Raw genomic sequence first — 202,059 nt, 5'->3', positions numbered from 1 at the left:
GGCACATCAATGTTCAGGTAGTTGGCAGATGTTTATAATTCTTCAACAGAGAAATTACGGTCGGTTGACCGTATGACAGACAGGGAAACGATACAAACTTAAAACAAAAATTCGTTGCGGACTGTTTACCGCAAAGAGCTAAGCAAAGTGACGAATCTATGCATAACAAGAGTGATTTGGAGGTGATCTGTAGAATTCACAGTCACAGTACTAACAGTAAAACTCTCCAGATATGTTATGAATCCCTGTCTATAGTACAAAATGGAACTTTATGTTCTGGTGCAAAAGTTGCTGTTAGACTCCAGACAGAAAATTGATAACTTAGAAACAACCTGAACTATAGCCCATTGCCCATCTATATAACGTCTAAGAATATATTGCGTCTCAAACTGTAAAAGTTTGATCTGTAGCGCGTCAAAAGTGATGTAAGTACTTGAATTACCTTCATGAAATCATACTTCAGGTCAGCGTAAATAGCTCATCTTTGTTGGGTATGACTTCACTTCATGCTTGATTCGAAATTGCAGTGGCAAATTCTAGATTCTTGTCGTTCCTACTGCCAGGAATCTTAACATCACTGTCAGTCACTTATGTGGAGAAATTGCTCTCCTCATACAAGTTTCTTCCGTATTACGCTATGAGTTATGAGAGCCAGGATATAATTTCTAAATCCAACCACAAATAATGACCCCAGTCGTCGAAGTCGCCCTGCATTTCGTTAAGTAAATATATGTGCGAACACCGCCTTTGCTTAATCAGACACTATGTAGGGTGTTGCGATATGTATATTTGTTTCTGGCCTTTTGTTTTTCGCAACACAAGCTGCGAACATAGACTAGTATAGAATTTTCTTCATTTCTGAATAAATGGAATAAAACTTGAGGTTACCGTACGAGAGTGTAGTCGCTTGCCACTGAAATTCCTCTTCTACACCGACAGATGGCAGGCGAGCAATGGATTGGAATTTGTGTCGTGTGAATATGCACAGACATTTGCGCAACTATTTGCGCAGGCAGATCGTTACGTGAGTACAGGCATTAAGCCAGAATCTGTCCGAGGCGGGACTTAATGCAAGAAAAATTGAAGGCCTATTGCTCAGTTACGTTGTAACCCGCTATTTTGAAATGACTAAATTGTAGAATAAAAATCCAATAAATAATAACAAATTATTGAATTTTATATAAGATGTAACAAAGATCATTCCATAATTTCCTAGCCGCAGTGACCTGTAACTATCCCGAGATCACAGGTATCCCGCCCCTCCCGCGGGAATCACAATAAAGTGAAAATCGTTTCGCTCTTTATAGTAGGAACTTTGGTATTTCAGGAAGGTAACCATCTAACCTGCGTCTAAGCCACTGTTGCGTGGAAATGGAGTTCTAGTGTAGAAAGTAATGTTGGTTGCCCTGTAAATTGTGCCCGCCATTATATGTGTATAGTGCGCTGTCTTAGTATACAATTATACCCGGTGTGCGAAGTGTACGTTTAGTGTTTATAGAAAACTTGTAAATATGTCGAAACCAGAAGACGCTATGGAGGGAGTGGACACTGGTGAAAACTCGGTGCGTTATGGTGTATCCTATAATTTAAGAAAAACTCGAGACGTTCTTTGTCTGGAATACGTTTTGGTGTTCATTACCTTACTATTTATGTTTTTATTTTTGTTTTGGAGTATGAAATAACATGTTTATAGACTGACAGCTTATGACTTTGGTTATGTTTCTGTAGAATGCATCGTCAGCCGACACGATGTCATCGAGGGAGAAACCAGAAGATTATGAAGTGAAAGTTGTGAGTGATCTAAAGCACTGTGATGTTTTTGATATCATCCATGTAGACGTATAATTACTATTAAGTGTATTTGTGTGTTTCGAAGGTTACAGATCGGAGCAAGCGCTTTGATTACTTACTGAAACAAACCGAAATCTTCACTCATTTTATGTCCAACAACCAAGGTGGGAAGACACCATCCAGTCCATTAAAAGTTCGACCCGGGCGACCGAGAAAAGAACAACCTAAAATTGATCCTGGAGAGTGAGTATTGAATTTCGACTGCATGTGAAAGCCAGAGTTCCCAGCACAGTACAAAATGTGACAGATTTATGCTAGGTGTGTTGTGCCGTTTCCGTTGTTAGGTCTAATACGAATATGTTGTGAGTGTGTTATGTTTTGACTGTATCATTAAACTTTGTAATCATGTAATATCAGGTATTAAAAATCCAGTCATGTTGTAGTCATTGCATAGCTGTCCATATCAGTTGAAACCGGCAGCAGAAAGAATACTTCTCACATTAACTGCTTCAGTCACATATAAGTAAGAGGGTTCTTAAAAATAACTGCCGTCACATCTGCAACCGTCTTTGTTTATATTCCTGGGCTTGGGGGGAGAGGGGTACAGATACAACCAACTTCTAGCCTATTTGGTTAAGGGAAGGTTTTGGGACAACCTGTGGGCAATCACTATTTAAATCATGTCCACTTTAAATTTCTTTTGTGCTTTAATTCACATGTAGTGGACAGTAAAAGGAAACCAGTGTTGTGTTTGCTCTACTTCAGTGCTTACTAATAACTGGAAATTGAGTTACTTCACTCTAGGAAGAAATGTGGAAAACAATAAAGAATTAGCTGTTGACAGTAAAAAATTTTGCCTGTAGAATTTAGCAAATCAAAACTTATATTGTGATCATTTTCTTTTTAACAGAAATAAAGAACATGCTTAGGCCTATTGTTAATATGCCTTCATTTATACAACTCAGTAATGATTGTCGTTTCCCAGTTATCTGCATAGGCCATGGATGGGACAACTTTCAAACTGTCAAGCAAACATATCAACAAGTATAAATAAGAAATAAATTAAAGGATGATATATGATCATATGAATAATTGTCCTACTTTCCCTTTAATGCTGAATATCAGAGGTTTACAAACTGAGCTCTTAATAACCCGTGAAACTTTGATAATGATGATACAGCAAAAGGACATAGCTCTGTATGCCCACCAACATTTAAAAGAACTCTGTGAATTATGGAATTATGCACTCATTTAAAAAGAAGAGAGGGGAGGGGGGATGTATAGGATAAGCTTACAAAAGTTTCAAATGGAAAATATTCATTGTATCGTAACTTAAAAGAAATGGATTCTACCCGCCCCCCACCTTGCTTGTGATAGATGTTCACATCTTGGGCTACACTCATACTTACTTTGGGCCATAGGATGGACACCCCTGCTCTGTACAATGAAATATCAATAAATGTCACAATATTAATCATTAAAAATCCAAGATGGGATAATGACACTATTACGAAAAAGATAGATTGCTGCTAACCATATAGAGGAGATGTTGAGTCACAGGCAGGCATAACAAAAATACTGCTACAAGTGTAAACTTTTGGCCAAAAGGTCTTCCTCTAAAGTAGAAAACATACACATGTGACCGTTGTCCATGGCTGCTGAGGTCAGGGATATTGTCACATTCTCATATTAATATAGCACAACCGAAATCGTGACACACTCGGAAGAAAGGGTCAAATATATTGACAACCAGAATGATTAATTTAATTTAACCTATGCTATCAGATACTGGTTTAACCACAATGACGTAATTCATCAAATATTCAGAAAGAGCAAAGATATGACAACGAAGCTTGTTAATTGAATTTTTGGGAGTAAAACTGTCATAGTACAACCTAATTTATACCTCAGGCTAAGTTACAGATCAGCCACAACTAGGATTTTTACCTTTCACTTCTGTTGGCTTCACCAGCTCATAACCAAACACATTCCAACCAAACCGAAACCTCGGGCTAAACTACAGATAACTTTCTCACTACAACCAGGGTTTCGAGCTTCCACGTTCAATGGCTTCGCCGTCTCACATCCAGACCGTCACAGGTCAGCCTAACCTCATAATTTGTGACATCACTGTCTGAACAGACCTCACAAGTCCCGACAGAAAAAAAAATCAAATATTTTTGTCAATAGGACCGGAGAAAGGTTTCTCTTTCAGTACTAGAAATGCATTGGCTGCATGTTTCCAACTGACCATTATAGAACACTTCTGTGACTTCTGCAGGCCCTAATCTTGACTTAAGCCAACATGACATCCTTTATACTAGGTGTTTGACTGCTGCTTTCACCATTTGTGAAAAAATTATACATTATGAGCAGATTATCATTTTTAACTTTACAACTTGAAATATTTTTTATATTTTCTGCTTTTCTACCTTTTTAAGAAGGTTTTCCCAAACACATCTTCAATCGGTACATATTTTAATTTAAGTCTGCTCTTTCTTTTTCATTCAGCTTCGTCCTTGTGATGTTCAGTTAAATATTTTTCAGAGGAAGATACTTTTTCTTCATGTTTTCCCATCTTCTTCTCTCCCATCCTTTTGCTTAATGGGTGTTGTTTGTGCGGATATCTTTCTGCAACTTTTCTCAAAGTTTTCTCATACACTCTGCTGATGTTATCCCAATCTTTTAATAAATGATAAATAAGTATAAGTGTAAACCAGCAAGGTACTTGTTATACTAACCAATGTAACTTGAAAATGACCAGAACTGTTAAATGGTTTAGGCTTAGTAACAGTCCAAAAATTGTCACTGTTGGGACAGACTTACTTTTTAACATTATCTTCCTTTCTAGTGTTCTGTATCCAACCAGTGTTGGGTTGGTACTGGTATGCTGTCTCTCCAGTTTCACAGAGAACTAATTGTATACATATATAGACTATTATTACAGTGCTATTGCCATTCCCAAAATCATTTTAAAACTACTGCCAGCCTCCTCCTCCTACTCTGTCCATATTCTGTCAAATGTGACATCATTTCTCAAGGTATTTGAGAATCATGTATCTGAGGCAAGACATGGGAATCAGACTAGTATTCACCTTAGTTTACCATCAACGGAAGTGTCCGATTCCACCCCTCTACTTTGACAAATGACGTCACGAATATGGCGGAAACAGCCATTCACGACGACTCCCATATCGCTCCTATGACATCATCACGTAAACATGACAACAAACACGAAAATAGATCGAAAAACCACCAAATAGATATTCCTCCAAAAATATAATGAAACTAACGGGACAAGCGGGGGAACTGGGGAATTTTGGGTGGGGCCAAACTAAATATAAACTTACACCACTACACCAAACAACAAAAAACAGTAAAATAACAAGACATCACAACCTTCTCAAATTTCACTACACACAAAATCCACTGGAATCGATCACTTCCCTTGACCTGTATAGGCCAACAGAAACAACTGATACCGCACTATAAATCTCAAAACTTTCACCACCACACTTAATCCCACAAAAAAAAAAAAAAAAAAAAAAAAAAAAAAAAAAAAAAAAAAAAAAAAAAAAAAAAAAACACCTAGAAAATCAAAATTCTAATCGAACACTTCCCTTGACCTCAAAAATGATACGTCATTAACACAATTTCTTGTATGCCCAATCTAGACTTCTCGAACCAGGAACCTCGCCTAATGGAGCGACATAAGTTATCCGTACGACATCTTCACATACAGCCGTCCCTTGTCTGAGACACCGGAACTTTAGTAAACCTCATTTCTTCATGACACACTGAACACTTCACGACTTCAGCCAACAGGCCGAATAGCTGAAGGAATTTTGTTAGACAACGCACTGTCCCCCATCATTGGTGACAACCAAAAACTGTTGACCTTATCAGTCATATCTATACCTACCAAAGACATAAATAAAGCAATTCATCAAAATTCACACACAACGAACAGAAAAAAAACTACAATAACGTCGACATAACAAAACCAAAATCGTTAACTCACTGAAAAATATTCTGCTAAAAGCACAGTTAACCACCGATACCACACACGTGCAATGCTACGGTGCAAATGAACCCCATAGGCCACATAACACGCTACCCATAAACACACCACCAGAAAGAACCACTGACCGCAACAATACGCCACCTATAAACACTCAAACTAAACCAAGAATGTCACACAACACAAACACACCACCAGAAAGCACCACCGATCACATCAAAACGACATCTACAAACACGCCACTCTCACAAAGTAAACTCCGCGTCATCGTGACGTCACGTACCGCAACAGCCTTACATCACGGGTCAAAGCTGACGGGTGGAACCGGACGCTTCCATTGATCCTGGAAAAATGCCTAAAGACCATGTCCGTTGTGGCTGGCCCACTAGCCTCCATCGTTAATCCACGAAGTGGATTTGATCTACTGCCAACACACATTCCTGTGTCCTGGAAGCAAGCCCTTTAATGCCCTCGGCTGTCCAGGTGGGCGTACTTTTAACATTTCTACATAGGGTCATTCCATGTCAAGTCACCCAGGCCTTGACACCAACCATGTCAGATTTTGATGAAACTTGGTACAATTACTTCTTTTATTGTCCTGAAAGCACTTGTAAAATTTTTTTGCTCTTTCTCTGATAGTTTTTTTTTTTTATATAAATTTTTAAAGTGTTTAGATTTGGCGTTGTTTCAGCAGTCGGAAATCTTAACTTAAACGTGTCCTCACAACTAAAAAAATTTGTATATTAAAGAATACTCAAGATATCAGTATGAAATTTTGGAATAAGTTTGTGTATTATATCTAAATGTTAAAAAAAATTACCATAAAGATATATTAAAACCTTTCAAATGAATAAAAATTTACAAGTTTTTTTTTTTTTTAGCTAACGGATGTTCAGTTTTACAAAAACTGCAATATCTAGAGGTTCAGACCTGATAGAAAGCTCAAATTTGTTTTAAAATACTCTTAATTGTATAGGCTATTAGATAAAAGAAAAATTATGTTGGCTTTTTAACCTGTTTAATAGTTATCTAATTTTTAAAATAATATTAATTATATTTTAAAAATAAAAAGCACCAAGTGACTTAGACACCGAAAATAAGTTTTTGTCTTCTTCAAGTAACAATGTACGCTTGGATTTTGTTTTGTCACTCCTGTGTTTTGAAGTAAAAAATTATTACAGTGTTAAATAGTGCTTGGATAGTATTTTATTAAGTTTATTCGAACTTTCAGTAAGTACTGTTACTTAGTTTACAGAGATTCTTTTCCAATATCCTATAAAAGTAACCAGAACAGTAATCAGACCAAAAGTGAAATCAGTATGTCAGATATTCAAACCTGTAGCATAGGGTTATTTAAAAAATCTGACTGTTTCCAAACAACCTACACACCTTCAAAAAAGTTACAGCCGGTATCTGAATTGAGCGAGGAAGAAAAAGATTTGATCCACACAGCTACTACTTTTTAAATGTTTTTGAAAAGTATCAAACAACATGTGTAGACCCACTAAAAAAACACAAAAAGCCCATCAAAAAATCATTGAGAAGTGTAGGCTTGGATCTTTCTAAACAGTTATTGACAAAAAATATTAGCATAAAACCTGGACAAAAGTTTTGCTCAACATGCCGTAACTTTTGTGAGGAAAAATTAAGAGTTGAAGTCAATGAAAGTGAAACAGATGAAGTCATGGTTGAATTAGAATCACAGGAATCCAGAAATGAATCCCTCGTACAAACAAACATTGCTCTTGATAATTTAGGTTTAACACCGATAGAGCTTCATGGCTTGTCAGAACAAAGTAAAGGGTCTTATTTTAAAAGGAAGGTCAGCAGTATTAAAAAGACTGCAAAAAAGGCAGTTTCAAAAGCATTAAAATATGATGCACCAAGTTCTGATGATGTCGAAGAAGATACAAGTGTGGTTGAGAAAGCAAAGGATTTTGATGTAATGATTTCTCTTGTGAAAGAAGATTTCATCTGTTGGGAGGTCTAGAAAAATCCAGATTCTGACCTTGGCTCCAGATTCTCGGAGTCAAAATAAAGTGATGAAAGAATTTAATGTAAGTGAGTACATGGTGCGACAAGCTAGAAAGCTAAAATCTGAAAAGGGTATTTTGGAAACTCCTGGTCCAAAAAAAGGTAAAACTCTTTCTGAAAATACAGTAAGACTTGCAACAGATTTTTATGAAAAGGATGAAAGTTCCAGAGTGCTACCTGGAACAAAAGACAAAGTAAGTGTTCAAAAAAATGTGTACATGCAAAAAAGACTCATTTTGTGTAACTTGAGAGAACTCTGTTATTCTTTCTAATGGGAGAATCCCGAGGTAGAAGTAGGATTTTCAAAATTTTGTTTCTTGAGACCTAAATGGTGTATCCTTGCTGGTGCTGCAGGCACACACACTGCATGTGTATGCAGTATCCACCAGAATGTTAAACTATTACTGGATGCTGTGAAAATTGAAGAATCTTATAAAGACCTAATTAAGATGCTTGTGTGCAACACGGAAAACCAAAACTGCATGCTACATCATTGCGACAGCTGTACTGCAAATACTGCACAAACTGAGTACTTACCTGAAAAACTAAGTGAAGATTATGATTTAGAAGAAGAAATTGTAATCAGTCAGTGGGTTAACACAGACAGGGCAGAATTGATCAAACAGTCTATCAGTGTTGAAGACTACATTTCTTTATTGGTTAGGTCACTGGAAAAGCTCACCCCGCACTCGTTTATAGCAAAATCCCAATCAGCAGCCTTTAAAAGATTGAAAGAAGACCCACCACCCAAAACAGCAATTATTGTGATGGGTTTCAGTGAAAATTATTCCTTTGTTATACAAAATGAGATCCAAAGTTACCACTGGAATAGAGGTGGCTGTACTCTACACCCAGTTGGAGTTTTTCTAAGAAATGAGGAAAACAATGTTTTTGTTTCCAACCAATGTTTTATTAGTGATGACCAAGAACGTGATACTGGTTTTGTTAACTTTGTACAAAAAGAAATTACAAAGTGGCTGTCATCACATCATACTGACATTGACTCAGTTCACTACTTTACAGGTGGTTGTGCTGGGCAGTACAAAAATAGAAACAGTTTTAAAAATTTGACTGAACACTTGAGAGACTTTAATTTGAAGGCCCAACACACTTTTTTTGCAACAAGTCATGGGAAGTCAATTTGTGATGCCCTAGGAGGAACTATTAAAAGAATTTTAAGGAAAGCTAGTCTACAGCTTTCAGACAAAGAACAAATAATGACAGTAATCGATGTGTGTTAATTTTCACTTTATTGACAAAAAAGAAGCTGATTTGCTACGGTTAAAACTAGAAAACCGTTTTTCAGCAACCCGAACCATTCCTGGAACAACAAGTTTTCATAACTTCAAACCACTTCCAATAAAAAAACCTTGAAATTAGAAGGACTGCAGATAGTGTAAAACCCTCCTTACTCTTTTCTTTCCATTCATCTTCTGATTGGGTTTGTGTTGAACCATCCATAAATAGCTATGTGGCTGTAAATTATGATGGTAACTGGTACTTTGGACTGGTAAAAACGATATTCAATGATGAAGAAGATGCAGAAATTCTATTTCTACATCCTTCAGGACCAGCTGCATCATTTTATTGGCCTGAAAGAGAAGATTCTTGCATAGTGCCTTTGGAGCACATAGTCTGTGTAGTAGACGCACCTCAATCAAGCGGCACTGGAAGAATGTATTACTTCAATAAAGACTGTATCAAAAGAACTGAAAGCTCTTGGATGAAGTGGAAAAACAAGTTGAATCAGCATTAATGTTCATTGAAAAGACAAAATTACTCAAAAAATTCAATGTTTCAAGCAATCAGTTGGGTTACACATAAGTGTCATAAGTACACTATCTATGTACCTGATGTAATCTACTATAATTAATAAACATGTTAAAAAGCCATCATTATTTTTGTTTTATCAAGTAGCCTATATGTTTAAGAGTAAATTAAAACAAATTTGAGCATTCTATCAGGTCTGAGACTCTAGATATTGCAATTATTATAAAACAAAACATCCGTTAAAAAAAGAAAAGAAAAAAATACATATATATTTTTTTTCATGGAAAATATTAATATATTTTAATAGTATCATTTTTATCTTCAAATATGAATAATAAATAAACTTGCTGCAAAAATTCATGATGTTATCTAGAAGAGTTTTTAAGATAAGCAATTTTAAAGTTTTGAATACAAATTAAATTTACCATTTCGGAAGGTTCGGAAAACGCAAAACATAAAAACTTAAAAATTTATAAAAGAAAAACTATAAGAGATACAGCAAAAAAATTTTGCAGGTGTTGTCAGGATAGTATTAGAACCATTTGAGCCAAATTTCATGAAAATCTAAGGAGGTGGGTGTAAAATTTATTTTTTATTGGGTGATTTGATGTGGAATGACCCCATAGCCAATGGTTATTTACAAATTAAGCACTGCTCTGTGGGTCATTGAGTATTTTTATTGGTTTTTCTCATGCATAACCTAATGTAAACAGAATTGCTGTTACTGCTGAGTTGGAGAGTATACTTTTTAATGCTTTTTGTTCTACGTATTACCATAAACACCTGCTTATTTTTGTAAAATAGCTATATATCTAAAACATGTGGAATATGTCCAGAAGATAATATTCTGCTCTTGAAATGTAACAACTGAAAGAAAAGTGGCTGCAGCCTAACTTGAAATAGCTGCCAACATAAAAAGCAAACTGATTGTCCTCAAACCTCATTTACAAATGAGCAGACTTCGTTCATCTATATTTCTTCAAGTAATTTTGTAAGTGTAATAAATTTTTCAGCTCAGTAAAATTTAACTTTTGTAGATTCAGAAAATTGTAGCATAAATTAAAAGTAAAATAAAATATCTCTGATTCAGTCTCTCATGTAATCACCCACCTATGTAACTGGAATAGTGGCTATACAAATAATGATCTTTTTATTAATTATGTGGCAAATTCATTTGCAAGCAGAGATAAGAGTATAACAGATTATCAGTAATTTGTGTTCATCTATTTGTGTAAAGCATAACAAGGGACTTAAAAAGGATGAGTAGTAGCTATAGCTGGAAGCTAGTCTATAAGATGTGTCAGTATTAGCTAAAGTGGTCTGTTTGAAGACACTGAACTGGTGAAATCTGGATGGCACAAAGAGGAATGTTATAAAAATGATGGAGATTACAGGAAGAATGAGGATATCACCAAATTTTTCAGACGAGGGAAGAAGCTGACAGAGTGCATGTCATTCACATCTCACTCACTCGTTTACTTAAGGGAAAAACTTTTTCTGTGACCATTAGTGAATTAGAAAATGTACCAGGAAAGGGAGTAAATGATTTCAATACTGTTCGCAATACACCTACCACAGAAAAGATAATAGTTTTGTTGGTGTGTCCCGAGAGACAGAAAACTACTGTAATAAATCTCTGTAAACAACGTTCCGAGTCTTATTGTTCTCTGTGTATATGTGGAGATTTCTGGCTCTCGATACGTGCAAGCAGTCATCGTAGAGCTGCCCATGCGAACAGCATGGTGTGCCTATATGAATACCGACCAGTTTTAACGTTTGTCTTTGACTCTTATTTTTAGTGATCTAAAGACCACATTCAAAGGCGACTGGAGATGTTGTTTGAACTGGAAAAGCAAGTTTGTTGGGATGATAGGAATTCATGGTATCAATACCACCTCTCCTTTGACTTCGCCGGTGATGGTGGACTGCACAGTATGCCTTCTCAGCTCCAGAATGTGTATAATGGGGCCATTACACAATCTTGGTGCATCTAGGTTATGCATCAGTATGACAGCCAATCCACCGTCAGCTCCAACTTGTAGGATGGCACCACAACAGCTCTGATGAGTTTATAAACTCTTCAGGATATGTACTAGCATTTTTCCTTGTCATCACTGTATCAATTGTCATGTAGGTGGTCACCTCACCAGGTACTTTGCACTAATAATATTTTTATTCATATTTCTCATCGATTCATTCTTTGGCGCCGGTATTGCTCTTTCACGTAACCACTACTCGTTGCACAAGTTTTGCTTAAAGCTCGGAAAAACCTCGTTAATTAGATTATCTCCCAAGCTTTCAACACTGTAGAATTGGCTTTCAAAATTTATTAAGCCTTCTGCATCCATTGACAAGTGGACCTCACTGATCTCCAAGAGGTATTAAGCAAAGTGTCGAGACTCTCGGTATAGACGGGCTCTCATATTAGTTGTGAGGTGCATTCTTCCTACATTTTCCCATACTGGCAAAGAATTGAAGCATATGATGATCTCGTCTGCCGCAGTTCTTCGCTCAACGACTGGCAGCATCTGTTGGAAGCAGTCCGTGAGCAAGACAACCATCCTACCCATCGACATTCGGTTACCGCGGATGTCTTGCAAGCTTCAATCTGGTGTCTTGATCACACGCTTGTGTAGCATCAACCATTCACCCCAGACAATCAATTTGCAGTGCTGCAGCAGCTTATGTCGCAAATTGGCATTTCCTCACTTGTGAGGTTCAGTAGAAGCTTGAACATCAAGCGATCATTCTTCCTCTACTGAACGAGGTTGCAGCCATCTCAGGGGGTACAACACTCCTGCTCTTCTGCAGATGTATCAGTAGCAAATTCAACGTGAATGTCTTGCCATTATCCCCAGGTGCATCCAAGAAATAAAGACCCATACTCCATTCTCCAACTCACTCAGAATTTTATTTTATTAAAAATGTGCAGCTCCCAAGGCTGTAGTGTCATAACTGATCTCCCTGATCAAATCTGTGCACAGATCCCCCATTCATGAGGCATGCATGCTGAAATCAGACATCCGTTTTCCCACCATGGAGAAAACTTTGTCCTCAATAAGTGTCAGCCCTAAGTTGAAATATATTTAGTCGCTGGCCTGTGCGGTCTATTGGCACTTGTGTATGATCTCTTCTGATATGCGGTTTTGTGTTTGTTCCAAAGTGTTATGGGGTTCAAGAGTCTGCAGTTGCTCTACATGACAGGGAAGCGTTCTCCCAACTTGGTCAGTGACTGTCAGAATACAGTGTTCTACATCGTAGGCCAGCAGGCAGTTACCTTTCAAAAGCCGCATTGCGTTACATGCTTGGAACATGGCGTTTTCATGGCCACAGACTGTTTTGAGAACCTGAAAACTGATGGTGCCCCAGGCACAGGTCAGTTGCAGCTGTACTCATTGATACTCAGTGTGTTATATCTCGCGAAGAGACCATGAGGATAAAATCAGAGAGATTAGAGCCCACACAGAAGCATACCGACAATCCTTCTTTCCACGAACAATACGAGACTGGAATAGAAGGAAGAACCGATAGAGGTACTCAAGGTACCCTCCGCCACACACCGTCAGGTGGCTTGCGGAGTATGGATGTAGATGTAGATGTTACATGCACGGTGTAAATTCTGCCTTGGGCATCTAACCCCTTCACACATTGCCAACCTTCACCAGGGTGCCTTGCACACGACACTTCCATTCTTTCAGTGATGTATGCCATGTACAATATTTCGGCAGTTCTGCATACAGAAAACTTGTCTGTTTGGCACAGATGGAAAAATGTGGTGTGGGTGGTAGCAGGCCATATCGTTGCTCGATTGCACAAGTTGGCATCCGTGAACTACAGGCACTTGCTGTTGGCACCTGCACTGAAAGATGTGACAGTATTCTGTGCTGCTCACAAATCAGCAGGCCCAATATCCGTAGTGTTGCTTCATTGCTGCTCGCATATCAACCTACTCTAAACATCTGCACTTTGTCTTTTGGGACAGTATTAGTGTAGCTCTGCCATTGCACAGTAAATATCACCTGCTTATGTACTTGCAAATGTATTTAGTTGCTGGGACTGAGATAGAAAACTCCACATTAATTTGGGCATTAAAATTTTTGGAAAAGAGCAGTGAGTATGGAACCACCCAGATGTTGTGCACTATGACGTCTTGACGTGGTACCTCTCGCTTTGTGGCTGTACGTCCCCTGCCCTCTACTGCTCTGCGTCTCTACAGTAGATATCTGCTCTTGTTTGTTTTGACCTCTTTTTGCCCAAGGATACTTTTTGATGCATTTCCAGTCTTTCATCCTTGGGGATGTAGGGTTTTACATTCTGCAAGGACTGAGGAGTAGGATCTTAGTGACCATGTCATATAGCTATTTGTCCATATTGGGATCAGGCAACTTGCTGATATCACCTATCGGTTTGGTTCAGCTGCAATTTCTGTTTCAACCACAGCAATAAGTGCACGTGTGGCAAGCCACATTTCTGCCACTCAGTGGAATACTTGAAGCATTGTGCCGTACCAAAAACATGCCCTTTTATGAGGAGAGCCACCAGCTCTTGCACTTTAACATTAAAAAGTTGCGTTGTGAAGATATTACAGCAGTCTGTCAGTTTATGCCCATTCATCATTTGTTCTCTGATCTCGGACCAGGTTGTGTTGTACATGAAGGTGATGTATAAGTCCAGCCAACCATAGTTCCCAGCATAGCAGAAAGTGTCCTGGATATATTTGTGAAGGTACCTCGACCTTTTCATAAATGACAACTGGAGGATGACCATCTGACCTAAGTCATTAGGATTCGCGGTCTTGGCCTTCACAATGGCATCTTGCAGGTGGGCATAATTCTCTGCACCTGCTATTTCCCTTCGACATTCCCTCTCCTCCTCTGCATTTGTCTACCAAAATTTGGTACAGATAAACCCAACACCACAGCAACAAATTGTATTCATGTTTGCAGACCATCAGGTGAAATGTGTAGAAATCCATGCATGTCAGTTTTGTTCAGGTTTGGTCACCCAGTTGTCAGATTCATTTGAGGGATGCTGAAGTGATATCCTTCTTACCCACTTCAAAACATAAATGCAACATGGTAGAGCATCGTAGTAGTGGTATTTGTCAGCGAGCCTGGCGAGGTCAGCGGTGTGTCACCAAGACCACAGCCGTGACCTCTGCCACAGCCGGCGCTTTGTAGTGGGGTGGCGCATGTGCTGTCCGCTCAGCACACAATCTGTGTCGATAGCCGTCTTGCAGCTCTTGTCCTTGTTTTGAACTCTTGCACCAACACATTTTGATTGTGAATTTTCAGTAGAGTCTGTGAGTCTCCACTGCGTCGTCTCCAATAAAGTAGACTTGCAAAAAATTGAGCTTCACCTGTGGATGAAGATAAAAGGAACCCTATTTTATTGTGTACTTTCCCGTGCACCTTAAAGATCGGTGAGGTGAAAACCCAGTCATGGAGAGAATTCTGTGTGCACCAAAGGGGGAGTGTGAAAACATGAATTATATAGTTTAGGAACTGCTGTGCCTCATCAGTCTCTCTAGAAAATAATTCCTTTAATGGATAGTGTTTCTCTTCTAATGTGGGCTGTCTTGCCCTCAGAGCAACACATTCCCACCATTTGCTCCTTCCATTTCAGTGCCCTGCAAAATTTGCATGCTTTGTTCAAATGGCAAATTTTGATGAGTCTGTGGTTATAGTGTAATTTAAAGTTGGATCAAAGTCGAAAGCACATTAAAAAAAAAAAAAGGTCCCCAGTGTTCATTGCAAATATTTGCTGATATTCAGCTTAGTGTTGAGCAACAGCGAGTCAGGCACGCATGAGCCTCTTACTTTTTTGGAGGCACACACAGAGGCCATGCAGTCTGCGTTCTCCTGATGCCAAGAAGTTGCATCTTTGGCTGTCTCAGAAGAGGATGTGCAAGTGACGACAGAAAAAGATTACATCCTGTGTAAAATCGCTAAGCAGGTCTAAGGCGTCCATCCAGTCACTTGTTAACCAGTCTGGTTTGGCAATAGAATATAGCAAAAAGAAGGCTGAAGTTTTAAAATCCACATTTAAGAAATCGTTCACACAGGAGAATTGTACAAATGTACCATCGTTTGGCCATTGTACAGTGTCCCATATGGATGACATAGTAATAAGCATCCTTGGTGTAGAGGAACAACTGAAAGAGTTGAAAACAAATAAGTCAACAGGTCCGGATGGAGTCCCAATTCAGTTTTACAAAGATTACTCTGTGTCTTTGGACCCTTACTTATTTTACATGTATCGTGAATCTCTTGACCAGCCCAAAGTGACAAGTGACTGGAAAAGAGCACATGTTACTCTTGTATATAAGAAGGGTAAAAGAACTGACCCAGAAAATTACAGACTAATATTCTTAGCATCAATTTGCTGCAGAATTCTAGACCAAATTCTGAGTTCGAATATAAAAAATTTACTAGAGACCAAGAAGCTCATGTCCACGCATCTGCATGGCTTTAGAAAGCATCGCTCATTGGAAGCCCAGCTTGTTCTTTTCTCACATGATATACTGTGAACGGAGGGCAACAGCCAGATTACACATTTCTAGATTTCCAAAAAGTGTTCCCCTGCAGACTGTTAACGAAGGCATGTGCATACAGAATAGGCACCCAGATATGTGACTGGCTCGAAGACTGCATAAATAATAGAAACCAGTATGTTGTCCTCAACAGTGAGTGTTCATCCAAGATGGGGGTAACATCAGGAGTGCCCCAGGGAAGTGGGATAGGACTGTTGATATTTTCTGTATACAGTAATGATCTGGCAGACAGGGTGGACAGCAATTTTGAGGTTGTTCGCTGATCATGCTGTGTTGTACAGGAAGGTGTCAAAGATAAGTGACTATAGATTGATACAAGATTACCTAGACAAAATTTCTAGTTGGTGTGTGAATGAGGCAGCTAGCTCTTAATGTAGAAAATGTAAGTTGATGTGGATTAGTAGGAAAAACAAACCCATAATGTTCAGATACAGCATTAGTAGTGTCCTGCTTTACACAGTCACGTCATTTAAATATTTGGATATAGCGTTGGAAAGTGATATGAAATGGAATGACCGTGTTAAGAAAGGGGAATGGTCAACTTTGGTTTATTGGAAGAATTTTTGGAAAGCTTAGTTCATCTGTAAAGAAAACCACATATACTGCACTAATGCAGCCTATTCTTGAGTACTGCTCCAATGTTTGTGATTCGCACCAGGTCAGACTGAAAGGAGACATCGAAGCAGTTCAGAGGCAAGCTGCTAGATTTGTTACTGGTAGTTTCAGTCAGCATGAAAGTGTTACAGATATGCTCGGGAGCTCAAGTGGAAATTGCTATAGGGAAGAAGACATTCATTTCAAAGAAAACTACTGAGAAAATTTAGAGAACCGGAATTGGAAGCTGATTGCAGAACAATTCTACTGCTGCCAACATACATTTCGCAAAGGGACCATTAAGATAAAATACAACGAATTACAGCTCTTACAGAGACATATAGACCATCGGTTTTCTCTCACTGTACCTGCAAGTGGAACAGGAAAGGAAACGAGTAGTTGTGGTACAGGGTACCCTCTGCCATGCACTGTAGGTGGCTTGCAGGGTAGGTATGTAGGTGTAGACGTAGATGTAGAAGCACACTGAGTGGCCACGCATTCTGTTGTACATTGTTGTCGTGCACATGACTGCACTGCCGTCTCAGCTGCAAGCTGAGATGCAGTGCGATCAGCATTTTGATGATGTCAAGTGTCGGTCTGTGTCAAGCATTAAGCTGCTCATGCATTTGGCTGACGCTCCTCCTGCTCAATTCTCCACTGTTCAGCATGAACTGACACTTGTTGCTGTCTGGCTATTTTCATAGTTCAAGCTTGTTGTGAGCTTTGTGAAAGATTCGTTATGCGTTTGCCGGTCATTAGAAATTTAAACAGTAATACCTAAAATGAGGAACTGATGTTGTAAGATATCCAACCTAAACAACCTACACTAACAACAATACATCCAAATGAATGACACTATTTGCAATTCAAAACCAATGCCAATTAAACGAAGAAAAGAAACAATGAACCTAATAGAGAAACAAATTGTTGGCATCTTCAAAGCCAACAAAATCACCAGAGAAAATATGAATCACTCAAATCTAATAAGAAGAACCACGTCTGTGTCTGAAAAGCAAAGTTTCAATATATTGGAAACAAGGCAAACCACCAAAGAAATTGTGAATCATTAAAGAGAAAAACTAAGTCAATGTCCAATGATCACAATAATATCTCAATCCAATATACTTCCACAATCCAGGTACTCGACATTAATTCTTCTGAACCATTGAGATGCTAGAAGCAAACGAAATCTACAAGGAAATTACAAATCATTCAAACCCAAACAGAAAAGCCAAGTCAATGTTTAAGAATCCCATTAAAATTGCAGTGCAATACACTTCCCAAACATTTTATGTGCTGTGAAATATTTTCATGTGCATACATTACATTGTTACAGAATTTAGTGATGCCTTTATCCTACAGGAGTATTTCTAGTGTCCAAGATTTATGTATGTACTTATTTCATTTGTCAAAACAGTTAAAAGCTAATCTCTTTGCTAAACTTATTAAATTCATTAACTTTCATGGATGGGCATTACACCCCCCCCCCCCCTCCTCCCCGAATAAAAGGTATTCTGTGGGTTAATTCAGGATATAGGCTATCTCCATTCCAAAGCTCATACAAATCTGTCCAGCTGCCTCAGCTTGAAGGAGCATCAAACATACTAACTTGATGAAGAAAGAAAATGAGCAATTTCTAGTTCGGTGCAGCACAAATTTTATAATATTTATATGTGCAATGTCATCATCTGCCATCACATGTGTCTATTACCAGTGGACACTCTCACATATTGTAATCAAATCCAGCGTCACTAGCACCCTATCACATTCTACATATGTTTGTTGTACAGCATTTAAATGGCACCATCATTTTGAGTCTTCAAATGTTTCAGAACCTATATGATATGTCTTATGCTCAGCAGCTAAAATGGCACAGGCTTGTATGGAAGTATGGATTAAGGGGAGCCGGAACAATCCATCTCCTCCATGTTAATTTTAGCAAATAGAAGGAACATTCTTTTCTAAAACCATTAAACATAATCCTCTGAAATTTGGACTACATGTTCAGTGAATATTTCTCTATGAAGTTATAATGCCATGTTAAGGAATATTTATTGGTTTTTGTTTTACAATTTTTTTAAACAGATATTTATTTTTTTCTCTAAAATTTTGCACTTTTTCTTCTATAACTCTTGAATTATACAATATTTTTTTACAATTTGTTATAAAAATGAAGCGAAAAACTAAACAAAATTGTTATAAATTTCATTGATATACTGTTAGCAGTTTTTGAGAAAATGTTCCTCAAAGATGAAAGTTTTAAAGTTACTGGAAGTGGCTTCCAAAGTTTTTTAATACATTCCTGACCCATATGATGGATTATCAGTATCCTCTTCTTTTTCCAGTGTTAGTTTCCTTTTCACTAGTCTTTTCTTCCCTTTTGCTGCATGTTGTAGGCTTTTGTCTCTTCTTCCTGCACCTCTTAGTCTTTCTTCATCAATTAGGCGCCTTGTGGAAATGGTGTTGTGTCCTGGTTGGAAACCTAAACGTTTCAGCACATCACATTTGATAATGTTTCCTTCATTGTATGTAGTCACTGCATCATACACTACAAAATGCAATGTTTTTATCTGTACAAACACTCTTTTGGGAATCCAAATCTAAATTAAATTATTTACACTTTCATTTGGATTTTGTGTTTTCCCGTGTAAACATTTTTCCAATAAACTTGGCTGTGATAAATCTCTGAATATGGGCTTAGTTACATCAATTACAGCATTTGGCAAAATGTTTTATGGGCATATTCCTTTCCTGATTGGTACTTACACCATGAGTCATCGCCTGTGGGGCCCAGTGTATGTTGTGGGTGCTCACTTGTTGATCCCATATGAAAAAATAATGCCCATACTGCTCTCCTCATATGCTCAATGCTTCTTGTATTTTGCCTAATCGCACACCCACAATACATCTGCTATCTATCAGTTGCTTCATCTGTCAATCTTCCTCTTCCTCCAAGGGTCTTACCATCACTAAGCTTCCAGGATCCTAGTGTTTGCTTTAGTTTGCGCATGCGAGCCCCCATGTGCTTCCGCACATGTCTAATGCACTCCTGTTTTTTAATGTGAATTTCATTGCCATAAGGTTTGAGTTCCTTTACAGCTTTATATCCCGTAGAATCACCATCTCCTAGATAGTTAGTGTATCGTACATTATACCACTCCTGTGATCTGGAAAAAATTGCTTTCACTCCCTCTACTTCCATCGCTCCACTTGTGCCGTGAAAATTTGGCTTCACAACTTTCACTATGTTCGTCCTTGCTATTGGCCTTACATCTACAGTGTTCTGAGAGAATAGCAACATCAATTACTTTGCAACTGTCTCCACTGGTAGCTGTCACAGCTCCATTTAGAGATTTATGACCTCTACGTTGCCATGATCCATCTAAAGCAACAATTAAATCTCCACAGTTCCCATTACCTGTCACAGCTTCTTAATTGTTGCTCGAGCAATATCTTCACAGAAGATCCCACCAAATCATTGTTGTGTCCTACCAACCGATCCCTTCTTCTAGTCAAGTTGTGCCACAAACTTCTCTTCTCCCCAATCCTATTCAATACCTCCTCATTAGTTATGTGACCTACCCGTCTAATCTTCAGAATTCTTCTGTAGCACCACATTCCGAAAGCTTCTATTCTCTTCTTGTCCAAACTATTTATCGTCCATGTTTCACTTTCATACATGGCTACACTCCATACAAATACTTTCAGAAATGACTTCCTGACACTTAAATCTATATTTGATGTTAACAAATTTCTCTTCTTCAGAAACGCTTTCCTTGCCATTGCCAGTCTACATTTTATATCCTCTCTACTTCGACCATCATCAGTTATTTTGCTCCCCAAATAGCAAAACTCCTTTACTACTTTAAGTGTCTCATTTCCTAATCTAATTCTCTCAGCATCACCTGACTGAATTCGACTACATTCCATTATCCTCGTTTTGCTTTTGTTGATGTTCATCGTATATCCTCCTTTCAAGACACTATCCATTCCGTTCAACTGCTCTTCCAAGACCTTTGCTGTCTCTGACAGAATTACAATGTCATCGGCAAACCTCAATTTTTTATTGCTTCTCCATGGATTTTAATACCTACTCCGAACTTTTCTTTTGTTTCCTTCACTGCTTGCTCAATATACAGATTAAATAACACCGGGGAAAGTCTACAACCCTGTCTCACTCCCTTCCCAACCACTGCTTCCCTTTCATGTCCCTCGACTCTTATAACTGCCATCTGGTTTCTGTACAAATTGTAAATAGCCTTTCGCTCCCTGTATTTTACCCCTGCCATCTTTAGAATTTGAAAGAGAGTATTCCAGTCAACATTGTCAAACGCTTTCTCCAAGTCTACAAATGCTAGAAATGTAGGTTTGCCTTATTCATTATAAAATCCAAACTTGGATGGTGGTTTTGGCAAGTTCATAATTCCACATGACATTGTCCCTGCAGCACTGCCCTTGCCAATGCAACGCACGCCATACACTAGCCTAACATTTGTTTCATACACCTTCTTTCCACTATTACCACTACGAGGAATACTGTTAGAATTAGAAAACGAAACTTCTGCAACACATTTGCTACACTTCAATAACATTTTACATGCCAAACCAATGTGTGAAGTTATTTTTAATTCCAGTCCTCTTTCTTTGCAAACTTGGCATAATACGTTATGTTTCAAAATATTAGAGAGCAAGGAAATGTTAATTATTTCGTACACATCATTACTGTCACTTTCATAGTTTTCAAATTTTTCTTTGCTGTCACAAAGTTTCTTGCTGGAAGAAGCTCTGTCACATTCATTTGGAGTAGTTGGTGAAGCAGTCTGAGCAGCATCTCCCTTCAAAACAACAAAATATTTCTTCTTCCACTCATTGTGCCTTTTCTTAAACACTCAATTGCTGAAACAGGGCATATTGATATCCACAAACCAAATACATAAAACAGATACGAGCAAAATTCGTCAAATGCGCAAAATTGAACAGGTAGACAACACAAAGCAAATGCCACAAGTCAACACACACGGTATAGCGTTTATGTTTACCGATATGAACAGTCACTTGTCACAGAGATAAAGCCGTACAACATTGGAAAACAAAATACTGTCTGATTCCGCAAAGATACCCTGCTTGCGGCCAGCGAGCGGTGCGTCAGAGGTGACACACCAAGTCGCTACAACTGTTTACGCGCCGTGTCAACTTTGCAGCGATAAAAAGCACACTTAGAAGGGTGAAAATTGATTTGTTTTATTCAGAAAACTCCAAATAATTTTATAATGAATAAAATCAAAAAACGTTAATTTTGTCATTTTCATCGTTCCGGCTCCCCTTAAACACTTTAATGATATTATAAGCATTGTATTTGTTGTGTTGAATCATATTAAGAATGTATTAAACAGTAACAGCATTTTACAAAAATGATACAGTTCAAAAGTCAAAGAGTAAACAGATTTTTCTAAGATAAATTATTGTTCCACATTTTGTGTTATATTCAATTCAGTAAATATCTTGTACTACACGCTTTTAAAAGTTGCCTATGTGTGAATTCAGTGTATAAGCTAATGCCATTTCAAATTTCTTCCAAATCTGTCCAGCCGTTATAGTGTGAAACAGTTACAAACATACTCACACCCAAATTTAAGCAATTATAGTATACAGGGTGTCTCATTTATCTTGACCACCCTAAGTAACTGTTTGTCCAGATGCAAATTACGAAATGTTTCAAGCAAATGTTCTTTAGCCGTCAGGGGGACATCAATCAGCCATGATTGGCTTCGTTGTAGCTTTGTTTTTTGCAAAGATATGAATAGCGATATGACTTTTTTAAATGGCACCCTATATTCTTTATTCGGTAATTCATTTCCTCTCCTAAAGACCTATTCAAATATGTATCACAGTGTACCGTTCACTGAAACACGTTATTAATTACATAACACAAAATTGACTTTGACTCTCCTGTACCATTGCCCACGAGTAGAACATTCAAAGGTGCTCAAAGTGGTGACCCTGGACACCAACACAGTGGTGCACTCGTTGAATGAAAGAATTATTTATTGCTTCCAGTGTTGCCTGCTGAAGAGAATTACAAGCAAGCACGAGACATTCCTGCATGTCCTCTGGAGTTGTGGAATATTGTGATGGACAACGTCTTTAATGCATCCCCAAAGGAAAAATTTCAGAGGAATCAGGAGACCTAGCAGGCCAAGTAACTGTTCCTCCTCGACCAATCCATCTGGCTGGATACCTTCGGTCCAGAACACAGTGTGCATGCAAGGCATTCTGTGCTGGACATCCATCATGTTGATACCACATAAGAATTCTGGTTCTTAGCGGCACTCATCCAGAAGAGGATAAGAATTCATCTGAAGAAATTGGCATAAACTGTTCCGTTTAGACTAGCATTGATGAAATAAGGGCCAATAATTGTAGTACCAAGCATCCCACACTAGACGTTACCTCTCCATTAACGCTGATGTTCCACCTGTCTGAGCCGTCGTGGGTTGTCGCTGGACCAATAATGCATATTCCTTGTATTTACCTGTCCTTTGAGAAGGAACATTTATCAGTAAAAAGAACTTTGGAGAAGTAGTTCTTACAATGTACTTTGGTTTTAGGAATGCCAATCTCGTGTTCAAGACATCATGTGCTCACATGTGGATTCATAGCAACAGAAGCGAGAACTCACACAGACGAAGCTGCCGCAGCTTCGTCTGTGTGAGTACTACGACGTTTGTGTTGTGGGTTGAAACTTTCCGTTTCCTGAAGCATCGCAACAAGATGAGAAAACATCTGTTGGGAAGGTGGGTTCTTGTCAGGATATCGCTCTCTGTACAGTTCTGCTGCCTGCGTAGCATTTCGCCTACCTTCAACAACAACAATAAAAGAAACGTTATGTTGATGCAATTTGTAGGAAGGACAGCCTTTACTGTATACCTACTCTACACAACAGTATTTAAAAGGACTAAACAACTGTACTAAATGTACCCGTACATAAGAAAACAGTATTGCAATTACTGTTCTGCTAACTTACATTCCCCATAGATGAGTAGCATTTCTACCTTCCCTTCATTGGTGTATATTCTACTCACACAACTCTTCAACTGATGATGGGTGATGGAATGACGGGTGTGCATTCTACTTACTTTCACTTTTGTCCTCTGTCAACGTCTGCACGTGGATGTGTTCCATTACCCCAAGTACCTGCCCTAAGCACTGGGAGCATCAATGTCAGTGTTGTGTTATGTAATTAATAACTTTTTATTTCAGTGAATGGTACACTGTGATACATTTTTATATATGTCTTTAGGAGAGGAAATGAATTAATGAATAAAAAATGCAGGGTGCCATTTAAAAAAGTCATATCGCTGTTCATATCTTAGTAAAAAACAAAGCTACAACGAAGGCAGTCATGCTTATTGATGTCCCCATGACGGCTAAAGAACATTTTCTTGAAACATTTTGTAATTTGCATCTGGACAGTCAGTTATTTAGGGTGGTCAAGATAAATGCGACACACTGTATATGGGATGTCTTAGAAAAAACTGTGATGGGCATAGCCAATTGGCACTAGCCATTAGGCAGTATTAGGGTAAAGTTCATCATGTTGCAAAGCCAAAAGGATAATTGTGGGAGATATGGACAGTGAGATGGTGAGGTTGTAGCATCTGACTGCCTCTGTGGTGGAATAAAGCTGATTGATAGTGAGTTGTAAATTTAGTGCCGAGCACTAGTTTTTGATAACTATCTGTTAATGTATTCTGAGACTTGTTTGACATCCCAGAAAATTTACCATGTGCTGGCCCCCACTGCGGGTCCGGGGGTTAGAATAGGCCCGAGGTATTCCTGCCTGACATAAGAGGCGACTAAAAGGAGTCTCACATCTTTCGGCCTTTATGTGACGGTCCCCTATCGGTTTGACCTCTATCTTTCTAAATTTTCCCGAAGAGCAAGCCATTTGGGGAAGGGTGCATCGTGTCCATCATGCATTGAGATCTTTAGCCCACTTTCTCGTTGTCCCACTTATTGTCCATCTCTTGGGCAAGGACACCTTCCTGGGTGCATTTTCCACCATGCACTATGTAGAGCCACTTGCACAGACAATAACCATGGACTTCTTAGCACCTCATATCCAGCACGGTAGCCAGTCGGTTGTGGTGGGGCCACCATGTACCCTGTTGGTTGTGGCCCTCTGACAAAACTGGGATCACTCTGCTGATGCCTGCGCTGTTAACTTCCCACATATGCCATGGGGTAGATGCCCATCTCCCTAGGGCATCGGGACTCCTGGCAATGGCCATCCTGCCAGGTGGCCCTTGCTGAGGCTAGGTGGCGCCTGTGGGGAGCACCCCTGGTTGGAATGAGTGGCTTCAGGATGGATGACACGCCATGAAGTGTAGTACGTCATCTCTTACTGGTGGTCCACTGCCAGCAGTCTCTTAAGTGGGCAAAGTCTAGCTTCATTGCTAAAAAATATGACGCCAAATCATTCCCCTCCGTTTCCACCCCATGGGAGGAACACCAGGCTAAGGATGGCAATGAAGTTTACTCGCCCCGGTGCCTCGTATGTACAAGAGTTGATCTTCCATGTCCATGAAGCCTCAGTTTTTTGTAGAGCATTTAGAGGACAAGTTTGAGGAGGTTGAGGGCTTGACTGGGTCGGTCTTAATAAAAACAGCATCCTTTGCGCGGTCACAGGCATTACTCGCTTGTGACAAGTTGGGGGATGTTTCAGTTACCATCACACCCCATAAGAGCTTAAATATTGGTCCAGGGTATTATATTCCACCGTGACCTTCTTTTGCAGTCTGACGACAAATTGCGCACCAATTTAGAGCAGCGAGGTGTTCAATTCATCTGGCGCATCCTTTGGGATCCGGGGGTAATCAGGCTGCCACCAGTGTCTTCATCTTGGGCTTCGAAGGTGACACATTGACCGAGAAGGTCAAGGTGATGGTGTACCGCTGTGACGTCAAGCCAATATATCCCTCCCCTGATACAGTGCTTTAAGTGCTGGAAATTCGGTCATTTGTCTTCCCACTGTACTTCCAGTGTCACATTTCGAGATTGTGGATGTCCATCGTATTCCAATACTCCATGTGCCCCACCTCCCATCTGTGTCAACTGCAGAGAGCATCATTCAACTTGCTTGCCACACTGCAGGATTTTGCAGAAAGAGAGGAAAATCATGGAATATAAGACCCTGGACCGACTGACCTACACTGAGGCTATGAGAAAATTTGAGCACCTACATCCTGTGGCTATGACCACCTCTTATGCCGCCGTCATGAGAACAGATGTTGCCCCATCAGTTCCTCGCCTTCCTGTCAACTCTCAGAACCAGAAGACTACACCTGCCCCCTTGATGGTGAGGGGCACTTCCCTCCCTGTTGCTCTCGCACCACCTCCTTCTGGCCTTCTGGAGCAACACCGCCCTCCCCCCCCCCCCCCTCCTCCTCCCGTCCCCCCCCCCCAAAAACCATCCTGAATATCAGTCCTCACTTCTGAGTCGGAGACGCATAAGTCTTCTTCAGCTCCTCTCACTACAAAGGGTTCCCTTGGGTCACTCCCTTCCTTCCCAGGTTTCTGCTAGTGGGAAAGTTGACACCCGCCAGTGGCTGAAGAGCCCAAAAGCAGCTGGTCATAGGGCTTCACATCCTCAGTCCCGGAGACTGAATCAAAGACCTCCCAGCCAGGGAAACCCAAAGAGCAGCGAGAGATATCCAGAAAGAAGATCCACAAGACCAAGGGAATTGCGGTGGCACCCACACCACCGCTACCTACAAGCTCTGCGCCTGCAGATGAGGTGGAGATTCTGGCATCCACTGAGGAACTAGATCTCTCCAGACCCTCAGAAATAATGGATGTAGACTGCTGACGCAAAAAGTCGGTGGCAACAGGTGACCCTGAGGGGTAAACTGCCTTATTGAATGTTCCATGCCTTATCAGTCTTACGATGATGTCATCCTCCTGTGGAATTGTGGCAGTTTTTTCCACCGCCTGGCTGAGCTACAGCAACTGTTATGCTTTACACCTGCTTTCTGCATTCCCTCCAGGAATACTGGTTCCCAGCAATGCGGACCCCTGCCCTCCACGGGTATAAGGAATACTACAGCAACCGTAGCAACTATAATAGAGTATCAGGTGTAGTTTGTGTTTGTGTCCTAAATTCAGTCTGTAGTGAAACTGTGCCCCTTCAAACCCCTCTGGCAGAATAAGGATGACACAGGAAATAACTGTCTGCAACATATATTTTCCTCCAGATAGTGCAGTATCCCTGACTGTATTAACTGCACTGATTGATCAACTCCCTAAACCTTTCCTACTTTTGGGAGATTTTAACCCTCATAACCCCTTGTTGGGTCGCACTGTGCTTACTGGCCGAGGCAGAGACGTCGAAACTTCACTGTCTCAGTTCGATCTCTGCCTCTTACATACTGGGACCGATACACATTTCAGTGTGGCTCATGGTAGTTACTCGGCCATTGATTTATCAATTTGCAGCCCATGACTTCTCCCATCTATCCACTGGAGAGCACATGACGACCTGTGTGGTAGTGACCACTTCCTCATCTTCCTGTCACTGGCCCAGCGTCAGGCCAGATGGGCTTTAAACAAGGTAGCCTGGGAAACTTTCACCTCTGTGGTCACCATTAAATTTGCTCCACACAGTGACATTGGTGTGATGATTGAGCATGTGACTACAACAATCATTTCTGTGGCAGAAAACACGATCCCTCACTCTTTAGGGTGCCCTCGGCGAACAGCAGTCCCTTGGTGGTCGCCGGAAGTCACTGAAGCAATTAAGGAGCTTTGGCAAGCTCTACAGCAGCATAAGTGGCACCCTTCCCTGGAACATCTCATAGCATTTAAACGTCTCCTCCGTGCCATCGTTTGCCAGCTTATAAAATGATGGAAGCAGGAGTGTTGGGAGAGAGATGTCTTGACCATTGGGTGCCATACGCCACCTTCCCAAGCCTAGGCAAAGATCAAATGTGTTTTCGGGTACCATACCCCAACAGGTATTCCTGGTGTTAACATAAATTGCATGTTATCTACCAACACAAATGCAATTGCCGAGACCTTTGCTGAGCACTATGCTCGACCCTCTGCGTGGGAGAACCACCCCCATCCTTTAGCAACCCTGAGCAACACCAACTGGGGTGCAGATCGCTCTACACTGCTGCAGCTCTACAGAGCCCTTGTTCAGTCCTGCCTTGACTATGGGAGTCTGGTTTATGGTTCGACGGCACCCTCAGTGTTGCATTTACTGGACTCAGTGCACCACTGTGGCGTTCGCCTAGCAACAGGAGCTTTTGGTCGAGTCCGGTGACAAGTGTCCTTGTGGAGGCCAGAGTCCCTCCATTGCAGGTTAGGTGTGCACACAGTCGTAGTTCTCCTGCGCATCTGAATCACCATCTCCTTTTCCCAGCCATGGCGGTTCATCTCCCGCATCAGCTTCCAATTGCAGTTCGTGTCCGATCCCTTCCTTCCGAATTGGAGTCCTTGCCTTTACCACCTGTACTTGAGGTCCATTCACATACACCTCCATGGTGTACGCCTAGGCTGCGGCTTTGCCTGGACCTTTCACATGGCCCTAAGGACTCAGTTAACTCCGTGGCTCTCTGCTACCACTTCCTCTCGATTCTTGACATAAACTGAGGACATGAAGTGGTGTACACCGACAGGACGATGGCTGATGCTCATGTTGGCTTTGTGTATGTCCATGGAGGACATATTGAACAGCATTCCTTGCCTGCTGGCTGCAGTTTTTTTCACTTCCGAGCTGGTGGCTATGTCTCGTGCTCTTGAGCGCATTCGTTCATGCCCTGGGGCGTCATTTCTTGTGTGTACTGACACCTTGAGCAGCCTACAAGCTATCAACCAGTGCTAGCCTCGTCATCCTTTCATCTTTTGGTAGCATCCATCCAGGAGTCCATCTATGCCCTGGAACAGTCCAGTCGTCCAGTGGTGTTTGTCTGGATTCCAGGTCACGTCGGAATCCCAGGCAATGAACTTGCCGACAGGTTGGCCAAACAGGCTACCCGGAAACCGCTTATGGAGATCGGCTTCTCTGCAACTGACCTGCGTTGAGTACTACGCCACAAGGTTTTGCGGCTTTGGGAGGCGATATGGCATAACCTCGGTACGCACAACAAACTGCGTGATCTTAAGAAGACTACGAATGTGTGGCAGTCCTCCATGCGAGCCTCTCGCAGGGACTCTGTGGTTCTCTGCTGGCTCCGCATTGGCCACACTTGGATGACACATGGCTACCTTCTGCGCCGTGATGACCCACCTCAATGTTGGTGCGGCACTCGGCTGGTAGTTGCCTGTATCTTGTGAGCTGTCCTCCTTTGGCTGCCCTGTGACGGAATCTTCAATTACCGGACTCGTTGCCATTAATTTTAATTGACAACACCTCATTGGCTAATTTAGTTTTATACGTGACTGTGGGTTTTATCATCCTGTATAAATTTTTAACGCATGTCCTTTGTCCCTTTGTGTTCTCCACTCTAATGCTTGTAGGGTGGATGTTTTAATGTGTCACTGAGTGGTTGGCTTTTCCTTTTTATTCTTGTGGTCGGTGAGCCACAGTCATCCGCTCTCTTGTTTTTACCTCTTCTACCTGTTTCTTGCTTCTTTCTGTGGTTTTCTTTTCCTGTTTTCCATAGAAGTGTTGGTTCTTCCTTTCTCCTGTTATTGTGCTGTATGTCACCTTTCTTTTCTTCTTTCCCTTGTGTAATTTTACCAGGAACAAGGGTCCGATGACCTCGCAGTTTTGTCTCCCCTACCCCCCACCCCCCTTTTCTTTTAAACCAACCATGTGGTGGTATCTACACAATAGAATGAGTCAGTGGCCAAAGTTTTCCTTTGATTTGGATAATTGCATTGAGGGGGTATGTTTATGAAAGATGGCGACCAGCACACAGTTTAAATCCAACAAAGAAGTTGAAGTTTCTTTTGTGTTTGTGACACTCAACTCTTGTTTGAGTGTGAAAGTTTAACAGATTGTGGGTCAGAAATCAAACCCACATATACTTAGAGACATTTATTTTACTTGGGTTAACTTCGGAAAAACAAGACAAAAACAAAGAATAAACATCAGACCAGAGAAATCAGCTACTCGTCCAAAGAACAAACAATGCACTTCACTGGTTGGTCTCTTGTTCCCACACAGCCCCCTCCTTAAAGTGCAGAGCACCTGGGATGTAGGGGTACTTGAATTTGACTTGTCATCCAGCACTTGTATGTACAACCAGTTGATGTGTCGGTGTGAGCGCAGATGTGACTGGTTGTTGTATAGTCCTTTGGCATCTTGATAACATCTCTTCAGTTAAACTGGGTGTAGGCGTGCCTGACCCTTGATCATCATGAACCGGAGGATGCTTTCGTGCTTCAGCAATGGTAAGGTCCATGCTGGTTTCACTCTTTCAATGGACATCCTGACAATTTTTTCCATTTTGCAAGATGTCTATAGTATGGGCACTACGTCGCAGTACTTGGTACGGCTTAGTATAAGGAGGTTGTAGGGGAGCCCGCACGGCGTCTATGCATAACATGACGTGCGAGCAGTCCACCAAGGCTTAGTGCACGAAGACAGGATATTCACCATGGAGGGCTACCGGTTACCAGCAGTGGCAGCTCCATTTGTGGTTGTAGTGGTGCCGCTATGAGATAGTCTGCAGAAATTCACAATGGTTCCCCACAAACAATCTCCGCCACTGATGCGCCCATATCCACTTTATATGCAGTCCTTAAACCTAGAAGTACTAGTGGTAGCGCCTCTGTTCAGCTCTCGTGGTGACACATGAGGGCCGCCTTCAGTGTTCTGTGTCACATTTTCACCATCCTGTTGCTTGCCGGGTGATAACTGGTTGTGTGATGACGCTGGAATCCACACAGTCTAACCAGTTCATTGAACAGATTAGGCTCGAATTGTTGACCCTGATCCATTGTAATATGTAGGGGGCATTCAAAACGTGCTAACCAATGTGCAACAAATGCCTTTGCTATTGTCTTGGCTGCTATATCTGTCACTGGTATAGCTTCTGCCCATCTTGTGCATCTGTCTACTGTTGTGAGCAAGTATTTATAACCTGCTGAGCCCAGGTGAACATGACCAAACCTTGCTGGCAAACCTGCAAAATTTCCGACCTCTGCACGAACATGTTGTCCTACTTTACACAAAGGCATTGAAGGCACAAACGACTCCCAATTCTGACATCCTTTTGCAACTGGGTGTGCTAACTTGTAGACACTTTAAAAGCCATTTTGTGGAATCGCTATTGAATGTATGGCAGTGGTCTCTGTTGTGATATGTCATACCATATTTTGGTGTCACTTCCTTGCACTTCTATTTGTTGAAGCCGCAATCCTTTGTGTCGATCTGTTAGTAAGTCTTGCAACTGTTGATCTCTCTCTTGTGCTGTGGCAAGGTCGTCGTAATGTAAGATGCTGACTAAGCTGCATACTCAAGAAAAATAATCAGCGACTGTGTTTTCTGCGCCACTAATATGCTGTATGTCCGTTGTGATTTGGCTGACGAACGCTATGTGTTGATACTGCTGTGGCAAACATTTGTTGCTGGTGTTGTGGAATGCTGACACTGTGGTTTATGATGTGTGCAAATTTTCACTGTTCGGGCTTCAATGTAAGGCCAAAAATGTCTCACACTCTCATATATCACCAGTAACTCCCTATCATAAGCACTCCATTTTGTCTGTCTGTGCAGTAGCTTCTTTGAAAAAAAAACTCAAAGGCTGCCAATGTCCATTCACTTCTTGAGGTAGTGCTGCTCCAATTGCAACCTGGCTGGCATCGACCACAACATTCAGTGGTGCGCCTGGGACAGGGTGGGCCAGCAACATTGTGTCTTCAAGGCTGGTTTGTAATTGACTGAAAGCATTATTCATTTCCGGTGCCCATTGTGTTGCTGAAAGCATTACTCATTTCTGGTGTCCATTGTAATACTCTCATGCCCTTGGCATTCTTACCCGCAAGTGTGGCTGTTAGTGGTACCTGGGTGGCAGCTGGTACCGGCAAATGATGGCGGTAAAAATTTACTGTGCCTAAAAACCATCTAAGTTGCTTATAGTCCGTTGGCTTTGGTACATTACACAGTGTATCAATCTTTTCAGGCAAAGGTCGGATCCCATTGGCCGAGACTCTGTGGCCTAGGAAAGTTACCTCGCTTTTGCGTATGATGGACTTGTCTTCATTTAGCACCACTCCGTAGTTACACAACCTCTGTTGTACTTCACATATATGCTTGTTGTGAACTTGTGCATCAGCTGAAATGTTAATATGCCATCTAAATAGGCAAAGCAGAATGGCAAGCCTTGTAACACTTCGTCAATGAATCTCTGCCAGGGTTGAACTGCATTTTTAAGACCAAATGGCATAAACAAAAACTCAAATGGGCTGAAAGTTGTAATAACTGCTGTCTTCGCAACATCGGTATGCACCACTGGGATTTGATTGTAAGCTTTCTGGCAATCCAGCACTGAGAAAACTTTTGCACCGGACAGAGAATAGGTATATTCTTGGATATTAGGTATTGGGTACTTATCTGGGACTGTTCTTGCATTCAGTCTACAGTAATCGCAACAGGGGCACCATGTGCCATCCTTTTTGTGCACTAAGTGTAACGGTGTCGCCCATGGGCTGTCTAACCTTTGTATGACACCAGCACAGAGCATATCCTCAAACATCACTTTAGTTTCAGCTAACCATTCTGGAGCTGTTCTACGGACATGTTGTGAAACCAGTGGACCTGGTGTCAGGCGTATATAATGCACTGTATTATGCTGAACACTGCTTGGCTGCACCAATGTATGCCGGATTGACTGTTTATTACTCCTCTTATATTGTCCACAGAACCTCTCTGAATTACCTTTACCCTGTCACATTGTGCCCCACTTGTAAGGCAGCCATTTGCCTAGTTTACAGCCAGTGCAAACTGCGACAGAAAATCAGCACCTAATATGGGTTGCGTAATGTCTGCCACCATGAAACTCCAGTTGTATGGGTCTATCGACATATCTTTGCACCCATACATTTTCATGCTGGAGTTGTTTACGCCTAACAACTGTAAGGGCTCCTGCATTGTTGTCTTATCTGTGCCCGTGACTGGAATGGTGCTGACCTCTGAACCAGTGTCTATTAAAACTCTTAAGCATGAAATCTTATCAATCATGTGCAACTGGTGCAAAGTCATGCCACAACTCATCAAAAAAGTAGTAAGCATACCATCATGGGCCTCACTTTTGCCATGTGTCCATCTGTGTGTTGCTGCAAGTTGACACTTCTTACTTTTGCAGCACCATTTGTGAGTGTTGCAGCCCGTGGTGCCTAATTCGAACTGCCTTGCCATTTGGGTATTTACATGGTTTCGTGCACTTTGTCGCACAGGTGCCGAACCGCCTGTGGTACCAGCAAATATCATCGGCAGATCTTGTGTGGTGTCTGACAGCTGTAAATTGGATGAACGAGGCAACCTCATTCTATTATCAGCATCCGTCCGTAACTCCAAGTTCTTTAACTGCTTGACAGTTCATCCCATTATGGTCTGTAACTCTCGAAGTTCCCCAGCAATGTCTCATGATTATCAACAAAATGTGGCGGCACAATTCAGCATCGGCTCTACCAAAAACTGCGATGTGTGTTACTCACCTTCTGTTGTGACACTCTTATTTGTCACTGCTACGCATGTCACAGTGGTTGATTCCAATGTGGCATATGCTCTATCAGTTATTTGCAGGAATTTATCCTATGGTTGTCCTTCATACACTATTGATGTCAACTGTACTTGAGTCGGAAGCTGTTGACACCTGATATGGTGCAGCAACTCATTAGTTATTACGCTACAGTCCACTATTGCTCACAAATTTCTCCAAAATTCTGATGGGTTTCTGTCCACACGTTTCTCCTGGTAAAGCTCTTGTGAAAGCCTCTGCTCGGGTAACTCTGTGCAGCGAGTGATTAGTGAAGTCTTCAGGGCGAGGTATGCTTGTTGATGGGGTGGGTGTAGAATGACATCGGAAACTATCGTTGTTGCTCTCTGGTCCAAGTTGCTAATTGCTAGCGTAAATTGCTCACTGTCCGCCCTTGGTGTAAGAAAATGCTTTCCAAAATTGCAAACCGTATGTCTGGTTGTGAGGACGTAAATGGAGGTGCCCGCAATTGTGAGCGTGGCACAGTTGGCACAAACGAAACTGCAGGCGGAAAATTTTCGGTGTGTGTGCGCTCTCACGAAGCTGTAGTTATCACTGGAGTTTGTGATTTCGTCGTGTCCGTCATGCTGTTGTCTCTCAGCATCGACTGTTGTAAGACTTCAATCTCTTTTTGCAGCTGCAGGATCATGTCAGCAAGGGTTTGTGAAAAATTACATGTGCCTTTCATGTTTAACTGAAGTTATCTGAAGAAAAATTGTTGCAACTTAAACCGGTCTTGTTTTCGGGGTCACCAATTTTGTAGGTGAGAAATCAAACCCACATATGCTTAGAGACATTTATTTTATTTGGATTAATGTCAGAAGTAAAACTGAACAAAACAAAGCATAAACATCAAACCAGAGAAATCAGCTACTCATCCAAAGTCGGTCTCTTGTTCCCACAAGATCATTTGCACGAGAAATGAGTGGGTCAACAGTGACAAACATTTAATATGAAGGAGAAACGTAATTGTGTGTGATTGCCAGTTACAGCACTCCCCAGAGCAAGATGAAGCACCATTAAATGTAGTCAGCACCAAAGGAATGTAAGTTTGCGACTATGAATTGAAGAGTAAACATTGGCAATATAAGTTAAAAATGTTCAACTTTCAGCAATCTTTAAGGAAAGAGAAATTTACTTTCAAGCAACATCACAGAGAAGTTTAATAAATGTACAAGTACCATAATGAGACATTGAAGTAAGAGGTTCAAATCAAACTGTGTTTTCTATTCTCCAGGAATAATGTATGTCTCTTTACTTTTGTTGGTCTAATTTTGATACAATTTTCAATACTCTGACTGAGAGCAAATGTTATTGACATATCTGCTATGTGTTATCTTCTACTTGGCTCAGTTCAGGATTCCTCTGTTTTACAGAATAACATGCAAAGGAAGTAGTGTGTGTATGTATGAGAAAAACCAAATACAATTCTTTTCTTAGATTTGGAGAATGTTATAGATAAACTAGTTTCAGTGAACAAAATAAGAAACTAGAAGGATTGTGGTAAACAGTGCTGTCACTTGCCCTTCATGTGGCTTGTACAAAGTAAAAAAAGTATTTATATTAATTTATTTATTTCTCTCATGGAAGAGCTGTTCAAAAATTGTTAAGAGGTTCAGTTATTTCTCAATATTGATTTAATTGTAAGCAAATTTCTCAATTGAGTGAATGTAAATTCATCAATGAGTGTTGTTTCTTGTGTCTGACAGTCATCGGCATCGGAAAACTGAGCAGGAAGAAGATGAAGAGCTTCTTGCAGAGACAAATTCAAATCGAAAGACCATAATATCGTTTGACCAATCACCACATTACATCAAGAATGGGGAGATGAGAGATTACCAAGTGCGTGGTCTAAATTGGATGATATCTCTTTATGAAAATGGTATTAATGGGATTCTCGCCGATGAAATGGGCTTAGGAAAAACTTTACAGACAATATCGTTGCTTGGGTGAGTAAAACTGTGATTCTTTATTTACGTGTGAGATTTTACTTATCAAATTTTTGAAAACATTTTATCTGATTTGGTAGTAATTGTGATATACTTCACAAATGAACAATGCAGGAAAAGATAGTTTGCTGTTTGCCATGAAAAAGACACGTTAAGTTGCATACAGGCACAATTAAGAATCACTTACATAAAGCTTTCTGCCACAGCCTTCATAATCAAAAGAGATATACACACCATTTATACACAAGAAAGCACACCTCGTGCACACAACTGCCATCTCCAGAATCTCGGGCTGGAATGCAGCTATCACGTGGGATACAAGCAGCAATTTTGAGGGTACAGGGAAGGGGAAGGGATAATAGTGTTCTGGTGAGGAGAGAGATGAACACTTTCCGGTGGGATGTGCTGGGACTAGAATGGCAACAGACACAGCATCTGTGGCAGGGAGGTGAGGAGGAAAAAAAAGAATGAAAAAGGAGAGGAGAAAGATTGGCGGGTGCATTGGCAGAGGTGGGAGACAAGAATGGGAATTAGGTGACAGGGTAGAAGGGGGGAAACTGTTGGGTGGAGGGACAGTATGTTGTTATAGATTGAATATAATGCGTGTTGCAAAAAGACTGTGTGGACAATGGGCCTATTTTACACCATATTTTAGTTCTACTTGACGAAGCTTTGTTGAGTGTATTTATATGTTTTGACAATGCCATTACAGCTTTATCACATTAGGATATGGTGTATAACAGATCTGAAGATGGTCATTACTGACTGAAACCAGTCATCGTCGAAGGACTTTATATTGTGATAAAAGTCTGCAATTAAAAAAAATGACAGTACCTGGATCACTGTTTGTATTCATGACTATGTTGAGGCCGGGATAATTACAGGATGGGGGAAGGTGTTGTAAGGATAACTCCCATCTGTGCAGTTCAGAAAAGCTAGTGATTGAGAGGAGGATCCAGATGGCTCAAGTAGTGAAGCAGCCACAGAATTCAAGCATGTTATGTTCAACTGTGTGTTGTGCCACAGGGTGGTCTACTTTGCTCTTGGCCACAGTTTGGCGGTGACTGTTCATCCTGGTGCACAGGTGATTGGTAGTCATACCAATATAAAAAGGTGTGCAATGATTGCAGCAGAGCTGGTAAATGACAGGGCTGCTTCCACTGGTGGCATGTTCCCTGATGGGTTAGGATTAACTGTGCGGACCATGCACCTGGGTCTTCTATAGGGATATGATCCTTGTTACAAGGGACTGGGATTGGGAGTGGCATAGGGATGGTCTAGGATGTTGTATTGGTTGGGTGGGTGATGGAACACCCCTACAGGAGGAGTGGTAAGTATCTCTGGTAGGATGTCCCTCATTTCAGGACTTGATAGGTAATCAAAGTCCTGGCGAAGGGTATGGTTCAGTTGTTCCAGTCCAGGGTATAAGAGAATGGCATGGGAGTTCCAGTCCAGGGTATAAGAGAATGGCATGGGAGATCCGTTTGCATACTAGATATAGTGGATAGTGGCTGTCTGTGAAGGCCTTGGTCAGACATTCAGCATACTGTGCAAGGGAGTTCTTGTCACTGCGGATACAATGTCCATGGGTGACCAGGCTGTATGGAAGAGATTTTTTGGTATGAAAGGGGCAACACCTGTCGAAATGCAGGTACTGTTGGTGGTTGTGTGTAATGTGAACAGAGGTAAGGACGGAACCATTAGAGAGGAGGTGGTCAACATTAGAAAGATAGCCTGCTGGGTTGAGGAAGACCACATGAAACTGATGGGAGGTGTTAAAGTCGTGAAGGAATGAAGATAGGGTGTCTTGGCCCTGAGTCCAAATCTTGAGGATATAATCAGTGAACCTAAACCAGGCTAGCAGTTCGGCATTTTGGGAGGCCTTTAGGTGGTCAATAAACACGTTGGCATAGGAGGGTGCCATACAGGTGCACATGGCTGTGCCACAGATCTGTTTGTGTACTTTCCCCTCAAAGGAGAAGTAATTGTGGGTTAGGAAAAGTTAGTAAGATGTATGAGGTATTAGGCAGTGGGTGTGAAGGATGTTGGGAAAGATAGTGTTCAATAGCGGTAAGACCATGGGTGTGAGGGATATAGACATACAGGCAAGTGGCATCAACAATGAGAATAGGGATACAGGAGGTAAGGGGGTGGGGGTGGTGGAGATGCAGTGATGGAAGTGGTTGGTGTCTGATGTGGGAGGCTAGATTACAGGCAATTGGTTGGAGGTGTTGGTCCATGAGGGCACAATAATCAGCCGCAATGGGCCTCCAGGATTGTTGGGTTTGTGGATTTTGAGGGTGTGCAGGGTATCGTTAGAGTGAGGAGGGAAATGTATTCAAGGGAGAGGTTCTGAGAGGAAGGCTTTAAGCGGGGATTGGAGGTTATGATGGACTTCTGGTATGGGGTCACTCTATCAGAGTTTATAGGTGGAGGGGTCAGGTAATTGGTGGAGGTCTTCTGCCAGGTAGTCACTGCGATTCATAGCAACAGTAGTGGAACCTATGAACCTTTGTCCGCAGGCAGGACGATTAAATCAGGATTTGTTTTGGGGCTGTGTATGACTATTCTTTCTTGTACTGAAAGGTTGGTTTTGTGAGGAAAGTACCTTGGGAGGTATGGTGAGTTGGAGGTAACAAATTCCTGGAAGGTGACCACTGGGTGGTAATGTGAGAGGATCACAGTTGGATGGTTGTATGAACTGGTAGAGTCAGGATTCAGTGTTGCAATTCAGATGGTTTTGGTTGGAGTGCTTCCATTACAGGGATCAGGAGGAGGAGGAGGAGGGTAGATCTATTATGGTTAAATCTGGGTGTAGGCCTGAAGGTGGAGCCTTTGGATGGGAGTGAATCTTCTATGGAGCTGAGAGTTTTCATGGAAAGGTTAACAACAGAGTTAAGGGAATGCTTGGGCCCTGGATTTGGTGGAGAGTTGGTAGGGAGTTTTGGGGGATGTGGGAAGTTGAAAAGGTTAGCTAGGCAGGGTTTAGGTGCAGTGAGAGGTGGACGAGGAAAAACACTGTGGGTAGGGTAAGGGTTTGGATAGTGGTGCCCCAAAGTTGCAGTAGGATATCAACACATTGGATAACTTATGGGGATGATGTCTGGAATGCTCCTCCAAGTGCTGGAGAGCAAGCACTTCAATTTCAGAGATGTGCTGTATGGAGTAGGGATTGCAGAGTAGTAGTATGTTGTGGAGGAAGCAGAGGTGGTTCTACAATGCATGTACCATGGAGGTGTGTTTTTGCAGTACCAGGTTTGTGAAGGCCAGGGACTGGCAGAATCTGAAAAGGTGTAGGTCAATGTGAAAGGAAGGGTGGGATACAGAGAAAGAAGTCTTTATGGTTAAGCTGTTAGGGAAATTCCATGGTTTAGGCAGCATTTGAGAAATAGAATATGAGACTGGGTTTTAGCCAGGGAAAGAAATACTTTTCTGAATTGGTTCAAAAAGATGGAACAGGGGCTGGAATAGTGTAAATAAACCGGGAATGGGCAAAATAGGTGTTGATGGTTGTGAGAGGATCTGAATGGGGGGGGGGGGGGGGGCAAAAGACATGCACACACATACAGCTACACATAAATATGCAAAGACATGTAAAAATATGCAAAAATGCATAAAAGCACTTAAAAATACGCACAAATACATTAAAAGCGTACAGAAACATAGGAGAAAAAAATTATGAGATATGAAAGTGTGCCTCTCACATCAAAGACACCAACCACTTCCTTCACCAACTTTTCACCATCTCCACTGTACTTGTCACTGTTGACACCACGTCCCTACTTAAAAACTGATTGCCAGTGTTGTGTACGTAGTTCCGCATAGTCAGCGCATACACAACTTTCCCAGTTGAGCGCGCCCCGCTAAGCACAACAGCGCAGCGCTTGTCCGTCTCCGCACTACGAGATTGTGCTGTCTTAGAGACGGACCAAATTCTGATTCCGCCGATCCACGTATTAGTATGTAACGCAGCCAATTGCTGCTAATGTAGAACCTTTTCTCCTCGCGGATCACACTTGGGCTGTGATACCTGAACAGGCGAGGTATTATAACGAGTGTACAGACCTCCGATTAGTTAGTCTGCATTAGTCTATAGTCAAGTTTCAGTCTGCACCTAATAAGATTACCATATTACTGTACATAGCCATGAAGATAAATGTTTAGACACTTGTCAAGTATCAGAGATATGTGAGAATAAGATTAACGTACCAAGACCAAAGGAACTTCAGAATGTCAATTGTAAATAGCATCCAGAACCAAGTTAAGTTATTTTTATGCTTGTTAGTATTTTAATAAATGTGTGTGAAAATTAATCAAGTTCTGTTTAAAGTCGGTCACCATCAATCTGCTAATCTAAGCGTGCAAGTGGCATTTCTATCGACTAACCTAATGGCGGAAGATAAACACGCCACGATAAGACCACGAGACATATTGCTGACACTCACCTACTTCATTAGAGTGACAAGTCAAATAATCTGATGATGTGTGTACCGAAGGTCTTACAGTACGCACACCACAACCAACCTGTTTATGGGCCATCTAGAGGAGACCATACTAGCCTCCTAAAACACCAAACCCCTTGTCTGGTTTAGGTTCACTGATGGTATTTCGTGATTTGGACTCAGAACCAAGACACACTATCTTTGTTCCTTCACAACCTCAACACCTTTTCTTCCATCCGCTTCATGTCATCCTTCCTAAATGTTGACCTCCTCCTCTGTGATGGCTCCATCCTCACCTCTGTCCACATTAAACACCAACCACCAACAGTACATGCATTTCAACAGCTGTCATCCCTTTCACACCAAAAAATCTCTCCCGTACAACCTGGTCACCTGGGGACAGTGTACCTGCAGTGACAAGAACTCTTTTGCTCAGTATGTCGAGGGTCTGACCAAGGCCTTCACAGGCAGGCACTGTCCTCCAGACCTAGTTCACAAATAGATCTCCCATGCCATTTCCCCTCAAACCCCCACTCCTCCCAACACCCCAAGAACCAGCCACAAAGAAGTGTCCCCTTCATCACCCAGGCCCTCCCTGAACTGGAACAACTGAATCATACCCTTCAACAGGGCTTTGATTATCTATCATCATGACCTGAAATTAGGGACATCCTACCCGAGACCCTCCCACTCCCCCTAAAGTGGTATTCTGTCACCAACCTCCACAACGTCCTGGTCAATCCATGTGTCCCTCCCAATCCTAACCCCCTTGTAACAAGGATCATATCCCAGTGGAAGACCCAGATGCGTAGCCTGCGCAATTTGTCATACCCCATCAGGGTACGGGCCACCTGTGAAAGCAGCCATGTCATTCACCAGCTCTGCTGCAATAATTGCACACTGTTTTATATTGGTGTGACTACCAACCAGCTGCCCACCAGGACGTATGGCCACTGCTAAACTGTGGCCAAGAGCAAAGTGGACCACCCTGAGGCACAACATGCAGCTGAACATAGCATGCTTGATTTCAATGGCTGCTTCACTACCTGAGCCATCTGGATCCTCCCCTCCATCACTATCTTTTCTCAACTGCATAGATGGGAGTTATCCTTACAACACATTCTCCACTCCCATAATTATCCTGGCGTCATCCTACAGTTACAAATTGTCCCTTCACCCTCCATCCAAGTTTCCACCCCCTTTGTCCTATCACCTCCTCCCCATTCTTGTCTACCGCCCTCTGCTAACACGCCCGCCCATCTTTCACTGTTCCTTTCCTTTTTCGCTCCTTTTTTCCCCACCTCCCTGCCCCATAATCTCCTGATGCTGTGGCTGTTGGCATTCTAGACCTTCACACTCTGCCAGACTGTGTTCACTTCTCTCTCCTCACCAGTACACTACTATCCCTTCCCCTTCTCTGCCCCCTCCAGATTGCTGCTCGTATCCCACGTGATAGCTGCATTCTGGCCCAAGATGCTGGAGTTGTATGCATGAGGTGTGCTTGCTTTTGTGTGCGAATGGTGTGTGTTTGCTTATGAAGGCTGTGGCCGGAAGCATTATGTAAGTGACACTTAATGTGTCTTCTTTAGGGTAATTAGCAGTCTTATCTTTTCTACATTGTTGATATCCCTGTTTGAAGTTTCCATTGTTTTACTTCACAAATGAGTTTTTATTAACTGAAGTGGCATTCTAAAGTGTTAAGTTACATGAAACATTCAGTAGGGTTATTAAACCTTGGGCATTTGGATGTTACAATTAAGACACTCGGGTTGGTGGAAGAAAATATTTTTGTTATATTTATTGTGATTTCTAAGCAAAGCATTGATATGAAACTTAGTGAGCATGGAATTATCTTAAAAAAAAAAAAAAAAAAAACCTGTAATGTTCAGTAGCTACAGCCATTTTTGTCACTTTTAGTGCAAGTCTTCTGCAACGCAGCTGTTGGGGCGCACCAAGTGAAATGACAGTGTATTTGATGCAATGAACTAACATTCAGGCAGAATATGGCTCAGGTTTCAGTGTGGAAAGATTGTAAGTTTTTGTGGTTTCCCTAAATGAAGGCAGATGCCATTCTTGTCCAACAAGAGCCTGTGGTCTGTCGTGGATGACCTTGTTATCAATAAGGCTTCTATCTTTAATCTTCCTTATGTTTTCCATGAAGAGGAATTGCAACAAAGCATTAAAATTTCCCAGCTCATTAATATAAAAAGACACATACTCTGATTACCTGTGTGACAAGATGTGACATTGATCTTTCAGACTGTATCATGCTTTATAAGGAAAAGTAACTAAGGCCACATTAGGAAAACATACAGGAATTAAGGTATCATTGTGTATTTAGTAACCCTTCCATCCTATTACATCTGTCACATTATTACATAAGAGTGACACAACTGCACTGTATGTTCCCAGTAGTATGAAAACACCTATTAATTTGAATTTGTGAATACTATAACATTTCTTTGAAATTTTTACTCAAAATTGACATTTAGTACATGTGGGTAAGTGCCATTCTACAAATCTAAAGGTTTGGAGTTTGATCCGTGACTGTTTCTAGAGACCTTCTTCTTCTCCTTGGATTAAAGGAGACCATGTATTGAAAAGCAGAAGTGTTATGTTATCAATAGTCACACACAAAAAAAGAAAATTTTCCAGCTTTGGGAATCGTCCTTTTTTGAGCTAGAGTAAAATACATACAGAAAACAAATGCACACACTTTCTCCCTCTTAAAGAATTTCTACTGATTTTGACCAACAATTCTAATCAATTCTCCGAAACCTAGCTTCCCACATCAAACCTGCCAACAACTTCCTTTGCCGACTCCCCGTCATCCCCAACCCCTTTACCTCCTGGATCCCTACTCATCACTGTTGATGCCACCTCCCTAAACACCGATCTCTCTCATGCCTAAGGCATTGTTGCTATTGAACACTACCTCTCCCAGTGCCCTTCAGATTCCAAATCCACCGTCTCATTCCTTATATACCTGACCATCTATATCTTGACTCACATCAACTTTTTCTTTGAAGGGAAGGTATAAAAACAAATTAGTGGCATAGCTGTGTGCACCCACGTTGCACCGTACTATGCCATTCTGTTTATGGGCCGTCTAGAGGAAACATTCATATTCTTCCAAAATTCCCAATGCCTCGTGTGGTTCAGGTTTATTGATGATAGCTTCATGATCTGGACTCACGGCCAAGACACCCTATCCGCATTCCTTAAACTCCTCAACATTTTCTCTCTCACCTATTTCACCTGGTAGAACGCAGTGTGCCACCTTCCTGGGTGTTGAGCTCCTCTTCTCTGATGGTTACATCCACAACTCTGTCCACATTAAACCCACTAACCGCCACCAGTACTTGCATTTCAACAGCTGCAATCCCTTCCACACCAAAACAAATTCCTCCCATGCAGCCCGATAAACCGTGAGTGATGCATCTTCAGTGATGAGAACGCCTTTGCCCAATATGCTAAATGTATGACAGAGGCCTTCATGGACAGACACTACCTTCCAAACCCACAAACAGATTTCCCATGTCATATACTCACACACCACCAGTCCTCCAACCAAACCCAAGAATCTGCTATGAAGGAGCACCTCCCTCGTCACCTAATATTACTCGGACTGGAACAACTGAACCATGTCCTTCGTCAGGATCTCTCATCATGATCTGAAATGAGGGATGTCTTACCAAAGACACTTCCAACCCCTCCTAAAGTGGTGTTCCATCGCCCACCTGTTCTCCACAGCATCTTAGTCCTACCCTGTGCCACCCCAATTCGCAGCCCCTTCCCGTGAGGATCATATGTCCTTGGTAGACCATGCCGCAAGAGGTGCCCGATCCACCCACCTTGCACCTTCTATTCCAGCTCTGTCACACATTTATCCTGCTGCATGGGAAGCCAGGCCAGCTGAGAAAGCAGCCATGCCATATACCAACTCTGCTGCAAACACTGCACAGTTATCTTCCAACCTGCACCAAGTAGGGACCTCTGTGTGAGTGTGTGAGTGTGTGTGTGTGTGTGTTGTGTGTGAAGCCTCTATTACACGATGCGCGTAAACCGTACACCTATGCACCAGTGCCCCAAGCGTGCATATCTGTAACTTCAGGCTGGTCCACATAGACCTATTACACCATCCATGCGGCATATATCTGGCGTGCATGCACAGTAGATGGTGATAACGTGCGAAACGCAAATGGAATTGCCTGATCTCTTGTCAAATCATTCGTTCTACCACGTGAAACACAAGGGGGACCGTGTGATGTATTGGAAGATCATTTTTTCAAATTGTTTATGTGATCTCAAGGTTCCTATTTAATAAGAAATTGTTTTTTATCATTATTTGTTATTGTTATTCTTTTATGTAGGTTACTACTGTTCTGCACATATATGCTCCTGAGTGTTTTGCAGTCCTTGTCTGTCCCACTGGGCCGAACTGCACAGACTTTCTCCCTTATAACTTGCCAGTTTCCCTTTTCTGGCTTGCTGAAATAAAGCAAGAGACGCAGTCAAATCAAACATGAACTTTTGCAAACTAATGCATTATGATACAAACCGAAAATCACCGTATGACGAGATATACGCTTATTACTCAGAAAGAAGAGGTTGCTGACGTACCTTATTATGATACAGCAGGTCATACATACACTTTTCCTCGCTGTATGCTTTCACAATCAGCTTGCATAAAAGAGAGTCTACTGGCAAAAAAAAAAAAAAATGCCGCATTTGTGAAACCTACTTACTGAAACAAAATTCGGAAAATCCACAACAGAAAATCTGAAATTAGCTACTAGCAACCTAACAAAAAGCAAATAACAAGCAGCATGCACTGTGGCACCCCTTTCTGCACATGCATGAGTTATCCCTGCTATTGCGCATGTGCGGATTGACGGCTATCTAGAACTGCTCTCTATTCTGGTGCGTGGATAATGTGTCTGCTAATTTTCATAGTTTCACTCGTTATACTGCTGGATAGCTGGTGCGCTAGACCAGTACCATTCACAGCGGGTTGTTGTGTAATGCCCACTTTACTCTAGCTTGAAAAAGGATTACTCTTATGAAAACTAGCAACTTTTCTTTCTTTTTGTGTGCGCGTGTTGATGAATCAGCACTTCTGCTTTTTGGTGAGTGGTCTCCATTAATCCAAAAATATTTACATTCTACCAAAACTTTCCTGCAAATTTTGGATCAATTTATGTACTTCAATTTTTGTGGTTGAGTTGAACTGCTGCAAGCAAGCCTAAAGATGAAATTTTATAATTTCAAACTCAATCATGTGAATTAAATACTGTCAGTAAAATACCTGAAGTGATATACAAAAACAACATGTTAATGAAAAACGGCTCAATGACTCTGAGGTTCCATCCAACATGTACTTGGAGATCTTCCTAGAAGGACTGATACAACAAGTGGGGGCCCCACCCAGATAGAATAACAACCAGGAGGAGGCACTGTAGATGGGTTCTTGGCAGGATGGGAATGACTCTACATTAATCAGCTTGTGTTTGAATACTATGACAGTGTTGAAAGAGCATTGGGTATGTTCCAAATTTAATCAATCGTTTCACAACAGATGCCATCAGACGCCTGCTCATCATGATCTGTGGCAGTCAGAGCTGAGTGAAAGGCTGAACATTTTTAATTGCTCTCAAAGCCATCATGTAGACCAGAGTCAGCCACAATATTTAAAAATTTTGTGTGCAAAATGTGCGGCCCAAGGTTCGATCTATCTTGACACTACTCGATATGTGTTGGCCTTTGCTCAGTCCTTCTCGGAACTACTTGATACAGCACAACATCCCATTTAGTAGTGCAATGCTATACTGTTTCTTTTGGCATTGGGTGCAGCATTTTTTCGGTCAGCGCAACGTCCTTCAGTTCGACAGAATTGTGGGGTCAGCACTTTTTATTCTTCATTACTTGTTAGTGGTATGAAGTAAGTTCACGGGTCCAGTGGCTGTTTGCACAAAAGAGGCAATCTAGCAATCTGTTGTCAGAAGCCTCTAAAAATTAGTGGGAATCACAGAAGAGGAAGATGAAAATTCTCAGTATCTATTATTCGTTCACATAATCGACAGGATCAACTTTACAGAAGGCCATTGACTTGGTCACTAAAGCAACAGAAGAAGACAAGAATAAAAACTATGAAGAAGCGTTGAAGTTATATGAACATGGTGTAGAATATTTTCTCCATGCTATCAAATCTAAGTGGTGGTAATCATGTTATGAAGAATTTATTGTTAGTGCAGAATGCTTGCCGAGTAATTACATAGAATGGGAAGAGTAACATCAAGTATCAAGCAAGTGTTGTTAAATATCCTAGCAATTAACTTTCTCTGTAATGCATGTATGTGATAGCTGAATTAATATTTATGGACTGCTAGGTATGGTATGAATCCCCACAAGTGTTTTACATGCATCATGATTTATTGACACTTGCTCCAAAATTTTATTTTCTGTACCCCTGTCACCTTGTGTGTGTGTGTATGTGTGTGTGTGTGTGTGTGTGTGTGTGTGTGTGTGTGTGTGTGTTTTAGTGTTCAGTAGTGTCACTTGATAATATGAGAGGCAACTGCTGCTTTACACCTACTTCTTTTCTATTCCGTTGGAAACTTTTTTAAAAACAGTTCTTTTTTGTTGGTGCCATACTTCATAGTAAATTTGAAAGTAACTGGTGTGGAACAGAGATCAGAAAGAAACACAAGTTCCTGTATTCATATAAAAAAAAAGTCCTAGCAGGCAAAAGAGTGATTACCGTGAAATAGATTCCATTGTGAATGCAAGATCCAGCAGATGACCTGACAAAATTCCACCAAGTTTTTGTCCCACCTACTTCTGAGGATATGTCTGCGTGTGATTTTGATTGCATTGCTGCATCAGATGCTGCACTGCCACACTTTTTTCCGTAAAGGAAAGTAATAAATTCACTACTTCATGAATCTGTCTTCACATTTAGCATTAGCCCTCCTGCCGTGTGTGTGTGTGTGTGTGTGTGTGTGTGTGTGTGTGTGTGTGCGCGCGCGCACGCGCTTAACTACTTACTGAGACCTAAGAATCAAATATTTTAAGCCACATTGTTCCAAGTACTGTTAAAACTCGCTTCATAGTGCAGAGAAATGGAATGTAACACCAACCAGTGATATATTTCAGTAAAATAGCAAAACTGTCAAAGTTGGGCAGAAGTTTGTCTTTATTTAAATGGTGACCGGTTTCATACTTTCGTCCATTATCCAGCTGTCTACCCAAGTCCCACCATAGCACCATCATGTGCTGGCCAGTGCTGTGTGCAGCAAAACAACATGCAGGACTGGACTATCGTACAGCAATAGTATCTTGCACTCAACCACTCACACGAGCAGTGTGGCTAGCATGCATACGTTATAGTGTTATGATGGGACTTAACTTGGATAATTTGATAATGCATAGAAGCCTGAGGCTGGTTGCCGTTTGAATGAAGACGGACTTCTGTGCAACTTTGACTGTTTTGTAATTTCATTTAATTATAGTAAGTTGCTGCTTTTGGCCATCTAGCATGCTGGAAATAAGTAAATACTGATTTGTTTGTTTTAATCAAGAATCCAGAAAGCTGATTTCTCTTTTACAGTGGGTCCAGCATTGTAGTAGGGTCAACAGAAGCGTCCGATCTTACCCGTCGGCTTTGACCCGTGACGTAAGCGTGTTGTGGTGTGTGACGTCATTACGGCGCGGAGTTTGATTTGCGATTGTGGCGTGTTTGTAGATGTCTTGTTTTTGTTTGTCGTGCTCTCTGGTGGTGTGTTCATGGTTTTCGTTTGTTTCGTTTGTTTCGTGTGGTGGGGTCAGTTTTCTGTTGCTCAGGTGTTGGATTTGAAGCGGAATTTAAGATCGGACGCTTCTGTATTTCCTGTTTTTGTATGTGTGTGTGTGTGTGTGTGTGTGTGTGTGTGTGTGTGTGTGTGTGCGTGCGTGCGTGCGTGCGTGTGTGCATTTGTGTGTGATTGTGGTGGCCAATCTAGTTTGTGGAGCTGGAACTTTTTTGAGGTAAGTTCCGTTTTTTTTTTTTTTTTTTTTTTTTTGTTATTTATGTATGTTTTGTGTATTGGGTATAGGTTGGAAACATCCGATCTCACGCGTCGGCTTTGACCCGTGACGTAAGGGACCTACACATTGATCTGTAGCGTAGCCCTGAATACGAGGTTAGGTTGGGAGTTTTTTTTTTTGGAATGCGGCCGCGGCAGCGGCCGCCTATGATTCGAAAATATTGATTTGACACTAATGAACATGTATACGTAATATGAAGCAATTTGATGAACATATTGATCTGTAGCGTAGCCCACTTGAGGTTAGGTTGGGAGTTTTTTTTTTGGAATGCGGCCGCGGCAGCGGCCGCCTATGATTCGAAAATATTGATTTGACACTAATGAACATGTATACGTAATATGAAGCAATTTGATGAACATATTGATCTGTAGCGTAGCCCACTTGAGGTTCGGTTGGGAGTTTTTTTTTGGAATGCGGCCGCGGCAGCGGCCGCCTATGATTCGAAAATATTGATTTGACACTAATGAAGCCTGTGGGGGGATGGGGGGGCACTGCAGACTCCCCCCACCGCATAACGACACATGATGATCAAATTTTGAAAAAAAATGAAAAATTTTTTCCGTACCTGCTAAACTGCATAAGTGCCGATGTATGTAGGTGTAAGGGAAGCTTTCGTTTCTTAGTTTTCTATTGGGGGATGTGATCGGTAGGTTCTGTTGAGCTATATAGGTTAAGGGAAGTGTCCGATTATGGATAGGAATGTGTTTTTTTGGTATTTGGTCAGTTTTGTGATGTTGATTTATTTCGTTGTTTTGCGTGGTTTTGAATGGCGGTCGGTGGCTACATTTCTGTATATTTAGTTTCTCCGCACCCAAAAACCCCTAATTTCCCACGCTTGTCCCGTTACAGTCATTAGGCTTTTTGTGAAACTTGTGTATTTCAGTGTTTACAATACGTATGCGATGTTTTTATATCCGCCATATTGGAATTGTTTATAGTCGTTTCCGCGGTATTTGTGACGTCATGGGTCAAAGCCGACGGGTAAGATCGGACGCTTCTGTATTTCCTTGTAGTAACTCTTGTTAGATTGTTGCTGTGTAAATGAATAGTCTGTTGGATACTACATCAAGTACGAAATGTAGCATTCTGAAGATAACACTTTCTCCTACTCACTGTGAAATGTTATCATTTTCATTTTACTGTATGACTTCCAAATACTTTTCCTTTCGTGTGATCTCTGAACATGTTTACATTACTACGGTATATTGATAATTTTCACTTATGGACCGTCTGACAGCAACTGAATAAAACACAATTTTAGTGCCATACGCGTTTCGCCTTTATTTTCTGCAAGGCATCATCAGTGGCCTGGAATATGTACATATGTTAGCTATTTTATTTACATTTTTGTCACTGTGCCTATAGGTTATAAACAGTTCTGGTGGTTGGTATTTTCTATTAAGTAGTAATGCTTTGAACTGTACTTACAGGTTGCGTAGACAGTTTCTTACATATTACGCTCCTGTTGCATTTTTGGTGTTGTTCTTCTTTCTATGAGCACCAATTTGCTGTTTTTTCCACATTCCACAGCACTATGCACTGAACGCTTGTTTTAATGCAATGTTTTGGTTTCTGTTGCCGACTGTCAAATGTTTTTGCCAAAGATCGAATATTACTGCCAAACTTATGAGTGTAACTATTGAAGTATCTGTGGTGTGTTCGTGTATGCATTTGTGTGTGCGTTTGTGTGTGTGTGTGTGTGTGTGTGTGTGTGTGTGTGTGTGTGTGTCTGTATTTTGGTATTGTGTAAACACATTTTGGTATTGTGTAAACACATACGTAGCAATGAAACATTTACAAAACAAACATAAACACAAGATAATGAAACTAACAAAGCAGAAGCGCTGGCAGCACCTCAATGCCCTCTACTGCCTGAGCAACACCAACTGGGCTGCAGATCGCTCTACTCTGTTGCACCTCTACAAAGCCCTTGTTCAATCCCGCCTTGACTATGGGAGTCTGGTTTACGATTTGGCAGTGCTCTCAGCATTGCGTTTACTTGACCCAGTGCACCTCTGTGGCGTTCGCCTAGTGAGAGGAAGTTTTAGAAAGAGTCTGGAGACCAGTGTCCATCCATTGAAGGTTAGTCGTGCACAAATGCTTGCCAGTTACCTCGCACGCATTCGTAGTTCTCCTGCGCATCTGAATTACTGTCTCATTTTCCCAACCACGGCGGTTCATCTTGCGCATTGGCGGCCCAGGTTAGGGCTTACGATTGCGGATCATGTCCAGTCCACTCTGTCTGAACCGGAGTCCTTCCTTCATTCACATACACCTCCATGGTGTACACCTACGCCGCAGATTCTTTGGACCTTTTGCATGGCCCTAAGGACTCCCTTGCCGCTATCACTTCCTCTCGATTCTCAACATGTACCAGGGCCATGAAATGGCAGCTCGATGGCTTTGCGTGTGTTCATGGAGGACATATCGAACAGCATTGCTTGCCAGATGGCCGCAGTGTTCTCACTCCAGAGCTGGTGGCCATATCTCTTGCTCTTGAGCACATCTTCTCATGCCCTGGCAAGTCATTTCTCCTGTATACTGACTCCGTGAGCAGCCTACAAGCTATCTACCTGTGCTACCCTCACTATCCTTAGGTAGCATCCATTCAGGAGTCCATCTATGCCCTGAAACGGTCCCATTGTTCAGTGGTGTTTGTGTGGACCCCAGGACACATCAGAATCCCAAGCAACGAACTTGCCGACAGGCTGGCCAAACAAGCTACGCAGAAAATGCTCCTGGAGATGGGCATCTTCGAAACTGACCTGCGTTCTGTCTTATGTCACAGGGTTTTTCAGCTTTGGGAGACGGAATGGCATAACAGTACGCACAACAGACTGTGTGTCATTAAGGAATGTGTGAAAGTCTTCCATGCAGTCCTCTCACATGGAATCAGTTGTCCTCTGCCAGCTCCGTATTGGCCATACTTGGCTAACGCATGGTTACCTCCTGCAGTAGGAGGACACACATCGGTGTCGCTGTGGCTCGTAAATGACAGTTGTCCACCTCTTGCTGGACTGCTCACTTTTAGCTGCTCTGCGGTGAACTTTTAACTTTCCCAGCACACTACCTTCGCTGTTGGGCAACAATGCCTCAACAGCAGCTTTAGTTTTACGTTTCATTCGTGAGGGTGGATCTTATCATTTGATCTAAATTTTTGCACATGTCCTTTGTCCCTCTGTGTCCTCCACCCTAATGCTTTTAGGGTGGAGGTTTTAATGTGTTGCAGAGTTGCTGGTTCTTTTTATTCTCATGGTCAGCCAGCTGTGGTAATCTGCTCTCTTGTTTTGATCTCTTTTTACATGTTTCTTACGTCTCTCTGGTTTTCTTGTCCGTTTTAATGTTCGTTGCCCTTCTGTCATTTTTGTGGTTTTGTCCTTTCTTCCAGCTGTGTTTTGTGCGCCTTGATTATTTTACTCCCTCCCTTGAGGAATTATTTTAATCGGAATGAGGGACTGATGGCCTAGCAGTTTGGTCTCCCACCCCCCACCTCCCATTCAAACCAAACAACCCAACTAACCGTATGTGAAGTCTTGCCTTACATATACAAATTGTAACAGAAGGTGTAATGTAATTGTGTCCAGAAGAAATGCTTTCTATTATGTAGCAGAAAGTCAAAAATTTATCAAAACTTTCAGACTCCAGCTCGCAGCTGCAATGGAGAAGAAATCTATATTAATGCAATCTGCAGTTTTATGTGAATGCATTTTTAACATGCAGCAATTCAGAATTTGAGGATACTAATGCTTGCAATCTGAAGAACAGACACATTTCTATCCACGGGTGTGCTGCCGGTCTATAGTGTCCAACGGGCACAATATTTCGGCGATCATACATGTCGCCATCATCAGGTGAACTGACGGACTGAGCTCCTGTGAACGTGCCGGCACGGAGATCCGTACGCTATGGCTGCTCAGAGGGAACTGGGTTCGGTCGCGGCGGCGGCCGATTTAAATACCCTCCGCCCGCGGCGCGCTCCCTCCGCCGTCCGCGCCACGGTCGCTCGGTGGAACAGATTGCGACGGCGTCTGAGATGACGTCGGAGTGATGGCTCTGTCCGCCGTGGTCGTCACAACTATACGTTTGCTCGATTTACTCTTTATTAACCCGATCGCTGGTTCCCAAGCCTTGCTAAGATTATAGCCACAGTCACGGTTTATGAGGTCGTCATTGGTGCGAATTTCGATGGCCTCTCTAACAACGCTGTCCCAGTATCTCGACGTCTGTACCAGAATCCTCGTGCGGTCATATTCCATGGCGTGATTTTCCGACAAACAATGTTCAGCGACCGCCGACTTGCTCGGATACATCAGGCGAGTGTGCCTCTGGTGTTCACGGCATCATTTCTGTCTGTCTGTCTGTGTGTGTGTGTGTGTGTGTGTGTGTGTGTGTGTGTGTGTTTCTCCCCCTGCTTAAAGAAATGGATGTCCAGACACTGAACTTCAAACCCTGTGTGAAGAAATTCAAAGAGGGTCTGTCGGTAAGATCCTTCAGCTACACAGGGCATTAAATCCTAATGTTCCTCCCTTCTCCTGTGCAAATAATATCTTATAAAGAGTACAAGGCAAGTTTGACAATAATTGAAGTGCATGTTATCCTAAGCCAACTGTAGTGTTTTTGGCTTAGTACCAGTGTCCTGCACATGCCTTAAATGTCCTTTGTCTCTTTTACTGTAAGTAACTCAAAATTCAAATATTCTTTTCATCTTGTTTCAGGTACATGAAGCATTATCGGAGTATTCCTGGTCCTCATATTGTAATAGTTCCAAAATCAACTTTAGCTAACTGGATGAATGAATTTAAAAAATGGTGTCCTTCTCTTAGAGCAGTATGTTTAATTGGTGATCAGGAAACAAGGGTAATTATCGCAGCAGAAGTTCTAGTACTTTTACCATAGACGGAAACATTCTAAATAAATTTCTTTTACCTTATTGATTATTTTCAAGCTATTTTTGGATATAAGCAAAAGAAAGTAGCTTCAAATCATATGTATATTAACATAACTTTCCATTGTTCTTCCAGAATGCTTTTATACGTGAAACGCTGATGCCAGGCGAGTGGGATGTCTGCGTAACATCATATGAGATGGTTATTAAGGAAAAAGGTGTCTTCAAAAAGTTTAACTGGCGCTACATGGTTATAGATGAGGCTCATAGGATAAAAAATGAAAAGTCAAAGCTTTCTGAAATTGTACGAGAATTCAAGACGACAAATAGGCTTCTGTTGACAGGAACACCTCTCCAAAATAATCTCCATGAGCTGTGGTCTTTGCTAAATTTTCTACTTCCTGAAGTATTCTCATCAGCAGATGTAAGTATATTATCGTCCTGTGATATAATGATGTGTGTAATGTCATACATGTGCAAACAGGAAGATAAAAGAACACTGACAATATTGCATTTGTTGCTGTTATTTTTTGGAATGTATGTTGCGGTGACAGTGTAGATCGAGGCTTAGGTTATGCTGAAAGGCAAAAATCATTGTGAGTTGGCAAATCGGTATCAAATGCTTCAGATAATCAATTTTTTTTTGCTGCTGTATTATCATAATAATTTCTTTTTACTGTGAGTGTCAAATATTTTTACTGTTTTATGAAAATTAAAGTTGCTACTCACCATATAGTGGAGATGCTGAGCCACAGATAGGCACAACAAAAAGACTGTCACAAATAAAGCTTTTGGCCAGTAAGGCCTTCATCAAATGGATGCATGCACCCCCCCCCCCCCCCTCCCACACACACACACACACACACACACACACACACACACACCCCTCTCTCTCTCTCTCCAGTCCTGTGTGTATATGTTATGAGTTGCATTTGTGTGTGTGTGTGTGTGTGTGTGTGTGTGTGTGTGTGTGAGAGAGAGAGAGAGAGAGAGATCTGTTTTTTTTTTTTTTATTGTTAATGACCATTTCGATTCAAGTCAAGTGTTTACCTGTCAAATAAGTTTTTTGAGTGTTTGTGTTGAAAATTGCAGATACCTGCAGGTCAATTCTTTTCCTACAAATCAGTTTAATGTTGTTGGTGTAAAGAAGTGCTTTTAATACTGGCAAATCATTCATCTGTACACCATGCTTACCTTAACTCTGTCTGCGAAAAGTGTCATTGATGTAGGTATTAAATTAATAGTGTTACGAGGATGAATTAACTCATTGCCTCACTCCTTTTTTTGCTGGTACTGTCTCTGTGGCTGCAACAATAATGATGTGTTTTCATACAGGCCCTGAATTGCTGGTATCAAATGTAAAGGATGTACTATATGCTTTATTATATTCCATTGTTTTTCTCTTATAACACTATCTAAATCTGACAGAACACACACACACACACACACACACACACACACACACACACACACACACAGATATATGCTGGGCAGGTAAAATATGGGTCCTTCACTACAAATGCACATCAGGTTTCATTTCCTTTCATGGGAGTACAGGTCGCACTGCAATTGAGGGGTTACTTGGACAGCAACACTGCATTGGCTTGTGAAGAGTTGGAAATTTGTGTTATTTAGGAGCTGTGCCTGGATGGCTGAGGCAGTTAAGGCAACCATTCTACAGAAGTGGGGCATCCAGGTTTGAATCCCAGCCCGAAACAAATTTTCAGCTCGGATCGCTGATATATTTCAGTGCCCCAATATTGCTAGTGTTGACAAAGTTGAATATTGATATTCACGGCCACTCAGTCACAGTGTGTGTAGTGTCTGTTCTGTTAGATGTGTCTCCCACCCCCTCCCCCCCCCCTCCCCCCCCCCCCCTTCTCTCTCTCTCTATCTCTCTCTCTCTCTCTCTCTCTCACGCGCACACACACACACACACACACACACACGCACACACACACAGACATACACAGGGTGAGTCAAAAAGAACTTTACGGCTTTGGAATGATATAGAAATTTATGGAGATAACTTACAAAACAGAATCAATAGGTGTGTCATTTTGTGGCAAACAACCGCAAGTTTTACGTGAAAGTGTCAAGTGCCGTTTTGGTTCGATGTGAGTACCATTTGTGATGTGGCAAACATCCCGTCAGTAATCGATTTCTTATCACATTCAATGCACCAAATCAGCCATAACTTGTGCAGTGGCAGTGTAGATTTGATTTTTCATGTTAGCTACATTGTTTGGTTGGGGAGGAACATGTACACGAACTCTAATGAAACCTCAGAGAAAGATATCCAGTGAGTGGTGTCCAGTCTGGGAAGCAAGGTGGCATGCAATTGGTGCTTCATTGCCAGTCCACCAACCTGGGAAGCGAGTATCGAGTAAACCTTGAACTTTCATGAGGAAATGAGGTGGTGCACCGTCTTGCTGCTAGTAAACCATTCCATCTCGGTCATCTTCATCGATCTGTGGAATTAAACAATGTAGAATCCAGGATGGGACGTAACAATATTAGATAAGCAAAAGTTGCCACTCATCATATATCGGAGATGCTGGGTCGCAGATAGGCACAACAAAAAGATACACACTATTATAGCTTTGGCCATTAAATGCCTTTGTCAACAATAGACACACACACACACACACACACACACACACACACACAAACGAAACTCACACACTTACACAAAACTGCAGTCTCAGACAACTGAAACCACACTGCGAGCAGCAGCACCAGTGCACGATGGGAGCGGCGACTGACCGGGGTAAGGAGGAGGCTGGGGTGGGGAGGGGGATGGACGGTATGGTGGGGGTGGCGGACAGTGAAGTGCTGCAGTTTAGATGGAGGGCAGGAGAGAGGTGCCCTCTGTCTAAACTGCAGCACCTAACTTTCCGCCACCCCAGCCATACTACCCCTCCCCCTCCCCACCCCAGCATCCTCCTTACCCCACTCAGTCGCCGCTCCCATCGTGCACTGGTGCTGCTGCTCGCAGTGTGGTTTCAGTTGCCTGAGACTGCAGTCCTGTGTGTGTGTGTGTGTGTGTGTGTGTGTGTGTGTGTGTGTGTGTGTGTGTGTGTGTGTGTCGTTGACAAAGGCCTTAACGGCCGAAATCTTTGAATTGTGTGAATCTTTTTGTTGTGCCTATCTGCGACTCAGCACCTCCGATATATGATCTGTAGAATTAAAAAGTTTTCAAGTATATCCAGATACACAATACCAGTGACAGTTTTCTCCATGAAGAAGAGAGGTGCATACACTTTCAGTTTGTTAAGAGCAAAAAACACCGTAACTTTGGGGCTGTCATGAACACTTTCCAGGTTGCATGCGGATTTTTGCTGTCCTCTGTCCGATGCAACATTTCCCCACAGCTCTCCCCACAAGTGTCCTTATCTGCATCACTAATGTGCTGTGCCATTGTAAATCTATGTTTAAAGTGTAAATGTCTACTCAATTCTCATCAAAGTCTTTTGTGGAATGCCAGTCTCGCAAGACGCACATTGCATTGATTTTTGTGGACTATGGGCAAAGATCTTCATAAGCTGTTTGACATCATCATCAATGTGCAGGCAGCCTGATGATTTATCGTGTCGCAGTGAACAAACAAACAAATTTGAGGTTGTTTGCTATAAAATGACACATCTACTGATTCTGTAAGTTATCTAAATAAATTTCTGTATCATTCCAGAGTTACGAAGTTTTGACACCCTGTTTATCATATTTTATTTCAAATTTCAAATCATATTTTTAAAGGACCTGTCACTTTCATCTCCATGCACTGGTAATTTAATGGTAGTCCTCATGCAGCAGAGAAATGATTTAAAAAAGTTGAGTAATTGTGTTTACCGTATTTACTCGAATCTAAGCCGCACCTGAAAAATGAGACTCGAAATCAAGGGAAAAAATTTTCCCAAATCTAAGCCACACCTGAAATTTGAGACTCGAAATTCAAGGGGAGAGAAAAGTTTTCGGCCACGCCTCCAAATCGAAACAAAGTTGGTCCATTGTAATATGAGACAGAATATAGGTCGAATGAATGACGATACAGCTGCAGTAGTTCGGTTCGAGTCGTGAGCTTAGCAGTTAAGCTTTACCAGGTAGCCATTGCTATGCGTCAGGCGGGTCCGTATTTATACGGGTACCCTTCCTTTTTCACATGCTTCATCAGGTTTGAATTGATTGCTTATTTTTCTTTGATACAAGTGCCGTTCTCTTTGTTATAGGTGTTTACGTCCTCTAAGCTGAAAATGCATTACTGTACTGTGTCATGCATTGTTTGTCGCATTCTGATAGTGAGTGTTTACGACCTGTCGCCGATCACGGCATGTCTTGCTTTTGTGCGCGCTTTCACAAAAGTTCCTATTAGCAATCATCTCTTCTCACAGGTAGGAAAAAATTCAGAACGTAGAGTTGACCACCTTGACAAACATCCCAAACAGTCTTTGCCAGTCGGATTTTCGTAGTACATTGAAATGTAGTTACATTCGAAGATGAACAATACGGAATTTGTATTTACTTTGTTGGATAATGTACGAAAATGCAGTGGTTGAAACTTGGGGCAGAGAAAAAAGCTCATCTTCCACCTTTTTTTTATTTACTGGCACAGAGGTTTTCACGCCAGTACTTCTCTTTGTGCCTGCAAATCATGCCTGTGTAGCACTACATATATTCAACGGCAGAAGTTAGTTGTGGCGTCACCTACCAACATTTTTCAGAACTGCCGCATACTTTGCACTCGATTCTAAGCCGCAGGCTGGATTACAAAAACTGGAAGAAAAAAAGTGCGGCTTAGATTCGAGTAAATACGGTATGCCTGTATGCTATGAATAAAATATTTAATAATTATTTCTGGGCATACCTTTCTTTTTGCTTTTCAGGATTTTGACTCTTGGTTTGACACCAATAGTTTTCTAGGTGACAATGCACTTGTGGAACGATTGCATGCTGTAAGTAAAATAACACCTTTGTTCTATTGGTCCACATACATTGTAACAATACCCCAAATCAGTGAAGTTCATTTTGGACATAAATGCAACAGGTACTGCGGCCATTCTTACTGCGACGCTTGAAGAGCGAAGTGGAAAAGAGGCTGAAACCCAAGAAAGAAGTGAAAGTTTATGTAGGACTGAGTAAAATGCAACGAGAGTGGTAAGGAAATGCAGGCTAAAATGTAGTATTGTGCCTAACAAATACTGACACAGTATAAATAATTTGTGATAGCTTTGCCATTGCTTTAGTTTTATTGTTTTTTAAATGTAAATTACTTTGTCTGTACATAACCTAATGTTTTTTTGTAATTTAGGTATACTAAGGTCCTCATGAAAGATATAGATGTTGTGAATGGTGCGGGAAAAATAGAAAAGATGCGACTGCAGAACATTCTGATGCAGCTGCGCAAATGTTCCAATCACCCATATTTGTTCGATGGTGCAGAACCTGGACCACCTTTCACCACAGACGAACATTTGGTACAGTTTGCTCATCTTGCCTAATTTCAAACTTTTTGTTTTGAGTTAAACTCATGTTATATTTGTACTAGCTGATGAACCTTGTTTTGCCCCAGTATTCATTTTGCCAATTTTCTATTACAAACAAAAGTGAAAAATGAACTGTATTTGTAGTGTAATATTGAGAAAATTTCAGTTCTGTGTATTCGTGAAAACACTTTTGATATTATGAATCAGTCATACAAAGAAGTATGTATGACATGCAGATATGTAAGTACAGTATCCAAATTGAGAAACAGTATGCAAAATATAAATTCTCTCTAGTGTTTATTTAACTCTGAACTTGATTATAAATAATATTTCTAGTTACATTTCCAGGCAGTTGGAAGCGTGCGGTGTGATTCTGCGAACATCTCTATAGCAGCTCCTCTTCATAGGTTATAGAAGGCTATTGTTTTTGCCTGCATCTGTTTGCACTGCACAGTTAAAAGTTGTCAGGTGTCATCTATTTCCTTAAGTTATTAACTGTAGGGAGTGTATTAGCATTAAAGAATAAAGTACTAAAACTTTATGCACAATGCGGCACATTTTCATGAAGCTCAGGTTTACAATGTCATATCTCCAGAACTATGTATGGTATCACAACATACTTTTGTAGGTGCATTTAGCGGCTTATATGGGTACTGCCAGCGAAATTTATTGCGATTACAGTTAGTAGCGCAGAAGTAATAAATTTAAACCTTGTGCACGATGCAGTAGTTTTTCATGCATCTCATTGTTTACGATGTCATATCTCCTGAACTATGATAGGGAGATGGTTCCCACCCACACAGCAGTTGTTGCCCGACAGTAAGGGATGTGTATATCAAGTTTAGTGGAAATCAGTCCAGTGTATTATGAGGGGATGTGGAAAACACACACATATTTTATTTTTCATTTGATAAAAGCTTGTGATGCAGTATGAATTGTCAGTTACCCATTTAGTATTACAGTTTTCTCAAGATGTTAGGTGGAGTTTAGGCTAAGAGCAGTAGGCAATCAGATGGGTAGCAAGTGTGAATTTCCCTTTGTTCCTAGTACTCTACATATACTGGAAATTATTTAATGAAAATGATCAGATTTGTTTCTTGTAAAAAGTTAGTTTGCATATCAGTAGGGATAGAAGACATTATGTATTCATACCCTTTAATAAGGCACTTTTCACCATTCTTTACACACATTTATGAATATTTTTTTGCATAAGATTATCATTCTTCTCATGTTTCATCTTGGAATCCATGACCCAGTTTTGGTACCAAAAAAAGGCAAAAAAAAAAAAAACTTTGTGGGGCATTTTCTAAAGAACCACCCATGAACTAACGGTGCCTCCATAAGCCTCACTGTAGACTACGTCAGATGGAAGGGGGGGATGGGGAGGATTGCCATTTGCCTAAGCAGGAGGAAGTGTGTAATATTTATACTTTGACCCTATGCTCTACGATAGTGACACTGAGACAATCCTTCTGTTTGGTATACAAATGGTCCATAGCCTAAGGGCTATCCAAAACACTTGACCCTACCTTGCCGTCACCAATAGAACCCAACTTATGATCCCCAGAAGAACGTATGAGCTCCAGAAGAATCCTGTTCTTATGCACAGCATTTTGGAACATACTAGGCATACAAATGTAGTAGATGCTGCTTATAAGGAACTGTGTCGAAAGTTTTCTGGAAATCTAGGAATATGGAATAAACTTGGGATCCCCTGTCGATGGCATTCATTACTTCATGTGAATAAAAAGCCAGTTGTATTTCACAAGAACAATATTTTCTGAATTCTGCTGGCTATATGTCAATGGATGGTTTTTCTTGGGGTATTTAATAATGTTCAAACACAGTACATGTTCCAAGATCTTATTGCAAATTTATGTCAGTGATATGGGTCTGTAATTCAGCAATTTACTCCTATTTCCTTTCTTGAGTATTGGCATGACCTGTGAAACTCTCCTGTCTTGAGGTAAGAATCTTTCATCGAGCGAGCGGTTGTATACAATTGCAAAAAAAATCTGTTATTTCTTTAGCAGACTCTGAAAGGAATGTAATTGGTATACTATCTGGAGCAGAAGACGCATTTATTAAGTGAAAAGCTGCTTTGTGACACCGAGGGTCTCTTACTTCCAAGTTACTCGTGTATGAAGTCATTCTCAATTTGAATTTTAGAATATTTACTGCACCTTCTTTGGTTAAACGATTTCAGAAAACCGTATGTTGTATCTCCACTTTAGTGTCATAGGTGTCAGTAACATTATAATTGCTAATCACATAGTGAAAGTATTGATTTTCTTGCTGCTGATATACTTTCATACAGTCAGAATCTCAGTTGTGTTTTTCAAATTTTAATTTTAATCAATTTAGATTGAACCAGGTATTTGTTTTCTGGGGCGTCTACTGAATCTTTATTTTGTTGTAGCAAGAGGGCGATAGTCAATTATCAATTGGTCTCCCATCTTATTTTATCTGCCAAGGGGATGAAAGTTTTACATTAAGTTTTAACTTTCTGCATGTTTTTAGTTAGGGGGTTCTGTATTTACAAGGAAGAAGTGATAACCCAACCACATTTTCATGACCTGTTGTGTTAGTCTTTTTTTGTATTAATGCATCAGTATTGTAAAAGTGTATTTTAAGTCAAATGCAGTGTTAATAGTTTTAACTCTCTTGCTTGTGAGTGAGGTTGGTAAACAGCATATGAAGTTTTGATTAATTTTTCATGTATCAGTGTTGCAGTCAAATATTTTAAACATAGCTATTCTCATCTTGAAAGTTGTTTTGAATGCCACACTATTTTACAAGGGCTGGTCCTGTTGTCATTACCTTCTGACCTTTGAACTTATTACCTCAGCAACCCTGAAGTGGCATGTTACGCTAGGCAAACAATGTGCTGCTGACATGAAGGCATTTTACAAAAACAATGACAGCTACATTGCCGTGCAGCACATATTTCATGTTCATTACAGTATTGCCTGTCGTGCCCCAGTCCTATCGGCAGTTGCTGTCAAAGTGTGAGTACAGAACTTCTAGTAAATGGGAGATACAGTGTAAAAGAGGGGTGCAATTGCAAAATCCATGTGCGCACAGAAGAATATTACAAGATTGGAAGAAGCCTTCAGCCAAAGTCCTTTGTGTTCTGCTCGCAAGCATGTGCTGGAAATCGACACATTAGATTGCAATGTTGAACAAGGAATTGCAACACCATCCATACGAAATTCAGATAGTAAAAACTGAAAACAGTTTCTGGTATTGGTCGCTATCCAGTCGGCCACACTTTCAAATACGCATGCCGCCAGTCACGCCGCTGCGTTTCCTATAGCTGCCACCGTGGCATGAGGGTCATGCCATGAATGATTACACCACTGCCACTGAGATGCCGGAGCTGCAGTGGCAGGCGTACTTAGTTCGAACATTTTGTGTGTTTGTCAGTTGAATAACATTTACAGACTTTGAGTGGTCAGGACTCGACATCTTCTGAATAGACATTGTATTGAACAAACATCATGCAAGGAAGACATAAGAGGTCGTCCTCCCATAGAGAATATGGTTTTGCTGGGAACTGCTGGAACTCATGAGTCCAGTCCTGTGTAACAACCTGATAATGTGCAACGGGGCCAACTTTTATGTGTCAGGCTTTGTTAACAAGCAAAGCTTTAGACACTGGTCACGTGAAAATCCTGAAATGCTTTATGAAACACCACTTCACAGCCAGTAAGTGATAGTGTGGTGCAGCATATCATCATTTGGAATAATAGGCCATCCTTAAACTTATTTTTTTATTTAATTATTTTTTTTAAGACTGTTGCAACAATGCTGGTACTGTGAATAGAGAATGTTATGTTCACATGTTGAACCATTTACCAGTGTGACAGGTTGCTGATCTTCCTGTAACTGCAAACACATTCTTCCAACAAGACGGGGCCACATGCCATACCTCGCGGCATGCCACCAAATTGCATCAGAATATCTTTCCTTGTCGTTCCATCTCCAAGATCAGGGACATTTCCTGGCCTCCAGGATTCCCTGACCTTTCAGTGTGTGATTTCTTGCTTTGGGCTCATTTTAAATCTCAGATCTTCTAGTGTGACCAACCACACACTACCTAGGAACTGAAAGATCAAATTTGTGAGAAAAATAATCAAATTCCAGTATCAATTCTGCATGCTGTGACGTCTAACTTCCATATAAAACCTGACTTGTGTGTGTGAAGGAAAATGGTGGCTACCCACTTAATGTCATTTTAAATTGGTGGCATTATAAATTTGTGTTGTATACCTTTTATATCACTGAATAAATTTGTATCATTGTTGGAGGTTTCAGAATCACCCATTTCACAGCCACACCAATTATTAATTAGCCATTGCCAGAGGTGAAAGAACCTGTAGGAAAAACTGGTGTTCCCAGTCACACAAGAGAAGACAGTGCTAGGCCTTTGTGCACGTTATGTCCGCTACAAATAAATAACTGTCATGTAGCTCCCAGCCTTTCAATTTGATGCCACTTTGGTTACTTCTGCTTGATTTTGTTGTGCCTATTTTTGGATCACCTTCTCATCTGGTCTTACAAAACTGACTCAATGCTGTAGTAGATTTTTTCATCATAGAAAAATCTGAAGTGGAAGTGAGGTCTCGTTCCTCCTCATCTATAGATTGCAGAGTCAGACTTTTCTTTCCGTAATGTCTCGCTGCAGTAATAATTGTATTTGAATCATCCTGAACCAATAATAAATTATGCAATGTATGCAACACAGTGACTATTTTAATATTAGTGGAAATATAGAAGAAGTTCACAGTGAGTCATGTAAAACATACTGATGCAGGTGTATAACTGCGGCAAGATGGTGATTCTTGACAAGCTGTTGCCGAAGCTGCAGCAGCAGGAGTCAAGAGTTCTAATCTTCAGCCAGATGACTCGAATGCTGGACATCCTTGAAGATTATTGCCTTTGGAGAGGATACATGGTGAGTGAAGTTTCTTCAGGTAATAATTATGATTAAGATTTTGTGGCACTTGAAACATATTCATATTGCTACTGTAAATTCACAATAATAAAAGAAATCTAAAGAGCAAAATAAAAAAAAATAAGCTTTAGAGATAGTTAAGAGCGTGGTAAAAGGCAGCAATCACAATATACTTTCTTTGGTTTCTGTTGAAGCCATAATTGCATGTTGCTTTTTAAGGAATAAAAGTATTGAACAACTGGGCAAAGTAGATACAACCAGAGGGTGTACACAGTACACATAAGCTCTCTCAGTTTGTTATAACTTATCTTCTTTTTGTTCTAAGTTTGTTTGAGAGATAGAATGCATGGGGATTTTCCTGCAGTGTGGTCAAATTGTCTCACATGATGCATGGAATTCACTTCTGTTGGAATTTTTTTCACTTTTGTGCGTTTTGAGTTGTAATGTAACTGACTTGTTGCCCTTGTAAATCGTACGAATTTGAATTGAACCAGTGTACTGTTTACTTATGTGCAGCACTTCTTCCTTACACTATTTTGTTTTATATCAGCACATCCACTGCAAGCCATTTTACACCACATCACAGAGTGTACTTCATATCAACAAGTTTTCTGTCATTCCATTCACATATTTATCAATAGAACACTGACTGACTTCATGCCTCTGTCCATACCCTAATCTTTGTTGTCTTATGCCCTTGCTATCTGTATAAGATAAATGTGCTGGCAGAAAACTGTCCAACAATTTTCCTCAGATACCGAATTCCAGTATTTTTTTATTTTTTATTTTATTATTTTTTTTTTTTTTTTTACAAGAATAGTGTCTCATTTCTTCCATAGTTTCTCACTTAAATTCTCCAGTCGTCCTTCTTACACTTTCATATTGGTTATATCCATCTAGCAATGTGTGCCTTATTAGATTTCTGCTGGCATGTCTGCTTAATAAATACTGAAGGAGTACTGTAGAATACTCCTGAATATTTAAATAATGCGACAAGCTCCAGAAAGTTTAACGATAACCTTATAACTTGATACTGTTTGGTTCTTGATGTGTGAGGTAACTAGCAATAAACTCGTCAAACATTCTCTTCACTTTCCTACCATTCTATGGAAAAAAGGCAGAAAATCACCATACTTTCCATGCGTGCATTAGCATTGATCTGATATTGTTTCTTTTATAGGGATATACAGAGGGCATTCAGTAAGTAATGCAACAAATTTCTTTTTCTTTTCTTCTCGGCCAATTTTGGTTGAAAATTTCTCAATTTCTCATGGGCCATCGTGAATATTCCCCCATCAGCCATTATGGTTTCATGAAGTTCTGATAGACGATGGTGTCTGTAATGCAGGTGGGTTTCAAGCAGAAAACCAGAGCATCGCAAATATTCTAGGCACTAGTAGAATGTCTATGGAGACCTGGCAGTGAACAAAAGTATGGTGAGTCATTCAGCAAGGCATCCATCATCATCACAAAAAGGTCACACATACGTGTCCGATCTCCTACATGCCAACTGACTGCACACAGCTGTGACCTTTGCAATATTGGAACATGCAGACACTCACATCCAGGATGATTGATAGATCACAATCAAACAACTCGCTGCTTGACTGGACGTCTGTTGACAATGTAAAAACACTCGTCCACCATTTGGGGTACTCGAAGGTGTGTGCTCATTGGGTTCCTCGGCATCTAACAGAAGACCATAACAAGCAACGAAGGACCACCTGTGCAGAATTGCTTACGTATTACGGGGCTGATCATGACAAATTTTTATTGTCACAGTGATGAAACATAGGTTCATCACTTCAAACCGGAAACAAAATGGCAGTCCATGGAGTGGCATAACACCACCTCTTCTCTTAAGAAAAAGTTCAAAGCCTCAACCTCAGCCAGTAACTTCATTTGGTGGACTTCTGGAACTCTGAAAGAATTGTTCTGTTTGATGTCTTCCCTCATGGAGCAACATTCATCTCCGAAGTGTATTGTGCTACCCACAGGAAATTGAAGAAATGGCTTCAGCATGCTCGTCGTCAGAAAAATGCAAATAAGCTTCTCCTTCTCCATGACAACGCAAGGCCTTTTGCAAGTCTGCGGACCCGAAAGGAGCTCACAAAATTCATTGGACTGTTATTCCTCATCCACCTTACAACGTGGATCTCACACCTTCCGACTCCAGCTATTTGGCCGAATGAAGAATGCCCTCTGCAGGCAGTGGTATGTGGAATGGGTGGATTATTGATGCACCAAGGCACTGGCTCCCACGGTACCATGTGGACATACACTCCATTCCAGTAGGGTGGCGTAAGGCCGCTGCATTGATCAGAGCTTATCTTGAAAAATAAGAGTTTTGTAGACAAAAGAATGAGGAATAATATGGTGTATCGGAATCCTGAATAAAACTAACCTGCTGTCAGAGAAAAAAATGTGTTGCATGATGTATTGAACACCCCTCGTAGGTACCATCTGTTCTGTAAGTTTCATTGAGAAAAAAGACTGAATATCTGATTTTTAGAATTTTTACACAGTTGTTTGAACTTTGTGCACCCTTTAACTTGAACCGTTTCAAAGGTGGTGGTGGTGGTGGTGGTGGTGGTGGTGCAAGTAGAGCACAAGTCCTGTGCCTTGTGTTCATATGGAATGTCTTCAAAATCAAATTTAACTCACAGAGTTAACGAATGTTTAAGGGAAACTGAACAGAAATTTCCCTATGTTGTGGCACATTCAATAATGATGACTATTGCTACAAATTATGTATCAATGCGTTGAAACAGCATACAGCTATGGCTACTTCATTCGTACTGCAAATTATTTGACAGTTAAGGTTGGTGGGAATACAAAATACACACACAAACCAAGTGATGTGGCACAATGGTTAGTGCTCTGTCCTTGCATTCGAGAGGACGACAGTTCAGTTTCCAATCCAGATTTAGGTTTCCTGTGATTTCCCTAAGTCATTCCAGGCAAATGCGGAGATGGTTCCTTTGAAAGGACATGGCTGATTTCCTTCCCCACCTGTTCGTAATCAGAGCTTGTACTCCATGTTGTCTAATGACTTCATTGTTGACAGTATGTTAAACCCTTTCTTCTTTCCTCTTCTTACCCTTCCCCACCTGAATGTGTGTGCCCCAGTTCATCTTAAACTCATTTTTATTTTTTCTGGATTTGTTGAATAAAACAGCAGTCCCAGCTTGGGAAAGAGAAGACTGATCACATTCAACGGCTCAAGGCGTTGATATTTTGAAAAACTGTATTACTCATGTACAGAAATTCTTCTGATTTTGGTGTCAGAAATTTTAATGTCTTGATGGAATTTCACTTGTGGTATGTGTGTGAATCCTGACAAGAAACGTGGTCGTGCATTAGCGTTCTCGCTTCCCACGCCCAGGTTCCTGGGTTCGATTCCCGGCGGGGTCAGGGATTTTCTCTGCCTCGTGATGACTGGGTGTTGTGTGATGTCCTTAGGTTAGTTAGGTTTAAGTAGTTCTAAGTTCTAGGGGACTGATGACCATAGCTGTTAAGTCCCATAGTGCTCAGAGCCATTTGAACCAACCTGACAAGAAAACATATGTTGTAAGGAGAGTAGAAGGAATCCACCTGTCCTTTTACATCTTTAGTAATCAAGTTACGAATGGTTATTTAATAAGAAGTTCAAATAGCCCTGGGAAAGAAGGCTGTTGCCTAAAATTGATCACTTTGACACTAAATCACATCCAGTTTTTCCTTCTGTTATAAGAAATAAAAATTAATGCCGTGACACTCATTCTATGTTAGACAGATCTTGCGAAGTCAGTTTGTCACTTGTATACTGACTCAATATAAAATTGAGTACCATTCCCTAGTAGCAATTATTATTATTAGTGACCTTTTGCATTTTGTTATGTGGTAAGACTGATATTACCATCTTAATTATTTGTTACCAATAATTCTTGAAACTATTTGTAGTATTGCAGACTTGATGGACAGACCCCACACGAAGATCGTCAGAGACAGATAAATGAGTACAATGCCCCTGGCAGTGAGAAATTCATCTTTATGTTGTCCACCCGAGCTGGTGGTCTGGGTATTAACTTAGCAACAGCAGATGTGGTAATCATTTATGACTCAGACTGGAACCCTCAGATGGATCTCCAGGCCATGGTAAGTGAAATCATAGAAAGTTCTTTTATTGAATATTTGATGGCCCCATCTCTTCAAATGTTAGTATAGAATAATTATGTCATTTCTTGAACAGTCATTTGTTTATTTTGTGAACCAGCTGGAGCTTTTTGTAAAAGATTTTGACTCTTTTGATCGAGTGTAATTGTAATTTGAATTCTGTCACGTCATTGCAATTACTTGCTTTGACAATCTCAGTATTTATCTTTAAAGGATTAAAAAGCGAACAAAAGATAAAGCAAAAGTAGGTACAAATTTCTTGCCTGATTGCTAGAGGGACATCTCCCAACATTTCCGGTACTACTTCATGGATTAAAGTATCTTGTTTGGGTGAAAGGGATGTTTACGATTTGGTGTAGATTCCATTGGTAAGATTCCATGCACTGAGGGAAGTCATCGGCTGATAGGTCTTGTACCTGCTGAGACTTAAGTGGATGCATACTAGTTTCATACAGAATGTTCCATGCATTGGCATTGGAGGAATTTAGTTCCTTGACTATGGATCATGTGCTGGTGCTGGTGATGTCGTCCATAGTTCTCTGTGACACAAGTCTGCCAGTATCCCGTTGGTCTGTTCTAAGGGATCCTGTTTCATTACGACAGCCATCAAGTCTTTGAAATGTGACACAATTTGTTAACCTCCTCCTGGAAATTTTTCTGCATACAGGCTTCTTGCTGCTGGCCGTTGCATATTGGTTCTCCTCGAACGTAATTGTTTATCCAGGGATGTGGCCACCGTTAGCAGTGATTAAAACATAGTCTTCCAAACAGTAAGATGTAATTGTGTTGCACATCAGATTGGAATGTCAACGCTTTGCATATGAGGCAATCAAAACAGCTATCAACGTTGACATAAGGGAAGTTGAGCATCAAACCCTTAAAGGACCCCTAGCGGAGAAGTGGTGTACCCCTACGTCACATAGCGAAAGTTTTCCTTATTTTTCTCTCTCGTAATAACTCTATGAACTTAAATATTCAGTAGTTTTACACCTTATATATTCTTCAGAATACTAACACAGCTCCTCCCACCATGAATCATGGACCTTGCCGTTGGTGGGGAGGCTTACGTGCCTCAGCGATACAAATGGCCGTACCATAGGTGCAACCACAACGGAGGGGTATCTGTTGAGAGGCCAAACAAATGTGTGGTTCCTGAAGAGGGGCAGCAGCCTTTTCGGTAGTTGCAGGGGCAACAGTCTGGATGATTGACTGATCTGGCCTTGTAACACTAACCAAAACGCCCTTGCTGTGCTGGTACTGCAAACAGCTGAAAGCAAGGGGAAACTACAGCCGTAATTTTTCCCGAGGGCATGCAGCTTTACTGTATGGTTAAATGATGATTGCGTCCTCTTGGGTAAAATATTCCAGAGGTAAAATAGTTCCCCATTCAGATCTCCGGGCAGGGACTACTCAAGAGGACATCATTATCAGGAGAAAGAAAACTGGCGTTCTATGGATCGGAGTGTGGAGTGTCAGATCTCTTAATCAGACCGGTAGGTTAGAAAATTTAAAAAGGGAAATGGATAGGTTAAAGTTAGATATAGTGGGCATTAGTGAAGTTCGGTGGCAGGAGGAACAAGACTTTTGGTCAGGTGAATACAGGGTTATAAACACAAAATCAAATAGGCGTAATGCAGGTGTAGGTTTAATAATGAATAAAAAAGATTGGTGTGCGGGTAAGCTATTACAAACAGCATAGTGAATACATTATTGTGGCCAAGATAGACACGAAGCCCACGCCTACTACAATAGTACAAGTTTATATGCCAACTAACTCTGCAGATGACGAAGAGATTGATGAAATGTATGATGAGATAAAAGAAATTATTCAGGTAGTGAAGGGAGACGAAAATTTAATAGTCGTAGGTGACTGGAATTCGAGAGTAGGAAAAGGGAGAGACGAAAACATAGTAGGTGAATATGGATTGGGGGTAATAAATGAAAGAGGAAGCCATCTGGTAGAATTTTGCATAGGACATAACTTAATCATAGTTAACACTTGGTTCAAGAATCATAAAAGGTTGTATACATGGAAGAATCCTGGAGATACTAGAAGGTATTAGATAGGTTATATAATGGTAAGACAGAGATTCAGGAACCAGGTTTTAAATTGTAAGACATTTCCAGGGGCAGATGAGGACTCTGACCACAATCTATTGGTTATGAACTGTAGATTAAAACTGAAGAAACTGCAAAAAGGTGGTAATTTAATGCGATGGGACCTGGATAAACTGACAGAACCAGAGGTTGTAAAGAGTTTCAGGGAGAGCCTAAGGGAACAATTCACAGGAATGGGGGAAAGAAATACAGTAGAAGAAGAATGGGTAGCTCTGAGGGTTGAAGTAGTGAAGGCAGCAGAGGATCAAGTAGGTAAAAAGACGAGGGCTAGTAGAAATCCTTGGGTAACAGAAGAAATATTGAATTTAATTGATGAAAGGAGAAAATATAAAAATGCAGTAAATGAAGCATGCAAAAAGGAATACAAACGTCTGAAAAATGAGATCGACAGGAAGTGCAAAATGGCTAAGTAGGGATGGCTAGAGGACAAATGTAAGGATGTAGAGGCTTATCTCACGAAAGGTAAGATAGATACTGCGTACAGGAAAATTAAAGAGACCTTTGGAGAAAAGAGACCCACTTGCATGAATATCAAGAGCTCAGATGGAAACCCAGTTCTAAGCAAAGAAGGGAAAGCAGAAAGGTGGAAGGAGTATATAGAGGCTGTATACAAGGACGATGTACCTGAGGACAATATTATGGAAATGGAAGAGGATGTAGATGAAGATCAAATGGGAGATACGATACTGCGTGAAGAGTTTGACAGAGCACTGAAAGACCTGAGTCGAAACAAGGCCCGGGAGTAGACAACATTCCATTAGAACTACTGACGGCCTTGGGAGAGCCAGTCATGACAAAACTCTACCGTCTGGTGAGCAAGATGTATGAGACAGGCGAAATACCCTCAGACTTCAAGAAGAATATAATAATTCCAATCCCAAAGAAAGCAGATGTTGACATATGTGAAAATTACCGAACTATCAGTTTAATAAGTCACAGCTGCAAAATATTAAAGTGAATTCTTTACAGACGAATGGAAAAACTGGTAGAAGCCGAACTCGGGGAAGATCAGTTTGGATTCCGTAGAAATGTTGGAACACGTGAGGCAAAACTGACCTTACGACGTATCTTAGAAGAAAGATTAGGGAAAGGCAAACCTACATTTCTAGCATTTGTAGACTTAGAGAAAGGTTTTGACAATGTTAACTGGAATACTCTCTTTCAAATTCTAAAGGTGGCAGGGGTAAAATACAGGGAGCGAAAGGCTATTTACAATTTGTGCAGAAACCAGATGGCAGTTATAAGCGTCGAGGGGCATGAAAGGGAAGCAGCGGTTGGTAAAGGAGTGAGACAGGGTTGTAGCCTCTCCCCGATGTTATTCAATCTGTATGTTGAGCAAGCAGTAAAGGAAACAAAAGAAAAATTCGGAGTAGGTATTAAAATCCATGGAGAAGAAATAAAAACTTTGAGGTCGCAAATGATATTGTAATTCTCTCAGAGACAGCAAAGGATTTGTAAGAGCAGTTGAACGGAATGGACAGTGTCTTGAAAGGAGGATATAAGATGAACATCAACAAAAGCAAAACGAGGATAATGGAATGTAGTCGAATTAAGTCTATGATGGTCAAAGTAGAGAGGATATAAAATGTAGACTGGCAAGGAAAGCGTTTCTGAAGAAGAGAAATTTGTTAACATCGGGTATAGATTTAAGTGTCAGGAAGCCGTTTCTGAAAGTATTTGTATGGAGTGTAGCCATGTATGGAAGTGAAACATGGATGATAATTAGTTTGGACAAGAAGAGAATAGAAGCTTTCGAAATGTGGTGCTACAGAAGAATGCTGAAGATTAGATGGAGAGATCACATATTCTGGAGTGAAAAGACTTTGTTTCACAAAGCGAATAGCACCCAGCGCACGTTAGTCTATCGATTATTCATATGACTTTGAAACCCATTCCTGTTGATTTTCGAACACATTCTAAGTTGATTTCTGAATGAATCGTAAGTTGATTTGGGAATGCTTGCATAGTGTACATGATGTCTCTGTCAGGGGAATCCTCGTCGCATATAGAAACAAACTTTCTTACAGACAAAAGGGGCTATACGAGCTGAGCGGAGTAAGGCCGAACGGATGAATGCCAACTGTTGTCTGATTGTGTGTTTGATTGTATTTGCGAATGATGAGCAATGTTGTAATTACTAGCGAAATCCAGAGATTCAGACCACAGGAGTGGAAATAAACAAATAACAGGTAAGAAAGATTACGTATTACCTTCTCGGTGTATCCAAGAAAATGAGAGTTTGACAGAAAATTTTTGGCCGGATCACTATACTAGTAAGGGCGAGTTGTACAGTCCCCGGCTAGCAGTCACTTGTAAGTTCTATTCTGGAAGAAGTGCAGAAAAAAGCATTGTACGAACATGTAACAACGCCTAACCAGAGAATAATCATGGGATAACTAAACCGGTGATTCTGGCAGAGTTAGTGGAGTTAACCTGCAGATAAGCTTCGACATTGGCAGGAATAGTTACAGAATTAGTGATAACAAGACTCAAATAATGGAAAATCCAGGATGGAATGTAACAATACCAGAGAAGGAAAGTTACTACTCGCCATATAGCGGAGGTGATGTGTCGCAATAGGCACAACAAAAAGATTCACACAATTGAAGCTTTTGGCCATTAAGGCCTTTGTCAGCAGTAGACACACATACACACACACGTAAACGCAACTTGCATACACATCTGCAGTCTCACAGAGCTGAAACCACACAGCTCTCTGAGACTGCAGATGTGTGTGCAAGCTGCGTTTACGTGAGTGAGTGAGTGAGTGAGTGTGTGTGTGTGTGTGTGTGTGTGTGTGTGTGTGTGTGTGTGTGTCTACTACTGACAAAGGCCTTAACGTGAATCTTTTTGTTGTGCCTATCACGACTCTGCATCTCCGCTATAGGGTGAGTAGCAACTTTCCTTCTCTGGTATTGATAACAAGAGTGCTTGTTAGAACGAGGAAGGAGAAGAAACGAGGACATCACACAAATTATGGAACAGTATGACAATTCCAAGTTTGTATAAAAATTTCGTACTACTACTTTTCGGTCTCATGCTTGAGCAACTGGAGCATATGAATGAAGTGTGAAACTGTTTCCTAACATAAAGCTTTTTGCTTGTAGTAGGCCTATTTATAGGCATTTGGTATTGGTACTTTGTGAATTATATTCTGTCGTTACAAAAAAGACCGTTTGTGCCTAAACAGTTTCATTTATTTGGTGTGTCTTACAATTGTCGCAGAATTAGAAAGACCTATTTTGTTTTATGTAGCAGACAGTGACAAAATAGACATAATCAGATCGTGCAACCACACGTCATGGGGTCCTATTTGTATTAACAGCTTTTTCAATATTGGACAATGACATTTCAACTTTCCATGTAGCAAAATGTTTGACAAACTTTGGTGAGGTAATAGATCCTTTCGCAGAAAGGAAAGCACGCCATGTAAAGCTGTAGCAAGATTAGAGAGAAAAAAATCTGGGAGCTAAGGATTGAAGAAATGTATATTGCCTTGCTTGTCTCCATTTCTTTACTGGATTTATGTATCCTATATTTAATTTTATGTCACACAAAGTAGCAATTTGTTAACTGATAGGGAATAAAGAGTGCAAATTATCTGAAGAGTTCTTAAGAAAAAAAACAAGGACAGGATGTCAGATCGGCCGACTGTAAGCAGGAGAGGCAGCGCAGGACATTTTAATTTCCACTGTCCTGACATGGTTTGATGGCATCCATTACAAAATATACACGTTTCAATTCCACAGAACGAAGTACAGTGACATACGATAGAAGAATGCTGTGTGAGGAGGCAAGGCATTACATTTTGGCACACTTACGACCAAATAATATGTGTTACATATCCTCGAACACATATGTTTTGTGCATCAGACTCTTCAGAAAGATGTGCGCTACAATATGAACATTTCCCCCCCCCCCCCCCCCTCCCCCATCTCAAACGCTCAAGGGAGTAGCGGGGTATTGCCCCGGTTCAGAAATATCATAGATCCGGGGCTGATGCACAGGGCAGTCTGAGTTATAGTGGAATAGTGGGTAGTCTACACGTGACCCGTGTTTACATTCAGTGATTCTGCTGCTTCCTCTTCATTTACTGCTCTCATGTCAAATGAAAACAAAACATATTTCTTTGGTTGGGAGCTATCAAGTGAATTAAAATACGTTCACATATTTACGGAAAGCTAAAATGTGTTGTTAGTTGCAGACTTTATTTTATTTCCACCTTTCTGACAGTGAAGCATTAGTTGCCTTGCAGAACAATGAAGTTATTTTTGTCGGTTTGCTAAAGAAATTTTCTTTTATTAATCTTTTCCACTGAGGCAGACAATATATTTGAAACAAAGTGTTTAATTCCACAGACTGTTCGTTTCATTTCAAGTACGCGTTTTCAACTTATAGCACGTATGGCATTACGCCATAATAAAGACCCAAACATGAAATAACACAGTACTGGTAGTCCAAGAAAATTTACATCCCGAAAACCACATTGAAAACTTAATATGAGGTCGTGGCCTACTTCACTGGAAATCTGTACATACGAATGTGCACTTTAAATGTGCACATTTTAGTATGGGTCACGAAATTCCGATGCTCTTGGAGTATCCTCTGACGTCTTGTTTCTTTTATGACTTAATGTAAGATCTTTTAAAGTTTTACACGTACGAACATATGGGCTCCCTACGACATTGTAGCTGCGCAAGCGCGGTGAAGCCTGTCATTTGGCGCTCTCCGGCAACTGCAGAAACGAACCTATTTCTAACAGGTTGTGGGAAAATATTCCAAATGGTGATTTGAAAAGTGTTGCCATCAAAGTACCATTCTGGCAGTTACACCGGAACTATGTGCGAGAATGTACGATGAATTTCTTAAATCACAGAGCGTTTCACTCTCATTTAAAAATCGACTCTCTGAAGATGAGCCATTTAGATGATTTTCGAGCCCAGAAGGACATAAATTTATATCGTTATTGAAAATTTTACTGGCGCATTTGTGTGATATATCTTAGATTGTAATACGTGCATAAAAGATCAACATTATATGTGAAAGCTTTGCATTTCGTGTAGCAACACTGTGTATATTAATTTAAACCATTAACTTTTTCTGTTTGTGTGTTCACGCTACTTAACAGTGATGTTGCTATTGGCTGACTACATCACGTGTCCTAAACTCTGAATACCCACTGTCATCGGCTGGCGAGACCATGTGACATGAGCTATGACTGGCGTACAAAAGCACATCGCAATCTCGATTTGAATGCTTCAGAAAGTAACATGCGATGTTTGGTGGAATTCGAATTTATACTTTCGTAATATGAAAATATGCAGCGTATATGTTGCTGCACATCAAAGATCTTTCCATAACGCATTTTTTTCCTTGTGTTTAGTTTTCATTAGCGCCGGGAAATTCTACGCCCGTGTATAAAACCATAATCATTCAAACGACTGATAAGTTATACAGTTCCGAGAGAAAATATACTGTCAGTTAACAGGGAAGAAGTATGCTTTAACCCGGGAGAAAGTGTATTTTCAATCGGGAAATCCGGGAATTTTTTTTCCCTGTCCGTGTATACACCCTGTACTAAAACTATACAGTGCTTCATAACAACAGATTGCCTCCGATGAGCGTGACGTCACAACTGTTTACATAACATTCGTTTGAGCAGTTGTGAGCGGGCTCATGCGCATGCGCAGTGACTCGTGTATGAGTAGTACCTTCACCCGCTTCTGGCTGCTGAAGTGTGACTGTTAGCTGTATAAGCAGTAGCAGCAAGCAGCCAGATCCTACCTGTGAAATTATTACTGGCGCACCCAAGCTGCCAGATTGATGCACGCGTACCAAGCCCGGATCTAGGGGCCTTGGTGGGGGGGGGGGGGGGGGCAAATTCATATTCTTGAGGGGAAAAAACCTTGTTTCACAAAGCGTGTAGCATCCAGCGCACATTGGTCTATGGAATATTCATATGATTTTGAAATGCATCACTGTTGATTTCTTAACATTTTTGAACGTATTCCAAGTTGATTTCTGAATGCATGCATAGTGTATGTGATGTCTCTGCCAGAGGAATATCGGTCGCATCTAGAAATAAACTTCCCTGCAGACAAAAGGGGACAGGGCTATACGAGCTGAGCAGAATAAAGCCAAATGGGTGAATGGCAATTGATGTTTCTTGTGTGGTTGACGGGGTTTGCGAATGATCAGCTTTGTTATCATTACTAACAAAATCCATAGATTTAGATTACCAGTGTGGAAATAAACGACAAACAGGAATAACAGTTAAGAAAGATTACATATTATCTACTCGATGTATCCAAGAAAATGAAATTTTCACAGGAAAGTTTTGGCCAGATCGCTACACGTACTAGTTTACAGTCCCCAGCTAGCAGCCGCTTAAGTTCAATTCTGCGAGTAGTGCGGAAAACACGTTGTACGGCCAAGTAATAATGCCTAACCAGAGAATAAACGTGGGATAACTAAACCGGTGATTGTGGCAGGGTTAGTGAAGCTAACCAGATTAATCTTAACACTGGCAGGAATAGTTACGGAATTAGTGATGACAAGATTGTTCGAGAACGAGTAAGGAGAAGAAATGGGGACATCACACAAATTATGGAAGAATATGACGATTCCAAATTGACACACAAATTTCGTACTACTATTTTTCGATCTCATGCTTGAGAAGCTGGAGTGTATGAATGAAATGTGAAACTATTTCCTAACATAAACCTTTTTGCTATTAGTAGGCCTAATAGGCATCTGATATTGGTACTTAGTGAATTACATTCTGTTGTGCTATAAAAATGGCCCTTTGTGCCTAAACAGTCTCATTTATTTAGTGTGTATTACAACTACTGCAATATTAGACAGGCCTATTTTGTTTCATCTAGCAGACAGTAACAAAATAGATGTAATCAGATTGAGAAATCACACCAGTCTTCCGTACTTTTTTTTTTTTTTTTAAAGGAGGGGCAGCCCCACTGGGAGCACAAAAGGCACCACAGTACATTTTAATTCCCACTGTCGTGAATATAGTTTGATGACATCCATTACCAAATAATACACGTTTGAATTCCACAGAGCAAAATACAGTGACGTGCGATAGAAGAATGCTGTGTGAAGAGGCATGGCACTGCACTTTGGTACGCTGGCCAAATATCATGTCTTACGTTTCCTCAAACGTGTGTTTTGTGTATTAGACTGTTCAGAAAGATGTGCGCTACAATATGAACATTTTTTGTAAAGTCAAGTTTTTAATTTTTTGGCATTCTATCTGAAAATGCTTCAGGCAGGGGGTTCGGAAATACCGTAGATCCAGGGCAGATGCGCGGAGCAGTCCGAGTTGTAGTGGGGAGGTGGGTAGTCTCCACATGACCCATATTTACGTTTAGTGTTTTTGCCTTTTCCTCTTCGTTTACTGCTCTCACATCAAATGAGAACAAAACAGATTTCTATCAAGTGAATTAAAATACATTCACATAATTACAGAGGGCTGAAATGTTATTAGTTTCAGATCTTATTTTATTTCCACATTTCTGACAGTCAAGCATTAACCGTCTTGCAGAACAATTAATTTATTTTTGTCTGTTTGCTAAAGAGATTTGGCTTTCATTAATCTTTTCCACTGAGACAGTCAATTTATTTGAAGCGAAGTGTTTTATTCCTCGCTACTGACTAGTTTCAACTGTTTGTTGCATTTCAAGTACACGTTTTCATGTTCTAACACGTATGGCATTATGCCATAAGAACCAAACATGAGATAATACAATACTGGTAGTCCAAGAAAACTTACACTGAAAAGCTTAATGTCAGGTCAAGGCTTATTGTAATATGGTTAATGAAATTCCGATGCTCTTGGAGTATCCTCTGATGTCTTGTTTCTTTTATGACACAATGTAAGATCTTTAAATGTCTTACATATACGAAAATACGGGCTTCCTACGTCATCGTAGCTGCGCAAGGATGGTGACACCTGGTATCTGGTGGTCTCTGGCAACTGCTGAAACTGATTTCTTAAATCACAGTGCGTTTGACTCTCATTTAAAAATCAACTCTTTGAGAACGAGCTATTTAGAAGAATTTCGAGCCCAGAAGATTACATTTGTGTTATGTATCTTCAACTGTAACATGAGCAAAAAGAGACCAACATCATATGTGAAAGCTTAGCTTCTCTTGGAGCTTCTTAATCCATAGGCAGTGAAGAGCAGGCGTGGTAATTATGATGATAAATAATCACTCGCACTCCCGTCACTTACTATGAATACTTTTATTCTCGCAGCGCATACACAATGCTTGTAACATAGAGCACGTACTACGGAGAACTGATCTGTTAAAGATACAGTTGTTCTTGCTGCCGTAGGGTAGCGATATTATTGCGGGGTGAGCCAGTGGTTCTACGTCCCGACAAATCTTAGAGACCAATATTATACGTAAAAGCTTTGCTTTTCTTGTATCAACACTGTGTATATTAATTTAAATCATTAACTTTTCCTATTTGTGTGTTTGCACCACTTAACAGTGATGTTCCTGTTGGCTGACTACATCACGTGTCGTATGCTATGAATATCCGCAGTCATTGGGTGGTGAGATCATGTCACATGAGCTGTGACTGGCTTACAACAGCGCATCGCAATCTCGATTTCAATGCTTCGGAATGTAATGTGTGGTGTTTGGTGGAATTCGGATTTATACTTTCGTAATACGAAAATATGCAATGTAAATGTTGGTGCACATCAAAGGTCTTTTCAAAACGTGTTTTTCCCCCCTCCCGAGTTTCGTTTTCTATAGTGCCGAGAAATTCTACACTGGTGTATAAGACCATAGCTATCAAAGGATTTATAACTTTTACGGTTCCGAGGGAATGTATACTGCTACTTAACACGGAAAAAGAGTATTTTCACCCAGGAGAAAATTTATGTTTAACCACGATATCCGGGAAATTTTTTTCCTCGTCCACGTATACACCCTGCTTTTACACATTGGTCCAGACTGTTAGCTGCAACCTTCGTAAATTCATCTTTAAAAACTGCATTAATTTTGATGAACTCTTGACTTTATTTCTATATTTAAGTTTGTTTCTCGTGAACACATATTGCTTTTAATGTGGATAAAAAATAATGAGTGGTTATAAGGGCTGTGCACGCTGCACATTTGATGTGGTCGAGCTTCAGTGATCGCATGAGGAGGGATGTTTGGAGAGGAATGCTGAACTAGAGTTCGTCATTTCTGTGCATTTAGTAGCTTAGTGAAAGGCGAACACTGCTTCTGCACTGCTCATCATAATTAAATAATGTAAGCAAGTAGATAAAAAATCTACTCATAAATCCCAAATCAGTTATAAGATTGTCCATTCACTCATTCAGAATGGAGATTCAGAAAGTGTCTGCTCATTGTATTTCGAAGGTGCAGAATGAGGAACAGAAAACTGTGCAAGTTGTAGTTTCTCATGCACTTCTCGTGAGGTACAAGGAAGAAGTCAGTGCTTTTCAATGCTTTTTTGTCAGAAATCATCATGTGTAATGAGAGTTGAGTCCATCTATTACTCTCCCAAATTGCCTATACGGAGGAATGGTGGTGAGGTGGCACAGGTGAAAACTGAGATGTAGTTTTCACCTGGTGGACACAGTGCTCTAGGACTGCGGAGGCTATCTACTGCTTGATTTGCTGCAAGAAAGTTGAATCATAAGTATACGCTCTTCTTCTCTCTAAAGTTTGGGCTGTCTGTCACTCAAAGAGGTAACGCACCCAGACCACAAATGTGTCCTGCGAACATTTTTTGGGTGATACATGTTGGATTGTCCTTCAACATCCAATCTAAAGTGCAGACTTGTCTCAGTGTGGTTTCCACATGTTAGGGACAACCAGGGAAGCAATTGATAACATATACTTCAAGACTAGGGCACATATTTATACTTCCTTTGGGAGAAAATAAAGAAAAATAGTTAACCAATGGCAAAATTGTATCAGTAATATGCCTTGTTGTGCAGAAAACTGCCAAAACAATAAATTTGGAAAAATTTTGAAAAGTAAAAATCTTATTACAAGAGGCTCATTTATATTTGATCCTTCCTCTTACTAACATTTCCACTTTTATTAAAGAAAAAAGTCTCAGTGGTGTTTGGTAGTTCCTGAGTTCCAAGGAATGACAGGATCCATTTCACCTTGTGTATGTCTCCCTTGTCTACATTTGTAGAAAATCCCAAAAATGTAAAGAAATTGAAGGGTTTTGGCAGAATGTAAAAGATTATAAGGTATGTTTTTGTTTTTAATGCAGCTGACAGTAGCAAATGACAGGGATATTATTTGTTTTTAGTCAAAAGTCATTTTTGCTGTATTTACATATGTGATCAGTGAAAAACCATTTCCATTAGGACCGAGCACATCGTATCGGCCAGCAGAAACAGGTGCGAGTCTTCAGGTTCATCACTGAGAACACAGTTGAGGAGAAAATTGTGGAGAGAGCTGAAATCAAACTGAGGCTCGACAAGCTGGTCATCCAGCAGGGTAAGCCATTTTCAGTTTTTATGCAGTTAGTCTTTCATATTTTGTGTGCAGGTTTTACTTAATTCTGATTTCATGTGGTTTGATTGTTAGTATTGCAAAACGTGAATAAATTCATGTAAGTATTTTAAAAGAATGACAGTTTCATTCCTTTCTCAGGTCTGCACAACATCTAAGAATTAATGTTCTCCATACACAAATGGTTCACATTTGTGACACGGATCCGCAACAAAAATCAGTTGCTATAGATTTCCTTCAACTTTCCAGAGTGAAATTAATTTACAGTTTGTTTTAACAATTTCTTTGCTTCCCTCTCTTATGTTATGGACAGCCAGATTTAATAAGGCAACACAGTATAGATCTGTATCTTGGTGTCAGCTGTTGACTTGCAGAAGCAAGTCAGTCAGTTGTTTAAATACTCTAGCTAAGATCAAGAAAGTGAGAAGATACATGAAAATGATGGCGACAACGACAACAGTAGTTATATCGGTCAGCATTTTCTTTACGGCTTCAAAGAATATTTGTCACACCTTATGCGCCGAAACTTCTTATTTTGCCTCTCATTCTCCTGTAAGTGTCTTATTGCTATAATAATTTCATTACCACCATATGTATTTCTGTGGTCTACCTCCTTTTTCTCCTCTTTGTAAAGTCTCTTTTGTCTGACAAAATACAATAATTGCCTCCCTGCATAACACCAAAAAGATTTAAACAGTGAAAACTCGACATATGAGTACCAAATGTGTTAGGAAAGGATAGGTTGCTAATTACTGTAAAGAAGACATGTTAAGTTCCAGACTCTGGCCTGAGCTGCCAGAGTTGGCAGTCATGTGTGTTGATGTGTGCTTGCTTGTGTGTATGAATAGTGCTTGTTTCTCTGTTTCTCTTTTGTTGTTTAAGGCTGTGGCCAAGAGCTTTGAGTGTGTTTTAATTGTGCCTGTCTGCAACTTAACCTGCTTCTTTAAGATAAGTAGCACTCGATCTTTTCCTCCATTGTTGACACCACAAAGATTTTAGTTTTTTCAGTTCACATTTGTTTCTTAATTTCTTTTATTCTAATTTTATCTGGTAAAGGCACTCCAAAGCAGCATCTGCAGAAGTCATTATCTGCATTGCTTTTCCCCCCTCACACAACTCATGTTTATGATCCTTAGGTGACTATGCTCACCACAAATGGCTTCAGCATTTGGAGCTTTGTTTTTCTCTTGATTTTAGCATCCCCTAAGGTAGAGTTTATCTGTCTTCTTAAAGCTGTCCCCAGTCTCATGGAGTAAATCTTTCTCATGTGCTCACCCTGCAGAGAGTGATTCCCAGGTATCTGAATTCCTGAAGAGAGTTTATTTTTCCTGTGTGTGTTACCAAGTTGTTGCCAAGTTTTTACCCAGGTCCTCAACTATGAAATATTTTGTTTCTTTCCTTGTTTGATTATAAATCTTCTTTTGCGTGTTTTTATACAAGTTCCTTCACCATATTAACTGTATCGTCTTGATATTTGGTGAGCACAACTTGGTAGTCAGCAAGCAATAAATTATGTATACCTCTTTCTCCAGGTTGGACACTAATTTCGCTTCACTTTTTAGACCAGTGTTTCTATGATTCAGAGATATATCTTTCAAATAATTTTTGTGGAAAACTACATTCTTTTCTGACATCCTTATTTACAGGAAAGTTACATGGAAACTCTTTGAATTTCTTACTTTTGTTCATCAAACAGTGGAAAATCCAGGATGGAATGTAACAATATTATGAAAAGGATAGTTGCTACTCACCATGTACCAGAGATGCTAAGTCGTAGACAGGCACAACAGAAAGACTTGTCACAAAATAAGCTTTTGGCCAACAAGGCCTTTGTCAAAAATAGACCGCACCCGCGCACGCACGCACGCACGCGCGTGCCCACACACACACACACACACACACACACACACACACACACACACACACACACACACACACGAGACCACAGTCTGTGGCAGCTGAAGCCACACTGTGAGCAGCAGCAGCAGTGCATAATGGGAGAGGCAACTGGGTGGGGGTAAAGAGGAGACTATGGTGGGGAGGGGGAGGGAGAGCAGGGTAGGGGTGGGGGACAGGGAGAGTGCAGGGACGAGGTGGAGAGAGGGTAGGGCAGCTAGGTCTTGGACAGAGAGAGGGGAGGGAGGGGGTCACAGGGAAGGAGAGTAGTGGAAAGTGCATGGATGCTATAGAGAGCTGTGTAGCACTGGAATGGGAACAGGGAAGAGGCTGACGGGTGAGGACAATGACTAACAAAAGTTGAGGCCAGGAGGGTTACAGGAACATAGGATATATTACATGGATAGTTCCCACCTGTGCTGTTCAGAAAAGCTGGGTTTGGTGGGAGGGATCCATATGGTACATGCTGTGAAGCAGTCATTGAAATGAAGAATTTCATGTTGGGTGGTGTGCTCAGCAACAGGATGGTCCAGTTGTTTCTTGGCCACAGTTTGTCGGTCATCATTCATGCGGACAGACAGTGGTTGCAGTTTAACTTGTAAGTCACTGTTTTCACAGGTAGACCATCTGTGAGAGAGCACCTAGAGTTCCTGCTGCTAACAAGGCGAGTACAACCATTCGTTTGTTACATATTTTTACGAGCTTCGAACAGGAGCGACTCCAGTAATGGATAGGAACTGTGATTGCTGTGTGTAGATGCGAGCTGAGTTGGTGACCCTTCGCTGACAGCTCCAAGCGGTTTTGGCTTCTGTCACACAGCTTAAGGCTGCTGCCAACGGGTGTCACAGTGGGCGGTCAGATGGGGGGTGCGAGGGGTGTCGAGCATGTCTCTCGTGTCCCCTCATTGGTCCACTGCTGTGGCTGCCCCGGGGACTGCCTGCACTGAGGTTGACCCCTCACCTGTGGGCGAGTAGGAGATCATTCCAAAGTCTGGCAGGCAGCGAAAGACTTTCCAAGGGGGTTGATCTTGGAGCCTCCCCCGGTTCGTTTGACAAACAGGTTTCGGGCTGATGAAGTCTCTGTGGCTGGCGAAGTCTCTGAGCCAGATGCAGTCGTCCACCCTGTTCCAGAGGAAGCTTCTCAGCATGCAAGATCTGGGCATTCACAGAGTGTGGGTTTGCTGGTAGTTGGGAACTCCAACGTTTGGCTCGTAATGGGGTCCGTTAGAAACATGGCTGCCAAGGAGAGGAAAGAAGCCAGTGTGCACTTCGTGTGCATACCAGGGTGAGTCATTCCATATGTGTAAAGGGTGCTTCCGGATGCCACGAAGAGTGCAGGGTGTAACCAACTGCAGGTGGTGGCTCATGTCGGTACCAATGATGCATGTCTCTGTGGATCGGAGGAGATTCTCTCTGGTTTCGGGCGGCTAGCGGAAATGTTAAAGACTGCCAGTGTTGCTTGCGATATTAAGGCAGAGTTCACCATCTGCAGCATCGTTGATAGAAATGACTGTGGTCCTTTGGTGCAGAGACGAGTGGAGGGTCTGAATCAGAGGATAGGCAGTTCTGTGACCATGTAGGCTCCAAGATTCCTTGACTTGTGCCATCGAGTGGTGGGTTTCTGGGTTCCGCTTAATAGGTCAGGAGTCCACTACACACAGGGAGCAGCTACGCGGGTAGCGGGGGCTGTGTGGAAGGGACTGGGTTGTTTTTTAAGGCTGGAGGGTTGCAGGAAACCACAGAAAGGGCATCCGTCTAAAAGCGGGCAGGTAAAACACAGTAAGATAGTTGTAGAAATGATCGGTGATGTAGTTGTAAATTGTCTTAGCTGTGTTGGGAAAGAACCAGAGCTCCAAGTCGTAATAGAAAGCACTGAAGCTCAAATAGTTACAGGTACGGAAAGCTGGCTAAAGCCGGAAATGAGTTCAGCCGAAATTTTCTCAAATGACATAACAGTGTTCAGAAAGAATAGATTAAATACAGGTGGTGGATGATTATTTATTGCTATCTGAAGTAGTTTACCTTGTAGCAAAATTGAAGTAGATAGTTCCTACGAAATAGTATCGGTAGAGGTGGGACTTGACAATTGGACTAAACTATTAATTGGATCATTTTACCGACCCCCCGACTCGGAAGATATAGTTGCTGAACAGTTCAAAGAAGACTTGAGTCTCATTTCAAATAGATACCCCAATCATATAATTATAGTCGGTGGTGGCTTCGATCTACCCTCGATATGCTGGAAAAGTTATACATTTAAAGCCGGCGGCAGGCATAAAACGTCATCCGAAGTTGTACTAAATGCTTCCTCAGAAAATTATTTTGAACAGTTAGTACATGAGCCCACTCGAAGTGTAAATGGTTGCAAAGCATACTTGATCTCTTAGCAACAAGTAATCCTGGACAAATAGGGAGTATCATGACGGTTAGAGGGATTTGCCACCACAAGGCAGTTACTGCTAGGCTGATTACCGTAACACCCTCAACTGTCAAAAAGAAACACAAAGTACATCTATTTAAAAAAGCTGATAAAAATTCTCTTAACACCTTTTTAAGAGACAGACTCCACTCCTTCCGTTCTGATCTTGAAAGCGTAGAAAAGATGTGGAATGATTTCAGAGAGATAGTATTGACGACAATTGAGAGATATATACCACATAAATTAATAAGTGATGGTACTGATCCCCCATGGTACACAAAACGGGTCAGATCACTGTTGTTCAGAAGCAACGAAGAAAGCATGCCAAATTTAAAAGAATTCAAAATCCCTAAGATTGGCAAAGTTTTGCAGAAGTTTGAAAGATAGCTCATACTTCTATTCGAGATGCTTATAATAATTTCCACAATGAAACTCTGTCTCAGAATCTAGCAGAAAACCCAAAGAGATTCGGATCATGCATAAAGCACACCAGTGGCAAGATGCAATCAATAGCTTCACTTCGCGATAACAATGGTGCCACAAAAGCAGAGTTATCAAACACGGTTTTCTGAAACCCCTTCACCAAAGATGATGAAGTAAATATTCCTGAATTCCAATCGAGAACAACTGGCAAGATGAGAAACATTGAAGTAGATATCCTTGATGTAGCAAAGCAGCTTAAATCACTTACTAAAGGTAAGACCTCCGGTCCGGATTGTATACCAATCAGGTTCTTTTCAGAGTATACTGATACAATAGCTCCATATTTAGCAATTATATTCAACTGCTCGCTCAAAGAAAAATCCACACCCAAAGACTGGAAAATTGCTCAAGTCAAGCCAATACCTAAAAAGGGAATTAGTAGTAATCCACTGAATTACAGGCCCGTATCACTAACGTCGATTTGCAGTATTGTTTTGGAACATGTACTGTGTTAAAACATTATGTGAATTACCTCGAATTGACACACAGTCAGCACGGAGTCAGAAAATATCATCCTTGTGAAACACAACTAGCTCTATACTCGTGGAGTAATAAGTGCTATCGACAGGCGATGTCAAATTGAGCCCGTATTTTTAGATTTCCAGAAGGCTTTCATCTTTGTTCCTCACAAGCGTCTTATATCCTAACTGCCTGCCAATGGAATATCACCTCAGTTGTGCAAATGGATTCGTGATTTCCTGTCAGAAAGGTCTCAGTTCGCAGTAATAGACAGAAAGTCATCAAGTAAAACAGAAGTAATATCCGGTGTTCCCCAAGGCAGTGTTAATAGGCCCTCTATTGTTCCTGGTCTATATTAACGACATAGGAGACAATCTGAGTAGCCTTCATAGATTGTTTGCAGATGATGCTGTCATTTACCTTCTTGTAAAGTCATCAGATGACCAAAACAAATTGCAAACTGATTTAGGTATGACATCTGTATTGTGCGAAAAGTGGCAGTTGACCCTGAATAAAGAAAAGTGTGAAGTTATTCACATGAGTACTAAAAGAAATCCGCTAAATTTCGATCACGCAATAAGTCACACAAACCTGAAGGCTATAAATTCCACTAAATACTTAGTGATTACAATTACAAATAACCTAAATTGGAACAACCACGTAGATAGTGTTGTGGGTAGAGCCAACCAGAGACTGTGATTCATTGGCAGTACACTTGAAAAGTGCAACAGGTCTACTAAAGAAGCTGCTTACACCACTCTTGTCCACCCTATTCTGGAGTACTGCTGTGCGATGTGGGATCCTCGTCAGGTGGGGCTGACAAATGACATCAAAAAAGTTCAAAGAACGGCAGCTCGTTTTGTATTATCGTGAAATAGAGGAGATGTAAATTGAAGTGGCAATCATTAAAACATAGGCATTTTTCGTTGCAATGGGATCTTCTCATGAAATGTCAATCATCTGTTTTCTCCTCCAATTGCGAAAACATTCTGTTGGCACCCACCTACATAAGAAGAAATGATCGTCACAATAAAATAATAGAAATCAGGCCTCGCACAGAAAAATTTAAGTGCTTGTTTTTCCCGTGCACTGTTAGAAAGTAGAATGGTAAAGAGACAGTTTGAAGTTGGTTCAATGAACCCCCTGCCAGGCACTTTATTGTGAATTGCAGAGTAATCAGATAGACATAGACGTAGCCCTGCCTTTGGTGGAATGGGTGACGTTTGTGACCGGACTGAGTAGGTGGTGGTGGAAGAATGTATGGGACAGATCTTGCAACTATTTCTATTACAGAGGTATGAGCTGTGAGGTAAGGGGTGGGAGAGGGGTGAGAAGGATAGTGGGCAGGACATTTCTCAATTCAGGGCATGGCGAGAGGTAGTCGAAACCTTGGCGGAGAATGTAATTCAGTTGCTCCAGTCCTGGGTGGTAGTAAGTTAGGAGGGGAATGCTACTCTGTGGCCGGGCAGTGAGACTTTGGCAGATAGTGGGTCACTAGAAAGATAAGGCGTGGTAGATTTGTTTTTGTACAAGGTTGGGAGAATAATTACAATCTGTAAGGGCCTCAGTGATACCCTCGGTATATTTAGAGAGGGACTGCTCATCATTGCAAATGTGACAGCTACAGGTGGGTAGAGGGTATGGAACGGACTTCTTGGTATGGAATAGGTGACAGCTGTCGAAGATGAGGAAGTGCTGGTGATTAGTATGTTTCATATGAACAGAGTTAGTGATGTAGCCATCTTTGATGCGGAAATCAACACCTATGAAGGTAGCTTGTTGGGTTGTGTAGGGTCAGGTTAAGTGAATGGGTGAGAAGATGTTGAGGTTCTGCAGGAATGTGGATGGGGCGTCCTCACCCTTGATCCAGATCACAAAGATGTCATAAGTGAATCTAAACCAGGTGTGGGGTTTAGGATTCTGGGTGTTTAGGAAGGATTCCTCCAGATGGCCCCTGAATAAGTTGGCATAGGATGGTGCCATGTGGGTACCCATATCCATACCCCAGAATTGTTTGTAGGTAATGCCTTCAAAGGAGATGTAATTGTTGAAAACTGGTATAGGCATGCGTATTCAATTACAGAGATATGTAAACAGGCAGAACACAGCGCTGTGGTCAGCAACACCCATATAAGACAAAAAGTGTCTGGTGCGGTTGTTAGATCAGCTACTGCTGCTACAGTGGCAGGTTATCAAGATTTAAGTGAGTTTGATCATGGTGTCATAGTCAGTGCACGGGTGATGGACACCGTATCTCAGAGGTAGTGTTAAAGTGGGGATTTTCCCGTACGACCATTCCACAAGTGTAACGTGAATATCAAGAATCGAGTAAAACATAAAATTTCCAACATTGCTGCAGCCAGAAAAAGATTTTGCAAGAACAGGGCCAATGACAACTGAAGAGAATTGTTCAACGTGACAGAAGTGCAACCCTTCCGCAAATTGCTGCAGATTTCAGTGCTGGGCCATCAGCCAGTGTCAGCATGTGAACCATTCAACAAAACATCATCAATATGGGCTTTTGGAGCTGAAGACCTACATGTGTACCCTTGATGATTGCATGACACAAAGCTTTACGCCTTGCCTGGACCCATCAACACCGACTTTGGACTGTTGGTAACTGGAAACATGTTGCCTGGTCGGACGAGTCTCGTTTCAAATTGTATCGAGCAGTTGGATGTTTACAGGTATGGAGACAACTTCATGAATACATGAACCCTGCATGTCAGCAGGGGACTATTCAAGCTGGTGGAGACTCTGTAATGATGTGGGGAGGGCCGGCCGCTGTGGCCGTGCAGTTCTAGGCACTTCAGTCTGGAACCGCGTGACCGCTACGGTCGCAGGTTCGAATCCTGCCTCGGGCGTGGATGTGTGTGATGTCCTTAGGTTAGTTAGGTTTAAGTAGTTCTAAGTTCTAGGGGACTGATGACCACAGATGTTAAGTCCCATAGTGCTCAGAGCCATTTGAACCGTTTGATGTGGGGAGGGTGCAGTTGGAGTGATATGGGGCACCTGATATGTCTTGATATGAATCTGACAGGTGAAACATATGTTAGCATTCTGCCTGGTCACCTGCATCCATTCATGTCCATTGTGCATTCAGACAGACTTTGGCAGTTTCAGTAGACCAGTACGACGCCCAACATGTCTAGAATTGCTACAGAGTGGCTCCAGGAACACTTCTGAGTTTAAACACTTCCACTGGCCACCAAACTCCCCAGAAATGAACATTATTGAGCACATCTGGGATGCCTTGCAATGTGCTGTTCAGAAGAGATCTCCGCCCCTCGTACTCTTATTTATGGACAGCCTTGCAGGATTCATGGTGTCAGTTCCCTCCAGCAGTACTTCACATGTCAGTCGAGTCCATGCCATGTCGTATTGCAGCACTTCTCCATGCTCGCGGGGACCCTACATGATATTAGGGAGGTTTACCAGTTTCTTTGGTTCTCCAGTGTAATTCGGTATGCAGTGGGTGGAGCATTGCGTATTCAAGCAACAACTGCATAGCTCCCCTTAGCAGTTGACGTTCATGGGTACACTTTCTTCTTTTATTATTTGTTATGTAATCAAATTGTCAACATCATGTCCCTGGGGATGGATCTGACTTTGTGTTTGGTCCATTTACTACCAGAAAGTTTCAGTGAATTATGTGCATTTTAGACATTTTACTCATGAGAATCGTACTGTCCTACATACTTCAGCTGTGAAACATCCCCACTTGCCGTGCCATGTCGCTTGGACATTGTGATGCACCTGTTATCCTTACCACAGTAGAACTGTGTCTCCAGGAAAGGCAGAACATGTACTTTCTCCTGACAATCCATCACTCTTGTTGTGCAATGGTCTTAGTAAGGGATGACATCTGTAACTTACTTTCTGAAGTCCCTGTGTACCTGCATGTTCCATGTATCATAATCGCCGTATTTTTCCACCGTGTCGAATGTGTCAGTTGACAGCTGTGATTCTCTTTCATGATGTTGTCATCTATTAGACTGTTCATACTACTGAGCAGCTGACCGGGTTTTTATAGTTGAATAGCTTAGCTAACTCCTTCATATTCTCCACGAAGTCTGAGGGAGGGACATTTGTTCTTCTTCCACTACTATGTTTATGAATGTTATGATGGTGCTTTTTGGACTGCAGTTGATTGACTACAAGAAACTTAATGGGGGAATATATCAAATAGCACTTTACAAGCTAACGGGATGTATTCTTGTACCGGCTGTCCCAAGAAGAATGGTAAGTATTCATGGATATGACAGGAACTATCATTTGAAGCAAAAAATTCATTTGTACATTCATCCTGTTCCAAATGTTTGCTAGACAAAAATTACAGATCAAGAAGAGGAAACTGCTTAGCAGACTAGTCTTCTTACTTCGGTGTCGGGATAAGAAAGTGCTGTCGCAGTTCGCGAACCTACGGCATCCTGTCTACACGAACAAGGCGAGACGCATTTTGTGGTGGGCTAGTTCAGCCCTAGTACAAGAACACATCCGGGTCACGAGGCTGGAACTCGACAAGAATGCCAAGAGCCTGTTCACTCTCCACCTACACATGGCTTCCTGTCTTCCAGCACACACTTGGGAATAGATAGACGGCAATACTTTTGCTAATAGTGAGCTGACCAAGAAGAAGGCCACAGAAAAATAGTGCAACAAGTTCCTTTGCCTTCCAGGTGTGCGACAACAAGAAGATAAAACTTGCGCTGACAAGGTGGTCATTAATCTGACAGAAAGAGAACTAGATGAGCCAACTGTTTCGCTGATGTCAAAAGGCCAAAACTTTGCCCCAGTTCCAAAGACATTGCCAAAACGTGAAATCATCAGTGGTGTGGAAGGGGCCATAAGAGGACTCCCCTCACAGGCTGCAGAAGAAGTAAGAAGAGATATTTGCAAAGTACGTGAGAAGGTAAAAATGCTGAAGAACAACATTTTGGCTGCAGAGCACAAGGCACTACAGGCACTCCAGGAAGACAAGGATATAGTGGTCCTAGCAGAGGAAAAAGGGAATGCGACAGTGCTGATGAAGTCAGAAGATTATTGGCAGAAAATCGACACTCTCCTGCAAGATTTTGCTTACAAACAAGTGGGAAAGGACTTAACTGCATCAGTGACACGCAGGACCATCGAGTTGCTCAATAACTCAGGACTAGAAAAGAACACTATCAGAAGACTGTACCCGAGGGCACCAGCACCACCACCGCACCTGTACGGCCTACCAAAAATTCACGAGGAGGAGGTTCCATTATGTCTGATTTTAAACACAATAAATGCACCAACATACAGCATTGCCAAATGTCTGGCACAGTTGTTAAAACCACTCATAGGGAACTGTCCCCACCATGTGAAAAACTCAGCAGAATTCGTCAAGGTACTGCAAGAAATGCAGTTGGATGAAGAAGATCTGTTAGTCAGCTTCGATGTGACGTCATTATTCACACGGGTGCCCCTGGATGATTCTCTAGCACTGCTGGAGAGACACTTCGATGAGGACTTTGTCAAACTGTTTCGGCATGTACTAACCACCACCTACTTGAAATGTGTACTAACCACCACCTAGTTGAAATGTGGTGGGAAATTCTACGAGCAAATAGATGGAGTTGCTATAGGTTCTCCCTTAGCACCAAGCATGGCTAACTTATACATGTGACACTTCGAGAAAGTAGCATTTGACACGGCTCCACTGAAACCGAAAGCATTTTACAGATATGTGGATGACATGGTAAAGATAACTACTTGAGTTCCTGCAGCACCTCAACGGTATACATGAAAACATCAAGTTTACCATGGAAATAGAGAAAATTGGAGGCCTACCCTTCCTGGTTACTAGAAACACAGGAGGCACACTGGGACATTCGATATATAGGAATGAAACAAACACAGACCTATATCTCAATGCTAGGAGCTGTCACCATCCAGCGCAATGCAGCTCTATACTTAACACCTTGGTACACAGGGCGAGGTCGATTTGCGACAAGAAGAGCTTACCGAGTGAATTACAAGATCTAAAGGAGACCTTCAGAAGAAACGGCTACAGTGAGAAACTAATAGGAAGAGCTGTGAGGAACAATAAGAGGAGAGGAAGAGAGAGACCAGAAGAGGACGACTCGAGGTTGTGCTTTCTTGCCATATATGGTCAATGTCGAAGATCACAAGAATCCTTAAGAAGCACCAAGTGAAGATCGTCTTTCACGCAGCAAAGAAAATCAAGGATATTTTTGGATCGACCAAAGACCCACTAGGACTAATGACACTGGGTGTTTATAGAATTGAATGTGAATGTGGAATGCAATAGATAGGGCAGACGCTATGTTGCATTACACAATGCCCTACGGAACACATAAGAAACGTGTGTCTAGGACGGGTTGACAAATCCGCGGTGGCGGAACACAGCAGCAATGAAAAGCATACCTTCGAATTTAAAGAAACAAAGAAGTTATGCAGTGCCAGCGGATTTTGGGATTCGGTGATAAAAGAAGCGGTAGAGATTCACGTGCACAAAAATTTAATTAATTGAGAGAGTGGGGTTACCATCTCATTACAGCTTGGGGGATGCAATTAGGAAAATTCGGCAAGAACGCTCTGGTCCGAAGGGGACCGCGGCCAGCGCTGGTATGAACAGACACCGGGAATCGACACCCGCACGTACGTCCCCACCACCACCGGTGCCGCCAAGCGCCCAGTGTGATTCCGCTGGCACGTGACTGGTCGGTGGCTGGAATCTGATAGCGGTCCAGTGCCTACAAAGGCATGTGACAGACAGCATCCTGACACTTCACCAGTAGATGATGGATACGCAATCCATTGAAACATTGCGACTAGAAGACGACGCCACTAGGCTGATAACCCGTGAAGATTTCATAGCAAGGCAGATCACATTTAAGTTACCAAGTGCTGGTAGTAGAACCATTCAATAATGTGTTACTTGTTCCTGCACAGTTGCCATGTGCTAGTAATGTGACTGTGGTGCACCATCTCAACAATATGTTACTGTTCCTGAACAGATTGTTGAACTACACATTCAGAAGAAGAATGGGAACTTTGAAGAATGCCTGTTGCACACAGTGTGCTGAAAACTCTGGTAAACACTATGATCAGGAATTTGACGTGTCAGAAGTGCAGACGGTGTTCTTAGATAGCAGCAGGAGCACTGCCATTGCAGAAGCTGTAAACACACACCATATCTGCACATCTGCACATCTTCATTAGAAGTGTGGCATTTCAGCTAGCTTATGTGCAAAAACAGTTAACCAATGCTTCTTGCTGATACACTCTCAGTCCCTCTCACTACTTAACTCACAACCTCCCAAGGACAACTGTGTATTCAACTGGCTACGTTAGTGGTAGAAAACATCCCGAACAAAGAAGATCTAAGCAGCAAATTAGGTTGGGCTAGAATATAATGTCAAAGAGGTTGTGTCGGTAAGAGATATACATATGTATCACTACCCCAAAAACAAAATAACATGTTGGTTTGCCTTTGGAAAGCAATGCTACATGGCATGAATTTGACAGCTCCGTACTAGGTTTCTGGAGATACGTGACACCAGATGTCTATGTACCAGTAAATTATGGCCAGTGGGCTTTGTCAGGTGTGCAGATGGTATCCTATAGTACCCAAGATGTGCTCCATTGGTACAGATCAGGTGAATTTGGTGGCCAAAACTGAAGTGTGAGTTCACTGTCGTGCTCCTCAAATCACTATTGCAAGGTTTTGGCTTTGTGATATGGAAGTTACTCTCCTGGAAGATGCCGTCACCATTGGTGCAGGTGGTCTGCAATAATGTTCATGTAGTCCACAGATGTCGTGGTGCCTTCAATTAGTACAACAGGTCCCACAGAAGCTCAGGTAAGTGTCTCCCATGGCATAATACTTCTGCCAATGTCCATGGCACAGTGCATTTTCCAGCAGCTGTTCACATAAATGGTGGCATGTCAGGACACAGCCGCCAACCTCGTGTAATAATAAAACATGATTCATCCGGCCAGGCGATGCATTTACATTGATCCATGGTCCAGTCTCGATGTTCTGTACCCACCACAACTGTAGTTGACAGTGATGTTGGGTCAGCGTGGGAACACATAGGGGTTGTCTGCTGCAGAATTGCATGTTCAACAATGTGTACTGAATTGTGTTCAACAATGTGCCGAATTGTTTGGTCCTAAACACTTGAGCCTACACTAATGTTGTACTCCACTGTCAGACCTGCCGTAGGTGGTTGCCTGTCCTGCCTTACATATTGGGCAAGCCAACGACCACTGTGTTCTCTGTGATGCATACCTGGTAACCTGTTCATAGTTTCGCCATCTTTGAACCACTTTCCATAGATGGCAGTGTGAGAAGCGGCCAGTTTCACTTGTCCAAAATGTTCATTCCCAGGCACTGGACCATAAAAACCTGCTCTTTGTCAGAGTTGCTAATGTCAGTGGATTTCCCCATTTGTGGTGCAGCTCATCACTAAAATGATTCCTTATTCATTTCTGGTCTGCGTATGTACTATCCTTACTGCAGAACATACCCACAACACCAGCTGCTGACATTCAGTCTCTCAGTGGACAATGGTCATAATGTTTTGGCTGATGAGTGTATATGGTAAAACTCACCTCTTGCATTGGGAGGTATGGTGCCCATGCATTGCAGAGCCCAATATTTGTCATTTTGTAGGCATGTCTGCAGGTATAATTACTTCATTCCTCAATAGATACATAACTGTCTGATGTTGTCCAACTTCACAGTAATATTGGGTAGGAACACACTGCATCTAAGGTTATGATGCCTTGTTCACATCGCTTATGTGGAAAGGTGTCTCAGCTTCAGGGCACATGTGTCAATGGAGTCATTCACAACACCAGAGATGTAACACAGCTTCTGCAAGAACAAGGAAGGTATTTGAGTTCGAACAAAGGTATCTGCATGAAATTTTGCTTATAGGACCATCATGTACCATCCAATGAGCTGGTGAATGTCATTTTTCTGCAAGTTTCTGCAAAAATGCTGTAGATGTTACTGCGGATGTCATTGTAGAAGTCAAACACAATGCAGATAACTTAACTATAAATACAGTGAGAACTTTCAGAAAAATTCTCTAAGCAATATGAGTGACTACATAACTCACAGTGAAGAAAACCAAGAAGATCTCGTGTCCTAACTGTTCATTCTATAATATCGGGTCTGAATGCCACATTGGTGACACTGTGGCATTTTTGAAGTTGTCCACAGGTTCACCAATATTGTAGCCAGTGTTCTACCATGCATAACGAAGCATTGGTCTGTAGACTTTTTATTTATTTACACGTCAAGTTCCGTAGGACCAAATTGAGGAGCAAATCTCCAAGGTCATGGAACATGCCAGTACATGAAATTGGAACATAAAAGTAATAAAAGATAAAAACAATATGTTTATGAACCCAAAAAAGTCAAGCCAGTCAACAGTATGACAAGAATCAGCTTAAATTTTTCAAGGAACTCCTCGACAGAACGGAAGGAGTGACCCACGAGGAAACTCTTCAGTTTCGATTTGAAAGCGCATAGATTACTGCTAAGGTTTTTGAATTCTTGTGGTAGCTTATTGAAAATGGATGCAGCAGTATACTGCACACCTTGCTGCACAAGAGTAAAGGAAATCCGATCCAAATGCAGGTTTGATTTCTGCAGAGTAATAACTGAGTGAAAGCTGCTTATTCTTGGGAATAATCTAATATTGTTAACAAGAAATGACAGTAAGGAATACATATATTGAGAGGTCGATGTCAAAATACCCAGACTCGTGAGTAGGGTTCGACAAGAGGTTCGTGAACTAACACCAATTAATGCCCGAACCACCCGTTTCTGAGCCAAAAATATCATTTTAGAATGGGAAGAGTTACCCCAAAATATAATACTATACAACATAAGCAAAGTAGACTAATTTTCATGTCAAACAACCACTCGCTTCAGATACTATTCTAATAGTAAAAATGGCAGCATTAAGTTTTCGAACAAGATCCTGAATATGGACTTTCCACGACAGTTTACTATCTATCTGAACACCTAGAAATTTGAACTGTTCAGTTTCACTAATCATATGACCATTCTGTGAAATTAAATGTCAGGTTTTGTTGAATTGTGTGTTAGAAACTGTAAAAACTGAGTCTTACTGTGATTTAGCATTTGTTTATTTTCTACAAGCAATGAACTTATGACATGAACTGTAGTATTTGAAACCAAGCCAGTGTTGCATAGAACATCCTCTACCATCAAGCTAGTGTCATCAGCAAACAGAAATATTTTAGAGTTACCTGTAATACTAGAGGGCATATCATTTATATAAATAAGGAACAGGAGTGGCCCTAACACTGATCCCTGGGGCACATCAACATAAACATCATTTCCACCCTTTTTATTGCTCATGAAAACCACACATTGCCTGTTATACCACCACACTTCAAGACCTTCACAGGTGGTAGTCCAGATTGTTGTACACATTGGTACCTCTAATACCTAGTAGCACATCCTCTTGCATTGATGCATGCCTGTATTCATTGTGACATACAATCTCAAGTTCATCAAGGCACTGTTCGTCCAGATTGTCCCACTCCTCAACTGCGATTTGGCGTAGGTCCCTCACAGTGGTTGGTGAGTCACGTCGTCCATAAACAACCCTTTTCAATCTATTTCAGGCATGTTCGATAGGGTTCATGTCTGGAGAACATGGTGACCACTCTAGTCAAGTGATGTCGTTACTCTGAAGGAAGTCATTCACAAGATGTGCACGATGGGGGCGCAAATTGTCATCCACGAAGACGAATACCTCGCCAGTATGCTGCCAATATGGTTGCACTGTCAGTCAGAGGATGGCATTCACGTATCGTACAGCCGTTACGGCGCCTTCTGTGACCACCAGCGGCGTACATCAGCCCCGTGTAATGCCACCCCAAAACAGCAGGGCACCTCCACCTTGCTGCACTCACTGGATAGTGTATCTAAGCCGTCAGCCTGACTGGGTTGCCTCCAAACACGTCTCCAATGATTGTCTAGTTGATGGTATATGCGACACTGATTAGTGAAGACAGCATGATGCCAGTCCTGTGTGGTCCATTTGCCATGTTGTTGGGCCCATCTGTACCGCACTGTATGATGTCTGGTTGCAAAGATGGACCTCGCCATGGACGTTTGGAGTAAAGTTGCGCATCATGCAGCCTGTTGCGCACAGATTGAGTCGTAACACGACATCCTGTGGCTGCGCAAAAAGCATTATTGTATCTTGTGGCATTGCTGTCAGGGTTCCTCCAAGCCATAATCCATAGGTAGAGGTCATCCACTGAAGTAGTAGCCATTGGGCGGCCTGAGCGAGGCACGTCATTGACAGTTCCTGTCTCTCTGTATCTCCTCCATGTCTGAACAACATCGCTTTGTTTCACTCCGAGACACCTGGATACTTTCCTTGTTGAGAGACCTTCCTGGCACATAGTAACAATGCGGATGCGATCAAACCGCGATATTGACTATGTAGGCACGGTTGAACTACAGACAACACGAGCCATTCCTGGTGGAATGACTGGAATTGATCAGCTGTTGGACCCCCTGCGTCCAATAGGCGCTGCTCATGCATGGTTGTTTACATCTTTGGGCGGGTTTAGTAACTTCTCTGAACAGTCAAAGGGCTGTGTCTGTGACACAATATCCACAGTCAGCGTCTGTCCTCAGGAATTCTGGGAACCGGGGTGATGCAAAACTTTTTTTGATGTGTGCAAATACTAGAAAACATGTGAATGAATCTTCTACACCAATGAAGTAGAAGTAACAAACTTCAAAGTGTCACAATTGCTTTAGTGGAGCATTATTTATCCAGATTACCAGTTTTGGGAAGCTATGTTGCTGTTTTCAGAGCTGTAAAGCCTATACTGAGTAGCTCGAAACTGGGTGAGGAATATCTACATAACATTTTTCACGTAATATGGATTCAAAACCTTACCCACTACAGTTCAAAGAATCTTGTCCATATGTGTAGTAGTTTGTGTTATATAATAAACAGATATTCCATGAACATGTGTATGGCATAGTATATCATCATGTTATGTAGACATTCCACACACAGTTTTGAGCTTACTCGGTGTACACTTTACGGATCTGAGGGCAGCAACGTAGTTTGTCAAACCCAGTAATCTCAATAACCATCTCTACAAAGAAGAGTTCATCGTAACTTCATTTCAGCGGAGTAGGGTCAGTTACCAATTGCTGACCCATAAGATGCTACAACACACAGCTAACTTCACAAAATATAACTTCACATACATGCTCCCTGTCTTTACTGACCCCACAGTCTGAGGCATCTTGTCACGGTCTGCGCGGCTCGCCTGTCAGAGGTTCAAGTCTTCCCTCGGGCATGGGTTTGTGTGTTGTCCTTAGCGTAAGTTAGTTTAAATTAGACTAATTAGTGTGTAAGCTGAGGTCATAGTTATGACCTCAGCAGTTTGGTGCCATAAGTCCTTACCACAAATTTCCAATTGTCTCTACTGGTCTCAGCTGACGGCAGGAAAAGGTCGAATTCGGCATAGCATGCTTAGTGGTTTGCAGATAAAAGAATATCACTAGTGCAGTAAGGGACCTTTAAATGATCCCTCATAGGATTGTGGTGTAAGAGCCCAAATATTTTCCTTGTAAGAGATATCACTATGAAGCTGCCCAACTATGGTTTAACTGAGCAACGTGGCTCATTACTGAGACTCTAGACTCAACACTCGGGAGCATGTTAGTTCGTATGTGTCCAACTGTCCAGATTTAGCTTCCCAGGCTTCTCTTACTCACTTAAGCCAGGTATTCAGATGGTCTCTCTGAAGAGGACATAGTTGATTTCCTAAGCATCCTTCCCCAATCCAGTCATGTACTGAGTCTCTAATGACATCATTATTGACAATATGTTAAACTTCAGTCACCCTTAATTTCTTTTTCCAACTGTAATTTATACAGATGTTAGCTCTTCACAGGTTCATATGATTTCCACTCCATCCATAAACAAACTTTGCTCTACTTATGAACTCTTCAGTGACAGTTAGGAATCTGAAAAATTATGGTGGAAAATTAAATTATTATTTACTAATTTTGTTGTTAAAATTGACTAAAGACGGACATAACATGACTGTTGCAATTACCTACAAGTGTACATAGTTACTGGAGTTAAAGTGTATAGAAAATTATAAAATACCGGTGTTTTGTTACAAACCATGTAATTATTGTGCAAATTATATTAAATAAATGTAAATGTCATGTGACTAGGGCCTCCCTTCGGGTAGACCGTTGGCAAGTATTTCGATTTGACACCACTTCGGCGACTTGCGTGTCGAAGGGGGTGAAATGGTGGTGATTAGGACAACACAACACCCAGTCGCTGAGCGGAGAAAATCTCCGACCCAGCCAGGGTTGAACCTGGGCCCTTAGGATTGACATTATGTCACGCTGACCACTCAGCTACCGGGGGCGGACGCAAATTATGTTATACATTAGTGAAAGATGTTGTGAGAACCTGAGAGAATTCTAGTCCTCCTCAAATTCGCTAAGTAGGTCAAAGTCTTCTATTCAGTCGATTGTCTAATTTTCTGATGTGGCAGTAGAAGACAGCAATATGAAAGCTGAAATTTTTATTTCTCCATTTAAAAAACATTTGCACAGGGTGATAGTACAGACATACTATCTTGCGCCCATCACACAAACTCACATATGGAGGACATAGAAATGACATCTCTGGCGATGAGAAGCAACTAATAAAGCTGTAAACAAATCAAGTCCCCAGGTCTGGCTGGAATCCCAGTTTGACTTTACAGAAAATACTCTTTGTCTTTGATCCCTTACACACCTAGCATTTCTCGTGAATCTCTTACCCAGTCCAAAGTCTGACGCTACTGGAAAAAAGCACAAGTGGTTCCTGTATATAAACTAAACCCCTCCGGACAGGCCATGAAGGTCCAAAGGTACCGACCGGCTGCCGTGTCATCCTGAGCCCACAGGCGTCACTGGATGCGGATATGGAGGGGCATGTGGTCAGCACCGGCCGTACGTCAGTTTCCGAGGCCGGAGCCATTACTCCTCAATCAAGTAGCTCCTCAGTTTGCCTCACGAGGGCTGAGTGCACCCCGCTTGCCTACAGTGCTCGGCAGGCCGAATGGTCACCCATCCAAGTGCTAGCCCAGCCCAACAGCGCTTAACTTCAGTGATCTGATGGGAACCAGTGTTACCACTGCGGCAAGGCCATTGGCCTCCTGTATATAATAAGGGTAAAAGAACAGATGCACAAAAGTACAGACCAATGGCCTTAACAGTGATTTGCTGCAGAATTCTTAAGTATATTCTACATTCGGATGTGATACATTCCCCAAAACAGAAAAACTTCTGCCCACAAATCAGCACAGATTTAGAAAGCATTGCTCGAGTAAACCTCGGCTTGCCCTTTTCTCATGATATCCTGTGAATCATGGATGAAGGGCAACAGGCAAATTTTCTGTCTCTAGATTTTTCAGAAAGCGTTTGACATGATGCCTCACTGCAGACTGTCAATGAGGGCCCAAATAGATTCTCAGATATACGAGTGGCTCGAAGGCTTTTTAAGTAATAGAGCCCAGTATGTTACCCACAACAGCAAGTCTTAGTCAGAGACAAAGCTATCATCAGGAGCGCCCCAGGAAAGTGTGTTGTGACCACTCTTTTCCTCTACATACATAAGCAATCTGACAGATAGGTTGAGCAGCAGTCGGTGACTATTTGGTGACGACATTGTAGTATGTTGTTGTTGTGGTCTTCAGTCCTGAGACTGGTTTTATGCAGCTCTCCATGCTACTCTATCCTGTGCAAGCTTCTTCATCTCCCAGTACCTACTGCTACCTACATCCTTTTGAATCTGCTTAGTGTATTAATCTCTTGGTCTCCCTCTACGATTTTTACCCTCCACACTGCCCTCCAATGCTAAATTTGTGATCCCTTGATGCCTCAAAACATGTCCTACCAACCGATCCCTTCTTCTAGTCAAGTTGTGCCACAAACTTCTCTTCTCCCCAATCCTATTCAATACCTCCTCATTAGTTACGTGATCTACCCACCTTATCTTCAGCATTCTTCTGTAGCACCACATTTCGAAAGCTTCTATTCTCTTCTTGTCCAAACTGGTTATCGTCCACGTTTCACTTCCATACATGGCTACACTCCATACAAATACTTTCAGAAACGACTTCCTAACACTTAAATCTATACTCGATGTTAACAAATTTCTCTTCTTCAGAAACAATTTCCTTGCCATTGCCAGTCTATATTTTATATCCTCTCTACCTCGACCATCATCAGTTATTTTACTTCCTAAATAGCAAAACTCCTTTACTACTTTTAAGTGTCACATATCCTAATCTAATCCCCTCAGCATCACCCAATTTAATTTGACTACATTCCATTATCCTCGTTTTGCTTTTGTTGATGTTCATCTTATATCCTCCTTTCAAGACACTGTCCATTCCGTTCAACTGCTCTTCCAAGTCCTTTGCTGTCTCTGACAGAATTACAATGTCATCGGCGAACCTCAAAGTTTTTATTTCTTCTCCATGGATTTTAATACCTACTCCGAATTTTTCTTTTGTTTCCTTTACTGCTTGCTCAATATACAGATTGAATAACATCGGGGAGAGGCTACAACCCTGTCTCACTCCTTTCCCAACCACTGCTTCCCTTTCATGCCCCTCGACTCTTATGACTGCCATCTGGTTTCTGTACAAATTGTAAATAGCCTTTCGCTCCCTGTATTTTACCCCTGCCATCTTCAGAATTTGAAAGAGAGTATTCCAGTTTACGTTGTCAGAAGCTTTCTCTAAGTCTACAAATGCTAGAAACGTAGATTTGCCTTTTCTTAATCTTTCTTCTAAGATAAGTCGTAAGGTTAGTATTGCCTCACGTGTTCCAACATTTCTACGGAATCCAAACTGATCTTCCCCGAGGTCTGCTTCTACCAGTTTTTCCATTCGTCTGTAAAGAATTCGCGTTAGTATTTTGCAGCTGTGACTTATTAAACTGATAGTTCGGTAATTTTCATATCTGTCAACACCTGCTTTCTTTGGGATTGGAATTATTATATTCTTCTTGAAGTCTGTGGGTATTTCGCCTGTCTCAAACATCTTGCTCACCAGATGGTAAAGTTTTGTCATGACTGGCTCTCCCAAGGCCATCAGCAGTTCTAATGGAACGTTGTCTACTCCCGGGGCCTTGTTTCGACTCAGGTCTTTCAGTGCTCTGTCAAACTCTTCACGCAGTATCTTATCTCCCATTTCATCTTCATCTACATCCTCTTCCATTTCCATAATATTGTCCTCAAGTACATCGCCCTTGTATAAACCCTCTATATACTCCTTCCACCTTTCTGCTTTCCCTTCTTTGCTTAGAACTGGGTTGCCACCTGAGCTCTTGATATTCATACAAGTGGTTCTCTTCTCTCCAAAGGTATCTTTAATTTTCCTGTAGGCAGTATCTATCTTACCCCTAGTGAGACAAGCCTCTACATCCTTACATTTGTCCTCTAGCCATCCCTGCTTAGCCATTTTGCACTTCCTGTCGATCTCATTTTTGAGACGTTTGTACTCCTTTTTGCCTGCTTCATTTACTGCATTTTTATATTTTCTCCTTTCATCAATTAAATTCAATATTTTTTTCTGTTACCCAAGGATTTCTATTAGCCCTCGTCTTTTTACCTACTTGATCCTCTGCTGCCTTCACTACTTCATCTCTCAGAGCTCCCCGTTCTTCTTCTACTGTATTTCTTTCCCCCATTCCTGTCAATTGTTCCCTTATGCTCTCCCTGAAACTCTGTACAACCTCTGGTTCTTTCAGTTTATCCAGGTCCCATCTCCTTAAATTCCCGCCTTTTTGCAGTTTCTTCAATTTCAATCTGCAGTTCATAACCAATAGATTGTGGTCAGAATCCACATCTGCCCCTGGAAATGTCTTACAATTTAAAACCTGGTTCCTAAACCTCTGTCTTACCATTATGTAATCTATCTGATACCTTTTAGTATCTCCAGGATTCTTCCAGGTATACAACCTTCTTTCATGATTCTTGAACCAAGTGTTAGCTATGATTAAGTTATGCTCTGTGCAAAATTCTACAAGGCGGCTTCCTCTTTCATTTCTTCCCCCCCAATCCATATTCACCTACTATGTTTCCTTCTCTCCCTTTTCCTACTGACGAATTCCAGTCACCCATGACTATTAAATTTTCGTCTCCCTTCACTACCTGAATAATTTCTTTTATCTCGTCATACATTTCATCAATTTCTTCATCATCTGCAGAGCTAGTTGGCATATAAACTTGTACTACTGTAGTAGGCATGGGCTTTGTGTCTATCTTGGCCACAATAATGCGTTCACTATGCTGTTTGTAGTAGCTAACCCGCACTCCTATTTTTTTATTCATTATTAAACCTACTCCTGCATTACCCCTATTTGATTTTGTATTTATAACCCTGTAATCACCTGACCAAAAGTCTTGTTCCTCCTGCCACCGAACTTCACTAATTCCCACTATATCTAACTTTAACCTATCCATTTCCCTTTTTAAATTTTCTAACCTACCTGCCCGATTAAGGGATCTGACATTCCACGCTCCGATCCGTAGAATGCCAGTTTTCTTTCTCCTGATAACGACGTCCTCTTGAGTAGTCCCCACCCGGAGATCCGAATGGGGGAATATTTTACCCAAGAGGACGCCATCATCATTTAATCATACAGTAAAGCTGCATGTCCTCGGGAAAAATTACGGCTGTAGTTTCCCCTTGCTTTCAGCCGTTCGCAGTACCAGCACAGCAAGGCCGTTTTGGTTAATGTTACAAGGCCAGATCAGTCAATCATCCAGACTGTTGCCCCTGCAACTACTGAAAAGGCTGCTGCCCCTCTTCAGGAACCATATGTTTGTCCGGCCTCTCAACAGATACCCCTCCGTTGCGGTTGCATCTACGGTACGGCCATCTGTATCGCTGAGGCACGCAAGCCTCCCCACCAACGGCAAGGTCCATGGTTCATGGGGCGTATATGGGAAAGAATCACCATTGAGTGACTGTAGAAGAGTACAGGATGATTTTGACAGAATTTCTATTTGGTGTGACGAAAAGCAGCTTGTTTAAATGTAGAAAAATGTAAACTGATGCAAGTGAGTAAAAATAACAACACTGTAACATTCAAATACTGCATTTAGTAGTGTGCTGCTAGATGCAGGTGAATGGTCAGCTTAGGCGAGTTCTACAGATATGCTCCATGAACTCAAATGAGAATTCATGGTGGGAAGAAGACATTCTTTCTGCAAAACACTATTGAGAAAGTTCAGAGAACTGGCATTTGTGGTTCATTGCACAAAGATTCTACTTCCACTAACATTCATCTCATGTAAGGACCGCAAAGACAAGATACAAGAAATTAGGGCCCGTATAGAGGCATATAGATAGTTGTTTTTTCCCTCTCTCCATTTACGAGTGGAACACAAAAGGAGATGACTAGCAGTTGTACAAAGTATCCTCTGCCATGCACTGCTGGTAGCTTGCAGAGTATGCGTGTAGTCACAGATGTCATAGAATAAATATTATCTTTCAATCTGTGTTGAATAACATTTTATGCTTATCATTGAATACATCACCAAAAGTAATCAATTTTTGCAATGTAACTGGATAGATAAAAAAATCTACTCACAAAGTGGTGGCAGGAGAAAATACACATAAAGGTAGTGAAAATTGCAAGCTTCCAGGGCCGGTGGCTGCATCTTCTGGCAGAAGGGTTGAAGAGGAAAGAAGAGGGGCGAAGAAAAAGGACTTGTGAGGTTTCATTCTCATCCCATCTGGCATTCTGGGCGACCTTTCCGAACTCTCCGCATTTCCTAAACTTCACCAGTCCTTTTCCTTCACGCCTCTTCCTTGCCCATACAACCCTTATGCCAGAAGAAGGAACCATTGGCTCCAAAAATTTGCGAATTTCATTATCTTTATGTGCGTTTTTTCGTGCTGCCGCTTGATGAGTAAATTTTTTATCTATACAGTTACATTATGTTAACATTGAATATGTTTCAATACTCACTTTGTGTTCGTTTATATGCATTGTTTTCTTTCTAGGCCGCCTGGTTGATAACAAACAGAACCAGTTGAACAAAGATGAAATGTTAAATATGATAAGACATGGTGCAAATCATGTATTTGCATCAAAAGATTCTGAAATTACTGATGAGGATATAGATACTATACTGCAGAAAGGAGAAGCCAAAGTGAGTTGACAGTGAAGATTCTCTAGTTGTTACTTATATAGTGTTAAGAATGCAAGTAGACAGCATGACTGGCTAATAATTACCTGTGGGAGATGGATAATATCTCTACTCGGGACAGTAAAAAAAATGTAGAATAGGGAAAAAATGAAAATCTTTGGTGAAGGTGGGGGAGGGCCAGTTTACCTAAACTCTAACAGTGGCATCTTCAGGTTGGAATACCAACAGTATTAGGAAAAGGATAAATTTCTACTCACCATAAGGATGACATGTTGAGTTTCAGACAGGTATGCAGAAGAGACTGTTACACATTTAGTTTTTGCCCAATGCCTTCTTCAGAAAAGAAACGACACAAGAGTCACACAAGTAAGCACACCTCGCACAAACATGATGACTGTCTCTGGAAGCTCGGACTGGGCTCCGAGCTGTCGGAGTTGTCTGTCATGTGTGCATTAGATGTGCTTGATTGTGACTGTGTGTGTTTTCTTTTCTGAAAAAGGCTTTGGGAGAAAGCTGTATGTGTAACAGCCTTTTTGTTATGCCTGACTGCAAATAAGGGTGTTATCTTTCCAGTGAGCAGCAACCTATCCTTTTCCTAATATTGTTGATTACCCAAACTCTAGGTTGAAAGGGACCCTTTTGTTTCGAGAGCAAGGGGAATCAATCCCCTTTACATATCTGAAGATGGAATATGAAGAGCAAAAAGTTAGGCTCAGTATTTTCAGTTGTTGGGAATAGAAGTTTCACATCCTGGCCAACCATTCTGTCACCTTACAATTTTAAACGTTTTCTCTTTATCATGTCCTGCTTAGACAGTGTCATTTTTTTGTATTAACTATACATTGTAGTGTTAAGTTTTCAAATTTCAATTGTGTGTTAAATAGAAACACAAGGAAAATAATTTCTTTTATTCTTTCTTGGAACTAGATAGCAAAACCCATCCACATTACTTGTATTAGTGTTTAATGTAGATGTTATATACATTATGTGTCTTTCATCTGCCTGCAGACGGAAGAACTGAGGCAGAAACTGGCAGGCCTGGGAGAATCTTCTCTCCGAAACTTCACAATGGATACATCGACAGCGGACTCGGTTTACCAGTTTGAGGGAGAAGATTACAGGTTAGATACATTAGATGTTTGCTATCAAGTCTAGTATACAGTTATAATGTAATTGGGTAGATAAAAAAATCTACTCGTCAAGCGGCGGCAGGGGGAAACACACATAAAGGTACTGAAATTTGCAAGCTTTCAGAGCCAGTGGCTCCTCCTCCTGGCAGGAGGCTTTAGGGGGGAAGGAAGAGGGGTGAAGCAAAAGGACTTCTGGGGAGGTTTAGGCTATTTTAAGCTCCACCTTTCCTGCCACCGCTTGTTCAGTAGATTTTTTTTATCTATCCAGTTACAGAATATTTTCAGAGATTCGTTATTTTTGTCAATATACAAAGGCAGTATGTTTTAGAATGTCCAGCTAGGTTGACAATTCCATTTTTATTATACTATTTCAGTGACTGGCTCTGATTTCTTCGCAGGCACAGAACTTGATGAAGTCAGTTGGATTCATCACCAAAATAATATGCGTAAAATAGAATTGTCACTCCTGCTGTAAACCCAGAAGCATAACATCCATCAGACATTCAAGAAAAAGCTCAGAAATCGATGTTTCATTAATTTGATATCATTATCAGATACTGGAATGACCTAGGCATCCAAACAATAATGCAGCATTATGATAGAGTAACTAAGTTACGGAAGACATAAATGGGATAGTGGAAAGTTCTTGGTAGAATATAAATAATGGAAGGAGTAAAGGCAATAACATGCCATGTTGGTGAGACATTGAGTGATTGATAGTCATATAAACAAGACTGGGAATGTTAGTAAAACTACATTGTCCCAGCACTGGAGCTCGAGCAAAAGGTAGTCAGCCCGGATAATGCGTCATGCCGGTGTGTGTGTGTGTGTGTGTGTGTGTGTGTGTGTGTGTGTGTGTGTGTTTTTATTATCCCTCCTCCTCCTCTCTCCCCATACTAGATAGCTCTGAAGCATCATTTTCAGTCTCGTCCAATACGTGATTCACATAATTATATACAACCTTCCAAGTTCTGAAACACAACTTTTAGTGTCTGTTGAAGGATTACAGCAACAGGGTGTTGTATGGTGGTGGGTGTTGTAAGCAGCATCCTAGAGGTACCTTTACAAGAAGAAGTCAGGTGAAGATAAATCAGGAGACCAAGTGGGTCGCAATCCCTTCAAAATGAAAAGTCTGACCTAGATAAGTCATGGTAATGTTGGTTGCATGAAACATAGCATGGTCCTGTTCAACCCATGTGTACGGAGCAGGTTTTCAGCTATACAGTTTAAAATTATTATATGATCTGTAGATTAGACCCACTGTCCCGTTAAAATATGTGATGATTGACCTGCACAGCATTCCACACCAAACACTCATCTTTTGTGCATGAAATGGGTACTCTTACAGTGGATCTGGATTTCCTGTAGCCCAAATATGAGTTTTGTGCCTTTGCATATACAGTTAGTTGGAACTGTACCTCTTCAGACCAAAATGAATCATTGACCTTTTCCCCACCTGGAATTACAGATCAAGTGTGAACCACTGACAGAGGGCTATACTTTTTCTGTTATTTTCATGTAACAGCATGTGGAGAACAAGAACTGTGTAGAGCTGCATCTTTAAATGCTTGTACAGTGCTTTGTAAGCACTGTCAGTGAAGAGACCAGGGTCATTATACAGTGGTCATTCAGACTTTGTGGGAAGCTTGCACTTCAGTTAATTTTTCTAGTGTTAATACTTAGTCAGGCACTTCTGTCTGCATCACTGTGTTTCCTGTCTTCTGTAACTTGTCGTACATTTGTACTTCTGTGAAGTTACTCTGAGTCTCATTGTAACTGGAACGTCTAATGTACTGGGTGACAATGGATACATTCTGGTGTAATGTATAATCTATTTATTACTTACTTAAGCAAGGATCATACCTGCAACAAAAATGAAACATTCTACCATGTGGTTGTGTCATTACTTGAACATTGTAACAATGGAAAGAGCAGATAGCCTCCAAATGCTGTCCACTGTTTTATAGTCACACAGTATCAAACTGAGAGTCCTACACTGTGGCTTGTAATTTGAAGCTCCACTGTGGCTCCTAATTTGAAGCTCTTCCCACTAAAACATCTTCAATCATTTCGATATATAGGTTCATCTGTAACATAAAATAGTGAACTAGTGCACAAATTGGTGAAATTTTAAGTCTCCCATTGGATCATCTTATTGTTATTTGGCAATAATAATCTAAAAAGTTTGTGATCATTTGTACTGGCCACAGATATATTTTTGTTAATTTGTATTCTCCTCTGTTGGTGAGCAAGATATACAAATATATGTGAAATGATTTGTTTTAAGACGATTTCTGTATATTCTTTACATATTTTTTGGAGACTGAATGTTTTTATATTTCAGAGAAAAACAAAAAGTTTTGGGAATTGGAAGTTGGATTGAACCACCAAAAAGAGAGAGGAAGGCTAACTATGCTGTGGATGCATACTTCAGAGAAGCTCTTAGAGTGTCTGAGCCTAAAGCTCCCAAGGCAAGTGTTTGAACTTCTTTTTTCCCCTATTCATGATCCATGTTTATTGGGGTGTGCTTATACTGTACTAAGGAAATATGTTCTTTTAGGAACCATATTAATATTGTGGTAACTTAATACTAGGATTTCATTGTTAGCTATTATGTAACAAAAGAAGTTGTTGCTTCATTCCAATGTTGGTGTCACATGCTTAAAGGGTTAAAACGTTTCACCTAAAAACTGAATATGAAGGTAATTCAGGTATGGTGCTTTCAAATTTGAGTATTTTACATAAAATTTCTGTTTGCTTCTCGTCATTTCAGAATAGAGTTTGATTCATCAGGTATCAGTATGCGAACTTCTGTGATGTTTGGTAGTTTATAATTCTGGTTTCATTATTAGAACTAAAATAATTACATCTGGTTTCTTCCTTACGTGTGACACGCTCTTTTAATGTGATACAGCAAGAATTTAAATAGAGTTTGATTAATCAGTTATCAGTATGCGAACTTCTGTGATGTTTGGTAGTTTATAATTCTGGTTTCATTATTAGAACTAAAATAATTTACAGAAAGCGATGCATATCTCGAAAGTTGAAGCAGACGATATGAAGCACACATGACTGGTGTGCAGCTCTTGTGATTGAGAGCAATGGAGTGCACTGCAATATATGACCACATATACTGAAATAAGGACATAGCTAACATGTACAGTTCTTGAGTCCTCCATTTGGAAAACAAAGGACAAAAGCTAGATCTCTTTTAGCCCATAAAATTAGTAAACATCACGCACACAGTTCTTATCTCCTTTTAAATTATTAAACACAACTTTCCATCATTCCTGTCTTCAGCTTCACTTTCTCATCCAAGTAAAGTTCTCATACTGCCTGTAACATTTTACTCATCCAGTTTGGTTTGTAATTTCATGTAAATGTGTAAAACAATTATAAATAAGCTACAGGTTTGTGTGTAGATCTTCTGCAATTACATTACTCCATAAACTATGAAGGTTATTTATGTTAAAATGGTAGGTAATTTATTGGGAACAAATTACAGTTTATTTGCAGCATAATTTCTAATTTATAATCTCAAACCATCTCATTTGTGTTTTCTCTTTTTTAGCATTAATGTTAGTGCTAACAAACCAAAATACAAACAGTTGATTGAAGATAATGTCAGTCTGTGAACACTCAAATTTCTTAACAGTTTGATTGACACGCTGTGTGTCATAACTGTTCTGGGCTGCAGTAGGGCAGGTCAACAACAGGAACACCTTTTTTTTTTGTGGTCACAACAAGAGCATACAGTATTATCTTACGTTGAGGTTATATGGGTGGATTCTGTTCACAGCAGGTATCAAAAATGTTCCCTTGAACCATTATACTGAAAATACAGTTTGGCTAGTCTCAACTAAAGTTTTTAGGTCTGCTCATACTTTGACCTTTTACTTGATATTGCCTTAAAAGTACAAGAGAGAATCTCGAGTTGCTTTCTAGTTCACCTTTATCTCTCTCCATATATTTTTATTTTCATTTGGGCCTCATGTTACACTTTCCACATTCTAATACCATGTCACCCTCACAACATCCCCACAACGACCCCATTAAGTTTTATTTACATTCCCTCCGCAAACATGCCTTCACCCTAGCCAGATTACGCTCACATATTTTATTTACTCAGGCTTGTCTGACATTTGGGATTACCCCCAAAGGCCTCACACTTAAAAGTTCCCATCTCTGGCTGTAACCCGTCTTTCCATCAGTCCCTATACCAGTTCCAAACTGAATAATCCATAGCCCTCACCCACCTAATCCTTCACGTACACATCGACTCAGCCAATGAACACACCCGTCAACTCCTATCCTTAATAAAAGTCCTCAATCTTTCCTCTCCCACATCCACACCAGCTGTTCAGAGCATCCTCCTAGAGGCCAACCGCAAATTAGAACAGCATGCCACCCTCCACATCAAAAAACTATTCAGTCTCCTGGTTTCCCACCTCCGGAAAGGCAACTCACTCACCCTCCACAACCTTTCCAGCAAACCTCAACCTCCTCTCATTGTACACAGACCCAGTCTCTCCCATCTACTCAATCTCCCACTTCCAGCTCCACTCCCCCCAAAACCTCAAAATTCTAATCAACACAATCTGGAACCACAACACCCCAATTCAGTAGTTAACCTTTCTTCCAAACCTCTCTCCCAATCCGAAACCTCTGTCCTATCCAAAGGCCTCACCTTCAGCCCTACTCCCAGATTCAACCAAACAGCCCTTGTCAAAGATTTACTGTCCTACAATCGTAGTCTCTGCTGGAAATATCACTTTGCCATGAAGAAAAATAATCCTGATCCTACTCCTAATGATCCAAGTCCCCAAGACACTATCCAAATTGAACCCTGCCTGGAACAGTTCCGTCCTCCGTCACAGCGGGACCCACCTCCTCTTCCTCAAAACCACCTTCTCCAAACCTTCCAGGAATTTCTCACTTCAAGCCTTGCCTCTCAATCCTTCTTGAAAAACCTCAATCCTACTCCCAACATCCCCACAGCTGAAGCCCAGGCTATCCGTGATCTGAAGGCTGACCGATCCATCGTCATTCTTCCGGTGGACAAGGGTTCCACGACCGTGGTACTTGGTCGTCGGGAGTATGTGGCTGAGGGACTGCGTCAGCTTTCAGAAAACACTACATACAAAGTTTGCCAAGGTAATCCCATTCCTGATGTCAAGGCGGAGCTTCAAGGAATCCTCAGAACCTTAGGACCCCTATAAAACCTTTCACCTGACTCCATCAACCTCCTGACCCCACCGACACCTCGCACCCCTACCTTCTACCTACTTCCTAAAATTCACAAACTCAATCATCCCGGCCGCCCCATTGTAGCTGGTTACCAAGCTCCCACAGAACTTATCTCTGCCTACGTAGCTCAACACCTTCAACCCATTACATGCAGTCTCCCATCCTTCATCAAAGACACCAACCACTTTCTTGAACACCTGGAATCCTTACCCAATCTGTTACCCCCGGAAACCATCCTTGTAACCATTGATGCCACTTCCCTATACACAAATATCCCGCACATCCAGGGCCTCGCTGCAATGGAGCACTTCCTTTGACGCCGATCACCTGCCACCCTACCTAGAACCTCTTTCCTTATTACCTTAGCCAGCTTCATCCTGACCCACAACTTCTTCACTTTTGAAGGCCAGACGTACCAACAATTAAAGGGAACAGCCTTGGGTACCAGGATGGCCCCCTCGTGTGCCAACCTATTTATGGGTTGCTTAGAGGAAGCGTTCTTGGTTACCCAGGCCTGCCAACCCAAAGTTTGGTACAGATTTATTGACAACATCTTCATGATCTGGACTCACAGTGAAGAAGAACTCCAGAATTTCCTCTCCAACCTCTTCTCCTCTGGCTCCATCAGATTCGCCTGGTCCTACTCCAAATCCCATGCCACTTTTCTCGACATTGACCTCCATCTGTCCAATGGCCAGCTTCACACATCTGTCAAAAAAACCCAACTCTTTGCCTTTACACATGTCTGCTTGTGTCTGTGTATGTGCGGATGGATGTGTGTGTGTGCGTGCGTGCGTGCGTGTGCGCGCGCCCGCGTATACCTGTCCCTTTTTCCCCCCAAGGTAAGTCTTTCCGCTCCCGGGATTGGAATGACTCCTTACCCTCTCCCTTAAAACCCACATCCTTTCGTCTTTCCCTCTCCTTCCCTCTTTCCTGATGAAGCAACCGTGGGTTGCGAAAGCTTGATATTTGTGTGTGTGTTTGTGTGTTTTTTATTGTGTCTATCTACTATCGCTTTCCCGTTCGGTAAGTCACAGTATCTTTTTTTAATATATTTTTCCCATATGGAATTTTTCTTTCTATATATATTTTAGTAAAGGAAAAGAATACTGTTCATAACCAATGAAGTCCTCCTAGAGCCTAAAATACTATTTTGTTTCTATGTCAATCAGTATAAACTTACTTTTAATTTTTCCTAAAAGTGAACTGACAACTTGCATTGTCCATTATTTTTCAGAAGCAAAATAGTTATCAATGTGTGTGTCATTTGGTGACACAATACAACATTTTAAAGGTGGATGCTGATGACTGTGCTTAGTTACTAGACAACGAAGAGCAGTACACTGAGTTAAAAAGTGTTAAAACTCTCAGTGGTTTTAGGATGGCTATTGGGGATCAATGTTTGTTGAGAGCAGTATTGTCAGTTGAAGGGTTTAATTACACCACTATTAACTAAATGCAGAAGTAAAAATAATCTTAATTAAATTGGTGTACTTAGTTTCTTGTAATGGTGCTGACTTTCACTTTATGTATAAATGTATGTAAATCCACATGTATTACAGCCTTCAAAGTTCCCACACGTATCATAAAATTTAAAGTTCACTCCTCAGCTCCTTGTGCTATTGCCTCACTCAGCCCACATGGGTACAGTTGAGAATTGTTACTTGTGTGCCTTCAAATTGAGGCACAGCAGATTGTAAATTACTGGAGAGTTCACAGGCATCTTGCTTTTGTTACATCATGTGTGTGTAAACCCCCCCCCCCCCCCCCCCCCAAAGGGCATTGTGGAACATATCACAGTTCACTTTTTTTATTGTATGTAGTAATGGATTGTATGCATAAAAATAGGAGAAGGCATCAGAAGTCTTTGGATGTAGACATGGTTGGACATCCAAAGGTATGCTCTTTCCAGTATTTGGGGTTTTTGTTCCTAAATATAAAATTGTTCACCAAGCAACAACTGTTTCTTTCTTGTGTCCTTAGGCTCCTCGGCCTCCAAAGCAGCCAATTGTGCAAGACTTCCAGTTTTTCCCACCACGTCTCTTTGAATTATTAGATCAAGAAATCTATTACTTTAGGAAAACTGTTGGTTATAAAGTAAGTAAATACCCATAACTCATTGCTTGAACATTTTTCTACACAGTAGTTACTACTTGAATTGGTGTTTCATTAATTAAATTTTGGTGCAACTCCTGAAAGGTTCCAAAAAATCCAGAATTAGGATCAGATGCCTCACGCATCCAGAAAGAAGAGCAGAGGAAAATAGATGAGGCACAGCCACTAACAGAAGAAGAAATAATGGAGAAAGAGAAACTTCTTACACAGGTAAAGTGCTTGGTTTTAACCCACTGATAAGTAGCCTAGGTTGACACTACGGCAAAAAATAAACCAATTTACAATTGCTACAGGGATTCACAAACTGGACCAAACGAGATTTCAACCAATTCATTAAAGCGAATGAAAAATATGGGAGAGATGATATAGAGAACATATCAAAAGAAGTCGAAGGAAAGACTGCGGAGGAGGTTCTGGAGTACAGTCAAGTATTCTGGGAACGGTGTCACGAGTTGCAGGATATTGACAGGATTATGGCGCAAATTGATAGAGGAGAAGCTAAAATACAACGGCGTGCCAGCATCAAGAAGGCTCTAGATGCAAAGGTAATTCATAAATTTGTATTCCCACATACTGTGTAATCTACTGAACACTGCATTGTATTATCAGTACTTTGAAGGAAATACACCTTTTATTAAATTCTCTTCATTGTACAATCTTTCTAATCTCAGTGGTCGTAAATGCCTGGATTCAGTAAGTACAAATACGAGAAACTGAAGTGGTGGGCTTTTCAAGATTCAACTGTATTTTTACTGTAGCATTCAGTCCAAAAACTTGTGATGCAGCAGCCAATGCTGGTCTATTCTGTGCAAGTTCGTTGATCTCTGGGTGACTGCTGCATCCAGTTGAACCTGAATATTGTATTCAAGCCTTGGTCTCCCCCCCCCCCCCCCACATGCCCTCCCCCCCTCCCAGTCCACTCTCTGCTTCCATTACCAAAGTAATTATTCCTTGTTGGTCCAGGAGCTCTGAACTTCAGCATTCTTCTGTAACACATTTCAAGAGCTTCTATTCTCTTCTTGACTCAACAGTTTACAATCCACATTTTATTTCCATAGAAGACTACACTCCAGATGAATACTTTCAGAAAACACTTCTGCATGTTCATATATTTCTCTGGACCCCCTCCATAGCTGAATGGTTAGCATCTCTGCCTTTGGGATCAAAAGACCTCGGTTTGATTCCCAGTACCACCTCTCTCTCTCTCTCTCTCTCTCTCTCTCTCTCTCTCTCTCTCTCTCTCTCTCTCTCTCTCTCCCCCCCCCCACCCCACTCCCCCCCCCCCCTCCCCACTCCTCTCCCCCCCCCCCTTTAAGAATGTCTGGAATGGGGTCCACTTAGCCTCATGAGGCCAAATGAAGAGCTGTTCGGATAAAGAAGCAGTAGCATTATAGGATTCATCTACTGGAAACAATGGCTTGAAGAATTGGTGACATGCTGATCACGTGTCCAAGGATAGTAAATCCTTTTACTGCTTTATAGGCAGAAGACAGACGTTAGGAACAGGCCTGAGGCCTAATCTTTGAATAATGTTTACTTCACATAGTTCCCTTTTTCAGAAAGCCTTTCTTATAATTGCTATTCTCTGTTTTATGTCCTCTTTACTTCAGACCCCAAATAGTGAAACTCATCTAAAGCTATTAGTTTCTGATTTCACAGTATGGCCTGACTTAATTAAGTTACACTCCATTACTTGTGTTTTACTTTCATTGATTTTCATTCTCTGTATTTTATCTCAGATAAATTTATAATTTTGAAGATTCTATTTGAGCCAGCATTATCAAAAGTTTTTTCTAAACCAAAAATGTTATAGATGTGGCTTTGTTTATCTAAAACCTACATTCTAGGAAAAGTTGTGGGGTCAATGTTGCCTCACATTCCTATATTTCTTATAAAACCAAACATATATTCCACCAGGTCAGCTTCTACCAGTTTTTCCATTCTTCTTTGAAATGCTTCATTTTAGTATTTTGGTTCAGTAATATGTGCACCTGCCTGCAGCTGTCTTCTTTGTTAATGGAATTATTGCATACTGACAATATTTCGCATGTATCATACACCGTGCTCAGTTTTGTCATATATTAAATATAGAGAAAGAGTTCTATTTTGTAAATTTCACATATTAACTCTGTTATTTGACTGGGTTCAGCTTGTGTGTTGACCTTACAGCTACTTTCATGTCACTGACTCACAGTAACCGTGCAGACCCCACAAGTGCTGAAACAAGTACCCAGAACCCTGCATACTGCAGGATATTTGGTCTGGAACATAACATATAATGAGAATCTGTTTTGTGATTCACTTTATTTTCTGCCACTGCTCCACTTTTCATCAAAAGCGCCTCTAGACTGTGAAAGTAGCAACTGGACCTCAGTTACCATTTTATTCATGCCACCTGCGTTCTCACCTTGTTAGGCTTGAAAATGCCTCTTTTTTTCCCCTCAAAACAGTTTTTTCCCACTGCATTCCTGTTTTGGAGGTGTGCGCTTTTTCCCAGTGTCTCTTCTGTGTTTTTAACATATGCAAGAAGTAGGAATTGTCATTGCCTTAAATACAGTCCCTGAGAGAGAAAAGTGAAGCACCCAGAAGGGGAGGAAGAAATGAAATGACACTTCACAGACTGTAGAGAGTATGTGATGTTATTCTTTTGATTACAGTATCAAGTTACATTTACAAAGAATTTGGCAGTATGAGCCCAGTTATCAGTATGACGTTTCACCCCCTCTAGCCCAGATGCCCGCACTGATTCGTTCAGGAAGAATGTCCTAAAGCTGTTGTATCCTTTCCTGAGGCAATTTGGCCCACAACTGTTGTTGTAACTGGTCTTTGAGACATGAGCTACTGGCACTGGTACTTTGTTGACGCCCAAGCCGGTCCCACGTTCCATCGGGAACCGATATGGGGATCTTGCTGGGCACTGTACTACATCAGTGTCAAGTACCCAGTTCATGAAGATTTGTGCCACTTGTGCATTAGCATTGTCCTGCTGAAAAGTCGCACCATGACACCGTCACCTGAGACATAAGAAATGAGGATGCAGAATGTCTGTGACGTACCGTTGTGCTGTCAGAATTTACTCAGTCACCACCAGCCGTGCTGTGAAGCCATACCCAATGGCACCCCCCACCATGACACTAGGAATAATACTGCTCTGCCTCTCTAAAACATTGGGAGAATGTGTCCTCCTCTCAGGCCTCTGCCATACTTGTCAATGATTGTCACTTGGGATAGTGCGGAACTGTGATTCGTCACTGAACACAGTGTGATGCCATTCATCAGCTGTCTATAGTTCTCAGTCATGGCACTACTCTAAATGCAGCCCTTTGTGTTGTAATCATAACAACAGCCTACACTGTGGATGATAATTCTCTAGTCGAGCTGCTGCTAGTCTCTGACCAGTGATGCTGCATGACACAGAATGTAGCAGGACGTCCATTACTCATCTTTGATTGGCAGGTGAACGGGTTACAATGTGATTGGTGCACAGTGCGACAATCCTCCTTTGTCATGTGCAGATGTGGTCAGCTGCAAGCTTGATGACAAATATGTCCGCCCTCAAGTTTCTGTGCTGTCCAACATTGAGCCACGGTCACATTCGAATGTCTTGCAAATCTGGATACTGCACAATTTGACCGGCCAGCCAAATGGAGATCTACAATGAGCCCCCTTTCAGACTCTTGCCAGGTGCTGATAACTTTGTCTCACATTGACACATGGCATCCTCATGTCCTTCACAGTAAATCACTCAACGTCTGACACTGTTCATGCTCGTTATATACCCTGTCAGACCTGATAACAACACTAATGCACTTTGGTGACTGTTCTACCTGTCACAGAAAATTGCAACTCTAATCATTTACGTACCCGATGATGGTTTGTATAGATGCAACGCTACATTGACATCTCACCATATCTTCTGTGGCTTCCATTTTTTGTTGGACAGTGTATGTATGTGTCTGTCTCAACAATAATCACCTCATTTGAGTGGACTCCATAATTTGTGAACCAAGTGTTTGGGATCAAGAAAAATCCTAGGGAGCCAGATTGTGCGGACAGGAGGGATGGGAGACAGCAGCAGTTCACGCAGTTTTGTGACAACAACTCCAGGTGGATTGTCATGGTGAAGCAGCGCTTACTTCTTCACCAAACACAGCCATGTGTCTTCATTGTTTTGTTGAAGTTTTCCAATATCTCTCTGTGTGTACAATGCCCTTCTTGCTTTAACTGTTCCAAAAATAACTTGAAAGATGAAAGATGTGTCTGCTCCATGCTTATCTGCAGCAGTCATGGCATCCATCAAGCTAACAGTGTTTTCATTCCCAACTTAACATGTGAAATACAAACTGCTGCTCTCGTGGATGCACCTATGGCTAGTACATTAGCATACTTTAATGATGAGAGAGAATCATGTTATGGAATTCGGAGTTTGGTAACCACACTTGCTGGGTGTCCTGGACAATCCTTATTCCATCCATGTATAAATTCATTGAGTAGATATTTATCCCTTGTCATTGATGGAAAAACATTCAATTGTGCTTTCATTTTCTCGCACATTTTTCATCTAAAAGCGAAAAGGATGTCACTAACAAATTTGCAATTTTTCCATCTTTGCAATAACTGTATATTACAGCTTACTAAACTGGATCCCAACACCATTTTTTTGTGTGTGCGCGCCATCACTAACAGTAACACTAACTTGAATTAGCAGTGACATCCATCTTCATACATTGGTACTTATTGAACCAACTTCATACATTTTCTCCTTTCCATTTGTTGTTGATTTCACACTCAGTAATCCTATTCTGTTTTATCTCCATCCTACTTAATGTTTTCTATATCTTTTATCCATTTTTACAGTGGCAATTTTGTAGCAGCCTTCTCCCTCGGCCTCTGCCCCTCCCTCTCCACACACTTCCTCCTACTTTTTCTTTGCTGCTTTCCAATTTGATCCTGTTCTTTTCCTTGCAATTTTTTTTTTTCATGTCTTTAACCCTCAACTGGGCGTCCCAATTTTTGGAACATGAGTGGGTGCATGGTGTACTTTGTACACATGTACAGAATAGCTGTCGTTTGTGTCACCAGGATAAATCTACATGAACTAATTCACAGTTTTAATCTTAGTTTAATGAGACAACAGTAAAATAAACTTATATGAGCTACATCACTATTCAATTAAACAGTAATAAAATAAAGTTTCATTTTCGTCAGTGTATTGCTGCGTACGACTGTTACCCACAGTAGTGATCCAATTGCAGCATTGCACAGTGCAGTTGCATCAGATCCCACCCAAACACTTATTCAGCTACTATTTATTGTGTAGACATTTGCCTCATTTTGGGATTGTGCTGCCAACTCAGACTTTGGGGCATTTTCTTGGACTGATCATAAATTGTTTCTCAACTAGCTCACTGTTTATTTTATATTACTGCTGTCCACTTGGCCTTATGACAGCACAACTTATCATAGTGTTAGCTAAAGCAATAATGAAGGAATTGGTATTGGCACACAATTGTAAAACAACAATGGTATGGTACAAGACTATGTTATTTGCGGATGATGGACTTCAGACATAGGTGCAACCGCTCAAGGGTTAATTTTCAGGTTTACTCTGTAGTGTCTTATGACCATTAGCTTTCATATTCTCAGCATGGTTATTTCTGTCAGATTATTGTGGTTACAGACCATTACTACCTAGCAACAAAACGCGCACACGCGCGCGCACACACACACACACACACACACACACACACACACACACACAATCTTTCATTGCTCATATAATTTTTGTACTTGCCTGTAATTGAAGGAAATTTAAGATTGGCGTACATATCTTGAGTTTTGGCAAAATAGTTTCATGAATGGGCTTGACTAATTTCTCTAAAAAATAAGCTCTGTGCTTCTGTAAATATGTAATGATAGATACTTAATACATAGTTGGTTCTTCCCTGACATTTAGGATAGTTGGCCACTAAAGCATTGTAGGTTGTGTACTATTGTAAGAAGGAGTAATCATAATCAGATTTCATTTGCAGATGGCAAGATACCGTGCTCCATTCCATCAACTCCGTATTGCCTATGGTACCAATAAAGGAAAGAATTACACTGAAGAGGAAGATAGATTCCTAGTGTGTATGCTTCATAAGTTGGGTTTTGACAAAGAAAACGTTTATGAAGAACTTCGAGCTGCTGTCAGGTAAGGACTGTGTGTGGTGATGCCTTTTCTCTTCCCAGGTAGCAGCAGTGATCAGCAAATCATACGGTTTACAAAAAATAAATAAATAAATACACTTAGTTTCAGATTCAGAGGCTTGTTCATGAAGAAAAGAAAAGTAATGATACTGAGGTAGTGGAAGTGCAATGCAAAAAATAGTTCAAACAGCTCATGACCTGCAGATGAGTAACATGTGGCATACAGGCATATTTAAATCTGTACTCTGTGGAGTGTGTAGCAGAATGAGTTATTATTTTACCATAAAGTAGGATGATTTCCAGTTCCATTTGCAGATGGAGCATGAGAACAAAAATTGGTTGAACTCTCTTGTGCAAGATTTGTGCTTGATTTTATCTCTGTGAGATAGATACGTAGGGGCCAGAAAGTATTTGTACTTTCTGCCCTGAAAGAGAGTTTTCGAAGTTTGCTAGGGAGGTTCTTGTCAGAAGTGTTCCAAAATTTAGGATTTTTTTCAACATTTCTGTTACACACACTAGCTAGGCGTGTTAACATTCTCACTGTGCTGTTTATTTACTTGATGTCCTCTTGAAGTCTTACTTGATATGGGTCACATGCCTTTCAGAGTATTCAAGTATGGGTCATACAAGCATTTGCAGTCACATATCATGTCTCATGGCATGAGGTCAGTGTGACTATGGCGCCAAATGGGGCTGCCCCCCCGCAACATGAAGCGTTTAAAGGAACAGGAAAAGACAATGTCTGTCAGTCAGTCAGCAGTTACGGTGTACCGTTGTGGTGTTCTTCATTACAACATGGCCAGGAGACAGCGTTTGGATAACTTCATATGGGGAAGAATCATTGGGAAACTGGAAGAACGACGAAGTGCGACAAGTGTAGCCCAGGTGTTTGGTATTGCTCACAGCATTGTTTCACATGCATTGGGGCCACTCCAAACTGCAGGCACTGCCACCTGATGTAGAGGAGGTAGTGAACTACAATAGCAGATGATTCTACATTGTGCAATAGGCAAGGAGGGGCCCACATCAGTCAGCAGGTGCAGTTAGATTTCAGGACTGCCAGGCATGCAAGTTCACACTCCACAGTGGCATATTGACTGCATGGGGATGGTCTCTTTGCCAAATGACCAATATATTAATACCCTCACATCGGCGGCACCGTTTGCGAAGGTGCAAGAGTATGGCCCATCGAGGAGAGCGGTCGCATGCTTTTCTTGGATGAGACCTGATTCAATCTACGTAGTGATTCTGGACATACCTTCATATTGCGATAGGTGGGAACATGTAATACTCCCAGGAACATGGTCAAATGTGATCATTTGGGTGGTCCAGGTATTACAGTGGGGAGGCATGTCATATAGGCCTACTGACCAATTCTTTAAATACGGCACACCAACTGGTCAACGTTTCTATGACAGCCTACTCCTTCCCTATATGCATCTTCTTAGGAGTACATCCAGCTCTGAGTTCATTTTTATGGATGACACTGATGTGACGGCATCAAACAATGCAGATAGAGAGGATCTTGTAATGAGAAAACGCCCAGTGGAAGGGACTCGTATTTTGTCGAGGTCTAGCTGGGTATTACTGTAATTTTTGACCTGTAGAATATCATCTGAAATATGCTGAGAGAATGACAGTGGTATCTGCTAAGTCATTAATGTATGCATGGACAGCAGAAATCCTTTTCCATTTGCTTGGCACTTCATGAACCACCATCAAAGACATCTCACTAACTTCTGGTGAGATGCATGCAGCCTCCCCCCCCCCCCCCCCCCCACACACACACACACACACACACACACACACACACACACACACACACACACATATTAAATATCGATATATGAGGGTTTTTTTTTGGGGGGGGGGGGGGGGGGACCAGCACTGTACTGTACACATGGTGCAGCTGACGATTTGTTTAAAAAAGGTGTAAAGCCATGCAGAGCATGCAGTCCGTTAGCTCTGTGAAAATACCCTTAATTATTAGTGCAGGTTACAATCTGTTAAAAAGTCCATGAGCATTTGGTAAATTGAATTTTCTGATCCAAGGACAGTAGAGGTACTAGTGAGAAAATTACGTAGTATCTTACATGTGGTGCCTTGCCAAATGTGATAGCACTCACGTGAAATAGGTGTGTGATTTAAATCAGCTTCTGATGTTGGCTTGCACAAACAAGTCGAGGAGTCAGACACCTTTGGAAGCACATAAGCTACCTTGATGGAATCGTATAACACATAAGGTGGCGTTTACCACATGTGACTTTCATAATCCAGTGGGAACGAGTTGTGAAACAGCTGTTTTAAGTCATGGGTTTTGTAGGGTGCAACATGTTCAGTGTAAGAGTTTGAGATCACCTATCATTTGGTTATGGCTATTCGTATCTGTAGACAGCAATTAGCTTTCTAACTCACACTGAATGCTGCACAGTGGCAAAGCATGGCACACATCAAGTATCCCACTGTCTCCTACTATTGTATGAACAAAGAAACTGTTGGTTAAAAATCTAACATGTGTGTTCCATTTTTTCGTGTTTGTGTCTGCTACTGCCTAGTACATACAAGTTTCTCTCTTCTTGTGGTTGTATTCAGTGTGGACTTCTTTTGTTTGTTGTTCTGTTGTTATTAATGGCAGTTTCGTGTTGCAGTTCGTTATCTTTTATACAGCTGTTTTGAGTATCTCTCTTTAGTAAACTGTACATTAGTAGTGTTTTTGCCATAGGATCTATATTCTGCTGAAATTGTATGAAGCTTGATTTTTCAATTTGTTGGCTATTTTTATGTTTGCTGTCCTTGTGTGGTAAAACCCACAAGTAAGAGTAAAATGACACTGAGCAAGTGTGTTACAGTCCTACCATGCAAAGGGTACCAGCTTACCCATTCATCTTCAGTCTTTATCCATTCTTCAAATGGAACGACATGGTTCCGAAGACCTTTTCAAGTTTCATGGATCTATGATGTATGCACAGAGACTGAAGCGATACTCTTCTTCATGAGAGTAAAATAGGTCCTAAGTGTTGCCCTTGGTGTTCAGTTTATCATTTGCCACATGTACATTGATAGCTCAAAGAACAATTGGTATGTGTGGTGGGGTGCACACACTAGTGCATTTTTTGCCCAAATAACTGTGATACATATCTTCACTTAGTTGCTACAGTGGCCAATCTGAGGCAAAAAGGAAACTGAACATCCCTGCCTCCATCACGTATATGAAGAAAAAGCTACCCAGCAATTTTATAAAGGGCATAACATGCGGCATTGACTGTAGAGATTATTTGTTTTGCAGTTTCAGCCTTAAGGCTGTTATCAAGTGGTACTGACAAATATTTTACTTCAACACCTTTCAGACTTGAAAATCTTGTGACCTGTACATGTAATCGCCAGAACTGAGCCTTTTTTGGGGTCCATACCTCAGGCACTAAAAACGGAACCCTAATAGGGTCAAGTATTTGTGTCTGTCTGTCTTTTCAAAACCCTTTTTCTCAGGAACGGGCGGAGATATCAAGTTGAAATTTGTGCCACATATTAAAGATTACGGGCACTTGGCAATGTTAAAATGAAGCTCCTAAATCAATGCAATCATTGTGTTATATATCTGGATACTAGCAAACTTGCTCATCTAAACTTACAGTGTACTTTCCATTAACCTAGAATCTTGGCATTTGCGAAGAAGTGTGGTTTCACACCATAACCAAAGGAAAAAATCTGGTAATTGTTAATTTGTAATTACATAATATGAAAAAATATTTCTTTTGGCATTTGTTATCTGACTTCGGACTTGAAACTGAAACATTCTCAGGTGTCTGGGAATCCCTGGAACCAATATCTTGCCAGGATCAGTGTCGATAACAGACAAAAACTGTTGAGATTCTCAGTTCCCAGAATGAATGGACTGTCTATATACATAATTCAGTTTGTACGGAGCCCTCAGTGCACAAGTCCCACTTGCACCTGGCCAATTTTTACTGAATGAATATAGCAGTATTGAATGATCGAGATGCTCTGTACACTGTGAAATGACGTGAATTGCATGAAATATTGCCAATGTTAACATAGTTAACACAAATTATAATAAATCAATGTTCTTACACACTGTTTACATGTGAGCAGTGTGTGTTGCTATTTGTGTTAATGATGTTAACATTGGCAGTAGTTCGTGTAATTTACGTCATTTCATGATGTACAGAGCTTCTCACTCATTCAATACTGCTAGATTCTGACAGTGAAAAGATTCAGTTCTGACAATATCACATATGCGTGTTGGAAGATTTTAAAATTTGACGTGTACTGAAGCAGCACCATTTGATGACAAACATAAAACAGAAAATGCGGTTGTGAAGTAAATAATCAATACAGCCAATGTCTGTAATTTATAAAGGTCAGCTCTACCATAAAATTTTACCGTTCACCAATATACCGAGAAGTGTTTTATAAATCCAAAAGTGGACAACTGGGCACATAATAGAGTTGTCACAAGAGACAAAATATGGCTCAGTGCTATGATATTGCAAGTAAGGCACCCAAAAGTAAGTGTTAGTTGATGTATCACTTCTCGCAGTGTATACATCCAAGCCACAAAGACAAATGTGGTTGTTTCCTTCGTCGTAATCAATTCTCGGAAGTGCTATACATAACGCTTAGGATACAATGTTACATACAATGTTGTATGTATTGAGGCTCAACAGTTCCTTTCTTTAACAGAAAAAATAGTGGTGCAGCATATTGTTAAAAAATGACAGCATTTTATAAAGATTGGCACATGGTGTGCTAGAAGCATTTTGCATGGACTGATTTCAAGAGTACTGGAGACTAAATTTCTACTTTTTTTATTCATTGCGGGTATCTTATTGAGCATAATTTCAACACGACAGAAGTTTGAGGCATTGAGTTAGCTTCGGGCAACCAGTAGTGTTTATTCCAGTTTTTCTCTCACAACACCACAAAACACGATTATTTATTCAAAGTAAAAATATTTTTATTAAAAAATTATGGTTCTGTATTTGGTAATTAACACTTTCATTTGATAATCAGTATAGAATTGAAGTGGAAGTGCAAAAAAAGTTAGCACTAGCGAACCTCAAACCAATGACTTCGCAAATCCTAGACTTTTATGCTATGAACTCATCTACAGGGAGCTGTTATTTTGCCTGAAATGCTTATTACTAACATGTGCTCAGAAATCTTTAAATATTCAAATATTCTTTGCTTCAGAGTTTTGTAGACAATTGCATTGTACTGCTTTAGGACACTGATGCTGGGCACTGACCTTCAGCTCCAAATAAAATCTTGAGATGCTGTGCCTCGTTAAAGTTGAGACAGTCAATTTAACTCCCTTCGCCTGTAGGGAAGCTTGTTGTGTCGTGTGTCTTGAAGGAGCGGGCGCAGATGGTAGTTGTTTGTTAATTGCCAGGAGTTCAAATGTGCGAATAATGGTATGTATCCCTTAAGTAAATGGCAATGAAGATTAAAGGATCACTTTGTGCTCTCATTTTTTGTACCTGGGAGCACCATTCGACATGTTAAAGAGACTGCTCTGGTAACCAGTAAAGTAACAGGCTGCAATCAGCTGCATAGTACGGAGCACATTGGAACAGGTAATACTTGCTGTCCGGGGTCCAGTGTAACTCTTGTATCATTCCAGTGATTGAGAAAGTGCAGTCAGTCTACAAGGGAAATGGCTTACAAAACATTCTTGCACCTAATCCTAGATTATTGCTCGGGCATGTGGTACCCATACCAAATAGGACTATCAAAATGAAGGGCAGTGCAGATGGTCACTTACAATGCACAAGGAGTCGGTATTAAGTGACGAACCTAGGGATACATCACAGTCACTGCTATATCTCCCATAGAGATTATGAAGACAAGATTGAAATAATTTTTGCAGGTACAGACATATTCAAGCAGTCATTCTTTGGGAGCTCCATAAGGAAATTGAATGGCTAGCAACCCTAATATGGAGTACAGTGGGAAGTACTCTCTACCATACACTTCATAGTTGTTTGCAGGGTACGGATGAAAATGTAGATATTTTGAGCAACGGGAATTCAAAAATGCATTTTCTGTAATAAATTTGTAAATTAATTTTTAACATATAACTTAGCACTAAAATTTAATTTTCTGCGCACTCTCACAGGTCAGCACCACAGTTCCGCTTTGACTGGTTTATAAAATCCCGCACGGCAATGGAACTACAGCGGCGGTGTAACACGTTAATAACACTTATAGAACGTGAAAACCAGGAACTCGAGGAAAAAGAACGTGCGGAGAAAAAGAAGAGGGGACCCCGAGGAGGCGGAGCGGGAGGAGGCGGAGCTGGCGGGGGTGGCAGTGTCGGGGGTGTGCCTGGTGCCGGTGTGGGGTCGGGCCAGGGCAAGCCGGTGATGCCCAGCAGCGGGCAGAAGCGCAAAGGCGACGGCAGCTCGACTCCGGACGGCAAGGCCAGCCGAAAGAAGAAGAAAGAGAAGTGATAGGTGTCACACTGGCAGTGGTGGGGGAACGTCGGACGGACTCCCATCCTGCTTCACGAACAGTGCCCCGTAGACATTTGCACGGGACCGGAGTTTTAGACCGTCTCACAGTGCTGCTCGACGTAGCTCTTTGCTGTCTGTGTGGTGTTATTTCTTTCTCAGACTCGACGTTCATTAGATGCACGTCTTAAGTTCTTTGAGCAGTTTGTTTCTGTGCTTCGCTGTCAGTGATATTGAGACAGTTTTTGAACTGAGTGTTGCTGTCAGTGAGGAAAGATGGAGGACTGCCACTTACAGAGCCACTGCATTTATGGCAAAAAGCAGTTTATTTACATTTGTGATGGATTGAAGATGGTTGTAAACTCAATTTCCTGTTTCCCATGTACATTCCACTTCCTGATTTTATTCTTTAAAGTATTGTACTTAAACCATTATTAAATATCTTGTGTTCAGTGAATTGATTTTGAAGTCTCACAAAACTGACACAAGCCAGTATCAGCTACATTGCCTTTAAAAGTCTTTTCATTCTTTTGACTCTGTCTCTCTCTCTCTCTCTCTCTCTCTCTCTCTCTCTCTCTCTCTCTCTCCTCTCTCTTTCTTTCTTTCTTTCTCTTTCTGTTTGGGAGGGCATAAGTATAGAGGATTAAATCCAAATTAATCCCTGCCAAAAGTAATTACATTGCTGTAGAATGGGTAAGTAGAGCCATATCATCGTGTGGCCATATTTGAGAGTCCACGCTAATAATAAATCTAATAAAAGATGAGATATGGTAACAATCTTAACTGTACTGGCGACCGACATTACACAATCATTGAAGAGTTCCGGATAGAATGGTGTTTATGCTTTCTTTTTGGATCCTTGTGCAAGTGCGTGGTGTCGATATTGTAGGCGTTATCATCTCCATCACTTTTGCCTGTCTTATTTTACTTTTTTAACTTTGGGACTTAATGGTTATTAGTAACATCGTCCAGTTTTTGTTGTATGGACAGTATTTAATGTAGCTTGTTTTGCAAAGTACGCATAGTATTCTAAAGCTTTACATGCTTTTGGATGAAATTACGGTTCTTAATACATCTACATGTGTGCTCTGCTTCATGCCAACTTGAGTGTGTGGCAGATGGTCATAAATGGTGTGCAATAAGAAACACTGTTGATAAGACTCTTAATGAGGTTAAGATTTTATTGTCAAGGTCATTTCACAAGATATGTTGCTTGACTCTCTTTTTGGAATATACACCTTATGATTTACAATAGACTTCTCAATTATGCAAAAGGCCACCCACTCCTGTAGTGCTTGCCACTGAAGTTGTATGATCATCTACATGACAGTCTTGTCCTCACTAAATGAATCTGACACAAAGAGCTGCTCTTCTTTAGGTATTGTTTATTAATCCTACCTGTTAAAGTTCCCAGACTGCTGAGCAGTACCCAAAATCGATGAGTTAATGGATTTGTAAGCTGCATCTTTGAGGGTGAGTTACATGTCCTCAGGATTCTTCTGGCATCTGCCTTTCCTTCAACTAATTGTGTGTGATCATTCCACTTTATAACTGCATATTTCCACTGATTGGTTGCACCATACAATAATGGGTATTCCTGCCTAAATAAGCACACTACATTACATTTATTTGAGAGCCAACTGCTAATCCCTGCACAAAGTGAGAATCCTTTGCATGTATTCCTTTACTTTGCTACAATTTTCAAACAGCATGGAGCAAAGAAAGGAAAATAGTATATTCTTTATGAAGGTCCTTTTAATTATATGGGTCTATTTTGATATTGTGTGCCAATCAGTTAGTATGAAATTTGTTGAGAGTATGGGAGCTACTGCTACAGTCCTTATGTAGATTGAAGGTAGTGTGTGTACTGCAGCACCATGGTTATTGATAAATTGAATTTTATCGTGCAACAATCATATTTAGTTACATAACAGATGCAGATGGTTTTTCTGGCTTCTGTTTATCATTTAGAAACATACTGTTACAATACTACTTTTAGTTACGAAACAAATGTTTTTCAGGTGACTCATGATTGCTTTAAAATTATTAAAAATATTTCTTTTTTGTGTATCCACATATGAACATGCATCAATCAATTTATGATTTATAATGATTTGCATTGAATATCTGGTATATGCTGTTGATAAGTTGCATATAGTTGTTTTTGAACATGCATATGGCAGCCTTTGTAAGTGGTGCTCTCCATGCAGTAAGTTGTGTGGAATTCAGATTGTAAATGTAACTGCATCATACAATGTTTTATCGGTGTTGTAGCATTTGGTCATTATGTGTTTTGATAAGTTCTCCCGTAAATACTGCTGTCTGAAGTTGAAACGCTACACTAGAATACACGAAAACACTACAGCTCATCATTGAGATATCTTTCCTTACTGTATTTCTCCTTGTTTAGCTGGGGAGCAAGAGAGCAGATGCTTTGAAGAATTATAAATATATAAAATGTAGTAAAGATCTACAAATTGAAGTGCAAGTAATTAAGTTAAAACACTTCAATAATTTGAGAATATTTTTTTATTGGTGATTACAGTTTTATACATGTGTGTCTAATAAATGTCATCTTTTGTCTCGTTTCTGCATTCATATAAATAACTTAGATTTGCAGTCTACAAATATTTTTCTCGTTTCTGCATTCATATAAATAACGTAGATTTGCAGTCTACAAATATTCTCTTAACAGTTTGTTAATGGTCACTAACCAATTGCAATGAAATGACTAAATTATGAGTAAAAGACACTCCAAAACATTCATGAAAGCTCTGCATGCTTCCCACTGTACAATGTTTTCTTCATTTACTTCCACCAGAACCCTCCAATTTGTTAGAGTTTAGGAGACTTCTTGTCATCCAGTAAATGTTGTTACTTTTGTGTTGTCCATATTTATTTTAATTGCAAATTGTGCAAATATTGGAGATGCAATATTCAGTGTGTAGTTTAATGCTTGTTTTTTTCTGATTTTGTATTACTTTTGTACTTTTTGTTCTCATCCTTACTTTAGGCATTATTTATTTAACAAGCACAAGCACATCCAGCAGCCTATGGTACAAATTGTGATTTTCTACACATTTTCTATTAAATTGTTGTATTGCTTTTTATAAATATTTGTACCATTTTTCTCTCAGAGAGATTGACAATTCCTTACAAGTACCTTTTATTAATTGTGCAACGTATATTGCATTGCTTACGCCCTCGGTCTCACTAGTTTTAACCACACTTTTCGACTTTGAGTTTGTTGAGCATGTTGCTCCATAGAGTGTGTTGAATGACTTTAAAACAAGATGCTTTACTGTGATGTCTATTGACATGCCTTGCAGCAGAATTTATAAACGTCTTTGTAGAAAGTTAGTGAACTGTAGCTTTCCGCACCTTAAATACTTAGAAATGACCTACTTTCCCATTAGTAACAGTAACTCAGGAATATCAATCAAAGATATTGTTCTTAAAGAACACATGACAATTATTGTTGATCATGAAACATGATTAGAAACAGTTAAGATACTGAAACTGTCCCACTTTTGGTGCTTGTGTTACCATTAGCTGATACACATATGACACAATTTCTCTAATATTGTGCTGGATACAGAAGAGTGCATAGTCAGTGGCTACGAGAACAAAAAATTGAGTGGGTGTAGCATGTAGCACATGTGACCAACACCAAACCGAAATTGTCATGGCACTTGTTTGCATTTTGCTCTAGCAAGGGGACCTACTAGAGCACTGCATCCACGTGAGCAACGTTCGCCGCCCACCACTCCCTTCACATGCGTTGCAGATGTGTGCAATCGGTATCATGAGGCACACTGTGGAACTGTAAATTTGCTTGGAAGAGTAGCTCATGAAATAATGCTCCCATTCAGTCTGCTGTCAGTCTCGCTTATATTGAGACACATTTTAAATAAATGGAAAAGATTTACATCGAGTAGCATGACAACAAATTATAATTGTCAGCTTTGTTTATATTAATAAAAAAACTTTAGACCAGCTACACTCTAGGCTTTTGCGCTTAATCGATCAAATGAACATACAGGACTCATTACAGCTGATAACATTAACTGCATTGAACAGAAAGAGGGAGGAAGCACAAGACATAGTGATGAGTAGATACAGGCATTATTAGAGTAAATTTCTATCTGAATAATTATTCTAATAAGCAGGCCATACAGACAAATTTGTTTGCCAATAAATTATTTGTAACTTAAATAAACTGTGTTTACTTGATGTACCAAATTCTTTGACTATGGTTAGTTCCTTTAGCTCAATGTACTTTCTATTTGATAAATAACTTATTAATAGACTGTACACAAATTTCCCAAAATGGGTAAGTTCCAGACTTCAGAGCCCTTATGGCCTTTTCATAAATGTCCTTCAGTGAGTTAAGTTCCAGCCTTCAAAGCCAAAGGTTTTTGGTTTGATCCCCCATTGATTCTTCAGTTTTTTTCTGTTAAGTATCACTTCTTTCATCTGCAACAAAGAGAAAAAATGCTAAATCAAGTTCCACCATGTTTTGTAGTACATCTTTAACTGTAGGTCCCCTTGTAACTGGTTAATTAAGTCTGTTCAGAGGTGGGAGAAGTAAAGGGCACAAAACCATGCCTAACAAAGCACTGCAGTGTTCAAAGAAATGTTCGGGTTGAGCACACCTTTGCCTACCTTACAGCATAACAAATTCAACACAGAAATACTTCATAGGCAGACGGCCTTAGCAGGTTACACTACCAACAGTCCATTTCAGCTGACTCTGCACATGCCGGTATATCCCCCCCCCCCTTCCTCCCCCCTCCTAACATGCGGAAATACTCTACATATATGGCCAAAGAAGAGAATGCGCTCAGCAGAAACTCTTAATCTGCAGCATCCTCCTCCATTTACCAGCATTACTAACGCCATAGCACTTAGAAGGAGAAGTGCCATAAAGAATTTTTTATCAAAAAGTAACAGTGGATTAATATTTGTGTGTGTCTGTGTGTGTGTGTGTGTGTGTGTGTGTGTGTGTGTGTGTGTGTGTGTGTGTGTGTGTGTGTGTGTAGACTTTCTATAAATTGTGTGGTGTACTGAATTATTGCTTCTGACAAAGAAAACTGCGCTAGTGGCTGTGCCGTGCTGTTTCATTCCCAGGTGTCGATCGGGATATGACAAGTCATCTGCAACAGGTAGACACTTTTTAGACCCCCAAAGACCACCAGTGATTTTGAAAACAGGGCTAAAGCAATTCTGAGGAAGGATATTTGATCAACAAGTGAATCATACATGTGTGTAAAACATTTTGGTGGTGATTTGCTTGTAAAAGTGCTGTTTATGCAAGCAAAAATGTGATGTCTGGTAATATCCTAGCTGAAATATTGATACAGATAATTGTATAGTTTCACAAATGATGGAAGACAATCAAATAAAAAGGCTTGGATTAATCTTAGGAATTACCAGCAAACCAGGAAATGTTAAATGTAGTATCCAAAATCCAGTTAATCAGAATAAAAAACTTCGGGCCTTTTCAGACTATTCACGCATATTAAAATGTATAAGGAACTATTTTCACGATAAAAGTAGGTTGTTGTACAAAAAATCAAGAAATAGCATACATCTGTCTATAGAAATTAAAATCTTTGGACTTGTCCCATATGGACCCTACGTCTTACCAAAGAATGAATGCAAAGTTGGCTTTTCAATTATTTAGCAGTTCAACTGAAAACGAAATTAAATTTTTCTGCAGAACTAATACTTAGAATTTTAGCAGCAGTGAAAGCACGAAATATTCATGAGGGATATGAACAACATATCAGATGCGTTCAACTCTAGAATACCAAATAACTTGTTATAACTTCAAGTTGAACAAATATATTTTCAAGGACGACACAATACACATAAGTCACAGATCAAGTAAACAAAGTAAGACATGTGTACACTTTAACAGTCAAATCAGAACTGAGTCCAAGTCTAGCGGCCGCTTAGGTGGCGCTGCTGCAGCATGGCTGGCAGGCAGCACCGCATGTAGAGGACGCGCGTAACTGCGCGGCGGCACTTTGAAAGATCAGCAAGTCACAACGCTTTTCCCCCCTTTGAAGTTTTTGCACATGTCTTGATGGAGGTGCCCTGTAGATTGCTAACATCCATAGGTGTTGTTTGACTGGCCTTAAAGTCTCGAGGAGGAGGCTTCCCGTTCGGATGGAAGTGTCCCCGACGATAACGGTTTGAAATGACAGGAGACGTGGGGGTCGCATCTGCTGGGGCCCCGTGCACCAATCTGCCCGTTGCGGCAAGTCCGGTTATTATAACAGGAGACATGGGCAATGTGTCTGCGTCCGTAGGAGGAGGAGACGTGTAGAGTTGTTCTGACAGATGGTGGTCATCTGGTTCCTGCATGGGCACGTCTTCTGTTGGCGTCAGTTCTTGTGCTGGCACCGAGATGATGGTGAGAGGACTGCATTGTGAGTAATGAGAGATTCCAGGATCCCGAGCATCAGTTACAGCCAAAGGTGGTGTAGCAGCATCCGGAACAGGCGTTGTCGGCACACGAGGCCGAAGCTGGTCCGAATGAGGCACTGCAACACTCGTGTCCGTCTGGACTTCATACAGGTGTCGGCCACAGTGTCGTAAGATGTGGCCAGGACTCCATTTTGACTGCCTGCCATATCCCCGTACCCACACAAGGTCGCCGGCAGTGAACCGGCCAAGCAAAGGCACCTGCGGCCGTGAGGTGGAAGGCTGCAGGAGATGAAGTAGCGTGCCGGGCTGTTGGCCATGTAAGAGCTCAACCGGGCTGTGGTCACCCATGGGGGTGTAACGGTAAGAAGCCAGAAATTGGAGAAGCACATCATCAGCAGCAGAAGAAGTCAGGAGTTTTCTCTTCTGCGCCTTAAATGTGCGGACCAGACGTTCAGCCTCACCGTTTGACTGGATGGAACGGAGGGGCCGTGACGTGCATGACACCGTGACAGGCACAAAAATCTGCAAAATTGGAAGAGGCAAATTGTGGACCATTATCAGTAACGAGAGTAGAGGGAAGGCCTTCCAAAGAGAAAATGCGAGCTAGAGCATTGTGGTTGCCGTGGTGGTAGGCGACGTGCAACGGACAATAAAAGGAAAGTTAGAGTAGGCGTCAATAACGAGAAGCCAATGAGTACCTAAAAAAGGTCCCGCAAAGTCAGCATGAATACGCTCCCAGGACTTCTCAGGCGAAGGCCACGGTGACAAAGATGACTTCAGGGCGGCGGGCTGTGACGCACAAGGGCCGCAGGCAGCGACCATGTGTGCGATTTCAGAGTCGATGCCGGGCCAGTACATATGACGGCGCGCCAGAGATTTTGTGTGAGACACACCCCAGTGCCCTTGGTAAAGGAGGCGCAAGATGAAGCACGCAAAGACACAGGTACCACAACACGCGGCGAAGCATTTACGGTGGAAAGGAGGGTAACACCATCCCTAGCCATGAGGCGGTAACGCAAAGTGTAGTAGTTCCGCAACGGATCAGAAGTCTTAGCGGACGGACGATCTGGCCAACCCTTCTGAATACAGCGTAAAATCCGGGAGAGGGTAGGATCAGAACCCATAGCAGTCGCCAGCCGGTCCCTGGTGATGGGGAACCCGTCCACAACCTGCTGTTCGGCAACATCCAGGTGGAAACACAAAAGTTCGTCCCTATCGAATGCCAGATCAGGACCCCTGGGAAGGTGAGACAGTGCATCAGCATTCGCATGTTGAGCCGTCTGCCAGAAGTGAATCTCATAATTGAAACAAGACAAGTAAAGAGCCCAATGCTGGAGGCAGTGTGCAGCCTTGTTGGGAAGTGATGTTGATGGATGAAACAAGAAAATAAGTGGTTTGTGATCCGTAACAAGATGAAATTTGGATCCATAGAGAAAAGCACCAAACTTGTGAAGAGCATAAATAATGGCCAAAGCTTCTTTTTCAACTTGAGAATACTTTTGTTAGGCATTCGTGAGCATTTTGGAGGCATAAGCAATGGGTTGTTCAGAACCATCAGAAAAACGGTGCACAAGGACTGCACCAAGGCCGTATTGAGAGGCGTCCGTGGCAAGAACAAGATGTTGGCCAGGTTGGTAAGTAGCCAGGCAATTTCTGGAAAGCCGCATCGCATGATGCGGATCAGTGAAAAGGCACGTTTTTATGCAACGACTGAGCCACCGAAGCAGCAGACGGTAAAAACCTGTGATAGTATGCTATTTTCCCCAAGAAGGCCTGCAGTTCCTTAACATGTAGGGCGAGGAAGGGCATCGATCACAGCGACAGTTTGCTGAAGTGGACAACTACCATCCCGAGAGAGTTGAAACCCCAAGTACGTGATAGAGGCCTGAAAAAATTTTGATTTCTGAAGATTACACTTAAGACCGGCAGTCTGTAAGACATGAAAAAGTGTGCGGAGATTCTGAAGATGTTCTTCAGTGGTGGAGCCAGTGACAACAATGTCGTCCATGTAATTTACACACCAAGGGACAGTGAGCAATAATTGTTCCAAGAATCGCTGAAAGAGAGCAGGGGCGCTGGCAACCCTGAATGGCAATCGTTGGTATTTATAGAGGCCAAAAGGCGTTTTAAGGACCAGAAACTGCCGGGATGCAGCGTCGAGAGGAAGTTGATGATAAGCTTCTGACAGGTCAAGTTTAGACAAAATACTGGCCTCCAGCAAGTTTAGTGAAAAATTCTTCAGGTCGAGGCATAGGGTAAGTGTCAATGAGGCATTGAGCATCTACAGTGGCTTTTAAATCGCCACATAGACAAATATTACCATTGGGCTTAGCAACGACAACGACAGGAGAGGACCACACACTGGAAGTGACAGGAAGCAAGACCCCTGAAGCAGTGAGACGATGCAACTCCTGTTTTACCCAATCACGAAGGGCCACAGGAATGGGCCAAGCCCAAAAAACTTATGCCGAGCGGTGGGTTTGAGCGTGATATGAGCTTCAAAGTCGTTTGCACGGCCTAACCCAGGAGAAAAAAGGGACGAAAATGTCGCCAACAAGGAATCCAATTGAGCATAAGGAATAGCATCAGAGACGATATTGACAGAGTCATCAGTGGAGAACCCAAAAACGCGAAAGGCATCGAAACCAAAAAGATTCTCCATGTTACTATGGTCGACCACAAATATGCGAACGACAGATTTGTAAGATACTTCAGCATCAAATTGTCCCAAGAGAGAAATCTTCTGTTTATTGTAAGTCCGTAATTGCCTAGTGACAGGTGACAGGATTGTAGAACCCAACTGAAGATACGTCTGAGAATTGATGATAGTGGCAGCACAACCAGTGTCCACCTGCATGCGAACATTTCGACCAAGTATTTGGACAGTGAGGAATAACTTCCCTGAAAGGGAAGAAGTACAATTGACAGACAACACAGAAGCAGAATCAGCGTCATGTTCATGAACATCAGGTATGCGGTCGGATTTGCAAACGGATGACACATGACCCTTGTTTTTGCATTTGTGACACACGGCCCAATGTTGGGGACAATCCTCTCGTGAATGTTTCATAAAACACCGCGGACATGAAGGAAGTTGCCGTGGGGTTTGCTGCAGTTTCTTAGAGGTTTGTTTACGGTTAGGCCGAGGCTGCGCTTGGGAGCATATTGCGGCCACATCGGCCGGCGGGGACACGCCGCACGCTTCGTCAACAGCGCGTAGAGGTTGTACGTCCCTGACGTCACCCCATGCCTCTATTTGCACTCCAGCGGCGCGAGAAATTTCAAAAGACTGAGCGATGGATAGGACTTCATCTAGAGTCGGATTCGCCAACTGAAGGGCACGTTGCCTAACTTCTTTGTCGGGTGCCGACCGGATAATAGCATCCCGTACCATGGAATCGGTGTAGGATTCTTTGTGAACGTCAGTAACAAATTGACACTTTCGACTGAGGCCGTGAAGTTCAGCAGCCCAAGCGCGATAGGATTGATTCGGTTGTTTTTGACAACGATAAAAGGCAACACGAGAGGCTACCACATGCGTATGATTTTGAAAATATACGGACAGAAGTGAGCACATTTCAGCAAAGGACAAAGATGCAGGATCTTTCAAAGGAGCCAATTGCTACAACAACCGATACATTTGAGGTGAAATCCATGAAAGGAACAGAGACTTAAATGTTTGGTCGTCCGCGACATGAAATGCCAAGAAGTGCTGTCGAAGACGTTTGTCATAATCAGACCAGTCTTCCGCCGTCTCGTCGTAATGAGGAAAAGTAGGTAGAGACGACGACGAGAGCATTTGATGCCGCGATGAAATCACGAATCGCATTTGTGAGAAGCATTTGCTTGCTCTAAAGTAGCCATGGAAACATGTGGGTCAATGACGGAAAAGAAGAATCCCATCCTTGTCGCCAATTGTTATAACTTCAAGTTGAACAAATATATTTCAAGGAAGACTCAATACATGAAAGTCACAGATCAACTAAACAGAATAAGACATGTGTACACTTTTTTTAACAGTCAAATCATAACTGAGTCCAAGTCTAGTGGCCGCTGGCTGGCTGGCCGGCCGCTTAGGTGGCGCTGCTGCTGCATGGCTGGCAGACAGTGCCACATGTAGAGGACGTACATAACTGCGTGGCGGCACTTTGAAAGATCGGCAAGTCACAACTTAACTTGCTCTACAGAGATTCTACATCATACAAAATATTAATTGACTCTTAGGAAACCATCTGCTCAGAAGCCAACACATTTTCCTCAAACAGTATGACAGAATCTCTCGATCACACTAAAGAGTACATTGGAAGTTTATGATTATTTATGGTCCAAAGGTTTTAGATATGTACTGACAGGAAAATTCAATAAAACCCCTCTGGAACATCATTTTGAAATTTTGAGGTGTGTATGTTGCGACGATCACCCGTCAACTATAGATTTTCTGCAATTACATATGTTACAGTGTGTGTATGTCCCCATTAAGACAACTGTATGTGCGTCCGGTACCTGTGAACTGAATTCATAATAACCTTTTGCATCATTTCTTAATGAGATGTCTTTAGCACCCTTTATGTGCTAAAGAAATGGAGGTACGAAACAAATGCATTAACTTAGCTGCTGAGGACAAAATGGTGATAACGGACTGGGAAAATGATCTTCCTATTCTGTATAAAGCCAACATTCCAAAACAATGTTTAGTTTATCACATAGCAGTTTACATTGTCAAAAAGTGTAATAAATGAAGCAGCTGTGTGAAGTGAAGTGTTCTCAAAGCTTTGTGAGCTAAATGCCATCCGACACAATAGCTGCAACCTTCACTGCCGTAAAGGACTTTGGCTCAATAAATGGCCTTTGCTGTTTGACTTTCCCCGTCCGAAAGCATTTTTAACATTCTTTTACAGGTTGAAGTATTCTTGAAAAGAAACTGTGTTCCATCTCAAATCTATGGGGTGATATATTTTATGAGTGTTTAGACGGCACTGTTGTAGGAAAGAGGTGATTTAGGACGTTTTGTGGAACATAAACTTGACCTTGCTGGTAAATTAATTTTCTTTTTCATGAAGTGCCACTTTTTCTTTCACACTAAATAAATCGTCAATGAACTCTTGTAAGCAAAGTCTGAGAAGTCATCACACACGCTTTCCAAAGTTTCTGACAATTAACAGCTACAAATTATAAGGATGACTTTATTTTATCTCCTATGTTTTAGTCAGTATTATTGATTGGTATGTGCCCCTATAGATGATATTTTGCATGTTAAGCTGTGTTTCAATTTTCATCACTATATTTCATTTGCTTATTATACATGGTTATTCTAAGTGATGGATAAATTTTTAAAAATTCATATGTATTCAAGTACAAATCCTAAATGAACAAGCTTTATACCAATGAAAAGAGGAATTTTCTAAGTTTTTGGTGGGCAGGTGGTGATGGTTTCAGAAGCAGCCGGTAGAGTTCGCACGGCAATAGGGCTGTCATTTCGTTTCTTTGTCAGTTGTGAGTGAGATGACTACTGTGGACAACAAGGTTTTTTGCGTTCTTGAGTACGCGAAAAGTGAGTTGCAAATTGCAGTGCAGTGGGCATTTCGTACCAAATTCGGTATTCGACCACCAACTCGCAAAAGCATTAGCCATTGATTTAAGCAATTTAAACAGACTGGGTGTATGTGCAAAGGAAACAGCACAGACCAACCGTGTGTGCCAGAGGATGATGTGCGACGGATTTGAGAAAGTTTTGTGCGCAGTTCCAGTAAGTCTACCAATAGAGCCAGTCTAGAACTTGGAACACCCCAACCAACTGAACGCAAAGTTCTAAGGTGGCATTTGCTGTACAATCCCTACCGATTACAACTTGTGCAGACTCTCGACCTCAATGACAAAGAGAAGTATCTTGCATTTTGTGGTTATGTGCTAGCAAAGATGGAGGATGACGCATTTCTACAGCGTATAATTTTTAATGATGAAGCGACGTTCCACCCTAGTGGAAAAGTCAACAGACACAATGTTCGCATATGAGGTTTGGAAAATCCACATTCACCATTACAACCCCTCACCAAAGATCAACATGTTCTGTGCCATATCCTGTACAAAGGTTTATGGACCATTTTTCTTTGCGGAATGAACAGTAGTGGGAGTCATTTATCTGGGCATGTTGGAACAATGGCTGTTCCCTCAAGTTATCGAAGATTCCCAGGACTTCATTTTCCAACAGGATTGAGCTCCTACCTATTGGCACCATGATGTACGAGGCTTTTTGAATGATTATCTTCCTGAGCACTGGATCAGTCACGGGGACTTCAGGACCTGGCTCTGCACTTTTGGCCACCGAGATCTCCTGATCTCATACCCTGCGACTATTTCTTATGGGGTTATATGAAGGAAGCTGTTTACGTCCCGCCTCTACCAACTACTCTGAACGATCTGCAGAACTGGATCACTGCTGTCATACACTCAGTAACAGCAGATACGCTTTCACGTGTGTGGGACAAGTTTGGTTACCGCGTTGATGTTTACCGTGCAGCCAACAATGGCCACATTGAACATATATGACATTTCTAATTATTAAAAGCTAATTAATTACGATTTATTAAATTGGTATCAAACATTATGAAAAAAACTTTGAAACTTCCTCTTTTCATTGGTATAAAGCTTGTTCATTTTGGATTTGTACTTGAATAAATACGAAAATGGGGTCCATAATTTAGAATAACCCTGTACATGACACGGTGTTTCATAATAGCCTAAAAGAGCGTCAGCATTTTACATTTTCAATGCAGATTGTATAGTTCACATATTGTGTCTTAATCTTATAAAATGGAGCATTTTAAAATTGTGTGTGATCCGACTAGTACATATACTGAAACATTCCTCGCCCATCGTTAAGGCACATGGAAACTACTTCTTCTGTGCCCTGTGCTAACGCTATCAGAGACAAATTTCCCGTTGGCATAATTATGCAATTCGATCCATGTTTGTAGTTCTACAAAAAGAATGAACAAAGTAACATCTCGGTTGCCAACAACTGACATCAACAAACTTTAAATCTAAGGAACTCCTAAAACATTTGTAGAATACTGCTGGACATTCGAAGTCATCCAAAACTGTTCAAGTTTAACTCTGAGTAACCTTTCCATTAGAATATGGAATAGTGTTAGATCTAACATTCATCTATGCTGTCACATAGTTTTGAGATTCGGAAATTTTCGAAGAGACACTGCATTAAAGTACACAGAAAATGTCCATAAAATTGCAGTGCACTGGCGGCTTTTTTGTCAAGAAACTGTCAAAGGGTGATCAGAAGACTTTTTCGCCTTTTATACAAACCAGTTATTGCAGCAATGTCTTACCCATACTTTAGAAACAAATAGTTCACCTATATTGCTGTCCATGATCAAAGGAGGCTTTCAACAAACTGTAGAGATACACTATGTGACCAAAAGTATCCAGACACCTGGCTGAAAATGACTTACAAGTTCGTGGCGCCCTCCATCGGTAATGCTGGAGTTCAATATGGTATTGGCCCACCGTTAGCCTTGATGACAGCTTCCACTCTCGCAGGCATACATTCAATCAGGTGCTGGAAAGTTTCTTGGGAAATGGCAGCCCATTCTTCACGGAGTGCTGCACTGAGAGGTATCGATGTCAGTCAGTGAGGCCTGGCATGAATTCGGTGTTCCAAAACATCCCAAAGGTGTTGTATAGGATTCAGGTCAGGACACTGTGTAGGCCAGTCCATTACAGGGATGTTAATGTTGTGTAACCACTCCGCAACAGGCCGTTCATTATGAACAGGTGCTTGATTGTGTTCAGAGGTGCAATTGCCATCCCCGAATTGCTCTTCAACAGTGGGACGCAAGGAGGTGTTAAAAACATCAATGTAGGGTTCTGCTGTGATAGTGCCATGCAAAACAACAAGGGGTGCAAGCCCCTCCATGAAAAACACTACACATGCTGGCAGATGATGTTCACCGGGCATTCGCCGTACCCACACCCTGCCATTGGATCACCACATTGTGTACCATGATTCGTTACTCCACACAATGTTTTTCCACTGTTCAATCGGCCAATGTTTACGCTCCTTACACCAAGCAAGGCATCATTTGGCATTTACCGGCATGATGTATAGCTTGCGAGCAGCCGCATGACCATGAAATCCAAGTTTTGTCACCTCCCACCTAACTGTCACAGTACTTGCAGTGGATCCTGATGTAGTTTGGAATTCCTGTGAGATGGTCTGGATAGATGTCGACCTATTACACATTACGACCCTGTCGGTCAACAGACTAGATCGGCCTGTACGCTTTTGTACTGTATTTGCCCGTTCGTGTTTCCACTTCACTATCACATGGATGTTTAGGAGTGTGGAAATCTCGCGTACAGACGTATGACACAAGTGATACCCATCACCTGACCACGTTCAAAGTCAATGAGTTGAATGGAGCGACCCATCCTGCTCTTTCACAGTATCTAATGACTACTGAGGTTGCTGATATGGAGTACCTTGCAGTAGGTGGCAGCACAATGCACCTAATCAAACAAGTATGGTTTTTCGGGCTATCCGGATACTTTTGATCACATAGTGTATCATAGTCAAAGAAATGTCAAAAAAATCGGGCCACATGTTTCGAATAAGATTATGATGTAGAAAGAAAAGTTTATCTTACATGCAGTTTAGGAAGTGAAGCCAACGTGGAATCATAGTGAATGGCAGTATTTGCCAGAGACTACAGCAGAATTGATGGTACTCGATTTTTACTAAGAAGATTGAGAGCTGAAAGTCAAATATTGTTATCATGGAATAAAGACAAATTCAAGAGATATAATGCACCAATGTCCTCTTTGCACGTGTAGTGTTAGTGTCATAATGGCAGATCTTCAGAAATCAAATAGTTTCTGATGAGATGTCTGACAAAAAGAGTTGATCTGAGAACAAATTTAAAAAGCAAAAAGAAGTACATTCGTTTAATAGGCAACAAAGAATTGGAGAAATAAATGTCATTGGATTTCAAATTATGTATTCGTAATGATGATTAGTTGCAGATGCTGAATAAATGTTTTTATTCACGTAAGTGAATAAGGTTTTGAATAATATTCGTTATTCAATTTCCCCCGCCCCCCATGGTCTTAAATAAGCACTGAAGCTCCTTTGCCATGCACAAGGCCATGTCCAAGTGCTCACTCAGTGTCAATAGGTATCAGTGATCTTCAGCAGCTTCCGCCAAATTATGGAAAGTGTATTCACTCGCCCTCTCTCTCTCTCTCTCTCTCTCTCTCTCTCTCTCTCTCTCTCTCTCCCCTCTGTCTTTCTGTCTGCCGCCTGCCGCCCCCCCCCCCCCTCCTTCCCTCCTTCTCACTTACACACTGTAGTCACGTGAGCGCCGCACGCTTGCAGTACTCAATACCTTAACGTACCAGTCCCCTTCAACTTCCTTCATGCCTATTGGATTTGAAGGTCAGTGCCCGAAAATCAATTCCCAAAACAGTTCGATACACTACTGAGAAACACTTGAATGAATCAGCATTGAAGATTGTTGAGTGCTGTTAAGTACACAAAGTTTTGAGTGCAGTAAGAGAGCTGTTGATAGGATTTGCTATGTGGCACTACCACGAAATATTCTTGAAGTATCATCATTATTACACTAAAGAGCCAAAGAAATTGGTACACCTGTCTAATATTGTGTAGGGAGCCCATGAGCACACAGAAGTGCAGCAAAATGACGTGGCATGGACTCGACTTAATGTCTGAAATAATGCTGGAGGGAACTGACGCTATGAATCCTGCAGGGCTGTCCATAAATCCGTAAGAGTACGAGAGGGTGGAGATCTCTTCTGAACAGTATGTTGCAAGGCATCCCAGATATGCTCAATAATGTTCATGTCTTGAGAGTCTGACGGCCATCGGAAGTGTTTAATCTTGGAAGACTGTTCCTGGAGTCACGCTGTAGCAATTCTGGATGTTTGGGGTGTCACATTGCCCTGCTGGAATTGTCCAAGTCCGTCGAAATGCACAATGGGCACAAATAGATGCAGGTTATCAGACAGGATGCTTACATACATGTCACCTGTCTGAATCGTACCTAGACGAATCAGGTCCCATATCACTTCAAGTGCACTCACCCCACACCATTACAGAGCTTCAACAGTTCCCTGCTGACAGGCTGGGTACATGGATTTATGAGGTTGTCTCCATATACATACACATCCATCCGCTCGATACAATTTGAAACAACACTCATCAAACCAGGCAACATGTTTCCAGTCCGCAACAGTCCAATGTCTATGTTGACAGGCCCAGGCAAGGTAAAGCTTTGTGTCTTGCAGTCATCAAGGATACACAAGTGGGCCTTCAGCTCCAAAAGTCCATATCGATAATGTTCCATTGAATGGTTCGCACGCTGACACTTGTTGATGGCCCAACATTGAAATCTTCAGCAATTTTCGAGGGTTGCAATTCTGTCTCTTTGAATGATTCTCTTCAGTTCTTGTTGCTCCCGTTCTCGCAGGATCTTTTTCCGGCCACAGCAATGTCGGAGATTTGATGTTTTACCATTTTCCTGATATTCACGGTACACTCGTGAAATGGCTGTATGGGAATATCCCCACTTCATCACTACCTCAGAGATGCTGTGACCCCTCGCTTATGCGCCAACTATAACACCACATTGAAACTCACTTAAATGTTCATAACCTGCAATTGTAGCAGCAGTAACCGATCTAACAACTGTGCCAAACACTTGTTGTCTTATATAGGCATTGCTGACTGCAACGCCGTATTCTGCCAGTGTACATGTCTCTGTATTTGTATATGCATGTCTATACAAGTTTCTTAGGCTCTTAAGTGTATCTTCTTCAATACACTGGAAATAATTATCCTCGGGTTTAAATAACGTTTTGCATTTATTGCATGAACTTAAAACACATTGTATGTGTGGATAGTTCAGTATTAATATCGCTTCTAAAACAAAGCTTTTTTGCTCAAGTATTACATATGAATTCTTGCACATAATTTTCCTCAATGGCTCGACCTATTATTCCAAGATGCTCCTTATGAAGTCCATGCAGAGTTGGAAGCTCTGAGGCATACTTGCTATGACATAACAGGCACTGCTGCCTAATGTCAAATGTCTCACACTACCCAAGTAGCACCTCGAACAGATAATAATACACTAAAACAAACTGTATGTACTAATACATAATACTTTACATGAAATGTGGACCTGTGCGCCCTTACATATAACAACAAACTGCACAATTACTCATTTATATAAGACAATAAGGGTACATAAAACATGCACGTCAGACTTTTGAAAGGGAAAATTCTCAAATTTAACTACACAAAATTCTGTAGCCTCATATATGATATCTCAAATAAATGTGGAAGTGTATTACTATCTCTTAACTAATTCTAACTCGAACATTCATCTACAGCATAACTTGTTCATATTTCATTAACTGCCCATTTACTTAAACTTTCATGTTAATTATATTTGCTTTTCAAATGCTACAAGTTTCAATTACATAAGTATATACCTTTTTTATCATCATTTCTTATTATCGTGTGTCATCATCACGCTCATTTTCTTTTCAAAATCATACAATCATATAGGTTTGAGTAAAAGAGTTCGGTTAATTGTATCAGTCTGGTTAATGTAATAATATTTCAGGGTTAATCACCTAAACCTTGCACCAAAAATATTGCAGAAATGTATAATGCTATTGATGAGCAGTTTCCACAAAATGGATTGATAGTTAGTGGTTCATACTGTTACTTAATAAAAATATTGTAACAATAATTAGAAAGTGTATTTTTGTGCCAAGATACACTTCTTTAAGGGAGCTAAGACGTCAAATGGGCCGAGTTGGAGCAGGAGAGGCACCACAGGACATTTTATTTTCTACTGTCTATACTTTTACGAATAAATTCATAAAACTTTGTCAGCATGACCAGGAAGGATTCAGGATTCACACTCATAGCAGTGGAAGTGCAAAAACATAGCAAAATAATTTTTTTTTAGATATGAAATTTCATCATTTTTTTCACTTACTGTTGGCTGCGTTTGTTGCTATAGGTACATTTTTCTTCACAAGTAAGAGAGATTCTTTGATGAATTTTGCACAGCATACAAACCATACTTACAGGTGTATGAAACTCTAGAATTTTCCAAATCTATTAAAAACTATGGTAAAAATTGAGATAATTAACTACAAAATTTGATTTTTTTCTAAACATAAAAGTTTAAAACGTAACAGCTCATTCATTTTTTCATAAATTAAATAGATTCTAGAGTTTCAGTCACCTGTAAGTATGGTTTGTTGCTGTGCAAAATTCATTGAATAGTCTCTCTTGCTTATGAAGAAAAGTGTACCTATAGCAAAAAATGCAGCCAATAGTAAGTGAAAAAATGATGAAATTTCACATGTAAAAAAAATTATTTTGTTATCTTTTTGAACTTCCGCTGCTATGAGTGTGAATCCTGAATCCTTCCTGGTCATGCTGACAAAGTTTTATGAATTTACTTGTAAAAGTATAGACAGTGGAAATTAAAATGTCCTGTGGTGCCTCTCCTGCCCCAAGTCGGCCCATTTGATGTCCTACCCCTCTTAAATGGAAAAATACCTAATGACTCTAAAAAAGTAAAAGTAGGGTAACTTAGAACATCAGTGTTGTTTGTTGCAGGATTCTAGTGGAAGTCATTTATGAGATATCAGCCATCAGGGGCTCAACATTCGTTTGCTGAGTACGGGCATGGCAAACCCGAGGTTCCTGAGCTAGGGACTGGTAAACGCCGCTGGTCCCCTGTCACCGCAAGCTCTGGGCATGCTTCAGCAACCACTGTATGGTACAGCAATGGAACGTTATGTGTGTCAGAGAACAGGGATCTTGGCTTGACTGCCTGGAACACGACGATGGTTCAGACCTTTACAGAAAACTCCTCAGTTGCAAGGTGTGCTGCTAGCTGATGAGATACATGGTTGTTGAAGTGGAACAGTTGTTAGCAGGCAGTCTCTGGGGAACCTGCCACACCTCAGTTGTTTAAGTCTTATCTAGGCATGCCAGCCTCTTTCTAGGTGGACTTTTATTTCCATAGCTGCTTGTGGGACCAAGATGAATCCTTTGAAGTTCTCTCTTCCACTTCTCGGCGGGATGGATGGGCCACTTGTAGGTACCGACACCCAATCAAACAAGAGGGCTCATGTAGCTGGTCCTCTTGATGCAGGAGGGAAATCTAAGTGTTTCTGATCTAGTAACAGAACACATGCTGGAAGTCAGTATGTGTTTTTCATAGTCAAAAGGAAGAGGGTAGCTTCGACAAAGTTTCACCTTTCTATATGCAAAAAGGGTTAGAAGGCATTACTGGCAGTTTAAAATCAGGTAAGCGATTCTGTAATGGGACACTGGTGGAAACCACTAGTTCACAACAAGTTAAGAACCTACAGAAAGAGAAATGCCATGGAGAATATGCCATTGAATTACAGCGAAGGTGTGACATGAAGGGACCTCTGGACATTGCCAAGGAGGAACCAAAAGATGAGAGGGGTCCCAAAGGTACAGTCAACATGCAAAATATCATGAAGAAGGTGGATGGGTATCTTGTAACGTCAGACTCCTTTATCTTTATGTTTAATAGCACAAATCCCCTGAGCATATTAGGCAGGTTTCCTTCGCCTAAGTGTGTGGGCTTATGTACCCAACCCAATGGGTGTTTTAAATTCCAGCATCTTAGGCACACTATTCATTGGCGTCAAGGAGAAGCTACTTGTGAGTGAAGGATGTGAATTGCTCTAGAACTCACCCTGCCTGGAGTCAAGACTGCAGCATGCATCTGGAAGAACAGAAGAAAAAAGAGCTTAAAACTATGAAGTGCACCCCATGTAATGAGGCCAAAAAAGTATAAGGCCATGTTGCCCCCAACATTCACTACCTCCTTCACTTTGGTTGTTCAACAGCCAGTGCGGAAAGCCGATAGTGCTACACAAACAGAGGTTGCTAGTGTCAGCACTAGTACCTGTGTTTGTCCATGTACTTGTGCTGCTGCATTCATTTCGAAGCCTTTTCCTCCCCCGACCATGCTTCCAGTGCCCATAATGTCCCGTGGGGCTCAACCTCTACTTGCCCTTAGGGTCAGGTTTTGGAGAGCCTCGTGACATCTCAAGAGCTGTGCATCCTAAACACTGGTATTCCCACTCACGTCTGGGCTGCTACTGTGTCACTCTCAAGCCCTTGCGCACTCCATTCACTGGGAGATCACTAATGATCTTCATTTCAGTGACTACTTCCCACTGTGCATTCACCTATTGGATGGAGCACTACCTGATTAGAAGCCACCAAACTGGATGGCCAGCAGTGGTAACTGGACGCTGTTCAGCCAGTGGGCTGTGTTTGAACATCGTGACAGTGTCCAGGAATGGGTGGACCACGTCACACAAGTGATCCATCATGCTGTTGACTTATTCATTCCAAAGTCCTCAGATCATCTTAGGAGGCGACCTGTACCTTGGTGAACAGATGAGTGCCGTTCAGCAATTCGGGACAGGCATGCAGCTCTTCGACAATTTGAATGCCGCCCTACAGCTGATAACCACATAACCTTTTGAGTCACGAGATCCATGGGTCGACACGTTCTTCAAGAGAGCAAGAAAAGATCATGGCAAGCATTCCTGAACTCTATAAACTGCTTCACTTGTTCTAAGAAAGTATGGGAAGCCATGTGGAGGATTTCTGGTAAACACAGTCGTTTACCAATAGCGGCAGTGCAGAAATAGGGGTGCCTCCAAACAACACCTGGAGACATCCCTCAAGTGGGCATGCTTCAACATTTTGCCAGCAGCGTCAAAGGAAATCCTCCTCAAATGTTTTATTATCTGGGAGACGGGCAACTTCCCCAACTCATGGAGGGAGGCAATTCTGATACCTCTCCTCAAACCAGGAAAGGACCACACGTCTCCCAGTAGTTACAGGAGTATCACCTTAAAGAGCTGTGTAGCCAAGACACTGGAGCGAATGGTTTACTGTCGTCTAGTCTGGTTGTTAGAGACCAGGCAACTCCTTGACTGCTATCAGTGTGGATTCTGGGGATTTCAGTCCACTGTCCACAACCTGACCCTGTTAGAGGCGGCTATTCAGCAGCCTTTCCTACACTAATATCTTTGTTGGCATTTTCTTTGATACCTGTAAGGCACATGACACTACTTGGTGACACAGTATTTTGGGCAGCTGCATCCATGGAGCTTTCATGGCCACCTCCCTATCTTCTTACAGCCTGCCTCAGCGGTTTTTTAGAACCCATGTTGTAACACACTGCCCGATCGTTTTGAGCAGGAGAGTGGTGTCCCTGAAGGCAGTGTTCTTTAAGTGTTACCCACTTTACCATAGCCATAAACGGTATCACACCTACACTAAGGAGTCCTGTACAGTGCTCCTTGTTTGTGGGCAATTTTGCTGTTTTGTTCCTCCTCCAGAGATGCAACAGGAAGCCATCAGTTGCAGCTTACATTGCAGAGGTTAGAGGAGTGGGCTGCAAAGAGGGGTTTTCAATTTTCTCCTGAGAAGACTGTATGTGTATGTGTGTGTGTGTGTGTGTGTGTGTGTGAGAGAGAGAGAGAGAGAGAGAGATATCGTTTTAATTTAATTGTTCTTGTCATATTTTTAATCTGCCTAATTTGTATATGAGTGACCACCATCCTACATTTTAGAGACTCAGTGATTTTTATGGGCCTCATTTTTTATTCCAGACTGTCGTGGTTGCCACACCTGAGAGACCATAAAGCCAGAATGCTTTAGGCGCTGAACATCATAAAGTGCCATAGCCCCAGGTCTTCAAGAACAGGGAACATCTGCTCCAGTTTTATACGGCTTTCATGAATCAGCAACGCTTTCTTATTTGAAGATCATTGACACTGTCCACCATAAGGGGACTTGGCTGACCACAGGTGCTTATAGGACCAGCTCCATGCTGAGGCTGGGGAACCACCATTCACCATCAAGCAGCAGCTCCACATGTTCCATCAGGCATGCAAGTTCCTTGCAGCACTGACTTCACCCACATATTGTACTGTTGCTCATCTGCCTCTGGAATGCATTTCCTCAAACTGTCCGCGAGCCATCTGCATGCAGCTTTGCTACAGTCAGTATGGAGCAAGTACAACCTCAAATTTGAGGTTTTAACTGTGTGCCATCCTGATTACTGTAGAGCCTCAGAGTGATTTTAGATCTTGTGCAGTACAGAAGAGATTTCACACCTGCTTCTGTGTCTTTAATGCAATATTTTCTGACATTTTGTCTGAACACCATAACTATGTTGCTCTCTTTATAGATGAGTTTAAACAAGAGGCCTCAGTTTGTCGCTCTGTTGTTTTCCGAGATTGTGTCCTCAAAGACTGACTGCCTGAAGGCTTTACTGTCTTCAATGCACAATTATATGCGATCTTGTGGGCACTGGAGCAGATGAGACATTCTTCCAGTGCTAAATTTCTTGTCCGTTCAGATTCTCTGGGTGCCCTTCACCCTATCCAACGTTTGTACCCAGTAGACCAAGTAGTCCAGAATATCCAGGATGCCCTCCACCAACTACAACGGCTAGGAAAGGAGGTGTCTTTCTGCTGGGTGCCATCCTCGGTTATTTCAGTGTGCAATCCCACTGCATGCTATAGTCTTGCTGTTGAGATCCCAAGTCTTGTGTGGGTGAGAGAATGAGTGGCTGGAAGTGACAGGAACAAGCTTCGTCTAGTGAAGCCCGCAGTGCAGCTGTGGCATACCTCCTTCCAGCCACGTTGACGGTACAAGGCCCTCTTTACTCGTCTCCACATAGGCCACAGCTCTGTGACACATGGCTCCTTGCTCTGGTGAGAGGCTCCTCTATTGTTTGGTACTTGTGGCATACAAATTACTGTGCACTACATTTCATTGGACTGTATTTTATTTTCCAACCAGTGGGCTGCAGCAGATTTGCCAATGGTTCTGCCCTCTGTTTTAAGTAACGTTCAAGTGAATGTGATTCGAGTTTTAAAAATCTTGTGAGTTGTCCAATATATATCCCAAGATTTTAGGAAGATGGTTTTAATGTGTTAACAGGGTGACTGGATCACCAAAGTTTTTTGTAAATGTTTAGCCAGTTACATTTCCATGTGCCTTTCTTTTAGCTTTTTTATTGTTTTACTTGTGTTTTAATCTCATGTATAGCTACTTGACTGTTTTATGTTGTTTTAGCACATGTGAGATAGAGTCATTGTGTGGTTAGTTCGATACATAAGATTTTTCCCACATTCGTTTGTTTTAAGGAGTGTAAGGGTGCTGATAACCTTGCATTGCACATGCATACTCCCCAACCCCCCCCCTCCCCCCCCCCCCCCCCCACACACACGATATCTTATTTACAAAAGTTGCCACACTGACACTAGTTACTAGGAATGATGTTATGTTGGCTTACAGCATGCTTGTGTGTTTCTTGAGTGCCCTGCGACTTGCTAATTAGTGACAGTCCACTCAGTAGGTCTAGAGTGAATGATATGATTTACCAAAGCAGAAAAAGTCGACATGCCCATGGTTGTATGGAGAGTAGAGGAAGAGTGCAGTTCGTCTTCGAACAGTGTTTGCAACAATATATCCCAATAGACATCAACCATCACAGTAATTATTTATCAACTTCTTCAACCAGTTGCATGAAAGTGGTAGTGTAAGACATAACAGAAGGAAACAAGTGACAACAGAAGAGGAGGATATTAACATTCTTGATGCTGCTGCAGTTGATCTGCACTTAGCTCCTGCGCAATTGCATGAGGAAGTGAAATGAGTCAGTCAAGTGTCCTATGCATTCTCCATTGACATAGGTTCTGTTCTTATCACATCTCTTTCTGTCAAGAGCTGCATGGAAACAATTATGGGAATTGTGGTAACTTCTGCACATGCACATTAAGACAGGATACTACAAATGTATCACATATCCCGTTTAGCGATGAAGCAACATTTACCATTCGTGGCCAGGTAAACTGGCAAAACATGCACTATTGGTCTGGTGACAAACCCCAATGGCTTTGTCAGGTGGAACTTCAGCGTCCAGGAGTGTAAAAGTATGGTGTGGGATAATGAGGCATCAGCTCGTAGGCCTGTTTTTCACAGATGGAACACTGAATGCGCACGAGTATGGTAGCTTCCTTAACAGACCATTTTCCATGGATACTAGAAAACGTTCGTCTGCCGACTAGGAGAAATCTGCGGTACCAACATGATGACTGTCCAGCCTGTAGCGCACAAAGTACTACAACAAGTCTTCACTAATTGTTTCCAAATTGTTGATTGGACACAAAGGACCTGTACAATGGCCGGCTTGTACTCCAGATTTGATGCCTGTAGACTTTTTTCTGTGGGGAAACTTGAAAGATGCTGTCTACAAGGACATACGAACTACTCCTGATGCTATCTTGTAAACGACTATCGCTGGAATTCTACTACAAACACCATTGACATTCTAATTTAACCTGCTTTTAGTTTGTTAATGCCAGTACGCATTGTTTCATTTAAAAAGTGTGTGTTTGCACAAAAAATACACTTACTTAGTATTATTAGAGTCTGTTGATGGGCTAACAATATGACACCCTGACTACCAATCCATTCTGTGAAAACCACATATCAACAGCACTTTCCATTATTTTGCAACATTTGCGGTGCAAGTTTTAGGTGATTCACTCTGTGTGTGTGTGGGGGGGGGGGGGGGGGGGGGGGGGGGGATTAAAAAAAATTTACAAACTAACATGGCACATTGGGCATACAAGAATAATCAATAATCGCAAAGGAACCAGGGGTCGCAAACGCCACGAGACAGTGCTGTGGTCACGAGAGGGCACTGCTATACAAACATAGGTGGAACACTTGGAGAACATCGCCATTCACACTGTAGAAGCATTACATACACCCCAAAATGGCTGAAATGCATTTGATTTATGGCATGGACGGCTGCAGTCGATAAGATGCTGTGTGATTGTATGATGCAAAATATCTCGATAGAAAGATGATGTGCCACATATTATTCACCAATCTACATTGCCAACTGTGTGAAACTGACTTGTTTCATGTCCACAAACCAGATGCTGGTCGCCAACGAACAGCATGGACAATTTCTGTGAAGAAAACATTCTGGGATGGGTGCAGCACATGCTGTCAAAAAGAACATGAGGCATATCCCATGCCACTGATATCTCCCAACACTCCACCTGGCACATTGTACATGATGATGGACTGCATCCGTTTCTTTTCCTATGCATCCAGACATTGCAGCCTGGGAACTGCAACAAGCGTATGGAATTCGTGTGGTGGCCTCTGCAGGAATCCACTGCAGACCAAAATCTTCCATAGCGAATGTCCTCTTCACTGATGAAGCTGCGTTCTCTCTCGAGGGGGTGATATACGTTTTCGACCTGCATACATGGGCAGATATGAACCCACATGGGCATGCGTCACAAGCCAAATTTACCCTTAATGTGTGGACTGGCGTTATCAGAGACTGTTTAATTGGGCCACAAATTCTCCTGGACTGATTTTATGGTCACACGTATCTTGTATTCGTGGAAGAGATTCTGCCGGCATGATGAGTGATGTTCCCACTCTTATTTGTCGTCACATTTGATTTCAGTATGATGGAGCCCCCACGCAATTCAGCAAACGAGAGAGCACATCTGCAGGCAACCCTACCCAGTTACTGGCTTGGCCGTGGTGGGCCAGTTGCGTGGCCACAATGATCACCCAATCTGTCCCCAATCGATTTTTTGCTGTACGGGTATCTGAAGGGTCTTGTGTGTCAAACACCTGTTAGATCGCCAGAGGACATAAGGGGCAGGATTGTTGCAGCAGCAGCATGGTCTCGAGATACACCAGGTATCTTTGAGAGGGTGCACCATTAATGCAGCATTGATGTCAGGCATGTATCGATACATACAGGTAAACCTTTGAGCATCTCCTGCAGTGGGTCTCCATTTATAGCATGTGAGTAAATAACTACACCCAATTTATTAGCCCCAGACGGCCTTTGTGAGTCCTGATTTCTATGTGATTACTGATCCTTGTTGTAGGTCCAATTTAAATTAATTAATTTTTTTTTTTGCTCGTTCGTAACCTAATCGAGGCCATACAATGAATTATAGTAATGAATTTAGATTAATTATAGTAATGAATTTTTAAAAAAATGGATAAACTCTCGGCACTTGAGCATGGCATTTTCGTTAAAGGTCTGTTCATGTATTTTTAACCGTGTTTCTTCCCTCTGTGATTTCTCTAAAATCGGACTTCATTATCAAACAGCACCTGAAGACGACGAGGGATCGAGCTGGACGACTTTTTGCTTAAAAGTACGGAACCTTTTGCCATGCCAAGTCACCCAACAATCTTGCAATAACTAAAGACACAAAAAAACATACATTGGTTAGTAATTACAATATATTCTGAATTAAAAACACAATTAAAAGTACACTCACATTATGTGACTACGAGTGCCGTTTGGTTGCAACTCGTGAATAAAATAATGAAATAATGTAGAATTAATGGCGGTATGCCTAAATACGTCCGATCTGGACAAGATCTAGAAAACAAAAGGTTACTCTTCCTCTTTCGCCAATAATAATGACGATCAAAAATATTCAATTGTTTCCAGCGGCTGCAGACAATATTTATACAGCCGTGGACTGTATCTATGGCTTAAATTCTTTCTTTCTTTTTTTATTACTTATAATTACGTTTTCCGTTAATAAAGACTCAGCATACAAATATGCCTTTAAACTGCCCCCTGAGTTGCGAGGCAGAAGGACCAGCTGCAGGCGAGCAACTCACTCTAAAGCACATTGCATATGTAAGTCTACAAATACACATACATATCATATACAACATACATATCACAACTTAATATTTACACAAAACGGATTTCCAGTGTTTGAATGTGGCGCGGGCGCCTGTAACAGTATTATGTTGGTATTGCGACTACAAGGCATGCGCAATCGCGTAAGGTTCAGTGCTATAATCCCTTCATCATAAGAATAAACCAGAAGTAAACAAACACAAACGCAATGATTGGTCAGCAGCCATAGCACTCGTGCACTGGTGTTGTTACACTCTTGGAAGTAGGTCCTACTTATGTATTAGATATCTTATTACTAAGTTACTTTAAATGAAACTTCAAGATATTCAAATGTGTTAACAGCTATCAACATTTTTCTTAATCACGCTTTAGCTTCATAGTTGTTGTTGTTGTTTTGAGTCCTGAGACTGGTTTTATGCAGCTCTCCATGCTGCTCTATCCTGTGCAAGCTTCTTCATCTCCCAGTATTTACTGCAACCTACATCCTTCTGGATCTGCTTAGTGTATTCATCTCTTGGTCTCCCTCTACGATTTTTACCCTCCACGCTGCCCTCCAATGCTAAATTTTTGATCCCTTGATGCCTCAAAACATGTCCTACCAACCGATCCCTTCTTCTAGTCAAGTTGTGCCACAAACTTCTCTTCTCCCCAATCCTATTCAATACCTCCTCATTAGTTATGTGATCTACCCATCTAATCTTCAGCATTCTTCTGCAGCACCACATTTCGAAAGCTTCTATTCTCTTCTTGTCCAAACTATTTATCGTCCATGTTTCACTTCCATACATGGCTACACTCCATACAAATACTTTCAGAAACGACTTCCTGACACTTAAATCTATACTCGATGTTAACAAATTTCTCTTCTTCAGACGTCTCCGGCCATCCTGATTTAGGTTTTCCGTGATTTCACTACATCGCTTCAGGCAAATGCCGGGATGGTTCCTTTGAAAGGGCACGGCCGATTTCCTTCCACATCCTTCCCTCACCCGAGCTTGCGCTCCGTCTCTAATGACCTCGTTGTCGACGGGACATTAAACATTAATCTCCTCCTCCTCCTCTTCTTCAGAAACGATTTCCTTGCCATTGCCAGTCTACATTTTATATCCTCTCTACTTCGACCATCATCAGTTATTTTACTCCCTAAATAGCAAAACACCTTTACTACTTTAAGTGTCTCATTTCCTAATCTAATTCCCTCAGCATCACCCGACTTAATTCGACTACATTCCATTATCCTCGTTTTACTTTTGTTGATGTTCATCTTATATCCTCCTTTCAAGACACTGTCCATTCCGTTCAACTGCTCTTCCAAGTCCTTTGCTGTCTCTGACAGAATTACAATGTCATCGGCGAACCTCATCGTTTTTATTTCTTCTCCATGGATTTTAATACCTACTCCGAATTTTTCTTTTGTTTCCTTTACTGATTGCTCAGTATACAGATTGAATAATGTCGGGGACAGGCTACAAGCCTGTCTCACTCCCTTCCCAACCGCTGCTTCCGGCCGGCTGAAGTGGCCGTGCAGTTAAAGGCGCTGCAGTCTGGAACCGCAAGACCGCTACGGTCGCAGGTTCGAATCCTGCCTCGGGTATGGATGTTTGTGATGTCCATAGGTTAGTTAGGTTTAACTAGTTCTAAATTCTAGGGGACTAATGACCTCAGCAGTTGAGTCCCATAGTGCTCAGAGCCATTTGAACCATTTTTGAACCGCTGCTTCCCTTTCATGCCCCTCGACTCTTTATAACTGCCATCTGGTTTCTGTACAAATTGTAAATAGCCTTTCGCTCCCTGTATTTTACCCCTGCCACCTTTAGAATTTGAAAGAGAGTATTCCAGTCAACATTGTCAAAAGCTTTCTATAAGTCTACAAATGCTAGAAATGTAGGTTTGCCTTTCCTTAATCTATTTTCTAAGATAAGTCGTAGGGTCAGTATTGCATCACATGTTCCAACATTTCTACGGAATCCAAACTGATCTTTGCCGAGGTCGGCTTCTACCAGTTTTTCCATTCATCAGTAAAGAATTCGCGTTAGTATTTTGCAGCTGTGACTTATTAAACTGATAGTTCAGTAATTTTCACATCTGTCAACACCTGCTTTCTTTGGGATTGGAATTATTATATTCTTCTTGAAGTCTGAGGGTATTTCGCCTGTCTCATACATCTTGTTCACCAGATGGCAGAGTTTTATCAGCACTGGCTCTCCCAAGGCCGTCAGTAGTTCCAATGGAATGTTGTCTACTCCCGGGGCCTTGTTTCGACTCAGGTCTTTCAGTGCTCTGTCAAACTCTTCACGCAGTATCGTTTCTCCCATTTGATCTTCATCTACATCCTCTTCCATTTCCATAATATTGTCCTCAAGTACATCGCCCTTGTATAGACCCTCTATGTACTCCTTCCACCTTTTTGCTTTCCCTTCTTTGCCTAGAACTGGGTTTCCATCTGAGCTCTTGATATTCATGCAAGTGGTTCTCCTTTCTCCAAAGGTCTCTTTAATTTTCCTGTAGGCAGTATCTATCTTACCCCTAGTGAGGTAAGCCTCTACATCCTTACATTTGTCCTCTAGCCATCCCTTCTTAGCCCTTTTGCACTTCCTGTCGATCTCATTTTTGAGACGTTTGTATTCCCTTTTGCCTGCTTCATTTACTGCATTTTTGTATTTTCTCCTTTCATCAGTTATATTCAATATTTGTTCTGTTACCCAAGGATTTCTACTAGCCCTCGTCTTTTTACCTACTTGATCCTCTGCTACCTTCACTACTTCATCCCTCAGAGCTACCCATTCTTCCTCTACTGTATTTCTTTCCCCCATTTCTGTTGATTGTTGCCTTATGCTCTCCCTGAAACTCTGTACAACCTCTGGTTTAGTCACTTTATCCAGGTTCCATCTTCTTAAATTCCCACCTTTTTGCAGTTTCTTCAGTTTCAATCTGCAGTTCATAACCAATAGATTGTGGTCAGAGTCCACATCTGCCCCTGGAAATGTCTTACAATTTTATTTCAAAAATCGTGTACAGTCACAGCCTCTGCAGCGTTGTGCTCTGGTTGACGCACTGTTCATGCGCAGTATGAAAATGGCTGAGGCTGCTTTCTGTTCCGCAGTGAAACACGCGCATGGAACACGATTAAAAAGTTTTTCATAAATTTACGGAGATAATCGCTTTGAAATTTTCCGCCTGTTGTTTGTACCACAGCGCAGTCGGTAGCGTAATATACTGTGAACTACGCGCGGTTATTCGTCCGTAGATTCGAATATTACCAAAATCAATTATTTTTCTCGTTTAGTTTAAAATACCTACATCTTGTAATTATAGAAATCATCACGTCTTCTTGTTTCTAATTACATATTGGATGCGAAATTCCTGTTTCCATTTCAAATAGAAATTCTTAATTATCGATGTCTTATCAAAGACTGTTCATAAAATTGTTTAAATTAAGAGATCACAACAATTTAATTTTTAAGGCAAAAATGAAAAACCAAATCCTCTTTATTTGGACAATGTCCATCATTTTATGTAGATAAGAATCGCAGAAACATGAAAAACAATCATTTTCACAGCATCGAGCACATCGTAAAAATGTTGTATTTTTACATTTGCTACTGCACTATTACAATATGAACCCAATTGACCCGGAGTGAAGCCGCAGGATTTGGCCCGAGAAGTAATAAGACTGGTAAGCTGCCAGACGTGCTCGTGCTGCAACTAACGCAAGCAGCTTTTTCACACGTCACTGCCGAACGCTGGCGGGAAATAGAACGGCTCATCGTAAAAGAAGAAGAGAAAATGCTGCGCCTGGTTCTCTTCCTGGATTCTGTTGTTTATGGCCTCGTTAACATCGTAGCAGGTGACACTTCTAGAACTGAAATGTATTTCTCGGATTCGGATAAGTAGGGAGCTAAGAAATTACCAGACGACTGACTGTAATATTTAACTACACGGTGAAATCCTTCAATACTCTGTTATGTTACACACTGCTTATGCAGAAATATTACCCTGTGGTTAAGTGAGGAATTTTCATCATTCTTCTTTTTAATTACAATAGTATGTTAGCTAAAAGCGATAACGTGTTGCGGTTTTCGTCTATTCTTCTAAGGAGCGTATTGTGGGAGATTTCTAGTGTGTTATTTCATTCTGTTTAAAAATTAAATGACATTCGAAGCTGAATTGCTTCTCCGCTCGTCTCTTTTTTACGTGTGAACTGCAGCTGGCCACGTCACCGCAGGCTAGCTGTACCAACTGACCGGCGAGTGCTGTCCAAGTTAAACGAGCCGGTAAAGCTGTTGCCCCGTATTATCGCTAAGTCGATGTTCGCGTAACTCACATCATAAAACGTACCCTTATTATCGTACTTGACAGTACTCGAGACAGTTTGGCTATAGTCCCACATAAAACGGAAATCCAATGAGGTTCCGGCAAACGTGGAAGAATACATAGTGCAATGTTATCATCAGGTTTATTCTTATGATGAACGGCTTTTGGCGCGGCCTTTGCGAAGCGAGTTCATCACACGACACACAGTTTATACTCAGTCCGTGTGTTCATGTGCACAAGACGTCACAGAGACAACATTTATCATCATGGATTTCACAAACGAGGATTAACATTTAAAACAGGTACAAAATCCTTAAGTTACAACACTGGAATTACAAATTCTTATTGCTGATAGTCTCTTTCGCACAGTATTGCGCTTGAAATGTCTTTTTGTTTCAGATATAACGTTTTCTCACGACGTGTCGTCGTTCACAGTTCCACGAACCGAAAACACGCGTTAGCGCTATAAAGGTGAGCATTGTTTGTGGCAGTTAATGTCATAGTTCGCAGTTTTGATACAGATGCGTGTGTGCGATCACTAGTAGCACAGTTTATATTTTTGCACTGGTTACACTGTTTTCCTGCCTGATAGAAGACTGGTGGATTCCCATTCCACAGCACAAGTTCGTGAAGGCATGGAAGCAGGATCTCGGACGGCGCGTCGATCCTCGTTTAGACCAGGTAAGAGATAGTGGTGGTAAGTTGCTATGGGACCAAACCGTTGACGTCATCGATCAGACAGGTAAGAGTGTCCGTCATTTCCGAGAACATATTGCTTCCTGAGGACCCGTCCAAAGTTCCTCCACCCGTCGCGTGGTCTTCCTCGTTTTGGAACAAAGCGACCGTAGGTGCAGTAGGGCACCAGCTCTTGCTATTCAGACACAGAGATGCAGCGCAGTAAATGTCAATTTGCGATGCACTCAGAAGTGTCGGTGCAGTTCACTATGACAGTTTTTTCACATTCTCAGTTTGCCAAGCGATATACAAATATTCATACATAAGTAGTTGTGACGTAGAACAAATGTCTGTCGTCAATTCTTTACGCAAACAATTCGTAACGCGATTCTGCAATTAACAGTTTGTAAACAAATTTCAAACATAAGTAGTTCATCACGTCCATATACTTAGCACTATATCATGAACAGTCTCGTGTTGCACACCAGTGTTCTCGTTGTCACAAGTTCAGCTACTTATAGTAAACGTCTACAAATAGTTTCAGGTTATGCAAGTCGCATAACTTTTGCCACATGGGCACACGTAACGTGCACAGCTACAAATAACGAAAGCAATGAACTAACATGAAACACAAAAAAATACTTGCGACACGAGTGTAAGTGTGCAGTGTAAGCATGGCCTTAGCAACTCGTAAGTATATGTTCAATGGTGGGATATCTATCCAATCAGTTTCATGGTGAAAGTGGAAGGGTGTAGAATGGTTAAGTATTCACGCCAATCAGTCGTTAGTAGTCGAAGACTGACGGTGCAGATAGTCAATCTCTTAGGCTGAAAATATGTCTCCTTCACACCTGTACAAAAGTTAATATAGAATTTGCTTTAAAATTTTAAGTGGCTGCTTATTTAGCGAAGACGAATCTCTTCTTTCTCTTTCTGCTGCTGACAAGAGCAGCTGAAATAAAACTCTTATACTATGCAGCTTCTCTGTAGAAATACCGTGAGGTATGTGTATTTCATAGTTGTATATAACTTAGGCATGATCCATAAAAGTGTTTACTGTTGAGCATGGTATACTCTACGATCACAATGAGCATATAGTCCAATAATTCTGTTTGTTTTATAATGCTGCAGCAGATATGCACCAGGATGTAGAATGCTGACAATGATATAAGAATCGTCGTAAAGCAGACGCCACTTCGCGTTGCTTCGCTGAAGAGCAGACGACTTATGGTGGGTGTTGTGTGCTGTCCTTAGGTTAGTTAGGTTTAAGTAGTTCTAAGTTCTAGGGGACTGATGACCATAGATGTTAAGTTCCATAGTGCTCAGAGCCATTTTTGAACTTATGGTGAGTACGCAAAAGCACTAACATACCAGCTTTAAATTCCTGCTCCCCCTTGACAGTGCGCGCATAAGTTGTGTTCGTAATTTTGGCTTTCGCAGACCGTCGCACAGACTTCCCTTACCTTTTCGTCGTATGTTGTTTGCTGAAAAGAAAGTTTTGGCGACAGCGTTGTCTAATCGTTGTCTTCTTTGCGATCGAACATGAGCTCCTTACGAGTGTACGGAGTTTCATAAACATCGAGGTTATTGTGTACCTCTTCAAATAAAGACAAATATGTTACCCAATTGGTATATTTGATAGAAATGTAGGTTCTCATAAATCTGCTAACCTCACGGAACACACGTTCAGTGAAATTACGCTGGGGTCTATACCTTGAGATAAAAATACCCTTAATACTATTATCTTTGAGAAATTTACGCTACTTATACCCGGCAGCATTGCCGGAAAAATAGCTTTTGGTTTCCCCACGTGAGGAATGCAGTCACAGGAGAAACGACGAATGATGGCAGTGGCAATCGCAGATCCTATAGCATACAGTTTAACATGCTTGGACAATAAATCGTAAAATGCAAGAATATATTTCACACCACCACTGCTTGTGGGATGTGGACCACTTATGTCAGAATTTACATTTTCTAGACGTTTACTGGGTAGAATAGAATGCGAATCAGTCTTCGTAGACAAGTTCAGCGGTTTAGATTTTTGACGGATCGCACATGTTTTGCGTATACTGTGGATGTTACGTCTCATATTGCTAAAGTAACAATAGGTACTAAGCTTTGCTAGGCACTTCTTGGTACCATATTTACCGCAAACAGAATGTGTGTGCCAAATTGGGTTGAGTTCAGAATCCTTAGGAATACAAATACACCAAGTAGTGACTCCAGGATGACGGCGATAAAATAACACGTCATTATGCATCAAATATCGGTTGTACAGAGGGTAGTCAGGTTGATATGTGGGTAAAACTCTTACCTTATTCCAGTGAGGATCAGATTTCTGCAACTTTGACATATTTCTACATAAGTCGATATAATGCTAGTGACATAGCTTATCCCGCATAAGAAGTATTCGGTAATCATTCACACTCTCCAGGTCAGAGTTACACTCATTCAAGCCTTGAGGCAGACGAGACAAAGCGTCGGCAATGATGTTGTCTTTACCCTTAATACACTCCTGGAAATTGAAATAAGAACACCGTGAATTCATTGTCCCAGGAAGGGGAAACTTTGTTGACACATTCCTGGGGTCAGATACATCACATGATCACACTGACAGAACCACAGGCACATAGACACAGGCAACAGAGCATGCACAATGTCGGCACTAGTACAGTGTATATCCACCTTTCGCAGCAATGCAGGCTGCTATTCTCCCATGGAGACGATCGTAGAGATGCTGGATGTAGTCCTGTGGAACGGCTTGCCATGCCATTTCCACCTGGCGCCTCAGTTGGACCAGCGTTCGTGCTGGACGTGCAGACCGCGTGAGACGACGCTTCATCCAGTCCCAAACATGCTCAATGGGGGACAGATCAGGAGATCTTGCTGGCCAGGGTAGTTGACGTACACCTTCTAGAGCACGTTGGGTGGCACGGGATACATGCGGACGTGCATTGTCCTGTTGGAACAGCAAGTTCCCTTGCCGGTCTAGGAATGGTAGAACGATGGGTTCGATGACGGTTTGGATGTACCGTGCACTATTCAGTGTCCTCTCGACGATCACCAGTGGTGTACGCCCAGTGTAGGGGATCGCTCCCCACACCATGATGCCGGGTGTTGGCCCTGTGTGCCTCGGTCGTATGCAGTCCTGATTGTGGCGCTCACCTGAACAGCGCCAAACACGCATACGACCATCTTTGGCACCAAGGCAGAAGCGACTCTCATCGCTGAAGACGACACGTCTCCATTCGTCCCTCCATTCACGCCTGTCGCGACACCACTGGAGGCGGGCTGCACGATGTTGGGGCGTGAGCGGAAGACGGCCTAACGGTGTGCGGGACCGTAGCCCAGCTTCATGGAGACGGTTGCGAATGGTCCTCGCCGATACCCCAGGAGCAACAGTGTCCCTAATTTGCTGGGAAGTGGCGGTGCGGTCCCCTACGGCACTGCGTAGGATCCTACGGTCTTGGCGTGCATCCGTGCGTCGCTGCGGTCCGGTCCCAGGTCGACGGGCACGTCCACCTTCCGCCCACCACTGGCGACAACATCGATGTACTGTGGAGACCTCACGCCCCACGTGTTGAGCAATTCGGCGGTACGTCCACCCGGCCTCCCGCATGCCCACTATACGCCCTCGCTCAAAGTCCGTCAACTGCACATACGGTTCACGTCCACGCTGTCGCGGCATGCTACCAGTGTTAAAGACTGCGATGGAGCTCCGTATGCCACGGCAAACTGGGTGACACGGACGGCGGCGGTGCACAAATGCTGCGCAGCTAGCGTCATTCGACGGCCAACACCGCGGTTCCTGGTGTGTCCGCTGTGCCGTGCGTGTGATCATTGCTTGTACAGCCCTATCGCAGTGTCCGGAGCAAGTATGGTGGGTCTGACACACCGCAGTCAATGTGTTCTTTTTTCCATTTCCAGGAGTGTATATACAATTTCAAAGGAATAGTTTCGCAAAGTTATGCCCAACGCGACAATCTGGGATGTACCAGCTTACAAGTTAACAGAAATGTGAGAGCTTGGTAGTCAGTATAAATTTTAGTGTGCTTACCATATAAATAATAATTGAATTCCCTAAAGGCCCACAATATAGAGAGTGTTTCAAGATTTGTGGTAGAGTATGTTCGCTCACATTCACTAAGTGTGCGGCTCGCAAAACTAATAATTTTCACATGATTTTGTCCTCCATTCTTTTCAACTTGAAACAAACAACAGCCTAAGCCATAGGATGAGGCATCACATGTCATACAAAAATCTAAATTAAAATCAGGGTGATCCAAAATGTCCGTAGCTCGTGGTCGTGCGGTAGTGTTCTCGCTTCCCACGCCCGGGTTAGATTCCCGGCGGGGTCAGGGATTTTCTTTGCCTCGTGATGACTGGGTGTTGTGTGATGTCCTTAGGTTAGTTAGGTTTAAGTAGTTCGAAGTTCTATGGGACTGATGACCGTAGATGTTAAGTCCCATAGTGCTCAGAGCCATTTGAACCATTTTTTTGATCCAAAATATTTGTGTTAACCAAAGCATGCTTAATACTATCAAAGTCAGACTATGTCCATATCTGATTCTTTTTGAGCAGGTTCCATAGATGGTTTGCTGTTTAATAGTTGGTGTGGTAAAAATCGTCGAAAGAAAGAACAAAGTCCAAGGAATAATTTCAATTGCTTTCTACTTCGTGGAGTAGGAAAATTTCTGATTGCGTCTAACTTACTTGGGTCAGGTCGTATACCTTGAGCGTTAATAATATGCCCAAGATACTGAATTTCACTGCAAGCAAATTTATACTTTTTGAGATTAGCTGTCACTCCAGCTTGTGCAAATTTATGTAGAATCTTTTACAAAGTATCTATGTGTTGAGACCAAGTCTTACTAGCCATGAGCAGGTCATCAATGTAGTGAGTGACTGATTCAAGCCATTCATCACCAAGTACAGTGTCCATTGCGGTGATAAACATGCCTGAACTGACGCCAGACCGAAGGGAAGGACACAAAATTGACAGGTTGGCCCCCCGAATATAAATGCAGTATACTTTCTAGAATCTGACGTGATTGGGACTTGCCAGAACGAATTGGTCAGATCTATCGTAGAAAAATACTCATAATCTAAAAATTTCTCGAGTTGCTCTAAATTCTCAGGTTTCGTGCAAACAGGTAAAATAACCTCATTAACTGCACGAGCATCCAAAACAACTCTGATATTCCCGTTGGGTTTCCTTACAATAAGTAAAGGGCTGCAGTAAGGTGACGTGGAAGATTTGATAATTTTCCACTCTAACATTCGTTTCAACTCGTGCCACACAGCAGGTCGTTAGGATAGTGGCACATTATAGGTTTTGCGGAAGAAAATCTGGTGAGGCTTAACTTCTATTTTATACTCATGTGTGTTGATCACACCTGGTCGTTTGCTAAATACCTGTATATATTTGGACAAAATATCATAAAGTTCATTACGCTCATCATGTGTGACAGCTGTGGTTTCTGATAACTTATTACTAATTAAAGTTTTCAAGTTCTCAAACTCAGCATCAGGTGCGTGTGCCTGTGTGTCAACATCATCAGTGTCCTGTATTAACTGAATCTTGTACCCTGTACAATATTTATCGTGCTTCAGAGTCCTGGTATCCAGGTCAATTAAAATTTCACTGCCCTTATCTTTAAGTATACATTTACGTTGGGAAAAGTAACTAGTGCTGTCCTTCTCGCACAATATATCGAAACTTAAAATACAATTAGTGACCAGGTTTTGGACGACGATGAATGGCGATTGTACGATTCCATTACCTACCTTGACTATCACAAATACCTATTTCTTAACCCCAGAAGACTTATTGCCTACGGCAGTTAAAATTTTACATTTCTGGAGAGGATACTCTGGTACGGGTTCAAACTCACACATTTTCTTGTAAAAAGCATAGGACAAGACACTAACAGCGGCTCCTGTGTCCAGAATAATAGTAGTGAGAATACCACCCACAACACCAGTAGTTGAGGCCAAAACAGTTTAATTGGACGATGAACGACTTTGTGTGTTCTCTTGTTACAGTTCATCAGACAAGTTTTATAATAGTGATTGTTGTATACAACTGTCAGGTACATGATCGTTGTGCCATTGCAAAGTGGGTGTGTCAAATAATAAATTTAAATTGAAGTCGCACGCGAATTCTTCCACAGCCCCGACCAGGAACACAGTAGCGACTGTTTTTAGTTTGAAATGTTTCAAATGGCTTTGAGTACTATGGGACTTAACATCTGAGGTCATCAGTCCCCTAGAACTTAGACCTACTTGAGTCGCTGTAGATGCAAAACTGTCCATGTCTACATTTAAAAAAAATTGAGTTTGCAACTCTGGATTGTAGAGCATGACATTTTACACATGCGTGAAGTGCTATTTATGCTCAAAGCTCTCCATGTCATATGGAAAACAGCTCACGAAAAGTGTGGTTAGATTCAAAACTGTCTATGTCCATCAGTATGTTGGGTGCAAAACTTGCCTTGTCCCTTTTGACAAATCTCAGTGACAGCTGGGGTCATGTGACTGTAATGCAAGATGGCTACCATAAGCATGTAAACATTGTACTTGTGTGGTCTCTTACAGATGTTTATTCTGAAAGTTATATACATTTTTTATCTAAATAAATTATGGAACATAATCAAGGCATGACGGAAAGACAATCTGACCGTTTTAGGAAGCAGGTACGCCGTGAAGACCAGTGGAAACGAAATATGGCAAAATTGAAGATGATTCTCGTTTATCAGTTGTTACACTATGTACCTTCAGAAATATTAAAAGAAATTAAAACTGAATACACAGTTTTATGTTCACCCCATATCCTCTCCTCATGTACAACTAGTCAGGTTCAAAACTGTCCATGTCCATTTCAGTTGCATGCAAAAGTGGCCATCTGCAAAGTCAGATGCAAAGCTGTCCAAGTCCATTTTTATTTTGCTTATATCTTACATGCATTAAGTTCCCGATTTTTTTTTTCAATAGCCCAAATGGTTTTGTACTAATCCATACTTATGTATACAACATACAGTGTAGGGCAGTGTGTATTTACCCAGTGAAAACAGTTTTTCCATTTTTTCTCAAAACCGGTTATGGAGGACATGGACAGTTTGCATCTAGGCGACTCACTTAAACCTAATTAACCTAAGGACATCACACACATCCATGCCCGAGGCAGGATTCGAACCTGCGGGTGTAGCGGTCGCGCAGTTTTTGGACTGACTTCGTCACATTTGTAGTGGATGCAGGCACATACGGAGGTGGAGTATCACTAGTTACTTCGATAATATTTACTTTTGACTATTGTTTATTCCAGTCTCCGAACTGTGGCGGTCGTTGCGTTTTCAAGTTTTGACTCACCAGCGAGTTCCAGTTCTGAGTTTGAATTTGCGGCGGTGGCGATTGCCACTGGCCTGTGTTATTGTTTTGCAGCGGTGGTGTCGCAGTGTTTTGACACTGGACATTGTAGTTGTTGTTCCTCCAGTTCTGTTGTGGTTTGGTGGGGATCGATGGTTATTTTTGTTTCTCTTAAAATTTTTGTTACCATTCTGGTAATTATTATTACCATTGTAGTAGTAGTAGTTGTTGTTGCTGCTGCTGTTGCGCTGTCTCTTATTTGGATTGCCGCCAGTAGAATAAGAAGTGTTATAATTGCTGTTTATGCTGTGTTGAGCATGTAGGTTCTGTTGTGTATACAGGGTGTTACAAAAATGTACGGCCAAACTTTCGGGAAACATTCCTCACACACAAAGAAAGAAAATATCTTATGTGGACATGTGTCCGGAAACGCTTACTTTCCATGTTAGAGCTCATTTTATTACTTCTCTTCAAATCACATTAATCATGGAATGGAAACACACAGCAACAGAACGTACCAGCGTGACTTCAAACACTTTGTTACAGGAAATGTTCAAAATGTCCTCCGTTAGCGAGGATACATGCATCCACCCTCCGTCGCATGGAATCCCTGATGCGCTGATGCAGCCCTGGAGAATGGCGTATTGTATCACAGCCGTCCACAATACGAGCACGAAGAGTCTCTACATTTGGTACCGGGATTGCGTAGACAAGAGCTTTCAAATGCCCCCATAAATGAAAGTAAAGAGGGTTGAGGTCAGGAGAGCGTGGAGGCCATGGAATTGGTTCGCCTCTACCAATCCATCGGTCACCGAATCTGTTGTTGAGAAGGGTACGAACACTTCGACTGAAATGTGCAGGAGCTCCATCTTGCATGAACCACATGTTGTGTCGTACTTGTAAAGGCACATGTTCTAGCAGCACACGTAGAGTATCCCGTATGAAACCATGATAACGTTCTCCATTGAGCGTAGGTGGAAGAACATGGGGCCCAATCAAGACATCACCAACAATTCCTGCCCAAACGTTCACAGAAAATCTGTGTTGATGACGTGATTGCACAATTGCGTGCGGATTCTCGTCAGCCCACACATGTTGATTGTGAAAATTTACAATTTTATCACGTTGGAATGAAGCCTCATCCGTAAAGAGAACATTTGCACTGAAATGAGGATTGACACATTGTTGGATGAACCATTCACAGAAGTGTACCCGTGGAGGCATCTGCCAACTCCGCATTTGTAAACATTGCATTGACTGCAAAACCACGTTCGTGATGAACACTAACCTGTTAATGCTACGTACTGATGTGCTTGATGCTAGTACTGTAGAGCAATGAGTCGCATGTCAACACAAGCACCGAAGTCAATATTACCTTCCTTCAATTGGGCCAACTGGCGGTGAATCGAGGAAGTACAATACATACTGACGAAACTAAAATGAGCTCTAACATGGAAATGGACACATGTCCACATATCATCTTTTCTTTATTTGTGTGTGAGGAATGTTTCCTGAAAGTCTGGCCGTGCCTTTTTGTAACACCCTGTATACATTTGCCATGTGAAGGGGTTGATTCTGCTGGCTTGCGAATCCGACGGCAGCCGGCGCGCCCGGAATTGGGTTGGCTACCCTGCGTGTTTTGCATGGCGCTGGTGCGAACATTGTAGTAATTGTTTTGCCGTACGAAACGCTGGTCCTCGTAAAAGCATATCAACAGAATCGAGCACTGTGAGAAAATACTCTGCGTCGTTGTCTGGAATGTGCAGAAGTTTTTCTCTGATATTAAACGGCAGTCTTGCCTTCAATGCGCAGAGGATGCCGCGCGTTGCAACCGGCTCGTCAAGGAAATGTCCCTTATTTAAATATTTCTTAAAATACCGGCGCAAATTGACGTGCTTAGTATTTAATGGGTCAGGATCCACAATCTGCCTACGAAGTCTTTCCTGTACAGATTGTGACCAAAATTTAGATAAAAGGGCTCTCTCAAACTGTTCGTACGTGACGCATCTGTCGGCTTCATTATACGCCCATATAGCTGCGTCGCCTTGGATATAACCGACAAAATGAGATATCCTCTTACGGTCACTCCTCGTACGAGGAAATGCATTTCTGAAGGCTTTAAGAAAAGTGACGGGATGTACGGTTCTTTTTTCAGGTATTAATGGCTGAAATTGTCTGTGTTTTATGAGGCTCTCCTCTTGCTTGACATTATAGCAATGTTTCGTTTCGGAATGATTACTGTAAGGTTCAGCTGGCGAATGGCAAGGAAAATGTTGTTGGTAATTATCAAGACTGCAATACAGTGTGCCATGTCGAGGTGCGTACTGTTGTTATTGTTGTGAGTACGTAGTGTGCGATGTGTATGTGTCATAAATGTACTTGTGTTCATTGCCAAACTGTGTGTTTTGATTGCTATTACCATCGTTGCACACTGGATGTGCGTAATTGTCAAACTGTTTCGATTGCACAGCGGCAGATTGTGCTGCTTGACTGACTACGTGTTTGTTGTTATTTATAAATACCACGACAGTCTCGTGGACAACAGCAGGCAATTATTCTTGTAAGCACTCGTCAAAATATTTGTCTTTATGCTGAATCCAACTGTGAAATTATCTATTGATGCATGAGAAATGGTTGTCAGCGCGTAGTCTTACTTTATCAGACAGCTGTTTGTCAACTGTGTCAACCTTGTTTTCGACATCGGCAATACGCGTTTTTATATCATCATGCACTGCCGGATAAGATTTAATCTGAGTAACTACAGACTCGCATGTTTTACTAAGGTTGTTCACTTGTACCTGGATATCTGTCACATCTTTATTAGTGTTTTCTTGTTGTAATGAAAGCTCTGAAAATTTCGCGTTGAGGTCGGACACTTGTCCAATCAGTCTGTTATTCATCTCCCCAACACGGCCACGCAGTGTCGTTTGACGTGTGGCGTCGATAGGTCGTATCGACCACGATTAACACCTTCTTTGGACTCTTATTGCTCTGCAGAGCCTCCATGTTAGTTTTTAGTTTTGTTCTGTATCTCAAGCTGTGTACACGTTTATGACTAACTACGAAATATATCTCTATGTGGAATTTAATGGGGATAGTTATTGCATTCGACCGATAATCGTATCCCATTCCCATACTGGCGAAGTTTCTACGTCTTCCGCGACTTCCTCGCCGGGTGTTGGAAATCAACAGGTTATGTGCACGACTCCATTGCTGCCTCACCCAACGCTTTGTTCGAAGATTTGGAGGCCCAACTACGACAACCAGGCTACTCCAATCCTTCGCCAGCGGCCGGCTCTCCACTAATTGACAGTGATTCACGATCTCCAACCAAGTTAACCTCAAACTTTGTTGTTCTACAACAGTCGAGTGCTACACTGTTAACTCAAACAATGGACTCAGGTTTTGTGTCATCGGACTGTGCTCACCAACATGTAGAATGTGAAGTGGATAATTTTCAGAACTGTGTAACAACCAATCGATTGTGTAATGTTCAAAGTGATCTACATTCGCACACGTGCTTTGTCTCTCAATGGACCGCAACGTCGGTTACAGTCGTGCCGTGTGCAATGCCGCCATTTGTGCAAAATGCACACACTGTCAACCCCTATCAACTTGTTCCCGTTTTGCCTCACTCACAAACTAACAATGGACATTTTCATATACCAAATTTCCCTTGCTCACCTACCAGACCTGCTGCTCAGTTTTTCGACCACGTGGGCTCGAGCACATCTTATGGCACTTCGCTTTCCAGGAACGTTTTATACAACAATGTGATTTTCTGCAATTTTCACCAGTAATTTATAGTCCGACCACACAGAGTGTGTTCCCAATGTGCACAGAAAACTCACACTGTTGTCGCACAAAGTACTAACACCCCCTACCCCCCCCCTTTCCACATGCACAGCGGGCCCCGATTCTGACCCGTCAGCCGCTCGCCTCTCCCACAGTTACACCTGTGTCTGCGACAATGGCCTTCCACATTATTTCCGAGGTGGACAATTCAAATCTGTACCTCTAACCTCCGGTCCAGTGTACATGACCACTACACGTGTAGTGCAACCGCTCGTTCCCACAGTACCAACTATGCCAGCCACGTCGTGTTTTCACGGCACATCAAAGACAATGCAACCCACTGTTGCTTCAGATGTGCTTGCCAATAACACACCTACGCCTATGGTGCTGGGCTGCAGTATGGCCCCTCCTACCATGAACCAGCAGGCCTTCCAATATACATCGAAGCCACCTTCGTCCCGCCCCCCCCCCCCCACCGCCATCTGCCAAAGGTGCCCCCTTTATACGAGGACAACCCCGTATCATTGGTTTGCGCTTGTGGAGCATCTGTTCGAGTTACATCATATGTCGGACGACAACTTTAAATTCCTATGTCTTGTCATGCACCTCCATGATCACTCAGACTTAATTTGTGATCTACTCCTCTCGCCACCACCTTCACTAAAGTACGAGTTTGCAAAGAAAACAACATTAGACCGACTCACCTGCTCACCGCAAGAATTAATCATCAAGATCTTGTATGAGGAGCACCTCGGGGACCGAACTCCATCACAACTCTTGCGCTGCCTTCGATTACTTGTGAGTGAACATATGATGCTGGACATTACTATGTGGGCAGTATGGTGCGCCAAGTTAACTACCGACCTCCACATTCACCTGCTATCCCACTCCTGTGAGTCAATCAGCTCTCATCATTGTATTGCAGACCAGCTGTATGCACTGCTACGACAACACCAACCAGCACACCACTCACCACTGGTTGGCACAACTGCTCCTGTTTACTAGCCATCTTGGGACAGAGGAAGAGCTCACTCCACCTCCAAAACTGTCTACACCGCCAGGCAGTATCGGCTCGCTCTCTCCTCCATTTGAGTAGTCGAGAATCGCCCATGCAGCATACATGCCAGTATACATCACGGAACAAATCAATGAGGACAAGCCTCCTCCACTGCCGCAGTCGCCTCCACCACCATATCCGGCTCATCCATATTGTTGGTACCACAAGATTTTCGGCGATGATGCCAAGAAATGTCGATTACCTTGCCAGCACCCAAACGCCGTCCGCAGGATCTAGAAGACACCGAGTCCTGCAGGGAACCTCACAGGCATCCTCACACATTGCACTCTGTCCACTCTTCCACCCGACCGAGCAGTCGTTTATATGTGACCGACATTTCATCACGGGTCGTCTTCCTAGTCGACACAGGTACTGACGTGTCTATCATACCCACATCGTTGGCTCCTCCTGCCTTTTCACTGACGAGGTCACTTCTACAAGCTGTCAATGCATCAACGTTACAAACCTAAGGTCTATCTCCTTCTCTGTGTTTTCCATGGACTTTCTACGCTGCCAACATCGATGAACCAATTCTCGGCATGGATTTTTTGTCACATTATAAACTCTCTCCAAATGTGTTTCAGGGCTCAGTGCGGCATCATCCCACCAACAATCAGATTCTGTGCTCTCGCACTTACATTCCACGTCCTGTTTCTCTTGTGAAATGTGAGTTAGTACGCATGTGCTCTGCCCTCGCAGGCAACATTGTGACCTGCGTCACTAACCTGCTGTCAGCATACGACTCGGCAGCGCAACTCTGCCAGCAAAAAGACGAGCTGAAACAACGAATAGCAGACACTTACATCTAGCTCGTTGCGGCTCGTACCTCACTGCTGAAATTGCAGTCCACAGTGCCACTGCCTAATTGTGTTTCTACAGCAGACACCAGCGCAGATACTCAGCAGGTTAGCTGAAAAACATTAATTGCGTATGACGATTCACGTCCAGTAGACACGGCAGTTCGATGCGCTCACCACGTTCAGTGCCATGTGTTCCAAATAGTGTTACTAATGGAAGTCGCGCGCTTGATATGACTACGACCACAGCTCAGGCAGCCGCCTGGCATGATGATAGACATTCCCCCTCTCTTGCGCGCCAGCCACGTGACTCGGCGGCCATTGCTGTTCCCTGCGTGACGCCAATGCCTCTCTCGCCCATGCTGGTTACCCAAGGCAAGGCTGACAACAGAGCATCACTGCACATCCCGACCCACTCCGCGCTGCGCGCACAACCGACTTCTCCAAACAAGCACACGCCGCGCTCACGTAATAGGCATGTGACTTTCATGCTGCCTTTTCCCACTCACGCTAACGGTTACGCCTCGTCGCAACCCACTCGTCCAAAAACTTCACGTCAGAACATTACTCAGTCTCATGTGCAGTTCTCAGTTTCTTCCATCACTGTTGGAACGACACAAAAGATAGTTACCACTACTGGCCCTGCTATTAGGCACAAGGTTAGATGCCTCAACCCCATTAAGTTGTGCACGGCCTGGCAGCAGATTAATGAACTTTTGGAGGCAGGTATCCTGCAACCGTCAGACAGCAACTGGTCTTTACCGATTCACCTCGTCACCAAACACGACGGTTCTTTCCGAATGTGCGGCGACTACAGACACTTAAACGCTCATAGCGTCATGGACAATTACCGAATGCTGAACATAAATGATTTCACTCATATGTTATCGGACATCACAATCTTCAGTGTTATTGACTGTAAACGTGCCTATCACCAGATTCCCATAGCACCGGAAGACATTTCAATGACAGCTATTATCACGCCGCTCGGTTTGTTCCAATACAACTTCATGCCATTTGGCCTGAAAAACGCGACACAAACATGGCAACATTTCAGCAACTCGGCTGAGGAACACGAAAATCATTTATCCAAGGTCCTCCAGATCTCCAGCTCCAAAAGCGTCGAGGTCAACCAGGACAAATCCTAATTGCGCCAGTCTTCCGTTACATTTTTGGGTTACACTGTCTCCACAGACGAAATACAGCCTCCCAAATCCCACGTACAGGCCATCACATCACTGCTGCCTCGGGCTACTTATAAAGAACTTCAACGTTTCTTGGGTACAATAAATTACTACCATTGACATCTGCCTTCTGCCACCACTGTGCAGGCCCCGCTGACAGACTTGCTCTCGGGCAAACAGACTTCAGGCCTTAAACCAGTTCACTGGACTGAACCTTTGCTGGAGGCCTTCAAGGCTCTAAAAACTTCCTTATCTCATGCCGTGACACTCGCCCATCCCGACCCGTTGGCCAAGTTGTTCATCACTACGAACGCCAGCAACATCACAGTGGGAGCAGTACTACAGCAATGCAAAGGTGACATGGTTTCTCCCCTTCATTTCTTCCCTAAAAAACTGTCTACAGCTCAGAAGAAATATTCCGCTTTTGATAGGGAACTTCTGGCGGTCTATGAAGCCGTCAAACACTTTCGCCCCAACATCGAGGGCCATTCTTTCTTCATCCTTACTGATCACAAATCACTAGCGGATGCTTTCTGCAACCCTCCCGAGGACCCACCTCCTTAGCATTTCCGTCACTTTGATTTAGTCTCTCCATTCACAACAGACGTTTGCTACATCAAAGGCACAGAAAACATCCCCACTGATATTTTCTCGTGGATCAATTCTGTCTCATGCATCATCAACTTATCCAACCTGGCTGCTCTCCAGGCCTCTGACGAGGAATCTCAAGCCCTCCTCACAGATCCTCAAACATCTCTTGTGTTTACCAAAGCCAAGTTCCCCAGCGTTTTGGACAAGGTGTGATGTGATTCTTCTACCGGCACCCTGCGGTTGTTGCTCCCGCCCACATTGCGCCGGCAAGCCTTCAATGCCTTGCGTAACCTTGCCCACCCTGGCAGGACTGTCAGACCTGGGCACGCAGATGTGTCTTCTGTCAACGCAACAAAAAAAAAATGGCTCTGAGCACTATGGGACTTAACATCTATGGTCATCAGTCCCCTATAACTTAGAACTACTGAAACCTAACTAACCTAAGGACATCACACAACACCCAGTCATCACGAGGCAGAGAAAATCCCTGACCCCGCCGGGAATCGAACTTGGGTGCGGGAAGCAAGAACGCTACCACACGACCACGAGCTGCGGACTGAACGCAACAAAATCGGCCACCACACCTCCCCTCCACTAGGTAAGGAAGATTTCATCATGTACATATCGATCTTATCGGTCCACTACCAGTGTCGGAGGGCCACAGATATATTCTCTCCACAATCGACTACATGTCTTGCTGGGTGGAAGCTGTTTCTTTACCCAACATCACCACTGAAACTGTGGCCAAGATTTTTGTCGTCTCATGGATTGCCAGGTCTGGTTGCCTGACCACTATCACCACTGACCAAAGTTGGCAGTTTGAATCTGCTCTGTTCACCATTTTATGTAACATCTGTGGCATTAAAAAAATTCATACAACAGCCTACCACCTGCAAAGCCATGGGTTAGTTGAACGGTGGCACCTCACTCTCAAAACTGCCCTCAGGTGCCATGACTGCCTCTGGTCTGAGGCACTTTCATGGGTGTTACTCGGTCTCCATTCGACCTTTAAACCAGACTTACAGGGAACCATCTCTGAATTCGTTTTTGGGGAGAACCCAGTCCTACCAGGAGAGCGTATCCTGCCTCAAGCACCCGAGGATTTTCCCCCTCCATAGATTTGATCAGTCGCATGCGTACTCACTTCAAACACGCATGGCTGCTCCTGCCTATCAGCCATTCCCCGCTGGACACTTACGTGCCAACCCCACTCAACACTTGCTCCCAAGTTATGCTCAGGGATGATTCTGTTAGACAACCCCTAAAATCACCTTACCTCAGCCCATTTAAGTACTCTGCCAGGGCGAGACAACGTTCGACATTATGGTAAAGATCGTCCTCAAACTGTTTCATTGCACAGGCTCAAACCTGCTAACGTGGACTCCAACGCCCCTCTGTCGTCTCAGTCGGACAGTCCTGACGAGTTTTCCGCTGTGGAGGCTGAAAATACTTTGCCTCATCCCACAGCGCTGTTCTCTCCAACTCATGATTCGTCGTCGCCTTTCACAGGTTTTCCAGGCATGTCGCCATCCATCCTATGTGCAGGTATTGCCGCCACTTCACTGGCTGCGAAGACTCACTCTTCCACATTCAACGTGTGCTGCAATGTGCCACCACACTGCGTGGACATCATGTCGATCGTCACCTTCGATGACCATGTGCTCATGCTCCTAACAGACACCGCGGCCTCGCCCTCCAATGGGCAGTTAAATGTCAGTGTAGTGCATAGCCAGTCCCTCCTCAGTGAGTGAGACCCGTCAGAAATTCGCGCGTTCATCTCCTCGGACGGCTCGATCTGCATTCGGGGCGGACATGCCTGCACCACGCTACAAGTCGTTCGACACGCCTGCTCTAAGGCCGGCCGACGCATCGTGCGTCCCCGCTGGTTGACTAACTATGCGGTGGACCTGCTGGCAATCACTCTGCCTCTGCACTCTGCCTCGACCGAGATGGAAATCCCAGTCGTGCACTTGCCACCTCGCACGACTACTACCGACACCGACGCCCACATGACCTCCACTCAAGCCTCACAGGTAGTACTCCGTACTGTGGGGGAGGGGGGTGGGGCTGTGTGGCGTCGATAGGTCGTATCGACCACAATTAACACGATCTTTGGACTCTTATTGCTCTGCAGAGCCTCAATGTTAGCTTTTAGTTCTGTTCTATATCTCAAGCTGTGTACACGTTTATGACTAACTACGAAATATATCTCCGTGTGGAATTTAATGGGGATAGTTATTGCATTCGACCAATAATCGTATCCCATTCCCACAGACGTTTTGAGTGCAGCTAAATCAGATTTAATTTCATAATGTCGTGTTTTCATCTCGTCATGAGCTGTTTTCAAAGTGGCGTCAATGTCCTGTTTGTGTTGTTTCATTATAGCATTGAACATACAGGCAATACTAGTGATGTGCAAGTATTATGTCCCCGACACCTCGTTAGACATGACGTCAGACACCAAAATTGGTCCAGAACTAGACTTAGGCATATTACTGGTGGACAGTCCATTTTCTAAATTTAGTCAATAATATGTCGCTCTTTAGTATTCGAGTCAACCGTAATGTCACTTTCATTATTTAATGGCATGTCAGAGTCGGATTTCGTCTGTGTTTGCAATTTCTGATTCTCCATCTTCCCGAATTGTTTTCTGGTCAGTACCATGCCACACTTAATGTATGACACAATAAAAATTTAAAATCGTATGTGTAATCAGAATAAATGTGAAAATTACTCTTCCTGTGTGACAATGTCTGAACAAGAAAATTAATTGTCCAAAGTATAATGGTGGAATTTTGAATATTAATGCCTGCACACCGTATTACATCACACAGAAATGAAGTCGGTCATATTGTTAACTGATAAAACTCTATTGTTGCACTGCATGAATAATGAAAATAATTTTTGAAACTGCAATGTAGCTTAAAATCACTGCTACGGAAACGGAAAACTCTGATAGATCTACCAAGCAAGCAACTATAATACAAAGAGCTTGGGCAAGATTGCTGATATAAAGAAGTGGTGCCTTACCTTGTGTCCGCTATTACAGCGTAATTTCAGGTGTTGACATAGAATCCAGTAATTTGTCTTACTTCAATGTATTCCAGTCTCGTGTCCCGTATGTCGTATGCAATAAATATGTAACAAAAGGAAGACAATATATCACATATAACAATGCACCCAAACATGAAGTCGCCAATTTAATTAAGTTTTTTTTTTTTTTGGCTCATTCATAACTGGATTGAGACCATACAATGAATTACAGTAATGAATTTAAAAAAAAATTATACAAACTCTCGGCCCCTGACCGTGGCATTTTCCTTAAAGGTCCGTTCATGTATTTTTAACCGTGTTTCTTCCCTCTGTGATTTCTCTAAAATCGGACTTCATTATCAAACAGCACCCAAAGACGACGGTAGATCTAGCTGGACGACTTTTTGCTTAAAAGTATGGAACCTTTTGCCATGCCGAGTCACCCAACACTCTTGCAATAACTAAAGACACAAAAAAACATACATTGGTTAGTAATACAATATATTCTTAATTAAAAACACAATTAAAAGTACACTTACATTATGTGATTACGAGTGCCGTTAGGTTGCAACTCGTGAATAAAATAATGAAATAATGTAGTATTAATGGCGGTATGCCTAAATACGTCTGATCTGGACAAGATCTAGAAAACAAAAAGTGACTCTTCCTCTTTCGCGAATAATATGACGATCAAAAATCTTCAAGTGTTTCCAGCGGCTGCAGACAATACTTATACAGCTATGGACTATATCTGTGTCTTAAAGTATTTCTTTTTTTATTACTTATAATTACATTTTCCACTAATAAGAGCTCAGCATGCAAATGTGCCTTTAAACAGTGGTCCATCTCAGTTTGTAAAAGATTTTTAATAATTCTGTGTGTGAGTGTGTAATGCAAATAGTATTATTCTTGTCCCATCACTAAATCTTAAAGAATACTATATCTTAGCTCTTTTTAATAAGTCAAGGTAAGCAATTAATTCAACTGCTCAGAATTAGTTAAATTAACCTCCCCAAAAAATGTGTACAAACCCAGTCATAGCATAAAGTAAATTCAAAAACGGAACAAAATTCCTTTGTGCAAACTCATACCAATAAACATTACAATTACCCAAAATAAAATAGTGCTAACCCTCACTCAGTTTTTGTCACTCAATAGAGTAAATATACAACATCCATTATAAACTATACTAACTTACACCTGCCATAAAATCTTCATTTGTAATTTGTTCTTTTATACATACAATCGATTGTTTAGATAATAATCTTAATCTGCACTTGTTAGGGGATTAAGGTTATTAAATTTTATCGTGCCCCTCATAGTGGAAAACGTAGATGATGTTAATTTTCCTCGAGGATTTCCATTACTGTTGGCATTACAGTTTCCTGACAACTCTCCTATTTGAGAAAATTCTAACCTGAAACTGGTCTGTGCCTTAAAAAAGTAAGAAGAAACTGTTTTGCTGCACAGGAAAAATGGTACAAACTCCATAGTAAGTCCCGTTAAATAGGTGCTCCTTGTAACAACACCCATCTCACACATGGCTGCCTCATAGCCAATGCTCTGTGCAGGATATTATGCACTCAGTTGAGATGCCTACTGTCTTAGCAATCTCACGAATTTTTGTTCTGTGGTCTTGCATTGCCATACTATTGATTTTGTCAGGGGTTCCTTTGTGATGACCTCAAGGGAACAGCTGGAGTGCTCTTTGTCTTTAGTGATTTTCCAACCACATTTAAATTCCTTAATCCAAAAGTACATTAAATCATCTTCAATGGTGGTGCAGAGCCCACGTGAAGTTCATCACACTCTGTTTTGATCTTTGCAGCAGTACAACCCTTCAGATGAAAATGTTTCATAACAGCCCAAAATTCGGTTACAGTTAGCACACTGACCAATTCAGACAGTTCCCGACAATGGACTGTGTGCTGACCATAGCTGACATTCTCTAAACTATCCTTGGCATTTTCAAGCTTACCAACCATGAAAGCGCAACAAAAAAGTTCCGTTCTTTCATGGAAATTTGTCAGACTTTTCAAACCACCCTTGCAGTACTTGACTTCAGTATTGATGTTATGATCCCTCATGAAAGTTCACACTATTTGGTCCATCACCATACACCCTGATAGGTGCCTCTTTTAGCCAATGCGCAAAAGGTCCCTAGACCACCACACAATAACACAATTGGTTCAAATGGCTCTGAGCACTATGGGACTTAACATCTATGGTCATCAGCACCCTAGAACTTAGAACTACTTAAACCTAACCAACGTAAGGACAGCACACAACACCCAGTCATCACGAGGCAGAGAAAATCCCTGACCCCGACGGGAATCGAACCCAGGAACCCGGGCGTGGGAAGCAAGAAAGCTACCGCACGACCAAGAGCTGCGGACACACTTATAATTACACTGATCAGCCAGAACATTATGACCACTGATTTGCTATCGTCTATCGATATAAACCCATCCACAGCAGCATCACCTGGTGAGGAATGACTGCTAGTCAGACACACACACACACACACACACTGTATGTAGTATCAGTGAGCAAATTGTCTGTGTGTAGAATGGGGAAGGCGCACTATCTATCAAGTTTGACTGAGGGCAGATTTGCTGGTCCAGAGGCTCAGCACCAGCGATTCATAAACTGTGCGACTTGTTTGGTTTTTGAGGAGTGCTGTGGTGAACGTCTTCAACATGTGGCGGAATCAAAGTGAAATTCATCCAGATGTCACGGGGTTGGATGACCACCCCTCATTGCAGACATTATGAATTGTGTTGTATTCATCTCATGACGTTCATTTGCAGAGGATGGGAAGAATAAAATTTTCTTTGGTTCTAGTATTGTGAATGGACAAAATGGTTTCCCTCAAAGAATTCATGTCTGGTGTACAAAAATATAATAATCTCATATACGTATAGGGAGGGCAAAGTTAATATTGTAAGTTTTACGAATAATGGACTACATGTTTCTTTATGATTTGCAGTGCACATATTTCGAATTATTTTTTTCTGTATTTTTAGTATCCACACTATGTTCGTCAAGTTACCCCATAAAACACTACCACACTTAATAACAGATTCAAAGTAGCTTGTATATGCTACTTTTTGTGTGTCCATGTCAGTTGCAGTCGATAATATTTGCATTGCATTGCATTGTTTGCTAGTTATTCAATGTGTGCCCACCAGCTCAAATTTTTATCTACATTTAAACCTAGTAATTTGACTGAATCAAATTCTTCTATATCTTGGTTGCTCCAAACAATCTTAATCTGCTCACATTTTGGATGTCTGGTTTTGAATTGCATCTTATGAGTCTTAGATATGTCTAGATTCAACCCATGTAGCTGAAACCAAGTTTCTAAGGTACTGCGGGTACTGATCACAGATTTGGGAATTTTTTCCGCGTCCTGATCTTTAACTAAGACAGGAGTAACTGATGTCAGCTGATATTTAATGGTAAACCATTAACATAGAAGAGAAATAGGACTGGGCCTAATATGGAGCCTTGTGGAACACCCTGAGATTTTTTTTTCAGTCAGATAAATAATATGCGCCATTTAAAGAGACGCTAACTCTTTGCTTTTTGTTTGATAAGTAGGATTTAAGCCATTGTAGGGGATTGCTGCTGTGCAGGGAGGAGACCCCTCAAGAGGGATTATTGCCGATAAAATTTTATTAAATAATTTTTTCCAATCATAATGTACGGCCGTAGCTGGCTTGGGCACATTGTGGTTGAAGGTACTGGCTGGAAGACCGTGGTCAGCACATTCCTACTGCGTGCTCCTCGGTCAGGTTCTAGTCCCTTGGGTTGGTTGCACTGACGAGGGTACGCTACTAGCAAGGCGCGTTGGCAGAATCAACCCTCCAATCAGAGACTAGTCATGTGATCACATGGGGGACGCGGCCGGGAGCGGCGAGGGCAGCTTGGAAACAGCTCCGTGCCCTCTTAGCTTGAGATCTCGGCCTCAAGTAGTCGCTCCTCTAGCATCTGCCTCTCTTCTCAAACCTCCTGATGAACAGACAACAACCCCTCTTGGGGCTGCTCAGCCCTATGTAGGCACCCATGTACCATCTTTACGTGAATAAATAGGGTCCATTCAAGCTTAATTACTTTTAATTATTGCAACGCCCACAATTTTCCGCTCCTGACATCTATCCTGATGAACACTGCTAACATCATACTTTTCAAGTTTGTGAATAAGCAATACATGGTTTACAGAATCAAAGGCCTTTGTGAGATCGCAGAAAATTCCTGCCATCTTATTTATCTTGTCTAATGGTGTACTTATTTTCGTAATGAAACTGTTCACTGCATCTATGGTGTTTTTCCACTGCTGAAAATCGAATTGATTGGTTAGAATAATAGAATATTTTGCAATGAAGTTTTGGATTTGGGCAACAGCAAGTTTTTCAGATGTTTTAGATATGACTGGGAGAATTGAGATAGGATGATAATTTCCCACGATCTCTCATGATCACTTCAGGATATTTCAGTACCTCTAGGAAACAGCCCTCTTCAAAACATTGATTTATTATTTGAGCTGGTGGGTTTGCAATTTTATTGTGTACCACTTTAATAACTTTGGTGGGTATTCCATACCAACCTGCATATTTTTTGTTTCTTACTGTCAGAATAGCATTTTCCACATCCTCCACAGAAACTTTTAAGAATTTTGTAGTTTTCAGAGTTCTCACTTATTCCAAATTTACTGTGTTGTGATAATCTGTTATATCTACATCAGACATTGCTACATTTATAAAGAATTCTTTGAAGTACTCTGGTATTTGAGTTGGACTAACAATAGTATTTCCTCCAATGTCAATTTTTGGAATTTCTTGGTTACGTTCTTTAACATATCTCTTTTAAATATCGTTTTATTGTCTAACGTACTGAATGAAATCAGTATCTTTATTATATTTTAATTCTCTGTGCAGTTGCCTTTTCCTTACTCTGGACATTTTTAAGCTTTGGGTGTTCCACTTTAACTTATTTGTCATTTTATTGCTCCAGAGTCTGGTGGAAATGTTTCATTAAAGACACCAAGAAAACTATTTAGTAATTTCTCAAAGTTTTCATTACTTTACTTACAATGATCAAAAGGCCATTTTTTTCTCTTTTAGCTTCTTACTAATATTAGCAAGTTTTCTTTGCTAAACTTCTCATACATAAAATGTTCCTGTCTGTTTGTGGCAGCTCAATGAACAATGCACAATGCACAATGATCTGAAATACCTAGATCTAGACCAAATTTATACACATATTCAGTACATAATTAGTCAAACATTGTCAAAACAAGCTGCTGATTGGCCATTGTCTCTGGTAGATTCAAAGAAATTCAATTTGAAACCATATTTCTTTACTAAGTCAGTGAATCTTGATTCGTATGTGATATGAATATTAAAATCAGCAGCTATTACAATTTTTTTCTCTGGTAAAGGTCTTCTAGCATAATTTGAGGCTTAGATAAAAATAGTTCTGTTGTTGATGTTCCTGGAGTTCTCTGTACTGAGATTATTATAGCATTTTCTATTGAATCTACTATTTCTAAACAACAGCTCTCAAACACAGATTATTCATTTAAATAATTATAACAATATATATATATATACATATACATATATATATATATATATATATATATATATATATATATATATATATATATATATATATATAAACCACAGTTAGATACAACAATAAAAAATGCACCACATTGTAGAGCATCTCAAAGAATTTATATTCCCACATCAGAAGTGCCAAGTATCGTCGCCACAGTGCAGCAAAGTCGCATGAAGTGAAAATGGCGACTTCACAACAGTGGAGGACATCATACAAACGTTTCTCAGAAGCCCATGTAAGTCAATTCATGAAGCACCTGGGCAACTTGATGTACCTCGATCAACATTGTATTGTGTAGTTCACCAGCGTCTTCACATGTGTGATTAAAAAGTGTAAGTTCTGCAACATCTGATGCCGAACGACAAACGACGCCGACAACAATTTGCTGCAGATATGCTGCAGTGTATTGATATGGATGCCAGCTTCCTGGAAAGATGTTTATTCTCTGATGAGACAACCATTCATTTATCAGGAAGGTTTAATAGGAATAATGTTCGGATTTGGGGTTCGCAAAATCCGCACATTGTCATTGAACATGTTTGTAACAGCCCTAAACCAAATATCTGGTGCGGGTTAATGCACAACAGGATTATTGGACTCTTCTTCTTTGAGGAACAAACAGTGAAAGATTCAGTGTATCTGGACTTGCTGGGAGCAGTTTGTGTACCCTCAGATAGAAGACAAGACAAGGAACAAACAGTGAAAGATTCAGTGTATCTGGACTTGCTGGGAGCAGTTTGTGTACCCTCAGATACAAGACTTGCAGCCCAACATCATTTTTCAACAAGATGGAGTTTCGCTGCATTGGTCAATGGCTGTTCGCAATTTCCCGGATAGAAAATTTCCCAATCATTGGATTGGACGCAGAAGACCCATTGCCTGTCCACCACGTTCACCCAACATTATGCCACTTGATTTCTTCATGTGGGGATTCGTGAAGGACCGCGTGTATGCGACCAATGTGGATGATATTCCTATGTTGCGAGATTGTATCACTAATGCGATTGGAACAATAACAGAGGAAGTGCTACAAAGAAGTTGGCAAGAAACTGAATATAGACTCAATATTCTTTGAGCTACAAATTGTTACATGCAGAGGTGTATTAATGATAAATAAATAAATCTTTTCAGATGCTCTACAAAGTGATGCAGTTTTCATTGTCCTACCCACTGTGGTTTTTTTCATGGGTATTTGAAATCAGGGAGGTTTGAGAGGGACACCTTGTATATATGAGCCTCTATGTGACTTGTTACTTCTGCAAAAGATACTTGCTAATCTGAAGTTCCCTATTTTGTTCAAAATTTTAATTGTGTCCTCAGCAAACCAGTGCTCATTTAAAGAAACAACTCTAATATTTGCACATTCTGACAAAATAATTTCCAATTTGTCTATTTTGGAGCTTATATTGTTTTAAGCATCAGTGGTTTAACGATTTATATTCTTGTGGATAACATATCTACTTTGACTATCTCTTACAGGCTTTAGCACATTTCTTGCCAGATAATGGTATGGTTTTGTCTTTCTTAGCACTACACTAGTTTTTTCATTCCCATACTTCTTATCAGTTTCCCTTATTTTTTATGACCTGGCAAGTACCTATGAACATCTTACTGAACATTTTTGAGCCCAACCTATTCAGATGTAGACCATCTTTGGCAAGACACTTTGCACTTAGAAAGTTTTTGGGATCAATGAAAGCGACTCCTAGTTTATAGCACTGTTCTGTTATTCTATGCACATTAGCTGTCACTCGCCGATCTTGTGTACACAATGCCACTGGGTATTATCCTGGAATTCGTGTAGAGTCTTCTGGCCTTTCGGATAAGGTGTTCCTTGTGTGGTTTACAATTTCTTCTTCGACCAGGAAAGAGGACGCATCAATTACATACCCACCTAAACAACGTTTTATACTCAGGAGAGAACGCAGCAGGTAAGTGTAACAGAAATTACTAAAGTATAAAGCATTGTTTGAAGCACAGGGTACATTACCTGCTACTCTGATAACGCAGCATCGTATTCCGACAGGGAATCACGCTCCGGTGTATCGTAAGCCATACAGACTACCGAAACAATTACAACCAATAGTAGAGCAATTAATAGAGCAACAACTGGGAGATGGGATAATCCAGCACAGTAATAGTCCTTGGTCTAGTAGCATGGTCCTAGTTCCGAAGAAGACACCGGACGGTTCGAAAAAATTTCGCTTTTGTTGTGATTACAGACATTTGAATGAACGGACAGTGGCGGACGTATATCCGATTCCGATTATCACAGAAACGATAGACAACCTAGGGCAGCGTAAATTTTTCTCCACTATGGATTTGCGATGCGGTTATCACCAGATTGAAGTATGTCTGGAGGACAGACCAAAAACAGCATTTACGACGCATTGTGGTCGCTTCGAGTATAAAAGAATGCCGTTTGGACTAAAAAACGCTCCAACAACATTTCAGAGGTTATTGGATGGAGTCCTTCGGGGGTTGAAACCGAAAAAATGCATGGTGTATCTGGATGACATTATAGTTTTTTCAAGAGATATAGAGGAGCATGTGGAAAGGTTAGAGGAGGTGTTTAAAAGATTAGAGGCAGCACGGCTAACATTAAGTTTGGACAAATGCCATTTTGCGCAAGTACAAGTAAATTATCTCGGGCATGTTATCAGTCAGGATGGGGTACAGACAGATCCTCGTCTCACTTCTGAAGTACGAGATTTTCCGGTTCCGCAAACGGTTAAACAACTGCAATCGTATATTGGTCTTGCTAGCTATTATCGAAAATTCGTACAGGGGTTCAAAGAAATGGCGAGGTCACTTACTAAGTTGCTAAGAAAAGGTGTTATCTTCCAGTGGACGTCAGAGTGCGAGAAAGCATTTCAAGAGTTGAAACGGATACTGACATCAGATCCAGTTTTGAAGTTTCCAGACTTTTCGAAGCAGTTTATACTACAATGTGACGCATCTAATCACGCTCTTGGGGTTGTACTTGGGCAAGAAATTGATGGCAAAGAACATCCGATTGCTTTCGCGTCTCGTCAACTTAACAAGGCGGAACAAAGTTACTCCACGATGGAGAAGGAATTGTTAGCGGTAATATACGGGATTTCGTACTTTGGATGTTATCTGTACGGTAGAAGGTTTAAGGTTGTGACGGATCATTCAGCTCTGAAATGGTTATTAGGTCTGAAAGACCCAGCGAGTAGGCTAGTGAGATGGGCGCTGACGCTCAGTGAGTTCCATTATGTGGTAATACACAAGCCAGGTGTGAAACATGCCAATGCTGACGCATTGAGCAGGAAAGTGGCAGTATTACAAATAACAGGGGTGACTGAAGATGAGTGGAAAAGGTCACAAGCTGTGGATAGTGATTGTTAACTGTTCAGAAAGCAACCGCAGTTCCCAGTACAGGACGGGTTACTTTGCAGGTCGACGAAATGCGGCCGGCGCGTCGTCATTCCAGCAGCGTTAAGATCTGAAGTTTTGCAACAGGCGCATGACCATTTTCTTTCAGGACATGGCGGGAGAAGAGCTACGGATAGGCGGATAGCGGAGAAGTTTTGGTGGAGGACACGACGTCAAGACGTGGATGAGTAGGTCAGGTATTGTGTGCCATGCGCACAGCGTGGGGACTCGAGCCATCAAAAGATTCAGCTTCAAAGATTACCAAAGGCAGACAGACCTTTCCAACAAATCGGAATCGATGTATTAGGTCCACTTAATAGGGGTGCAGCAGGGAATAAGTATGTGTTAACAGTGATTGACCACTTTTCTAGGTATTTACTCATGGTCGCATTACCAAATCAGAAAGCAAGTACGGTGGTACAAGCTTTAGTTAATAATTGGTTACTCAGGTATGGGATACCTCAGTCCTTAATCTCGGATCAAGGTACTAATTTCACGTCTGATCTGATGAAGCAGCTGTGTAAGTTACTGAAGGTAAAGAAACTACGGACTAGTCCATTCCATCCACAAGCAAACGGACGAACAGAGAGAGTGCATCGCGCGATCGCTAAGATGTTGAGTCACTATGTAAATAGTCAACACACCAACTAGGATATGTACTTGCAATTCGTAACCAGTGCATATAATAGTAAGGTACATACGTCAGCAGGCTTGTCGCCGTACGAAGTGGTGTGTGGGAGGAAGATGCCATCACCTTTTGACAGGCGTCGTCCAAGGCTGGGAGTGGAGGGCGAGCATGTAACGCAATTTGCGAAAACCATTAAGGAAATATGGCAGAGAGTTAGTTGTGCTAACACGAAAGCGTTGGAACGACAAGAACGGATGGGAGGTACAACGAGGAAGTTGCCACAGTACAGAGTAGGCCAATGGGTGCTACTAGCTGATCCGTATGTTTCAAAAGGGAGAACCAAGAAGTTCACAAACAAGTTCCAGGGAACGTACCAAGTAGTGGAAATGACATCACCTGTCAATGTAAAATTACAGTTGCCTACCAAGACAATGGTGGTTCATGTTAGTAGAGTTTAGCCGTTCTAGGGAGTAGTAGATCCGTGTATATGTACTTCTCCTTCTGGCAGAAAGCGAAAAGAAGCGCCAGAAGCAGACAGTAAACCTGGTATTGAGTATAAGTTGCGTTCTAGGGATGTGTAGTTAGCAGTAATTATCATGTGTTTATTATTTTTGTACAGTGTGAGTGTGACGTTGATGTCACCAGAAAAATTCAGACAGAGTCTGAAGCAGGCAGAGGGAGAGTTTCCAGAGAAGGTAGAGCACGTAGTGCTGATAATTGAAACGAGTGTGTCACTTTTTTATCATATGTCTAGGATTAAGGTAACAATGGATCTAGTTAAGATGTATATAGAGATTAGATTTCCAGTAACTAGTGTGGGGAGACAGTATCACTGTTACACAGTGCATCCTTATCCAATCAAAGGGGAGCGCATGGGGAAGGGCGTACAGTTCAGGACACAGGAGGTTTTATTAATTTCTAAGGAGGGGGATACTCATGCTACTATGTCGAGTATAGAGTTGAGTAGATCTCTAACGGAGTCAGCTTCCATTTGTCCATCACAGATTGTTTTCACGGGCAAGGGGTCATGTGAGATCCAGAAGCAGAGGGCAGAAGCAGAAGCTTCGGAGTGTCGGAGAATAATAGTGAATCCTACGCCACATTTTCAGCAAGTTGGGAAGCATTGATTGTATTCTGTATTCACTACGGAGAGGATATCAGCCAAGTGTTATTACAATGGGAATTGGACAGCGACCACGGAGATGGAATTACGGGACAGTGGTTTGCTAATCAACAGGACAAATTGTGAAATAGTAGGGGATCGTTTCAGCTTACCAGCGACAGTCACGGAAGTCACCAAGGTTACAGATACTCATCTGACGTTGTACTGGCCAAATGCGTCATTCAGTATCGCTACAGGAGAAAATTTGACGTATATTAACAACACCTTGGATGCTACACTATTGCAAACGATAGATAAACTAGTAGATTCGGAGAAATGTCAAATTTCAATGCAGCAATTATTAAGGCATGTGGAGGAGTACGATACCAGACGGAAACGTAGCATAGTTACCATTGGTATTTCAACCAGTACTATTACCATGTTGATTGCATTTATCGGTGTGGTATATGTCTTATTAAAAGGGAGGATTCAGCATGTTAATGCAAGACCGCTCCATGAGATTCCTGTAGAATGTATCACCAGTAGGGCATGAGTCAGGGCAACCTGGATGTATATAGGGAAGAAGTAGAATATAGGATAGAACTAGAGTTAACATATAGGGTAAATTCGGGGACGAATTTAATTTTTAGGAGGAGGCAGTGTTGCGGCCACATGTAGTAAGCGTTGCTTCATGAAGTGGAGAATGGCAAAACAGAGGCAGCCGGCGATCGAGGCGTTGCGAAGTAAGCACGGCACAGATACCTTGCTGACAGTTGCAGTCTACCAACAAGCTGACGCAAGGACGCACACAGACCAAGTGCCGAGCGAAGCCTGGAGAGTGCTGAGTAAGGAGAAGTGGGGCCAGCACGCTAAGTTACGCTGCAAGATACAGCGGGAATAATAACGAGAAGCTACCACCGAGGGTAAAAATCGTCCTGCCGGATATAAATAGTGGAGCACAGGCAGCAACAGACAGAAGCTATTAGGAAGCAGGTCGGATCTGAGGACGGACGTGGTCCATGTCTGAATGTTCAATCTTCGTAGGTGACGGTTCTGGAAGTCTGTTCCAGCTCGCAGGAGTCTTCCGTTCGCCGCCAGATGTCAACTTCAGCTCTGTGGGTCAGCCCGAGTTTGGTCGGCACCATGGCTGACTAACTACAGCGAGAACGTCCAGCAGCACCGGCCGCAGCGCGGTCTTGGTCACAGGTGCCCCTGGGGACTGACGCTCGGCCACGTTGTGTGGTCCGTCCATGATGGGACCTCGTGGACATCGCGACTGACGGCTTCCCAGCCGCTGGTGCAGCAGGCGTCGGCAGCTGACCTCATGGTGACGCGGCTGCTGAGCGGCGACGAGTTCATCTCAGCCACAGGGCATAATGACTTCAGCGGAGCACTGGTGGCCTGAGGCTACTGAGTGCGATCAGCAGCGTGGTGCGCATTGTTGGAGAATCTACACAGCAGCAGCCAGACGGAGGGATCCGCAGGTCTGGGCAGCAACGACGAGGGAGAAATTGTAAAGAAAGTTCAATAAATACTTGTAAAACTCCACGCTGGCTCAGTCTTTGGCGCAGCCACTGTGTCTGCTACTAACAAGTACTGCAGAAGCCGTAACAAGTGACGAGAAGCCGTGTGTGTGTCTGTTCCGTATCCCACAATCTGGAAGGATTTATAGGACGAATCAATAAATCAACATTTTCACACTTGTTCCATTAACATAAACCTAAAACCAAAGGAACAACATACGTAAAACATTCTCAATACTGACTGTTTTCTTGAGGCAAAATGTTTCTTTGGTATATCATGAAACAACTGAGGAAGAATCGTTGGAAATATTTATACCATTTCAGGTAACTTTTTTTCAGTTGGGTTGCTGAAAGGTTACATTAGACTCTCATAAATAATCACCTTTACAGGCAAGAACATATTTATTGGTTGCGTTGACATAGTTCACTTCGTACTTGCATCTAATGACAGTGTTACATCTACGGTGATAAATCACAGAAATCGCGTAAAGTGCAGAAATCGCACAAGTCGCAGAAATCGCAGGAGTAGCACAAGTCGCAGAAATAGTGGAGGGTTACATTTTGTGAATTCGTTAATTGCGACAAATCGCAGTTAAGAATCGCAGTTACCAAAAAGTAGCATTCACAGGAATCACTGATACCGGAAAATTGCAGTTTAGCCCGTCCCTACGGCAAACTGTGGCGGAACTAGCATCAGACTTTAATGCTGGCCAGAGTACAAGTGTCTGAACACACAGTGCTCCAAACGCTCCTAACAATGGGCCTTTGCTCCCGATGACCATGCATGTGCCAATTTAACACCATGTCATTAAGAACTATGACTGAAATGGGCATGTGACCATTGGAACTGGACGTTGGTACAGTTGCAGGGAATTGCATGGTCTGATGAATCTCGATAGCTTCTTCACCACGCTGAAGGGAAGGCGTGAATCCGTCGTCTTACAGGGGACAGCTGTTTGACACTCGTAGTGCAGGATGGATACAGTTGAGGCGGCTCCAGTATGGTCAGGGGAATATTCATGTGGTCATCATGGATCCAGTGGAGCCTATGCAAGGCATTATGATGGCAAAGGAGTATTATACACAGGTTGCAGACCATGTACACCCCTTCATGACGATCATGTTACCCGATGGCAGTTGCATTTTTCTGCAAGATAATGCGCCATGGCACAAGGACAGAAGTGTGATAGAGTAGTTCGAAGAACACAGTGGCGAGTTCCAATTGATGTGCTGACCCCTCAGGTCGCCAGATCTGAACCCGATCAAACATATCTGGGATGGGATTGAAGGGTGTCAGAGCTCATTGCCCCCCTCCCCGAAATTTGGAGGAATTAGGTAATATGTGAGGACATGTGATGCCAACTCCCTTCAGCGACCTACCATGGCCTCATTATTTCCATGCTACGACACATTGCCACAGTTACCCGTGCTAACGACGGAGACACCGGTTATTAGGTAGGTGGTCATAACGTTCCGGCTGATCAGTCTATATATCTTACTTCATATGCACCTAAAAATAATTCCACTTCATGCACTACTAATTACTCATAATTTTTTCATATGATGATCTAACTACTTCTCCTCTTATAGGAGTCCCTTACAGTTACTAAGATAAATGTATTGTTAGCTATGAAACTTTCAAAAGAAATGTATTCTTAAATTTTTGTAGTGTCAGATGTTTTATCCCTCAATTGCTCAACCATAGTTTGAAGATCCTGTAGATGCTTCAATATCCTAAATTTTGAAATAGGGCACACTGGTCACTTGGTAGGGTTTTCTTAATGATTGTGACATTCTATCTGTACTGACAGTAATTCTATGTAAACCTAAGAATTGTTATTATCAGTATCGGTGTGTTACATCCAAGTAATATTTGTGGACCCTAGAACACAATGGGGTAAGTGACATTTCCTAAAATATCCAGTTTAATATGAAATTACAGTAGTTAAATAGTGACATTTTGAATGGTAAAACGATCTAATTGTATGTGGATTTTCTGGCTGTTGCTGCCACATAGCAGAATACCCCTTCACCAACTAACAGATGTAGTTCATTCCTTCGAGTGCTAGGGTTCTATGTGTCACTTGGATCCCTTTTGTCGTTACTGGTTTTGTTTTGTCAGACACATGTTACAGCTTGGTTGTGTCTTCAAGCAGCACACTGACATTTAGGCCTAGTTTCTCCCATTCCGTTTAGTAGTTTATCAATAAATGTAAAGTTTCAGTTTCCACATAAGGAATAATAATATTTTCACTACTATAATATTTCAACTGTCAACAATAAATAGATAACTCAGTGTCTGGACCTTCTAGAGAAAACACCAATACTGATGATAACCTATCTGGTTAAGGTAAAATAGCTTTACAGTTATACTAAAAGCTATTGACAGTAAAATTATTTTGTTTAATCATTTTATATTAAAATAATTATTAATGAAGCCAACAGAATAACACTGAAATCATTGTAAAATGAGATGAAGCGAGATCAACTTTTGTTTACTAGGCTTAATATTATACTGTTTTTTGTAGATCCACCATCCTTTTTGTGAGATGACTCTGACTGTGACCATAGCAGGCTAAAGAAAGGATGGATGTGTATTACACTACTACTACTACTACTACTACTACTACTAGAATAACTTCTCCAACATTTCTTAATATTCTCTGTATAAAATTATTTTTTGTTTCCAGAAGAGCAGTGGAAGACATACCTGACAACACCGTTCACCGAGAGCCTCAGTGAGAGGAAAAAAAACGAGTAATAAGAGTTCTCACTTGAAAGCAAGTAAAAAGAAAGAATCTAAGGAACTCAGGTCAGCCATATGTTGACAGAAAACAAAAAATACACAAGAAAAAAGGAAATGCAACAATACAACCACAATCACTGGTACAAATGTAGTGATAATATTCCTTTGATTCTTGTTGGAAACGTGAAAGTTGGGAGTTGCAAGCAGTATTTTTGAATGGAGCAATTGAGTTAGAGCCAGTCAAAAGGAGCAAAGAAACACCTGCAAACAAAAAACGTGTTTCATGTGTATTTAAGCTGGGTGCATACAGAGCATGCTATACATTTTTTCTCAAAACTATAGATGAATCAAATAAATGAGTGAGAAATGTAATTGTAAAAGAAAAGGTAACAACCACGTGCGCGTTTGAAGGAAGTGATAGGGAGGAACTAGCATATAAAATTCATTATCCTGGCATCGAAATAATCAAGAAACATATCAGATATTTGCCTTGTTATGTTATAGTCTAGAAAGGTCCCAAATATGCGATATCCTAACACTGACGTAAATTTATTTCAAATGTATGATTTGTACAAAAAGTTCTGTAAAGAAGAAAAAAGACATTGAGCCAGAGAAAGAAAATTTTTATGGAAAAATTTTCAACACTGAATACAAACTAAATTTTTAAAGACCTGAGACTGACATTTGTGTAACCAGTGACAGGCTGCGATTTACGATTGATAATGGTACTAATGAAGAAAAAAAGTTGTAGAAACAGAAAAAGAATTATATCTGCAAAAACCAGAAGCTGCTAAAGATGTAAAAAAGAAATACAGCGAAACAGATGACAATGATATAACTTGAATTTGTTTCGACCTTCGAAGGATAATGCCTATTCCAAATGTAATCAATTTAAAGGCTTGCTGCATAGTCAGTTATAGACATATAACTTGGACATTCATCATCCTAAAACCCAAACAGGGCATATATACATGTGGCTTGAGGGGGGAGGGGGTCAGGCTGGAAGAGGATCCCAAGAGATAGCTTCTTGCCTTATAAAGTATATCAGTAGCCTGCCTACCAAAGTGAAACACTTAGTAGCATTAGGGATATCTGAAAAGGGCAGAACAAAATACATTTGGTCACCAAATTTTGTATTTACATAATGAAAAACCCCCGAATTGAAACAATGGTACACAATTTTTTGGTGTCAGGTCACTCGTACAGTGAATGTGACCAAGATTTTCGGCTCATAGAAATTAAAAAGAAAAAAAATCCAAAGAGACATGTACATCCAAAAGTATGTGTGGGCATAGTTGCATCTTCAAGCTACATTTTTATTGTAAGATTTACAGAAATTGAGGATTTCATTAATATCCTACAACTAAACAGTTTCTTTCCAAAACCAGTAAAAGGATCTGTAGGATGCGTTACAGGAAAACAAGTCCACCCACTTTCTTTTGCAGGACTACATCAGGAATTACTGAACCAGTCAAAGAGTTTCCATTGATTCCATCCAGATCAGGTTGCCTTCCTGCGCAGCCTCCACTTCTGCGGCCAGTGGTTATGAAACCTAAACTGAAAATGAAAAAAAATGGAAATCTTATACAAGTTCTCCAATTTTTCTCCCCAATCAACCCTCAATTCTGTAACAGACTGCCTCATAACATGACAATGGAACCAACCATACCAGTTGTTGGAGGAGGAGAAGAGTCATACAGTGTTCATGATACACTGATAATAAGATTGTTTTATGTATAAGAAATATTCGGTGTACACTAGAACTTAAGTTAGAGAGAGCTTTCATAAATTTGTGTAATAATAAAAGAATTTCATGAAACTACTGCAGTATTTTCCTCCCCATTACTTTAGAAGTCAAGGTATCTAAGTGATGTCTTATGCAAAGACTTGGAATCTAACAAGTAAGCGCAAACATTATTTTGAATAAAATAAAATACATCTAATATCAAGAAAATCAAGAAAGGTTTGAAGTGATATTGAATGAGTGAGACCCAAATAATACTTCGAAATACAAAGACGTAGCTAATCTTTTATTCCACACAAACATAATTTTTCCAACTTTAACTTTGATTTACTCAATATTTCAAAAATTTTATTTAGATTTCGAGTGTTCTACAGTCCAAAATTTTAGTCTCTACATGTGTGTTTACTATATAAATATATGCTAGTGGGAGTGCCTTCCACTCCCCTTGGCCGTTGAGCAGTGGACCAGTGTGGTTCACAACCCCAATATTACTAATTGCTTCTGGTATTAATACATATAAAAAACTTTAATAAATACTTTCACTTCCTGACATACATCAAATCATCTCGGTACTTTTTTCACAAAACCAAATATAAACTTGAAGCAGTAATCCTTACACATTTGGAACACAATCTAAATCTGTTCACTTCACCCGTATCGATCAAACTGAAGTAAGGATTAGTACCTGCATATTGTGTGGTAAGACTCTTGCTTCTAACTTTATTTATTGAGGTATCGACCACTACTATGGTGATACATTTGTAAAAGTAGCTTTTTACTAATAATTTCCTTTATGAAACTTCCTGGCAGATTAAAACTGTGTGCCGGACTGAGACTCGAACTCGGGACCTTTGCCTTTTTTTATGCAGCTTGCCACGAATTCCTCTCCTGTGTTAACCTTTCCGTCTCAGAGCAGCAGTTTCAACCTACGTCCTCAATTATTTGCTGGATGTATTACATTCTCTGTCTTCCTCTACAGTTTTTGCCCTCTACAGCTCCCCCTAGTACCATGGAAGTCGTTCCCTCATATCTTAACAGATGTCCTACAATCCTGTCCCTTCTCCTTGTCAATGTTTTCCACTTATTACTTTCCTCTCCGATTCTGCACAGAACCTCCTCATTCCTTACTTATCAGTCCACCTAATTTTCAACATTTGTCTGTAGCACCACATCTCAAATGCTTCGATTCTCTTCTGTTCCGGTTTTCCAACAGTCCATGTTCCACTACCATACAATGCTGTACTCCAGACATACATTTTCAGAAATGTCTTCCTCAAATTAAGACCGATATTTTATATTAGTAGACTTCTCTTGGCCAAGAATTCCATTTTTGCCATAGCTAGTCTGCTTTTGATGTCCTCCGTGCTCTGTCCGTCTTTGGTTATTTTACTGCCTAGGCAGCAGAAATCCTTAACTTCTTCTACTTCTTGACTATCAATCCTGATGTTAAGTTTCTCACTGTTCTCATTTCTACTACTTCTTATTACCTTCGTCTTTCTTCGATTTACTCACGATCCATACTGTGTACTCATTAGACTGTTCATTACACTCAGCAGGTCGTGTAATTCTTCTTCACTTTCACTCAGGATAGCAATGTCATCAGCGAATCGTATCATTGATATCCTTTCACCTTGAATTTTAATTCCACTCCTGAAACTTTCTTTTATTTCCATCATTGCTTCCCCATTGTATGGATTGAACAGTAGAGGCGAAAGGCCCTTGTCTCACACCCTTTTTAATACAAGCATTTCATTCTTGATCGTCCACTCTTATTATTCCCTCTTAGCTGTTGTACATATTGTATTTGACCCCTTTCTCCGTATAGCTTACCCCTACTTTTTTCAGAATTTCGATCATCTTGCACCATTTCACATTGTCGAAAGCATTTTCCAGGTCAACAAATCCTATGAACGTGTCTTGATTTGTCTTTAGTTTTGCTTCCATTATTAACTGCAACGTCAGGATTGCCTCTCTCGTGGTTTTACTTTTCCTAAAGCCAAACTGATCGTCATCTACATATTTACATATTAATTTTTCTGTAGTTAATGTTGGCAGTAAGTTATTAATCATAACCAATGATGACAAATTTTATTAATAACTGAAGGTTATTCCGAATATTGACATACATCTCATTAATAATGTGATAAAAATCCCAGCGCTTGTAACATTACATGTATGTAGGCGAGGTAATCTGCTGCCTAGAATTAGTGCAAGGTAAGGTGAATTTTTTGTGAAGCTGTGCAGCCCTAGGTCCGATAGAATGATGTGGTCACATGTGCTGCCAAGGAGGCTCCAGGTGAGCCAATTGCGTCAGCAAAGTACCGGGTGTGAAGGAAAAATCCCCACTCTTGATGGCTGTTACTCGCGTGTCTTTTGTGTATGAGATACTCCAACTAGTCAAAAAGATATGTAAACCTTTTAACTCATCTGTGTGACTTCATTACTAATTTGTTGGAGTGTTGTAGAATCTTCTTTGTCCTAGCCTGGAACCTGACCCTGGGGCATAGCTGTGTAAAAATGGCATGGAGAAATTGTCTTAGTGGTGTCATGCACCATAAGTCGTATCACAAACTCACAAACTAGGTCTACCATAACAACGGTGGCAACACAGCCTCCACAGCAGTAGTGAAGAGGCCTTTACAAAACTGGCGACGAGGGTTTCCGTTGAGATGGGAGTGTCAGAAAATCTTAAAGATGGCTAAGTTATAGCTCTCTGAGATTGGACAATAACTCAAAGTCTGAAATTAGCACAAATCTGGAGACCTCTGCGACTTTCGAAAAATGTGCTACATCCAAAGACACAACATTATCTTTAAAACTGCAGAAGCTAATATGTCACAGTGAATAAACATTTACGCAATGAACCTCGGAATTAACAACCTTTAATCACTTCATGCGATTTCAACAAACTGTATCTCAGATGATAGCATTGTGCTATAGCTACAACCGCTGAAAGTTACGTGTCTGTATCTGTTTTATCTATTGATTTACGAAGTTTTTTTACATTTTTTTCAAAATGCAAATGTTCGTCAGAACATTGTATTTCAGAACATTGTATTCTCCACATTCACACAACATATGAACGCAGCATTAATATCCCATGTTTTGTCATACTTGTGTTTTTATTTAGTGAATAGTTCACTATTTTGCAGTAGCTTTATTTAAATGGTGATGCAAGTGCTATTAAAAAACTGTGCTAACTTTAAAGTGGTCAATCGCATGTCTCAGCGGATACTACCTTCATAAAAGAATGCCAAAAGACCTCTCTCACAAGAAGGCAAAAGTAACTGTTTAAATATTTAGCGATAATCTTTGTTCATTGACCGCGAGCGCACTTGCACAAAAATACTGGCTTATTTATTTATTCACAACCCTTTATTTATAATTGTTGTAAATTATCTGAGTGTGACAGAATGTTTATAACATTTCTTTATTTAAATATTGTTGTAACATATTAGTTTAGTCCAAGAAGAGGTCATGCTGAATCAAATCATGTCTGTAGATCTTGATAATGATGTATTTTTGGTGGCGATAGCGTCCAGCCAATGAGAGTTGGACAGTGGGGGAACACTGCTGGAGTCAAATGGAGATGGTGACTTTTCGAGTGATGAGCTCAAGGGGGCGATTCTGGACACTTTATGATGAGTGCTGGAAGAAGGCGGACCTGCCTGAGGTAACATGCAAGATTCGATAGTGGAGGTGTTTGATTCTCGGCAATGAATGGCCGCTGTCATACTTCCGAAGGGACTTTATAATTCGAGAGGTCCAAGTGTGCTCCAGAATAGGACCCTTGCAATACGTAATTGTGCAGAGAAAAGAGTTTGAGTTGCTATTCTTTGTATCGTGTGTGTTAATTTATGAATCATCGTATTGAGCTGTGAGCTGCTTTGAGATGTATTATGATTTTGGAATGGACTTAGTTTTCGCAAGTGTTTGATAATTATTTAGTCTGGGGATGTTGCTACTATTTTCATATCACTCACAACGTAACTTTTCTGCATTTTATAAGGGTATTTTCTGTCTGCATTTATAATGAATATTGTAGGATCAGTTCCTGTTTATTCAAGATGTCCTTTCTTGGATAAAAATTATTCTACATAATTCTCTGTCATATAAAGCAATCACAGACATTAGGATAGAACCCTTTTTATTAGATTAATCATTTATCTTTCTTTTTATAGTTCTGTATAATTTATGAATTCTCAGTTCTAGCCAATGCATAGATTATTTGACTGCAGGATCACAGCAACAGGTTACTATTTGTAGTGAGCTAGCTGCAGGGCATGAATGCAGATATGCATAGCCCAAGTGCCTCAGGTACAAGCAATATCAGGCAAAATCTCACTTGGTTCGTTTGTATGGGCGGCTGTTTAGAAGATTAGAAGAGCAACTACTCAGCAGTAACTATTAGGTACTGTCGCAAGCTGCAACATAATGTTTCTGTGGTCACCCGAAGTACCTAATGAAAATATTGAAATTTAATTAGGTTAGATTAGATTAGATTAGTACTTGTTCCGTAGATCATGAATACGACACTTTGTAATGATGTGGAACATGTCAGGTTAATAAAAGGTGTCTATACAAGATATTACATTACACAAAATATTACATGACACTTAATATTTTACCCACTTACTATATTCAAAAATTCATCTAATGAGTAGTTCTCAATAATGAGTAGTTCTCAATAATAACAGGAGGTAGCAAATCTTACTAGTAACAGACTACCTTGAGCTCTGTGATGAATCAGATTGTTACCATTTGTCAGTAGTAACCGACTATACTAATCTGAAAGTAGTAGATTTTCGTTGTAATATATTAGCATTGACAGAAGATCTATCACATCTCTGTTAAGTCACTTGACTGCTGGAAGATACCACAATAGCTTCTACTCTTTCTACATGTGGTTCCCTTCCAAGTGTAATCACTGTAATAGTTTCTACTTTCTTAACTGTAGTATTTATGAGGTACTAGTAGTTGGTCAACTGCTTCATAAACAATCGATTCAGTGGCTGTTATCTTTTACTGTTTTCCACCAACCACATAGACACAAGTTGTGCCGAAATTAATTCCACTGGGTTATGCTGATAGCGATATATGGGTACACGCAAAACTGTTTGAGCACATAAACATCCGAGAAGGTCAAGTTTGTACCTTCTGTCATGTGCATTGTATGAATTTACCATCTACAGGAGTTCGGCACAAGTCTATTTTATACTTCTGTTCAGGATATTTTTATTTTTATGCCAGAGCACAATGTCCGCTTTTCTGATGTTTGTACTTCGTGTTTTCTCTGTAACAGCTGAATGATAACTGGTATGTTTAGAACAGCAGATAGTTTGTCAGATTTTTTGTGCTGAATATTTCCAGTATTTTTCTGAGTGTAGTATTCGGTAATTTAGCAGACATTTTTATGCTGTACAGTGTACAAATCCGAAAAGCAAAAGACATGCTTCATAAAAAGCAACACTGGTCCCATAATTTCGAAACATTCCACTCTGTTAATATTTCTGTAAAGAATACGTTATACAGAAAAGCTGGCAATTTCCAGTGAAGGAACATGGACATGGGGCCGTACATATGCGCATGTTTTAAGTTACAAAAGTGTTATAGCTGTTTTCAACAGAAGGAAGCAACACTTTTAATGTATAAAAGCCACATTTGTGGGGTGTTAATTGTAATTTGAGACAGACACATTTCTGAAAGTCTTCACTATTATTTCCTGCTTCTGGATAGTTATCAAAAAACCTTTAAAGGGATCACAGTATATACAGTCAGTGCCTGCATCAATTCATTTGTAAAAATGAAGCTATGTGACAATGAAATACATAGACATCATTCTCGTAGCTAGCATTTAAAGAATCTTTGTTTGTCCTATTCTAATATATATTTGGAGCCAGAAATAGTCTACAGGATGCAAATATGTTTGTTTGTAGTTTTATATATTACTACATTAGGCTTATAAAGTTTCTTAGGCTATGTATAGGATATAACTGAAATTTTTGTAGTGTGTGTTTACACATGAAAAATTTTGAACAATGTGTTTTTATAAACACCTGCCAACTGCATTGCTTTGTTAGCAACAGTAGTATAAAATATAGCAAAAGTTATGTTATGGTGTTGTTAGGAAATAACTCATTTCATTTGCAAAAGTGCTGCAGAAAATTAGCCCAGTATAAGACTATGTGCAGCTTAACAGCATAGCAAATGAAAACTACCTCATATTCCTGGAAAGCTATAAAAATAAAAGAAAGCAAACCATAGTTGGTGTTTTCGTTAAAAGTTTGGAGTGTCCCTAAGTCATATTTAAAAAAGCTACTCCATGCACTCTATTAACAGTTGCATATGTTCTCCGATTTCAGGCCCTGAATGCAAGCGACAATAAATATCACTGAGAGACCAATTTAGAAAATGTGTTAATAAAAAGATGAAGACTGGCCAAGGTGCCATACCCAAGAAGCTGGGGAAGTACGAGGAGGTTATAGCTTTCCTGCATACATACATGCAGGAGTGGGAAACAGTTACTAATGTGCCTGTTGACATTTGTTCAGACGAGGAAGAAACCAAGAGTATGTCTTCATCACCTATTCTGAGCAGTGAAATTGACAGTGATTTGAGGCCAAAGACAATTAATGTACAAAAGTGTAGTGCAAGATGCATAAAGAGGAGAATTGCAGAATCTGCATCAGCTTCTCTGATGACTTATTTCTAACAACACAGCCAAAGGAAAATCATATTGACAGTTTTCTTTCAGGGATAAGTGCCAGTATAAAAACATTGTCCCCAATGCAACAGATAAAAGCCAAAGATGAAATTTATGGAATAGTGTCTGCCCTAGAAAGGGAGCAAGTACTGGATGGTATAAATGGTAATTCACCTTGAACAGTGTTGTTTGTTATAACCTGTAATGTTGATTGTATGTATAAATTGAATTAAATAAAAAGTCTTTCGAAAATGTAATTCTGTCTTACCAACCAAAGTCTTGACATGATCACCTATTCCTTACACCCAAAGTATTTTTTGTTGTGTTTGTGACTTATTTATGCTGATGACCAGTATTTTAGAGAACCAAAAATCCAAGTCAGTAGTGACTTAACATCATATTAAAAAGGGATTTTCTTGCAAGCTAGGCTAGGCTCTTTTTTTCATGGATAGATTTTGGGGAGGGTGGAATAACTTGAAGACATACTTATTAATCATGTTAATCCCCTCTTGTGATACGAATTCCTTTTCATATTGAGAATGTACAGAGGGTTACAAAAAGGTACGGCCAAACTCACAGGCAACGTTCCTCACACACAAATAAAGAAAAGATGTTATGTGGACATGTGTCCGGAAACGCTTAATTTCCATGTTAGAGCTCATTTTAGTTTCGTCAGTATGTATTGTACTTCCTCGATTCACCGCCAGTTGGCCCAATTGAAGGAAGGTAATGTTGACTTCGGTGCTTGTGTTGACATGCGACTCATTGCTCTACAGTACTAGCATCAAGCACATCAGTACGTAGCATCAACAGGTTAGTGTTCATCACGAACGTGGTTTTGCAGTCAGTGCAATGTTTACCAATGCGGAGTTGGCAGATGCCCATTTGATGTATGGATTAGCACGGGGCAATAGCCATGGCACGGTACATTTGTATCGAGACAGATTTCCAGAACGAAGGAGTCCCGACAGGAAGACGTTCGAAGCAATTGATCGGCGTCTTAGGGAGCATGGAACATTCCAGCCTATGAGTCGCGACTGGGGAAGACCTAGAACGGCGTGGACACCTGCAATGGACGAGGCAATTCTTCGTGCAGTTGACGATAACCCTAATGTCAGCGTCAGAGAAGTTGCTGCTGTACAAGGTAACGCTGGCCACGTCACTGTATGGAGAGTGCTACGAGAGAATCAGTTGTTTCCGTAGCCTGTGCAGGCACTATCAGCAGCTGATTGGCCTCCACGGGTACACTTCTGCGAATGGTTCATCCAACAATGCGTCAATCCTCATTTCAGTGTAAATGTTCTCTTTACGGATGAGGCTTCATTCCAACGTGATAAAATTGTAATTTTTCACAATCAGCATGTGTGTGCTGACGAGAATCCGCACGCAATTGTGCAATCACGTCATCAACACAGATTTTCTGTGAACGTTTGGGCAGGCATTGTTGGTGATGTCTTGATTGGGCCCCATGTTCTTCCACCTACGCTCAATGGAGCGCATTATCATGATTTCATATGGGATACTCTACCTGTGCTGCTAGAACATGTACCTTTACAAGTACGACACAACATGTGGTTCATGCACGATGGAGATCCTGCACATTTCAGTCGAAGTGTTCGTATGCATCTCAACAACAGATTCGGTGACCGATGGATTGGTAGAGGCGGACCAATTCCATGGCCTCCACGCTCTCCTGACCTCAACCCTCTTGACTTTCATTTATGGGGGCATTTGAAAGCTCTTGTCTACACAACCCCGGTACCAAATGTAGAGACTCTTCGTGCCCGTATTGTGGACGGCTGTGATACAATACGCCATTCTCCAGGGCTGCATCAGCGCATCAGGGATTCCATGCGATGGAGGATGGATGCGTGTATCCTCGCTAACGGAGGACATTTTGAACATTTCCTGTAACAAAGTGTTTGAAGTCACGCTGGTACGTTCTGTTGCTGTGTTTTTCCATTCAGTGATTAATGTGATTTGAAGAGAAGTAATAAAATGAGCTCTAACATGGAAAGTAAGCGTTTCCAGACACATGTCCACATAAGATATTTACTTTCTGTTGTGGCGTAGCAAGACAGCCATGCCACGGAAGTAGCCGAAAGGCACGCGTTTAGTTCACGCCGGCAAGAGATAGGTCTGTAACAGCATACGTAATGAATGCTATAAAGAAAAGTAAGTAGCTTCTGGAATACTTAACTTTAATCCATCCTTGGTACATCGCTATTGACGATATAAGTGAGACTCCATAGATACATGCAATGTTACTAATGGCGCCTTGCTAGGTCGTTGCCATTGACTTAGCTGAAGGCTATTCTAACTATCTACTCTGCAAATGAGCGAGGCTTCGTCAGTGTAGGCGCTAGCTACGTCGTCCGTACAACTGGGGCGAGTGCTAGTCCGTATCTCGAGACCTGCCTTGTGGTGGCGCTCGGTCTGCGATCACACAGTGGCGACACGCGGGTCCGATATGTACTAATGGACCGCGGCCGATTTAAAGCTACCACCTAGCAAGTGTGGTGTCTGGCGGTGACACCACACTTTCTTTGTGTGTGAGGAATGTTTCCTGAAAGTTTGGCTGTACCTTTTTGTAACACCCTGTATATGCCCCTAATGATATTACTTTTTCACTCCAATTCAAAGCAAAACATATACGGAAAATTGTATTGCCTAAGCCTAATTTCCAGGTTAGGGATGGGAAATAACTGTACTATTTCAATTTCTTTATTGTTCAGTTATCACTGTCCCAATGAAGTAGGAAGCTACCAGAATATTAAATGGTTAAATACATGAC

The 202,059-nt window shown here is 41.4% G+C and overlaps 1 protein-coding gene and 1 pseudogene across 1 annotated transcript; one reads left to right on the top strand and one right to left on the bottom strand.

Annotated features, from left to right (window-relative positions):
* The first annotated feature begins 1,324 nt into the window (after positions 1–1,324).
* Positions 1,325–126,166, top strand: LOC124607415 (chromatin-remodeling complex ATPase chain Iswi). The gene is made up of 20 exons (XM_047139739.1): positions 1,325–1,562; positions 1,729–1,791; positions 1,877–2,034; positions 35,179–35,418; positions 52,661–52,802; positions 52,967–53,254; positions 57,711–57,779; positions 57,872–57,981; positions 58,136–58,301; positions 63,127–63,267; positions 67,210–67,404; positions 79,905–80,037; positions 104,413–104,561; positions 105,567–105,679; positions 108,033–108,159; positions 112,919–113,032; positions 113,135–113,260; positions 113,344–113,595; positions 119,083–119,243; positions 125,376–126,166. The coding sequence occupies exons 1-20, from the start codon at positions 1,512–1,514 to the stop codon at positions 125,707–125,709; spliced, it is 3,132 nt and encodes a 1,043-aa protein (XP_046995695.1). The 5' UTR covers positions 1,325–1,511; the 3' UTR covers positions 125,710–126,166.
* On the bottom strand, positions 99,426–99,543 carry LOC124608210 (annotated as a pseudogene).
* Positions 126,167–202,059: the final 75,893 nt, after the last annotated feature.

This window comes from Schistocerca americana, chromosome 3, assembly GCF_021461395.2.
Source record: "Schistocerca americana isolate TAMUIC-IGC-003095 chromosome 3, iqSchAmer2.1, whole genome shotgun sequence".
Taxonomy (NCBI): domain Eukaryota; kingdom Metazoa; phylum Arthropoda; class Insecta; order Orthoptera; family Acrididae; genus Schistocerca; species Schistocerca americana.
This window is presented reverse-complemented; position numbering and strand designations above follow the sequence as displayed.

Excerpts from the sequence above, each read along its gene's own strand:
- LOC124607415 (XM_047139739.1), top strand. The coding sequence starts at position 1,512 with ATGTCGAAACCAGAAGACGCTATGGAGGGAGTGGACACTGGTGAAAAC. Across the intron at positions 1,563-1,728 it reads TGGACACTGGTGAAAACTCG|AATGCATCGTCAGCCGACAC; the intron begins GTGCGTTATGGT and ends ATGTTTCTGTAG. Across the intron at positions 67,405-79,904 it reads AGATGGATCTCCAGGCCATG|GACCGAGCACATCGTATCGG; the intron begins GTAAGTGAAATC and ends CATTTCCATTAG.